At 37.2% G+C, this 288,358-nt stretch overlaps 1 protein-coding gene, 1 long non-coding RNA gene, 1 other non-coding gene and 1 pseudogene across 5 annotated transcripts; all 4 read left to right on the top strand.

Moving 5' to 3' along the window:
- Positions 1 to 59,596: 59,596 nt before the first annotated feature.
- On the top strand, positions 59,597 to 71,233 carry LOC126958487 (uncharacterized). Its single transcript, XR_007727199.1, has 2 exons — positions 59,597 to 59,935; positions 64,838 to 71,233. It is a non-coding gene; the product is annotated as an uncharacterized LOC126958487 (long non-coding RNA).
- A 19,583-nt stretch (positions 71,234 to 90,816) lies between these two features.
- Positions 90,817 to 90,924, top strand: LOC126960192 (U6 spliceosomal RNA). The gene has a single exon (XR_007727779.1). It is a non-coding gene; the product is annotated as a U6 spliceosomal RNA (small nuclear RNA).
- A 30,498-nt stretch (positions 90,925 to 121,422) lies between these two features.
- RFX7 (regulatory factor X7) lies at positions 121,423 to 280,621 on the top strand. 2 transcript variants are annotated; one of them, XM_050796774.1, is made up of 10 exons: positions 121,423 to 121,770; positions 121,942 to 122,104; positions 187,862 to 187,895; positions 227,739 to 227,821; positions 229,613 to 229,735; positions 267,575 to 267,695; positions 268,991 to 269,071; positions 269,668 to 269,875; positions 272,810 to 273,105; positions 274,555 to 280,621. In XM_050796774.1, exons 2-10 carry the CDS (start codon positions 121,944 to 121,946, stop codon positions 277,825 to 277,827), a joined length of 4,380 nt encoding a protein of 1,459 aa, XP_050652731.1. In that variant the 5' UTR covers positions 121,423 to 121,770; positions 121,942 to 121,943; the 3' UTR covers positions 277,828 to 280,621. The 2 variants fall into 2 exon arrangements, with proteins under 2 accessions (XP_050652731.1, XP_050652730.1); XM_050796773.1 differs by having other exon boundaries at positions 121,423 to 122,104.
- LOC126958479 (hydroxyacyl-coenzyme A dehydrogenase, mitochondrial-like) lies at positions 153,796 to 178,398 on the top strand (annotated as a pseudogene). The gene has a single exon (XR_007727198.1). The product of XR_007727198.1 is annotated as a hydroxyacyl-coenzyme A dehydrogenase, mitochondrial-like (transcript).
- Positions 280,622 to 288,358: the final 7,737 nt, after the last annotated feature.

Here is a 288,358-nt window from a genome sequence, read left to right as displayed (position 1 = left end):
GATGTGACAACAAATATGTTTGCTGCTTTCCAGTAACCTGATATGAAATATCATCTGGTAAAAATACTGAAAATAATAGAGAAAATAAACAAAAACATGAGTGCCATCAGCCATTGCAGTGTCAAAAGAAGAGTAAATTATTTAAATAGGTTTATACTAATTGTAGACAAATGGCAATGCTTGAAATAGAAATACAGGGCCAGGCATGGTGGCTCACACCTGTAATCCCAACACTTAGGGAGGCCAAGGCAGGTGGATCGCCTGAGGTCAGGAGTTTGAGACCAGCCTGGCCAACATGGTGAAAACCCATCTCTACTAAAAATATGAAAAATAAATTAGTTGGGCGTGGTAGCAGGCATCTGTAATCCCAGCTACTGGGAAGGCTGAGGCAGTAGAATTACTTGAACCCGGGAGGTGGGGATTGCAGCAAGTCAAGATCATGCCATTGCGCTCCAGCCTGGGTGATAGGGCGAGACTCTGTCTCAAAAAAAAAAAAAGAAAAGAAAAGAAAAAAGGAATACAGCAATTAACTTCTGGGTGTGCCTTTATCTAACACTTCATTACTCAACACTTTCCAACCCACTCCTGTCTGGGATTCCTTCTAAAATTGCACATGCCAAATTCCTAGAAATGAAGTTCATCCCATAAAGTGTTAAAGTTGTGAGTTTTTTTTTTTTTTTATTCTTGTTCAATTTAGAATAGCTTTAAGCTCACTTACAGGGATGTCCTTAGACCAAGAGGTTTCTTATGTACTTATTTTGCATCCTCTTCCCACCCAATCTCAAATACTAAAGAGGATGATAATAACATCTAAAATGCCTTGTTAACAAAGTTATGTACTGGGACTTAGAGAAACCAAAAGAAAGAATTTTTGTAGAGAACTCAACTTGATACTTTCTTTGAAATAACATTTTTGAATTAAAGAAATACACAATGACAAAAAGTTAGAAGTTTTCTCTTTCACATAGAGGATATTAATCCAATCTTTGTGTCTACATTGAAAATGATTTTTTGAAACTAGAATTTTTTTTTTGAGTTCAATATTATGGTAACTGCTAAGTCTGATTATTTATGACATTTGCAAAAACTATAGGTAATGACCTGTAGCTAGGCCTTTTTCTTGCCTAATTAAAGACACAGAGATCAGTCAGGGCTTTTCCTGCTGTTCTCCTGCCACACTGGCTGCACTCCAGCTCTTGGGTGGTTTCAGTCCTCTGCAAGTGACATAACTTTTTTTATATTCAAGTGGAACTACACACCCTAACTTTTTGAGGGCAAACTGAGAGGTTTTTGCCTGCAATAAGATATCTTCTTTAAAGGAGGATGGCATTCTAACTCCCTTGTAATTGCATTTTGTGCTGAAATGTTCAACAGTGATGATTTCCTATCATGACTTCATTATCTCATTTGAGACAGGTTTATTAGATAGGTCTTTCTTTGTCCTTTCCTAGAAACAATAAACAGAAACCTATCACAAATTTCAGAACAATGTTACTTTGGATCTACACATCCCTAGTGTATTGTTATAATGTGAGATTTAACTTTCTTAGAAAGGTACACAAAATCGAGGTAAGACTTACTCTTGAATTATGATTAACATCCACAAATCATCATCTTTTCCTCAAGACAGGGAAAACATTATTTGTTGTATCTTAAGTGTCTGGGGTTTGGCAGCCTATGAAGGGAAAATTGATCACTGGTCTTTAAAACAGTGACTCTCCATTGGGGGGCGGAGCAAGATGGCCGAATAGGAACAGTTCCAGTCTCCAGCTTCCAGTGCGAGCGACACAGAAGACAGGTGATTTCTGCATTTTCAACTGAGGTACTGGGTTCATCTCACTAGGGAGTGCCGGACAATCGGTGCTGGTCAGCTGCTGCAGCCCGACCAGCGAGAGCTGAAGCAGGGCGAGGCATCGCCTCACCTGGGAAGTGCAAGGGAGAAGGGAATCTCTTTTCCTAGCCAGGGGAACTGCGACACACAACACCTGGAAAATCGGGTAACTCTCACCCCAATACTGCGCTTTTTCAAGGGTCTTAGCAAACGGGCACACCAGGAGATTATATCCCACACCTGGCCAGGAGGGTCCCACGCCCATGGAGCCTCCCTCATTGCTAACACAGCAGTCTGCGATCTAACGGCAAGGCAGCAGGGAGGCTGGGGGAGGGGCGCCCGCCATTGCTGAGGCTTGGGAAGCTCGAACTGGGTGGAGCTCACAGCAGCTCAAGGAGGCCTGCCTGTCTCTATAGACTCCACCTCTGGGGACAGGGCACAGCTAAACAACAACAACAACAACAACAAAAAGCAGCAGAAACCTCTGCAGACGCAAACGACTCTGTGTGACAGCTTTGAACAGAGCAGTGGATCTCCCAACACGGAGGTTGAGATCTGAGAAGGGACAGACTGCCTGCTCAAGTGGGTCCCTGACCCCTGAGTAGCCTAACTGGGAGACATCCCCAACTAGGGACAGACCAACACCCCACACCTCACACGGTGGAGTACACTCCTGAGAGGAAGCTTCCAAAGCAAGAATCAGACAGGTACACTCGCTGTTTAGCAATATTCTATCTTCTGCAGCCTCTGCTGCTGATACCCAGGTAAACAGGGTCTGGAGTGGACCTCAATCAGTCTCCAACAGACCTACAGCTGAGGGTCCTGACTGTTAGAAGGAAAACTAACAAACAGGAAGGACACCTACACCAAAACCCCATCAGTACGTCACCATAATCAAAGACCAGAGGCAGATAAAACCACAAAGATGGGGAAAAAGCAGGGCAGAAAAGCTGGAAATTCAAAAAATAAGAGCGCATCTCCCCCTGCAAAGGAACGCGGCTCATCGTGAGCAACAGTTCAAAGCTGGACAGAGAATGACTTTGATGAGATGAGAGAAGAAGGCTTCAGTCCATCAAACTTCTCAGAGCTAAAGGAGGAATTACGTACCCAGCACAAAGAAACTAAAAATCTTGAAAAAACAGTGGAAGAATTGATAACGAGAATAATTAATGCAGAGAAGGCCATAAATGAACTGACAGAGATGAAAACCATGACACGAGAAATATGTGACAAATGCACAAGCTTCAGTAACCGATTCGATCAATTGGAAGAAAGAGTATCAGCAATTGAGGATCAAATGAATGAAATGAAGCGAGAAGAGAAATCTAAAGTAAAAAGAAGAAAAAGAAATGAACAAAGCCTGCAAGAAGTATGGGATTATGTAAAAAGACCAAATCTACGTCTGATTGGGGTGCCTAAAAGTGAGGGGGAAAATGGAACCAAGTTGGAAAACACTCTTCAGGATATCATCCAGGAGAACTTCCCCAACCTAGTAGGGCAGGTCAACATTCAAATTCAAGAAATACAGAGAACGCTACAAAGATACTCCTCGAGAAGAGCAACTCCAAGACACATAATTGCCAGATTCACCAAAGTTGAAATGAAGGAAAAAGTCTTAAGGGCAGCCAGAGAGAAAGGTCGGGTTACCCACAAAGGGAAGCCCATCAGACTAACAGCAGATCTCTCGGCAGAAACTCTACAAGCCAGAAGAGAGTGGGGGACAATATTCAACATTCTTAAAGAAATTTAAACCCAGAATTTCATATCCAGCCAAACTAAGTTTCATAAGTGAAGGAGAAATAAAATCCTTTACAGATAAGCAAATGCTTAGAGATTTTGTCACCACCAGGCCTGCCTTACAAGAGACCCTGAAGGAAGCACTAAACATGGAAAGGAACAACCGGTACCAGCCATTGCAAAAACATGCCAAAATGTAAAGACCATCGAGGCTAGGAAGAAACTGCATCAACTAACAAGCAAAATAACCAGTTAATATCATAATGGCAGGATCAAGTTCACACATAACAATATTAACCTTAAATGTAAATGGACTAAATGCTCCAATTAAAAGACACAGACTGGCAAACTGGATAAAGAGTCAAGACCCATCAGTCTGCTGTGTTCAGGAGACCCATCTCACATGCAGAGACATACATAGGCTCAAAATAAAGGGATGGAGGAAGATCTACCAAGCAAATGGAGAACCAAAAAAAGCAGGGGTTGCAATACTAGTCTCTGATAAAACAGACTTTAAACCATCAAAAGAGACAAAGAAGGCCATTACATAATGGTAAGGGATCAATTCAACAGGAAGAGCTAACTATCCTAAATATATATGCACCCAATACAGGAGCACCCAGATTCATAAAGCAAGTCCTTAGAGACTTACAAAGAGACTTACACTCCCATACAATAATAATGGGAGACTTCAACACTCCACTGTCAACATTAGACAGATCAACGAGACAGAAAGTTAACAAGGATATCCAGGAATTGAACTCATCTCTGCAGCAAGCAGACCTAATAGACATCTGTAGAACTCTCCACCCCAAATCAACAGAATATACATTCTTCTCAGCACCACATCACACTTATTCCAAAATTGACCACATAATTGGAAGTAAAGCACTCCTCAGCAAATGTACAAGAACAGAAATTATAACCAACTGTCTCTTGGACCACAGTGCAATCAAACTAGAACTCAGGACTAAGAAACTCAATCAAAACCGCTCAACTACATGGAAACTGAATAACCTGCTCCTGAATGACTAATGGGTACATAACGAAATGAAGGCAGAAATAAAGATGTTCTTTGAAACCAATGAGAACAAAGATACAACATACCAGAATCTCTGGGACACATTTAAAGCAGTGTGTAGAGGGAAATTTATAGCACTAAATGCCCACAAGAGAAAGCAGGAAAGATCTAAAATTGACACTCTAACATCACAATTAAAAGAACTAGAGAAGGAAGAGCAAACACATTCAAAAGCTAGCAGAAGGCAAGAAATAACTAAGATCAGAGCAGAACTGAAGGAGATAGAGACACAAAAAAACCTCCAAAAAATCAATGAATCCAAGAGTTGGTTTTTTGAAAAGATCAACAAAATTGATAGACCGCTAGCAAGACTAATAAAGAAGAAAATAGAGAAGAATCAAATAGATGCAATAAAAAGTGATAAAGGGGATATCACCGAGGATCCCACAGAAATACAAACTACCATCAGATAACACTATAAACACCTCGATGCAAATAAACTAGAAAATCTAGAAGAAATGGATAATTTCCTGGACACTTACACTCTCCCAAGACTAAACCAGGAAGAAGCTGAATCCCTGAATAGACCAATAGCAGGCTCTGAAATTGAGGCAATAATTAATAGCCTACCAACCAAAAAAAGTCCAGGACCAGATGGATTCACAGCTGAATTCTACCAGAGGTACAAGGAGGAGCTGGTACCATTCCTTCTGAAACTACTCCAATCAATAGAAAAAGAGGGAATTCTCCCTAAATCATTTTATGAGGCCAACATCATCCTGATAACAAAGCCTGGCAGAGACACAACAAAAAAAGAGAATTTTAGACCAATATTCCTGATGAACATCGATGCAAAAATCCTCAATAAAATACTGGCAAACCGGATCCAGCAGCGTATCAAAAAGCTTATCTATCATGATCAAGTGGGCTTCATCCCTGGGATGCAAGGCTGGTTCAACATTCGCAAATCAATAAACATAATCCAGCATATAAACAGAACCAAAGACAAAAACCACATGATTATCTTGATAGATGTAGAAAAGGCCTTTGACAAAATTCAACAGCCCTTCATGCTAAAAACACTCAATAAATTCGGTATTGATGGAACGTATCTCAAAATAATAAGAGCTATTTATGACAAACCCACAGCCAATATCATACTGAATGGGCAAAAACTGGAAAAATTCCCTTTGAAAACTGGCACAAGACAGGGATGCCCTCTCTCACCACTCCTATTCAACATAGTGTTGGAAGTTCTGGCTAGGGCAATCAGGCAAGAGAAAGAAATCAAGGGTATTCAGTTAGGAAAAGAAGAAGTCAAATTGTCCCTGTTTGCAGATGACATGATTGTATATTTAGAAAACCCCATTGTCTCAGCCCAAAATCTCCTTAAGCGGATAAGCAACTTCAGCAAAGTCTCAGGATACAAAATTAATGTGCAAAAATCACAAGCATTCTTAAACACCAGTAACAGACAAACAGAGAGCCAAATCATGAATGAACTTCCATTCACAATTGCTTCAAAGAGAATAAAATACCTAGGAATCCAACTTACAAGAGATGTAAAGGACCTCTTCAAGGAGAACTACAAACCACTGCTCAGTGAAATAAAAGAGGGCACAAACAAATGGAAGAACATACCATGCTCATGGATATGAAGAATCAACATCGTGAAAATGGCCATACTGCCCAAGGTAATTTATAGATTCAATGCCATCCCCATCAAGCTACCATTGAGTTTCTTCACAGAATTGGAAAAAACTGCTTTAAAGTTCATATGGAACCAAAAAAGAGCTCGCATTGCCAAGACAATCCTAAGTCAAAAGAACAAAGCTGGAGGCATCATGCTACCTGACTTCAAACTATACTATAAGGCTACAGTAACCAAAACAGCATGGTACTGGTACCAAAACAGAGATATAGACCAATGGAACAGAACAGAGTCCTCAGAAATAATACCACACATCTACAGCCATCTGATCTTTGACAAACCTGACAAAAACAAGAAAAGGGGAAAGGATTCCCTATTTAATAAATGGTGCTGGGAAAATTGGCTAGCCATAAGTAGAAAGCTGAAACTGGATCCTTTCCTTACTCCTTATACAAAAATTAATTCAAGATGGATTAGAGACTTGAATGTTAGACCTAATACCATAAAAACCCTAGAAGAAAACCTAGGTAATACCATTCAGAACATAGGCACGGGCAAAGACTTCATGTCTAAAACACCACAAGCAACGGCAACAAAAGCCAAAATTGACAAATGGGATCTAATTAAACTAAAGAGCTTCTGCACAGCAAAAGAAACTACCATCAGAGTGAACAGGTAACCTACAGAATGGGAGAAAATTTTTGCAATCTACTCATCTGACAAAGGGCTAATATCCAGAACTCAAACAAAGAACTCAAACAAATTTACAAGAAAAAAACAAACAACCCCATCCAAAAGTGGGCAAAGGATATGAACAGACATTTCTCAAAAGAGGACATTCATACAGCCAACAGACACATGAAAAAATGCTCATCATCACTGGCCATCAGAGAAATGCAAATCAAAACCACAACTGGTAACATCTCATACCAGTTAGAATGGCAATCATTAAAAAGTCAGGAAACAACAGGTGCTGGAGAGGATGTGGAGAAATAGGAACACTTTTACACTGTTGGTGGGATTGTAAACTAGTTCAACCATTATGGAAAACAGTATGGCGATTCCTCAAGGATCTAGAACTAGAAGTACCATGTGACCCAGCCATCCCATTACTGGGTATATACCCAAAGGATTATAAATCATGCTGCTATAAAGACACATGCACACGTATGTTTATTGCAGCACTATTCTCAATAGCAAAGACTTGGAATCAACCCAAATGTCCATCGGTGACAGACTGGATTAAGAAAATGTGGCACATATACACTGTGGAATACTATGCAGCCATAAAAAAGGATGAGTTTGTGTCCTTTGTAGGGACATGGATCCAGCTGGAAACCATCATTCTCAGCAAACTATCGCAAGACCAGAAAACCAAACACCGCATGTTCTCACTCATAAGTGGGAACTGAACAATGAGATCACTTGGACTCAGGAAGGGGAACATCACACACCGGGGCCTATCATGGCGGAGGGAGGGGGGAGGGATTGCACTGGGAGTTCTACCTGATGTAAATGACGAGTTGATGGGTGCAGCACACCAACATGGCACAAGTATACATATGTAGCAAACCTGCACATTATGCATATGTACCCTAGAACTTAAAGTATAATAATAATAATAAAAAGATATTTGCTCAAACATAAAAAAAAATTAAAAAAATAAAAAAATAAAAAATAAAACAGTGACTTTCAGTGAAGCTATGGAAATATTTTGCCATTGCCATTCTTCCACTCCATTGCCTTACCAACTCCAATGCCACACATACTAAAAATACCTTTCTTTAAGCACTCATCATATGTCACATTCTTGCCTGGTCTTGGCTTCAGCTACCTATGAGTTAATTGATTATCTTCTAAAGTAAATTATGTAAATAGGTTTATACTAATGGAAGACACAACAAACCCCTTCCATGACCATTGTCACTTTAGTCAGGGACCTTTTAAAGATCAATACAAGCTCAAGGGCTAGTGAAATGAATTAAAAAAAAGTATGGTATTTATGGGACCAGGAATGCTGTATTCCCCAGCAGAATGAAACTAATGGTTGAAACTCTAAATTAGGCTAAATTAAAGTTCAGACTCACCAGGTCACAAGGCTTTTCTAGATTAAGTGAGTAGAATCTGAAGTTAGTTGGTGCGAAAGGCATTAGAACCTTCCAGGCATCTGTGGGCTCACGACATGGCTGCCTTCTTCTGTAGCCCCTTACCACTAGTGCCTACTCAGCACGACATAAATTTTATCTTAGTTACTAACTTCAAATGCCTTTCCCATTGCTGTTTCTGGAATCCTTAATAGGAATCCAGTCTACTTGGTTGTACTCCAAAATCATCCTATCATTAACAGGCCAAAGGTTATGTTGGACATGTGCCCTTGAACACTGTAATTTGAATACCTGGACATTACACACTTGCCAACAGGGCATCATAAAAAATAACGTATGTATATATTTTGCATATTAATGCAGACATAATATTTAGCAACAAAATATTTAGCATCTATATACCAGACTTTGTACTAAGCATTGGGGATACAAAGATAAATAAACTAGGGTCCCTGGGCTCAGATTCTTGAAAAATAAATCTACACATAAGTAATTTCACTACAATATAAGTACTATAAGCAAACATGGCATTGGGACCTATGCGAGCACAAGGGAGGGACACCTCACTTTCAACCTAAAGGAGAGGGGAGTAAGGGAGGGTTTCTCTGAGGAGGTAAAGTCTTAACCAATTCTTGACAAATGAGCAGATGTTCTTTAGGTTAAAAAGAGAGAAATGAGAAATGGGGTTCAATTTCTGGTATAGCTTAGTAATTTACTGGACCAACCTATTTGCAGATAACTATAAATCTGGGCACACATACACATATATATATGCACTCACAAGTATATACACGTGTGTGTATATACATACATATACATATATACATGTGTATATGTGCTTATATACATACACACATGTGTGTATACACACACATATGCACAGAAAGCCACCTGTAAGCACTGGAGAATGACTAAGAACAGGCAATTTATGAAAGGAAAACGATACTTGGGTGAAGGGAATAGCATGGGGTGGGTTTCCTATTTTAATAGCTTTAGTCTATTCTAAAGGATAGACTGAGGGAAAGCTGCAGTTGTTACAACAGAGGGTTGCTAAAACACTTATAGAAAACCCATAGTCTTTCAGACCTAAAGAACATGAGAGTAAATTTGGAGCAACTAGACAAGAGAGCATCAGAGAGGGAAATCCCAAAATTATGTATATAAAGTCTGCCCAAATCTCTAGCTGACCCCTGAATTACACATGCATGGGCAGATTTCAAGCAGCTCAGTTAATGATGAATATCAGATTTGAGCTGTTTCCCAAGAGATAAATTTTGCAGGTTGAGTCTGACCAAGTTAATTCCATGCTATAACAACTCTTCGGAAGAATACAAGACAATTCATAGTCTCTACAACACAAGCATTCATATTATCTAAGATACAATCCAAATTTACTTGACATACAAAGAAATAATGAAATGTGATTCATTCTCAAAATAAAAAATCATCAACAGAAACTGACCTTGAGAAGGCCTAGATATTGGAATTAACCAACAAGGAATTTAAAGCAGTTACTATAACTACTCGTGGAAACACTGAAAAATTCACTAGATGGGCTGAACAGCAGAATAGGGGTGACAAGGAAATGGTTAGTGAACCTGAAGATAGGTCAGTAGAGATTACTCAATCTGAACCAAAAATAAAAAGAGAAAATGGTTAAAATATGAACTCAGGGACTTCTGAGGCAGTATCAGTAATTCTAATATATGTGATATATGAGTTATTGTAAAAATCACAGGAGGAAGGAAAAGATAGAATGAGGCAGAAGAAACATTTAAATAAATAACAGAAAGAAATTTCCCAGATATGGTGAAATAAGAAGCAAAGTGAACACCAAGCAGTACAAATACAAAGGAAAGAAGCCTTCCCCCCTGCCATAGTTGTATTTCTGAAAACAAAAGATGAGAAAATCTTGAAGGTGGTTGAAGAAAATTGGCACATAATATACATGGCAACAGTGATTTGAATCATAACTGACCTGTCTTCAGAAATAATAGAAGTGAGCAGACAATAGAACATCTCTAAAGTACTGAGAGGAAAAACCATCAACCCTGAGTTGTTTAACAAAAATTTATGTCAATAACGAAGGAAAAAATAGACATTTTTGCGTCAAAGGAAACTATGCAAATTTTTCATCAAGTCACTTATACTACAAAGAATGCTATAGAAGTTCTTCAGGCCGAAATGAAATCGACTGTTTCTCTCTGGGTGTCCAGGAGTTGGAATCTCAATTATCCTGATTCCTATGATGCAATTTCCATCCCTAACAAACCACTTCCAGGAGTAGGAGCACTTCACAAACTTTCCATGACATAACAGATGTCAATGCAAGTTATCTTAATCCCCTCCTTTTATATGAAAAACTCTTACCATTTTAAGATAATTTATATTCACATTGAGTTGTAAGAAATAATACAGAGATTCTATGCATCTTCACTCAGTTTCCTCCAATGGTGATATCTTGTAAAATTATAATACAATATCACAATCAGGATATTGACATCGATACAGACAAGGTACAGAACATTTCCACTACCAACATGGATGTCTCACGCTTATTTCTATAAATACATGCTCTGTTCTAACATCCTCTATCTTCTTTAGTGAAATGTCTCTTAAAGTTTTTTGCCATATTTAAATTGGATTGATTTTTTTTACTGTTGGGTTTTAAGAACTCATTATATGTTCTATATACTAAGCCTTTATAAAAAGTGTTGTTTGTAAATATTTTCTGCCACTCTATAGCTTGTATTTTCACCCTCTTAGCAGGTTCTTTCATGGAGCAAATGTCTTTAATTTTGATAAAGTCTAGTTTATCAGTTTTTCTTTTTGTAGATCATGCTTTTGCTAATAAATCTAAGAACCCTTTGCCTGGCCCTAAATCCTGAAGATTCTCACCTGTGTTATTCCTAAAAGTTTTACACTCTTACACTTTATGTTTAAGTCTGCAGTCCAGTTTGAATTACTTTTCTAAAAGGTATGGAACTTAGATCAAAGTTTTTGTTTTGTTTTATTTTTTGTTAGTTTATTTTCTTCCTTTTTTTCCCTATGGGTTTCCAATTTGCTTTGGAGCCGTTTGTTGAAAAGGCTATATTTATCCCATTTAATTGCTTTTGCATCTTTATCAAAAAATCAATTAGGCATATTTTTGTGGCTCTCTGGGTTCTCTGTTATATTCCACTAATCTATGTGTCTATCCCTCTGGCAATAGGACATACCCTGATTACTATATATACAAAATAAGCATTGAAACTAAGTAGACTTACTCTCAATTTATTTTCCTTTTTAAAAAAGTTTTAACCTGTTTTAGTTCCCTTTGATTTTCATTCAAATTTTAGAATAATATCACTCATATCCACAAAACAACTTGCTGGGATTGTAATAGGAATTGTATTAAATCTGTATATTAATTTGAGAAGAAATGTCTTTATTATGTTGTTTTTCAATCCATGAACACAATATGACTTTTCATTTATTTTGTTCCTCTTTGAAATCTTTCATCAGTGTTTGTACAGATTTCACCATACAAGTCCTACGCATATTTGGTTAAATGTATACCTAAGTATTTCTTTTTCTGAAATACAGAGATTGTAAATGGTATCATATTTTTATTCATGGGGCCGAAGTATTCATTGCTAGTATACAGAAATACAATTTCTTTTGTATGTTTACGTTGTATTTTTTGAGACTTGCTTATCTCAGTTATTAGATGGAGATTTCTGGTAGATTTCTTAGGATTTTCTATGCAGACAAATGTCATCTACAAATAGTGACAGTTTTATTTTTTCCTGTAAGATTTTTATGCTTTTAATTTCCTTTGCTTGGCTTATTGTGCTGTCTAGAACTTTCCACATTATATTGAATAAGAGTGTATAGAATGGGTGGGGTTGGTTTCTTCTACCTGCAAATGTCCTAAAGAAAAACGTGTGGTTGAGTCATAAAGCATATCCCAAATGTGTTATCAATCAAGATGATTCACCTTGGGACTAAGATGGTAGAGAAATGGATTAGAAGACTCAAGACTTTGGAGAGGATATCAGAACAGCAAATGGAAGTTGGGCTGACTTAATTCTGGGGCTTTAAGTGCTTCTTTTTGTGCAGAGGTTAGACTTATTTAAAAGATTTGGAAAAGGATAGATGCCATCCTGGGCTCCAGGGAAACATCATTTGCAATCCTGCCTCAGCCCATCCCTAGTAAGAGCCAGACACCCATCTTAGCTCAGTCATAGCTTAATTCTGGCAAACTCATAACCTACCTCCTCCTCTGAAGAATGAACTGAGATACCCCAAATCATACTTGAGCTCACTCCCTGCTTCTCTCCTACCTCTCTCAGGTGTCTTCTTCCAATCTCAGTTGAAAAACTCACTTTCATTTGGACTTCTTCTTGTCAATTGAGGGACTTCACTATATCTGTTTTTCTGAAGAAACTCTGAGTATTCATTGTGGTTGGTTAAATCTCAAAATATATTAAACTCTATGAGAAGCAAGCACGCAATGTTTATATTAAGTACTCCCAAATTTGTATTTGGCACTGCCATGTATCCTGATTCCCACTTATGGTAGGCACTCCACTCAGCTTAACTGACCAATTGTCCTTCCCAAGTTGTAACCCTGTTGTATTATGAACGCTTTCATATTATGAATCAGAAAGGATGGGGCCCAGAATCCAGCCACAGACATCCAGTGATTCCTGCAACAACATGCTGTCCAGCTGAATGTCTTTAGAGCAGCACTTCTGACTCCAAGTTGTTCCTTGCCTCAAAGCTATTACTAGCTTATCCACAGTCTGCTCTGTGCTTGGTTCCTTCGTGACAACCATCACCATAATCTGGGTCACACTATCTCAACCTTTTCCTTATCTTGGCGGTTGCTTTGTCCAGGTTTTTCTTCCACCCACAAACAGGCAACTCTTGCTCTAAAAACCTCTCCTGAAGGGATGGGACTCGGCTGACACTTCGCCTTTAAAAAGCTGGGAAAGAAGCTGGACGCAGTGGCACATGCCTGTAGTCCCAGCCTATTTGGGAGGGTGAGGTGGGAGGATCACCTGGGCCCATGAGTTTGAGTGTCACTTGGGCAACATAGCAAGACCCCATCTCTTAGGGGGAAAAATACCAGAAAACACTGTCACTTGAACCTGGGATACAGGCTTCAACACAGTTCTTTAGGCACACATTATGAGTTGCTTGCCATTAGCAATTCCTGCCTTTTAACCTTCCCCTCTTAGTGTTACAGGATTCTCCTCTACCACACAAATATGTCAGAAAATTGCCCTTCATGAAAATTGTCCATTCATGTCTATGCTTCCAAAATATCTACCCTTTTAACCCTCAATCTTTTCCCCACCCCCAATTTCTATTCATTCAGTGGAGGTCTCTTAATCTGGGAGGAGATAAGATCTCCCAGAATATCTGCATTTAGAAGATTATCACTAATATGTGGAAGAAAGTCAAACAATTCAAATTATATATATATCCAGATAGATAGATAGAAAAATGAGTAAGTAAATCAATAAACAAAACAAGCAAACAAACAAGGTGAAGATACTGAGTAGACTGAGTCGGGGTAATAGTAACAGTTATTGTAGATGGGGTCTAGGTATTGTGTTAAACAGGGGCAAACAGTTCTGCTAACAAAGACGGATCTAACTTTCCTGTAATTCTGCTTTTTGTGACCCCAAGTGTATTCTTAATTTTTTAAAAAAAGAAGAAAATAAACAAAAATTTTCTCATTAGACTTTGTATACATTGTATAATAGAAGCAAGTGTTTTCCTAACGATTTTTTTTCTCATTTCTCATTTGGCCAAATATCCAAATATGATGATGTCCTAGCTAATATGGCATCATTGGAGTATATAATATGCAATTCACCCATTTAAAGTGAACAATTCAGTGGTTTTTCACAGAGTTTTGCAACCATCACCACAATCAATTTTAGAACATTTTTATTACCCAAAAAGAAACCCCGTGCCCATTAAGACTCACTTCCCATTTCCCTCCACCCACCTAGCTGTAAGCAACCACTAGTTTCTGTCTCTATGGATTTGCCTTTTCTGGAAATTTTATATAAATGGAATTATACAACATAGTCCTTTGTGATTGGCTTCTTTCATTTAGCACAGTGTTTTCAAGGTTCACCTTTGTTGTAGCATTTATCAATCCTTCATTCATTTTTATGGTAAATAATATTCCATTATATAGATATATCACATGTAGTTATCCATTCATCAATTGGCAGAAATTTGGATTATTTCCATTTTTTGGCAATTATGGATAATGCTGTTATGAACATTCATGTACAAGCTTTAGAGTGAATATATATTTCCAGTTCTCTTGGGTATATATCTAGGAGCAGAATTGCTGTGTCATATAACTCAGTGCTTAACCATTTCAAGAACTATCAAACTGTTTTCCAAAGTGATTGCATCATTTTACATTCTCACCAGCAGTGTAAGAGAGTTCCAGTTTCTCCACATCCTTGGTAACATTTGTTATTGTACATCTTATATAGATAGCCATTTCATGGGTATGAAGTGGTATCTCATTGTAGTTTGGATTTGCATTTCCTGATGGCTAAAGATGTTAAAAGGTTTTTCATATGCTTATTGTCCATTTTTACATTTTCTTTGGATCTAATCCTTTGATCCCTTTTAAATATAGGTTATTTATTTTCTTATTTATTGGGTTGTAGGAGTTTTTGTATATTCTAGATACAAGTTCTTTATCAGATAGATATATGATTTAAAATAATTTTCTCTGACTCTGTGGGTTGTCTTTTCACTATCTTGATGGCAAAATGTGTTTCTAAGGTGTCAGTTCCTTTCATCTAAATTGTAAAATTTATTGATGTGAAGTTGTTCATAATATCCTCTTACTATACTTCTAATTAATATAGGATCATAGTGAAATCCTCTTTTTCTGCTCATATTGGTAATTTTGCCATTTCTTCTTTTTTACTTGATTAGTCCTGCTTGGAGTCTATCAATTTCATTAATTTTTTCAAAGTACCAACTTTTAGCATGTTAATTTTTCTCTACAATATATTTATCTTCTGTTTTATTGATTTCTGTTCTTAGCTTTATTATTACCTTCTACTTTCTTTAGGTTTGATTTGCTATTCTTCTAATAGTTTATTTGAAAGTTAAAAAATTGGTATGTAGCCTTTCTTTTCTGAATATCTAGATATATTTAAGGCTAATAATTTTCTCTAGGTACTACTTTAGCCTCTTCTGACAATTTTAGGTGATATGTTCAATATCAGTCAGTTCATATATTTTCTAATTTCTATAGTAACTTCTTCTTTGATTTATGAATTTGTTTTTATAAACCCCCTCGGATTTTTCTCTCCTAATCATATGTTTTCTTTTTCATGGCCTTAACTCCTTTCTCCTGCTATGTTACCATTCTATTTTTCTTGCTTCAGTAGCCTTTTGAAAAGGCAAGTTGGAGCATTATACAGCATCTGAAGCCTTGCAAGATAAATTGTTGCCCTTAGGAAAAGATTAAAATCATCTCTCTGGAGAGCTATGATTAATATTCTCTTCTTTCTCATCTGGCTAACGATGTTTGGACTTAGGTAACACGGGAGTTTACCCCATTAGGAAAGCATACGTCCTACTGACTGTTGGGAAACAACAGCTGAGAGATTCCATTTTCTCTCTCCAGGAGCTGCCACTTTGGGTACAGCTGCAGGAAGTTTCTTGAATAGACTCCTTAACTAAACCACATTTGTCCTTGTGGGTTGTGTTTCAATCCAACATAACCTTTCCTTATTTTCTTCCATGAAGGCTTTTTTAAAAAGTTCTTTACTGTTCTTTAGTGTAGGGACTCACTGCACTGGGCCAATGTTTAAGTGTGTTTATTTCTGCGACTCCCCGATAATACCAACTTTTCTGCTGCACACAAGAGCTTTTATTTCTTTTAAATTAAATGCCCTGAACCGTAATGCTTGCTCTTCTTCTTTTTTTTTTTTTCTTGACCACACACAGGTGGATAGAAGTTTATTGTTGCAAGCGGCAATAGAAAGGACAATTATTCTTAAGGTTTGATTTTTCAGTAGCCAGTTGTTTGGGGGCTGAATTTTCAAAAAATGAGTAGAGGTAGCCATGTGGCTCATTTATTTACTGGCTATGTGTTCTTTTCACTTAACCTCTCTGAGCCTTAGCTCCCTAATCTGAAAAATAGGGATAATAACATTTCCTACCTCACAAGCTTATTGTGAAATATAAGAGTAATGAATATGAAGTATTAGGAGAGTGCCTGGCATAGGTTAGTTACTATTTTTATGGGACCACAAGAGAAGTACCAACTGATGACGGTGTTAAGTGAAAAGGAAGGAGTGATATTTTAGTTCTTAGCTGGATGGTCATGTCTGAACTTTCAAATTCCACACCCTAGGCTTCATCAAAGGGATTAGCAAGAAATTTAAACTATATCAATGTAATAGAAAAAGTTAACTTATCAAAAAAAAAAAACATAGCTGACAAGAAAATTTGAGAACAGCCACATAATATGATAAATTGGGGAAACCAATACAAACTCATTGCTTAAACAAAGAACTATCTTTTCCACCTCTATCTCTAAAATCATCAGCATTTTTGCCCACCATCAACTCTTATGTGCATCTAGAACTGACATTAAAAATCTATTAAAGTCAATTTTTTGTATTTATGAGTACATTTTTATATTTTATATCAATGTTTTTGCATATTTATATCCACTCATGACCTTTCATGGATTCAACTTTTTAAATCAGTTATTTAAATAATAATTACTGTTATTTTTCTGCTCAAATGATCATAATCGACCAAGGGAAATATGCCATGGTTTTTTCCCTTCCTTACCTTCCCTCTTTCTTTCTTTTTAGGGTTTCCCCTGAAGTACACTCCCTGAATTCCCTTCTACCTGAATTCCTGTGTCAGCTTCTGTTTCTAGAAAATCCAACCAATGGCACAACCGTATTAGGTATGGGGTAGAAGTAGACCCTAAGGGTGGTATTCAGGAGTTGAATCACCCCTGGCCAGCTGTCAAGAATACCCTATTGCTACTAATAGGTTGAGCATTGATAATTCAAGATACGTTAAAGCAGTAAAATTGTTAACACTTTTCAACTGTGGTTGAGTGCAATGGGATCTACTAGAAGGAGATGCACTGGCCTGTGTAATATCTCTGGCATTTAAGAAGTATGGGAGGAGGAGTAATCTTAAGGATTGTGGAACTGCATAACTGTTGCTAAGCGCCATGAATGCTTTGAAGAGAAGAAAAGAAAAGGCTAAAGGTGATTGCTCATCAATTAAAAGCCAGGTATAAAAACTAAATCTCTTCATTGGTATTATTTAGAGAAACCCTCGTCTTCACAGAACCTACTCTTTAAGAGTAGCAGAACTTTAGAAAATATAGCATTCCCAACCCTAGCAAGCCCCCTATGCCAAAATCAGGGCCCCAAGATGGGAGTAATAAAACTCTAAGACTTGGGTTAAGTATTCTAAATAGACCTACTTCAGAATGTTGAATCCCAGGTGTGCCTGAAACCCTATGGGCCTGCAGAAATGGCCCACTTTTTTGTTAAAAGATGCATGCTGCTTTGCTTGAAGAATATGCAGATGTTTTAAATAGGCAGATGACTTATAAAACAGTGTTTGACCATTTCAGGATCTGTCATCCACTCCTGTCTTGGCAACCAGATTTGACTAGGGTCAAATCTCAGCATGATAAAGGAGAGGCAGGTCTGATAAGAAAGGAGATGGATGAGCTACAAATGAGCTGCAGGAGTTCAGTAACATATATGAGCAAGAACTAGGAAGTATATCCTGAGGATGTAGAATCAAGGGAAGTAGAGCATAGAGTGGAATAAAAAAGTCTGTTGATCTAGGGGCTCTCCCGTGACATTGGGCTTAACACCCTGGCAAGGAGCTTGTTGTCCAGTTCTCATAAGCTGAGATGGATTTTAGGAGCTTGAAAAAAGCAATGGCTTATTTTAAATGAAATGGAAAATTCAACAGCTAACTAATTATGTTCCTTAAAAAGGGAATAACTTTTGAAAGATGTTGAACAAAAGTTCTGATTGAATACTGATAACCAATGATGTATTATGATGATTGTTAGAATAAAAGAGGATGTCAGGTAATAAATAGAGTATTGGCCCAAGTCTATCTCACAGTGAGCCCATTATGTTTATTGACCCACCTAATGGTCATTTTCATGATACCTAAATATATAATTGAAATGGACATACTTAGCAATTGGCAGAATCCTCAATTGGTTTCTTGAACTGTGAACAAAGCTATTACAGCAGAAAACCCCTTAAATTTCCCTTACCATCCTTGGAAGATTGTAAAATAAAAAACAATGCTGATTCTAGGGGGAATGGCAAAGATTAGTACTATACTTAACATGAATGATACAGGCTTAGGGGTACCCATTGTATCCCTAAGTAATTATCCACTTTGGCGCATAAAATACAAGGTGAAGGTCTTAATCTATTTGAGCTGCTATAACAAAATACCACAGACTGGGTGTCTTATAAACAACAGAAATGAACTGCTTGTAGTTCAGGAGGCTACCAGCAGATTCAGTATCTGGTGAGAACCCACTTCCTGGTTTAGAGACAGTCATCTTTTCACTATGTCCTCACAAGTCAGAAGGGGTGAGGGAGCTCTCTGGAATCTCTTTTATAAGGGCACTAATCCCTTTCATGAAGACTCTGCCATGATGACCTAATCACCTAATAATGGCCCCACCTCTTAATACCATCACACTGGGGAGTAGGTTTCAACATATAAATTGGTGGGGAGATGTAAGTATTCAGTCTATACCTGCGAATAATGTCTCAAACTTAACTAAGTAGTAACCCTAATTGCAGCTACTCTGCTGAATGTGGTATTTTTATTACAATAGACTAACACAGCCCCTGATAAATTATATGGAGCTATTAATATGGCATATGCATTGTTTTCAATACCTAACAGGCATGAAGAGTATAAACAGTTGGCCTTATATGGGATGGAAAACAGTACAAATGAATGGTTTTGCCCAGGGGCTAAGTTATTCTCCTTTTTTTTTTTTTTTTTTTTTTTTGAAGACAGGGTCTTGCTCTGTCACCCAGGCTGAAGTGCAGTGGCATGATCAGGGCTCACTGCAACCTCTGCCTCCTGGGTTCAAGTGATTCTCCTGCCTCAGCCTCCTGAGTAGCTGGGATTACAGGCACACACCACCACACCTGGCTAATTTTTGTATTTTTAGTAGAGTCAGGGTTTCACCATGTTGGCCAGACTGGTATCGAACTCCTGACCTCAGGTGATCCACCTACCTTGGCCCCCCAAAGTGCTGGAATTACAGACGTGAGCCACCACACCAGGCCTGTATTCTCCTATTCTTTTTCATAACATAGTTTGAAAATACCAGGACTATCAGACCCTCCCACAGAACATCATGAGTAAGAAATGACAAGTATTCAGGATGCTTTTATAAAACACATGCACACCAGAGCATACGGGACACCCCTATAAAGATTCAGGCCTACCACATCAGTGACTTTTTTTTTTTTTTTTTTTTTTTGAGACAAAGTTTTGCTCTTGTTGCCCAGGCTGGAGTGCAATAGCGTGATCTCGGCTCACTGCAACCTCTGCCTCCCAGGTTCAAGTGATTGTCCTGCCTCAACTTCCCAAGTAGCTGTGATTACAGGCACCCACCACCATGCCCAGCTAATTTCTCATATTTTTAGTAGAGATGGGGTTTCACCATGTTGGCCATACTGGTCTCAAACTCCTGACCTCAGGTGATCCACCCGCCTTGGCCTCCCAAAGTGCTGGGATTACAGGCCTGAGCCACCATGCCTGGCCAACATTTTTAACAGTCCAGTGGTCTGGAACTTGCTGAAACATCCCCTCCAAAATAAATAATAACAACCATTTCAAATATAGGTTTACAGTTCTCGCGCAAAGCGCCTCAGCCTACACCACTATACAAGGGATCACTGTCTCAGACCGAGTGAGCTATTGTACAAATAAGTTGTGGCAGTGGATCCATGACTATGAGATTCACTAGTCCTGTCATATACTGCACCACCCAAAACCTGCAGGTCTGATAGACAGGTGGAACAGACTTTTGAAAGAACAGCATCATGTGAAGATGGGGAATTACCCTTTAGGATAGGCTTGGCATCTTTAGACAATGAACATTGAATGGTACTATTTTTCCAAAGAGGAGAATCCAAGTGGCCAAAGTCTCATTAAACTTTAAGCTATGGCTGCCACCTGTTCATTTCAGATTCCTTGTGCCAAAGGACTAGCATGGAAGGAAAAGAGTCTCCATACTGGTGGGAAAATTAACTTGAAAGAAACAGGGTTACTGTTACACAATGGGAAGGAAAAACCATTTAGGATGTAGCTCATCTACTGGAACGTCTTATCAACCTGAAATAAGCAAAAGGATCAGAATCCAGTTTTAAAGAGTTTATTTAAGCAAAAAACTAGGACTAGCCACTTGGGAAACACAGACTCCTGAAATGAGGTCAGTGCTCCAAAATTAAAAGTTAAGGTTTTGCTTATATATGAAGAAAACCAAAAAATTTAACAGGATTACAACATTTTCTACACAGGGCTTGTTTATGAGTTACAGTAAATTAATGAATTACTTTGTTTTATTTTCCTTCCCAATTTAAAAGGGTGTTAGACAATGTAATAGCCATGAAGTCTTTCTGTGACGGGGTGAGAGGGAAGTTCATCTATAATGAAGATGAACAGTAAGAAGGAAGGGGTCTTCCCTGGTGCCTTTTAGTCATTCACAACATTTTACAAAATACGGCAAGTAAAAAGGCTAATCTTTAACCACAAAAACCAAAGGTTACACCTGTCTCCGTTACAGTTGCTTGCACAGACTCAGGCCCTATAATCACATTCATTTATATAGGCTCAAAATGATTTAGTTCCAACAGCTTATACTTTGAATTACTTATTTTCACAGTCTCTTGATAACTCCCCTACCCAGTTTTGATGCCAGATGAATACATGCAGTATCCACAGCCTATGACAGATATGGTAACTAGAGGGTCAGACCCCTCAAGGATAAGCATCTGAATAGCCCCACCAGACAAGCCACTTAGCCCAGCAGAAGTGCAAGTTGAATGTGAAGGGGATATAGAATGTGTGGAAGAGGAGGGAAATAATGAATTATCAGTTACAGCCTCAGGATGAAGTGTAATGTCAGGATTTGGAATTTTTCCCACTAATCTTTTTCTTGCAAATTTTTCCAGGAAAAAAAGACTAACCAGAATCCAGGGTAAGTTATTTCCAGATGTGAAATAACTATTACATGAAGCAAGAGAATACAAGCTGTACAAGCGGTAGACTATAGAAGATGTCATGCATTGTTCAGATATCCTCTTCAGGGTTAAAGTTCTTACACCCCTAGCTGCTGGGAGTGTCAAATGCTTGCACTTCACAGCTGAGTCCTCTACTGGGAATTGCCCTACACTGAAAGGTAGTGCCTTGCCCCAGTTTTCACTCCCCTCTCCAAGGTGCAGCCAACAACCAAAGACTGGCTGATGTAGGAGTATAAGGGCCCAATTCCCTTGCCCGAATTCAGGATAATTCTGAAGGGCCATACCAGCTCCTTGTAGTATCACCTGAGGCTGTTGTTGCACCTGCATTGCAACTCAACTTCTCCAGCTGCCCAATCATTCTCATATAGGTAATGCTTATCAGACTACTCCCCATTAAATCTCCTACATTCTAATTTCCATCTATCAGCTCAGGCTGTTATAACAAAGTACCATACACTGGGTGGTGTATAAACAATAGAACCTTATTTCTCGCAGTTCTGGAGGCTGGAAGTCTGAAATCAGTGTGCCAACATGGTGGGGTTCTGGTGAGGGCCCTCTTCTGAATTGCAGATTACCAGCTGGTAATCTGGGAGGTATTACCAGAGAAATATTGGGAGATATTATAACAGGGGAGAAAGAGAACTAGCTAGTTCTCTGATTTCTTACAAGGAAATCTCATTTATGCAGGGACCACCCTCATGATCTAATTACCTTCCAAAGGCCCCACCTTCAAATACCTCATATTGGGATTAGGGATTCAACATGAATGGGGGGTGGGGAATACAAACATTCAGTCTATTGCACCATCTCAGAGTCTATTTCCCAGAAAACCAACCTAAGACAATCACACCCACTGAACAAGTTGAGATTATGGGGATATGATACATAATTTGCCACTGCTACAAACTAACAAATAACAAGTACTCTGAGAAGAAATAAAAGTATTTCAGTGCTACAACTGCACATAGGAGGCCATGATGGTACTGAACTGGACTTTATGCAGGTAAAATCCAAATCAATATTCATAAATGTAAATAAATGCATCCTAAGTTGAGGTAGCAGCAGTATATGAAACACATGAAGTTGAATCCCTGTAACCTAAATGGCTGTAATTTATGATACAATCATATAATATTTTACATTTAAACTTACATAATATTTCTAAACTACAAAAAAATATGAAACATTTGTGTTTAAATACATGGTATACTGTAACAAATTTTTTTTATTTTTAATTTTTGTGGGTATATAGTAGGTATAAATATTTATGGGTTACATGAGATACTTTGTTACAGATATGCACAGTGTAATGATTATATTAGGGTAAACGGGGTGTCCATCATTTCAAACATTTGTCCTTTATGTTACAAAAATCCAACTATATTCTTTTAGTTATTTTTAAATGTACAACTATTTTCTACTATAGTCACCCTGTTATGCTAGCAAATATTGTCTTATTTAATCTTTCTAACTATTTTTTGTACCCATTAACCATCCCCACTTCCCCCATCCCCACACCCTTCCCAGCCCCTGGTAACCACCCTTCTATTCTCTATCTCCATGAGTTCAATTGTTTTAATTTTTGGCTCCCACAAATGAGTGAAAACATGTGATGTTTGTCTTTCTATGCCTGGTTTATTTCACTTAATATAATGACCTCAAGTTCCATCCATTTTGTTGCTGCAAATGGCAAGATCTCATTCTTTTTTATGGCTGAATAGTGCTCCCTTGTGTATATGTACCACATTTTCCTCATCCGTTCATCTGTTGATGGACACTTAGGTTGCTTGTATAGCCTTGCTATTGTAAACAGTGCTGCAACAAATATAAGTATGTAGATACCTGTTGAACATACTGATTTCCTTTCTTTTGGCTCTATTCCTAGCAGTAGGATTGCTGGATCATATATTATCCTTATTTTAATTTTTGAGGAACCTCCAAACTGTTCTGCATAGTGGTTGCACTAATATACACTCTCACCAACAGTGTACCAGGATTCCCTTTTCTCCCCATCCTCACTAGTATTTGTTATTGTCTGTCTTTTGGATAAAAGTCATTTTATTGGTGTCAGATGATATCTCATTATGGTTTTGATTTGCATTTCTCTGATGTTCAGTTGAGCACCTTTTCATATACCTGTTTGCTATTTATGTGTCTTCTTTTGAGAAATGTCTATTCAGATCTTTTGCCCATTTAAAAAATCAGATTTTTAAATTTTTTTCCTAGGAAGTTGTTTGAGCTCCTTATATATTTTGGTTATTAATCGCTTGTCAGATGGGTAGTTGACAAATATTTTCTCCCATCCTGTGGGTTGTCTCTTCACTTTGTGGATTGTTTCCTTTGTTGTGCAGGAGCTTTTTAACTTGATGTGATCCCATTTGTCCATTTTTGCTTTGGTTGCCTGTGTTTATGGGGTATTACTCAAGAAATTTTTGCCCAAACCAATGTCCTGAAGAGTGGCCCCAATATTTTCTTTCAGTAGTTTCATGGCTTTGAATCTTAGATTTAAGTCAGTAATCATTTTGATTTGATTTTTGTATATGGCACAAGACAGAGGTCCAGTTTCATTCTTCTGCATGTGGATATCCAATTTTTCCAGTACTATTTATTAAAGAGACTCTTCTCTCCTTAGTGTATGTTCTTGGCACTTTTGTCAAAAATGAGTTCACTGTAGGTGTACAGACTTATTTCTGGGCTCTCTACTATGTTCCACTGGTCTATGTATCTGTCTTTATGCCAGTACCATGCCGTTTTGGTTACAATAGCTCTGTAGTGTAATATGAAGTCAGGTAGTGTGATTCCTCTAGCTTTGTTCTTTTTGTTTGGGATAGCTTTGGCCATTCTGAATCTTCTGTGGTTGCATTTAAATTTTAGGGGTTTTTTTCTTTCTGTGAAGAATGTCCTTGGTATTTTGATAGGGATTGCATTAAATCTAACAATTGCTTTGGGACATATAAACATTTTAACAATATTGATTCTTCCAATTTATAAACATGAAATATCTTTCCATTTTTTGTGTCCTCTTCAATTTCTTGTATCAGTGTTTTATAATTTTCATTGTAGAGGTCTTTGACTTCTTTGGTTAATTCCTAGGTATTTAATTTTATTTGTAGCTCCTGTAAATAAGATCAGTTTCTTGCTATCTTTTTCAGATTGTTTGCTGATGGAATATAAAAATGCTACTGATTTTTGTATGATTTTGTATCTTGCAACTTAACTGACTGTATCATTTCTAATAGCTTTTTGGTAAAGTCTTTACATTTTTCCAAATATAAGATCATATCATCTGCAAACAAGGATAATTTGATTTCTTCCTTTCCAATCTGGATGTCCTTTATTTCTTTCTCTTGTCTGATTGCTCTAGCTAGGACTTCCAGCACTATGTTGAATAACAGTGGTGCAAGTGGGCATCTTTGTCTTGTTCCAGCTCTTAGATGAAAGGCTTTTAGTCTTTTCCCATTCAGCATGATATATTATCTTTGATTGTGTCATCTATGGCTTTTATTGTGTTGAGGTATGTTTCTGTGTATCCGGAGTGTTGAATTTTATCAAATGCTTTTCCAGCAACAATTGAAATGATTATATGGTTTTTTTTTTTTTCCTGCATTCTGTTGATATGATGTATCACATTGATTGATTTGCATATGTTGAACTATCCCTGCATCACTGGGATAAATCCTACTTGGTCATGATGAATGATCTGTTCAATGTGTTGTTGAATTTGGTTTGCTAGTGTTTTGTTGATTTTTGCATCAATGTTCATCAGAGATAATGACCTGTAGTTTTCTTTTTTGATGTGTCTTTGTCTGGTTTTGGTGTCAGGGTAACACTGGCCTCATAGAATGGTTTGGAAGTATTCTCTCCTCTATTTTTCAGAATAGTTGGAGTATGATTGTTATTATTTCTTCTTTAAATGTTTGGTAGAATTCAGCAAAGAATCCATCAAGTCCTGGGCTTTGCTTTGCTGGGAGACTTTTTATTATGGCTTCCAGCTTGTTACTTGTTATTGATATGTTTAAGTTTTGGATTTCTTCATGGTTCAATTTTGGTAGGTTTTATGTATCTAGCAATTTATCCATTTCCTTTAGATTTTCCAATTTATTAACATATAGTTGCTCATGGTAGTCACTAATGATCCTTCAAGCTTCTGCCTTATCGGTTGTAATGTCTCCTTTTTCACCTCTGATTTTATTTATTTAGATCTTCTCCCTTTTTTCTTATTCTGGCTAAAGGTATGTATATTTTTTCTTTTCAAAACTCAATTTTTTGTTTTATTGATTGTTTTTTCATTTCAATTTTACTTATTTCTGCTCTGGTCTTATTTCTTCTACTTGTATTGTGTTTGGTTTGCTCTTGTTTTTCTAGTTCATTAACATGCATCATTGGGGTGTTTATTTTAAATTTTTCTTTTTTTGATGTAGGTGCTTAAGGCTATAAAATTCCCTCTTAGTACTGCTTTTGCCATATTCCATACGTTTTGGCATGGTGTGTTTCCACTATTATTTGTTTCAAGAAATTTTTCAATTTCCTTCTTAAATCTCTTTATTGACCTACTTGTCATTCAGGAGCATATTGTTTAATTTCCATACGTTTGTATAGTTTTCAAAATTCCTCTTCTTACTGATTTCTCATTTTATTTCATTGTGGTCACAGAAGATGCTAGATATTCTTTCAACTTTTTAAAATGTTTTAAGACTTCCTTTGTTGCCTAACATACATTCTATCCTTGAGAATGATTTGCTTGCTGAGGAGAAGAATGTGTATTCTGTAGCCCTTGGATGAAATGTTCTGTAAATATCTATTAGGTCTATTTGGTCCACAGTGTTGACTAAGTCTGATGCTTCTTTGCTGATTTTCTGTCTGGATGATCTGTCCAATGCTGAAAGTGGGGTGTCGAAGTCCCCAGCTATTATTATATTGAGGTCTATCTCTTTCATTACCTCTAATAATGTTTGCTTTATATATCTAAGTTCTCCAATATTGGCTGACATATGTTTACAATTGTTTTATCTTGTCACTGAATTCACCCTTGCATCATTACATAATGACCTTTTTTGTCTCTCTTTTTGTCTTGAAATACATCTTGCCTGATATAAATAGAGAAACTCCTGCTCTTTTTTTGTTTCTATTGGCATGGAATACCTTTTTCCACTCCATTATTCTCAGTCTCTGTGTCTTTTCAGGTAAAATATGTTTCTTTTAGGCAACAGATCATTGGGTCTTATTTTTTTTCAATCCAGTCAACTACTGCATGTCTTTTTCTTGGAAAGTTTAGTCCATTTACATTCAATCTTATTATTAAAAAGTAAGAACGTACTCCTACCATATTTTTTTTCTGGTGGTTTTGTGGTCTTCTCTTTTCTTATCTTTCATATAGTGATGGTGATTTCCTCTGGTGCATATCTGCAGTGTGTATTTTGATATGAGGTTACTATGAGACTAGCAAATCCTATTATATAATCCATTATTTTAAGCTGATAATAACTTAACTTTGCTTGCATAAACTAACTAAAGCAAAAAGAAAACTAATAAAAACTGTAACTTTGTTCCTCTACTTTTTTACCTTTTTACTGCTTGTACTTTTATTACACTATGTCTTGAAAAGTTGTTGTACTTTTTATTTTTGATTGGTTCATCATTTAGTCTTTCTACTTGAGTAGTTTACACACCATACAGTGCAATAATATTCTGACTTTTTCTGTGGACTTACTCTTACCAGTGAGTTTTATACCTTCAGATAATTTCTTCTTGTTCATTAATGCCCTTTTCTTTCAGATTGAAGCACTCCCTTTAGTATTTCTTGTAGAGCAGGTCTGGTATTGACAAAAATCCCTCAGTTTCTATTTGTCAGAGAAAGTGTTTATTTCTTCTTCATGCTTGATATATTTTCACTGGATATATTATTCTAGGGTAAAATAGTTTTTTCCTTCAGCACTTTAGATATGTCATGGCACTCCTTCCTGGCCCATAAGCTTTCCATGAAAAAGTCTGCTGCCAGACATATTGGACCTCCATTCTATGTTTCTTTTTTTCTTTTCTTTTTTCTTGCTGCTTTTAGGATCCTTTCTTTATCCTTGACTTTTGGGAGTTTATTAAATGCCTTGAGGTAGTCTTCTTTGGGTTAAATCTGCTTGGTGTTCTATAACCTTCTTGTACTTGGATACTGATAATATTCCATAGGTTTGAGAAGTTCCCTGATAGTATCCCTTCAAATAAACTTTCTACCCCTATATCTCTCTCTACCTCCACTTTAAGGCTAATAGGTCTTAGATTTGCCCTTTTGAGGCTATTTTCTTTTTATTTATTTATTTATTATACTTTAAGTTCTAGAGTATATGTGCACAAGGTGCAGGTTTGTTACATATGTATACATGTGCCATGTTAGTGTGCTGCACCCATTAACTCGTCATTTACATTAGGTATATCTCCTAATGCTATCCCTCCCCCACCCCCAACCCCACAACAGGCCCGGGTGTGTGATGTTCCCCTTCCTGTGTCCATGTGTTCTCACTGTTCAATTCCCACCTATGAGTGAGAACATGCGGTGTTTGGTTTTCTGTTCCTGAGATAGTTTGCTGAGAATGATGGTTTCCCGCTGCATCCATGTCCCTACAAAGGATATGAACTCATTCTTTTTTATGTCTGCATAGTATTCCCTGGTGTATATGTGCCACATTTTCTTAATCCAGTCTGTCATTGATGGACATTTGGGTTGGTTCCAAATCTTTGCTATTGTGAATAGTGCCACAATAAACATACGTGTGCATGTGTCTTTATAGCGGCATGATTTATAATCCTTTGGGTATATCCCCAGTAATGGGATGGCTGGGTCAGATGGTATTTCTAGTTCTAGATCCTTGAGGAGTCGCCACACTGTCTTCCACAATGGTTGAACTAGTTTACACTCCCACCAACAGTGTAAAAGTGTTCCTATTTCTCCAAATCCTCTCCAGCACCTGTTGTTTCCTGACTTTTTAATGATCGCCATTCTAACTGGTGTGAGATGGTATCTCATTGTGGTTTTGATTTGCATTTCTCTGATGGCCAGTGATGATGAGCATTTTTTCATGTGTCTGTTGGCTGCATAAATGTCTTCTTCTGAAAAATGTCTGTTCATATCCTTTGCCCACTTTTTGATGAGGTTGTTTTCTTTCTTGTAGATTTGTTTGAGTTCTTCATAGGTTCTGGATATTAGCTCTTGGTCAGATGGGTAGATTACAAAAATTTTCTCCCATTCTGTAGGTTGCCTGTTCACTCTGATGGTAGTTTCTTTTGCTGTGCAGAAGCTCTTTAGTTTAATTAGATCCCATTTGTCTATTTTGGCTTTTGTTGCCATTGCTTTTGGTGTTTTAGACATGAAATCCTTGCCCATGCCTATGTCCTAAATGGTATTGCCTAGGTTTTCTTCTAGGGTTTTTATGGTTTTAGGTCTAACATTTAAGTCTCTAATCCATCTTGAATTAATTTTCATATAAGATGTAAGGAAGGGATCCAGTTTCAGCTTTCTACATATGGCTAGCCAGTTTTCCCAGCACCATTTATTAAATAGGGAATCCTTTCCCCATTTCTTGTTTTTGTCAGGTTTGTCAAAGATCAGATGGCTGTAGATGTGTGGTATTATTTCTGAGGACTCTGTTCTGTTCCATTGGTCTACATCTCTGTTTTGGTACCAGTACCATGCTGTTTTGGTTACCGTAGCCTTGTAGTATAGTTTGAAGTCAGGTAGCAAGATGCCTCCAGCTTTGTTCTTTTGGCTTAGGATTGTCTTGGCAATGTGGGCTCTTTTTTGGTTCCACATGAACTTGAAAGTAGTTTTTTCCAATTCTGTGAAGAAAGGCATTGGTAGCTTGATGGGGATGGCATTGAATCTATAAATTACCTTGGGCAGTATGGCCATTTTCACAATATTGATTCTTCCTATCCATGAGCATGGAATGTTCTTCGATTTGTTTGTGTCCTCCTTTATTTCACTGAGCAGTGGTTTGTAGTTCTCCTTGAAGAGGTCCTTCACATCCCTTGTAAGCTGGATTCCTAGGTATTTTATTCTCTTTGTAGCAATTGTGAACGGGAATTCACTCATGATTTGGCTCTCTGTTTGTCTGTTATTGGTGTATAAGAATGCTTGTGATTTTTGCACATTGATTTTGCATCCTGAGACTTTGCTGAAGTTCCTTATCAGATTAAGGCGATTTTGGGCTGAGACGACGGGGTTTTCTAAACATACCATCATGTCATCTGCAAACACAGACAATTTGACTTCCTCTTTTCCTAACTGAATACCCTTTATTTCTTTATCCTACCTGATTGCCCTGGTCAGAACTTCCAACACTATGTTGAATAGGAGTGGTGAGACAGGGCATCCCTGTCTTGTGCCAGTTTTCAAAGGGAATGCTTCCACGTTTTGCCCATTCAGTATGATATTGGCTGTGGGTTTGTCATAAATAGCTCTTATTATTTTGAGATACGTTCCATCAATACCAAATCTATTGAGAGTTTTTAGCATGAAGTGCTGTTGAATTTTGTCAAAGGCCTTTTCTGCATCTATTGAGATAATCATGTGGTTTTTGTCTTTTGTTCTGTTTATATGCTGGATTACATTTATTGATTTACATATTTTGAACCAGCCTTGCATCCCAGGGATGAAGCCCACTTGATCATGGTGGATAAGCTTTTCGATGTGCTGCTGGATTTGGTTTGCCAGTATTTTACTGTGGATTTTTGCATCAATGTTCATCAGGGATATTGGTCTAAAATTCTCTTTTTTTGTTGTGTCTCTGCCAGGCTTTGTTATCAGGGTAATGTTGGCCTCGTAAAATGAGTTAGGGAGGATTCCCTCTATTTCTATTGATTGGAATAGTTTCAGAAGGAATGGTACCAGCTCCTCCTTGCACCTCTGGTAGAATTCGGCTGTGAATCCGTCTGGTCCTGGACTTTTTTGGTTGGTAGGCTGTTAATGATTGCCTCAATTTCAGAGCCTGTTATTGGTCTATTCAGGGATTCAACTTCTTCCTGGTTTAGTCTTGGGAGAGTGTATGTGTCCAGGAATTTATCCATTTCTTCTAGGTTTTCTAGTTTATTTGCAGAGAGGTGTTTATAGCATTTTCTGATAGTAGTTTGTATTTCTGTGGGGTCGGTGGTGATATCCCGTTTATCAATTTTTATTGTGTCTATTGATTCTTCTCTCTTTTCTTCTTTATAAGTCTTGCTAACAGTCTATCAATTTTGTTGATGTTTTCAAAAAACCAGCTCTTGGATTCATTGATTTTTTTGAAGGGTTTTTTGTGGCTCTATCTCCTTCAGTTCTGCTCTGATCTTAGTTATTTCTTGCCTTCTGCTAGCTTTTGAATGTGTTTGCTCTTGCTTCTCTAGTTCTTTTAATTGTGATTTTAGGGTGTTGATTTTAGATCTTTCCTGCTTTCTCTTGTGGGCATTTAGTGCTATAAATTTCCCACTACATACTGTTTTAAATGTGTCCTAGAGATTCTGGTATGTTGTGTCTTCATTCTCATTGGTTTCAAAGAACATCTTTATTTCTGCCTTCATTTTGTTATGTACCCAGTAGTCATTCAGGAGCAGGTTGTTCAGTTTCCATAGAGTTGTGCAGTTCTGAGTGAGTTTCTTAATCCTGAGTTCTAGTTTGATTGCACTGTGGTCTGAGAGACAGTTGGTTATAATTACTGTTCTTTTACATTTGCTGAGGAGTGCTTTACTTCCAACTATGTGGTCAATTTTGGAATAAGTGCAATGTGGTGCTAAGAAGAATGTATATTCTGTTGATTCGGGGTGGAGAGTTCTGTAGATGTCTATTAGGCCTGCATGGTGCAGAGCTGAGTTCAATTCCTGGATAACCTTGTTAACTTTCTGTTCGTTGATCTGTCTAATGTTGACAGTGGGGTGTTAAAGTCTCCCATTATTATTGTGTGGGAATCTAAGTCTCTTTGTAGGTCTCTAAGGACTTCCTTGTGAATCTGGGTGCTCCTGTATTGGGTGCATATATATTTAGGTTAGCTCTTCTTGTTGAATTGATCCCTTTACCATTATATAATGGCCTTCTTTGTCTCTTTTGATCTTTTTTGGTTTAAAGTCTGTTTTATCAGAGACTAGGAATGCAACCCCTGCCTTTTTGTTTTCCATTTGCTTGGTAGATCTTCCTCCATCCCTTTATTTTGAGCCTATGTGTGTCTCTGCACATGAGATGGGTCTCCTGAATACAGCACACTGATGAGTCTTGACTCTATTCAATTTACCAGTCTGTGTCTTTTAATTGGAGCATTTCGCCCATTTACATTTAAGGTTAATAGTGTTATGTGTGAATTTGATCCTGTCATAATGATGTTAGCTGGTTACTTTGCTCATTAGTTGATGCAGTTTCTTCCTAGCATCGATGGTCTTTACATTTTGGCATGTTTTTGCAATGGCTGGTACTGGTTGTTCCTTTCCATATTTAGTGCTTCCTTCACAGTAGCTCTTGTACGGCAGGCCTGGTGGTGACAAAATCTCTCAGCATTTGCTTGTCCATAAAAGATTTTATTTCTCCTTCACTTATGAAACTTAGTTTGGCTGGATATGAAATTCTGTGTTGAAAATTCTTTTCTTTAAGAATGTAGAATATTGGCCCCCACTCTCTTCTGGCTTGTAGAGTTTCTGCTGAGAGATCCGCCATTAGTCTGATGGGCTTCCCTTTGTGAGTAACCTGACCTTTCTCTCTGGCTGCCCTTATCATTTTTTCCTTCATTTCAACTTTGGTGAATCTGACAATTATGTGTCTTGGAGTTGTTCTTCTCAAGGAGTATCTTTGTGGCATTCTCTGTGTTTCCTGAATTTGAATGTTGGCCTGCCTTGCTAGGTTGGGGAAGTTCTGGATAATATCCTGCAGTGTTTTCCAACTTGGTTCCATTCTCCCCGTCACTTTCAGATACACCAATCAGACGTAGATTTGGTCTTTTCACATAGTCCCATATTTCTTGGAGGCTTTGTTCATTTCTTTTCACTCTTTTTTCTCTAAACTTCTCTTCTTGCATCATTTCATTCATTTGATCTTCAACCACTGATACCCTTTCTTCCAGTTGATCGAATTGGTTACTGAAGCTTGTACATTTGTCACGTAGTTCTCATGCCATGGTTTTCAGTTCTATCAGGTCATTTAAGGACTTCTGTACATTGGTTATTCTAGTTAGCCATTTGGCTAATCTTTTTTCAAGGTTTTTACCTCCTTTGCAATGGGTTCGAACTTCCTTCCTCCTTTATCTCAGAGAAGTTTGATCATCTGAAGCCTTCTCTCAACTCGTCAAAGTCTTTGTCTGTCCAGCTTTGTTCCGTTGCTTGCGAGGAGCTGTGTTCCTTTGGAGGGGGAGAGGCACTCTGATTTTTAGAATTTTCAGCTTTTCTGCTCTGTTTTTTCCCCATCTTTGTGGTTTTATCTATTTGAGGCTATTTTCTACATCTTGTAGGCTTGCTTCATTGTTTTTTATTCTTTTTTCTTTTATCTCCTCTAACTGTGTATTTTCAAATAGCCCAGCTTCATGCTCACTAATTCTTTCTTTTCCTAGATGGACACTGTTACTAAGACTTTGATGCATTCTTCAGTATGTCCACTGCATTTTTCAACTCCAGAATTTCTGTTTGATTCTTCTTTAAACTATTTCCATCCTGTGTTAAATTTATCTGGCAGGATTCTGAATTCCTTCTCTGGGTTATCTTGAATTGGAGTTTTCTCAAAATAGCTATTTTGATTTATCTGTCTGAAAAGTCAAGTATCTCTGTTTCCACAGGATTTATCCTGGAACTAAATGAACTTATTTAGTTCATTTGGCATCATTATGTTTTCCTTGATGGTCTTGATGCTTGTTGATGTTCATCGGTGTCTGGGCATTGAAGAGTTAGGTATTTACTGCAGTCTTTCTTTACAGTCTGGGCTTCTTTTACCCATGCTTCTTAGGAAGGCTTTCCAGGTATTTGAAAGGTGTTGGGTGTTGTAATCTAAGCCGTATCTGCATTAGGGGGCACTCCAAGCCCTGTAATGTTGTGGTTCTTACAGACTCATAGAGGTACTGCCTTGGTGGCCTTGGACAAGATCCAGAAGAATACTCTTGATTATCAGGCAGAGACTCTTGTTCTCTCCCTTTACTTTCTCCCCAACAAATGGAGAGTGCTTCTCTGTGCTGCGCTGTGTGGAGGTGGGGGTGGGCTGACACCAGCACTTCTGAGGTCACCACCACTGGGACTGCTCTGGGTCAGACCTGAAGCTAATACAGCACTCGATCTTGCCCAAGGGCCATTGTAGCCACTAATTGCCACTTATGTTTGTGCAAGACCCTAGGACTCTACAATCAGCAGGTGGTAAAGCCAGCCAGGCTTCTGTCCTTCTCTTCAGGGTGGCAAGTTCTCCAGTCCTAAGATCCAGCGATGCCATACAGGAGTCAGGGCCTGGAGTCAAATACGTTAGAAATCTATCTGGTGTTCTATTTTACCACTGAGTGCTGAGCTGGCACTCAATCCATGAGGCTCAGTCCTTCCCACTCTTCTCTCCCCTTTCCACAAGCAGAGAAGACACACCTTGTGGCCACTACTACCATAGGTCCTTGGAGAGTACTGCCAGGCTACTGCCAATATTCACTTAAATCCAAGGGCTCTTTGGTCAGCTTGTGATCAATGCTGCCCAGTCTGGGACCTGCCCTTCAGGTAAGTGGGCTCCCCTCTGGCCCAAAGCAGGTTGAGAAATGCCATCCAACAGTCAGGGCTGGAATCAGGGACCCCAAGAGCCTGCTTGGTGCTCTTCCCCACTGTGGCTGAGCTGGTACATAAGGTGCAAGACAAAATTCCCTTTACTTTATCACCATAGACACCACAGTTGGGAATGTGCTGGGTCTCACCTGAAGCTAGCACATCTTGCAGTCTCACCCAAGGCCCATGGTGTATTACCTGGGTGTCACTGCTGGTTATTCAGGGCCTAAGGGCTCTTTTGTTAGTAGGTGATGAATCCTGCCAGGACCAAGTGCTTCCTTTGAATGCAGCAGGTTCCCTTTTGGCCCAGGGTATGTCTAGAAATGTCATCCAGGAGCCAGGGTCTGGAGTGGGGCCTCATGACTCTGCCCAGTGCCCTACCCTATTGTGGCTGAGCTGGTATCCATGATGCAAGACAAAGTCCTCTTTACTTTCCCCTCTCCTTACCAGCAGAAGAAAGGGGGGCTCTTTTGGAGCTGCAAGCTATGCTGCCTGGGGTTGGGGGAGGGGTGGCATAAGCACCCCCTTAGCTGCCCTGGCTGGTGTCTCAGTAGTTTGTGTGTCCCCCAAGTCCATTGGCCTCAAGCCCAGTTGAGAACTAGACTTGCCTAGGAGTTGCGGTTCTTGTGGCCTAGACTGACTTTCAAGTTTACCTAGTGCCGGAAAGCACTTTAGGCTTCAGTGGTGAGGCATGTTGGAACTCACTTTCCATTCAGACTGCTAGAATGGGTGTTTGCCCTCTGGCTAGGGCCGGTCTAAATGCCCCCACCTGTGACTGCTGGCTGAGTTCTCCCAGGTGTCAGCAGCACCAGGTTTCAATGCAAAGTTCTGTAATCGCTGCACTCTCCCTCTTGCAAACGTACAGATTATCTTTCCGCACCACAAGGCTGCTGTGATAGCATGGGGGAGGAGTGGTGTTGACAATTCGAGACTGTCTTTCTTACCCTCTTCAGTGCTTCTTTCAGTATGAAGTGAAAACCAGGTATTGTTTGTACTTGCCTGATTTTGGTTCTTATAAAGGTGTTTTTTGTGTGTAGATACTTGTTACATTTGGTGTTCCTGTGGGAGGCACAATCAGTGCAGCCTTCTATTTGCCATCTTGCTTCATCCCTCTCCAATAGTACTCTTTCCCATACTGTTTATATCTTTTAAGCATTGTTTTAATAAACAAAATTAAGTGGCAGCTGAAGTAAGTAAGGATTCATTGTTCAATGAAACTGAAATAAAGCATTTTTCATAATGATAGCAAAAACCTGGAACTAATCTAAATGTCCAATCAGGAAATTAAATAAATTACAGTGTACTATATCATCAGTAATAATATCAGTAGATTTATATTGATTAAAATAGAAAAATGTGGTTTTATTAAGTGACAAGACAACTACGAATTAATGTTATAGAATGATTTTTCTTTAGGAATAATTTATATTCAGGTATATATGCATTTGGAAAAAATCTGAATGAAAGAATATCAAAATGTTAATCATTATATTGATAATGATTTTTTATTTCAATAGTTTTTGGTTACACGGATAAGTTCTTTAATGGTGATTTCTCAGATTTTAGTGCACTCATTACCCAAGCAGCATACACTGTACCCAATGAATAATTACAATTATCATTAGCTTATTGACTTAGATGCTTAGTGTCCCACCCAATACTCCATCCAACTTCTAATGGCTACCTCCATGCCTGAGGGCTTTTTATTCCAGATCTGTGGAATACGGCTCTGCATGTGAGTGAGATGAAAATGCTGAGGAAGTAGCCCACTACTGAGGTAGCATAATTCTGAGGTATTTATTTTGCAGCATCTCCAAGAGTTTCTCCATGAGATTTTTCTCTAGTTGCCCACCCTGACAGCTGTTTTAAGAACGCACCTTTCATTGGCTGGATTATTTTCCTTATGTTACTCCCTTACTCTTCTGAATTATTCTGCATTTTCCACATCTGCTTTTACTCAAATCCTTGTCTCATCTGCTTCTGGACATACTCAAACTAAGATAGTTACCTTTAATTTCTAAATATTTCTATAAATAACTCAGATTATTTATATAAAGTGTGGATGTTTAAAATATTTTATATCAGATGTTTTATAAACTAGATGATAAAAACATTTGTAATTGAAAAAGTTGAGTTTATTTTGTGTCCTTCAGTAAAGATATTTGTCTATAAGTTTTTGTTTTGAAGCTATGGTGTGGGCATGAAAACTACTTTCAAATATCAAAAGGCTGATATGTGCAAGAAAAATGGAATGTATTCATAATGACACTTAAAAACCCATAGAAAAAGAGGCTAGTGGGTAGAAGTTACAAGGAGAAGGATTTCTATTCAAAGAAGAACTTCCTAGCAGTTAAAGCTGTCCAAAATTGAAATAAATTACTTGTGGGAAAAAAGGACTTCATTCAGTAGCAAGTGACAATATGTAAGCAGTCACTTGTTACTTGGATGACTCTCATCTCTTGAGGGTCTCTAATCCTTGAGATTATCTCATCAAACTATCTGGCTACCAAAGAACCATTTGTGCTTTCTTGTCAATGATACCTGGAGTATTAAATAATTGGGGACCATATGTCATTATTAGACCTTCAGACATGAGTGAAGGAATCATTGCAGCACCTTGTGCAAATGGTAAATGCACAGTCACAAAACACAGAGGTGGGAAGAGACTTAAGATTCTGGATAAATCACTAAATTTTGGTCAAAAAATGTTGACTTAAATTTTCTCATTATTAATACTGGCTATAGTCAGACCATGAAATAGAGATTGTTTTATATACTCACTTGTAGCATTTGAAATATTATATGTGAACCAGAGTCCATCAATAACATTTGGTCAGTTTGGACAAATAGAAAAATTCATTTTCCATCCTTAAAACAAAGGAAACAACACTTATATCTTTACCTTACATTATGAGAGGGTACAGAAACAGGAAGAGCCAATGTGTAATATTGTTGGATCCCCCAATTTTGATAATGAATAATTTCTTAAGGTAGTTAAAGGAGATTTTTAAAATATGGTATCATAGAAATGGGTAAGAGGTTAAGTATGGAGCAATAGGGATGAATAAAAGAAAAGCAAATGTTTTGCTAATGAGTTTGGAATCTTAAGTCTTTTGTCCTTTCATCCCTGTAAGTCATACCAGACTTTCTAAACCACATATTTCATGTGTTCTGTTTTCGAAAATATGGCTCCATTTCTGTGGCAATGAGATTTCTGCATCACAAGATCCAGGACCTACTCTTTCTTTCACTGCTAACTAGCTCATGCATTAACCTTGAGAAAGTGGCTTAATCTTTCTTAATTTCTCCATAAATAAGTGGACTATATGATTCTATAATTCACTTCCAGCATTAGCATTTGTGTTTCTACAAGGTGGTAATCAATGCTACACAGAAAAAGAGAACACATACTCATCTACCAAGGAACCAAGGACCAAGGCAGGCTGTCTTACACAGTGTATTGCCAAACTGACTTAAACCAGTTTGATCATTTCTGATTATTAGGCTCTATTGGAATCTTCCAATGATTAGAGGTAGGTGAGAACTACTGGTCTCTTCCTTTATAATCTATTATGTGGATTTTATAATGAAATCAAGTTATAGACCAAATCTGCCACACTTACACATGTTCTTCGGTAAGAAGGAATAAAAGCAGTCACACAGCCTATAGTGTAAGCTTGCTAAAGCCCCACTTTTCTGACCTTTTAAATGCTAGAGCAAGTAACTTGCACGAAAGAGTCACTCAAGGCAGATGCATCATGATTTAGCTAAACATCTATCCGAAGCCAGGTCACAAAATCCATCCTAAGTAGCTGTACAAAGAATTGGAATTCTAAGCATAGAGCACATTCCAAAGGGTAAAAATAATGAGTTCACACATTTCCATACTTTGTCCCTATTTATGCAGCTCTGGAAAAGCCTGTACAATATTCCTACACAATCCACATCTGTTGAATACTATGTATTTTACCAATGAAAAATAATTCCTAATGCAGTATGCCTATTAACAAACCCTCTCAGTTGATTAAAGATATTAGGAATATTCCCTGTGGAATGTGAGCCTTTTTCCTACACGCCACTTATGTGTGTAACTCAATGTTAATATGCCTTCCTAAGGTGTTTATTAAAATTATACACATGTATACCACATTGTCCATAATGAACTAAATTAAAGTATAGACTTGTGATGATCTGATATGCGGGCTTCCAGGAAGGACTACTTCCAACAGGACAAGAAGTTGTACTTTTTTTTTAACAGATAAAAAATTGTATTTACTTAGAAGCACTCAGAATGGCAATAAAACCACTGTGACTTTTTTTTTTGTAATTCAGAGTGATATTTAGTTAAAAGAATAATTATTTTATATCAGAGACAACTGAAGATGAAAAAACTACCATCTCCATATATAACTAATTTGTGCTGTGCACCAGTAAGAACCTGCTTTCGATTTCTATGCCAATTTACAACCCCCATACTGTACCAGGCCAGTTTAGTGGCTATGGAAAATGCCACCAGGGCATGCTATCTAAAGACAAATTCATTAGCATGTTAACTATACAAAAAGGGACACTGTACAGTTTAAAAACAAATCTTACAGAGCCTTACATTTTAATTATTTTCTTTAAAAGGAGTGAGTTGTGTACAGGGGAGTTAAATGATTTGCAGGCAAGAAAAAAATCACTAGAACCAACTATTACTACTTTCTTCTTCCTCTTTCCCTTCCCCCTCCCTCTCCTTCTCCTTCTTCTCTTCCTTCTCCTCCTTCTCATCCTCCTCCTCCTTCTCTTCTTCTTCTTCCTCTTCCTCCTCCTCCTGTTCTTCTTGTTCCTCTTCCTCCTTTTTCTCACTTTTTTCAGCCTCGACATCTCCCGTTTTTTGCTGCATCGGGCTTTCCTTTAGCTCAGTATGCAGCAATATCCTTTTCATATTTTTCTTTCAGCTTCACAGCCTTCTTTTCATACGGCTGCTTGTCATTTGCAGCAGTGTTATTCCATATCTATCCCAGTTCCTTTGCCTCATCACCAATGGGATGTTCTCTTTTGACTTCTGGCAGATATTTGGAACAGAACAAGGAAAAAAGCTGAAAGAGGCCTCCCAGATGCATTGAGTTCCTTGAACTTTTTTTGTTTAGCCTTTAGGAAATACAGGTTTTCATTACTTTTTCATGTCCACCTTTGCCATGTCTTCAAATTTTCCTTTCTCTTTAGCAGACGTGATCTTCCACTTCTCTGAGCACTTCTCAGAGAACTTTGAGAAGTTGACTGAGGCATTGGCTGCTTTTTCTTGTGCTCCTCCCAACAAGTTTGCACAAAGAATGCATATGAGGACATTTTGACTCTCAGCTTCTTAGAATCTCCTTTGCCCATGGTTAGTTATTTTTTCTCAGTGAGGCAGAGTCATCCAGTGCCCATCCAGCTCTCACTTGCCCCAGCGCTGTCTCTATGGAGCTCAGTGTACTGCCATAGCTGTGCCTCCATTCTTTATTTTTGTTAGGAAGTACTCTGTGATATTCTTTTCCCCCTCCTTCTTCCCCTCCTCTCTTTACCATCCCTCATCCCATTCTCTTTTTACCATTCTTCCTGCCATACTCTTAGCATCATTCCCACCATCTTCTCTTCATTGTGTGATATTCTTTTTTACTGTAATGTGATTATGTACTGCATTAAAATATTAACTCTTTAGTGTGAATTACAGTAATATTATCTGGCCCCTTTGTTCATTCCTCACACACATCTGGCAAAACATTGACTCTGGATTAATAAAACCATCTGCCTTCTCCATTCGTACACATGGGCTCCTGAACATTGCTAGAGAAAATCATACAGTCTGTGCCTTGGAGCCACTAAAAATTGAGTTACCAACTTCAGCTCACCTTCAAGTTGCCTAGCAGCATTTCTACATGTACTACAACATCTCTTTAAGGCCCAAGAGATAAGGAATCCTAAGGTAATATCAAGTATATCATTGCAATGATGAGACAGGATTCTGGTTGGGCAGTAGAAAAAAGCTCCCCTCTCACCCACTCCTTCCATACTAAAACCCTTCCAAGACCATTTCTGCATGACCACGATGGTTTCCTTGATTCCATAATTGCCCCCTAATATCTCTTCTCCATATAAGAGCAGAGTAAGCCTTTAAAAATGCAAAGTTGACCAGATAATTCCCCTGCTTACTCTCAATGGCCTCCTGCCACACTTAAAATAAAATGCACTTCTTACTGAGGCCTATCAGACTTGACACAATCTGTCCGCTCCTCACTTCTTCCCTACTCCTCTCTATCCACACTGGTATTCTTGCTGATCTGCAAACCTGAAGCTCATGCCCACTCCTTTTCTGCTTGCTTCTCCTTTGGACTGGAACACTCTTCCTCGGAAGTGGACATGGTTCCCTTTATTTTTAAATTTACATATAGTAAAATTTACTGTTTGTGATGTATACTTCTATGAATCCTGACATATGCCTAAAGTCATTAATCTATTCCCACAATCAAAATATAAAGCAGTGCAATCACTCCCCAAAACTCCCTCAGGCAGCCAATTTATAGTCAACCCCTTCCCCCACCCAGTCACAACCCCTGGCAACTACTTATGTTTTCTCCATCTCTATTGCTTTTAGACCCTAGTATTTTTATTCTAACCATTATTTGAGGTCTAGCTAGTCCTAATGTCTGCAGGAGTCATTCAAATCAGTACTTGAGAATTGCAAAATAATTTGTTAAACATGACTGAAAGAGTATTAACTTAAGTTTAGATACATTTAATAAACTAAATATAAGCTTTAATGGGAATGTGATGTAGATTCTCAGGGCAAAACCTCAGCTGAGCTGGTTAGAAGAATAATTTACATGCTGGCCTGGCTTGGGTCAGATTCTTCCTCTCCTAGTTTGTCAGGTTCCTGCTAATTCCCTTCCCAATATCTGTTCCTGTACCTCATAAATTACCTTTTTATATAATGGCCTTAGTACTAATTGCAGTATTTTCTTTGGATTTACTAAAGTCCAAAGATCCTTCCAAGCACTGAGTAACTGTTGCTGAATTGTTGAAGGTTACTCTCATGATGTCTGCAAAACGGTATTTGCCTGTGCAGTTCCTGCAGCTCCCAGTCTCTTTCCATTTGAGCCCTGCATTCTGAGTCAGATCCCTCTCTCAGGAACCAGTTGCTTCTTAACCTGAGTGTTCTGTGCTCTGGCCTTGGTTCTTTGGTTTGTCACATCTAAGTTTTGAGTATGCCCTGGGACAAGAGGGTTTAAATGTCAAAGTCAAACTTCCAGCCTAGTTACTGTGGCCTTATTGTATTACTGTTTGATTATATCACAGCCACTAATCATTCGCATCTACTAGGAACTCTGACCCATGAATTACATAGTGGCATTGAGTTTCCCATAAGTAGAAAATAAAAAATAACAAGAAAGCTCACAGGTTAGCTTCTGTACCTGCAGCTGTAGCATCAAAACCAGAAGTTAACAAATCTGGCAGGCTACGATTGTAAAGTGGCTTTAACAACCTTTGGTGATTCACAACATGGCTAAGGCCTTGTCTCGTGCATATTAGTGGAACTGTACTGTCTTTATTTCCTAGTTCCAGCCACTCTTCGCAATATTCCTGAGGGAGATATGTGTTCAAAGGGGCAAAGGAAAACAAAGGAACCCTTTAGTATTAGACTAGTATGACCATATGGCCAGGTTTGCCAGGATAACACTGGATACAAAGTGTAATTATCATAGCACATTTTTTACTCTCAAAGTGTACCCATTCTGATGATAAATCATATGGCTACCCTAATTATGTACAGCAAGCATACACAACATATTACTCTCCCTATCTCCGCAGCTCTGGAGGGAATAGGTAACTGAAGTTAAATGAGGTCATAAGGATTGGACCCTGATCTGACAGCAATAGTGTCCTTAGAAGAAACAACACCAGGGTGAGTCCTATTTCTCTCATGCACATGCTCGCTCTCTCTCTCTCTCTCTCGCTCTCTCCTCTCTCTCGCTCTCTCCTTCTCTATCTCTCTCTCTCCCCCCACACACAGAGAAGAAAGGTCACGTAAGGACATAGTAAAAAGGAAGCCCTCTGCAAGCCAGGAAGAGAGTCCTTACCAGAAACTAAATTGACTAGAACCTTGATCTGAGACTTTCCAGCCTCCAGAACTGTGAGAAAATAAATTTTTGTTGTCTAAGCTACTAAGTCTATTGTATTTTATTATGGTAGCTGGAGCTGACTAATATAGAGGTATAACAAAAATTATTGCCCTAAAGAAGCTTACACTTCAGCAGAGAATACACTCTGATTGCTTTCTAGAGAATAACTCCGTTGCAGCGGAAGTGAGCACCTAAATACTACCTAATCCTAGACAAAATAAAATGATAGTTAAAAAGGTGTTGCAATAAAAATGCCTATGAGGGTCCTGAACCTGTAGCTGTAGCATCAGGTACAGGGCTCAGGGGAGAGTAGTTAATTACAAGAATATGACACAGGTTTTAGAGAGGACATAGCAGAAAGAGGTTTGTCTCTCTTCATCCTGATATACTTCCTTAAATAGGTTATCCTGGCTCCACATTATACACCATGTTTTGACATGGACCACCTACCTCATATTCAACAAACCTATGCTTTGAATTGAACCTACCCATCCACCAGTCTTCTGACCACTGACTTTAATACTTGTCTTCCAACTTCTCCCCACCTGAAAGATATGATTCACAATAATATTTTCTTGGCCATAACACTGGCTCATACAAACTGGGCTTCTGCCTCCTTATCCTGGGAATTGATCTTAGGACTCATTTTGACTGTGCTCTCACCTGCTGACTCTCTCATTTGGTGCTACCATTTCCCTAAGTTTCTGCTGGGCCCAGACAATTTGATTTTGAGGATGAGAAATAAATTAACAGGAAAAACTGAAGTTTCAACATTAAAACTGAAATAAACATTCAAACCTGAGGAACAGCAAAAGCAAACATGAAAATCTTGAAAGGGTACCTTTTTATTATGGAAAGAAGAATGTGTGATTGAAATTTTTGCATGCTTTGTTCTCTGTGTTCTGAAATCTGCAATCAGAGCATCAGAAGTGGTTGAAATGCCCACTATGATCTGTGATTTGTCTTACGTAGCTATATTTCTTGTTTTGTTGACACAGTTGGTAAGAGTCTTCTGCTTGTGTATCATGGAAAACATTATCATTAAAAACCCTTTGTTTGATATCTGAACCACTTAGTAATACAGTCTTAGTAATGAGAAACTTTAACTTAGCCATTCAAATGGTCAAGACGTTTTGAAAGGGTTTACTGTGGCCAATACAAAGGGGTTGGTCCTGCCTTATGACCTAAGAAATTCTCAAATTTATAGTGATAATAGGGTAATACAGATTGATGATATAGATTTTTAAAATTTCATTTGCGAAACTTCCTCTCTGAGCAATACCGGTGGGATTTTTAAATACTGCTTTAAGCAATTAAATAATTTTCTTTTATGTTCTAAACCTAGGCAAAGAGAGACACTGAAGACCTTTAATACAGTATGGATTTGGGCATGTTATGTTATTAGGGCTGTAATAGTGTAGAGTTCTTTAATCTCATTTGTTGAGTAGTCTTTTAACAACTGCATAAATTATTAATTATAAAACTGCACTAATGGGTTTATAACATAATGACATGTGTGACAATAATAGCACAAAGGAGGGAGGAAGAAATGGAACAATAGGGCAAATTTTTATATACTATTAAAATTACAGTGGTATTAATCTGAACTTGATTGCTTAAGTTAAGATGTTAATTGCAATCTCCAAGAAAACCACTGAGTATTTCTCAAAAAAAAAAAAGTAAAAGAAACAACAAGAGAATTAAAATTATATGCTAGATAATATTTATTTAACACAAAAGAAGGAAGTAATAAAGGAATAAAGAAACAAAAAAGACGAAAGACATACAGAAAACAAACTGAAAATAGCAGACGTAAATCCTACCTAATCAGTAATTTTATTAAATGTAAGCTAAACACTAATCAAATTTAGTGGACAAAACACTAATCAAAAGGCCAAGAACTGTAGAATAAATAAAAACATGATCCAACCATATGCTTCCTATAATATGATGCACTTTAGATTCAAATGTGCAAATAGGTTGAAAGAAAAAGATGATAAAACATATAGCATGCAAACAGTAAACAAAAAAGAATAGGAGCAGCTATATTTATATCAGATGAAATAAGCTTTAAAGCAAAAAGTGTTAACAGAGACAATGAAGGACTTTTTTAATAATAAAAGGATCAACGCATTAGGAACATAAATAAAAGGGTCAATTCAACAAACACAAAACAATTACAAATATATGTGCACCTAACAACAGAGCTCCAAAATACAAGAAGTAAAACTTGAGAGAATTGAAAGAGAAATAAGACAATTCAACAATAATAGAGATTTCAATAGCCCACTTTCAATGATGGATAGAACAAATAGACTATCAACAAGAAAGCAGAAGATTTGAAAAATGCTATAAACCAAGTAGACCTAATAGACATCTATGAACACTCTACTTCAAACAGTGATATACACATTCTTCTCAAGTGCACACGATATATTCTCCAGAAAAGATCATATGTTAGACCATAAACAAGCCTCAATAAATGTGTCCTCCAACAAAAATGTAATAAAATTAAAAATCAATATGAGAAAGAAATTTGGAAAATTCTCAGATATGCGTAAATTGAATGACATAATCTAAAATAATCAATTGGTCAAAGATGAAATCACAAGGGAAATTAGGAAATACCTTGAGATGAATGAAAATGGACATACAATATATGGAACACAATTAAGCTATACTTAGAAATGTCTAGCTATAAAGGCCTATATTTAAAAAAACATCTCAAATAGAAAGCCTAAATGTCTGCCTTGATAAACTAGAAAAAGGGTAGTAAACTAAATTCAAAGCAAGTAGAAGGAGAAAAATAATAAAGATTAGAGTAGAAATAAATAAAACAGAAAATAGAAAAACAATAGAGAAAATCAACAATGCTAAACATTAGTTCTTTGATATGATTCACAAAACTGACAAACCTTTAGCTAGACTGAAAAGGAAAAGAGAGGGGAAGACTTAAATTGCTAACATAAAGAATAAAGAAGGGGGCGGATATCTGCTTACCTTACAGAAACTAAAAGGACTATAAGGGAATGAATAATTGTTTGCCAATGAACTCAGTAGCTTAGATGAAATGAGAATATTCCTAGAAAGACAAACTAGTCAATTTGACTTGAAAATAAAGAGAAAATCTGAATAGATTCATAACAAGATACTGAGTTTGTAATAATAATTAAAAACTTCCCACAAAAATCCCAAGCCCAGATGCTTTACCAATAAATTCCACTCAACTTTTAAAGAATTAACACCAATGTTTCTCAAGCTTTTCCATTAAAAAATAGAACAGGAGAGAATACTTCCCAATTCATTCATTACCACCATACCAAAACCAAAGATTTCACAAGAGAAAAAAATCTGCAGACCAGTATTCCTTATGAATGTGGATGTTACAACCATCAACAAAATATCAGCAAAACCACATCCGGCCATATAAAATATCCAGTGTTTGACACCATGACAAACTGGGATTTATTCTAAGAATGCAAAGTCAGGTAAACATCTGAAAATCAACTAATATAATACCAATAGAATTTAAGAAAAAACACAGAATCATCTCGATAAACACAGAAAAAATGGACAAATTCCAACAACCTTTCTTAATAAAAAAAACCTCAGCAAATTAGGAATAGAAGGGAATTTCCTCAACCTAATGAAAAACCATCCATAAAAACCCTACAGCTAGTATCAAACTTGATAGTGAAAGTCCTAATGTTGTTAAGATGGTAACACTCCCCCAAATGATCTGCAGATTCAAAACAATTTCTGTCAGAATTCCAGCTGGCATGTTTTATGTAGATTGACAAGCTTATCATAAAATTCATATGGCAATACAAGGAATCCAGAATAATCAAAATAATCTTGAAAAAGGACAAAGTTGAAGGACTCACAGTTTCTGATTTCGAAACTTACTACAAAGCCACACTAATGACAGTGCAGTACTGGCATAAGATTAAATATATAAATCAATGGTAAAGAACTGGGAATATAGGAAAAAAAGTCCTTCTACTTATGGTCAATTGATTTTCAGCAATGGTATAAAATAATTCAATGGCAAAGGTAATCATTTCAATGAATCATCCTGGGACCACTGGATGCCCTTACACAAAAAATAAAGTTGGACCCTTTCCTCATACACTATACAAAAATTAATTCAAAATGAATCATAGGCCTAAATGTAAGAGCTAAAACCATAAAACTATTAGAAGAAAACAGGAGTAAAAAATTCCTTGGATCAGGAATGATTTCTTAGATATGATACCAAAAACACATGCAACAGAAGAAAAAAATAAACTGGACATTATCAAAATTAAAAGCTTTTGTGTTTCGAAGGACATCATCAAGAAAGTGAAAAGACAACCCACAGAATGAGAAAAACATTTGCAAATCATATATCTAATAAAGATCTAACATCCAGAATAAAGCACTCTTACAACTCAACAAAACACCAATAATTCAATTAAAGAATGGGCAAAGGATTTGAATAGACATTTCTCCAAAGAAGACAAATAGTCAATAAGCATATGAAAAGATGCTCAACACCATTAGTCATCAGCAAATGCAAACTGAATGACAATGAGATACCATTTCACACCCAATAGGATGACTATAATAAAAAGATGGAAATAACAAGTATTGGCAAGGATGTGCAGAAATTGGAACCCTATACACTGCTGGTAAAATGTAAAATACTGCAGCTGCTTTGGAAAACAGTTTGGCAGTTCCTCAAGAGTTAAATGTGGTTACCTAAAGACCCATCGTTTTCACTCCTAGATATATACTGATGAAAACTGAAAATATGTCCATGGACAAACTTGCACAGATGTTCACAGTAGCATTATTCATAATAGCTAAAAGGTAGAGACAACTCAATTGTCCATCAACTAATGAATGGATAAACAAAATATGATATAACCAGTCAACGAAATATTACTAGGCTATAAAAATAAGTGTACTGATCCAAACTACAACACGGATGAACTTGGAAATATTAGACTAAGTTAAAGACGCCAGACACAAAAGGCTATATATAATTCCATTTCTGTGAAATGTCCAGAATAGGCAAATCCATAAAGACAGAAAGTAGATTACTGGTTTCCAGAGACTCAGAGACTGGGGGCAGGGGAGAATTACGAGTATATGTTAATGAGTATGAGGTTTCTTTTGGGGGTGATTAAAATGTCCTAAAATTAGACCTTGGTGATTGCACAACCCTGCAAATACACTAAAAATCACTGCACTGTATGATTTAAAAGGGTGAATTTTATGGTATGTAATTTATGTGAACAAAGCTGTTATATTTTAAATGCCTGGCAAACATTGGACATTTAATAAATGTAGGTTGGTTTTATTCCCATCAACCTCAATTCAAATCACAGAGCTGAGGCTATTTCCTGCCCAGAGTTTTACAAACGTTTTATCTCTTCCGTCCTGGCAGTGGCCAGGTGGTACCACCTGGGGATAGCCAGTGAGGGAAATTGGAAACAGCTGTCCAGATTGGTGGGCTAGGGAGAGGAGCTGCAGTAAAGCATGGGGAATCCAAAACTGGGGAACAGATGCAGGCTCTTGTTAGAGGCTGTTTAGACAATAAGCTTGGGGAAAGGGTAGAGGATAAACATTGAGACAAGAGACCAGTGGCCTGTGATCTGAGGCACCTTAATTCAGTTAACAGCTTCTTATATCCCTCTTTCTGAGTTTCATTAGGCTGCCAACTTGATTTCTTAGAAAGCTAGGGCAGGTGTCCTACTGCCGGTACTCACATATATTTAGTCATTTTCCTCCCAGGAAGCTGTATTTTAGATAAATACTTATGTTACTGAGCACAGCCAGGAAGAACAAAGAGAGTTGAGATTTTAAACTACCCTGGATAAGAGTGAAAAAAGACTATTGAAATTTATGGGGCATATTAGCAACGGGTAAACTAAATATAACTGTATTAATGGCTGGTATAAGTTTCTTTTAATTTTTAATGTTTCATGGGTACATAGTAGGAGTATATATTTATGGGGTACATGAGATATTTTGATACAAGCATGCAATGCATAATAATCACATCAGAGTAAATGGAGTATCTATAACCTCAAGCATTTATCCTTTCTTTATGTTACAAACATTCCAATTATAGTCTTTTAGTTATTTTTAAAATGTACAATAAATTATTGTTGACTGTAATCACCTTGTTGTACTATAAAATACTAGATGTTAGTCTAACCATATTTTTGTATCCGTTAAATATCCCCACTTCCCCCAACTCTAAACCCCTTCCCAGCCTCTGGTAACCATTATTCTACTCTCCATATCCATTTGTTCAATTGTTTTAAATTTAGCTCCCACAAATGAGTGATAACATGCAAAGTTTGTCTTTCTGTGCCTGGCTTATTTCACTTAACATAATGACCCTCATTTCCATCCATGTTGTTGCAAATGACAGAATCTTGTTCATTTTTATGGCTGAATAGTACTCTACTGTGTATAGGTACCACATTTTCTTTATCTGTTCATTTATTGATGGACACTTAGGTTTCTTCCAAATCATGGCTATTGTGAATAGTACTGCGATGCACATGGAAGTGCAGATATCTCTTTGATATACTGATTTCTGGTTTTTTGGGTTTGTTTGTTTGTTTGTTTGTTTGTTTTTGGCTATGTACCTATCAGCCTAGCAGTGGCATTGCTGGTAGTTTTATTTCTAGTTTTCTGAGAAACCTCCATACTGTTCTGCATAGTGGCTGTACTAATTTACTTTTCCACCAACAGTGTACAAGGGTTACCTTTTCTCTGCATCCTCACCAGCATTTGTTATTGCCTGGCTTTTGCATAAAAGCCATCTTAACTGGTGTTATCTCATTGTAGTTTTGATTTGCATTTCTATTGAGCATCTTTTTATATGTCTGTTTGCAACTTGTATGTATTCTCTTGAGAAAAGCCTGTTGACATCTTTTGCCCATTTTTAAATCAGATTATTACATTTTTTCTCTTTGACTTATTTGAGCTTCTTACATGTTCTGGTTAATAATCCCTTGTCAGATAGATAGTTGTGAATATTTTCTACCATTCTGTGAGTTGTCTCTTCACTTTGTTGATTCCTTACTTTGCTACAAGAAGCTTTTTAACTTGATGTGATCCCATTTGTCCATTTTTGCTTTGACTGCCTGTGCTCAGGGGTATTACTCAAGAAATCATTGCCCAGTCCAATGTCCTGGAGCGCTTTCCCAATCTTTTCTAGTAATAGTTTTATATTTTCAGGTCTTAGGCTTAAGTGTTTAATCCATTTTGATTTGGTTTTTGGGTATGGCGAGAGATAAGGGTCTAATTTCTTTTTGTTTCCTTCATTTTTCAACATTTTATTATGGAAATTTAAAAGCATACATAAAGCTGAAAGAATTTTACAATGAAGAATTTTACAATGAAGACCTATATACCCACTACCCAGGTTCTGCCATTAGCAATTTATTTATTTATTTATTTACTTTTACTGTTATTTTGTGTGCTTTCTTTAAAAAAAAATGTTTTTATTATACTTTTAAGTTCTAGGGTACATGTGTACAACATGCAGGTTTGTTCATATGTATACATGTACCATGTTGGTGTGCTGTACCCATTAACTCATCATTTACATTAGGTATATCTCCTAATGCTATCCCTCCCCGCTCCCCACACCCCACAACAGGCCCCGGTGTGTGATGTTCCCCTTCCTGTGTCCAAGTGTTCTCATTGTTCAATTCCCACCTATGAGTGAGAACATGTGGTATTTGGTTTTTTGTCCTTGTGATAGTTTGCTGAGAATGATGGTTTCCAGCTTCATCCATGTCCCTACAAAGGACATGAACTCATCTGACAAGGGTTTAATTTCTTTCTTCTGCACATACATACTCAGTTTTCCCAGCACCTTTTATTGAAAAGACTATCTTTTCCTCCGTGTATGTTCTTGGCATTTTTGTCAAAAATGAGTTCACTATAGATTTATAAATTTATTTCTGGGTTCTCTTTTCTGTTCCTTTGGTCTATTTGTCTGTTTGCAGGTACCATGCTGCTTTGATTACAATAGCTCTATAATATAATTTGAAGTCTGGTAATGAGATTCCTCCAATTTTGTTCATTTTGCTCAAGGTGGCCTTGGCTATTCTGGGTCTTCTGTGGTTCCATATAAATTTTAGGATCTTTTTTTCTATTTATGTGAAGAATGCCAGTGGTGTTTTCATAGGAATTGCAATGAATCTGTAGATTGTTTTGGATAATGTGGACATTTAAACAATATTCACTCTTCCAATCTATGAACATAGAATATTTTTCCATGTTTTGCGTCTTCTCAATTTCTTGCATCAGTATTTTATAGTTTTTATTGTAGAGATCTTTTACTACTTTAGTCTATTCCTAGGTATTTAATTGTATTTGTAGCTAATGTAAATGGGGTTACATTCTCGATTTCTTTTTCAGATTGTTAACTGTTGGCATATAGATATGCTACTGATTTGCTTGAGCCACAGGAGTTCCAGACCAACCTGGGCAACATGGCAACACTCCATTTCTACAAAAAAAAAAAAAAAAAAAAAAAAATTAACCAGGCATGGTGGTGTATGCCTGTGGTCTCAGCTACTCAGGAGGCTGAGGCGGGAGGATGGTTTGAGCCCAGGAGGATGAAGATGCAGTCAGCCATAATTGCACGACCACACTCTAGCCTGAGTGACAGAGTGAAACCAAAACCAGACAAAGACACATCAAAGAAAGAAAATTACAGGCCCATATCTCTGATGAAAATTGATGGGAAAATTGTCAACAAAATACTAGAAAACTAAATTAAATGACACATTAAAAAGATCATTCATCATGACCATCATGGGATAAAGTGAGATTTATCCCATGAATGCAAGGATGATTCTACACACACAGATCAATCAATGTGATACATCACAGCAACAGAATGAAGGACAAAAACCATATTATCATCTTAATACATGCTGAAAAAAATTTGATAAAATTCAACATCATTTCATAAAAACCCTCACAAAACTGGATACAGAAGGAAGCTACCTCAACAAAATAAAAACCTTATATGACAGACCCATAGCTAGTATCATACTGAATGGGGACTGAAAGCCTTTCCTCCAAGATCTGGAACAAGACAAGGATGTCCACTTTGACCACTGTTATTCAGCACAGTACTGGAAGTCCTAGCTAGAGCAAACAGACAAGAGAAAGAAATAAAGGGCATCCAAATTGGAAAGGAAGAAGTCAAAATATCCTTGTTTTCATAATGATTGCACCACTGCACTCCAGAGCAATGCTGGCCTCGTAGAACGGGTTTGGAAGTATTCTCTCTCCTTCTATTTTCTAGAATAGTTTGAGTAAACTTGGTATTAGTTCTTTAAGTGTTTGCTAGAATTCAACACTAAAGCCATAAAATCCCATGCTTTTCTTTGCTGGGAAACTTTTTATTACAGCTTTGATCTCATGACTTGTTACTGGTTTGTTCATGTTTTGGATTTCTTCATAGTTCAATCTTAGTAGGTTGTATGTGAATAGAAAGTTATTCATTTCTTCTAGGTTTTCCAATTTATTGGCATATACTTGCTCATGATAGTCTCTAATGATCCTTTGAATTTCTGTGGTATTGGTTGAAATGTTTCCTTTTTCATCTGTGATTTTATTTGGGTCTTCTCACTTTTCTTATTCTTGATAAAGTTTCATAAATTTTCTTTTCAAAAAATCAACTTTTCCTTTCACTGATCTTTTGTATTGTCCTTTTCATTTCCATTTCATGTATTTCTGCGACTCATATTGTGTTTTGTTCACTTTTGCTTTTCTAGTTCTTTATGATGCATCACTGCGGTGTATTTGAAATATTTCTTCTATTTTGATGTAGGTACTCATTGCTATAAATTTTGGTCTTAGTACTTATTTTGCTGTATCTCATAGGTTTTGATATGGTGTGTTTCCATTTTCATTTGTTTCAAGAAATTTTTTTTTTTTTTTTTTTAATTTATTTATTATTATTATACTTTAAGTTGTAGGGTACATGTGCATAACGTGCAGGTTTGTTACATATGTATACTTGTGCCATGTTGCTGTGCTGTTTCAAGAAATTTTTAAGTTTCTCTCTTAATTTCTTCATTGATCTGTTGGTTATTCAGGAGCACACTATATAATTTCCATGTATCGGTATCATTTCCAAATTTCTTATTACTAATTTCTAGTTGTATTCTATTGTGGTCATATACTTAACATTATTTCAATTTTTCTGAATTTTTAAAGACGTGTTTTGTGGCCTAACATATGGTCTACCCTTGAGAACGATCTGTATGCTGAGGAGAAGAATGTATATTCTGTAGCTATGGATTAAGTGTTCTATAAACTTTCATTAGGTGTATTTGGTCTATAGTACAGATAAAGTCCAATGTTTCTTTGCTGATTTTCTACCTGGGTGATCTGTCCAATGCTGTAAGTGGTGCTGAAGTCCCCAACTATTATTGTATTGGGGTCTATCGCTCTCTTTAGCTCTAATAATATTTGCTTTCTATATCTGGATGCTCAAGTTTTAGGTGTGTACCTGTTAACAATTGTTTTATCCTGTTGTTGAATTGACCCCTTTATAATTATACAATGACTTTCATCCCTTTTTATAGTTTTTGGCCTGAAATAGATTTTGTCTGATGTAAGTATAGTGACTCCTACTCTTTCCTGGTTTCCATTTACATGAAACATCTTTTTCTATCCCTGTATTTTCATTCTATGTGTGTCTTTATAGGTGAAGTGTGTTTCTTGGAATAGGCAACCAATTATTGGGTCTTCTTTTTTATCCATTCAGCCACTCCGTGTCTTTTGATTAAAGACTTTAGTCCATCTACATTAAATGTTGTTATTGATAAGTAAGAACTTACTCCTGCCATTTTTGTTATTTGTTTTCTGGTTGTTTTGTAGTCTTCGTTTCCTTCCTTCTTTTCTTTCTTTTATTTTGTGAAAGTGATTTTTTTTTTTTTCTGGCAGTATGTTTTACTTTCTTGCTTTTTATTTTTTGTGTATCTTTTGTAGGTTTATTTTGTTTTATTTTGCTTTTGAGACAGGGTCTGGCTCTGTTATCAAAACTGGACCGCAGTGGTGCAATCATGGCTCACTACAGCCTTGATCTCCTGGGCTCAAGTGATCCTCCCACCTCAGCTTCTTGAGTAGCTGGGATCACAGGTGCATGCCAGCACACATAGCTATTTTGTGTTCGTGCGTGTGTGTGTGTGTCTGTGTGTGTGTGTATGTGTATGTGTGTGTAGACAGTGTCTTGCTCTGTTGCCCAGGCTGGTCTTGAACTCCTGGACCCAAGCAATCCTCCTGTTTTGGCCTCACAAAGTGGTGGGATTACAGGCATGAGCCACTGTGCCCAGACTGTTGGAGGTTTTCTGAGGTTACCACGGGACTTGGAAATAACATCTTATAACCCATGATTTTAAACTAATGAAAAGTTAACACTGATAGCAAAAGCAAAGTAACAAACAAATAAGCAAATAGAAAACTAATAAAAACTCTACAATTTTATCCCCCTGCTTTTTAACTTCTTTCTATTTCTATTTTATTATACTATGTCTTTTAAAGTTGTAATTATTCGTTTTGATTGGTTCTTCTTTTAGTCTTTCTACTCAAGACATGAGTGCTTTGCACATAATTACAATGTTACAATATGCTGTGTTTGTCTGTGTACTTACAGTTACCAGTGAGTTTTCTACCTTTAGATAATTTCTTATTGCTCACTAATGTCCTTTTCTTTCAGATTGAAGAACTTCCTTTAGCATTTCTTGTAGGACAAGTCTGGTGTTGATGAAGTTCCTCAGTTTTTGTCTAGGAAAGTCTTTATTTCTCCTTAATGTTTGAAGGATACTTTTACTGGATATAGTATTCTAGGGTAAAAGTTGTTTTTTTAATTTTTTTTTCCTTCAGCACTTTAATGTCATTCCACTCTCTCCTGGTCTATAAGGTTTAGAATGAGAAGTCTGCTGCCAGATGTATTGAAGCTCTTTTTTACGTTATTTTTTTCTCTTGCTGCTTTTAGCATCCTTTCTTTATCCTTGACCATTGGGAGTTTGATTATTAAACGCCTTTTGGTAGTCTTCTTTGGGTTACATCTGCTTAATATTGTATAACCTTCTTATACTTGAATATTGATATCTTTCTCTGAGTCTGGAAATTTTTCTGTTATTCTTCAAGGGCAATAGCTCTTATATTTGCCCTTTCGAGCCTATTTTCTAGATCTTGTAGGCATGCTTCATTCATTTTTCTTTTGTCTTCTAGCCTGTCTTCAAGCTCACTAATTCTTTCTTCTGCTTCTCCAATTCTGCTGTGGAGAGACCAACACTTTCTTTAATATACCCATTGCATTTTTCAGCTCTAGAATTTCTGCTTCTTTTTCATTATTCCTTCTCTGTGTTATCTTAAATTTCACTGAGCTTTCTCAAAAAAGCTATTTTGAATTCTCTGTCTGTAAGGTCACATATTCTTTTCACTCTGTGTGTGATTTGTCAACCAGGTGCTTTATTTAATTCATTTGGTAAGGTCACATTTTCCTGAATGGTCTTGATGCTTGTGGATATTCTTCAGTGTCTGGGCACTGAAGAGTTATTTGAGCCGGGCACGGTGGCTCAAGCCTGTAATCCCAGCACTTTGGGAGGCTGAGACGGGCGGATCACAAGGTCAGGAGATCGAGACCATCCTGGCTAACACGGTGAAACCCCGTCTCTACTAAAAAATACAAAAAACTAGCCGGGCGAGGTGGCGGGCGCCTGTGGTCCCAGCTACTCCGGAGGCTGAGGCAGGAGAATGGCGTAAACCCGGGAGGCAGAGCTTGCAGTGAGCTGAGATCCGGCCACTGCACTCCAGCCTGGGCGACAGAGCGAGACTCAGTCTCAAAAAAAAAAAAAAAAAAAAAAAAAAAAAAAAAAAAGAGTAAAAAAAAAAAAAAAAAAAAAAAAAAAAAAAAAAAAAAAAAAAAAAAAAAAAAAAAAAAGAGTTATTTGCTGTAGTCTTCACAGCCTAGGCTTGTTTGTACCTGTTCTTCTTAGGAAAACTTTCCAAGTATTCAAAGGGAATTGAGCTTTGTGATCTAAGTATTTGGTTGCTGCAGCTATAGCTTCACTAGGGCCAGGTAGAGACTTTTGCTTTACTTTTCCCCAAACAAATGAAGTGTCTCTCTCTCTCTCTCTCTCTCTCTCTCCCCCTCCTTTCTCTCTCTCTCTCTCTCCCCCCCCCCCGTTTCTCTCTCTCTCTCTCTCTCTCTCTCTCTCTATGCTGAGCTGCTTGGAGCTGGAGGAGGGATGACACAAGCACCCCTGTGGCCACCACTGAGACTGTGCTGGGTGAGACCCAAAGCCAGCACAAAACTGGGTCTCACACAGAGCCCACAGCAACCACTGCCTGGCTTCTGTTTATGTTCCCTCGAGGTCTAAGGGCTCTACAATCAGCAAATGGCAAATCCAGCCAGGCTTCTGTCTAGAAGGCAAATCCAGTCATGCATGGCAACTTCAGGGCAGCAAGCTCCACCTGAGCCCAGAGTGGGTCCAGAAATGTCATATAGGAGCCAGGGCCTGGAGTCATGAACCTTATGAACCTATTTGGTATTCCATTATAGGTTCGTTATCCTTATGAACCTAGTTGGTGTGTCTGAACTGGCACCCAAGCCACAAAACAATGTCCTTCTCACTCTTTCCTTTCCTTCCCTCAAGTAGAAGGAGTATCTCCTCATGGCCATCATCACCCCAGGGCCCATAGTAAGTACTGCCTGGCTACTGCCGATGATCAAGGCCCAAGGGCTCTTCAACTTGTGGTGAATGCTGCCAGTCCTAGATCTTTACCTTCAGGGAAGTAGGCTCCCTTCTGGTCCAGGGTGGGTCAAAAAATGCCATCCAGGAGTGAAGGACTGGAACTAGGGACCCCAGGAGCCCCCTTGGTGCTGTACCTCCTTGTCGCCAAGTCAATATTTAAGCTGAAAGACAAAGTCTCCTTTACTCTTTTCTCTCCTTTCCACAAGCAGAGTCTCTCCTCATGGCCACTGAAAGCCAACATGATACTGTGTCTCACTCAAGGCTCCTGGTGAGTATGCCTGGCTACCACTGATTATTCAGGGCCCAGGGTCTCTTTAGTCAACAGGTGATTAATCCTGCCAGAACTGCATCCTTTCCTTCAAGGCAGCAGGTTCTCTTCTGGCTCAGGGTGTGTCTAGAAATGTCATTTTGGAGTAAGGGCCTGGAATGGAGGCCTCATGACTCTGCCCAGTACCCCACTGTACTGTGGTTTAACTGGTATGCAAGTGGTAAGACAAAGTCCTCTTTACTCTTCTCTCTCTTCTCCTCAAATGGAAGTAAGGGGTATCTCCTGGAGCTTCAAGTTGAGCTACCTGGGTTTAGAGGAGAGGTGACACAAGCACTCCCTTGGCCACCCCAGCTGGTATCTTGCTAGGTCATGTGTACCCCAAGTCCACTGGCTCTGAGCCTAGAACAGCACCAGGATTTGACCAGGAATTCCAGTTCTTGTGGCCTAGACTGCTTTTCGTGGTTATTTAGGGACCCTGAGTGTTTTCGCCAATGGTAGGAGAGCTAGCCAGAACTCAGGTTCTGACCACTGGCTACATTCTGCACTGTGTTGCTTCTTCTGCGACAGGGCAGTACTGAGTTCCAATGCAAAGTTCTACAATCACTGTGTTCTCCCTTCTGCAAGCGCACAAATTCTATTTCTGTGGCACAGGGCCATTGCTACTGCTGGGGCATGGTGGAGGAGTGGTGTCAGCAATTACAGACTCTCTTTCCTTCTCTCTTCAGTACTTCTTTCATTGATATAATATTAAAACTAGGGGCCGGGCGTGGTGGCTCAAGCCTGTAATCCCAGCACTTTGGGAGGCCGAGACGGGTGGATCACGAGGTCAGGAGATCGAGACCATCCTGGCTTACACGGTGAAACCCCGTCTCTACTAAAAAAAAAAATACAAAAAAACTAGCCGGGCGCGGTGGCGGGCGCCTGTAGTCCCAGCTACTCGGGAGGCTGAGGCAGGAGAATGGCATGAACCCGGGAGGCGGAGCTTGCAGTGAGCCGAGATTGCGCCACTGCACTCCAGCCTGGGCGACAGAGCGAGACTCCGTCTCAAAAAAAAAAAAAAAAAAAAAAAAAAAAAAAAAAAAAAAAAAAAAAAAAAAAAAATTTAAACTAGGTACTGTGATCACTCACCTGATTTTTGGCTCTCATGAAGGTGTTTTTTGGATGGATAGTTGCTCAATATGGCATTCCTTGAGGGGGTTTGGGGGGAACAATTGCTGGAACATTCTATTTGGTCATCTTCCTACTTAACTTTTAATTGTGATGCAATAATTTATTCAGATAAAAAATGTAATGATGTAATCAACAACGGTAAGCAATTCTTGTAGGAACAGAACTAAAATATATTAATAATTGATTGTTTATTGGACACTGTGTTAAGTACTTTTTCAAACAAGATTGAGAAAGATAAAGCCTAAGAGAGAGCCTAATCTTATGATTGGACAACAGTGGCCTTTGAAAAGCAGTTTCATTAGAGAGGTAAACCAGAGTTGGTAGGATTAAAGAATGAGTGAACATTGAAAAAGTGAAAGTAATGTGTATGGGCTCCTTCTTCAAGTTCAGCAATAAAGGGATGGACAGATGAGGCAGCTTGAGGAAACGGCAGGGTAAAAAAAATTATAGTAACTTATTTTTCTATTATATAATATGGGCCCAGTGTAGATACTTTGGAAGAACAGAGAATTATAAAGAAAAAATAAAATGGTTTATGAGCTTTAAATAAAAATAAACAAACTACAAGTCTATACTTCCTACATAAGTTCATATCAAAGAAACCTGAATACTAAGCTATTTAAAAGCTAGTATACAATTTAGATTTCTAACTAATCAAAGTATATTTCTATTAAGAATAAAAAAAGGAGAGGTCAAAAAGTGACTTTTTAAAGGGAGAGATTTATTTGAAGAAAAATTGTGGAAGTGGCTAAAGGTACCTGATACTGCTCAAATATTATTTTCCTTGTTAATATCAAGAAACTTTTGTTGATAGAAGTGGTCTAGAAATTTAGAATGAAAATAGGGTGGTACCATCTCAAATACTTTTTTGTAAAGGAGATGTAGTATAAATAAAATAAATTACAATAGCCATAATTGTTCCATGCAGATCACATAATCAACAAGGCAGAAGCAACTTGGTGGGGTATTAAAATAGCTGAGCCAATCAGATTGCATGTTCTTGTTATTTGGAACATCCAGACCTAACCGGCAATAAGCATACATTCAGTATTCGTGCTTTCATTCATTTTTTAAAAAGTGCCTACTATGTGCAAAATGTTTCCCTAGAGCCTGTGATAGATATAAAGAACTACGGCACAGTAGTTGGCCTCAGGACAGGTACAGTCTAGTTGGAGAAGATAAGACATTACCAAATGCTGTCTTTTAATTTAGAAATTTTGTAGTGGCCAGGCACGGTGGCTCACGCCTTGTATCCCAGCACTGCGGGAGGCCAAGACCGGTGGATTGCCTGATGTCAGGCGTTTGAGACCATTCTGGCCAACATGGTAAAACTCTGTCTCTACTAAAACTACAAAACTTAGCCAGGCGTGGTGGCTCACATGTGTAATCCCAGCTATTCAGGAGGCTGAGGCAGGAGAATCGCTTGAACCAGGGAGGCAGAGGTTGCAGTGAGCTGAGATCGCACCACTGCACTCTAGCCTGGGCAACAGAGTGGAGAAAAAACCAAAAGAAATTGCAGGGGCCGCCGGGCGCGGTGGCTCACGCCTGTAATCCCAGCACTTTGGGAGGCCGAGACGGGCGGATCACGAGGTCAGGAGATCGAGACCATCCTGGCTAACACGGTGAAACCCCGTCTCTACTAAAAAATACAAAAAACTAGCCGGGCGTGGTGGCGGGCGCCTGTAGTCCCAGCTACTCGGGAGGCTGAGGCAGGAGAATGGTGTGAACCCGGGAGGCGGAGCTTGCAGTGAGCTGAGAACCGGCCACTGCACTCCAGCCTGGGCGACAGAGCGAGACTCCGTCTCAAAAAAAAAAAAAAAAAGACAGAAATTGCAGGGGCCTTTGAAAACAGTATGCTGAGAATAGATAGGGCTCAAGGACAGTATCTCCAATTGAACTTTTAATGAACTCCCGTAGGCGCCAAGAAGGCGGGCAGATAAGGAAGAGCATAGAAACAAAGAACTGAGTAGAAGGTTACATCTGGGAAAAGAAAGTGTGTTTTGCATTGCATTATTTCTGCTGACGTGGGGTTTATGGAGTATAAATAAAGTGAGGCGGAGGCTCTGAGCGCGGCCGCCATGTTCTCTGTGTGTCTTTGTCTTTTGTGTGTTCTTTCATTCTCCACCACCCCCGGCACGGACCCCAACAAGTGGCGCAGCGAGCAGGGTCAGCACGGGTGAGTAGGGGAGAACAAGAAGGGGAACCCCCCTAGGGGCGGGTAAGGCCCGGATATTGTTAAGGGGAACCTTCTTAAGCTTTCATTATGGGGAATTCCATCTCTCTGGCCTCAGAATATTTACGGCTGTTTCAAGGACTATTGCTGTCTATAGGAGTAGAAGTGAAAGAAAAAGACTTTGAAGTGATTGTTTGCCCATGTTGAACAACATTGTTACTGGTTTCAGTATCAGACTAAAGTGCAGCTGAATCGCAGAGAATGGTTACAGGTAGTAAAAACTCTGCTTAGAGCTCTCCAGTTAGGGGATATTATGCCTCTAAAATTGTGGACCTTGTGTGACTCTATCACTCAGACATTAGAGTTACTTGAGACTGATTCAGAGTGTGGTAATGTAGCCACAGGAGGAAAGGTATCTGAGGATTTGGAAAAATAAATAAATAAATAAATAAATAAATCTGAAATGGAGCCCATTTGTGCCAGGATAACAGAGGATGGGGGGGTAGCAAAAGGGGGAGAAGAGAAAAAGCCAGCTCTTCCTTCTTCTAAGGGAAATTCTGACATGCAGAGTATTATGGAAATGCTTCAACAAATATTACAGATATATTCTTCTAATTCACCTTTGCGAGCTTTCCCTGTTTCTTTTCCTTCTGCCCTGTTAAAAGAGGATTTTCCAGTGCCTCCAACCCCCCGGTTTCCTTATCTTTACCTTTGTTTGGCAAAGTTGAAGCCCTGTTCACATCAGACGTACTTTAAATTTATACTAAACACCTGTTTAATATGTCAAAACCAGTGTATATGTATATCTTGTTGTTTGTTAAAATATTATGAGTATTTCAATAGTTAATAAATAAGCACATTAATATTAACTATTAATATTAATATAGTATTAATAACCCCAGCTAGGAAATTGTTATGTTATAGGGGTGCATAGGTTCCAATTTACACTCCAAACAGAAGTTGAGTATTCGAGTTGCTTAACACATTAACTACCTCTTGATATTTTCTGTGTTTTTAAATTTTAACCATTGTATTGTGTATGTAATGATTCTCAATTTGGTATTAATATACATATTTCCTAGTGAGTAATGATGTTAGACATATAGGTTTATTGTCATTTCTTTGTTCTGCTACTTTTGGTTGGGTTATTTACCTTTTCCTATTAATATGTTGGGATTCTTTATATTTGGGGATATGAGTATTATTATATATTACATATACTTTTAATTAAAAAAAAATTTAAGGAGCTGGATCTGTTTCCAATTATTTGTGCTTCTTTTGCTCCTAATGCTCAGTTTTCAAATGGTGGCAATAATGTCCAATTTAATGCCTTACAAATTAAATTTTTAAAAAGAAATGAAAGCTGCCATTTCTAACTATGGACCTCAATCTCCTTTTATCCTTGGTCTTCTTGATATTTTTCATCAGAAAATTTGATAATTCCTATAGACTGGAAGACTCTGGCGAAGGCTTTTCTTGATCGTTCTCAGTGGTTACAATTGCACAGCTGGTAAATGAACAAGGCACATGTATAGGCTAGGAAAAATATTATGTGTGATCCCCCTGGACCCACTGAGGAACAACTCACAGGCACGGGCCAATATGCTACTCTTAATGCTCAGGCTGGTCTAGATGATGTTGCCCTTACTCAAATCAAGACTTTGTTTTTAAGGGCCTGAAATAAGGTAGAGATAACAGGAAAATGTTCCCTTTCCTCTGTGAAGATTTTATAGGGCACAAATGAACCATATCTATATTTCGTAGCCCGTCTTCAGGATGCTGTCTTCAAAATTGTGGGTGCTGGCCTTGCTTCAAAAATTTTGTTACAAACATTGTCTTTTAAAAATGCTTATGCTGACTGTTAAAAATTGTTAAAATCGTTAAAGGCCAATGGGGCCAATTTAGATAAATATATTAAAACTTGTGTTAGTGTTGGAGGGGCTATTTATCATGCTCAATTATTTGCTGGAGCTTTGTCTAAAGCCTTAAAAGGAAATAACAAACAAGGTGTTTGCTTTCAGTGTGGTAAACCTAGACATTTCAAAAAAGAATGTCATAAAAATTGAACACTTTTATCCCTCAAGGCAGAAAGCTGCCTTCAGAGGTGTACAAATATTGTGGTAAAGGTCGACATTGGATAAATAAATGTCATTCCAAAACTGATAAAAGTGGAAATTTACTGTCTCCTCTCCTGGGAAACGGGAGTCGGGGCCCACAGGCTTGGGGCCCCAACAATTACAATACAAGTCTACTACAATATTCAGTGAGCAATGGCCTACAACATTAAGGAATAAATTCAAGTCCTCCTTAAGGATCCCACACCTTACCCCAGTTTCTCAGCTTTATGCGGCAACTAAGCAGAGCGCCGCTGCTGACTTAGCTATTACTCAGCCTTATACTTTGTCTCCTAATAGAGGAGTATATAAATTAGCTATTAGAGTGTGTGACCCTTTGCCAAAAGGACATGTAGGACTTTTGTTAGGTCAAAACAACAGTGCTATACGGAAGTTAATGATGATTCCAGAAATCATTGATCTTGATGTTACTAATAAAATTCTTATTATGGTACAAGTTTCACAATTTATATGCCTAGAGGCAGGGGAACGTATTCTCAATAGGGAGGATTTGGTAGCACAGAAAAAACTGTTTTTTGGGAAACTTTAGTTTCTAATCAAAAGCCCTTATGTTCATTGCATATTAATGGAATAGTTTTTAAAAGGTTAATTGATATGGGGGTGAATATGTCTATTATTTGTTTAAATTAGTGGCCTATACAATGGGAAAAAAGACAAGTTTCAGTTATACTCACTGGCTTGGGTGCTGCTTCTGTGATTTATCAAGACGTAGAACCTTTAACCTGTGTCGGTCCTAAAGGTCAACAAGGTCAAGTGTTTTTTTTTATTTTTATATTGTTCCTATCAATATTAATTTTTGGGAACAAGATCTTTCACAACAATTTGCTGCTTTTTTAAACATTCCTCATATTTCCTCAGCTGCCAAAAATATGATGTTCAAAATGGGCTACAATCCTTTAAACTCATAGCCACCACTCCTATTTAGGTGAAACAGTGACCATTATTTAAAGAAATACTTAGGACTCTAAAAGAGTAAGTCAAAAAACAAATGGCCGAGAGGAATATAAAGCCACGTATTTCTGCATGGAATTCCCGTCTTTGTCTTGTCTTAAAACTATAAATGTTTACATTAAACCTAGGGAAAGTTTACAGCCTGGTCTTCCTAATCCTGCCCTTATCCCACAAAGTTAAAACCAGAGAAAAGCAGCAAGATGCTTTTGTATCATTACAAACTCAGCTTTCTTTCTACTCACTTAATATTGCCACAGAAAAAATTTAACTGGATTTTCTTATTCAATATTTAGGTTATACCTTGGGGGCACAAAATATTCGACCCCAAAAAATTCAAATTCGATGTGATCATTTAAAAACATTAAATGATTTTCAAAAGTTTCTAGGAGACATTAATTGGATGCGTCCTGTTTTAGGAATACCAACATATCAGTTATAACATCTTTTTTCTATTCTAGAAGGAGACAGTCACTTGGACAACTCACACCATTTAACTCCTTTGGCTTTACAGGAACTCCAGCTTGTTGAAGAGCAACTTCAAAAGGCCCTTCCTTTTGTTTATTTCATACTTTACCTTCTCCCACAGGAATGATTCATCAAACTAATCGACCACTAAAATGGATCTTTTTGTCCAATAAAATATCTAAACGCTTGGCTACTTATATCGATCATTTAGCTGAACTGATCATCAAAGGACAGCATCACTGTGGACAACTTTGGGGAGGAGATCCTTCCTTAATTATCTCTCAATTCACTCATAGTCAGATCACTTATCTTCTTGCAACTTCTGATTCTTGGCAAGAAGCTTCATCAATCTTGAGTTACAGTTTATCCTTATCCCTCGGTGCAATAGGGAGAATTGTTTGCTATTCTCATGGTCTTACTTGATTTCCCTACTACTGGTTGTAACATTGTTAGTGATTCTCAATACGCCGTTTATGTTACTTCTTATATTTCTCAGGCCACTTTACCTCTTTGTGCTACTTCTTCTCTTCAGAAATTCTTTTCTTTTTTATCCTCTACTTTGAGCCAACGTCGAGCTCCTTTATTCATCACTCATCTTCGTTCTCATTCTCAACTTTCTGGACCATTAGTTCATGGTAATACTCAGATTGATTTGCTTTTAATTGGCCACCTACATGCTGCAGAACAAAAATATACTCTACATCACACTAATAGTTCTGGCCTTCAACGATGGTTTCATTTAACTCATAAACAAGCTCGTTCTCTTATTCGAGCTTGTCCTTCCTGTGCTCCTTTGAGCATTCCATCCTTCCATCCTGGGGTTAATCCACGAGATGTCCCTTCTTTTGGACGATCAAAATGTTCATCATACCATTAATACCTTTTCTCATTTCTGTTATTACTCATCTCTTAGTTTGTTTCGCCATCATGGGCATTCCTCTTATACTTAAAACTGATAATGCCCCTGCTTATGTCTCTCATAAATTAAAAGTTTTCTTATAGCAATACAATATTCAACATATCACCGGTATCCCGGGCAACAGTCAAGGTCAAGCCATCATTGAGCACGCAAATTTAACTTTAAAAACTTAACTATTAAAACAAAACAAAAAGGGGGAAATTAGCCCCCCAGAAACCAGATTTTGAAACCAGATTTTGAAGGTTCTTTTTACCTTAATTTTTTTGAATCAATGGAGACAATTGCAAGACTCTGCTGTCGTAACCCATCTTTCCTCAACTCCCTCGGTGATAGTCCCCGCTGACAGTTTAAAGGTTCGGTATCCTAATGAAGAAGGTAAGTATGTTCAAGGGCAAGTTCTAAAACAGGGACGGGGCTATGCTCTTGTCCTTACAGGGAGCAGACCTGAGTGGTTTCCTACAAGATGATTGAAACCCTGTTGAAAAGAAAACTGGATTCAGCATGCATTTCTTCCTTTGTTAGATGTGCCTCGGTGGGGGACTTATTTCTCTTAGTGAGGCTTTGTATGAATATTGGACTTATATTCCCTTTCCACCCTTGTATCAGGGAGTCGCCTGGGAGGCGGCGGAAATTAAGGTTTTCACCCATAACATTACTTGGATGCCGTCCCCCTATATGGACAAGGACAACATAGAACGGGAAACAGCAATTATAATCAGCACATACCAATTTGGAGTGGAAGGACTTCCAATATATATGGGAAATAGTCCTCATTGTCTCCGAAAATCGCATGAAGCTTGGGCTGTTCGTTATAATCATAGTCATGTGGCTGCTAATACTGTTATTATTGTAACTAGAAGTTTTTAATATAATCATACTGTATATAGTAATGAAACTATTCCTAGTTCTTTACTTTTTTGTCCTATTCTAGAGGTTTCTCCTAATATTGAGGTGCTGGAGTGACAACAATGTCGGGGAACTAAACCCCGGATTTTATTAGAATACAATGGGATGCAAATAACTGATTGAAGTGTGCACGGTGATTTTCAAACAAAATTTAGTCACATACCTTTGAAATGACACTGGGTAAATAAAAGTATTGCTGCTAACAGTAATGAAACCTTGGTATGGCGTGAAGGAGGCCTGAAGTACAGAGTTATTTTTGGAAGTTGTTAGTTGCAGGCGATGCCATTAGCACTTTTGTGGGGAATATGCCCCTTAATCTTTCTAACCCGAATAACTCCTTTCATATTCAGTTATATCGAAATACCTCCTGATATATTATTGCTTGTGTCCGTAAGCCCTACCTATTATTAGCAGGGAATTTGACATGGGATAATGATACGGGGATTGTTAATTGTACAGATACGTGTACATTTTTGTCTTGCCTCAATCATTCCTGGTGGCACAACTTTACTGAGGATATTTATAACCTCAGGGCTCGTAGGGAAATTTGGCTACCTGTTAACCTTACGCGACCGTGGGGGGCATCACCTCTTGAGACTTATATTTGGACTTCTCTCCAGCGAACCCTCCGTGCCCTTGGACTTATAATTGCCTCAGTGATGAGCCTTGTCGCCATCGTCTCCACTGCGGCCATAGCAGGGCTCGCTCTTCATCAAAGCATACAAAATGCTGAATTTGTGCAGCAATGGCACGAGCAATCTCACCGGTTATGGCTTCAACAACGAAACATTGATTCTCAACTTGCTGAAAGATTGGACAACATGGAACAAGCCTTGACATGGCTTGGAGATCAGCTCACTGTCCTCAGTACTCGGATAACATTACAATGTGATTGGAACTCCACTCAATTTTGTGTAACGCCTGTGCTTTTTAACATCTCTCAAAATTGGACCGTAATCCAAAAATTATTAATAGGCCATAAAAATATTAGTTTGGACATCCAAGAGCTCACTCAGAACATTTCCGAAGCATTTCGACAACAATTACATGTGTTGTCCGGAACTGTAACCCTTCAGGAGCTGGGTCAGCGCCTTGCTGCCTTTAACCCATGGACCCAGATGAAGACATGGATTTCTACAATCTCTGGAAGTATATTGCTTTGGGCACTTGGATTGAGTCTACTTCTTTTGGTGATTTGATGCTCCCTCCGTCGCCTCCAAAAACAAAAGAAAACACAGGAACAAATATGGGCTACCTTTTTAGGATTGAGGCAAAACAAAAACAAAAAGGGGGAAATGCAGGGGCCTTTGAAAACAGTATGCTAATAGATAGGGCTCAAGGACAGTATCTCCAATTGAACTTTTAATGAACTCCCGTAGGCGCCAAGAAGGCGGGCAGATAAGGAAGAGCATAGAAACAAAGAACTGAGTAGAAGGTTACATCTGGGAAAAGAAAGTTTGTTTTGCATTGCATTCTTTCTGCTGACGTGGGGTTTATGGAGTATAAATAAAGTGAGGCGGAGGCTCTGAGCGCGGCCGCCATGTTCTCTGTGTGTCTTTGTCTTTTGTGTGTTCTTTCATTCTCCACCACCCCCGGCACGGACCCCAACAAGAAATTTTGTAGAAAACTAAGCCACCTGGGTAGAGTGTGAGGTACTTATTGTTAGAAGAATATTTGCTGTTATTGTCAAATTCTATAGATTTTCAATTTCAAGGCATATATTTTCAAGTTTGTTGTTGGGTAATAGATAAAAGATGCTTATGGTAAAAATTTATTCAAAATGACACAAAAAAGCATTTGTTTTTATATATCATATATTTGTATATCTTACCAGGACATAAGAGATGCCCTATTTTTTAAGATATTAGTTTTTACTTCATTAGCTTATTATTTCATTTCCTTCTCAATTTTACCTCTATCCCATGACATGCAATATGCAGCACTTGGTAGGTACATTCCAAGTCAGCATAATGCTTGGCCAGTTGCCATTTCCTGTTCTCTTTATATAATTTCTACAGTATTTTTTCTAAACATTTTTTCTATGATATAATCTATCTTCCTCTTTTGTTTGTTGTATTTCTTTTGTTGTTGTTGTTTTAGCTTAATCACATAACCCAACAGGGATCAAAAAATTCTTATTTCAACAGCTTCTAATCTTCTATGGAATTCTTCCTAGACCTATGGATTAACATCTACGTTCAATATTCTAATCTACCAAAGAGGAATTACACTGAGCTTAACTTGCTTCTTTCAACCTAGGAGAGCAACTCAAAACAAAAAAAAAAAAAAGAGAAAAAGAAAAAAAAGTAGAATAATTGAACTCACCAGCTTCTTGATTTGAAATCTTCATAATATAGCTTCCTTATTTTGACAAGAATTCCCTAGATGTTAGACTCACCGATATTCAAATTTAAGGGCAAAAGCATCCCAAAGACAAATATAAATTACTTTTGAATTACTCAACCTCTGCTTTTCCCAATATAGACAATTAAGTTGACATTATATTTTACACAGTGAAAAGTGAAACCTTCGGCTAGCAATTAACTTTTTAAATAACTTTGAGATATTGTAGCCGAAAGAGATAGAGTACAGACATTAATAATTCTTTTTAAATGTTACATTTAAAATACCTTTAAAATTGGGTCATAATGAGTAATTCTTGAAAAATCCCCAGCTAATTTTAATGCCCTAGCTTTAAATAATGCTGAAACACAATGTCTTCATCTTAAAAATTTGACAACCAAAATGATACTAATTAAAGAAACTTGAGCAATTTTCCTAGGGCTCTAAAACAAAATGGAATCTGAAATTCAGTAACAAACTAGAATGAATGTCACAGAATTAGATAATTAGATTTTAAAAGAAGCATACATGTAATACAGGTAGTTTTACAAGGTATTATATGGAATGTAATTTATGTGAATTTTTAAAAAGATACAATACTGGGGTGCATTTAGCAGCTGATGCTTGTATAAGCTGGGCCATGGGGTATACTGAGAGTTGAATTTAAGATGGAACAGAAGGAGGAACTGATCCAGTTATAGGACTGGGTTACAGGGTAGCAAGCTAGTATTCAAATGGCAAATTCACCACCAGTTCAGACCGCACTGAAATTTGGCTCATTCCAGTGGGCAGAGGTATACAGTAGAAAATATGAAGCCAGGAGAGGCAGCAGTTTGGGATTTTAGGAGTAGAAGCGTAACAAAGCCTTTGGTTTATGGGAAAAAGATTCAGCCCCTCAAGAGCAGGCTGTTAGGATCTCATTCACATGGATTTGGTTCAGTGCTCCTGTTCCATTGGGGAGCTTGAATTCTGAACAGTTAACTAAGGGAAAAATCAAGTCAAATGGCCTGGGATAACACAGAGGAATGAGCAGAAGACTATGGCTTTATGAGACATATGAGAAGCCAGGACTCTCCCTAAGCATACAAAGTAGTAAAATTAATCCCATACTCCAATGGCTCTGGTTTGAATCTGGTAAAATATTGCCTCCTGTAGGTACAAAGGCAAAAGCAATAGCTATGAGATGTCAGGAACCTGGTAAGACTAAATATCAGGTGGAGGTGAACATGCCTTTAAAGGAGCAGGGCCAGTGAAGGCAGAAATTAGTAAGCAGCCTAGTCCTCAAGAAGTTATTCAAGATATAGAAAGGATGGAACACCCAAAATTGAATGGTTTCTACTTGGACACCAGTTTAGCTGGTATATCCAGTTAGAACATCAGAGTGATACCTCCATAAGGATACTTGGTGAGTTATTGTTTTTAAAACCCAGAATGTTATAATAGCTATTAGTAATAGCCACATTCACAAAGCAGCTCTGTGGGCCAAGCACTTTTTGTAAATTATCTATAATGCTCTCAACAATCCTACAAGGTGATTATATTTATAGCTATTTTTACAGATAAGGAAACTAAGACTCAGAAAGGTACAATAAATGGTCCCAGTCACTCAGTTAATAAGGTCAGAACTGTGTCTGTTTCTGGATTCTGTACTTGTTCCATAAAGCAATTGAGAAGAAATATGCTTATATTATAGAATTTAAAATACATAGTTTATTACTAGTTAAGGAAAAAAGTATATTTACATATATATTTAGGCTTACTTTAACATATATATATATATAAATGAAAAAAACATACAGGCTTCACAACTATGATGTTCTCATGTTAACTGGTCCTTTTAAGTTTAGGTATTAGTGAAAGCTTTAGATAATGTCTACCCTTGTCCATCTCTGCCTTGGTCTCTTAGTGTCTGCCTTTTTACCTCCCTAATTGGTGTATAGATACATTACCCCAGTTCCTAAGCTAACCCTAAGTGAAACAGAATTTGTGTTTGAAATCTGCTGATATTCAAATTCCAATTTATATTTCCTTTGTTTGGGTTATACCCAAGCATTACCATGGTATTTCCTCCCAGCTACTCTCAAACCCCTCACATCAACTAACACAGGAAGAGCCAAGGAATGAGGTAATATTATTAGCTAGGATAATAAAAATTAAATGAAAAGTATCAAAGTTTCCTTGAGATAGTAAAGAAGTTGATATGGATGCCATACTATTTCTGTTAACAAAGAAGCTTCTTTGTAAAGGAATATTTTAACATTAGAAAATCATTGGCCAGAGATAAAAATAGTACAGGAGATGTAAATATGTGCATTAGATGAGAAGGCTACAAGGCTAATATATAACTGATTTCCAAGTAAAATAATGTCAGATGTGCCAACAAACAAAAACATACATTGGGCATCTGAAGGAAGAAGAGTCAAGGTTAGGAATGAGAGAAAAGTGTTTCTCCCTGATGCTGGAAAGAAAAGGAAGGAAAAGAAAAGAAGCAGGATCAGCTACAATCTGAATGGACAAGCAGACTTTTTTTGTCAGGGCAGGGTAGATAACAGGTCTTAGAAAATGCTAGTGAAAGTGAAACATCTTTTTGACAGTCCATCCCTCCAGCTCCCCTCCCTCCCAGCTCTAATCATATGTACTAGTGGACTGCACTTTACCCAGATGGTCCTAGTTATGGCACCAGGGGTAGTAGAGATAAGACCCAAGCAAGGTATGAGAATTTATCCAACTATACAATTACAAGGAGCAGTGTCTACACAAGACTGCCCTCACTTATGACACCAATTGCAAATTTGGGGGTTCCCCAAACACCCTCATGCTTGATAATTCACTAGAAGGATTCATGGAACTCATAGAAAGTTACTATATTCACAGCTATGGTTTAATAAAGGGATTAATAAATCCAAGGGAAGAGACATGTAGAGTCCAGGAAGGATCCAAATTTGGAGCTTCTGGTCATTCTCCCTGCATGAAGTCATGGATGGTGTTAACTCCTTCCAGCCACACACATGCCTGGCCAAGGAAGCTCACACAAACCTTTGGTAACCAGAGTTTTTACTAGGGCTTGATCACATACTGCCTGCATGGCTGACCTTTTGAGATCAGGCTGATACCTGTAATCTCCAGTCCCTTCTGGAGGCAAAACTGATACCGTGTGGCCCAAAGTCCCATCATAAATTATATTTGTAGGCCATGTGGTGGCCAAACTACACCCCCCATCCCAAAACATTCTAGAATAGAATTTCTGTTAGGCAGAACATTCATGTTCTAAACATCACCTCCTGGTAGTTGGGCAAAGGCCAGACCTCTCTGGGAAATTCTTTACTACATACCAAGTCTGTCAGCATTCTTCCCCAGGATTTTTCTTTTTCTTTTTTCCTTCTTGTTATTTTTTTATTTTCGAGATGGCAAAGAAGGGACTGTCTTTTTTGTGCGTCTGATGGGGTCTCACTCTGTCGCCCATGCTGGAGTGCAGTGGCACAATCATGGCTTACTGTGGCTGCACTCTTGGTTCAAGGGGTCCTCCCTCCTCAACCTCCTGAGTACCTGAGACTACAGGAATGTGCCACTATGCCCTGCTCATTTTTTGTTTTCATATTGTAGAGACAAGGTCTCACTATCTTGGCCACACTGGCCTCAAACTCCTGGGCTCAAGTGATCCTCCTGCCTTGGCCTCCCAAATTGCTGGGGTCACAGGAGTGAGCCACTGCACCTGGCCAAGAAGGAAATGTCTTTGTCATGATCGCTTAGAAGTAGAACTTGAGACAGGATTCTTGTGCAAATGACTTACTGAAGGGGTATTCTCAGAAGAAAGCTAACAGGATATGAGGGAAGCAGGATAGCACAGGGAAAGAAACTAAGCACAAAAATGAGTTTGAAAAGTTGGGATGTAGCCACAGCCTGATCCTACAGGAAGATCTTGGCATGACTACACCTCAAAATTGACCCACCTTGAGGCAAGGGGCTTAGTACCACATCAGTCAGCTATTGGGTATCGGCCACCACTGCATGTATGTCAGGAATGGTGGATTACTTCTCAGGCATTTCTAGGTCAGGCAGCTCCTAGTGGCCCAAAGCATTTTTCCAGAGTTGGGTATGGCTGTGAGCTAATATCAGCCACATTGGCAGCAGCTCAGAGATAGGGACATCTCCTTCTTCCACCACTCATTCTAGATTCCCCTCCCCATTGACAAACATTTCCAGTGGCCTAGGTTTTCCCTGGTAGAGTAGCTCAGACCCTCATTGCCAAAAGGTCTAAGGCCCTTCCCAGGCTGTAGTTGCTATTTTTGCCTGTATACTGTTAAAATCAGGCATAGAAACACTAAGAGATGCCCTAGTGGATCACCTGAACACCAAAACCATTTCTTCCTTCCCCTATATATATCAATAGTCCTTCCTCTTCATGATGCTCTCTGCCAGTATGTTCATTACTCTCTCTGCCTTCCAGCTGCCACAGAGGAACAAGAAGCCCAAAGTAACCAGGAAGCAGCTATAGCTTTAAGTTTATAGGTACTCTATGTTCCTTGGTAAGAGGACGCCACCTCTGGAAATACAGACCTGTAGACCCACAGATCCTAAATCTCTAAGAACATGATGCTGCGTGAGGATACTATTTCTGCCCCTTCATTCCTGAACCCATGGGGAACATAGCACCATATAATAATCATCACTTTGACATGTATACAGCATTATGAAGAACAGTGCTCCTTTCTCAGATGGAAGTCATTTCCATGCTAGCACCTCAGCTGAAGCATCTTGAAGCCATGGCACCACATTAGCAAGCTAACAGCTCTGGGTTGTGCTGTTATGTGATAGGACTAAAGGATACCACAGTCATGTGCCAATTGCTTCATCTCCTTTGCTACGAAGTGGGTCCTTTGTTATAGGACACGTTATGGGGGATCTCATATCGGTAAATTAAATGCTCCATGAGCCCTCCGAGAGTAGAACTGGCTGAAGCACCGTGAAAAACAAAGACATACCCATACCCAAGAAAATTACAGTCAGAAAGAATCTTTGCTCTTTCAAAGGTAGAAGTTGGGGGGAGTGGGGAAATTGGGGAGATGTTGGTTAAAGGATACAAAATTTCAGTTAGACAAGAGATATAAGTTCAAGAGAGATCTATTGGACATCTTGGTGACTAGAGTTAATAACAATATTGCTGGCCGGGCGCGGTGGCTCACGCCTGTAATCCCAGCACTTTGGGAGGCCGAGGCGGGCGGATCACAAGGTCAGGAGATCGAGACCACGGTGAAACCCCGTCTCTACTAAAAATACAAAAAATTAGCCGGGCGCGGTTGTGGGCGCCTGTAGTCCCAGCTACTCGGGAGGCTGAAGCAGGAGAATGGCGTGAACCCGGGAGGCGGAGCTTGCAGTGAGCCGAGATCGCGCCACTGCACTCCAGCCTGGGCGACAGAGCGAGACTCCATCTCAAAAAAAAAAAAAAAAAAAAAAAAAAAAAAACAATATTGCTAAGAGAGGAGGCTTTAAGTGTTCTCACCACAAAGAAATGCTAAGTATGTGAGGTAATCCATGTGTTAATTAGGTTGATTTAACCATTCCATAATGTATACATATATGAAAACATCATGCTGTATACTATAAATATATACAATTTTTGTCAATTAAAAATATAAACAAATATAGTAAATGGGGGGAGAAAGTTGTCTTATGTTACCAACTTGCCACCAAGTAATAGGTCTTCCCAAAGTAGTGTAAATGATCCTCTCAACCATCCAAAGTGAAAACAAGCATCGTTGGTCCTTCAGTTTCAAATCACATTCTATGGTCATAATGTAGGTTAATAGCATCCCTTTTTCTCCTACTCCGACTTGCAACATCTCTGATCTAGATCTTTCACATATGTATTTAGAAAAGGGTCTCAATCTACATTACAATCTGTATCAATGAATAACTAAATTAATCTAAAACATCTAGGTGCATCAGGATCATTTCCTTACTTATCAGAAGCTTTACTTCTCTTTATATTTCAACTGAGACTTGGTTTACACTCACCACACGTGCAAAATCTACCTGATCTCACCTTTATATCATCCCCCATGGAAACTGGGTGATAAAGGGAAACATAAAAGCTTATGCTGTCTGCTCTGCCATGACCAAAATGTCCTCTGTCAACCAAGACAGCAGAGTAGAAGATACAGGCCTTCATTCTCCCACAAAAAAACAATGACAGCTAGTCACAAACCAAAATAGCCCAGAGAGGGCTCAAGAGCCTATTAAAGAATCTGCAGCAAGAAAAAGAAAAATAATGGAGAATAACCACATAGAAATGATTGATGGTTGCCAGGTGTAGTGGCTCACGTCTGTAATTCCAGCACTTTGGGAGGCTGAGGTGGGTATCACCTGAGCCCAGGAGTTTAAGACCACCCTGGGCAACATAGTAAGAACCCATCTCTATAAAACATTTAAAAAATTAGCTGGTATTGATTGTGGTGTATGCCTATAGTCCCAGCAACTTGGGAGGCTGAGGTGGGAGGGCTGTTTGAGCCTAACAGGTCAAGGTTGCAATGAGCCATGATTGCACCACTATACTTCAGCCTGGATGACAGAGCAAGACCTGTATTCAAAAAAATTGCGGGGCAGGGCTTGCTGATGAAATCAACATACCTGAGACACCAAGAGATGGCTAGGAGCAAAAAAGAAAGGTAGAGGCTATTGGTATCAGCCATGCGGCAACAATCACCATAATCCCTAGCAGTCTGTTCTACAGAGGACACCAGCATCTCTTGCCACTGAGGTAATCAACAGCCATTCCACAGAGGAACCTGAGAGAGGGAGATGTGAGTACATAACCCTCCCTGCACCCCCTCCACCCCCCAACAGACACACAAGAAGCAACTGTTTTTGAACTGCATTGGGATAAAAGTTGATACCTTTCCTGAACCCAGGTGTGCTCTGATCCTAGAGGCATGGCAGCTCCATGTGCACCCACTCTCCAGAGCCAGGCACTGTGGCTGTATCAAGTCTGCCCACATCACAGACACCAGAGACACTGCAATAGTTAGCTAATTCACACTCCAGAGCCAAGCCCTTGCTTCCCATGGCCACACTCCAGAACTGGCTCAGCTACCACAGAGAGCTAGACATCAGCCTGAGGCCAAAGCCTCTGTATATCTGAGCATGGCTGTGCTCCCATTCTTGGCTCCTCAGCTGCTTTACAACCATCTGTGCCTCACATTCTGTTACCAGTGAGGTGGCAGGGGTGCCTGCTCCCTGGGCACCAATGCCATTACCACCCTAGATCCCAGAGCTGCAGTCCATGCATGTCTGTGCTTCAGGTCTCAGCTCCATGACTACTCTATAGGGGTCACTCATCAGACACCAGTGCCACTGCCACTGCAAGTGAGCCCACACACGAGACCCAGTGCCAAGAGAAACCTCCTCAGCCACAACTTCCCCTGTGAGAGAAAAAGAAACCAGAAGAACCTTAGCAGCCATTAATTACTACTTAAGAACTGAGCAACCCTCACTGCCACTGTGAATAGCCACAGTGTTAGCTGCTAAGGAGTCCTGCAATCTTCATCAACACAACCCTCAGCTGACAGAGCTACACAGACACTACACATTTGGAACCCTCAATGGTGCCAGAACTGCCACCGTACCCAGCAAGTGCCTTTATATTCCCCCTTCTTGTAGGGGAAGATCTTTCCACAGCAAAACTAACTTATAGAGTCTGAAAGAGGCGACTGCTCCACCAAGTGAACAGACATCAACATAAAACAATAAGAAACATGAAAAAACAAGACCTAACACCAAAAGCACACAACAATCTCCCAATAGCTGACTCCAAAGAAATGGAGATATGCAAGCTGTCTGACAAAGAATTCAAAATAATTGTTTAAAGGAAGATCAGAAAACCTTGAGAAAATACAGAGAAATAATTCAATAGAATCAGAGAAACAATAAATGACCAAAATGAGAAATTAAACAATGAGATTGAAATTATATTTTAAAAATCAGAGGAGAATTCTGGAGTTGAAAATACAATGAATGAAATGACAAAAGCAATAGAGAACATCAACAGCAGAATTAAGCAAAAGAAAGAATTGGTGAACTGAAATAAAGGTTATTTGAAAATATGCAGTAAGGCGGGAAATGAATAAAAAGGAATGAAGAAAGCTTATAGGATTTATGGGATAGCATCAAAAAAGCAAACATTAGAGTTATAGGAGTTAAGAAGAAGAGAGAGACAAAAGTGTAGAGAGCTTATTTAAAGAAATAACAGAAAGCTTTCAAAATCTGGGGAAATATATACATACGCAGGTACAGAAAGTTAAAACTCTCCAGTCAGATTCAATACAAACAAGACTATGCCAAGACATTATAATCAAACTGCCAAAAATCAAAGACAAAGAAAGGATCCTGAAAGCAGCAAGAGAAAAGAAGCAAATTATATACAAGGGATTTCTGAAAAGACTAGCAATGGGTTCCTCAGCAGAAACCTTACAGGCCAAGAGAGAGTGAGAAAATATATTCAAAGTGCTGAAGGGAAAAAACTCCCAAAAATCCTGTATCTGGTAGATGTATCTTTCAGTAATAAAGCAGAGATAAAGACTTCCCCAGAGAAACAAAACCTGAGGGAGTTCATCACCCCCAGACCTGCCTTCTAAGAAATGCTAAAAGGAGTCCTTCAAGCTGAAAGAAAAAGATGCTTATTAGTAACCCAAAAAACATGTGAAAGTAGAAAACTAATTAGTAAAAAAAAATTCTAGTAAAAGCTAGTAAAAAGAAAGCCAGTAAAAAAATCATCAAAGAAATGCAAATTAAAAGCACTATGAGATATCACCTCACACCTCTTAGAATGGTTATTATCAAAAAGACAAAAGATAAGTGTGGGCAAGAATATGGAGGAAAGGGAACCCTTGTACACTGTCACTGTTGGTGAGACTATGAATTAGTGCAACCATTATGGAAAATAGTATGGAGATTGCTTTAAAAATTAAAAATACAACTATCATATGATCTAGCAATCTCACTACCATGTATCCAAAGGATATGAAATCAATATGTCAAAGAGATATCTGTACTCTCATGTTCATGTTGCAACATTATTCACAATTGCCACGATATTGAATCTACCTAAGTGTTTATTAATGAATGAATGGATAAAGAAAATATATATATACACACAATGGAATACTATTTAATCTTAAAAAGGAAGGAAACCCTGTCATTTGTGACAACATGGATGGCCCCGGAGGACATTAAGTTAAGTGAAATAAGCCAAGCACAGAAGAACAAACACTATATGATCTCATTTATATGTAGAACTTTTAGAAGTTGAACTTATAGAAACAGAGAGAAAATGGTCACTACATGAGGCTGATGGGGTTATACAGATTGAGGAGATATTGGTCAAAAGATAAAAAATTTCAGTTAGGAAGAATAAGTTTAAGAGATCTACAAATAACAACATATTGTATATTTGAAAATTGCTAAGTATATTTGAAGTGTGCTCACCACAAAAATTAAGTATATGAGGTACTATGATATTAAATAGCTTTGTTTGGCCATTGTATGATGTATACATATATTAAAACATCATGTTATATGCCACAAGTATATATACATATGTTTTTCACTTGTCTATTAAAATAAATAAATTTTTTTTAAAAGTTAAGTTCTTTGCTTTTCACCCAGGAGTCTTGTGTCTTCTGCCAGCATCCCTGAAACTATGTCAGGCTAAGATGTTAGCATGCAAGTAGGGTTAAATATCAGATCCCATAAAAAGTGGGAGAAAGAATGATGGTAGGAAGTTTCTACTCTAGTTGTGGCTATATTTAAGTAATTATTATATAGCATCCATCCACCTTGAAATTTAATTTTCTTTAACATAATCTTTCTATAAAAAATTCATATTTCTCCTACTGACATAACTTTGATTTCATTGATTGAAAACTTAGGCCATTGTGTCAAATATAGAGCATCCTCCTATGCTACATTACAAAGCATTCTGACATTAAGTAACAGTAAAAACCACTCTGTTCAAATTGGATTTCCCCTATCCCTGAGTTTCTCCCTGGACTATAGGAAGGGGATTATATAAATAATTGTCTCATCTGCCTCTGCCTCAGTAGAAATATTAGTGAAATAGTTATAAATATGCCAAACTACATGCAAAACCCAACTAGAAATTTCTAGTAAGCACTTGGGGAAAATGTGAGAACTAAAGATGCAGTAATTTGAACATCAGTCACAAGATTGGCTAAGACATATCACTTTATTTTTCCACATTTCAACTTTCTTATCCTGAGCTCCCATTGCACTGGGCTGACAGGAAAAGTGATCTCTGCCATTCTTGGGGATATTCTTCTTCCTGGGTTGTACTATAATTTCAGTGTCTTACACAGTGCCAGGGTAAGAAAGGGAACTTAAACAGTTCTCACTGAAGTCTATTGTCCTATATCTAATGGTCTCTACAATTCTAGATGTGCTCTGCTGCTTTTATGCCAGTTTAGTACCTGGGGATCTTTTTTAGACTGCCTATGTCTTGTCTGCCTAGATGTTCCAAGAGTCATTTTTTTCTGGCTGCTCTCTTTCTCTCTGCTGCTGCCCTAGTGGCACCAGATGATACATCAATGCCTCATCTCTGGACACCACAGATCTCATTTTCATCCCCTATCCTCAGTCTAAAAAGCTGTTATTTTAGTCTGAGGTAGATCTTTGTACTTTCATGTCTCTTTTGAAACATACCATTTATGCCTAGGAAACATCTCCCTTTTTTTTAACTTTCCATGTAAGTTTTCCTGAGAGCTTACACTTTTGGAATGCAACAACCAAGAATTGTGTACTATTTCTGCTTTTTGTTCATCTGCATACCTCCTCTAAGGTAATGATCACAGGAGAGGGGATATACAGAGATGAAAACACCATAGATTCATATCTCAAAATAGTTTCCAGACACACAGACTTTATCAGAAGCTGAATAAAGGTGAAGTCATAAAAATTAATCAAATATTTTAAAATCTATTTCATAAAAATCCAGTGGCCTATCTTGCACTTTAAACTGTACTCCTGCCACAAAACTTTTCAAATTATTTCAACCCATGGTGATTTTATTTACTTCTAAACTCACAGGAACTAATTGCCACTATTTTCATTTTGTAGTAATAATCATGTACTACCTTGCCATTTAGTTTGTTCTCCAAGTATACTGAGGTTTCACCTATAATTTTTTATGTTGCCAAACATAAAAATGTAGTCATTACAAAGAATTTGGGGATTTAACTTTGTGCCATGGCAGGCAACTTATTTAAACTAATGCTCACACCGAAAACATCAAAAAATACTGAATAAAATATGTTTTAATTTCCTTAAGAGTACTGGAGAACTGAAAAGATTTTAAGGAACTAGCAGGCCAAAATCCAAGGGAAGGCTGAAATCCAAAGAAAAAAGCTACAACCTCTAAGCCACTTTTGGCCTGAAGGCTCCGTCATTCCTGTAAAACTTGAATTTGGTTTTGGCAAACTTGCAGGGTGGTGGAGATAGAAGTCAAATCCCAAACGGGAGGAGAGAGTTTAGTAGAAGATTTTCCCAAATTAAATTGTGGTGCAAAAAGCTATACCCTTAGGGTATAAGATGTGTACCCAGATGTGATTAAGTTAAGGATCTTGAGATGTAGAGATTATCTCAAATTATCTACTTCCTCTGTTTCCCGCAACACCAGGAGACATCTTTGACTGTTCTTAAAGGCAGTAATTGCCAACCTGGAATTCTATGTACCATGAGAAAATATTTTTGAGAGTGAAGGTAAAGTAAAAATGTTGAGAGACATGAAAATCGAGAGAGTGCAACTAGCACTCCCACACTAACGAAAATTCTAGAGGATGTACTGCAGGCAAAGGAAAGTAATCTCATAGAAGGTGTAAGATACGAAAGGCATAAAGAGCAAAAAAAAGTGAATATGGTTGAATTTAAATGAATGATGATTTAAAAGAGATATAATAACATCTTATGAGATAAAGTTATAATATAGAATTAAAATATTCAATAACATATAAGTGAAGACAGAACATTATACAAAATTGAACTATAAAGCAAGTCTCAACAAATCTAACATGATTAAAATCATATAGCGAATACTCTCTTGCCACAGTAAAATTAAGCTAGAAATCAATAACAAATAAATGGTTAAAACAGACAGACCAAATGGGGGCACTACTTAAGTCCTGCTGGAGAAGATCAGAACTTGGGAAAAAAGGTAAAGCCAGTGGCAGTGAGGATAGAGGGGGAAAAAAATAAAGATATATTTAGAAAGTGAAATAGCTACAGCAATTTAGGATGCATAGTGGATAGCAGGGCCATCAAGGTGGACTGGAAATACTGGTAAAGAGGCACGTTTGCAGAGAGAAATGAGTTTGATTTGTCTACAAGACTAGTCAACAATTATGTTTCCTTCCAGTCTTATTCCTATATATTTCCTTCTTTAACATAATAATAATAATTATTATATTATTTAATATAATTTATATTCCTTATTTTTACTTAATATTATATTACACAGGCATTTTTACATGCTATCACGTACACTTGATAAAATGGTAACATAATATTCTTTCCAGATAATATCATAGTTTACTTAGCCAGTATCTTATTGCTGGACACCCTTTGAAAGGATATTTTGATTAAGTTTTTATGCACAAAGTTTTAATAAAATATTTAGGATTACTCCTTTAGGATAGAGTTAAGGAAATTAAGCTGGGCATTGTGGCTCATGCCTGTAATCCTAGCACTGTGGAAGGCTGAGGTAGGAGGATCACTTGAGGTCAGTAGTTCAAATGCCAGCCAGGGCCACATAGCAAGATCCTGACTCTCTTTAGAAAAACAAAAAAAAAACAGAAGAAGTGTAATTACTACATCAAAAGACATAAACATTTTTAGGGCACTTGACACATTGCCAAAATGTCTTCCAAAAGATTTGTAATGATTTACATTTCCACCAGCAATGAATGAAGTCTCATTAATAATATTAGAAATTGCATTATTGATTGTTAAAAATCTGTGTAATTCATAGGTGAAAAATAGAAAGTTGCCTTAATTTGCAGTTTTCTGATTACTGTGAGGTTAGATATTTTCCATATTTGCTGCAGACATATTTTCTTTTCTGTGAATTCATCCCTTTGTATATGAATTTAAGTCTTAGTGTTTTAGCAAATTTATATCAGTGTTACCAAATTAATTGTGATTTTTTTCTTCCAGGTTTATGTTTGTCCCTTAATTTTAACTGTGGTTTTTTTTTTTTTTTTTTTTTTTGGAAGGCGATAAATAGAAGTTTTACATATTCACACAGTTAAATATTTATTTTTTTCATTACTTTTTGGCTGTCTCCTAAAAACTTGATAAATATTAACTTTTATTTTTCCTATGTTTTGATTTGTTTCTAGATATTTAACTCAAACCATCTGGAATTTATTTTGATGCTAGTTGTGAAGTGAGAATCTACAGGATTTTCCCCCCAAATTGCTAAACAATTTCTCCAACATAATTTATTGAATAACTCTGTCCTTTTCCATTGATTAAATATATTTTATGTACATTGGATTCATATTATATTCAAGTTTATTTCAGGGCTTTGTTGCACCAAAAGGTATAAAAGGTATTTATAACTGCACAGTTACAATATGCTTTAGTATCTAGTAGATATTTTTGAATACCATATGATAGGATATTATTTTGTTGCTTTCCTTCTAGAAATATTTTCAGTGAGGATTATTCATTGATTGCATGCATTTTAAAACACCAATATAAAGAACTTAAAAAAATTTACAACATGATAACATGGTCATAGAAATAATGCAAATAGTATAAAGGATATAAGGCAAAAAGAAAACAGCTTTCCCTGTGTCCCTTCAAACTCTCAGTTCTGCTCGTTGGGAACTATTGTTAACATTTTGTTGTATTTTTCCAGAAATTGTATGTATATGTATATGTACACACACACACCCCACACAATGTACACACTATAAATAAAAATATATATGTTTATTCTCCCCCTCTATTTTTACAAATTGGATCATATTATACATTCAGTCCTCAAATTTATTTTTTCAGCTCACTTTTTATAATAGTAGCAGTTTCTTTATCCAGAATAAACTTTAAAATAACTAGCACAGTTCCAAAATATCCCACCAAAGTTTTGTCTGGAATTGTATCAACTCTTATACAAATTAACAGGCATATTGAATTTCCTTCACTTTGCAATATTAAGGAAGTGCTTCCTCTGGCCCCTAGGTCTTTGCTAAGGAATTTTCCACATCTACTTCAGTCCCACTTTTCTCCCTTTCAACTATCTAACTCTAAACCACCCTTCAGGTATTATTAATAGCTTAGGATATTTTTTCCCATAAGCCTTTCTATATGTATTTTTCCTGGACTTAGTGTTTTAATAAAAATCATAGTAATTCTAATGGGTTTTGGAGATTCTAATGGGATTTCTTGATATCTAAGATATAATGTGCAAATAATAAGAGTTCATTTCTGGTTCACCTTTATTGCACTGACCAGAACTTCCTATGCAATATTAAGTAATAATGGTGATGGTAGACACCCTAGTATTATGTCTACTTTTGATGAATACGCCATTTGGGTCTTACTTTAAAATATGTTATCTACTGGGGGTTTGAAACAAGTACTCTTTACCATGTTAAGAAGGTGACTGTTTACTTCTCTTCTTGCAGAGAATATATTAGGAATGACTTTGATTTTATTAAATATCCTTTTGGCATCTGTTGAGATGATTGTGATGTTTTAAGTGACTTATTTATATTAAGAAATATAAATAATTTTCTACAAATAGAAAAATATTTCCTATTACAGCATCTTGATTACATGCCTAGAATAAAATCCGTTCGGTTCTGGTGGATTAAAAATACATATTGTTGCTTTCTTTTTCTCACAGTTTGTTTAGAAGTTTTTCACCTATGTTAAATAAGAAGGGTTAGTAAAATCTCTTTTATTTGAAAGAAGCATTTAGAATGAGAGAACATCAACATTTAAGGGGTAGGTATTCTCCACTCAGGGTAGAAATGAGAAAGTTATAAATGAAGAAGTTGATGTTCTGATTCATGAAAACAGTATCTTGTGAATTTGATTAGCATGAACCAGTATAATCTAATCATCCCTGGATGAATCAAGGTCCTCAAACTGCAGATCTTAGGAATGGATGCTATATTTGGGTAGAGCTATAAAGCATAATAATAACCATGAGAACTGAGTGAAAGCAGTCACCCGTACCAATTTTCATTACCAAATCCCAGGTCAAAGACCGTTTATAAGGTACAAAAATACTACAAAATTACTTCACAGGGTAGATAATGTAGATTTCTTATATTTTTCAATTATTTGAAATTATATTTTTCAAATATATTTCAATTATATTTTTCAAATATTTCAAAATAATATTCAATTATCTGAGGGCTTAAACCAGTGGTACCCAAACTTTTTGCCACCAGGGACCAGCTTCATGGAAGATAATTTTTCCACGGACTGAAGAGTGGGGCAGGGGGTGAGGGATGGTTTTAGGATGAAATTGTTCCACCTCAGATCATCAGACATTAGATTCATAAGGAGCACACAATCTAGATCCCTCGCAGGTGCAGTTCACAGTAGGGTTCAGGCTCCTATGAGAATCTAATGCCATGGCTGATCTGACAGGAGGGAGAGCTCAGGCAGTAATGCTAGCTTACTGCTCCCCTCCTGCTATGCAGCCCAGTTCCTAACAGACCATGATCACTACCCATCCGCAGCCTGGGGGTTAGGGACTCCTGGCTTAAACTATATACTAACCCCTGTTAACCAGTATCTTTGAAGGAATTTTCTTTTCATTTAACTTTAAAGGGGTTCTACTTTTCCCCTCGCCATTCTGCAATCCAAATATATTTTAAAGCACTGCAAACGTATAGGAACGCTTATATTCAAAACTACCAGCAAGTTTCCTAATGCTGAAGACAATATGCAAGTAATTCAGATGTCATTTAACCTTTTCAATACAAGATTTCTATCACAGACAATACCTTTCTTACCCATTAGTGAAAAAAGAATCCTGTAGCACCTCTTAATTCAAAAGAAAGAATCTTAAACTCATTAAATCCTTCTGAAGCTATGAAGGTCAACTTTGCTTTGGCTTCTGGTTTAAGTCATTTACTGATACCCCAGCACATGGTTGAAATTACTTTAGCAGATCTATGTTAGGCATAACTTATTCATCTGGCTTTGCAATAACATTGGTTTTTCTAATTAATACTCAGTCTTAGGCATAAAATCTGGCATGAGAATTTAAATGATTTAGCCAAGGACTGACAGATGTGGGAATCATTCCCAGTTTCAACGATTCTGTTATATACCTCTTCACATAACTTTCTTCAGTATAGCCAATTCTCTGAGATTAAAAATAGTATGACAGTTACGTTCTTTTCTATTTTTCTTATGGATAAAGTTTCATTTCCCTATAAACCTATTGGAAACTTGTTAGAATAGGCATAATCTTGACTTCATTTGTAGCAACCACATTTATACATTATTTAACTTGGCTCATGAAATTTATTCCTTATGCAGAGAAGTTATATCTATCATTATCCCTCCAATCTTGGCCTTTGGGTAGAATGTTCAGAAGATACAAGGAAGGGTATCCCTCTCCTAAGGTCATTCTTGATTAATGTACTTATTTTTCGAGGCTTACACAATGTGAAGGTTTAACACTAAAATCAGTAATATCCTTCATTTCCCTAGACCAAAGGCTCTTGTCACATGGCTGTCATCAGCGATCATGGCTGGGGGTGGGGTGGGTGGAGAGTCTCTAGGTCTTCTCTCAATATTTATATAGATGTTCCTCAATTTATGATAGGGTTATGTACAGATAAACCCATCACAAGTTAAAAATGCCTTAAGTTAAAATGCATTTAATACAATTAACTTACTGAATATCATAGCTTAGCATTGCCTGCCTTAAATGGCTTATAACACTTACATTATCCTATGTTTGGGCAAAATCATCTGGCAAAACAGTACACTGTAGAGTATCAGTTGTTTGCCCTTGTGATCATGTGGCTGACTGGGAGCTACAGCATGCAGCAAGCTGTCCAATATTGCAAGAGTCTCATGCCCATTTCTACTGAATGCATAGTGCTTTCAAACCATTGTACAGTTGAAAACTTGTAAGTCAAAGCATTGTAAGTTGGGAGACTATATGTAGATATGACGCATTTTTAAAATTTTCTGAACATAAACAATATTTCTGAGTAGTTTGCTTCACTTTAGTAAATTATGCTAAGAAAATTTGTCTGTACTTTGGAGTAAGGCAAAAATATGAATACATACCTTTGTAATGTCACTCTAAATTATTGTGCAACAGCCCTTTCCAAGAATTACTGAATTATTTAGAGGATTTTATTTTTGCTTGACTTACTCTTTACTCTTAATTAGGGCTTAAATTCCATAAAATTAGGTGTTAACTTTTAGATTTCTCTCTGGAAGTAAAGGTAATGCCAGTGGTTGTGGTTTTCTTACCCTGTAGGACATTAAACACTGTATCTATTAGCAAGCTCATTTTAGCTTTCCTTTGACTAGATAACTATATACCTTAGGCTCCTCAAATTCTGGTTTGAACCAGTTTCACCATCTTGTTGATTCCTTGATAATGAGTTAAAAAAATGTTTGACACATATTCACTACAGCATCGAGACAAGAGATAAGTCTTAATTTTTAAAAATTTTTCCTTAACTGGTATCCTGTTTAACACAGTTCACTTTTATGGCCAAAACCTCCTATATGTCATTCTCTTCCCTAGCTCTTCTCAACAAAGTATAAAGGTTGGTGGTTTCCAATAGTTTTAAAATGTCTTCTTTTGAGAAATGTCTGTTCATATCCTTTGCCCACTTTTTGATGGGGTTGTTTGTTTTTTTCTTGTAAATTTGTTTGAGTTCTTTGTAGGTTCTGGATATTAGCCCTTTGTCAGATGAGTAGATTGCAAAAATTTTCTCCCATTCTGTAGGTTGCCTGTTCACTCTGATGGTCGTTTCTTTTGCTGTGCAGAAGCTCTTTAATTTAATGAGATCCCATTTGTCAATTTTGGCTTTTGCTGCCGTTGCTTTTGGTGTTTTAGACATGAAGTCTTTGCCCATGCCTATGTCCTGAATGGTACTACCTAGGTTTTCCTCTAGGATTTTTATGGTATTAGGTCTAACATTTAAGTCTCTAATCCATCTTGAATTAATTTTCGTATAAGGAGTAAGGAAAGGATCCAGTTTCAGCTTTCTACTTATGGCTAGCCAATTTTCCCAGCACCATTTATTAAATAGGGAATACTTTCCCCATTTCTTGTTTCTCTCAGGTTTGTCAAAGATCAGATGGCTGTAGATGTGTGGTATTATTTCTGAGGACTCTGTTCTGTTCCATTGGTCTATATCTCTGTTTTGGTACCAGTACCATGCTGTTTTGGTTACTGTAGCCTTGTAGTATAGTTTGAAGTCAGGTAGCGTGATGCCTCCAGCTTTGTTCTTTTGACTTAGGATTGTCTTGGAGATGCGGGCTCTTTTTTGGTTCCATATGAACTTTAAAGCAGTTTTTTCCAATTCTGTGAAGAAACTCATTGAAATGAGAAAATTATAAACTCCTGAGGTACATTTCTGTATGCAAACACCAAGTAAAGCATTTTAAAAATCCTTGTCACTGGCAAGTACATGCATGCTTTTTTCCCCTTAAAATTAAAAAATACATATATATGTATGTATGTTATGAGCAAATTTAAAATGTCATATCAAACCAATGCTCCAAATGCAGCAATTAGAGGAAAAATAAATAAATGACAAATATCGTATTTTTAAAGACATCAGAGTAATGCAGAAGCAAGGACTAGATAATATTCCAGAGGAGGAAGACTCCTTTTTAATAAGATTTTGCTACCAATCAATTTTCTTACCCCTAGGATATTTGCTAATTCTAAGCTTGGATTAAGAACTGAACTTGATGCAGATGGAGGGAAAAAGAAACAGTGGATCTCTTGGTAGTTGAGGTTGTCATGATAGATTGAAATTTTGAGGAACCCAAAACATATGACAAACTTTCCTCATGAGATATTTACTGAATTTTGGGCCTGTGGGGAAAGTGGAAAAGTTCAGCCATAAGCTTCTAAAAGGCAGAATAAATGTGGTGTTTAAGAGAGAAAGTCCCATAAGGAAGAACTGCTTCAAAAATACTAGCCATATCCCCATAAAGACATTTTCTAGAAAGCAGACACTAAAAAGCTCATCTCAAAATTTCTTAAGGAAAGAAATGAATCTCCCACAGTACCCAAGCTGGGGAGACAAAATATGGCAAACTCAGTCAAAATGGATGATAGGCCCAAAGACACTCCAGTGGTACACTGTAATTTACTAAAACTGCAGCCCGCAACTAACCTAATCTTTTTTGGATTGAGGGAATCAGCCTTTCACATTACTTGCCTTGCAGAGAAAAGATGAAACACTTGCTAGTGGAATATACATCATCTCCTTCTCTATGATACTTTCATACACTATATCTGGCATTACAAGACATACAAGGAGAAAGGATAATATTTGCAATAATCAGGTTTAAAAATAGACAATAGAAGCAGGCCCACAAATGCTATAGATATTAATGTTTATCATACAAAGAGATAAAAATGACAATAATAAATATTGTAAAGAACATATAGGAAAAAATAGACAGATTGAATAAAAATATTGAAAATTTTAAAGCAGTACCAGAATCTATAATAAAGAGATGAGCATCAGGATTTTAAGGATGAGCAAAAATGACTAAAGAAGCTTCGTGGAAAGGGGAAACCAAAGAAAGGAAAAGGGAAAAGAGAAAAAAAAAAAAAAAAGAAATAGTGTTGGTCCCTCAAGAGGGAGAATTTCTTCCTCAGTGGCAGAGAGCAGAAAGAGCATTTACTGTCTTTCCACATATTGGAGGAATGTCATCTTCCTAAATGAAGGTTATTTGGAGGAATACAGTCATCTCCTTGTTGAAATCTAATCTGGTTAAATTGAGGCTGGTGTCTTCAACACATTCTAACTGTGCAAAATTTTTTGGCCTTGGCCATGTAATGTGAGATTTACCTAATTCTCTAATGAAATGAATACATAAGAAAAAAACAACTACTTCGAATTTCATATGGAACCAAAAAAGCCCATATAGCCAAGACAATCCTAAGCAAAAAGAACAAAGCTGGAGGTATCACACTACCTGACTTCAAACTATACTACAAGGCTACAGTAACCAAAACAGCATGGTACTGGTACCCAAACAGAGATATAGACCAACGGAATAGAACAGAGGCCTCAGAAATAACACCACACGTCGACAACCATCTGATCTTCAACAAACCTGATAAAAACAACCAATGGGGAAAGGATTTCCTATTTAATAAATGGTGCTGGGAAAACTGGCTAGCCATATGCAGAAAACAGAAACTGGACCCCTTCCTTAAACCTTACACAAAAATTAACTCAAGATGGATTAAAGGCTTAAACGTAAAACCTAAAAACCCTAGAAGAAAACCTAGGTAATACCATTCAGAACATAGGCACGGGCAAAGACTTCATAACTAAAATACCACAAGCAATCGCAACAAAAGCCAAAATTGACAAATGGGATTTAATTAAACTAAAGAGCTTCTACGCAGCAAAAACAAAACAACTGTCATCAGAGGAACAGGCAACCTACAGAATGGGAGAAAATTGTTGCAATCCATCCATCTGACAAAGGTCTAATATCCAGAATCTACAAGGATCTTAAACAAATTTACAAGAAAAAAAAACAAACAACCCCATCAAAAAGTGGGTGAAGAATACAAGCAGACAAGTCTCAAAAGAAGACATTTATGCAGCCAACAAACATGAAAAAAGGCTCATCATCACTGGTCATTAGAGAAATGCAAATCAAAACCACAATGAGATACCATTTGATACCAGTTAGAATGGCTATCAGGAAGCAACAGATGCTGGCGAGGATGCAGAGAAATAGGAATGCTTTTACACTGTTGGTGGGAATGTAAATTAGTTCAACCATTGTGGAAGACAGTGCGGTGATTCCTCAAGGATCTAGAACCAGAAATACCATTTGACCCAGCAATCCCATTATTGGGTATATACTCACAGGATTATAAATCATTCTAGTATAAAGACACATGCACACGTATGTTTACTGCAGCACCCTTTACAATAGCAAAGACTTGGACCAACCCAAATGCCCATCAGTGATAGACTAGATAAAGATAATATGGCACATATTCACCATGGAATACTATTCAGCCATAAAATAGAATGGGTTCATGTCCTTTGCAGGGACATGGATGAAGCTGGAAACCATCATCCTCAGCAAACTAACATGGGAACAGAAAACCAAACACTGCCTGTTCTCACTCATAAGTGGGAGTTGAACTATGAGAACACATGGACACAGGGAGGGGAACATCACACACTGGGGCCTGTCGGGGCGTGGGGGGCAAGAGGAGGGAGAGCCTTAGAACAAATACCTAATACATGCAGGGTTTAAAACCTAGATGACAGGTTGATAGGTGCAGCAAACCACATGGCCCATGTATACCTATGTAACAAACCTGCACATTCAGCACATGTGTTCCAGAACTTAAAGTAAAATAAAATAAAAAATTAAAATTAAAAAAAAAGAAGTTTAGAGAAGTCCAAGAAAAATACAAAGGAGACCACACCCAAGAATGTAGTCAAATAGCTGAAAACTAATGAAAAAGAGAAAATTGTAAAAACAGAAAAGAGACATGTTGCCTTCAAAGAAGCAACAGGACATAAGACTGACTTTTCAACAAAATTTTTGGAAGCCAAAGGCAATAGAATGGCATATGTAAAGTGCTAAAGGAAAATATAACTGCCAACTATAAAAGTGAGTATAGAGTTCTATACTCAGTTAGAACCTCTTTGAAAAATGAAGGCAATTTATTGCAAGCAGAACTACACCATAAGAAAAAAGATACAATTTTTTAAAGCTAAACAAGAATGAATGGAAGTACAGTACTACATGAAGGAATTTAGAAAAGGTACAGTTCAGAAAAGTTAAATCTATTGGTAATACAAGGGAATGTTGAGCACTTAAAAAAATGATAATAAAATCATGTGGGTTAATAAAATATGGACAAACAAAATATACAACAATAATAGCACAATGGGCAAGAGGCTGACTCACCTAGGTAGAACCAGGAAGACAGGGCCACTAAAAAGTGTGTAAGAATAATTCAGCTAAAAATTCTAAACAAATTGCTAAAGGCTGATGTGAGCTAAAATAAGAGTATAAAATCCTTTGGAGCCATGTACATGACATGAATTAGCGCCCATTCATAGGTTCTTCTCCCTAGGGCTCATGAAGTGTTCATTAGAAAGATTGGGGACAAAGCAAGAGACCAGAAGAAGCATCCAACGAAGATGAGCCTTAGAAAATGGTAGTAGCCAAGTTGTGGGAAAGATATCATGCTATGCTTGGTCCTTTCTCCACTAAGAACAAAAGACCTAAACAACTGGGGTATGGGGTTTGGAGGGGTGGATAGCAAACCATGTCATCCCTAGACCACAAGTGAGCTGGAAGCTGGGGAGGAAAAAACTTCCAACCGCTGGGGGAGGAGCCATGAAACCATTCTGGATCTAGACCATTAGAAATTTTTTGCTAGTACTGGAGTAAAAGGATTAAGAAAGCACCATCCTTAGACACAGGGACACAGGATCTACTGAAGAATGAGGCTAAACTAAGACAACAGGGAATTCCCCTGGCCTCATCAGCAGGAAAATCAAACACCATCAGTTTGCTGTTGGCAAGTAAGATACCTTGGAGAGTGACCTATTCTGAAACTCAGGAACACAGGGAAGGCTAAAACCTGAGGGTGGGATTATAAACCTCAAGAAAAACTATCCAGCAAACTAACCCTCACCCTAATGATAAAGTAATAGCAGAGGAATGAAGCCAGTAGTACACTGAAGACAAACCCAGCAACAGGAAAACATAAACCAGCTCCACTCCTGACAAGTTTGACACAACCTTCTCCAACATACACAATAATGGAAGAAGAAAAAAAAAAAATGCCTGCCCATTTTCAGGCATAAATATGACTTACCTGAATCTTACTGTTCTACACACTCTCTGGCAATTAGAACATTAGGAAAGTGCTCACTTTGGCAGTACATACTCTTAAAATTAGAATGATACAGAGAAGATTAGCATGGCTCCTATGGAAGGATGACAGACAAATTCATGAAGCATTTCATTAAAAAAGAAAGAGACATACAAAAGCAAGAAAAAATGAACTCACTGTCAAAAAAACAATGCAACAAAAGAACAAGATTCAAGAGATAATGTAGACATTAAAATTATCTGACAAGTAACTTAAAATAACTACAATTAATATGGTTCTAGTGGGAAAAAAATTAACAACATGCACAAAAAGACAGCATTTCAGCAGAGAAATGGAAATTATAAGAAATTAATGGAAATACTAGAAATGAAACATGGTAACAGAGATAAAGATTACTTTCAATGCACTCAAAACATCAAGGAAAGTCGGTGAAATTGAATGTAGGTCAATAGAAATTATCCAAATTGAAGGACAAAAAGAAAAATGTGGGAAATTAAAAACGGCTCATAGCACCCAAGAGCTGTGGTATCATATCAAATGGTCTACCCTATGTAGAATAGTAATCCCAGTGGCTGGGGCTGGGGGTGGAAATGACAGATAAAAGAGAGAAACCAAATAAATATTTGGAGAGTTGACATTGGTTGAAGATGGTTAACATTTTTCCAAAATAATGTAAGACATGAAGCCACAGATCTGAGAAGGTCAGAGAACCATAACCAGGATAAATAAGAGCGACAAAAATAAAACCACCTGGATACATCATATTCAAAGTGCTAAAAGTGAAAGATAAAGGGATAATCTTAGAGACAACCAGATGTAAAAAGACATGTTACATACAGAGCAACAAATACAAGAATTAGAGTAGACTATTCATCAGGAATTATGCAAGCTAGGAAATAGTGGAAAGAAATATTTAAAGTGCTGAAAAAATTGTCAAACCAGAACTTTATATGTTATGGAACTATCTTTCATACATAAAAAAGAAATAAAGACTTTCAGACAAATATAAACAGAGGTGTTAGAAAAATTTCTTCAGAAAGAATCAGAGCTAGACAGAAATTTAAATTACACAAAGAAATGATGAAGATAAAAGACTTTTTTCCCTTGTTTTAATTGCTCTAAAACATAGCCAACTCTTTAAAGCAAAAAATAGAAAGACTACTTTGGGTTTACAACATGTGTAAAGGTGAAATATAAGAAAATGATAGAACAACAGATAGGAGAAGGGAGGAACTGGAGTGTACTATTGTAAAGTTCTAACATTCCATGTGAGTGATGTTATTTGAAGACAAACTGTGATTAATTAAGGCATGCATTATAAATTCTATGTCAACCACTAAAAAGTCAAAAAGAAGTATAAATAAACCAATGGTAGAGATAATATTGAGTTTAGAAATAAAAAAAAAAAAAAACCAATTCGGCCCAGCGTGGTACTGTAATCCCAACACTTTTGGAGGCCGAGGTGGGCAGAACACAAGGTCAGGAGTTCGAGACCAGCCTGGCCAGTATGGTGAAACCCTGTGTCTACTTAAAAATACAAAAATTAGCTGGGCGTGGTGGTGCATGCCTATAGTCCCAGCTACTCAGGAGGCAGAGGCAGGAGAATTGCTCGAACTTGAGAGGCGGAGGTTGCAATGAGTTGAGATTGCACCACTGCACTCCAGCCTCCAGCCTGGGCGACAGAGTGAGACTCTGTCTCAACAATAACAACAACAACAACAACAAAAACAAAACAACAACCAAAAAAACCCCACCAATTCAAGAGCAGGCAGAAAAAGACAGAAAGAGAATAAAGGACAAATTAAATAAATAGCAGACAACTAGCAAGATGATAGATTTAAATCTGACAATATCAATAATTTCATTTAATGTAAATAATATAAACACAACTAAATGAAAGAGTATGTGATACATTTTTTTTAAGTGAAATCTATTGGGAAAACAAAATGGTACAGCCACTGTGAGAAACAGTTTGGCAGTTCCTCAAAAAGTTAAAAATAGAGTTACCACATGACTCAGCTATTCTACTCCTATGTATATGCCCAAGAGAAGGGAAAACATACATTCACACAAAGAGCTGTACATGAATGTTCATAGCAGCATTATTCAAAATAGCCAGAAAGTGAAAACAACCCAAGTGCCTATCAACTGATGAACTGGATAATTTATGTAATTACAGTCATACAATGAAATCTTGTTCAACCATAAGAAGTGAAAGAAAGATACATGCTACAACATAGATGAACTCTCAAAACATGCTGAAAGAAGACAGACACAATAGGCCACATATTGCATATTGCATTTATATGAAATATCCATAATATGAAAATCCACAGAGAAATAAAGTAAATTAGTGATTGCCAGGGGTTGGAGCAAGGAGAGAATTGGAATTGACTGCTAACAGGTATGAATTTCTTCTTGGGGGGATGGAAATGTTCTGGGACTAAACAGAGATGACAGCTGTACAACATTGTGAATAGTCTAAAAACCACTAAATTGTACATTTTTTTTTTTTTGAGATGGAATCTTGCTCTGTCGCTCAGGCTGGACTGCAGTGGCACAATCTTGGCTCAATGCAAGATCTGCCTCCTGGGTTCCGGCCATTCTCCTGCCTCAGCCTCCCAAGTAGCTGGGACTACAGGCGCCCACCACTATGCCCAGCTAATTTTGTTTTTGTAGTTTTTAGTAGAGACAGGGTTTCACCATGTTAGCCAGGATGGTCTCAATCTCCTGACCTCATGATCTGCCCGCCTCGGCATCCCAAAGGGCTTCGATTACAGGTGTGAGCCACTGTGCCTGGCCTAAATTGTATATTTTTAAAATGTTTTAAATCGTGAATTTTATGTGAATTTTTTCTCAATTTTAATAATTAAAAAGAGACCTGACTACATCCTGTCTACAAGAAACTTACTTTAAATGACAAAACAAAAATAGTTCAAAATAAAAGGGTAGAAAGTCATATGCCATGCAAACACTAATCATAAGAAAACTGGTGTTGCAATATTAATATCAGAAAACACGACTTCAGTGTAGGAACATTTCTGGAGACAAACAGGAAAATTAGCCAGGTGCGGTGACTCATGCCTGTTATCCCAGCACTTTGGGAAGCCAAGGTGGGTTGATCACCTGAGGTCACGAGTTCGAGACTAGCCTGACCAACATGATGAAACCCCATCTTGAGTTGAAAACCATGGCACGAGAACTGTGTGACGCATGCACAAGCTTCAGTGGCTGATTCGATTAAGTGAAAGAAAGGGTATGAAGATCAAATGAATGAAATGAAGCGAAAAGATAACTTTAGAGAAAAAAGAGTAAAAAGAAATGAACAAAGCCTCCAAGAAATATGGGACTATGTGAAAAGACCAAATCTACATTTGATTGGCTTACCTGAAAGTGATGGGGAGAATGGAACCAAGCTGGAAAACACTCTTCGGGATATTATCCAGGACAACTTCCACAATCTAGTAAGGCAGGTCAACATTCAAATGCAGGAAATACAGAGAACACCACAAAGATACTCCTCTAGAAGAGCAACTCCAAGACACATAACTGTCAGATTCACCAAGGTTAAAATGAAGGAAAAAATGTTAAGGGCAGCCAGAGAGAAAGATCAGGTTACCCACAAAGGGAAGCCCATCAGACTAACTGCGGATCTCTTGGCAGAAACTCTACAAGCCAGAAGAGAGTGGGGGCCAATATTCTACATTCTTACAGAAAAGAATTTTCAACCCAGAATTTCATATCCAGCCAAACTAAGTTTCATAAGTGAAGGAGAAATAAAATCCTTTACGACAAGCAAATGCTGAGATATTTTGTCACCACCAGGCCTGCCTTACAAGAGCTCCTGAAGGAAGCACTAAACATGGAAAGGAACAACTGACACCAGCCACTGCAAAAACGTATCAAATTGTGAAGACCATCAATGCTAGGAAGAAACTGCATCAACTAACGAGCAAAATAACCAGCTAACATCATAATGACAGGATCAAATTCACACATAACAATATTAACCTTAAATGTAAATGGGCTAAATGCCCCCAATTAAAAGACACAGCCTGGCAAATTGGATAGAGTCAAGACCCACCAGTGTGCTGTATTCAGGAGATCCATCTCATGTGCAGAGACACAGATAGTGTCAAAATAAAGGGATGGAGGAAGATCTACCAAGCAAATGGAAAACAAAAACAAGCAGGGGTTGCAATCTTAGTCTCTGATAAAACAGACTTTAAACCAACAAAGATCAAAAGAGACAAGGAAGGCCATTATATAATGGTAAAGGGATCAATTCAACAAGAAGAGCTAACTATCCCAAATATATATGCGCCTAATACAGGAGCACCCAGATTCATAAAGCAAGTCCTGAGAGACCTATAAAGAGACTTAGACTCCCACACAATAATAATGGGAGACTTTAACACCCCACCGTCAATATTAGATCAAGGAGACAGAAGATAACAAGGATATCCAGGACTTGAACTCAGCTCTGCACGAAGCAGACCTAATAGACATCTACAGAACTCTGTACCTTAAATCAACAGAATATACAGTCTTCTCAGCACATCACACTTATTCCAAAATTGACCACATAGTTGGAAGTAAAGCATTCCTCAGCAAATGTAAAAGAACAGAAATTATAACAAACTGTCTCTCAGACCACAAGGCAATCAAATTAGAACTCAAGATTAAGAAACTCACACAGAACTGCACAACTCCATGGAAACTGAAAAACCTGCTCCTGAATGACTACTGGGTAAATAACAAAATGAAGGCAGAAATAAAGACGTTCTTTGAAACCAATGAGAACAAAGGCATGATGTACCAGCATCTCTGGGATACATTTAAAGCAGTGTGTAGAGGGAAACTTATAGCACTAAATGCCCACAAGAGAAAGCAAGAAAGATCTAAAATTGACACCCTAACATCACAATTAAAAGAACTAGAGAAGCAAGAGCAAACAAATTTAAAAGTTAGGAGAAGGCAAGAAATAACTAACATCAAAGCAGAACTGCAGGAGATAGAGATACCAAAAAACCCTTCAAAAAAATCAATGAATCCAGGAGCTGGTGTTTTGAAAAGATCAACAAAATTGATAGACCGCTAGCAAGACTAATGAAGAAGACAAGAGAACAATCAAATAGATGCAACAAAAAATGATAAAGGGGATATCACCATGGATCCCACAGAAATACAAACTACCATCAGAGAATACTACAAACACCTCCACCAAACAAACTAGAAAATCTAGAAGAAATGGATAAATTCCTGGACACATACACCCTCCCAAGAGTAAACCAGGAAGAAATTGAATCTTTGAATAGACAAATAACAGGCTCTGAAATTGAGGCAATCATTAACAGCCTACCAACCAAAAAAAGTCCAGGACCAGACAGATTCACAGCCGAATTCTACCAGAGGTACAAAGAGGAGCTGGTACCATTCCTTCTGAAAATATTCCAATCAATAGAAATAGAGGGAATCCTCCCTAACTCATTTTACGAGGCCAACATCATCCTGATACCAAAGCCTGGTAGAGACACAACAAAAAAGGAGAATTTTAGACTAATATTTCTTATGAACATCGATGCAAAAATCCTCAATAAAATACTGGCAAACTGAATCTAACAGCATATTGAAAAGCTTATCCACCAAGATCAAGTTGGCTTCATCCCTGGGATGCAAGGCTGGTTCAACGTATGAAATCAATACACATAATCCATCACATAAACAGAACCAAAGACAAAACCACATGATTATCTCAATAGATGCAGAAAAGGCCTTTGACAAAATTCAACAGCGCTTCATGCTAAAAATTCTCAATAAATTAGGTATTGAAGGGAAGTATCTCAAAATAATAAGAGCTATTTATGACAAACACACAGTCAGTATCATACTCAATGGGCAAAAACTGGAAGCATTCCCTTCGAAAACTGGCAAAAGATAGGGATGCCCTCTCTCACCACAATTACTCAACATAGTTTTGGAAGTTTTGGCCAGGGCAATCAGGCAAGAGAAAGAAATAAAGAGTATTCAATTAGGAAAAGAGGAAGTCAAACTGTCCCTGTTTGCAGATGACATGATTGTATATGTAGAAAACCCCATCATCTCAGCCCAAAATCTCCTTAAGCTGATAAGCAACTTCAGCAGTCTCAGGATACAAAATCAATGGGCAAAAATCACAAGCATTCCAATACATCAATAACAGACAAACAGAGAGCCAAATCATGAATGAACTCCCATTCACAATTGCTACAAAGAGAATAAAATACCCAGGAATCCAACTTACAAGGGATATGAAGGACCTCTTCAAGGAGAACTACAAACCATTGCTCAACAAAATAAAAGAGGACACAAACAAATGGAAGAACATACCATGCTCATGTACAGGAAGAATCAATATCGTGAAAATGGCCATACTGCCTAAGGCAATTTATAAATTCAATGCCATCCCCATCAAGCTACCAATGACTTTCTTCACAGAATTGGAAAAAACTACTTTAAAGTTCATATGGAACCAAAGAAGAGCCCACATTGCCAAGCAAGAAGAACAAAGCTGGAGGCATCATGCTACCTGACTTCAAACTATACTACAAGGCTACAGTAACCAAAACAGCATAGTACTGGTACCAAAACAGAGATATAGACCAATGGAATAGAACAGAGGCCTCAGAAATAACACCACACATCTACAAACATCTGATCTTTGACAAACCTGACAAAAACAAGAAATGCGGAAAGGATTCCCTATTTAATAAATGGTGCTGGGAAACCTGGCTAGCCATATAGAGAAAGCTGAAACTGGATCCCTTCCTTACGCCTTATACAAAAATTAATTCAAGATGGATTAAAGACTTAAATGTTAGACCTAAAAACCATAAAAACCCTAAAAGAAAACTTAGGCAATACCATTCAGGACATAGGCATGAGCAAGGACTTCATGACTAAAACACCAAAAGCAATGGCGACAAAAGCCAAAATAGACAAATGGGATCTAATTAAACTAAAGAGCTTCTGCACAGCAAAAGAAACTACCATCAGAGTGAACAGGCAACCTACAGAACGGGAGAAAATTTTTGTAATCTACCCATCTGACAAAGGGCTAATATCCAGAATCTACAAAGAACTTAAACAAATTTACAAGAAGAAAATCAAACAACCCCATCAAAAAGTGGGTAAAGGATATGAATAGACACTTTTCAAAAGAAGACATTTATGCAGCCAACAGACACATGAAAAAATGCTCATCATCACTGGTCATCAGAGAAATGCAAATCAAAACCACAATGAGATACCATCTCACACCACTTAGAATGGCGATCATTAAAAAGTCAGGAAACAACAAGTGCTAGAGAGGATGTGGAGAAATGGGAATGCTTTTACACTGTTGGTGGGACTGTAAACTAGTTCAACCATTGTGCAAGACAGTGTGGCGATTCCTCAAGCATCTAGAACTAGAAATACCATTTGACCCAGCCATCTCATTACTGGGCATATACCCCAAGGATTATAAATCATGCTACTATAAAGACACATGCACACATATGTTTATTGCAGCACTATTCACAATAGCAAAGACTTGGAACCAACCCAAATGTCCATCAATGATAGACTGGTTTAAGAAAATGTGGCACATATACACCATGGAATACTATGCAGCCATAAAAAAGGATGAGTTCATGTCCTTTGTAGCGACATGGATGAAGCTGGAAATCATCATTCTGAGCAAACTATCACAAGGACAGAAAACCAAACACCACATGTTCTCACTCATAGGTGGGAACTGAACAATGAGAACACTTGGACACAGAGTGGGGAACATCACACACCAGGCCTGTTGTGGGGTGGGGGGATGGGGGAGGGATAGCATTAGGAAAAATACCTAAAGTAAACGACGAGTTAATGGGTACAGCAAACCAACATGGCACATGTATACATATGTAACAAACCCGCACATTGTGCACATGTACCCTAGAACTTAAAGTACTAGAAAAAGAAACCCCATCTCTACTAAAAATACAAAATTAGCCAGGCATGGTGGTGCACACCTGTAGCTCCAACTACTTGGGAGGCTGAGGCAGGAGAATCGCTTAAACCCAGGCAGTAGAGGTTGCAGTAAGCCAAGATCGCACCACTGCACTCCAGTCTGGGCAACAGAGTGAGACTCTGTCTCAAAAAAAAAAAAAAGAGGAAAATTACATAATGACAAGCAACCAATTCACCAAGAATATACCAAAAAATACATAATAATCACACATTTAACAAAAGATTTGCAGAATATAAAAAGTAAAATCTGACAGAATAAAAGGTATTAGGTAAGTCCAAAATTATGGTTGGTGTCTCAGAGCACCCAAGAACTGTGGTATCATATCAAAAGGTCTTTTGAATCAACAGTTTTCTCACTGTAATCAATAAAGCAGTACGACTGAAAATCAGTAAGGGATTAAAAAGCCTGAACAACGCCATCAACCACCTTGACCCAACTGATATTCACATAATAGGCCACCCACACAAAAGAATATTCTTTTCCAAAAATATGAAACTTTCACCAAGATAGACCATATTCTGGGCCTTAAAACAAACAACAATACATTTAAAAGAATTCAAAATCATATGAAGTGTAACAGAATTAAAGTACAAATAAAGATTTCTGAAAAAATTCCTATTTGGAAATTTTTATAAAATCTCTTCTAAATAATTAATGGGTCACAGAAGAACTTACAAAGAAAATTAGAAAATAGTTGCAATTGAATGAACATGAAAAAACATTGTATCAAGATTATTGGGATGCAGATAAAGCTGTCCTCATAGTAAAAGTTTTAGCATTAATGCTTATATTTAAAAATTATAAAAAGGGCATGGTAGCTCATACCTGCAATCCTATCACTTTAGGAGGCCAAGGCAGAAAAATCGCTTGAGGCCAGGAGTTTGAGAACAGCCTGGGCAAGAGGGGGAGACCCCCGTCTCTACAAAAAATAAAAAATAAAAAAAAAAGCTGGGCCTGGTACCACATTCCTGTAGTTTCAGCAACTCAGGGAGGCTGAGGCAGGAGGGTTGCTCCCATCCAGGAGTTCAAGGTTACAGTGAGCTACAGTTGTACCACTGCACTCCATGCTGGACAACAGAGTATGACCCTGTAAAAAAAAAAAAAGAAAGAAAGAAAAGGAAATCAAAAAGTTCTCACATCAATGATCTGAGCTTTTATCTTAAGAAAGTAGAAAATTTTTAAGGAAAAGTGAAAGGAAAGAGCTAGTACACAAAAAACTGAAAATGACAAAATTGGAGGACTTACTGCAAGATTTCAAGATTTACTATAATCAAGTAACCAAGACAGAGGGTGATATTGGTGAAAGGACAGACATAAAGATCAGTGGAACCAAGCAGTCCAAATACACTCTTATATATATAACCAACTGATTTTTAACAGAATTGCAAAGGCAATTCTATAGAGAAAAGATTGATCATCTTTCTAAACCATAGTGTGGAAAAGAACAACTATTGGAAAAAGAAAACAAAAACTCAACCCATGCCTCAGAACATATACAAAAAAATAAGTCAAAATGGATAATAAATATAAATGAAATATTCGAATCTATAAAACTACTACAATATAATGTAGGATAAAGTCTTTGTGACATTAGGTCATATAAATGTCTCAGAGATTGCTTAGTCAATAATTTTTGTGGACTGTGAACCATAAAAGCAAAATTGATAAATATTTATCCATCAAAATCTTTGAAAACTTTTAAACTTCAGCTCTTCAAAAACCATGTAAGAAAATTAAAGACAAGCAACAGACTGAGAAAAAAAATCTGAAAAACTCTTATCATTTAAAGGTCTCCTATTCCAATATATAAAGCATTCTAAAAACTCAATATGAAGAAATCAAACAACCCAGAGAAAAAACTTTGTGAAAGATTGAGCAGATACTGTATGAAAATAAGGCATGTGGATGACATATAGGCACATAAAAAAGTGTTCTACATTAGTAGTGCTTGGGGAAATACAAACTAAAACCACAGTGAAATTCCACCACACACCTATTAGAATAGCAAACAAAAAACCTGACAATACCAAGGGCTGATGAAGATGTGGCACAAACTGGAATCCTTATTCATTACTGCTGGGAATTCAAAAATGGTGTGACTATTTTGGAAATGAGTTTTCAGTTTCTTAATTTAAATGTATACTTACATGGCACAGCAACTCAACTCCTAGGTATTTACACAAGAAAAAGGAAAATGGGTTCACATTAAAACTGTATGGGAATGTTTATAGCAACTTTTTTCAAAGTCACCAAAGACTGGTAACAAGCCAAATATATTATTCATAGTTGCCCAAAAGTGGAAATAACCCCAAAAATGTCTTTCAACTGGTGAATGGATAAACAAATTGGCATATCCATGCAGTGATAAACTACTCATTAATAAAAAACAAATGGCAGAAACAGTAACATAAATGAACTGAGATGTATAATTCTACATAAAAGAAGCCAAACACAAAATGCTTCATATTATATGGTTCCACTTATATGATATTTTATAAAGGTAAAACTAGAGGGATAGAAAAGAGGTCAGTAGTTGTCAGGATCTGAGGATATCGGGAAGGACTGATTTCAAAAGGGCACAAACCAATTTGAGGGAACGATGGAACTGCTCTATACATTGGTTGCAGTGGTAGTTACATAACTATGTATTTCTCAAAACTCATGGAATCATCTAGTAAAAATGGTGAACTTTATGGAAGTTGTACCTCAAGAAACCTGAATTAAAGAAAAACTAATAAAGAAAGAAACTTGAAATAACAATATAATTAACCCCAAGAAAATTAGGAAAGGAAAAAGAACAGATGAGATAAATAATTTAAAAACAGAAGCAAAATGGCAAACATAAAGTCAATTACATAAATAATTACATGAAGCACAAACGGACTAAGCACACCAGTGAAAAGGCAAAGATTTTCAGACTGTATTTTAAAGAAACAACCCGTGGCCAGGCGCAGTGGCTCATTTCTGTAATCCCAGCACTTTGGGAGGCCGAGGCAGGTGGATCACCTGAGGTCTGCAGTTGGTGACCAGGCTGACCAACATGGAGAAACCCTGTCTCTACTAAAAATACAAAATTAGTCGGGCGTGGTAGCATGACTGTAATCCCAGTTACTCGGGGGGCTGAGGCAGGAGAATCACTTGAACTCAGGAGGTGGAGGTTGCAGTGAGTCATGATCGCGCCACTGCACTCCAGCCTGGGCAACAAGAGCAAAACTCCGTCTCAAAAAACAAAAACAAAAACAAAAAACATGTGTGTTGTTATCCTTTAAATATAAATACAGAGACTGAGTAAAAGCAAAAGAATGGTAAAGATACTATCATGCAAACAGTAACCTAAAGAAAGTTTGTGGTTATATTAATATCAGACAAAGTAAACTTTAAGGCCAGAAATGTACTAGAGATAAAGGATGGCATTTTATAAAGATCAAGGGGTCAATTCAACAGGAAAACATAACAATCCTAAATTTTTATATCCATAATAACCTAGTATCAAGTAATATAAGCAAACATTAGTAGAAGTAAAGGAGAAACAGACAAACCCTTAATCAGTTTAATATACCTATCTCTGGTGTGTTCGATGCAAGAGGATAGATAACAAAAATTAGAAATTATGTAGAATATTTGAACAAAATGATTAACCAATTTGACCTACTTGGTCTATCAATAGGACACTACACCTAACAACTGTAAAATACAATTCTTTTCAAGCACACATAAAATGTTTGTCAAAATAGGCTATATGCTGTGCATAAAACAAGCCTGAACAAGCTTCAAAAGTATTGAAATCACATAGGATATGTTCTCAGACCATGGTGGAATTAGCCTGAAAACCAACTAATAGAAACATGACTAGAAGATCTGAAAATGTCTGGAAATTAAACAAAGCTTTTCTAAATAAACCAGTAGTCAAGATAATGAAAATGAAAATGCAACTCATCAAAATTTATGTGGTGTAGCTAAAGCAGTGTGTGCTGGTTACTGAATGATTGCCTCTCTGCTCCAAATTCCTTGTTTGCCTGTTGTGTGAAAATGGGTTTTGGCCCTTTAAATATTTGTCCTTGCCAGCTGGAACTTTGTCATTAGAGGGCGCTAGAAATATACTGCAGGAGGAAAAGGGTGTTTGCTTCCTGGTTCTGGTGTGCTTGCTTCTCCAGGATGCATAGTTTTCCCTAGTACCAAGTTTCTGCAGTTCACAGTGGCCAGCAACACCCAGCAACAAGCATGCAGTTTTGCAGCAGAATGCCTTCACTGAGACATATCCCCATGAATGTCTTTCACTGGCACCCCAGAAGGTGGATTTCCAGCACATTTCGTCAGTACAGCACCATGGCAACTTCTCTGCCATCCAATGAGCCACAGCAGTGCCCTCTACAACAGGGTGTTGATCTTAGGCCTGGGTGGCATCTTCCTTGGGTCAGCTATCTCAGCTCTAAGGGGAGAGGCTGTAACCTACATCTACTATTCCTATATCCTTTGGGATCCTCTTCTTGCTAGCCAATCTCTCATTATGTTAATTACCTGGTACGGTTAATAATTCTTTTTTTTTTTTTTTTTTTTTCTGAGACAGTCTCTCACTCTATTGCCCAGGCTAGAGTGCAATGGTATGAGCTTAGCTCACTGCAACCTTCCTTTCCCAGGTTCAAGTGATTCCCATGCCTCATCTTCCCAAATAGCAGGACTACAGGTACGTGCCACTGCACCTGGCTAATTTTTGTATTTTTAGTAGAGATGAGATTTCGCCATGTTGGCCAGGCTGTTCTCGAACTCCTGACCTTAAGTGATCCACCTGCCTTGGCCTCCCAAAGTGCTAGGATTACAAGCATGAGCCACCGCACCTGGCCTAATAATTATTTATATATATATATTTTTTTTGTTAAAATTACTGTGTGGGTTCTCTCTGATTGGATTTCTTTAATTCACAGTGATTAGAAGAAAGTTGACTTTACATGCCTATATCAGAAAAGAAAAAAAATTAAAAATTAATTTTTAAGTTACTATCTCAAGAAGCTAGAAAAAGAACAGAAGATAGAGAGAAATTAATAAAAATGAAAACAGTAATTGATGAAATAGCTGACATAAAATTGAGAAAAATCAACAAAGCCAAAGCTTTCTTTTTAAAAGAATATCAGTAGATTTGATAAACTCTTAGCAAGACCAATCAAGAGCAAAAGTATAAATTATCAATATCAGAACGAAAGGGCAATATCCCTACAGATCCTACAAAACTAAAAAAAAAAAATCAAATATTTTGAATAATTTTATATAAATACATTTGACAATCTACATAAAATGAATAATTTTATATAAAAACATGTCATCTATACTGATAAAAGAAAAATTAAAAGAAATAAAAATCAATGTTAAATATATTCTGTCTATAATTTAAAACTTACCCTCAAAGAAAATTTGAGCTTGGATATATTTAGTGGTGAATTCTCCAAAACGTTTAAGAAAAAAATATCAATCCTACATAACCTCTTTTAGGGAAGAAAGAAAAAACACTTCCTAATTCATTTTTTTGAAGCTAGAACAACCCTAATACAAAAATATGACAAAGATATTATAATACAAGAAAGTTACAAGCTAATAATTCTTATGAACATAGGGACAAAAATTAGAACAAAGTATTAAATAACCAAATCCAAAGAATATATAACAAGGATAACATATCATAACCAATTTGGTTTATTCTAGGAATAAGAATTGGTTTAAAAAGTTAATCAATATGACTTACTTCACTAAATTATATTTGCTTTTATTTTGTAAATAATAAAATAAAATAATAATAAAAGTAAAAATAACTGATCACCTCAATAGATGCAAAAAGGCCTCCAATTAACCACTAGTTCATAATAAAAGTTCTCAGCAAATTTGAAATATAAGTGAACTTTTTAATATGATAAAGTTTATGTACAAAAGGCCTGCTGCTAACATATTTAGTGGTGAAATGTGGAATGCTTTCTTCCTGAATTCATAAACCACTCAAGTATATTTATTTTCATTACTTCTATTAATCATTGCACTGCAGGTCCTAGTTAGTGCAAGAAAGCATGAAAGAAGAGTCGTGAAGTTGGAAAGAAGTAAGTAAAACTGTCATTTCAGATGACATGGTTGTAAATATAGAAAAATCCAAAAGAATATATACACAATTAGAATTAATCAATTTAGATAAGTCACTGAATACAAAATCAATACATAAAAATCTATTGTATTTGTATGTGTTTGCAAAAACAATTGGTAAATAAAAACTGTTATACAATACTATTAACAATATCATTGGAAAACCTCAAATATCTGGGAATAAATTTTATAAAAGACACGTAAGATCACTAAAGTAAAAATGGCAAAGCATTTCAAAGAAAAATTACATAAGATCTAACTAGATGAATAGATATACCATGTTCATGGATTTGGAGACTTAATATCATAAATTAATTTTATAACTTAAAATCTATTCTTCAAAAGTAACTTTATTGATTCAATGTAATCCCAATCAAGATCCTAATCATTTTTGTGGAAATTTATTAGGGATTTCTAAAAGTTATATGGAAATGCAAATGACCTACAGCAGCCAAGAAATGAAGAAGAATAAATTGTTGGAAGATTTATCATATCAGATAGCATAACTTATCATAAAGCTACAATATTTAATGCAGTGTGGTATTAGTACAATAATAAATACATACACCAAAAGGGAGAGTCTAGAAATAGGCTCATACATATACTTGATGTACAACAATGGCGCCACTGCAATTTTGTAATAATAAGATTTTTTTTTCAATAAATGATGCTGGAGCAATTAGATAATTCACATGAAACAGACTTTAACCTTAATTTACACTACCTACAAAAACGAATACTGATTAAATTATAAACCTTCATGTGAAAGAAAAACAGTAATATCCGAGAAGAGAAGTCGATAAATTTTTTCTGTAAAGGGACGGATAGTAAATATTTTCAGCTTTGTAGGTCATACAGTCTCTCTTGCAACTACTTAACTCTGCTGTTGTAGTCCAAAGGCAGCCAGAGACAATACATAAATGAACGAATGAGAATAGGCTGTGTTCCAACAAAAATTTATTTACAAAAACAAATGGGAGGTCACATGGGCCATAAATTTTTGATCCCTGCTCTAGAAGATAACAGAATAATTTCATGACATTGGGTAAGCAGTGATTTCTCAAATAAGATTCCCCAAAAACATAAAACATAAAAGATGGATTAATTCAAGTTCTGAGATTCCGTTTATTGAAAGACATCATTAAGAGGATAAAACAGCAAAACATAGTTTAGTAGAAGATATTTGCTATATATGCATATTTATGTATATGTATTACATATGTTTTATATATACATATAGATGTGTATGTATTTATATATACATATATACTGCATATATATCCAACAAATAACATATCTATAATATCTAAAGAACATCTACAAATCAATAAGAAAAAGGCAAATCAATAAACAAAATGAGCAAAACCTTGAGTAGGCATTTTACAAAAGAGACTATCAATATGAATATAAGCACATGAAAAGATGTTCCATATAATTAGTAATCAGAGAAATCCAAATAAGAATAAACCATAATCAGATATTAGTACATCCCCAGCAAAATGGAGGAAAGGAAAAAGAATGACACAAAAATCAATGTGCAAAAATCGCTAGCATTCCTATACACCAAAAACAGGCAAGCCAAGAGCCAAATCATGAATGAACTTCCATTCACAGTTGCTACAAAAAGAATAAAAAACCTAGGAATACAGCTAACAAGGGAAGTGAAGGACCTCTTCGGGAGAACTACAAATCACTGCTCAAATAAATCAGAGATGACACAAACAAATGGAAAAACATTCCATGCTTATGGATTGGAAGAATCAATATTGTGAAAATGGCCATACTGCCCAAAGCAATTTAAAGATTCTATGCTACTCCCATTAAACTACCATCGGCTTCTTCACAGAACTAGAAAACACAATTTTAAAATTCATATGGAACCAAAATAGAGCCTGAATAGCTAAAGCAATACTAGGCAAAAAGAACAAAGCTAGGGGCACCATGCTACCCAACTTCAAACTATACTAAAGGGCTACAGTAACTAAAACAGCATGGTACCAGTACAAGAACAGACACAAAGACCAATGGAACAGAATAGAACACCCAGAAATAAGACCACACACTTAAAACCATCTGATCTTTGACAAACCTGACAAAAACAAGCAATGGGGAACGCGTTCTCTATTTAATAAGTGGTGCTGGGAGAACAGGCTAGCCATATGAAGAAAACTGAAAGTGGACCCCTTCCTTATACCATACACAAAAATCAACTCAAGATGGATTAAAGACTTAAATGTAAAACCCAAAACTATAAAAACCCTAGAAGAAAACCTAAGCAATACCATTCAGGACATAGGCATAGGCAAAGATTTCATGAAGATGCCAAAAGCAATCACAACACAAGCAAAAATTGACAAATGGGATCTAATTAAACTAAAGAGCCTCTGCACAGCAAAAGAAACTATCAACAGAGTAAACAGAAAACTGGCAGAATGGGAGAAAATTTTGCAATCTGTGCATCTAACAAAGATCTAATATTCAGCAACTACAAGGAACTTAAACAAATATACAAGAAAAAACAACCCCATTAAAAAGTGGGCAAAGGACATAAACAGACACACAGACACTTCTCAAAAGAAGACATACATGCAGCCAACAAACATACAAAAAAAGCTCAAATCACTGATCATAAGAGAAATGCAAATCAAAACCACAATGAGATACCATCTCACACTAGTCAGAACAGTTACTATTAAAAAGTCAAAAAATAACAGATGCTGGTGAGATTGTGGAGAAAAAGGAACACTTTTACTCCGTTGGTGGGAGTATAAATGAGTTCAACCATTGTGGAAGACAGCGTGGCGATTCCTCAAAGACTTAGAGACAGAAATAACATTCAACCCAACAATCTCATTCCTGGGTATATATCCAAAGGAATATATTAACAAATATATTACAAAAACACATGCACATGTATGTTCATTGGAGCACTGTTCACAATAGCAAACACATGGAATCAACTAGATGCCCATCAACGATAGACTGGATAAAGAAAATGTGGTACATATACACCATGGAATACTATATAGCCAACAGAAAGAATGAGATCATGTCCTTTGCTGGGACATGGATGGAGCTGGAGGCCACCATCCTTAGCAAAGTAACGCAGGAACAGAAAACCAAATACTGCATGTTCTCACTTATAAGTGGGAGCTAAATGATGAGAACACATGGACACATAGAGGGGAATAGCACACACTGGGGCCAATGGCAGGACAGAGGGTGGGAGGAGGGAGAGAATAAAAAAAAAAAAATAAGTAATGAACTACTAGGCTTCATACCTTGGTGATGAAGTAATCTGTACAAAAAACCCCCATGACACACATTTACCTATGTAACAAACGTGCACATCTTGCACATGTACCCCTGAATTTAAAACTTTTAAAAAACAAATAAATAAATAAATAAAAATTAGCTTAAATTCAATATTCATCTCAAACTTTTCAAAATCTATTTCATACCTATAATTATATCCCCTTCTAATTTCTAACGCTGATAACTCTTTTTTTAACCGTGGTGAGACATTCCAGACTTCTGACATTTTTTGGTTCTTTTCAAAAAATCATCTCTTAGTTTTATACAAAATTATCCCACCCCAAACCCCAATATTTTATTCATTTTCTTTTTCTTTAGTAATACCCTTGCTTCTACTTTATGTATTTTTTTTCCACTAGCTTTTTAAGCTTTGTACGTGATTTACTTCTAGCCAATCTTTTCTTATTTTTAAAACACGCGTACCTGGCTGCATTTTCTCTGAGGATATGTAGATTTTGATTTGTATTGTTTTCATTGTCATTCTTGTTGTAGTTAAATACACTAGCTCTGAATCATGCTATCTAGGTTCAAATCCAAACTCTGTCATTGATGGATTGCGTGCCCTCGGCCGGGTTATTTAGTATAGCTTTGTGTTTCAGTTCCTCATCTGTGAAATGAGATGATAATGGAATCAGCTTCCCAAGATTACTGTGAAAATAAAAAGATAATCCATGTAGATCACTTAGCATAATGCTGGTTGTATAATAATGTTCAATAATTTTAAGATATTATCATTTGTAAACAATTTATAATTTCATTTTAAATTTCTTTGTATTAAAGTTATTTAAAGGAGTGGTTTCTATTTCCAAGTTTATAAACAATTTGCTTATTAATCACAAATTTTATTTCAGTATAAAAAATGTGACCAGAATGATTTATCTTGAAATTTAACATTTTGTGTTTTAGCAGCTAATGTTTCATGTGTGTTTGAGGAGACTATGCATTCACTGTTTATTCATACAAAGTCCTTTATTCCACCAAGCTTCTTTGTTATTCCAATCCTCTCTACCCTTACTTTTTTCCTACTTGATCTATCAATTTGAGATGTCGTTAAGGTCTTCTAAAATGGCTCTGTATTTTTCATTCCTACTTATATTTCTATCATTTTCACTTTATAGGTTATAAAGATGACATTTGATGTTATATTGTTAGATTTATAAAGGTTCATTATTAGTAGAGCTTCTTATGGAATTGTATATTTCACCAATATGAACATTTTTATCTTGTCAAATCCTTTTCGCATTATTCTTTTTTGTCTAACATTAATGTTACTATATTTGTTATCCTTATTAGAACTTGCCTGATGCATCTTTCTACGTTTTTATTTCCAACCTTCTTTTTAGATGTCTTTTTCTAAATAACATATAACCAGATTTGCTGTTGATGTTTACCAAATTTGAGATTCCTTTTATTAAAGAAATTGTGTTCATTTGTCATATACTGGAATCACTGATGGCTTGACGTTTTTTCTGCCATCTGGTGTTCCATATGTGTGTGTATGTGTTTATCATACACACACAGCTATATAAAAGTTAAAAAACATAGAGCTTTTAGAACTTACTTCCTATCTCTCCATCATGCTTTGTCCCTGCCATCTTTATGTTGCAATCATCTAGAACAGGGATTCGCCTGCCCCCTCCTTTTGTAAAGTCTTATTGCACATTTATTTACATATTATCTATGGCTGCTTTCACACTACAACAGCAGAGCTGAGTGGATGCAACAGAGTCTATATGGAACACAAAACTGAAAATATTTACTGTCTGGTCTTTTACGGAAAACATTTGCCAATGTCTAATCCAGATTTTAATTTTATGCTATTAATTTTAAATATATATCATATTTAGACAAATCATCTAGTATCTTTTCTCTCCACTGATTCTTGAACCCTTCACCTTCATCTTTCTTAGATTCATCATTTATTTTGTTAAAGTTTATCCTATAGTCATCCTTTCAAAGAGATTCTATTGGTGATACACATGTCCTGAGTTTATGTCAAAAATCATGTTTTTAAATTTCTGGGATCATTGCTCCATTTTCATGGATGTAATATCTTGAACCTCTTTGAGGATAATTGTTATATTTGTGATACTATAAGTATATATTTTACATACAATAATTATGCTTTCTTAAAATTATAAAATTTATAAAAAGAATTTGTATTCATCTTTTTTAAATTTATAAACTCTCTTTCCTTAGGTATTATTTTTTGTGAGTTTGGTGTCTCTGCAAACTTGTATTATTCTTGTATTGGATTATTCTTGTACTTTATAAATGAGAATCTCTGTTAGCTCTCTCCTGCTTGATGTGGGTCAACTTGTGCTTACAGGCGAAGGGAAGGGCATATTGCTGGGGAGAGTGTTTCTTTTCAGAGTGAGGAGCCTCTCTGTGCCTCCTGGGGTCCATTGCTACTCTTCTGTCTGTTGGTTCTCAGAATCCACAGGCTCACTACTTTAATCTGTGGACAATTACAAGCAAGAGAAGGGAATGTGAGTAGCAGTCCAGCTGCTCCAAATGCAGTTTTCAATTAATCACTCTGGCCATTACCCTAGGATGTCCTATTCATAGAATCTGCTCTTTCTGAGCTTGTAGCATCCCTGAAATTTCTCCTACCTCCTCAGCAATCTAGGGCCAAATGACTATGTATGGCACAGTTGCTCTCGTATGTTTTTCTAAAGTTTGATCCCATCTCCTAAAAATTTCTCATACACTTACGGCACTTTTTTGGTCCTCAGTCCTGTTACCAATTAACTTAACCCCCTTTAATCTTTTCTGTCATTTCATAAGATTTGGTAGAGGTAACTTTCCTGCAGGCTGGCATCTTGAGTTACTCTTCATACACAGGATTTTTCAGTTAACTCTTTCAAAACACCATTCAATATACTTTGTGGGTGATAACCTATATTCTTGCCATTTTTATTTCAAAACATTTAAAAAGATACTCAAAATTTCTTTGACACAGAGAGAAAAGTGAAACCCTACTCCAACAATTCTCTGAGGGGATTTAAAATGATAAAATTTCACCAACTATAGTGGAAAGGGGTATTTAGTCTCAAGTCACTTGCCTTTAACAATACCTTGGGTGGTCTATTTCATTTTTTTTTTTTTTAATGTTCTTTCATGGGGGTGGGAGACACTGATTGTGAAGAGCTGTAATTTTTAGCCACTTCTTCCCCTTATACATTGGGCAGTGATAAGTGATATTTTTAGTCAGATTTGGCTAACAAGCTCATCGTGTTATGGCATTCTACTCTCCTCCCTGCCATACCTCAATTCCTGACCGCTGAGTAGCCTATTCAAAGTACATCAGGAGCTAACTTTAACAGCTTTAATACTCATTAAGAGAACCCTTCTGAGAGTAGCTAGAAAGCACAAACCTTCCCCTCTAATATCATTTGGGGTTTTGAGTCCCTGAATAGCTGGTGTCATTTGGCTTTCTTGAGGGACCTCAGAAGGGATACGTGTTTAAAATTCCTATAAATATTGTGTAAGATTTTCCAACTGATTATGAAGCCCTTCCATTCTTTTTCCTTTTTCAGTTCTGGGGTTGATATTTGGAGGGGGTTAAAGTCAGACACCTCTGTACACTCCCAGAACCCTCTGACATAGCATGTGTTGAACCTCTCTTTGTTTTATGGTTTTTGGGTTTTTTGCTTGGTATAGGCAAAACTTTTTCTTCTTGCCATCCAGTGGTTCCTCTTTCACTATCTGCTGTGTGCATTTCAAACTCGTAGAGTTTGAATGTCCTTCTGTGCTCTGATCAAGGAATTTCTTGCAGCAGCTATCTTAGGTGCAGTGTGGCTTTTAGCGATAGTGACCTGTGCTTTATCAGATTATAAAGTAGTGGCATGTAACAACTAGGCTGCCACCACTTTTGGTTTTCAGGGCTCCTGTCATTTCTAGGGCCCTTATCCCCTGCCATCAATCTCTTTCTTCTCTTCTCCTCTCTACCTCCCAGAAAAAAAGGAAGGGAAATTCATATTTATTTGACTTTTACTATGTGTAAAGCATTGTGTGGGGTATTTTCAGAAATACTTTTCATTAAATTATCAGTACAATTGAGTGAAGGAGTTATTATCCCCACTTTTACCAATTGGAAAACTGAGGCTCAGAGAAGTGAAGAACTTGCCTGAGATCACAAAAGTGGCAAATGGTAGAGCTGAGATTTGGATCCTAGACTCTAAATCTGGAAGCCCGGGGGAGCTCCACAACGGTCAGCTTCAAGCCTCATCTGCCCAAGAGTGTGGATCTGAATTCAGATAAGAAACTAGAGGTTATAGGAAGCATGTAGCAGACTTTTTTCCTTAAAAGGAACAAAGCTGGCCAGAGTACCTTTAAATCTGGAGAATTGTAGCACCAGATGTCAGGCTGAACAGACACAGTTGGCTGCTTGAAAGATTTCTGTAGAGTCATGGAGACATGAATTTTAAGTACGAATTAACTATGTTCTCAGTTCCTGCACTGTTATTATGAATAAGACACTGAGCTTTCTTATTAGCCCATCCTGCTTTTTCTGACATTCTGCTTTTATTTCTTGACCTGGACCAAAAAAAAAAAAAAAGCTTTTTCTAATAGCTCAATTCAACAAACATTCATTGTTTGGCTACTTTGTGGGAGGGACTGTAGTATATGTTGGAGATATAGAAAAGATTAAAAATATACCTCCTGACCAAATATAGTTTGTAGTACTAGAAGTCAGGTAGAGTGAGTGTAGACGCAAGAAACAGGCAAAAAAACCTACAATTAGTCTACAATGAGATAGTATGACATAAGCCTGTACAAGGTGCCACAGAACCACAGAAAAGAGACAGCTAACACAACCTGACTGGGAGTGGGTAGGGAATGGATAAGGGAAAACTGCTGAGAGGATGCGATTCTTGACAAATGAGTGAGCCCTTCACACCAGCAGGACCATAACTTTATGTGTAAGACTCTCTGGGGGGAGGAGAAAATCACACTAAACTAAGAAAGTAATGAAAGTCTTCTCCTGAGTGTCTGAGAAGATAATTCAGTTGCTAGAGCTGCACTGCAGCCTAAACGAACTTTTCACACCCCAGCTCCCTTTAAGTTTCTATGTCATCACTTGTATGTCTGTTCCTGGATTTCTGGGTGGTTTTCCTGAATTTCCCCAAGGCCTGGCCAATAATCCATTCCTCTTCATTTGCACCTGCTTTCTCTGGTGCTCCATCAGGAAATTTACTCAGCTCCTATAATTCCCTGGGCCTACTGCTCCTACCAATACTAAGCCACTATCTTATCTTCTGTAAGCCCTCTGAGCTCCTCTTCACACCATTTCTGCTTAATCATTGCCTCTTCTGGTTGTTGTCTAATGGTTTCTGAGGTTAGCTTTCTCTTGTGTATCTTTTAGCTACTGTTTTTACTCCCAGCTGCCTAACCTTCTCTCCTTATCATATTCATACTCTCCAAAAAGAGGAATCAATTCGTTAACTAATTACTAATCTCTTCCTTGGGCAAAAGTTTTATTGAGTCAGCTCATAAGCCACTGTCTAGCCAGATTGATTGCTGTGGTGTCAGATGTTGAGCCCTGTTCCAACCAGGGGGCCCGGGTTACAAGAGACAAGGATGGAAGCTTACATCAATAGAGCCAGGCTTGGAGTGGGACCGTGGATATGGCAGACAACCTGAGGCTTTGCTGAATTAGGAGAATGACATTACAGGCATAATTAGAGGCACTTTAAATGGAGAAAACAAAAACATACTAACATCAGCTACAATATAACAATGGCATAACTTCAGGAGATGGCAGGGGAAAAAGGGATGAAGAAAAATAGAAATTAATCCTTGGGAATAAACATTTATGTACAAGGAAGAGCACAGAAAATAGATTTATTCTTGGAAAGGAGACAAGTTGGCCCACTTCATAGGAAATTACCTTTGCTGAGATCCACATAAAGAAAATTCAAAGACATCTTCTTCTTCTCAAATATATGAGGAGTGACTTACAGAGTGTGGTAAGTGTCATGGTTCCTTGGCCTAGCCAGGTTGACACATACCCAGTTATTCAATCATACTCTAAGCTGGTTGTTGCTGTAAAGGGATGTATTTTGCAGATGTGGTTAATTAGCTACAATCCGTTGACTTTAAGTAGATTATACTAAATAATTTGGGTGGGTCTCATCCAATCAGGTGAAAGGTCTTAAGAGTAAAACTGAATTTTTTTTTCTAAGGAAGAAGAAATTTCACCTGTGAGTTGCTGTGCAAGGCATTTTGGCTGCTCTGCAGATTTCAGACTTGCCAGCCTCACAATCACATAAGCCAATTCCTTTAAAATATATAAACATACAAATATAAAATATGTATCTCCTACTAGTTATTCTCTGGTAGAACCTCGCTTTGTAAAGAATACAGTGTGGAAGCACAAACTCCTCAGACTAGCTTCAATAGACTCGGAATTTGGTACCCCATATAACCTTTATCATCAGTTGTTCACTCCAATTAGACCAGTCTCCTGTGTGTCTTGTCATTTGCATGCTCATTTTCCTGCTTCTACTCACACTGCTTTTCCCTTCGGACTTGTCTCCATTCTTTCTTCCACCTTTATAAATCCTTCATTTTACTCACACTCTAGCTCCATTCCAAGTCCTTCACGAAGCTTTTAACTTTAGCTCCTTTTGCTCTTTCTCTAAACTTCCTTAGCAGTTATTAGCTATGCCATTCACTGAAGTTTTTAATCTTATATATCTCACCTACCACTGTCTTTTTTATATAGTATCCACTCCTAGGAAGTATAAATTTGCAAGTACAAATTTGGGTGTGCAAGACATGTCACTATTGTTTAAATCAAATTAAATTTACCACAGACTTAAGTGATCTCAGCCTTAATTCTGCTGGAGTAGAAGGAAATCCAATCTCAGTTCTTACTGGGCTTTCCTCTCTTCCTAGTACTGCAGTAGAGTTTGAAAGACTTACGTTGAGCCTAGAAAATGGAAGATGGACTTTGACATCGTCACTGGTTCCTAGAAGCCAGACAATTCCTCCACTTATGGGCCAAGAGAGGCAAGGGAATCCAGCCTCCCTAATGGCATCATGCATCCATATGAGGTTAGAATATCTTCCGGGGGTACTCTTATTCTCACTACCGGAACCCCAATCTTTGATTTTCTACAATTCGTGGGAATTTGTTTTCCTGTAATTCTACCTGCCCGTAGACGCTTCTTCTTTCTTTCCTTTATTTCATTTTATTTTATGTATTTTTTTTTTTTTTTTTTTGAGAGGGAGCCTCACTCTGTCACCCAGGCTGGAGTGTAGTGGCGCAATCTCAGCTCACTGCAACCTCCGTCTCCCAGGTTCAAGCAATTCTCTGCCTCAGCCTCCCGAGTAGCTGGGATTACAGGCACCTGCCATCACGTTGGCTAATTTTTGTATTTTTAGTAGAAACGGGCTTTCACCATCTTGGCCAGGCTGGTCTTGACCTCCTGACCTTGTGATCCACCCGTCTCAGCATCTTTCCTTCTTTTTCTTCCTTCCTTCCTTCCTTCCTTCCTTCCTCCCTCCCTCCCTCTCTCTCTCTCCCCCAAGATGTGCTTGCCTTTTTCACCCTCTAGCAACGTCTCCTCAAGGAGCAACAAACTTGGAAGACAGATTGCTGGGTACAACTCCAGAAATAACATTGACACTGCATTCTAAGGAGTCCTGTTCCAGGAGGCTTCATTTAAAATGTGAATGGTGCCCCCTGGAGTTGCCTAAGAGCCCTTGTCAGACAACTTTTTGTCTAGTAACACAAAATTCCTTGAAGCCTGCTTGGAATGGAAGGGAGGGAAAATATAAGGAGCACAAAACCCAATTAAATTGCTCAATAAATTATCCTGTCACACACCTTTTGTTTTTTTCTTGTGTTTTTATTTCACTTTTTAAAAAATATGTATGGGCTGACGTATGTAGTGTTCCAATTAGGTTATGAGCTTCTTGAAAATGAGAACACTATTTTATTCACCACTTATTTTTTAATCTTTCTAAGGTCCCAACATAATAACTTGTACATAGCAGGTTCTCAAATGTGCCTTGAAAGGAATGGAGAAATGATCGACTTAGTGAATTACTGGTTATGCCCCACCTGTTCAGACTGCACTGGCACTGACTTCCTCACTGTAGGATTGGCTCTGGTGTCTTTTCATTGTCACTTTTAGTGTTAGGTAAATAACTATAACACTTTTAGTGTCACAATGTAGTGTTTTTCTTTCTCTGCTTCTGTTCACAGCCACTCCTTTCCTGAATTTCTGAGAGATCAAATTTCTACTTGGGACCTTTTTGGCCCAAGTTAAAGTAAACACTGCCTTTAAAATGTAGGTAGATGATATTAACTTGAACCTCCTTTAAGGTAAAAGAATTGAAGGTTACAACATAAACATGTATATGGTACCAACAGTGGAAAATTTCTAAGTGAAATCAAAGCGGGACCTGGCATTTGTTTCATCATACTACTCACTTGAAGAGCTGAGTACATTATGTGAACTTTATCCCATTAATCCTTAGAGATAAGCAAAGGGACTTGAAAGAATGACTTGTATAGATAGGGTCACATAGCCAGGTAGTGACAGTGTTAACAGCCTGCTGCCTTGACAGTATTTGAATAGTTAGGCTACTTGACCTTAACACTGGGCTATACATTGTTTTAACGACATAATGACACATTTGTGCTCTAACAGGAGAATTCACATTTTCACAGCATACTTACATTAGCACTCCTGGTATTGAGAACATGTATCCAAATTTGCCAATATTAACTTAGTTCTGAACCCCCCAACTTCCCTCTTCTGTAATCTTGCTGCTGCTTTTATTTTTCTCCTCTTCATTCCTTCCCACATCCTCTTCTCTCTAATGCTATTAAAGACTGAAAGAAAGCTCAATCACATTACAGAATTGAAACTTATATATATATGAGCCCTCCTAGGACTACTTGCACTTTGAAAGACAACAGCTTAGCTGAAAGAAATTATCTATCAGTTTCTGCTATCAAGGAAGATTTTGGGGAGGTGAAAAGCCTTCTTTCCTTGTTCTCTTAACATGTAGGTGATTACACTTTACTTTCAGCTTCTAGAGGAGAAAGTTTGCAATGGAAAAAGACAGAGAAGTAATGATCATGGGAAAAGAGGATGAGGAGTGGGGAAAGAAGGAGAACAGGGTAGAACTTTATCTTTTCCATATCTGGTAAACCACCATACTTTGTGGAAGTGAAATGCATACTTTCAGCACTTAACCAGCATGTACCAATAATGAAACCGACCTTCAGGCCTTCTTTTGACAGAACAATCCTAACTATAATGTAAAGTAACATTTTGTAAAATGGGTTTTTCTCTCCCTCTCCTTCTTTTCCCTCCCCTATACTCATTTAGGATCTGATCACAGAGTCAACACCGGGCTATGCATTATTCCCTCAGCAAACAGTACCCTTTCATGGCTTCACACCAGTGCTCATGTTAGTCCCTTTACTTGAAACCGTCTTCCGTCTGTTGCTCTGCCTATTCAAATCCTATTCATCCAACGAGACCCAATTAAAATGCCAGCCATGATGCCTTCTCCAGTTCTTCTACCCTGAGCAAGACCAATCCCTCCCTCCATTATGACTCCACAACACTAGTGGATATGTTTATATTTTATAACTCATCATCTTATATATGTTAATATGTTGCTTTACTCCACAAGACGTAAACTACTTCAAGTTTGGGCCAGGTCTTATTTATTCATATTTTCTGTGCCTAATACTGCTATATATCAGGCATGATAAATGTATATACTATAGTCTGGACAGTATAAAATGTTTACAGTTTCATAAAGGAGACAAGGTTTACAGACATAAGAGAGCAAGACAGTATAAGGGATTGGGCTAGGAAAATGAGGGTTAGGTAACTACTAAATTCCACAAATATTTATTCAATAGCCAGGAGTCAGGAATTATGTCCCGGGACTACTAGGATAAATAAAATAGTCATTTCCTTTGAGGTGTTCACAATCCATCTTGTAGATACTCTTTAAACGTGGACAACACTCCCCTGGCTTACCTATCACTTTACATGTTGTTCCTTACAGCAACCCTGTGATGTACATCATTATTTTCATTTTTATGGAGATGGAAACAGAGGGTTTGAATTCCCAGGTCTTCTGACTCCAAGGCCAGGTTTTTCTACCCCACTACATCAGTGTTCCTCAAAACTTTCCTCTGGTGTACACTTTCCCAGTAGAGAATAAATGTAGGCTCCTCAGGGTTGGGATATACTTGTGTGTTATCTTAAAAAGCCATGCTTACTACGATGTCTTACCTTACTTACCAGAGAGTCAAAACGATGCTGAGAGGAAATGAGCCACATTGATTCTGGGTCCTTGAGGGTCCTCAGGACAGGGTTTCACAATCAGAGGAGTCCCAATATGAGAAGCACATGGCTACACTCCTGCCTTTATTCAGGGTCCCTGGGTTTGGCTTGAGTCCACACCCAAAATTTTGTGTAACTTCATCAGATTTCTTAATGTCATAATTTTATTCAGTCTTCTCTGAAGACTGGAACAAAACACCCACTGTACTCACAGATGTTAAGTGAGTAGTGAAGACTGACCCTTTCCTCCCTGAAAGGATCTCTCACTCTAGCAATAAGATCTCCTCAGTCTGATACTATTTGCCATCCCTCCCATTGCTGGTCTTCAACTCCCTGCGGGTCCTGGAAGGCCGGAAAAGGCTTACCACCACACTCCGGTCAGCACCGCCGCTAGAGGGCAGCCCGCGGCTGCAGCTTCGTGAGCCCTCTACTGGCTGCTGGGGTGACCTGGCTCTTTTATGGAACCCATTAAAAACTCTCAGAAGTTGCACTTGGGAAGCCAGCCTGTGTGACACCCGGTAGCGAAGTTTTTAGGAAACGTCTTGGTTCTCAGCTTCCTTTTCTTAAGGCCTTTGGCAGGCCTCAGATACGTTACCCCCTTGATGAGTCTCCCACTTCCTAAGGATCTCCCCCTCCCAGGGTGTTGCAACTTGGAGTCATCATTCTCTCTTGGCAAGGCAAAAAATTAGAACCTTGGGGGAACTTGGCAACTTTCCTCAACGTGATATAGGGCATACACATACACACACACACACACGTATATATATATACCTACAATTCAAGAATTTTCAGCGTTAATTCCAGTTTCAGCATAGCTTGCAAGCTCTGGAATTAAACTTCCAGGACTCAAATTTTGGCTCCTGCATTTGCTAATTGGGTAATTTTAAGAATGTTAATTAACCTAAGCTTCCATTTCATCTGTAACAGCGGGAGAATAATACCTACATCATACACTTTTGGGGAGGAATAACTATGATAATGTATGGAAAGTGCTAGTCTGGCACATAAAGTGTTCAACAAACATTAGCTATTTTTATTCTTTAAAGCTTCTGTCTAGTGCACACCATGTCTATCAATTTGGTCCAGAAAAATACTGTCTTCACACACCCACATGAAGATATGTATGCAAAATGAATTTCATAAACCACCTATAGTTTCCTAAAGTGGCTAAGCTAATAAAGACCTCAGAGAATGGAAAAGGGGGCTCATGTGTGATGCAATTCGTGCAATGGGTAGTTGAAGCACAGCGTAATCCAAGAGGCCACGGTGGGGGTTGGGGGGCGCTGTGTTTCGCACACAGGTGTTCTTTCTCCCCGCACCCCCACCCTCACCCCTCACCACGTGCAAGCATTCAGTGTGAGTCTGCGCCTTGAGTCTGTGGGCCAGGACAGAGTGCACAGTGGACAAAAGCAAGAGGGTTTCAGGCCAAGGCAGGGAACTGAGAACTCAAAGGCCTGGGAACCCAAGCCAATCAGATTCACCATCCACTAGGAGTCTAAAAGGTGGCAGAGCCTCACAGCCCAAAGTCCACTCACAGCAGGAAAGTGGCCAGAGGATCTGACAGGTAGAAACCCGATAGAGACTCTATCAGAAAAGTTAAAGCTGAAGGGCTCATAACACCCACGGGCTCAAAGAAAGGTCAGTGTGAGCTGAACAGCTGTTCCATTTGGTGCCAGAGGCCTTGGCTGTTGTATTCTACATCCTGGCAGCCTCCCTGATCAGCCCCACCTAGAAAAGCCAATTCTTCTGCTCTTAAAGGAGACTCACTTATTTGTAGCAAAGCTATCATTTAGGTATGAATGGGAAGGGGGGGAACGGTGCGGAGTCTGCGGGGGGAGGGCGGGTGTTCAACGGGCTCCAAAGGAAGGAGCTCGTGGCTGAAGCCTGAGCCTCCATGTTGTGAGTACTACATGCGTTTCTTTCAGAGGCAGACAGGGGCCTTGGCTGCAGGGACCCTGACAAGCCGCGACTTGAGCTATGCTTTAGAGCCTGGATTGAATTGGGAGCGGTATAAAGGAGGAGGGAGGGCATGCCTGGAAAGGGGGTGGGGTGGGGTAGGGAGGTGGAGGGGAACAGCATGAGCAAAGGCACGAAGGAAGAATGAATCTGCTGCGCGTTGAGGATGGCATAGAGACTTCCCTGATTGGAGCCGGGAGTTCTTGCAGGGGGATGGAGGCCGCTATGATTGGATAGCTAAAGTGGGGCCAGATTTGGAGGGCTTTGAATGCCCGACCGAGGAGCACTGAACCCAGCTTTTGACTCGCGATTTCCGTTCAAAACCGAATTACCTAAAGGGTGGTTAATTCCAACGTGTGTTCCTCTTTGGGGGCTTCTGAAAAGTCGGTTTATCGTCTTACCTGCTTCAGTTCTCTTCATTTACTCAGGGAGGAAGTAATCCTCACATGTGCAGGGGAGGGGGTATAATGATTTCTCTTCACTTGCTTTGAAGATGCCTCCCCCGCCCCAAATCCCACTTCCACGCCAAATATTATTAAATTTGGTTTCTCCTCCTCCTCACGCAAGTTCTCTTTCTCTCGCCAGCACCTCCCCCACGTTTTCCTGCTCTCCACCAGTCGGGCCCGACTCCTCCCGGCCCCCAGCGGCGCGCTTCCCCGGCCCGCTGGCCCGCGCCGCCCTCCGCGCCGTGCACCCCCCTCCCGGCCCGTCGCGCCCGCGGCCCGCACACCCTGGTCCACGCCCCCCCGGCGGAGCGGTAGGTGTTGTGCGGTCTGCGCCGGGCCGCAGTGCGGCTGCGCGCACTGTGCTGCCTCCGGGGCTGGCAGGGCAGCGGCGGCCGCGGCGGCGGCGGCGGCGGGGCCGGGAGCGAGCGGCGGCGGCGGCGTGGGGAGTGGCGTGGAGCGGAGCCTGGGGCTGCAGCAGCGCGGGGACCCCGGAGTAGAAAGCCCCGGGGACAAGGAAGGAAGGCCCGGCCGCCAAATCCCTGAGCAACCGTTCTTCTTGGATTTTGGGGGGAGCCTGCCCCCCCACTTCGTCTTCAAACGCCCCCAACTCACCCCCCACAGCCCCGGCCGCTGACGGGAGGAGGCGGCGGCGGCAGCGGGGGGCTGAGGGGCGCCGCCATGCCTCTCCCGCGGTGAAGCACCCCGGCCGTGAGGAGCCGCTGGTCTCCCCGGTGATGTCCCCCAGGCGGCAGGCGAAAGCGACTCACTCGAGCCCTGGGGTAAAGGCCTAGCTTATCCAGCTTCCTTCCTCCTCCTCCTCCTCCTCTTCCCCTCTCCCTCCCCCTCCTTCTCCTCCTCCTCTCCCCCCCTTCGTCCTCCCCTCCCGGTCTCTTCCCTCACCCTTCCCCGCGCCCCCATCTTTCCCTCCCTCCCTCCCACCCCTCCAGCAGCGATGGCAGAGGAACAACAACAGCCGCCACCACAGCAGCCTGATGCCCATCAGCAGCTTCCCCCCAGCGCCCCCAACTCGGGGGTGGCCCTGCCAGCCCTTGTGCCCGGGCTGCCAGGGACAGAGGCCAGCGCGCTGCAACACAAGATCAAGAACTCCATCTGGTAAGAGGATCCTCCATCGCTGGGGTGAAAAAGCCCAGGCACATTTCTGCTGCAAAGTGGGTGGGGGGCGGCGGGCGGGGGAGCGGAGGAGGAGGTTGATGCTTTCATTGAATGTGGCTTTCCCCTAGTCGGGTGCACATTTGTAGGACCTCTGGAGGTGTAGGGACTTTGCATCAATCAGCCCCTGTCTCCTTAGCTAAAAAATGCTTTTACCCCCTCCTCAATTGTGAGTGCAGATAAACAAGTTTTTTGGTTTTATTTTTTCACTCATTGTAACAGAAATATGGGTCGGAATTAAGTCATATTGCATGATGGTGGCATGAATTTGGAACTGGAGAATGTGAAATGTGTTTACTCCTTTTTGCAGCCGTAGAAGGAGGAAGAAGTGTATTGTGAATTTTCACCAAACAGATATCCAAACAGATATTGTGCGTAAGAATATTAATATGCAGCACAAAACCTAATGTGTCTCTTCCTTTTCAGTTGGGTTAGCTGCTGTTTCTGAATGTTTTTGCCTCCTTTATTCTAATATTAAATTTCTTTTTCAGGGAATATATTCTTTGCATTGATTGTGAAGAAAGTGCTTCTTTAGTATAAAATATTTTAAGATGGTAGTTTACAACAAAGTGTGTTGGGTTTTTTTTTTTTTGCTTAAAACATAGGGAATCAAATGTCTTGCCATTTGTGTGTCTTTTTAAAAGAAACCATTGATGGAATATGTTTGGCTATTTTACTTTCTCGTATGAAAATTTACAGTATTTCAGCATTAGATTAAACTCCTCAAGTCTAGTGGGAATCTTTTAATAATTAAATACACCGAGTTAAGTCCATCCACTGTTAGAGCCATTGCAATATTCTTTGAACGTGAACTTGCATTGTTTTGTAGGATTCTTCATTAACTGCCTTTTTTTTTTAACTGCCAATATTTTTTAAATGGAAAGTAATATTTGGAATTTTGCCTAAGAGATTGCTTTTAATAGAAGTATGAAAAGAGAATTTCATATGGTATTTTAAAAAGCCTTGATTTTGAAAATGGAAATGAAATCTTTGCAGGGACATCATTGAATATGAGTACTAAAATATCAAAACTCATTTTCTCATTTTGAAAACATATCGTAAAGCAACTGGCATTGCATGTACAGTATTTACACATTTTTAAAGTGATACTTTTTAAATTCAAGATTAAGGTTAGTTATACAGTAATTTTCATTATTTTCTTGGCATACATCCATGCCGTCATGATGCTGATATGAAGTAGGTCAGTGCAGGCTTTAATAGTTTCATCAACAGTAGTTGGCAGTTGAATATCTTGCTTTCAGTTTTAATTTTAAAATGAAGTTTAAATATTTTAAAGGAGTATTTTTTTGGCTTTGACAGTAGTCATATTGTGGCAACTTGAAAATAGGTCCGATAAATATGATTGGGGGGTGTGTGTGTGTGTGTGTGTGTGACAGAAAGCAGTCTTTATTCTTCAGTGGATACCCTCACCCCCTTATTAAAGCTATAATTTAAGAAATGGTGAATATCTTGCTTACCATCAAGGTTTTCACAAAACCAATGTTGTTGTTTTTTTTAACCTCTAGTAACGTGATGTAACTTTGTGTTTCTGAAATCATCATTAAATTGAATTAAACAACTTGATTTTTACATTCAGATGTGGCATATCCAAGTTAATGGAGTAAAATATTTTAAGAGAGACAAATTTTAAAAGTTGATTTAGTAATGTATATTTTAATTTATTATGAGAACAAGAGGGGAAGGAATCTTCACTTTATAGTTTTAAAATGAGTTGTAGAGGCAACTGAGTGAAATGTTTAAATAATGATGACAGTCGAGTGCACTTTTTGGTAAATAATGTGTAAATTTAATTATTCTTTGATATTTGCATATCCATTACAGCTGAACTGCTCTGACTTTAACATGAGAAAAACTTCTGAAGTAGAGTGCTCTCCAGTTTTTGGTGCTTGCTCTCAAAAAATAATGGGCAACAAACACGTGAATCCCAAAATATGAAATTTTGTATTTTTGTTTTAAAATTGTAATGGTATACTTACTAGCATCTAATGTTCAACTTTAGAAATCCTATTTGCAAAAATGATTTTTATATACTTAAAATTTCAGAATAAACATTTGTAGAGAGTAAACAAGATTAGTGAATATATTTAATAGTCTCATACCCCCTGCTCCACAAGAATGGATTTGTATTATTCATCAAGTGACTATATAAAATAAAGATATCAAAAGTGAAAACTCCTTTACTACCATGTTCTCCTAAGAAATAGTATATTTGTATTAAATTTAAATAATTTTAATAGATGATTGCAGTTATTTAGATATTTCACATTTTTGAGGCAATAATATTATTTTACAAATTATTCTATCACCTGATAATATTCTGAGAGACTATCAGTTTTGTACTACTTCCTGAATCATCCTTTGGTACCATTAATGAGAATTTAAAATTACTCTCAAAAGAAATGTGACATTTAAAAATTATCAAATGGGTTTTGCCTTTGGTTTATCATAGTTTCTAAATTACTGGGCTTGCATATCACAAACAAGTCTGTACTTGTCCTCCTACTCTACAAATATAAATATAGTATGTGATGTAGGCCTTTGACTGGACAATGAGTTATTTATCAGTTCATAATTAATTCTGTTTATTAAACTAAAATACTGTTTGATAAAAGTACGCCCATTGAAATATCAGGCATTAAATGAGTCTGGAAAAAAAGCATTCAAAGTTAATTGGAAACTATTTCTTAAGAGTTGGAAATATATTTTAAAGGTAATTATAGAAAGTAAGTTAGTACAAAATTGACACTGTTATGTTTCTATAACACGGTTATGAATACCTTCAACTGAAGTCTAGGTTAACAAGCTTGCATGTTTCTGATTCTTACTCCATAGACAAAAGGTCCAAATCACTGACACTACTCACTAGAAAGGAGATTTGTTAGTAGGCATGTGCTTTAGTACTGAATATGGTGTAAGGTTATTTGTATTTTCTAAAAAGTAGAATTCCAAAATAAGCTTATTGTTGTTTAAAAAAAAAAAACTAGTAACCCATGTATTTTACCTAAAACAAGGCCACAACCCAACCTAACTGCAAACTACTTTTAGCTTAAATTGCACCCCTCTTTGGTTACCTCAAAAAAAAAAAAAGAAAGAAAGAAAGAAATAGCAAAGCAAGTTTTCCCTTCCTCTGATCTCTCAGTGTCTTCCTAGTTTAGTGAAAATTTTTTAGTGTAAGCAACAATAAACAAATTTATTAAGTCCTTTTATTTACCTTCTTAGGGCAGTTTTACTTGAAACCCTGATAGAATAAAATTGCTATGGAAAAAATAGGATTGATATGGTTTCTGCCTGTTTGTGAATTGAGATCATACCTACATGAGTGGGAGTGAATAACATGCATGCAGTGAGGCTGTAACATAGATACAGGTTGATCATCCCTAATCCAAAATCCCCCAAAATTCAAAATGCTCCCAAATCTGAAACACTCCAAAATCCCAAATGTTTTTAGTGCCACGAGTGAAAAATTCCACACCTGACTTCATTGTATCATGCACAGAATTATTTAAAATATTGTATAGGCCAGGTGCGGTGGCTCACGCCTGTAATCCCAGTACTCTGGGAGGCCAAGGCGGGCGGATCACCTGAGGTCGGGAGTTCAAGACCAGCCTGGCCATGGTGAAACCCCGTCTCTACTAAAATTACAGAAAATTAGCTAGGGGTGGTGGTGTGCACCTATAATCCCAGCTACTTGGGAGGCTGAGGCAGGAGACTCGCTTGAACCCAGGAGGCTGAGGTTGCTGTGAGCTGAGATCACGCCATTGCACTCCAGTCTGGGCAACAAGAACGAAACTCCGTAAAAAAAAAAAAAAATTGCATAAAAATTCAGGTTATGTGTATAAAGTGTATATGAAACATAAATGAATTTCTTTTTTTTTTTTTTTTTTTTTTTTTTGAGATGGAGTCTCACTCTGTCCCCCAGGCTGGAGTGCAGTGGCGCGATCTCGGCTCACTGCAAGCTCCGCCTCCCGGGTTCACGCCATTCTCCTGCCTCAGCCTCCTGAGTAGCTGGGACTACAGGTGCCCGCCACCGCGCCCAGCTAATTTTTTGTATTTTTTTATAGAGACGGGGTTTCACCGTGGTCTCCATCTCCTGACCTTGTGATCCGCCCGCCTCGGCCTCCCAAAGTGCTGGGATTACAGGCGTGAGCCACCGCGCCCGGCCGTAAATGAATTTCATGTTTAGACTTGGATTACGTCCCTAAGATACTCATTACACATATGCAAATATTCCAAAATCCAAAATAATAAATTGGAAGCACATTGGACGCGGTGGCTCACGCCTGTAATCCTAACACTTTAGGAGGTCAAGGTGGGTGGATTGCCTGAGCTCAGGAGTTTGCAATGAGCCTGGGCAACACAGTGAAACAGCGTCTTCCCTAAAATACAAAAAATTAGCCCGGTGTGGCATCGTGCGCCTGTAGTCCCAGCCACTTGGGAGGCTAAGGCAGGAGAATCCCTTGAACCCAGGAGGTGGAGGTTGCAGTGAGCCGAGATCGTGCCACTGCACTCCAGCTTGGGCGACAGGGCGATACTACGATTCAAAATAAAAAAGTAAAAATAATAAATAAATAAACAAATCGGAAGCACATATGATCCCAGGCATTTCAGATAAGAGATAGTTAGCTTGTATTAAACTCGTACCTGAAAATTCAAAAGAAATCCTGATGTTTTATTTTAGAAAATATTCCAATACTGCATTTATTCAAATTCAGGGATTCTTAAAAGAATTTGTTATCAATTACTGTTTTTATTTCTGTAACTTTATTTGCAGGTGAGACCTCATAAACCTCTTCTTAAAACGGTCATATAAGATCTGTCGTTTTGACCACTTTATGGAAAGAGATAAACAGTGACAGAAGACCTGTAAGATTCCACTGATTCCTTATTAGACCCTAGAAAAAATGCTGGGATCAGAGTTCCTTATCTTTATTCAATCCTGTAAAGCATATATACTTCTGTATCTGCTATATTTTAGGCTTAAAATTATAATAAAAGTAGAATTATATATATGATCTGTTTTGGATGTTCTCTGAATTCTAGTTAAAACCAAAATTGAAAATTTTGTTTTACTTTCTTATGATGATGACAATCAACATCTAGATATTAAGTGATTAATCTCTTGTTTCCATCCTAGTTACAGGGAGCTAAGTTTGGTGATCCAAAAGGTTCACATAGTGATGCCATATTAGTGCTGATTTTTCAGTCCCCCATCCTAGAATGCAGTGGTTCATTTTTATTCTTGGTTTTTGAATCAGGTGGTTTATTAACTCTGTCGAGAAATACTGTTCCCTCAACTATAGTGGGAAACATGTACTATAAATTCATAACTTTAGAGTTGACTTTAAGTGGAAGTCTGTGATTTTCATTTTGCTTTAAAAATAGAGACTGATGCAGCTGGCTTCCATATATTTTTGATTAGTAGGTTGACTTGCTGCCTACCCTGAGTTTAGCCTGTCTTCAATACCAAGCACACAAAAGACTTAGAATGCATTTTGCATATCCGTATTGAGCCTAGCTGTGTCCCAACAGGATTTCTGGTTCCAGGAGGAAGGCAATTCCTTGCTCTGCTATGATTTGAAACTGATAAAATTGTCTTCCCTGTTGACAAAAGTTAATTGCAAGTTAAGCAGTTTCAAGCCTGTTGATTTTCTTGTTTAGGTTGGGTAGCAGATATGTACGTGTGTAAATAATTGACCAATTTGCTCTCTCCATTGAAAGGTGTCTTGAATGATGGCATGTGCAGGACTGATTTGATTTATGTCTCACTGTAAATTTTTGGTATTATTTGGGGAAAATGAGCTTCATAGTGGTAGAAAAGACAGAAGTGTCTTGTTATGAAAGATGGATTAAGAATTATGTTGCATTACTTTTTCCATTAGAAAATAATAATGCTAAAATTGTACAAATGAAAATTAAAATAAGCCGTATCATTTACTTATATTTGAGGACTTTAAGAACAGTTTGTAAGTACTCAAATGAGTATCTGCTATATACAAAGTATTATACCAGAGACTGGCATTTGAGGAATGCCCATTCACTTGTAATGTTAACCTTGTAAAATTGACCTAAGCAAAAATACGCAATAAAACTTCTCTTTTATTCAGCTAGGGGACCAGGAAAAGAAGTGACAAGTGTCAAGGTATGCATTGTGGAAAAAGTAGACCTTAGTTTCCTCATTTACAAAATGAGAGATTTGTACTAAGTGACCTTGAAGGTTCCTGAGTTTCTAACTCTGTTACTGAATCAATATTGACAACAATAATAAAACTGTAAGCACAGTGAAAGACTAATATGACTAATTTATCATAGGCAATCAATAGAACATTTTCATTGGATGAATTATTAGGATTTGTCAGTGTTTCCTTGGGTGTTAGCTGAGGAGGACTTGCTTATTGCTACCTTGTGCAAGGGTTCTGTTATATGAGATTACTGTGCAAATCTTTATTGAGCATATATTACATTTAAAGTAGTTAAGAGCTGTTTATTGTGCAAAAGTAAGGCTATGCAGTAATCCTGGTTGTTGGGGAGTTTACTAACTTCTGGTTGAGAGATTGTAGTAGGGAGGCTGTTTGTGTGCTGCTTTTGTTTTGTCTTCTTTATAAAGGGATGCTCAATGTTTAACCTTATCCCAAAATAGTAATGTAATATTTTAAGGTAGTGAATGTCATATTGTAAATTCAATTATATAAAGTATGTACTCTTTTCAGAATAATTTAGTGCAGCATTGAGCTTCACAGCTGTTTCTCTTCATCTAGGATAGACATTTTAATAAGTAATCGTGACAGAATGTTCTTTGTAAATTATAAGGAACATGTTAGTAAGATGGTTATTCCACATCTCTGAGCAAAGTAGACCACTCTTGTCCAGTGCCTCCTATTCTACCATTCTCTTTCTGTTTAGTCTTTTAGTTGCTTTCTCTTCTGCTTTCTGGAGGGTTCTAAGTTCAAGTTAAAGATGAGCAGCATGGGCCAATAGGAGGAAGAATCTTCCTGCCTTGGGTAGGATAATAAAATAAGGAACAATACGCACTAAGTCCTTAATGCACTTAGTTGCTGACTATGAGATTAAGATATTCGGCACTCAACCCACATAAATAAAAACCTTAAAACATGATTTTTCTTTTTTTGCAATTGTGGATAAGCATTTACTTTTTCTATTTCATGAACTATATGCCTCTTATTTATAAGACAAAATAGAAACATGAGGTTTGGTTAATTATGTACAACCTCTGTATCAGGCATCTATTACTGTAGCTCATATATATGTATGTGTGTGTGTGTATATATATTATATATAAGTTGTGTGGGAGGTGAAGTTTTCTATTTCCTCGTAACTGAGCACAAATTGAAAAATGCTGATATTCCTTGCTATTTGAGTCTTGTTTTTTTTTTCCCTGAGTGCAGAGAGTGAAAGGTCAGAAAGTGACAGATTCCAATCTGTTATGTCTTGGATTTTTGGAAGGCATGAGTCCATATGGTACACAGTACCATGTCTTCCAAATAGCTTTATCTAAAATAAAAAAATAAATTATCTGAACCCATTTGTTGTCTAAATTGGGATAGCAAGGGTTTAGATAGCAAAGGATACCTTTACACCCTTTCCAACACAGGATTAGCAAATTGATTTGAACTTGCATGCAAAGTCTGATTGATTCGTGATATTTCTAGCAAGGGCATGGGAATAAGAAGTAATGATACACATGCCCTGTAATTGCCACCCTTTTTCTTTCTGAAGTCAGTAATGTTTAGAATTTGAGCTCTCTTATAGATGAAGCATTAAAACAATGGCTGTCTTGGGGAGGGAGAGTCACTAGGGCTATTGTCTTTCCATTTAGGATGCCTAATTTTAAGGTATAAACCAAGCATGGAGAGCACTTGGGTTTGTGTGTTTTTCTGTTTTTCTGTGACTTTTCTATTTTGAGCTCCTGTATTGCCAAGTAGCTACAAGATGAGAACAGGGCACTTTGGGAGGCGGAGATGGGTGGATCACGAGATCAGGAGATCAAGACCATCCTGGCTAACATGGTGAAACCCCATCTCTACTAAAAATATAAAAAATTAGCCAGTCACGGTGGTGGGGCCTGTAGTCCCACCTACTCAGGAGGCTGAGGCAGGAGAATCGCTTGAACCCGGGAAGCAGAGGCTGCAGTGAGCCAGGATCGTGCCACTGCACTCCAGCATGGGTGACAGAGTGAGACTCCATCTCAAAAAAAAGAAAAAAGAAAAAATGAGAACAGGGAATTACTATATGAAGTGGCTGCTTCAGTTTGCACTATCCATAACCCTTTTTCTTTGCTTCCATTATCTTATTTCTCTGCTTATGTATGTGCTGGTCTGGTCCTATTACCTGCTACCTTAAGAATGTTGTTTCTGCTGATATAAATGTCTAACTTTAAGATCCAGTTCGTGAAGCATGTCTCACGAACCTTTCCTCAACTCCCAGGGAAACAATGATCTAAGTTGTGTAATTTAATATTTTTCAGTAGTTTAGACTGGCCTTACCTAAGATGAGTCCATTTTAGTGAGTTTTTACTGAATTTAAATGAAACACTCTCATTTTCTAATACGTAAAGTTGATAGGAATTTGTAGATCGAATATATCTGAAACAAAGTTATTGCTTGCAGAATCAGTAGTTTACAATATGACAGTAAAATATGTTATTTCTATATGGCAACATCAAGAACTTACCGTTGTTTTTGCAGTGTGTGTAAATTTAAAAATGTAATTGGATGAGTGTCACTTTAGTGACATCTTGCTTGGAGTAAAGTTGGTGCTTCTGGGAACCTGGGAAATATATTCCAACAAGATGCTTTAGTTAATGTAAGTGAATCACTTCCATAATTTGATTGCAGTCATTAGATCTATTAATAAGATATATCAAAGCAATCTATGATCAAAATTTAACTGTCAGATTATTAAATGCATGTCCTTTTTTCTGAAGCAGGAGCTACTAGCAAGCAGCGTTTTAGGCAGATTCTACATGTACAGGTTTTTAAGAAGTCAGAAGGTCAAAGATAAATTTTGAATTTATAGAATCATGTAGTCAGGGAAAACTGAATTCAATACACATTTATTTTAATGACTGTCACATACAAGGCATAAAAAGGTTAAAAAAGAATAAGACATTATTCTTACCACTTTAAAACATTCACCCTCTTGTGTGGTAGACTCATCAATTGAATTTATCAAAAGTAAATTTTGTTAAATGCAGTAACGGTATATAAGCAGTGGTGTAAACAAATGCAGAATTAGGTGAGGGAGAGACTCAACAAGGACATAATATTTTTACTGGCAAAATTCAGGATAGTGGCCTTAATGAAAAATCAAGGGATGGGCTATAAATCCAAACACACTTAACAATATACTTACTTGGTCATTGTTATTCTCACTAGCAGAAATTAGATTCAGAGTTGATGATGACAGTGAGCTTTGCCAATAATGTGAATAAATAGAGGAAAATAGCTTGGGAGAAAATGTGCTTGACTAAGGAATAGGATTTCCACCAACTAATCACAATCCTCTTATGTTAAGTTGTGATCTACAAATAGAAGAAAGAATATAAAGTAATAGTAGAGAAGAAAAGGATGTGAGCTGGGTGGGAACTGGGGCAGAGTACCATAGTACAGATTGCCACAACCAATGTCACCTTAAACTTGGCCTTTCACAACAACCTTTCTTCTATGCCTTAGGGCCTTGCCACCTCAAATTGCTTTCATTTACTGTCATTTCATTTACTCATTTCATTACTCATTTCAGTTACTCTAATTCTTTTAATAGTAGATATTCCTTCTTTCCCTCAGTCTGGCAGCATCGGTTTCATCTTTTATTTTTCTCTCATCCTCGTGTCCAGTATTTTAACAAGTTTCTCAGTTTGCAGTGTAGCTTAAATTTCTCCTTGTCTTCCTGTTTCCACTGCTGATATGGTTTGGCTGGGTCCCCACCCAAATCTCATCTTGAATTGTAGCTCCCATAATTCCCACGTGTTGTGAGAGGGATCTGGTGGGAGATAATTGAATCTTGGGGTCAGTTTCCCCCATACTGTTCTCAGGGTGGTGAATAAATCTAATGAGATGTGATGGTTTTATAAAGGGAAACCTCCTTCACTTAGCTCTCTCCTCATTCTCTCTTTTCTGCTGCCATGTAAGATGTGCCTTTCGCCTTCCACCGTGATTGTGAGGCCTCCCTCCCCCAATTGTGAGGCCTCCCCAGCCACATGGAACACAAGTCCATTAAACCTCTTTTTCCTTATAAATTACCCAGTCTCAGGTGTATCTTTATCAACAATGTGAAAATGGATTAATACAGTAAATTGGTACCAGTAGAGTGGGGCACTGCTGTACAGATACCCAAAAATATGGAAGTGACTTTGGAACTGGGTGACAGGCAGAGATTGGAACAATTTGGAGAGCTCGGAGAGCTCAGAAGATAGAATAATGTGAGAAAGTTTGGAACTTTCTAGAGACTTGCTGAATGGCTTTGACCAAAATGCTGATAATAATATGGACAATGAAATCCGGCTGAGGTGGTCTCTGATGGAGATGAACCTGTCGGGAACTGGACTCTTGCTATGCTTTAGCAAAGAGACTGGTGGCCTTTTGCCTCTGCCCTAGAGATTTGTGGAACTTTTAAGTTGGGGGAGATTATTTAGGGTATCTGGCAGAAGCAATTTCTATGCAGCAAAGTGTTCAAGGGGTGACTTGGGTGCTGTTAAAAGCATTCAGTTTTAAAAGAGAAACAGCATAAAAGTTCAGAAAATTTGCAGCCTGACAATGCAATAGAAAAGAAAAACCCATTTTCTGAGGAGAAGTTCAAGCCTGCTGTAGAAATTTGCATAAGTAACAAGGAACCAAATGTTAATCACCAAGACAATGGGGAAAATGTGTCCATGGCATGTCAGAGGTCCTCACAGCAGCCCCTCCCATCATAGGCCCAGAGGCCTAGGAGGAAAAAACGGTTTCATGGGCCAGTCCCAGGGTCTCCCTGCTCTTTGCAACCTAGGGACTTGGTGCTCTGCATCCCAGCCGCTCCAGCCATGGCTAAAAGGGGAAATCTTTACCTAGATTTCAGAGGATGTATGGAAACACCTTGATGTCCAGACAGAAGTTTGCTGCAGAGGTGGGGCCCTCATGGAACCTCTGCTAGGGCAGTGCAGAATGGAAATCTGGAGTTGAAGCCCCTACACAGAGTCCCCACTGGGGCACTACCTAGCAGAGCTGTGAGAAAAAGGCCACCATTCTCCAGACCCCAGAATGGTAGATCCACCAATGACTTGCACCATGCACCTGGAAAAGCTGCAGACACTAAACACCAGCCCGTGAAAGCCACCAAGAGAGGCTGTATCCTGCAAAACGACAGGGGCAGAGCTGCTCAAGACCATGGGAACCCACCTCTTTCATCAGCGTGACCTGGATGTGAGACATGGAGTCAAAGGAGATCATTTTGGAGCTAAGATTTGACTGCCCCACTGGATTTCAGACTTATGTGGGGCCTGTAGCTCCTTCGTTTGAACAATTTCTCCCATTTGGAATGGGTGTATTTTTCCAATGCCTGTACCCCCATTGTATCTAGGAAGTAACTAGCTTTTTGATTTTACAGGCTCATAGGTGGAAGGGATTTGCCTTATCTTGGGTAAGATTTTGGACTGTGGACTTTTGAGTTAGTGCTGAAATGAGTTAAGACTTTGAGGGACTGTTGGGAAGGCATATTTGGTTTTGAAATGTGAGAACATGAGATTTTGGTGGGGAGGGCAGGGTGGAATGAAATGGTTTGGCTGTGTCCCCACCCAAATCTTATCTTAAATTTAGCTTCCATAATTCCTACATGTTGTGGGAGGGACTTGGTGGTTGATAATTGAATCATGGGGCGATTTCCCCCATACTGTTCTCGTGGTAGTGAATAAGTCTCACAAGATCTAATGGTTTTATAAGGAGAAACCCCTTTTGCTTGACTCTCATCTTCTCTTGTCTGCCCCCATGTAAAATAAGCCTTTCACCTTCCACCATGATTGTAAAGCCTCCCCAGCCATGTGGAACTGTGAGTCCATTAAACCTTTTACTTTATAAATTACCCAGTCTCAGGTATGTCTTTAACAGCAGCATTAAAATGGACTAATATGACTGCCAAGACCATAATTCAGTACTTCACCATCTCATTCCTGGATTATTACAGCAGCAACATAGCTGTTCTGTGCCCTTGTCCTTTTTCCCCACTGCACTATGCTGTATGTTGCAGTCAAAATAAGCCTTCTTGCTATTTAGCAGCATTCAACATCCACTTCAGTCCCTCAGACATCTCACTGTTTGCCTTATATTTTGTGATCCTACTTTCATTCCTGCTTTACATCTTTTTTTACATAATTTCTTTGTCTCCAGACTCTATTTAATTACATCTTTTTTGGGTTTGTTTGTTTGTTTTTTTTTGAGACGGAGTCTTGTTCTGTTGCCAAGGCTGGAGTGCAATGTCGTGATCTCGGCTCACTGCAAGCGCTACTTCCCGGGTTCGTGCCATTCTCCGGCCTCAGCCTCCTGAGTAGCTGGGACTACAGGCTCCTGCCACCATGCCCGGCTAATTTTGTTTTTGTATTTTTAGTAGAGATGGGGTTTCACCATGTTAGCCAGGATGGTCTCGATCTCCTGATCTCGTAATCTGCCTGCCTTGGCCTCCCAAAGTGCTGGGATTTGAGCCACCACGCCTGACCATTTAATTACATCTTAACCATTTTTAAAGCCACAGTTCAAGTACTATGAAACATTCCTTAGCTACTGTGGTACACATTGACCTTTCCTTGACTTCATAGTGTGTAGTGAGTTCTGTACAATTTAGCACTTAATCACTCTTAATTTTTTTCCAATGCTGTTCTAATAAGCTATTTGAAGGTGGGGACAACAACTTTCACATCTTTTTATTTTTCACCTGGTAGTAGGACTAGTGAATATATTTTTTTGTTTATTGCATTCTTAGAGGCACTTTTATTTTTTTCTACATATTATTTCTGTGTTTTATAACATAATGTAATTTTCTTCCAAAACAAGATATTAAACTGATGGTGCATTTTACAGAATAAAGGACTGACAGCAATTGATAATTACATTTATGAAACTGAAGTAATCATTTATTGAGAGTTTCAGTTTTCCCAATCCCATATCTTTCACTATATACCTAGATTTAAAAATAACGTATATTCTAAATGAAGGCCATTGTGTCCTTCATCTAAAAACCACTGAGCAGATGACTACTACATGGTTTAGTAACCTTTCATGACTGAGTAGTTATGGTTTTATGGACCGATTAGTTATTCTGTATTCCAGGCTAGTTCCCAAGAGATAAACTTGGAATTTTAAAGACCCCTTAACATTGAATTGGAGAAGGCTTCTTTAAGTTTGGTCCTAGCAGAGGGTTTGAGCTAATTTTTTTTAGGAGACAAAACCCAAGGCTAAGGTAACTTGTTTGAGTTATGGCCAAAGCCTGAAGGTGACAAAGGAAACCTGTTGGTGGGGGCAGATGAGGAAGGAGGTAGATTTATTTGGGAAGTATGGAAGGAATAGGACTGAAATAGGAAAACAACTGTGAGGGCCTGAAGTGTTTCAAATTCATACAAGTGGCTACCTAAGCTACATATACAGAGCTTTCCGGGTCAGGGGCAGGGTCCAAAGATCTTCCTTTTAAAGACCGTTTCAGCTTTAAAATTGTATTTTATTTGTGCTACTCGGTTACAGCAGTGGTTCTCTAATTATGACCCTATTAGCACCACCTGGGAACTTGTTAGAAATTTAAACTTGGGGACTCCCCCGCAACCCAGAATTACTATAACAGAAACTCTGGGGTTATGGTCAGCAGTCTTTGTTTCAGCCATCTTCCAGGAGATTCTCATTATCTAACTGAAACTGAAGTTTGAGAAACTACTGGATTAGAGGAGGCCTTTTTTTTTTTTTTTTTTTTTTTTTTTTTTTGAGACGGAGTCTCGCTCTGTTGCCCAGGCTGGAATGCAGTGGCTGGATCTCAGCTCACTGTGAGCTCCGCCTCTCGGGTTCACGCCATTCTCCTGCCTCAGCCTCCCGAGTAGCTGGGACTACAGGCGCCCGCCACCACACCCGGCTAATTTTTTGTATTTTTTAGTAGAGACGGAGTTTCACTGTGTTAGCCAAGATGGTCTCGATCTCCTGACCTCGTGATCAGCCCGTGTCGGCCTTCCAAAGTGCTGGGATTACAGGCGAGGAGTCATATTCTTAAAAACAAAACAAGCACTTTGGGAGGCCAAGGTGGGTGGATCATAAGGTCAGGAGATTGAGACCATCCTGGCTTAACACGGTGAAACCCCGTCTCTACTAAAAATACAAAAAATTAACTGGGCGTGATGGCAGGCGCCTGTAATCCCAGCTACTGGGAGGCTGAGGCAGGAGAATGGCATGAACCCGGGAGGCAGAGCTTGCAGTGAGCCGAGATCACGCCACTGCACTCTAGCCTGGGCGACAGAGTGAGACTCCGACTCAAACAAAGCAAAACAAAACAACAACAATTAGTCCAAAGTCTCATGTCTCAAAGTGATAGTATGGTAGTCCCCCATTATCTGCAGTTTCACTTTCTGAAGTTTCAGTTACTTGCAGTCAACCACAGACCAAAAATATTAAATGGAAAATATCAGAAAAAAATTTTTGTAAGTTTTAACTTGCTCCCTAGTCTGAGTAGTGTGATGAAATCTTGTGCCATCCTGCTCCGTCCTGCCCTTTAGTCACTTGATAGTCATCACAGTTAGGGGTAATGGTAGTGCTATGCTCAAGTAACCCTTATTTTACTATGTAATTATTACAATTACTAATTTTACTATTCATATTATTAGTTATAATTAATCATTAGTTACTGTTTATCTCTTACTATGCCTAATTTATAAATTAAGCTTTATTATAGGTATATATAGGAAAAAACATAGTATATATAGGGTTCTGTACCATCTGTGGTTTCAGGCATCCACTGGGGGTCCTGGAAGGTATCCCTCGAGAGTGAGGGGGGACTACTGTATTCTGAGTCATTCTTAAGTCCTCCAAGGTAGAATTCATAATTCCATAATTTCGATGTTTTTGAATATAATTCTGCTACAACCTCATTTTTAAATTTTAAAGTATTTTAAGTTTACACTTTTCCTCTAAACTAAAATCTTTAGTCTCAGTAATTGTGTATTAAATGAACTGATGAAAAAAGTTTAAACACATAGTGTTTAGTCATTATCTTCTTTTTTCTTTGGAGCACTTAGTGTCTTAATCATAGTTAAGTTCCCAGTCTCATAATTCCAAAATCTGTCATATCTGAGTCTGGTTCTGATGCTTGGTTTGCTTCTTCAGTTGAATGAAAAAGATGGAACATAGTTCCATAGTTCATAGTTCTTAGAATATCTAAGAACTATGGGACAATTACAAAAGGTATAACATAAGCATAATGGGAATATCACAAGTAGAAGAAAGAAAGGAACAGAAGAAATATTTGAAGTAATAATAACTTAAGAATTTCCCCGAGTTAATGACACACACCAAATTCAGGAAGCTCAGAGGACACCAAGCATGGTAAACACCAAAAAAAAAAAGTCTAAGCTTATTTTACTCAACCTGGAGAAAATTAGAGAAAATCTTGAAAGAAGCTGGAGAGAAAAAAACCACTTTACCTACAGAGGAATAAAGATGAGCATTATATCAGATTTGAACTGAGAAAACATGCAACCTAGAAGAAAGTGGAGTGAAATATTGGTGTTGAAGAAAAAGTAAAACCACCAACCTAGAATTTTGTATCCGGCAAAATTACTCTTCAAGAGTGAAAAAGAAGTAATGACTTTCTCAGAGAAACAAAAGTTGTAATTTGTCACGGGTAGACCTGCCTTGCACAAAATGTGAGGAAGTCTTCAGAGAGAAGGAAAATATTGATAAAGGTCAGAAATTCAGATCTATATAAAGGAAGAGTGAGAAGAAATAAATGAAAATAAAATAACATCTTTTATTTTTCTTATATTTACTTGATCTTATAGATAACAGTTCAAAATAGTAATGGAGTAGTCATTGAGTATGGCTCATGGATAAGCAAAATGAATGATAACAGTGTCATTCACTGCTGGGATGAAGGAGTTGAGAATACTCTAAGGTACTTGCACTAACCGTGAAGCAGTATAGTGTTATTTGAAAGTGGACTTCGATTAGTCATAAATGTATATTGCAAACTCTAGAGCAACCAATAAAATTTTTTTTAATAAAGGAAGCGTACTTGATTGCTAAGAGACTTTAGAATATGGAATCATGTAAAATGCTCAAATAAATTCAGAATAGAAGACAAAAGAGAAATGGAAACAACATGGGCAATGAATAGTAAAAAGTTAAAGATATGGTCCATATCAATTCAATTATATCAGGAATCATTTCAAGTGTGGATGTTTTAAATAACACCAATTAAAAGACTATCAGAGTGAATAAAAAACAAGACTCAACTATATGTTGTCTACAAGTTTATCCTTTACAGCAACCAATTTCATTTTATCATTTAGTAACCAATTACTTGTAACATATTTCATGAATGTGTTGTAACACTGAAGTTGAGAACCTTTGCAAAATACTATAAGCCAGTGGCAAAGTGCTTAAATTACAGAGGTAAAGAGGAAGTGGCCATATTTGGTGCCCAGTGTTATGTATAAACCACTTAATTTCTTCTACTTAGAATTAATTTTACAAGTAATTATTGAGCACTTGTTATGTGGATTCTAATTTTTTATAAAATAGCTTGATTGAGATAATTTACATACCAAATATTTTTTCCTCTATTAAATAGATTTGAGGAACCTCCAAACAGAAAGCAAGCTCCTTTTTGTTCTTTGATGGTTGACCACTCCCACTCCCATCCTAGTTTTGGGTGCTACCTTTCTTTGGGGCTGCAGTTTACTTTTGATGCCCTCCCTCAGTAAAGGGTTTCAGCTATTTATAGCTTTCATTATGTTCATAATAATAAGGAAATCATTGGGTACAAACTTGAAAACTAGTGGGTAATTTACATGAGGGGCCCACTTTTATTAAATAGCGGGTCTTGACACAATGCTTAAGTATTAACAGTTTTCTCTCTGTATTACTTTCTTATTCCATCTTTGCTTCTAGCCAATTTAAGCCTGGGTTTTCTTTCTCAGCTCCTTTCATCACTTTGTTCTTTTTCCTCCAGCACTGCCTCTGAAATTAAGTGCCCAGTCTTTGGCTTCCTGAAAATGATGATCAGAATTTCTTAACAGTCTCCCTGAACTAATTTCCCCTAGGGTATACTGTTTCTGTTTGTCACTCTTCCCAAAGGTATTTCTTGCTTTTAATCCTTCCGTAGGTGACTTCCCCCTGGGTAACTAGTGTATTCCTGTTGAACACTACACTTGTATTTCCTTTTACTGTTTTCGTTAATCACGAATTCCCCACCTTTCCTGATAGTCACTACGATAGGTAAACTCTTTGGGTGGCCCCAAAATATCTGCATTGGTGAATTATTACATCTACTTTAAAGCTTGTATTTAATGAATATGGATTACATTTTTATCTGGTCTAAAACAAGACACAAAATAATATCCAATAAATTGTGAAAGGAAGTATTTTCTCAACACTTCCATAGTACAGTGTTTGTAGTGGAAAATTCAGAACCTCCTACTTTGTCTCCCTGTCTTTTGTTGCTCCTTGAATTTTTCTCCATCCCCTTTTTGTTTTCTTTTTCATTTCTTGTTCTTACCCTTTTCTCGTCCTCTTTTTTCTCTGTCTCTCACTTCCTTCATTTTCACATCATAAAAGAAAAATAGTTATTCATATAATTTATAAAAATATTGTGTCTGTTTTTCTTACATTTAGAATCTGAGAAGTTAGCAGCTTTTTATTAGGTTGTTTCAAAGTTTTATTAGGTTGTTTAAGAAAATATGTGATTAACCTTTGATACTAAAAGATAACAAAATCATTTAATAATGTCCTATAGAGAAGGTGTGAGTCAGCAAGCAGGTTTATAGAAGAAAAGGGTTATGCTAGATTGCTTGCTTGCTTGCAGTCTCCTGATATGAAGATACCAAATTTCAACCTGTTGCAGACACCTGTTGAAGGCAGAGAGGAATTAAGCTAGAAAGACAGTTTGAGATTCCTAATTTCTAAAGTGAGATGTGATTGGGATTCCTGACTTCTAACGTGAGATGTAAAATGTCGTGAATTATCTACATTTTCAGCCTATTTGGGGAGAAGTACGATTTATGTCTTGCTTTAAATGATAGAATAAAATCTCTGTAATTGTTTAAAATCAGTTTTTAAGTAAGTTGGAGTGCATATTCCAGCATTAGCAGTGCAGTATAAACAATGGAGAGGTTGCTCAGACAGCTGCTCTCCATAATGAAGACAATGACCTGTGAGGGACTGTAACTGAAACTCAGCAAGAGAAATCCAGTTTTATAAGAAATTGTTTTGGGATGTCAGTTTTATAGTGTTTGTTACTTGTTTATATAGCTGAGGTTACATGTGTTAATCTTTGCTATGACTTAAAGAGATAAATGGGCTCTGGAATAATTGTGGCACATTAAAAAACAAAACAATTATATTTTAGACCTAGATATTTTGGCTGTTTTGGACTACAGTTGTTCATCCCTTGAGTTCCAAATGTAAAAATGTTACATTCAGTAATATCTTGTTTGTTACTGCCATTCTTGTTCTTTTTTTATTTAGAATCATAAGTAGTATTTTTGTTATAATACTAATACGAATCAGTGATAAAAGAGGCATCAACAAATCAGCAGGAGGATTAAGAAATAGTATTAGTGCAGTTGGTTAGCTGTTTGGCAGAGGGAGAGAATAAATTAGCCTCAACCCCTAACAGTCATCAACAGAATTCCAGATGAATACATAGTTAAATGAAAACAACAGTGGGATGATTTTCAAAAAGTAGGACAAAATAGAAATGAACTTCTGATAGAATGAAAGATTTTCTCTATTAAGTAGAAGAAGACATCTCAGAACAAACAAGTGAAAATAGATATTACTACTTAAAATGAAAACCCCCAAAAAAACTTAGGTGTTTTTTTTTCACTTATACTGAATCCCAGTTAAAAGACAGGACAGAGGAAAATATGAATGGTTATGTAGTCATTAAAATGTTTCATGAGTTCATGTAACTACGTTAGTAAATTCTTCTGTTAAAATATTAGTGGGATAAAAAATGCAGTATAGTTGGGCAGTTTCACACAGAGAACTGCACATACACACACACAGACACACACACATGCACACAAAATCCTAGTCTTAGCAAAAGAGAGTGGAAGAAAAATACACCAAAAAATGTTGCTTTTTGGTAATGTTGGGAGCGGTGATATGGTTTTCAAAATATTTATTTTCTTCTTTTTCGTGTGTTTTTTAGCCTTTCTGAGATGAACAGTTTACCTTAAAAATATTTATTTTAAAACTGCTTGCTTACAGAATTAAAATACTTCATAATTTCTTTCCAACTTGAGTTTTCAGCTTATCTTCTCTATCCTCCTTTCCCTTACACACAGTTCCCTTACCAGGACTGGCACAGTTCAGTTAACAAAATTTTACAAAAATTTTAATGTGAATGCCTTCAACTTGTTCCATTTTTACTACATGGCCCACCACATCTTATTTATATTAGGTCCAGCTGCATCACACATTTATGTTATTTGCCTATCCCTGAAGGATATCCTTGCTTTGAGACTCGTGCCTGATAGTTATGGAGGAACTTGGAGTATTTGTTGTTCTGTTAAAAATCTGTCTTACAGTCTTCCATCTCTTTCTTTAGCTGTGGTTGTACCCTTTAGCAGTAATGCTTCCCTTTTCCCTCTGCATATAGAAAAACATCTTTCAAGACTATGATAAATGCCACCTCAGTTTATGCTTTTGAGTTTTTGTTGTTGTTGTTGTTGTTGTTTTTGTGGTTCCCCATTTAACCTTGTACTTCCATTACGGCGTTTATCACGGTTTGCATGTACCACATTTTTAAACCATGTATGCCTTTCTCTTCCAGTAGATTTTGAGCCCCTGATGGGCAACAACTGTATCTTCTTCATCTTTTTATCTCCCACAGTGCTATGTTACAAATATTTATGGTCTTAACTTGATTTAAATAATAACTTGTCACGGTTTAAATCGCTAGTCAGAAAGGTATTTTAATCCATTTTTACCTATAACACGTTTATTCTTGTTTGATGTGTAATCTTAACACACTGTATTTTATTTTTTAAAAGGACATTTATTTTTTACATATTAAGAGCAGACCAGGTGTGGTGGCTCACACCTGTAATCCCAGCAGTTTGGGAGGCCAAGGTAGGCAGATTGCCTGAATCCATGAGTTCATGACCAGCCTGGGCACCATGATGAAATCTCATCTCTACCAAAACAAAAACAACAACAAAAAAAACTAGCCAGGTGTGGTGGTGTGTGCCTGTAGTCCCAGCTACTCAGGAGGCTGAGGTGGAAGGATCACCTGAAACCTGGAAGTTTGAGGCTGCAGTGAACCGTGATCATGCCACCGCACTCCAGCCCAGGTGACAGAGTAATCCCTTTCTCAAAACTCATAGACACACACACAAACACACACACACACAGCAAAAGCATACTCATTACAGAAAAAATTTTAAAGCATAAAATAATGTTTTCATCATCTACATGACATCTACATGTTTCTTTTGATTTATTTTTTTCTTTACATAGTTGTTTGTTCTAGTATAGTCTAAACCATGTATATTTTTTCTTAATCATATAATCATTCAACAAATGTTAATCAAGGACTGATGATCAGGCAGATACTCTTTTAGAACTCTAGGGCTAAGCAGTAAACAAAATAATCAAAAATACTTGCTTTTATAAAGTTTATATAGTAGTAGAGGGAGACATAACAAACAATAAGTAAAACTATATATGCTCTGTTATATGATAGTAAATTCTCTGAAGAAAAGGAAGAGAATACGGAGTATGTATGTCAGGAAGAGGATTAAAGTTTTAAATAGGTTGATTGATCAGAAGATCACCAGTAAGGTAACATTTGAATAAAGACCTGAATTATGGAGTGAGCCGTGTATCTGAAGACAAAGCATTTATTTATAGTGGTGGAACCTAAATGTTCAACAACAAAAAAAGAATGCTTATTATTTTTAAATTACGCCAGGATTTTAATGTATAGCTGTAAAAAGATTCTGTTGTTTATATATAATGTCTTGAGAAAATGCCCACCATGCAATGTTAAATAGGGGGGAAAAAAAAACTATCCTATTTTAAAAAAGATTTTATATACATATGTATGCAAATATATAAGTAGAAGAAAATATACCCCAAGTAAACAGATACTCTTTGTAGGGCTTGGTTTTTTAATTTCTTGAAGAATTGTTCATTTTTTCAGTTTTCTTGATTATATATTAAGCTTTAAAAGTATATAAAAATTTATTTTGATACATTTTAACTTCCAGGACCAGCCTTAATGGGGTAATGGGTGTTAAACTTACCCTCCCTCCATGATCAACTGTAAAAATGGATAAAAGACATGAAGCAACTGGGTTTTATTTGGCATTAGATAGCCAACTATAGGGCTATGATCCTTAGGAGAAGGGAAATCCAATAGGTAAGCTTACCCTGATTATCCAAACTGTGGCTGAGGGAAATAACACCCAAATAGAGACTAGAGGTTTAGTAGGATAGAAGAAACAGTGACTGGAGTGCATGACTGCTGAAGCAGTTGGAATTGTAAGGCTTCTACTGGAAGGAAGAGAGCTGCTTAGAGAAGAAGCTTCAGAAACCTTTGTGGAGATCATCCTGAATCTTTAGCTGAATGCCGAACTCCACATGTGCAGAGCCAGTCTTTTCTGAGAACAACTGCTGAGGCCTATAGTCAAAAGGAGGTTCTGGAGATTACACAGTGCTAAAAGACAGAATTTCAGACAGCCAAATTGGAGAGGTCTTGTTCAGCACCTTGGGCATTCATTAAGACTTCAGGAAGTCTATACCATAAAGACTAGGGGCTACTTTACCCATAGAGTAAGAGCTATTTTAGATCAATTCTAGCAAAGCATAAAGCTAACCAGTAAAAATATCAGGTTAAACTGCCAGTAAATAACTTCATGCAAAAACAAAACACACTTTAAAAGAATTCCAAATGTTCCACAACATAGTACCCACAATGACCAGCTGTATAAAAAATTACTAAACAAATGAAGAAGCAGGGAACTATAGGGAAAAAATTAGAAATAGACCCAGAGATGACAGAGACATGGAATTAGCAGCCAACTATTTTATATTGTCTCTGATAAATATGCTCAAAGATTAAAAGGAAAAGATGGACCCTATCCATGCACAGATAGGAAATCTCAGCCAAAGTAGAGCTCTAAATAAGAATCAAATGGAAAACCTAGAACAAAAAATTTAATATCTGAAATGAAAAATTCACTGAATATGCTAAATGACAGATTGGAAACTACAAAAGAAAACTTCACTGAAGTTAACCACAGAGAGAAAGAGGAAAAAAGAAATGAACAAGCCTCTGTGACTCATGGGCCAATATATGTGTAAATGGAGTCCCAGAAGAATAGATACTGGAGCAGAAAAATAATTTGAAGGTATGATTATTGAAAGATTTATAAATTTGAAGAAAACCCACATACCAGTGGATTTCAGCAAACACTAAGCATAGTAAACACAAAAGAAATCATAGTAGCACAAGTATAATTACTTAAAACTGAAGATAAAGAGAATGTCTTAAAGACAGCCAGAGGGGCAGGAATGGGGAAAACACATGATATACATAGGGAAACAGCAGCAACGAAGATCGACTTCTCATCAGAAATAATGGAGGCTGGAAGACAATGGAACCTTTAAAGTGCTGAAGGAAAAAAATTGTCAATCTGGAAATTTAAATCAAACAAAAATACATTTCTGAATGTAAACAAAATAGACGTTTTGAGATGAGCAAAAGCTAAGAGAATTCATCACCATCAGACTTTCACTGTAAATAATGCTAGAATAAGTCCTTCAGGCTCAAGGAAACTGATGCCAGTCAAAAACTCAGATCAAATGAAGGGGTGAAGAGAACCAGAATTGATCTCTCTGTAGGAGAATATAAATGACTTTTTAAAAGTACTTATTTTCTGTGTAAGACAGTCTTTTGTTTAAAGCAAAAATGTTAACAATGTTTATATCTTGTAGAAGTAAAAGATTGTGAAACAGCACATAGAACACTAGTAAGACAGATTGAATTGTACTGCTCTAAGATGATGAACTTACAATATTAAGTGAAGGTAGACTGTGATAGATTAAGGATGTATATTGTAATCCCTAGAGCAATTGTCAAACAAAGTGGTACAGGTTAAAAGTCGATAGAGGTGATAAAATGGACTACTAAAAAATACCAGATGAATAATAAAGAAGACACGAAATGAGGAACAGTGGAACAAAGAAAAGAATGATTAAAAAACCAGACCATAAACTTAATCATATTAATAATTACTTTAAATGTAAATGGGTTAAACCTTATGGTTATGAGGGAGAGATTTTCAGACTTGATAAAAGAGCAAGCTCCAACTATATGCTGTGTACAAGAGATATACTTTAAAGTGTATATTATATTTAAATATAAAGATTTGTAATAAATATAACCTAAGAATACAGCTTACTAGGGAAGTGAAAGATCTATACAACAAAAGTTACAAAACTCTGCTGAACGAAATCATAGATGACACAAACAAATGGAAAAACACATTCCATGCTCATATATAGGAAGAATTAATATTTTTTAAATGGCCATACTGCCCAAGGCAGTTTATAGATTCAGTGCTTTTTGTATCAAACTACCAATGACATTCTTCACAGAATTAGAAAAAACTGTTAAAATTTATATGGACCTAAAAAAGGGCCTGAATAGCCAAAGCAATCCTGAGCAAAATGAACAAAGCTGGAGTCATCACATTAACCTGACTTCAAACTATTGTATAATACAAGGCTACAGTAACCAAAACAGCATAGTACTGGCACAGAAACAAACAGACCAATGGAACCAGAATAGAGAGTCCAGAAATAAAGCCATACACCTAAAACCATCTGATCTTTGACAAAGTCTACGAAAACAAGCAATGGGAAAAAGACTCCCTATTTAATAAATGTTGCTGGGATAACTGACTAGCCATATGCAGAGAATTGAAACTCGACCCATTTCCTTATATACAAAAATCAACTCAAAATGGAATAAAAGCTTAAATATAAAACCTAAAACTATAAAAACCCTGGAAGATGACCTAGGAAATACCATTCTGGTCATAGGACCTGGGAAAGGAAAGATTTTGACAGAAGACAAAAGCAGTTGCAACAAAAACTGACAAATGGAACTTAAACTAAAGAACTTCTGCACAGCGGAAGAAACTGTCAACAGAATAAACAGACAACCTATAGAATGGGAGAAAATATTTGCAAACTATGCATCTGACAAAGGTCTAATATCCAGAATCTGTAAGGAACTTAAGCAAAAAACAACCCCATTTTGCCAGATGTGGTGGCTCACGCTGTAATCCTGACACTTTGAGAGGCCGAGGTGGGTGAATCACCTGACATCAGGAGTTCAAGATCAGCCTGGCCAACATGATGAAATCCCATCTCTGCTAAAAATACAAAAAATTAGCTGGGCATGGTGGCAGATGCCTGTAATCCCAGCTACTCAGGAGGCTGAGGCAGAAGAATCGCTTGAACCCGGGAGGCAGAGGTTGCAGTGAGCTGAGATCATGCCACTGCACTTCAGCCTGGGCAACAAGAGCGAAACTCTGTCTCAAAAAATAAATAAATAAAATGAAAATTAAAAATTAAAAAACCATTAAAAAGTGGGATATGAACAGACACTTGTTAAAAGAAGACATTCACATGGCCAGTAAGCATATGAAAGGATGCTGAACATCACTAATCATTAGAGAAATGCAAATCAAAACCATCCAGTCAGAATGGCTGTTATTAAAAAGTCAAAAAATAGAAGATTATGCTTCCTGATCAGGGAACAATAAAAAGATGCTGGTGTAGCTATCAAGAAAAGGAAATGCTTATTATGTACTGCTAGTGGGAATGCAAATTAGTTCAGCCACTATGGAAAGCATTTTGGAGATTTCTCAAAGAACTGTAAACAGAACTACCATATGACCCAGCAATCCCATTATTGGATATATACCCAAAGAAATATAAATCATTCTACCCTAAAGACACATGTACACACATATTTTCATTGCAGCACTATTCACAATAGCAAAGACATGGAATCAACCTAAATGACAATCCTTGGTAGGCTGGATAAAGAAAATGTGGTAAACACACTATGGAATACTACACAGCTGTACAAAAGAGTGAGATTATGTCCTTTGCAGCAACGTGGATGTAGATGGAAGTCATTATCCTAAGCACACTAATGCAGGAAGAGAAAATTAAATACTGCATGTTCTCATTTATAAGTGGGAGCTAAACATTGAGAACACATGGACACAAAGAAGAGAAAAACAGACACGAGGTCCTACTTGAAGGTGGAGGGTAAGGGTTAAAAAAGCTACCTATCAGGTACTATGCTTATTACCTAGGTAACAAAATAATTTGTACACCAAATCCCTGTGACATAGCAATTTACCTATATAACAGACCTGCACATGTACCCCTGAATCTAAAATAAAAGTTAAAAAAGATTTAGAATAAATATAAAAGGAGGGAAAAAACATGTACTAAGCAAACACTAACCATTAGAAAGCTGGAGTGGCTGTATTAATACCAGACAAAATAGTCTTCAGGATAAAGATTATTGCCAGTGATAAAGTGGATATTTCATGATGATAAAAGTACCAGTCATCAGAAAGACATAAAATCCTAAATATTTATGTATATGTAATAATGGAGTATCAATGTATATGAAGCAAGAACTGATTTAACTAAAGGGAGAAGTAAAAGTTAATTTTATAGTCTTGTCAGTTAATAACTAAAATTATTACACTTTTTATATTAAACCTCAGAAGGTATTAATGTTTTATGTTGTCACTCTTTTTCTCCCATTGTCATCCTGCTCGCTAATTTTTTATCTAATTTGATTCCTTCATTCATTTCCATTTGTTTATTCACTGTTGTGATACACATTTATTCTCTAATTGTGCAATTTGATCTCTCTGTTATCTGATGTTAGTGTGTAGTGGGAATGGTAGGTTTGTAATAAGACAGACATAGATTTGAGTCCTGGTTTCATTTCTAGATTTGTATTTGTACCTCATTTTACAAGCAATGTATATAAAGCACAATGTATTGGCACTCAATACATGATACCATTATTATTTGAAAGAGTTTTACTTGTTTTACTATTTTCTGGTTTACTTGGTTTGGATGGAGGTGATTATCACCTTTGTTGCTCACTACACGTGCTATTAAAGTTGACTTTCCACTTTTCCTAATAGAATATCTACTGCCATGCCTCCTCATCTCTAGAGGCCTAGATGATGCCATACAGCAAGCAGTCCCTCTGTATCTGTGGGGAATTGATTCCAGGACCCTCATAGATAACAAAACCAGGGATGTTCAAATTCCTTACGTAAAATGACGTAGTATTTGCATGTAACTACATACATTCTCCTACATACTTTAAATCGTTTCTAGGCTGGGCATGGTGGCTTGCGCCTGTAATCCCAGCACTTTGGGAGGCCAAGGTGGGCGGATCACCTGAGGTCTGGAGTTCAAGACCAGCCCGGACAACATGGTGAAACCCCATCTCTACTAAAAATATAAAACATTACTTGGGCATGGTGGCAGGCACCTGTAATCCAGCTACTTGGGAGGCGTGAGCAGGAGAATTGCTTGAACTCGGGAGGCAGAGGTTGCAGTGAGCTGAGATTGCGCCATTGCACTCCAGCCTGGGCAATAAGAGTGAGACTCTGTATCAAAAAAAAAATAATTTCTAGATTACTTATAATAGCTAATACAATGTAAATGCTACACAAATCGTCTTTATTTATATTGTTAGGGAATGATGACCCCAAAAAAGTTTGTATGTGTTCAGTGCAGTCACAACCATCTTTTTTTTTCCCTGAGTGTTTTCAATTTATGGTTGGTTGAATCCATGGTTGCAGAACTTACAGATAGAGCTGACTGTATATCCTTATACCATGCTTGCTGAGTTTTTGCCAGTCTTCCAGGTGGAGAACTAATAAAAAACAAAGATAAAACACAACAGATTGGCTCTGTTGAGTGAAAGACTATGGATTACTGTCATTTCATGAGTTATTTAACATTTATGCCTGAATATGTTGCTACCAAATAACAGCTATTCATATCATTAAAACTGTGTCCAATTAAAGCTATAATTAAAGAAATTGTACATGTCATGCACTTCAGCTAATGTGTGGTCAGACTTAATAACTAGTACTCAAGTTGTATGAACACTGACTCATAAGTTAAAACATTTAGTGGAAAAGATGTCCATGTATTATGAAGGATATAAAGTCTATATAAAGCCTATAAAGTGTATGTTTTAGAATAGTACATGCATTCCTTTATGACATCAAGAGAAAGCAATCACACAGATTCATAGTGTGTGACATTCTTAAGACAACTGTCCTGGGCTCTTCAGAAAGGGAATATTATAGAAAAAAAAAAATGTAATAGCCACTTACAGTGTATGAACCTAGATTTGATCTGGTTCTGGGGTGAAAGCTCTGTTAGACATTCTTGAGATAATTAGGGAAAATGCGAATGTGGACTGCATGGTATATTTTGGAATTATTGTTAATGTTTTTAAATGGCATAATAGAATTGTTATTTAGGAGATTTTGCTTATTCTTATTAGATTCATTTGTCTTATTAGGAGATGTCAGGTGTTGTAGTATGTAAAACTATTAAAATAGTACAGCAAAATGAATGTATTATAGTACATATGTGTGTATATAGAAAGAAAATAAATGTGACAATGGTCAATATAGGTAAGGCATATAGTTTTTGGTTGTACTATTCTTTCTAATTTTTTTTGTTTTAACCATTTTTATATTAAGTTAGAAAATACCTGTAAATACTTGACAATTAAAAATATACCTCCAAAGAATATCATTGGAGCCAGGCATGGTGGTGTGTGCCTGTAATTCTTGCTACTCTAGAGGCTGACAGGAGGATCACTTGAGCGCAGGAATTTGAGACCAGTCTGGGCAACATAGCGAGACCCTATCTATATTTTTTTTTTAAAAAAAGAAGAAATTGTGACAAAAATTAGAAAATTCGATGATAATGAAAAGATTCCACATCAGAACTTGTAGTTGTAGCTAATTGATATTTATAAATTTGTTATTTAACTGGCTTGTACTGGGGGGGAGTTGAAAATTAATAAGTTAAGCTTTGAATTTTAGATAAAAAATGAACAGAATTAACCTAAAGAAGGTAAGAGGTAGAAATTGATTAAATAGAAAATTAAAGTACAATAGGGTCAGTAGCATCTAATTTGGTTTCTTTGCAAACTCCTATTAAATGTTCCAGGCTCAGAAATGACAGGTCAAGAAAAAAGTAGATGCAAATAATATTAGGAATAAAAATGAGACATAACTATGGATGCAGCAGAGGTGAAAATAAGAATATTATAAGCAGCGATGCCAATACATTTTAAAACTTGAATGCAATGGATAAATTCTAAGAATGCTTTAAATTACTTCAGTATTAGAAAACTTAATTGCCCTTAACCATTAAGGAAATGGAATTAGTTCTTTAAAAATTGCCCACAAAGAAAATACCAAATCGCCATAGTTTTGTAAGTAAAATCTACCCAAGATTATAGGAACAAATAATTCTAATCTTATACAAACTTAGAAGTTAGAAAGGAAGGAATTCTCTGTGGTCGTTAAAAAATATGTTTACAATCTCTTGATATTTTGGAGCCCAGTTCCCCTTGCCTTGAGTGTGGGCTGGACCTTAATCATGCAATTCTAACAGAAGAAAAGCAGACATGGTGGTGTGGGACTTCAGAAAATAGTTCATAAAAGGCACTGCAACTCCATTTTCACTCTCTTGAATTGTTTGTTCTGGCAGAAGGCAGCCACCATGTCATGAGGTAAGAAGCCTATAGAGAGTCCCTTGTGATGAGGTATAAGGCCTCCTGCCATGTGAGTGATCCATCTTGGAAATCATAATGCAGCTCCTGCTGATACCCTGACTGAAACCGCAGGATAGACCCTCAGACAGAACCCACCCACCTCAGTGACTCCTAAGTTTCTGACACAGAAACTATTAGGTAAAAAATGTTTAAACCATTAAGTTTTTGAGTAGTTTATTACACAGCAATAAATAGCAAATATACGTTCCTACTCATTTTGTGAGGCTGGTATAATCTTGGTATCCAAATAGAATATAAGAATGGCCTTTAATTTTACTATCCCATTAATAAGCATAGGAACAGAAAATCTTACACAAAAATTAGCAAATCAAAGCCACAAATGTATAGAAATGGTAGTAACATCTTAGCCAGCTAGAGTCTGTTACAGGAGGGCAAAGTTGGTTCATTAGAAAATCTGTTCATATAATTTACCACATTAACAGATAAGGAAAGACAAGTTATTTAATTATCTAAATTGATGCAGGAAAATAAATAACATTGAATATCTGTTTTATGATAAAACACTTAGCAAGTTAGGAATAGAAGGAGACTTCTTTAATTTGATGAATGGTATCTGCAGACTACAGTAGATTTAACAGTCAGCCCTCTATCCATGGGTTCAACCAACTGTGGATTTGAAAAAGGAAATATAAAATGATACAATAATAATACAAAATTTTAAAACATGATATAGCTGTATACATAGCATTTACATTGTATTGATTATAAGTAATCTGGAGATGATTCAACATACATGAAGGTGTGCATAGGTTATAGGCAAATAGTGTGCCATTTGATACAAGAGATGTAAGCATCTACAGATCATCATATCCATGGGAGTCATAGAAACAGTACCTTGATACCCACCAAGGGACAATTGTACATACTAGTGAAAAACTTGAAGTTAGTTAAAACACTGTCTTTAAAATTAGAAACAAGAAATGTACAGATTTCTTTGTATATTCAGAAGTTTAAAAAATGAGTAAAACTTAATTAGAAACTAACTTACCGTAGGTTAGTCTATATGGAAAACTCAATCTACACAGAATTATGAAGATAAATGTAGCAAAAGTCATTTGCATTTCTGTATACAATAAAAATCGATAGTGTAATTAAACATTTTCAATAACAAGTAGGTTCTTGGAAATAAATGTAGCTATAGTTATGTAAGACTTCATTATAGAAGATTTTAAAACCTTATTGAAAGATTTTAAATAATGTAGGCATAAATGAGACACGTTCCATGTTCATTGAAATAAATATCACAGATTTTTTATTTCTTACTAAATATATTTATAAATCAATGAAATTTTAATCAAAATATTTTTCAAAAAACCAGACAATCTGATTTTAACCTTTAGTAGAAGAAAAAATGGCCTAGAATAGCCAAAGTGCTCCTAAAGAAGAAGGACAAAGTTAGGAACTTGCCATAACAAATGCCAAGAGTTACTACGACTACAGTATTATGGCAGTTTGGTATTTGCAAATGGTTAAATAACTGGAGGTGAGGGAAAATAATTGAGCCTAGAAAAAAACTCATGCATGATGGATACTTGACAGAGGTGAGCTTTCAGACAGTGAGAGCAATAGGCTGTTAATGGTGCTAAGATCATTGGCTGTCAATTTAGAAAAAATGTGAAATGGATCCAGGTTTACCCCTTGATTCACAATCAATTGTAGGTGACAAGGACTGTAACAGAAAATCTCAAAAAATACTAGAAGAAAATATATACTTGTTTTTACAGGACAAAAGATAGTTTTAGAGTAGAGAGGGATACAAATGCACATATTAGGAAGGAAATGATTACTACATATGTATGTTTAATTTTTTCTAATTGAACTTTTTATTTTGGGGTAATTGTTGATTCACATGTAGTCATAAGAAATAATATAAAGAGAGATCCTGTGTACCCTTTATTACCCAGTCCCCCAGTGGTGTCATCAGCAGATCTATAGTATCATACACTATCACAACCAACACATTGATACAGTCAAAACAGAACATTTTTGTCACTGCAAATATCCCTCATGGTATCCTTCTATACCCCTATCCACTTCTTAGCTTTCACCCTCAACTGTTGGCAATCACTAATCTCTTCCCTCATTTCTAAAGCTTTTGTCACTTCAAGAATGTTATGTAGATGGGATCGTAAGTAATCTTTTGGGATGGGCTTTTTTCACTCAGCCTAATTCACTGAGTATTCATCCAGATTGTTCTAGTTATCAGTAATTTAATCCTCTTTATTACAGAATAGTACTTCATGATATGGATATATCACAGTTTTACCATTCTCTCATTGTAGGATATCTGGATTGATTCGAGTTTTTGTCCCTTATGAGTAAAGCTGCTGTAGACATTTATGTACACGTTTTTATGTGAACATAATCTGCATTTCTCTGGGATAAATGCTGCATTGCTCTGGGATAAACGGAGAAATGTACGAATGTACAAATGTACTGTACCAAGAAGTACAATTGCTTGGTCATATGGTAGTTGCATGTTTAATTTCTTTTTTTTTTTTTTTTTTTTTTTTGAGACGGAGTCTTGCTCTGTAGCCCAGGCTGGAGTGCAGTGGCCGGATCTCAGCTCACTGCAAGCTCCGCCTCCCGGGTTCACGCCATTCTCCGGCCTCAGCCTCCCGAGTAGCTGGGACTACAGGCGCTGCCACCTCGCCCGGCTATTTTTTGTATTTCTTAGTAGAGACGGGGTTTCACCGTGTTAGCCAGGATGGTCTCGATCTCCTGACCTCGTGATCCGCCCATCTCGGCCTCCCAAAGTGCTGGGATTACAGGCTTGAGCCACCGCGCCCGGCCGCATGTTTAATTTCTTAAAGGATAGCAAAACTTTTCTAGAATGGCTGTACCATCTTACATGCCCACAGATAATGTCTGAGTGATCCAGTTTTTCAGTATCCTTGCCAGTATTTGGCATTGACACTCTCTAATAGCTGTTCTTATAGGTATATAGTGATATCTCGTTGTGGTTGTATTTGTATATCCCTAATGGCTAATGATGTTAAATACCTTTTCATGTGTTGTTTACCATTTATACAAACATCTGTACTGTTTATATATCCTCTTTGGTGATATATTTTTTTCAAGTATTTTGCATACATTCTAATTTGATTGCTTTTTTTGCTGTTGAGTTTTGAGAGTATTTTTAACATATTCTGTTTTTAACATATACCTTTGTTGGATATACGTATGAAATGGTTTTTTTACACTGAAGCTTGTCTTTTTTAATTAACTTTTTTAAAAAAATAAACTATTTCTTAGAGCAGTTTCAGATTCACACAAAAAAGGACCAGAAGATCCAAAATTTCCCATACATTCTCTGCCTTCACACATGGATAGCCTCTCCGTTATCAACATCCTGCATTAGAATGGTACAGTTGTTAAAACTGGTTTACCTTCATTTACACAGTATTACCCACAGTCCATAATTTAGATTAAGCTTCACTCTGGGTGTTGTACATTCTTTGGGTTTCGTCAGATATATAATGACATGTGTCCACCATTAAAGTATCATAAAGAGTAGGTTTACTACCCTAAAAATCCTCTGTGCTCTGACTATACTTTCTTCCCTCCCCTCTAACCCTTGGCAACCACTGATCTTTGTACTGTCTCCATAGTTTTGCTTTTTCCCTGCATGTCAGTAGTTGTAATCACACAGTATGTACCCTTTTTAGATTTGCTTCTTTCACTTAGTGTAATATGCATTTCAGTTTCTTTGATGTCTTTTCATGGCTTGTATAGCTAATTTCTTTTTGGCACTGAATAATATTCCATTAATGGATATACCACTGTTTATCCATTCACCTACCAATGACATTTGTGTTGCTTCCAGATTTTGACTATTATGAATAAATTTACTAAAAACGTGTACCAGTTTTCATATGAACGTATTTTTTTTAATCTCCTTTGAGTAAATTTCATGGAGTGCACTTGCTGGGTCATAGGGTAGGAATCCATTTAGTTTTGTAAGAAATTGCCAAATGTCTTCCATTTTGCATCCCCACCGGCAGTGAATGCAAGCTCTGGTTGATCCACATCCTTGTCAGGATTTGGTGGTGTCAGTGTTTTGGATTTTGGCCATTTTAATAGGTATGTGTAGTATCTCATTGGTGTTTTAGTTTGCATTTCCCTGATGACACATGATACGGAGCATCTTTTCACGTGCTTATTTGCCATCTGTACATCTTTGGTAAAGTATCTGTTCAGGTCTTTGTCCCATTTTTTAATGGGGTTGAATTATAAGAATCTTTCTGTATTTTGGGTAAGTCTTTTATCTAATGTGTCTTTTGTAAATATTTTTTTCTCTATCTGTACCTCATCTTTTTATTCTCTTGGCAGTGTCATCTGCAAAACAGAAATTTTTAATTGTAATGAAGTCCAGCTCATCAATGCTTTCTTTTATGGATAGTACATTTCGTGTTATATCTAAAAAGTCACAAATGCAAGGTCATCTAGTTTTTCTTCTATGTTGTGTTCTAGGATAAAGTTTTGCATTTTACATGTAGGTCTGTAATCGATTTGAGTTAATTTTTGTGATGAGTGTATGGTATGTCTCTAGTGTTTTTGTTTGTTTTGTTTTTGCATGTGGATATTCAGTTCTAGCACTATTTGTTGAAAAGACTGTCTTTTCTTTGTTGTATTGCCTTTGCTCCTGTGTCAAAGATCAGTGGCTATATTTCTGTGACTTTTCTGAAGAGGACTGTAGAGGATTGATATACTTTCTTTTTTAAATGTTTGGTAGAACTTACCAGTGAACCCATCTGGACCTTTTGCTTTTGGTTTGGAAAGATTATTAATTATTGATTCATTTTCTTTAACAGCTATAGCCATATTCACATTTTCTATTTCTTTTCTAATTTTGCAGATTGTGTCACGCAGGAACTGGTTCATTTAATGTATGTTATTACAGTTGTTGGCAGAGTTGTTCATGTACTTCCTTTATTATCTTTTTAATGCCAGGGGATCTGTAGTGATGTCCCATCTTTGATTTTCAACATTAGTAATTTGTGAATCTTTTTCTTTTTTAACCCTTCTTTTCCTAGTTTCCTACAATGGAAGCTTAGGTTATTGATTTTAGGTCTTCTTTTCTAATATATATGTATTCAGTGCTATAAATTTCTTTCTAAGTACTGCTTTTGTTGTTTCTCACAAATTTTGACATTTGTGTTTTCATTTGAATTACTTTACAATTTCTCTCAGTTTCTTCTTTGACCTATGTGTTATTTAGAAGTGCATTGTTTAATTTCCACATATTTTGGAATTTTTCAACTATCTTTGTTTATGATTTCTAGTTTAATTCCTCTGTGATCTGAGAGGAGATACTGTGTAATTTCTATTTTTAAAAAAATTTGTTAAGATGTGTTTTATGGCCCAGAATATGATCTGTCTTGGTGAATGTTCCATGTGAGCTTGAGAAAAATGTGCTGTTTTTGGATGAAGTGCTCTATATAAGTTCTTTATATCCTGTTGGTGGTGGTGTTGAATTCAACTATGTCTTTCCTGATTTTGTGCCCATTGGACCTGTTCATTTCAGAAAGAGGGATGTTGAACTACAGAACTCTTCGAGTGTAGTAGTCTATTCTGTTTCTCTTGGCAGTTCTGTCAGTTTTTGCCTTACATACTTAGAAGTTGTATTGTTAGGCTCATATACATTCAGGATTGTTATGTTTTCTTGGAGCCTTCACCTATTTATCACTATGTAATGCCCCTCTTGGTTTGAAGCCTGCCTTGTCTGAAATTAAAATGTTAACTCCTACTTTCTTTTGACTAGTGTTAGCATGACGTATCTTTTTCCATCCATATACTTTTAATCTGTATGTATACTTATATTTAATAAAGTTGGTTTTTGTCGACGACATATAATTGGCTCTTATTTCTTGATCCACTCTGACAGTCAGTGTCTTTCAATTGGTGCATTTAGATGATTAACATTCAAAGTAATTATTGATATATTTGGATTAATATTTATCATATTTGTTATTTACTATTTATCATCCTTGTTCTTTGTTCTTATTTTTGTCTTCCTCTCTTTTTTGTTTTGCCTTATGTGGTTTTGATTGAGCATTTTATTTGATTCTATTTTATCTCTTTTATTGATACACTGGTTATATTTCTTTCTTTTGCATTTTTTAGTGTTTGCCCTAGAGTTTTCAGTACACGTTTACAACTAATCCAGGTCCACTTTCAGATAACACTATACTGCTTCACAGGTATTGTGAATACCTTATAATAGCAAAATAATCCTAATTCCTGCCTCTGGTTTCTTATATTACTACCATCATTCATTTTGTTTATATAGAAGCATATGTGTCTGTATAAAAGCATACATAATTAAGTACATTGTTCCTGTGATTCTTTTGAAGAAATTATCTGTTGAATCAATTAAAAATAAGAAACATTTAAAACTTGATTTTACCTGCACTTTTTCCTTCTCTGATGCTATTTCTTTATTTACATAGATTCGAGTTCTGACCTTTATTATTTTCCTTCTCTCTAAAGAATTCTTTTTACAGTTCTTGCAAGCAAGTCTACTGGCAACAAATTCCCTCGATTTTTGTTTTTGTGAGAAAGTATTTCTTCTTCACTTTTGAAAGAAAATTTTGCAGGTATTAATATTCTAGGTTGGGTTTTTTTTTTTATTCTCTTGACACTTTGAGTGTTTCACTCCACTCTCCTTGCATGGTTTATGATAATCAGATATAATTCTTATCTTTGCTCCTGTATAGGTATGGTATGTTTTTCCTGTAGCCTCTTTGAAGATTTTTTCATTATCTTTGATTTTCTGTAGTTTTGAGAATTATATGCCTAAGTATAGTTTTTTTGTTTGTTTTGTTTTGTTTTTGACATTTATGTTGGTTGATGTTCTCTGAGCTTCCTAGATCTGTGGTTTGGTGTCTGACATTAGTTTGGGGAAATTCTTTTGTCATTATTATTTCAGAAATGTCATGTGTTACTCTTTTTCCTATCCTTCTGGATTTTCCATTACACATATGTTATGCCTTTTGTAGTTGTCCCACAGTTCTTGGATACTCTGTTCTGGGTTTTGTTTTCTTTCGTTTTTTCAGTCTTTTTTCTCCTTGCTTTTCAAATTTGGTGGTTTCTACTGAGTTAAACCTCAAGCTCAGATTCTAACCTCAGCTGTGTCCAGCCTACCATTAAGTGCATCAAAATTATATCTCATTTCTGGTAGTGTTTCTAATCTCCTAACATTTCTTTCTAGTTCTTATAATTTCTGTCTATTTATTTATATTGCCCATCTGTTCTTGCAGTCTATGTACTTTATCCAGTAGAACCCTTAGCATCTTAATCATAAACATTTTAAATTCCTGGTCTGATAATTCCAACATCCCTGCCACATTGGACTATGTTTTTGCTGTTTGCTGTGCTCTTGAAACTGGATTTTGCCTTTTACTGCCTTATAACTTTTTCTTTATAACCCGGTAGGAGTTACTGAATAAAAGGGTCTGCTGTAAATAGGCCTTTAGTAATGTGGTAGTAAGGTATGGGAGGGGGAAGCATTCTATAATGTTATCTGGAGGTTTCAGTCTTTCAGAAAGCCTGTACCTCTGCCTTGTAAACTTTACAAGTGCTTCTCAGTCTCTCCAGTGCCCCCTTACTTGGAACAGGATGGCTAAACTGGTCTGGAGTTGGGTTTCCCTTTTGCCCAGGTCAGTTATGCTCTGATAAAGCTCCAGCAGGATAGGCTCTGGTTGATTCAGTTTCTCCTGAGGGTAGGATTATTAGGAACAGAATGCTTTGGCATATTTCACAATGGTTCCTTTTCTCCTTCCCTTGCCTAAGGCGTGAAAGTTATCTCCAATATTCAGAGGAGGTTTTTCTTAAATATTCACTGAGAAAACCTGGTCAAGCTCTTGTAAAAGTGTGGAGATGCTTGAATATTGGATTCCCCTGGAGTTTATCCCGGACTTGTTCACTCTGAGCCTCTTGTAATTCATCAGTTATAGTTTGTTTCCCTGCTTTGGTACAGATTCTCATGGAGGTTTGTGCTTGTGGGTTTCTGTTCAGGCAAGCTACAATTCTCTGCATTTTCCTATTGGTCTCTCCAATTTGGGGGGCTGTGATATGACCCCTGACCTTACCACTGTGACAAATCCTAAGAAGAGTTGTTGATTTTTCAGTATTTTTCAGCTTTTTTTCTTGTAGGACTTAGTGTTGACTTACAGCTTCTTACATGCTAGACCAGAAACCAGAAATCGTAGCTCTTTTTTAAAAAATTAATCTGCTTCACAGTCTTTTGTAGAGCACAAGTCCAATTTATCAGTTTTTCTTTTGGATAGTATGTTTGGTGCCAAGTCTAAGAACTTTGCTTCGCCCTAGATCTGAAAGAGTTTATTGCTTTTTTTCTGAAATGTTTTGTATTTCTATGTTTTACATTTAAGTCTGTGATCCATTTTGAGTTAATTTTTCTGTAAGGTATGAGGCTTAGCTTGATGTTGATTTTTTAAAAATTTGTTTTAATTATAGTAAAATGCACCTAAGATAAAATTTACCACTTTAGTCATTTTTAAGAAACAGTTCAGTGGCATTAAGTACCGTCACATTGATTGTAGCCATCAACACTAGCCATGCATAGAACTCTTCATCTTGCAGAATTGAAACTCTGCACCCATTAAACAATACCACCTCATTTTCTTCTCCTTCTAGTCTCTGATACCTACAGTTCTACTTTCTGTCTTAGAATTTCACTATTCTAGGTACCTCATGAAAGTGAAATCTTACAGTATTTGTCTAGTTTGGGGTCTTTTTAAATTTTTAATTTGACATAGTTATTTTAATAGTACATGTATATATTTATGGGTAACACGAGATATTTTGATACAGGAATGCAAAGTGTAATAATCATATCAGAGTAAATGGGGTATCCATCACCTCATGCATTTATCCTTTATGTTATAAACAGCCCAGTCATCCTTTAGTTATTTTTAAATGTACAATTATTTTTTACTATAATCACCCTGTTGTGCTAGCAAATGCTAGGTCTTATTCATTTTTTTTGGTAACTATTAACCATCCCCACTTCCCCACACACCCCCCACTCCCACCCTTCAAGCCTCTGGTAGCCATCCTTCTCTCTCTCTCACTTTCTCCCCATGAATTCAGTTGTTTTAATTTTTACCTTCCACAAGTAAGTGAGATTGTGTACTATGTTTTTTTCTGTGCATGGCTTATTTCACTTAAAATAATAACCTCTAGTTCTATCTACGTTTTTGCAATGACAGGATCTCATTCTTTTTTATGACTGAATAGTACTCCATTGTATATATGTACCACATTATCCATTCATCTGTTGATGGACACTTAAGGTTGCTTCTATATCTTGACCATTGTTAATAGTGCTGCAGTAAACATGGGAGTGCAGATATCTCTTTGACATACTGATTTCCTTTCTTTGGGCTACATACCTAGCAGTGGGATTGCTGGATCATATAGAATCTCTATTTTTAGTTTTTTGAGGAGCCTGCAAACTATTCTCCATCGTGATTGTGCACCAGCCACTGTGTACCACTAACAGTGTATGTGAGTTCTCTTTTCTCCCCATCCTTGCCAGCATTTGTTATTGAGTGTTTTTCTGTGACTGGCTTATTTTACTTAGCATAATGTCTTCAAGGTTCATTTATATTGTAGCATGCATCACAATGTTTTTCTTTTTTATGTCTGTTGAATAATATTCTACTGTATGTATCATATTTTTTTGTCCATTTATCCATCAATAGACACATGGATTGCTTCTACCTTTTAGTTATTGTGAATAGTGCTGCTCTGAACATTAGTGTACAAATGCCTGTTCTAGTCTGTGCATTTATTCTTTTTGATATATACTCAGAAGTGGAACTGCTGGATCATATGGTAATTTTAACATTTTGATGAACCACCATACTGTTTTCCATAATAGCCACACCATTTTCCATCCCCACCAGTAGTACACAAGGATTCCACTTTCTTCACATCTTCACTAACACTTGTTAATTTTCTGGGTTTTTATATGTTTTTTCTTTTTAATAGTAGCTATTCTAATGGATGTGGGGTGGTATCTCTTTTTTTTAACCTGTGAGTGTCTGATTGCTTTAGCACCATTTGTTAGAAAAGCTGTCTTTCCTCCATTTAATAACTTTTCATTTTTGTCAAAACTCACTTGAGCATATTTGAGTGAGTTTACTTCCAGGTTCTTAGTAATGCTTCACTAATGTATGCTTCTGTCCCTCTGCTGATAGCGGGGTAATGACAAGCTTCATAAAATGAATTGGGAAGTTTTCTCTCATCTTCTGTTTTCTGTAAAGGAATGTGTAGAATTGGTGTTAGTTCTTAAATGTTTAGTAGAAATCTCTAGTGAAAACATCTGGGCATTTACATTGAATTTTAAAGTTTTGTTAGTCAAACTTGTGTCAACATAATGAGAGTGAAAGGGTAAAATCACTCTGGGAGGAGAAGTGAGAGAAGATAGTTGCAATATAACTGAAAGAAGATCAGTATTTGAGATAAAGACACTTTACAGATTTCTAAGAGAGAAACAAAATTTGGGCAAAAAGCATAATCAGGCATTTCATAGAAAGGAAATGTGTTCAAAAACCTACAGAAACTTGTTCAGACTTGTTAGTTCTCAGGGAAAGGCAAATTAGGACAGCCTTTTCCTACCCAATGGAATTGGCAAAACTTGAGTTTTCTGCTACTGGCAATTACAACTATCTGCTCTGAAGACTGAAGTGTTACTCACAACTTCATTTTTTGTTCTCTCTCCTTTGGTGATGTAGAAAGAACATTTAATTCAGACTAGGGAGTTGGATAAATTAGACAGTATTTGTTGGAGTATGTGCTTTGTCTTAAATTTTTGAAACAGTCTCCACAAGTCATAGAAAACTCTTCCTTCTTAGGGGAAAATACTCATCTTTTGCCTTTATTGCCTTAGTAGACGCCTTTATAAGTATTCAGGTGCCTTTTGATTCTAGACAATATAATCGTTTTAGATGTTTCTGTGTTTACTGCTTATTCTCATTGGTTGGTTACTTCTTTAAACTTTGTGCTTTGAGGTTCACAGATTTTTAAGCATGCCTAGTTTGAACTGTAGCAGGTTTAGAGTAAGGTAAGTGTTTGACCCTTACTCCAGTTTGATTTCATTAAGTTCCTCTTGTGGTCTGAAGAGCATAAGACTAAAATAAGATTATTTGGGGTAAGATTTTAATTACATTCACATTATATTCCATTGCCATTATTACTTGAATGTAGGTGTGGATAGATAGTATAGCTCCATAGATCATTGCCTTTTGGTTTTGATCAAATCAAAAAGGTGTTCCTGATCATTTAGTTATTAGAGTTTACATTAGAATATTGTTAGGATCTAGACCCTCAAAGCTTTAGCCTACAATACTCTCATATTGCTTACAAATACTCTGGCACAAATTTTCCCTGGCTTTGTAGGAGTAGCCTTACCTGTGCTTTTACATCAGCATTCCCCAACGTGGTCTAGTAGTTTTCAAGACGATCCATGAAAATAAAGTGTTTTTTTCATTAGTTTGGGAAATGATGTATAGGATAGCTGTCCAACCCACTCTCAAATGGATACAACATATGTGAGCATATTCAGGTTCGTGATCAGGCCAGGCTTGGTGGCTCATGCCCATAATCCCAACACTTTGGGAGGCCAAGGTGGGTAGATCACTTGAGGCCAGGAGTTCGAGACCAGCCTGGCCAACATGATGAAACCCCATCTCTACTAAAAATACAAAATTAGCCAAGCATGGTGGTACACACCTGTAATCCCAGCTACTCGGAGGCCAAGGCAGGAGAATCACTCGAACCCGGGAGGTGGAGTTACAATGAGCCAAGATTGGGCCACTGCACTCCAGCCCAGAGCAATAGAGTGAGACTCCATCTCAAGAAAAAAAAAGGTTTTGTTACAGGAAAGTGGTCCCAATCAGACTCCAAGAGAGGGTCCTTGGATTTAATGCAAGAAGTAATTCAGGGCAGGACCACAGAGTAAAGTGAAAGCAACTTTATTAGGAAAGTAAAGGAATAAAATAATAGCTCCTCTATAGACAGAGAAGCCCTGAGGGCTGCTGGTTGCCCATATTTGTGGTTATTTCTTGATGATATGCTAAATAAGGAGTGGATTATTCATGCTCCCCTTTTAAGACCATATAGGATAACTTCCTGATGTTGCTATGGCATTTGTAAACTGTCATGGTGTGGGTGGGAGTGTGGCAGTGAGGATGACCAGAGGTAAACTCTCATGGCCATTTTGGTTTTGGTGGGTTTTGGCCGGCTTCTTTACTGCAAACTGTTTTATCAGCAAGGTCTTTACAACCTGTATCCTGTGCTGACTTCCCATTTCATCCTGTGACTTAGAATGCCTTAACATCTGGGAATGCAGACCAGTAGGTTTCAGCCTCATTTTACCCAGCTTCTATTTAAGATGGAGTTGCTCTGGTTTACACGTCTCTGAGAGTTTCATGATCAGTCTTGTATTATAAGGATAGGGGAACTTAACCCTTAAATTAAAATCCAGTTTTAAACAATATTAAAATCCTGGCTTATTTTATTTAACCCAGCAATTCCTAAATTTACCTGAACGTTAGCCACTTTCTCTGTGGGTTACCTATGTATATTAGGAGGAACAGTCTTCACAAAGTGTGCTTCTAGAATACTGGCGATACGTCACTAATCTATACTAACTTCGCAGTTTTCTATTTGTTCCAGGTTGTCATATGGTTGGCTTCTGACGTTTTCAGATACCTTTTATACTTGACAACTGACTCCTACCTGTGTTATATTATAATCCCTTACTGACTATAATACATAAATGCCTTATTGTCTGTGCCTGTGGTTCTTGGTTTTAAGTGAAGAACAATAAGATATTAGCTTAGTCACTTTTTTTTGGTGGGGGCGGGGGGGCAGATATTGAGATACCGATCACTTTGCTGTCCTAGTAAAATCTAGAAAGGAATTAATCTGCATGTATCATGATTGAGGGCAGTCTACCCAAGAGATTGGCAGTTTTATATACATTTTAGATGTAAGCCCTGCAAGAATAATAGATGACCTCTTTTGTCTCTGTATGCTCAACTCTGAGACAGTCATTAAACTTTCTTTTTCTTTTTTAGAGAGGTCTTGCTCTGTCACCCAGGCTGGAGTGCAGTGCCACAGTCATAGCTCACTGCAGCCTCAGATTTCTTAACTCAAGCCATCCTCCTGTCTCAGCATCCCACATAGCCGGATCTATAAGCACACATCACCACACATGGCTTGTTTATTTTATTTTATTTATTTTATTTTATTTTATTTTATCTTATTTTTTGTAGAGGCAGGGTCTTGCTCTGTTGTCCAAGTTGGTCTCAAACTCCTAGCTTCAAGCAGTCCTCCTGCCTTAGCCTCCCAAAGTGTTGGGATTACACGTGTGACCTATAGCTGCTGGCCCAAACTTTTAAGTATAGCCCATAAGACATGCTGTGCCATAGACATACACAGGCCAGTACAGTAGCCACTAGTTACATGTGGCTGTTGAATATTTGAAATGTGGCTAAATCAAATTGAGATGTGTTGTAAGTATAAAATACACATTGGATTTCAAAGACTTAGTATGAAAAAGATCTAAAGTATCTCAATATTTATATTCATTGCATATCAAAATGTTAATAATATCAAAATGTTAATAATGTAACTAAGATACATCAAAATGTTAATATTTAATAATTACATTAAAATATTTTACTAAATGTAGTATCTGTTTTTTACTTCTTAATGTACTAGGTAATTTAAGATTTCTTTGGTTCGGATTATATTTCTATTGGATAGTGAGACTGTAGGCACTTTTCCCATGAACTGATAGGTTTCAGAGACTAAGCCTGATTATCCAGGTTTTTATAAAGCTTTCTGGTCTAGGGAAAAATTGTGTTACTTAGCAGTTTTTCTGTATGGGTGTGTTTTTTAAACTTTTGGCCAAAAAACAAATGATTTCTTATCCATACATTGCTTTGAAGTAGCCCGAAAAGAGATTACTACCAGACATTCCTACATAGAATTATGCTTTAGCACAAGGAGAAAAATGAAAACTCTAGACATTTCTAACTATATCCTTAATAAATTATTTTACCTATTTCCACTAATAACTCTTCTATCTTTAAAAATATATCAGTTTTGATATCTTCCTCTCTAGAGAATCATTTGAACATTGAGGAGATTAATTCATAATTTTTATCTCCTTAGATAGCCTTCTCCTTTATAGATTATGAAATGCTTTTAGGCTAGATTTTCTTTCCTTTGGTTCTCTTACTGCCTTGTAGAAGAGAATTTTAATATTAACTATCAAATTGGTTTTCGTATTTTTTTTGCCTTTAGTTATAAGAAAAGTTCTGTGATTCTTGGGTTTAAGTGGAGGACTACAAGACATTGAACTTGGCGACTTTATTTTTTGGATCATATTTGGGATATTGAACTCTTTACTGCCCTAATAAGCTCTTAACTCTAGAAAAGAGTAATAAGTCATATCTTACAAGTATACCTGTAGGGCCATTTTAGCTACAATTTTAAGAAATGTTCTCATATTAATTTATATGAGACATTGGTACAGTCCCTAATCTTCCCATTAAGCACCATTACCTATATATGCCATCTTAATGGAATTCTCATTTTAACTTCACTCTCTAAACCATTTCCATTTTGGTTTTCTTTTTTATAATCTCAGTTAAGCACCTAATACCATGGTCTGGTTTAATGCTTTTCAGTAAAAAAAAAAAAAAAAAAAAAGACTTGTACGTACTTAGCATGTCACCTATTAGTGACACCTGAAGTACATTAAAAAAAGTGAAGTCACATTTATCCCCTTATTTTTCTCAGTTTAAAGATCTGCCTTGTCTCTGACACAACTTTTTCTTTTTTTATTTTTTGAGACGGAGTCTCGCCCTTTTGCCAGGTTGGAGTGCAGTGGTGTGATCTCGCCTCACTGCAACCTCCAACTCCCTGATTCAAGCAATTCTCCTGCCTCAGCCTCCCGAGTAGCTGGGATTACAGGCATGCGCCACCACGCCCAGCTAATTTTTGTATTTTTAGTAGAGATGGGGTTTCGCCATGTTGCCCAGGATGGTCTCGATCTTCTGACCTCATGATCCGCCCACCTCGGCCTCCCAAAGTGCTGGGATTACAGCACTTTTATGACTTTCTTAATGTAACGTTAGATACTAAGCCACATGGATGTGTAACTTCCTCTGAAACTATGCAGTAGGGGAAGAAGAGTTGTTTTCCCCACTGCGCAATCCAGTGATGTTAGCATGCCCTGTGTTTTGGCTTCTTTTTAAATGTTTTATGTATTATAAAAACTTAATAACAAAAAGTTTAAAAAGCTTTTTAAACATTTGAAAAGAAAGTAAAGGCTTAAAATCTCATCTCCCAGAGAGAATAGTCATCCTTACAGATGGGTCACTGTGCATGCAGCTATCTCATGTTTTCATTTCCTTATTTTTATGGAGATTGTTTCCTGTTCTGTAGACTAGGTAAATTTGCCTGTATTTGGAACCTGCACCTACCTCTGAAGGTTTAGCACTAGAGGGCATTGACCTTTAATTCAGCTTATTTACTGACAATATATAATGTTTCTACGACAAAGGAAGTTCCAAAATGGTAAGACTGGGGCACAAAATGTTCTTCTTGATTAAAATCCCAGTGTAAAATAGAGGCATTATTATCAGACATAATCATAGCATTTTTAACTGAATAATGGAGCCAAATAAAAATCAATATGTGACCTTGAACAAGTCTTTTTTTATCCTAATTTATAAATGAAAGGGTTAGACTAGATTTAGTTTTATGTGGCATTCATTAAGAACCTATTACATGCTTGTTATTACAGTATGGCTTTTTATATAAATGTTGAATCTTTATTTAAAAAATCTCTGGAGGAGATAGAGTATGCCTCAGGGGAAAAATAATTCATCTACATTAAGGGCATATAGCTTGTAGTTGCAGAATTGGAATTCTTCCTGTCAAGACCATGTTTTTGGTTCCTGCTATATTTACCATGGTGTTTCTTGCTAGATAAATTTATTTGAAGATCTTTTTAACTTTATATGTGTAAATGCTTTCCTATTATTTGACTTATTTGAGTCCTGTTGACTCTTTGAGCTTTTAATATTAATATCAACCTGAAAATGCTTACATTGAAGAAAACTGGGAAAGCACATAGATTGAGACTAAAGAGAGCAGCACAATTTGTTCAGTACTCTGCCTCCCCAAAATATGTATTTTTACAATCCTGTTAGAGCAAATTAGCTATTTTTTAAATATTACAAAGGTAAAATTCAGTATTTGGAGCAACCAGCAATCACATAAGGAAAGATACCAATACGTGGAAGGACAGCAAAAAAGGAAAATAACTCATTAGAAAGCAAAAATGAGTCATTATATTCTACGCTTTCAAATAATAATCTTTCAGTATCACTCAATGGTAGCGTAAGTAAATACTGATTAACAGTGACTCAGTAGACTGGTTATAGTGACTGAATCTTTGATTTACAGACTTCTCTTGTATATTTTAAGTTTTTCACAGTTTAAATCAACATCAGAAGGTTTTTAGATCTCAGGCTCTAGTCTCTTAGCTGTAGGTCCTACTTGGTTTATTTGCTTTTCCTTTTAAAAGGATCTGTTAAGTCCTTCCCCTCTTTTAACTTTTTTTTGTTTGTCAGAGATGGGGTCTTCCTATGTTGACCAGGCTGGTCTTGAACTCCTGGCCTCAAGTGATCCTCCCATCTTGACCTCCCAAAGTGCTGGGTTATAAGCATAAGCCACCACACCCAGCCCCCTCTTTTAACTTTTCATTGTAATATGTTTTGAATGTATACAAAAGGAGAGAAAAGACATTGAACTCTCAGGTCTTTGTTATTCAACTTTAACAATTAGTTTCATAATCTTATTTGTCTGTAACTCTTCATTGGTTATTTTGAAGAGAATCCCAGACATCATATCACATTTACAGTTTGTTTGAATCAGTGTCCTTATAGCTACTGGTGGATATCTCTTAAACTCTAGATCCCTTTAAAAAATTCTTGAAGTTTTTTATTTGTTGAAGAAATTGGATCCTTTGTCCTATGGAGTTTCCCACAGTCTGGATTTGCTGATTTTATCTTCATGGTGCTATGTAGCATATTCCTCTTCCCCTTTATTAATATAAATTGGTAGTTAAGTAGAGATATGTTTCAGTATTTCAGCAAGAATACTTTGTAGGTGGTGGTGTGTACTTACACTGGGAGGCTAAGCCCCTTTCTGTCTAATGGAACATACTTCCTTGACTATAGTGAACTAGATATGATGTTGCTCTAGGGAGAGATGTTTTTCTTTTGAGGGCGTCTGAGGCAAAAGTCATTCCAGGTCCCATTCTTCTGTTTCTTTATACCCTCCACTATGGCACTCCGCCTTTGAACTTCAGGTTAGGGATTGTTGGGAAGAGACTATTACCCACCTGTTGTATGCTCCTAAATTATTTAGTTAAGAATATAGAAACCAAATGACTATTCTGAATAGTAGCAAATACAGTATATCTAAAAAAGGCTGGCCGGGCGCGGTGGCTCAAGCCTGTAATCCCAGCACTTTGGGAGGCCGAGACGGGTGGATCACGAGGTCAGGAGATCGAGACCATCCTGGCTAACACGGTGAAACCCGGTCTCTACTGAAAATACGAAAAACTAGCCGGGCGAGGTGGCGGGCGCCTGTAGTCCCAGCTACTCGGGAGGCTGAGGCAGGAGAATGGCGTAAACCCGGGAGGCGGAGCTTGCAGTGAGCTGCGATCCGGTCACTGCACTGCAGCCTGGGCGACAGAGCGGGACTCCGTCTCAAAAAAAAAAAAAAAGTTTTCCCATCTCTTTAGGTTTCCTGTGGTACATGTAGCCACTGTCCCTACGGGAAAGGTTCAGCTAGCATTGCTGTATCAATTTCTGAATGTATCATTGCCCTTTTGTACCTAGGCTTTCTTGAACATTCTGCAAAGACTTAATAAGTGATATTTATAACACCACAATTTTCTGGATTTTGAACTAATTCAGCTCTAGCAAGGCCATATTCTCATCCTGGGGGAGAGAAAGCAGAGTCAGTGCCCAGATGCACTTAAGTGATATATTTACCTCTAGCATTCCAGAATCCTGGAAAGCCCATCTTCCTGCAATCCACCCCTTGAATCTGTTTTAATGCCCTTTTGACTTGTATGGTTCTAATATATAGTTTATATCAAAGACCATGATCCAAATACTTTTTTCCACACTCCTATCCCTGCCTTGCTTCCCTTTCTCTCCCTTCTCTTTCTTCCATCCTTCCTTTTATTGATCACATGTTTATAATTGCCTAATGTGTTCCAGGCAAAGTGCTAGACTTAGGAAGCAGGTTAACAAGACATAGGCCTTGTGTGCAAGGGAAGGGATGGCCCATTGGGACATTTCATTATCTATATTTAAAAAAAAAAGATCACATCACACATAGAATCCAGAAAAACTCAGCCCCCAAATGTGAAAAGCAGAAGTTTAGAAGAAAATAAAATAACATTGTGAGCTCACGATAAGGAAGATTTTTTAAAACACATCAAAAGCACTTTTCATAAAGAAAAATATTTGACTAAATTAACATAAAAACTCTCCTTGGACAATGAACACTTAAAAAAAAGCAACATGCTGCTGATGGCGAGAAGTTATTTGTAACTCAAGTAATTGACAAAAGATTAGTATCTAAAGTATAAAAAGAGCTCCTATTAGTAAATAAAATAATAAAAACAACCACGTTAAAAAGGGGTAAAGGATATGAGTAGGCAGTTCACAGAAGAAAACTTAGTAGTCAGTAAGTACATTAAGGTGTTCAACGTCACTGATAAAGAAATGCGTTTTAAAACAAAATATTTCATACCCACCTGATTGGCAGAAGTCTGTCATTACCAATTTTGGAGAGGATAGAGAGAAATGAGTCTTATACACAGCTGATGGAGTAGAGATTGGCCAAAATTACCTTGAAAGGCAATTTGGCAATAATCAGAAAGTTGAAGATAAACATACTGTAATGTGTGTGCGTATATTTGTGTATGTGTCCAAGAAAAAGTCCTGCAATAAGAATAACAATATCTCCATACCAAATATTTGTTACAATGTTGTATGTTACAGTACAGAGCTGGAAATACGGTAAGAGCCCATTATTAAAGAATAAATAAAGCAGTATGTTCAAACAGTGGAATACTGTGCATATTAGTTTGCTAGGGCAGCCATAACAAAGTACCACAGACTTGATGGCTTAAGTAATAGAAATTTATTTTTTACCAGTTCTGGTGGCTTGAGGTCCAAGATCAAGGTGCCAGCATGGTTGATTCCTTCTGAGTGCTGTATCTGTTCCATCAGGGGTTAGGGCTTCAACATACAAATTTGGGGAGGAGTCTGGACATACAATTTAATCCACACTTCTATGTAACAGTTAAAATGGATAAACTAGAATGTACCAAAATAGATAAACTTCTAATGCCTATTAAGTAAATATTTTTTTTAAAAAAAAAGAATGATACATGCAGCAGAACTTAATGCCTGTGAAGTAAGCAAAACTATTATATTGTTTATAGAGATAGTCAACATTTGTAGTAAATGTATATACATTCATGGGAATAATAACTTCTGGATAGTGGTCACCACTGAGAAAGGAATGGTGGAATGAGATAGGAAAAGATCCCATGGGAACTTTGTCTGTAAAGTTTTCTTCCTTAAGGAAAAAGTTCAGGTTTGTTCAAACTGGCTAGCAGGTACATGGGTGTTATATTATTCTTTATAACTTTCCTATATATTTGGAACCTGATAATATTTTTTAAAAAGCAAAGAAAATATTATATCAATGAATGAAATAGTGTTATTAGTAGAAGTTGAATATTCATTTGAGTAATATGATCTAGTAATCAAATATCAGGCACAAATTACCTCATGATAAAGTTCATTCTTCTGGTTGAAATTAATTTTTATGTTTAGAACAACAATAAAATCAATAAATTTTTATAGCATCCTGTGTCAAAAGCAAGAAGTTTACTTTCCATACGTAAAAACATGTGAGCTTTTGAAATGACTCATTTGTAAAGCATTGAGTTGCGTATATTAGGGAACTTCTTATAATGTATCACAATACATAGGATATGACATTTTGTTCTAGAGCAGTGACTTTCAACTAGGAACATGTGGAAATAATGCGGGGCAATTTTGCTTGTCAAAATGTCTAGGAAGCACTCCTGGCATTTAGTGAACACCGTCATATGATTCCAAACATCTTATAATGCATTTGATGAACCCATAAAGTAAAGCAGGGTGCCATCCTAAATGTCAGTACCTGGTTGAGAGACATTGGTCTTTGGTTAATTTCCTTTCATGAAACCTAGAGTCTCTAAAAATTCATAAGAGCAGGCAAGCACTGTGAACAATGATTATTTCAAAGGCAACTTGGGTTACAGAGAGAAACAGAACTGATACTTCGAAATCTGTTGATTAGGCACTGGTAGTATCTAAAGGAAGTTTTTTCTTAATTTTATGATCCTAATTATTTTTTATTAGGTAAAATTAATAACATAAAAATTAACCACATAAAGTGTACGATTCAGTAGCATTTAGTAACTTTACAGTGTTATGTAGCCATCACCTCTATCTAGTTCCAGAACATTTTTCATCATTTAAAAGGAATGTGCATTAAGCAGTCAGTCTTTATTTCCCCAACCCCAACCAACCACTCATCCACTTTCTATCTCTCTGGATGTAGATATTCTGGAGATTTTGTATACAGGGAATCATACAATATGTGACCTTTTATGTCTGCCTTCTTTCACTTAGCATAAAGTTTTCAAGGTTTATCCGTATTGTAGCATGTGCCGGTACTTAATTCCTTTTTATGGTTGAATAACATTTCATTTTAATAATATGTCACATTTTGTTTATCCGTTCATCCATCGATGGTCATTTGGGTTGTTTCCTCCATTTGACTTTTGTGAATAGTGCTACTATGAACATTCGGCACATTTGTGTAGAGGTTTTTGTTTGCATTCCTATTTTTATTTCTTTGGGTGGAATTGTTAGGACAAGTGGTAATTCTGTGTTTTAGCTTTCTGAAGACATATCAGGTTTTTCAAGAGCAGCCAGACCATCGTTCATTCCCACAAGCAGTGTACAAGGATTCCAATTTCTCCCCATCCTTACCAAAAGAATCCATTATTTTTAAGAAAACAAAGTAAATGAATTTAAATGTCTGCATGGTGTGATTCCAAGTGTTTTTTATTTCCTTTTTTTCTGGCTACACCTTTTTAGAATTAGCCACCATTATGACTATTATTGTTTTTAAAAAACATATAAAATTTTGTTTTATAGCATATGAGCAAACAAAAGTAAAAGTAAATAGTTTTCATTTAATATAAGCAAGTATAAGGTAAAAATAAGATTTGCTATGATGGACTGTGAGCCAAGTCACAACCTGCAAAAGGGATCTGAAGTCAATGTGTTTTTAACAGAATTAATTATTTTATAAGAGTAGAAGCTAAGAGTTAGATTTTTCCTGGCAAGGATAGAATGTAAGAGCTTCTTCTAGTTGTACCTCCTCTCTCTCAGATTGTCTTTGGGTTAAATCTAGTATCTGGTATTCACAGATACCTCTGTTTCTACAACACAAGAAATTTGAATCAAGTATATAGGAATTGTGAGTTACTCTGACTTCAGACTTGAGGACTCCAAATAAATGTAAACATAGCATTGAACTTTCGGATAGAGGCTACACGTGGTGTTGGAAGGGATAAGTGAGAGTCTCCTAGAATATTTTCTGCAGTAAAAAATAGTTTATCAACAATTTGTTGAAATTGGGAGACAGATTCTGAAATGTTTCTAGCAAACAAGCTGTCTAAATGTTCTTTCTGTCATACTGTTGCTTACATTGTATTATATATTGTATATGTTTGGCCCATGACTGCTAATTTATTTATTGTATCATGTTTTTGTTTGAATAAAGGGAAATATTACATGGTATTTTTGTAACGTATTTCTTTGTGAGAAAGTAGGATTAGACTAAGTTTTAATTTTTAAACACATGCTTCCTAAAATTTGTTATTTCTTTTGTATAGCCCCCCTAGATAAGAAAGCTTTATCCAGCTTCACTCTATAGTTTGATTTACAGAAAACACAATATGCTTTCTCAAGCTATATCTCTGTTGCTTAAATTTTTATCTGCTTTATTGCTGGTGTTTTCCCCCTCTTCCCTACTACTTTATATCAATAACATTCTGGCAATATGACTTGAGATGTAAATCTTGAAAGATTTAGAAGATAAGTAGTTAGCATGTTCCATAAATGTAATAGTTATGATACCACAGCACAATTATGGTACTGATATTTTGTTTTTTAAAATCTAATACCAAAATACCAGACTGATACTATTTAATTAAAATTTTTGTAAAAGTTAAAAATCAGCAAAACTGGAAGTTCAATGCCTGTTTTATCAATTATCAACAATAATCAATTTAAAAAATTAGAAAAAAATGTTGAGCATACATTGTCATTTGAACAAAAGTTATTTGCAGATAAAATTAGTAATATCGTTTTATTCAAAAGTAAAAAATGGCCTCAGAGGCTGCCCGTCTGCTGGTCCCCACACCACATGTGCCTTCCCTGCCTGGGTCTTGCTGTCGTCACCACCACTGCACCGTGGCTTTCATCACCAGCCAGTTAATGCACTCGGGGTCTTCCTTGTCCACATCCTTGGGCGAGAAAAATCATCATCAAGCACATGATGGTCATCAGCATCACACAGTTTGCTGCAGTGACCAGCCACACAGTAGTGTTCCTTGACCAGACCGAGGACATCTTGGCAAAATATAAAGAGGGAATTGAGAAAAGCCTTAGGAAAGTGACAAAGAAGTTGTTTGTAGAAAACCCTAAGGCTGATGATGAATTTGTGGAGAAAACCCTAAGCAGCATATCAACCAGCACAGATGCAACATCCATAGTCCACAGCACAGACCTGGTGGTAGAGGCCATTGTAGAAAATCTAAAGGTGAAAATCAAACTCTCCTAGAGGTTGGACAAGTTTGTTGCTGAACATACAACTTTGCCAGCAACACTTCCTCTTTGCAAATTACAAGCATAGCCAGTGCTACCACCAAACAAGACCAATTTGCTGACCTCCGTTTACTCAACCCAGTGCCCCTGATGAAACTTGCAGAGGTCTTTAAAACACCAATGACCACCCAAAAGACATTTGAATCTTTGGTAAACTTGAGCAAAACCTTGGTAAAGCATCCTGTTTCTTGCAAGGACACTCCTGGGTTTATTGTCAGCCGTCTTAGGATTCAACACCTCATGGAAGCAGTCAAGCTGCATGAATGACTTGACGTATCCAAGGAAAACACTGACACTGCTATGAAGTTAGGAGCCAGGTACCCCAGGGGCTCATCTGAGCTTCTAGATTACGTTGGGCTGGATTCTGTGAAGTTCATCATGAATGGATGGCATGAAATAGATACGAAGAACCCCATATTTCAGCCCAGCCCATCCTTGAAAAAGCTGATGGCAGAGAAGAAGCTTGGCAAGAAGTCTGGAGAAGGATTTTACAAATACATAAGATGCTCAGCTTCTCTGGCCCTGAGAAGAACCCTTGTGAGCGCTTACCAGCCAGCACCCAAAGTGCCTATGAGAATACTCTTTAGTCAGACATTCCCTCACACAGCACAGTCTATTCGATATGCATTTTGATTGTAATCTATCTGAAGTTATTTTTACACTAGTTAGAGTAGTAACAGATTCCACCATTAAGAACTAATTCCCATGTTTAGTCTGTTTATTTCTGTGTACTTTCTGAAAAGCTTTATACTGTTGGTGCCTTGGAACAAATGCTGTCATTTTTGTAAAGAATTGCCTGAATTCATTCTCTCATAAGGGGAAGATACTTGCTCTGAGAGTGAGAGTGAGAGTATATTGTGTTCATTGTTGCCGCGTGGCAGTCACAAGCCATTGGGACAGACAGGGTGTGTCTGTGGAGTGCTGCAGCAAGCAGCACCTGAATCTTGCCTTTATGAGAACATTTTGCCCCTTGCAGCTTTGAGCCTTACCCTACCTTCTGGGCACAACATAAGATGTTTTGTCTCCATTCAACTCATCATCAAGATGCTGCTGCTGCATTGGTGGACTTATCTCCATGTGCTTGGTTTGCAGTAAGAGGTCGGCTTTCCTGGTCATTCAGTTCCACAGATCGTAATAATTACTATCTGTCTGTTTTGGGGTTTTTTTCCCCACAAGAAATCAGTGTTGCAAAATTGCCTATAAATGGACTCTAACAAAATACAGTCTTTTAGTCTGTCAAAATTTGAGTTGAAATAAACATGTATAAAATAAAATTGTTTAAGAAACCCCAAAATAATAAATGAACATTCAAGTTATGAAATACTTAAAAGTCAAATATTACCTACTTTTATTAAGTGCAGGCTCAGATGTGTATTGGTGGTTTATTATTGAATGATACGTGTATTTTTGTGCATATTTTTCCAGCTGCTGAAAATGCTTTCTTAACTAGTTGGAGTAATGGTAAAAAGAGAGATAATTGCAAATATATTCTTCTAACTCCTTTGTCCATAGGTAATTCCATTTCTTTTTTGATAACTTTGATGTTTTGTTATTTGAAATTTTATTTACTTGAATTTTCATGTATTTAATTTTTAATCAAAGTTTTAGGAACTTACAATTTATTGACTTAAAAAGATATTACAAAACCTGCCGAGAAAAACCACAGTTACCCAAACCACTAACTCATTGCCTGTCAGAAAGAACCAGGTCCTTTCTCTTCTTTTACATCCCTACCTCTGTCCAGTGACAAACATTTGGCAGAGAGGAAGGGAGCCCTACTGATGGTGAAAAGTCCAGCTTCCTAGGTTATCACAGAGGGTAGAGAGTGATTTCAAAGAGCAAAGAGAAAATAGCCAGCCTAAATAGATTTAATTTCTAAGATGTCTCTTTTTAACTTTCTGAATATACTTTAAAAATACAAGTATATAGTATCCAATTTGTGTTTCTTGAATGCAGCGTCTTCCCTTAACCTTCGTGAGGATTAAAGTTTTGTTTTCTTTTTGCATAGTGTTATTTCTTCCAAGTAAGGGTTTCACCCCCTTTTTTCTCTGTCTTTCATATTGGAGAGTTTTTTCCAGTTGTCTATCCATCTGAGTATATTTAAGAGTAGGGCACAAAAAGTTGATAGGAAGCTCTTCACATGTAAATGGTGCTTCTGCTTTCCAATTCAGGAGGTCTGTAGTGGGACCCAGAAATTTGCATTTTTAACTAGTTTCCAAGTATGCTGATACTGTTAGTCCAGGAATCATATTTTAAGGACCACTTTATTAGGGAGTGCTTTTGTGATTCTATGATCTATGATCTATGGAAGGGAATGGAGGGGAAGGAAACAGCTTGGGCAGAGGGAAGGTTGAACTGCAATGCTGAAGAGTTCCGAAGATAGAATGACCAATCAAAGCTGTCTCAAGTTGGGGGAAGGGGCTGGTCCTTAATATCCCCATGTTGATTAGTGTCTAGATATGGGCTGTCGCTGGAAATTGGTATGACCTTGAGAAGTGGTATTTCCTTCAGCCTAAGCAATCATACCCAAGGGCACAGACACTGAATGCTGACAAACACCGAGGGCTTTGTGCTGCACTGCACTGCACTCCCAGCAGTGGGTCAGAATCCTTTCCTGAAAAGGGAAATGGAGCATTGCATTATGTTGTCTGTACATGATCCTTCCCAGTCAGCAGGGAAGCCTCATCCTGAGACAGCTACTTTTTCTAATTTTTCCTTTATCATGTATTAATTTTACCTATTCTAGAACTTCATGTAAGTAAAATCATACAGAATGAACTTTTCTAGGTGTTTTATATGGCTCAGTATAATATCTATTAGATTCATCCATGTTCCTCTATGTATGTATGGGTTTCTTTTAATTGCTGGGTAGTATTCCATTGTGTGACTATGCCACAAAGTGCTTATTCATTCTTACATTGATATCATTTGCATTGTTTCCAGTTTGGAATTATTATAAAGATGATATGAACATTCTTTTTCTTCAACATCTGTTTTGTGGACATCTAGTTTGATTCCTGTTGGATAAATACTTATGGTAGGTTTATGTCTAAATGCTAAACTAGTCCAAGGTGGTTTTGCGTTTCACATTCCCACCATAAATATATGAGAGTTATGGTTGCTTCAAATCCTTGCCAATATTTGGGTCTTTGGCATTTTTAATTTAAGCCTCCTAATGGTATATCATTGCGATTTTGATTTGTATTTCCTTGATGGCTTGGTTCCTTGAACATCTTTTCATGTGTTTATTGGACATTTTTGTACATTTTTGTGAAATAGCTATTCCAGTTGTTTGCTCTTTATTTATTGAGTTACCTGTCTTTTACTACAGAATTGTAGGAGTTCCTTATATATTCTAGGCATAAATGTTTTGTCAGGTATGTTTTTCAAGTATTTTATTTAGTTGGTGGTTTTTTTACCTTCTTAATTGATGTAGTTCAGTGAATGGAAGTTTACTGTTATTTTGATTGGGTCTGATTTATTTTTGTTTTTAGAAACGGTCTCGCTCTGTTGTCCTGGCTGAAGTGCAGTAACATGATCAGAGCTCACTAAACCCTTGAACTCCTGGGCTCAAGCGATTCTCAGCCTCCGAGTAGCTAAGGGCTACAGGCATGCACCATCACGCCTGGCTTTTTAAAAAAAAATTGTAGAAATAGAGTCTCACCGTGTTGCCCAGGCTGGTCTCAAACTCCTGGCCTCAAGCAGTTTTTCCGCCTTGGCCTCCCAAAGCCTTTTTAAAAATGTTTATTGCAGCGGGGCACAGTGGCTCATACTTGTAATCCCAGCACTTTGGGAGGCCGAGGTGGGTGGATCACCTGAGGTCAGGAGTTCAACACCAGCATGGCCAACACAGCAAAACCCCATCTCTACTGAAAATACAAAAATCAGCTGGGCGTCGTGGCCTAGCTACTGGGGAGGCTGAGGCAGCAGAATCACTTGAACCCTGGAGGTGGAGGTTGAAGTGAGCCAAGATCATACCACTGCACTCCAGCCCAGGTGATAAAGTGAGACTCTGTCTCAAAAAGAAAAAAAAAAAATGTTTATTGGTTCTGTAACCCTAAGAAATCTTTGTCCGCTCTCACATCAGCATATTCTCCTATGGTTTCTTCTAGACATTTTAAGCTTCAGCTCAAATTTTTCTGTAGTATGAGGTTTGTACATTTGTTTACAGATGTGTCTAGTTACTCCATCAGAATTTGTAGTAACGATTTTCTTTTGTCCCTTGAATTGCTTTGGTACCTCTGCTGCAAATCAGTTTACTGTCAGTAGAAGTCAGGTATCATTAGTCAGGTTTCATTCATATAACTTTTTCACTGCATGCAATGTTACTTTTTTCTGGCTGCTTTCACAATGTGCTTTTTATCTTTGTTTTTTCATCCTTTTGACTATGTGTGGGTTCTTTATAATTATCCTGCTTGGAATTTGCTGAACTTCTTGGATCTAGAAATTTGTGTTTTTCTTAGAATTTGGAAAGACTTTGGCCATTTATTAAATATTGTATTTTTCTGTCTCATTATCTCTTCTCTCCCATTGTACATAGTTAGACCACTTAATATTGAACTTTAAATTTCTGAAGCTCTGTTTATTATTTTTTTAAAGTCTTTTCTTCACATTCAATAGACCTATTGATTTTCCAGTTAAGTGGCCCTTTTTCTGCCATCTGATCTCAAATTAAGGCCATCCAATGAATTTTTCATTTCAGACATTATACCTTTTAAGTTCTGGAACTTCCATTTGGTTCTTTTTCATAGCTTCCATTTGTCAGCTGAGATTTCCCCATGCAAACATTTATTATGACCATATTTTCCTTTAAATACTTGAAAATGTTTATAATACTTGCTTTGAAGTCCTTGTCTGATAATTCTGACACTTAGATCATTCAGGATTTGGTGTCTGTGAGCTGCTTTTTCTCTTGACTCTAGGTCTTTTTTTCCTGTTTGTTCACTATAGTGTATTTTGCTTGTATAATGGGCATTATGGGTGACATATTATAGACTTTGGATTCTGTTATTTTTCTCTGATGAGTGTTGAATTTTTGTCTTAGTAGACATCTAATGTGGCTGGATTCAACCCCCAACATGATTTTTTCTGTGACAGGCAGCAGCAGAAATCTCATCTCAGATCCTTTCACCTTCCAGCTGTTTCTCTTTGTGAAGAACCTTGGAGTCTTCCTCAGGCTAGGGTCATTCAAATATTGGGTGTAGTTCGTATTGAAATTTTGCAGCACTTTCCTTTCTGGGATTCTACCTTTCACTTTTAAGCTGCCTTGGCAACCACAAACTTTGTCCTTTTTAAGCTAGCAAGACAACAGATTCTACCAGTGCACTTTGGGAGGCCGAGGCAGGTGGATTTCTTGAGCTCAGGAGTTCTAGACCAGCCTGGGCAACACCGTGAAACCCCATCTCTACTTAAATACAAAAAATTAGCCAGGCGTAGCAGCATGTGCCTGTAATCCCAGCTACTCAGGAGGCTGAGGCAGGAGAATCACTTGAACCCAGGAGGTGGAGGTTGCAGTGAACTGAGATCTCGCCTCTGCCTTCCAGCCTGGGCGAGAGAGCAAGACTCCATCTCAAAAAAAAAAAAAAACTATACCAGTACAGTTTTCTCATTTAAGGCTAACTTCCTTCCAGTTGCTACCTGCTTTTGATTACTCTTTTGACTTAACATTTGTTTTTGTATTTTGTCCAGAATGTATAATTGTTATGTGTGGCAAGTTAATTTTAATATATGTTAAATTGTCATTATCTGAAGCAGAACACTGAAGCATTATTTTAATTGAAACAATTAAAACAAAGTATATTCAGGTAATAGTTTAGGAAATTATGAAACATCTGCTAAATGGAATTACAAAAAATACATGACATTAAAAATTTGAAGACTATTAGAATATGATTTTGGCAAATTTAAATAATACCCTGGTTTGATTATAGCTGTGTTAAAAATTAGATATGTTCATGAATACATATTGGAGAGAATATGTGAAAAAAGAAAAGAGTTTATTGGTTGTAGTGGTAGAATTTGGGGGAAGTTTTCAAAAATATTCCATTAACACTGGTATAAAACTATGATAGGTTTATGATACACACATATATGTATAGAAATGTGTGTATATTATACATATATACACATACACATTTATGTATACAGTTTATATGTATACATATAGTTTATGTATACACCCATGTAGTAAAAGACTCCTGGATAGTATAGTTGGGCTCTTGTGGCAGGATGTTCACCCCACACTCCGGACATAAACTGTTGATAAGATATATACAGAAAGGTTATTTACATATATAAAAGCTTCAAATCAAGAAAGAGAAATTAAATTCATAGGTGCTAGTAACAAGGAGTCAGGGAAGCTGACTTAAGAAAGGTGGTAAGCAGGAACTAATTCCTAAATGGCCCATAGTGGTTTTCATGTCCTCATACAGACCTTAAATGCTGGGGATTGATGTCTTAATGTTCATAGAAAAGTCTAGGCCACATACTCTGTGCTCTCACAAGGTAGTTGGAACTGATAAACTAAAGCATAGAACCTGAAGAGAGATCTTTACCTATAAAATGGGACTGAAAAAGGGAACCCACAGACAGACCCAGGAAGTTTCAGGTAAGCCTGCTGTTTGCCCAGGGCATGTAGAAGGGTAAAATATGAGATCCGGAGCCTTAAGCCTGTATTATAGATGAATGTGGAGTTTGATTTGATATCATAGTTTCATTTTGGTACAAGGACTCTAAATCAATAAATCAGTATACAAATATGTCTGGAACCATTAAACCCTTAGAAATTCAGCAGAGACAAATATGAAACTGCTTCTGTAACCCACAGGATATAAGATTCCTCTGAAAAATAACTGTTGTGAAGATAAGTTCATAATTTTAAAATTTCAGATCACGAGAGAAAATAATGCCAATCCAGGTATACAGGACTTCCCTGGAGAAAATATCCTTGCTTAAAATGAACTCATGATTAAATTAAAAAGAATAAATCACATGAGGAAAGGGAGACTGACCACAAATTTCTCATCAGTAGTAAAAACCAGAAAACAAAAAGATGGTTTGACAAAATTAATATACAACAGAGTAGAGCTTAAGACAAAATGGCATTACCGTAAAGGACACTAGATCTTGATAAAAGGAATATACTACCAAGAAAATGTAAAAATTATAGTCTTATTTATATAGAATATAGTCTTAGCAGTATAGTCTTAGAGTTAAGAATGCAAAAATTGACACTTCCAAAGAGAAATTAATAAATGTCCAGTCGTAGTTGTCAGAAACTGGTAGATAAAATGGCAACAAAATATTTAAATAGCATAATTAATACACTTGATTAAATATAGATCTGTATGGAAATCCCTCTAGCAGATAAATAGAGAATACAGATTTTTTTAAAGGATACATAGATTCTTAAAAAATATGACTGTGAGTTGGGTCCCAAAGGAAGTTTTCATCATGAAAACCATATTCCCTGGCTGAAGTGAAAAAGTAACTGATTGGTAGTAGATAGTTTAAAAATAAGATACATATATATTCATGGACATCAAATACTAAATTACAAAATATTTAAAATTAAATAACAAAATAATACATAGCGAAATTTGTAGGTTCCAGTTAATGGAAATTTTTCAGGAATAGAAAGATAAAGTCTTTCTTGTGTGTGCTTATTAAAAACAAAGAAGTAAGGGGAAAATGTGTTTTGTATTCAACTTTAACAGCATAAATACAAATAATGCAGAAGAAAAACAAAAAATAAATAAAAACTGATGAGATGTCAAAAAAGAGCTCAATCAAGAAAATTCAAAGCTAGTTTTTTAAAAAAAGATAATAGATAATAAGCCTCCTTGCCAGGTACTGTTCCTTGTGTTGGGAAGATAGTAGTAAGCAAATCATACCAACTTCTTTCTTTATAAAGCTAGTGGGGATGTTGGACAAACAGATAAATGCCAGTGGCAGTAATTATAATAAAGATAAAGCAACGTGTAAAGGACAAGAGAATGACAAGATACAGTCAGGGAAGGTTTCTAAGGAGATAACGTTTGAACCACTGAGCACAGAAAAGTAAGGGAGCAAGTCAGGCAGGTAGCACTTTTGAAGAGCGTTCCTTGGCAGAGAGAAAAGAAGAGCAAAAGCCTTAACTGTCATACTAGTAGCACTAAAAAAAAAAGTGTCTTAAATGGATAGAGAACATTTACTAAAACACATGTTACCAGAATTATTCTTGATTACAGAAAGCTTAGAAATAAATTCTTTAGTGCAGAAACAAAACAAGGATATCTTCTGTTACTGCTACTCTTTATTATATTGGAGATTTTAGCCAAAGTAATTAGATAAGAAAAAGGAGGGAGAAAGAGACATAAAGATTGGAAAGGAAGAAAAATATTAATTATAAATGAAATGATTACCTGCAAGAGAATCTACATACTATTAGAACTGTCCGGGCACGATGGCTTACACCTGTAATCCCAGCACTTTCGGAGGCCAAGGTGGGTAGATCACCTGCGGTTGGGAATTCGAGAACAGCCTGACCAACATAGAGAAACCCAGTCTCTCCAAAAAAAAAAAAAAAAAATACAAAATTAACCGAGCGCGGTGGTGCATACCTCTAATGCCAACTACCCAGGAGGCTGAGGCAGGACAATTGCTTGAACCCGGGAGGCGGAGGTTGTGGTGAGCTGCGATGGCGTACTGCATTCCAGCCTGGGCAACAAAAGCAAAACTCTGTCTCAAAAAATAAAAATCTACATGCTATTAGAACTAATAAAAGTTCATGAAGGTTGCTGGAGATAAGGTCAACGTAGAAAACCAATAGTTTGCCTGAACATCAACACACAGATAAAATTCACAATACCATCTGTAAGTTGCCTTGTACTCTTTCTAACAAAATATTTATTCAGAAAGGAAATGACATTTTAAGGACAGATTAAAAAAAAAATCCAAATTATCAGTCATCATCTCCCATTCAACCTATAGCATTAATACAGTCCAAAAATAAAGTCCTACATAAAGTTTAGGAGGACTTTTGTGAAATCAGAAACCTGATTGAAAAATTCACCTGGAAAAACAAAGGTCCAAGAATTTTCAAGACTGTTTTGGAAATGAACAAGGAGGGTCATGCAATCAAATAACTAGACCTAAATTTTATAGCAGTAATAAATTCAAAGTGTGGTGTTGATTTAGGGATAGATGAGTAGATTAATAATAAAACAGAAAAGGCCCAGAAAAAGATTCAAGCACATACTGAAATTTAGTATAATAAAATAGTGAATGGGTTCCCAGATGGAAATAGTATATACTGTATATTACACCAGACCATACACAAGAATAAATTCCAATTAAAGATCAAACTGAGAAAAGCTAACTTCAAAACTTTTAGAATAAAATATAGACTGCTTTTAATCTTAGATAGGATTTCTTAAGACATAAAAATAACTCATAAAGGAAAAAAATTATTTGACTAGATCAAAATGTTAACTTTAATAAAAGTTATTAACAAAGTTAAATATATATAATAGAATTAGTATCCAGAATATATAAAGCTTCTATAATGTAATAAATAGCTCCACTTAAAAATATGCAAAGGATAGGAACCAACAATTCATGGGGGAGAAAATCCCTATGTCTAGCAGGCAGGTTAAAAGGCACACAGCATTGCTAGTAATTGAGGAAAAGACAATTTTTAAAAAAAATAAAATTTCATGTCCATTGGAATAGTAACTTTTTAGTATATATGTATTACCTGTATCATGTATAAATGGCATATATATGCAAGGTAATAAGAAAATAAGAACTATCATATACTGCTAATGGAAGTATAAATGGATATAAGTGTTTGAGAGAGAAATTTGTTAATATAAAATAAAATAGAAAAAAATCATAAGCCCTAGAAAATTGACTTCGAGATTTATAGCTGAGAAATTCTTACAGGTATATACCAAGAGACATATACAAAGACACTTATGGCAGTACTGTTTGTAGAAAAACTGGAAGCTACATAATTACCTTTCAGTAGAGAAATAGATAAATAAATCTGATTATTTATTCAATGGGATAATTTTTAGTAGTTAAAATGAATGAACTTCATCTGAGTGTATCAACATGGATGGATCTCAAAAACAATGTTGAGTTTAAAAAATTGTAGAATATGTACAGTGTAATGGAACTTACATAAACATTTAAAAGCTTCACAGAACAGTGTATGTTGCTTATAGATTTTTGTTTAATACAAGGAACAACTTGAAGTAACAACTGGAAAGTTTACACATTGGATTAATGATAGTTGCCTTTGAGAAGGTAGGGAGGGGTATAAGACTAGGCAGAAGAAAAGGGGAACTTAAACTTCATCTATATTGTTCTATTATGTTTAAGTACAAAGTAAAAATAATCAAGGGGCTAAGTGATTCCAGGGCCCTCATCTACCAGAAGGGCTTTCATTTTTCTTTATAACTCTATCCTTTAAAACAGCAGTCCCCAACCATTTTGGCACCAGGGACCAAATTCATAGAAGACAAAAAATTTTCCCATAGATCGAGGGGTGGGGGAGATGGTTTGGGGATGATTCAAACTCATTACATTTATAGTACAGTGTATTTATGTTATTATTACATTGTAATAATATAATGAAATAATTATACAACTCACCATAATGTAGAATCAGTGGGAGCCCGCTTGTTTTTCTGCAGCTAGATAGTGGTCCCATCTGGGGTTGATGGGAGACAGTGACAGATCATCAGGCATGAGATTCTCATGAGGACAATGCAGCCTTGATCCCTCACACGTACAGTTCACAATAGGGTTCACAGGCTCCTATGAGAGAGAATCTAATGTTGCCACTGATGTGACAGGAGGCAGAGGTCAGGCAGTAATGCACTGGGCTGCTCACCTCCTGCTGTGTGACCCTGTTCCTAACAGGGATGAGAGTTGGGTACCCCTGCTTTAAAAGGCTATCATTTATATATATGTTTTAGAGCTTTACCAAGCTCTAAGGTAGATAAAATCATCCTCCTTAGATAACCATCCTACTTAGATAATCCCATAGAGTAGTCAGTTACTGGTACAATGAAAATATATCGAGATCTGTATGTTATAAAATAAACATTTCCTTTTCATACTAATTTATATAAAAACTCATTCTTAAGTGGTCCCAGTCTTTACAAGGACTTTTCTTCATCTGGGGGACTGAAATTATTTTTCATTTATTCATTCAACAGATTTTATTGAACTCCTTACATGTACCAGATGATAACACAGCAATGAGCAAAACAGACAAAGCTTGCTATCATGAAGTTTAAATTCTAGTCAAGGAAGATAGCTGGTAAACAAATTAATAAAATTATAATATCACTGGTGATAAGTGCAATGATGAAAAATAAGGCAGGATGAGAGCTATAGAGAGTGATTGGGAGTATTTTATATGGGGAAGTCAGGGAAGAACTGTCTGTTGAAGATAACATGGAGCAAAGTAACAAAGAAAGTAAAGGGATAAGTTATATGGGAGAAAAGTCCTAGAGGCTGACAGAGCAAGCCAGTGCAGGGCCCGCTCCTGCCATGAAGCTGTCATGGAGGCTGCCTGGCTAGAGCTGAATGAATGAAGAATAGACTAGTATGAGATTAGACCAGAAAGACAGCAGAGGATTGGGTCATAGTGGGTTTTTATGGCCATGGTAAAGACTTTGGAGCAAAGGACTAATGTCATCTTCAAAAAGAATCACTCTGGCCACTTTGTTGGGAGTAGCCCACAGGGTGTGGTGGTTGGTGATAGGGCAAAGATAGAAGCAGAGAAACCAGTTAAAAGGTTGTTGTAACACCTTAGACAAGAAATAATGACTGTTTGTTTTGTTTTATTTTTTTGGAGACGGAGTCTCACTCTGTTGCCCAGACTGGAGTGCAGTGGCACTATCTTGGCTCACTGCAAGCTCTGCCTCCCAGGTTCAAGCAATTCTCCTGCCTCAGCCTCCCAAGTAGCTGGGACTACAGGTGCACGCTGCCAGGCACAGCTAATTGTTTGTTTTTTTTTTTTTTTTTTTAGTAGATACGGGGTTTTATCGTGTTGCCCAGGCTGTTCTCGAACTTCTTAGCCAAGGCAATCCACCTGCCTTGGCCTCCCAAAGTGCTAGGATTACAGGCATGAGCCACCACTCCTGGCCAATGATGACTGTTTAGACCAAGGTGATGAGAGATCGTTGGATCCTGGATACATTACTTTTTTAGCAGCAATTCTTAATCTATAGATTACTCTCAGATCTCAGAGGAAACTGAGAGTTATTGAGAAGAGAGAAAAATAGCACAAGTTAGGTGCCAATGAATTATAAGCTATATAAGTTATCCCAAAAGGAGATTTTAAAACCTCTAAAAATCTTTTGTAGGATTGTGGGAAGGGGAATTCAGTCCCTCTTAACCTACGGTTATTCTTTACTTTTTTTGCTCTTTTTAGTCGTTCTGAACTTTGCAATTAAACTGAATCCAGTCATATTTTATTGTTTAGAAAATGAAATTTGAAATCTGGGTACATGTATAAAATTTTGTTATTGATTGTGTTAAATGAGATTTAAATACTAATTTTTTTTTACATTATAGCTTAGCTGTATGACTACATACAAAGGCAAATAACCAATTTTGGTTTACATTTATTTGGCTTTATAACTTTTTACAGAAGACAATTTGGTTTTAACATCTTTTAAAGATTGAGTGTTAACTGTTCCTGAACACTTTGCACGATTTCTTTGCATTTTCACTTTCCTATGTGTTATAACAAAATCCAAAGGTTAGTTGTTTAAATTATTTTATACTGGCTTCATTTGTGTTATATATTAACAGTTCACTTGTATTCAGTAGTTCAGTTAAATTGATGTATAGTGGCTTTATTGTATTGTTTATTTCTAAGTATTTTTCTGCCCTCCCAGTTTATTACTATATTAATTAATCTTTTATTATTGCTTTTATGTCTAGGGATTCTTGTTACTGGTGTGTGTGTGTGTGTGTGTGTGTGTGTGTGTATGTGTGTGTGTGTGTGTGTGTGCTGAGACAGAGGGGGGAACCGATCTTTTATGTATCAAGCCTTACCAGTTACAGATTGTAGTCCATCATTATGACTTTTAAGTGCTAAGCAAATTATTGTCCAGAGTGGCAGGCAGACAGTAAAAATCGTAATTATTGTAAGCTCTGTGCCATACTTGTAAATATAGTAATAAATCTGCACTTATATACAGTTAAAAATTTAATTGTTTATTCAAAACAAACTTAGGAAATATTTTGACCATGCTTTAAGATTAAATTTAGTAAACCGAATGGGAAATAGATTTTTGTTTTGCTTTGTGAAAAACACAGTTTTAGGCTACAATCCCTAATCTTAATAGGAAGCTGTATTTATTTTTTCATAGTAAGAAAGACTAAATTGCCACATCTTTTTGAGAATATTGCAGATAGTTAATAAACTTTTCATTTTACTAACCTAACTTTCTCTTTCTTTTAGCAAAACTGTACAATCTAAAGTGGACTGCATTTTGGTAAGTGAAATAACTAATCTTAAAGTTCTTTTCCAATAAGGTTTTTACCATGATATAAAATATACAGTTTTCAAGTAAATATTGATTTTAAATATAACTCCAGTGAATAAAATTTGATATTTTAATTACAGCCCCCTCAAGTGAATTGTTTATAAGCTACCTAGATACTTTCCTGTATCTCATCAATAATAAAATCACAATCTGAGGTTAATTACGTTTTTGAATCTTAACTGGCTCTTACTGAAAGATTGCTTAAACAAACAATTAAACTGGATATTTATTTTTCTATTCTAATAACTCTAAGAATTTGTTTAGAGAAAGTTTTTGAAGATGTTTAATGGGTTAGTTTTGTTGAGATAGCGTATTTTTCATGTTTTTGTTGGCACCCTGTAGGAATTAAGCCATAATAATCGTTTAAGTTTAGATTCTGCTTATTAGAACTGTAAAAATTCGTTTTCAAAAACAGCTTTTAAGATGCTTAGTTGATGTGTTGGGTTGCCAGTTTTTAAGATTTAAAGCCACAATAATAGGTTATTAGATTGTGTTAGTATAGTAGTAGTTTTTTAGGTCTTCTTTTAAACATATGAGGGAAGGAGCATTGCAGCTACTGGGACATCTGGAATACTGCTGATTTCTTTCATAAAATCTCTACTGAAAGGATACCCTCTAGGCTTTAGAATATACGAAGGCTCTGTACTATTAGATTCCCCAAATTGTCAGTATAGTTAATTCTCTTTCCCTACTTGTGAGTCGGGAAGTTCTCTTACCCAAGTTTTGGTCCTGCTTATAAGCTAACCTGACTATGTTGTTGGTGGTGGTGGTGGTGGTGGTCTGTTTCAGTGTCTGGTGCTGAAATAGTAAGATGTCTTATTAGCTTATATTATTATTAGCTTATTATCCTCTAGGTAGCTGAATACATAGGAATAGTTTATAGGAGAAGAGGAAGTTTAATCAGTTCTCTTCACTTTTCTAACCTAATAGCTAGCTAAAAGAAGACTTTGTGGAAGTGTTTTTCTTTTTCCTTTCACTTACTCTTCTTTTGGGGGGGGGTGTTTCTGTGTGGTTTTTTGGTTTTTGAGGGTTTTTTTTTTTTCTCTTACAATAACCGTCTGAAGTAGGTAATCTTGTTACCTCCCTTTTACAAATGAAGACACAAATGCTCTGGCATTTCATTCAAAAAATTATTAAAATTATTGAACATCTTCTGTCTGCCAATTTTACTCACAAGGAATACAAAACAGAAAAGACATATTCCATGCCCTTAAGAAATTTAGTCTGTTATAGAGAGATATATTCAAGAGCACTCTTAAGAACTAGAAAAGTGGTGACTGGGGATGGAGGGAGTAACACATTGTCACCAACCCCCAGAGCATTTCCTCTGTCTTCCAACTCTTAAGAGTCTCATTTATGTGTCATTCTGTAATTATTTCATGATTACCATATACTAGACCCTGTTCTTGGTACCATAGTACAGTGGTAAGCAAGACAGACACAGTTCTTGTCTATCTATGGCTACCCACTTTCTTTGCAATACTTAACTTTGGAGGATTACTAACTTTTTTCTCTTCATTAAGAAGAGGCAGAAGACTGGTATAAATTATAAAATATGACATTTATAAAATACTAAATAAGAACAAAACTTTTTAAAGTCTTTTAAGGGTTCAGAAGTTAAAATATAAACACAAAAGTGTTTATATTTTAGTGTAAGTTTTAGAATATATGTAAATTTTTACTCAGTAATTTAAAAATACTGTGTTAGGTCCTGGACATACAGTGATAAACAAGATACTAAGATCTCTCCTGTCATGATCCTTTTATTTTATTGGGTGAGGTAGACATTAAACAAGTGAGCAAATAATTAAGCATTACAATTCAGATAATGATAAATGATATTCCACAATTTTTAAAAGGGACAGGGAGGCAAGCGATGGTGGGTAAGGTAACCTCAGATAGGGTGGCCAGGAAAAGTTTCTCTGAGGAGATGACATTTGAGTGCCAACCTGAGTAGTAAGAAGCCAGCCTTGAGTCATGATCTCCTGGTGACACACACGAGGTAGAAGGAACAGTAGGTACAAAAAATCTGAAGCTGGGAATGAGTTTGGGGTATTTCAAGAATGTAGGATCCCAGTGTGCTGGAACTTATGGAAGGAAGTAGAGAATGATAGAAAAGTTCATTTATTACATATTTAGTCATGGCAAGTAGTATCCTACGTGCATGGAAAGCTGATTAGAGGATTTTATGCAGAAAATAGTGCAATCTAGCTTTGTTTTTTGTTTTTGTTTTTGTTTTTAATACCCTGGCTGTTGTTGGAACAGTGGATTGTGTGGTAGGGGAGGATATGAGTAGAAGCAGGAAAACTGGTTAGGCTATTGTAGAAGTCCAGTAGATAATTCAAGGCTCTTGCTCAGATGATAGTAACGGAAGATTTTTTTTTTTTAAGTAGAGGGGTTTAAGGCATTTTTGGATATAAAATGACTAGGTCTTGCTTGCTGATAGATTCAATGTGGAGGGGAAACAGAAGAGTCAAGGATGATCCCTTTCAGTCTAAAGCAGCTCTTCTAGTATTTATTATACCACAGGTTTGTGTGTAATGAATTTTCTTAGTCTGTGTTGATCTGTGAATGTCTTTATTTTGCCTTCTGTTTTAAAAGATAGTTTTGCTGGAAATAGAATGTCTGGTTTACAGTTTTGTTTGCTTGTTTTTTCTTTCTTTTTTTTTATTTATTGTTATTATACTTTAAGTTCTAGGGTACATGTGCATAACGTGCAGGTTTGTTACATATGTATACTTGTGCCATGTTGGTGTGCTGCACCCATCAACTCGTCAGCACCCATCAACTCATCATTTACATCAGGTATAACTCCCAGTGCAATCCCTCCCCCCTCCCCCCTCCCCATGATAGGCCCCGGTGTGTGATGTCCCCCTTCCCGAGTCCAAGTGATCTCATTGTTCAGTTCCGACCTATGAGTGAGAACATGCAGTGTTTGGTTTTCTGTTCTTGTGATAGTTTGCTAAGAATGATGGTTTCCAGCTGCATCCATGTCCCTACAAAGGACACGAACTCATCCTTTTTTATGGCTGCATAGTATTCCATGGTGTATATGTGCCACATTTTCTTAATCCAGTCTGTCACTGATGGACATTTGGGTTGATTCCAAGTCTTTGCTATTGTGAATAGTGCCGCAATAAACATATGTGTGCATGTGTCTTTATAGCAGCATGATTTATAATCCTTTGGGTATATACCCAGTAATGGGATGGCTGGGTCATATGGTACTTCTAGTTCTAGATCCTTGAGGAATCGCCATACTGTTTTCCATAATGGTTGAACTAGTTTACAATCCCAACAACAGTGTAAAAGTGTTCCTATTTCTCCACATCCTCTCCAGCACCTGTTGTTTCCTGACTTTTTAATGATCGCCATTCTAACTGGTGTGAGATGGTATCTCATTGTGGTTTTGATTTGCATTTCTCTGATGGCCAGTGATGATGAGCATTTTTTCATGTGTCTGTTGGCTGTATGAATAAGACGTCTTCTTTTGAGAAATGTCTGTTCATATCCTTTGCCCACTTTTTGATGGGGTTGTTTGTTTTTTTCTTGTAAATTTGTTTGAGTTCTTTGTAGGTTCTGGATATTAGCCCTTTGTCAGATGAGTAGATTGCAAAAAATTTCTCCCATTCTTTAGGTTGCCTGTTCACTCTGATGGTAGTTTCTTTTGCTGTGCAGAAGCTCTTTAGTTTAATTAGATCCCATTTGTCAATTTTGGCTTTTGCTGCCGTTGCTTTTGGTGTTTTAGACATGAAGTCTTTGCCCATGCCTATGTCCTGAATGGTACTACCTAGGTTTTCTTCTAGGGTTTTTATGGTGTTAGGTCTAACATTTAAGTCTCTAATCCATCTTGAATTAATTTTCGTATAGGAGTAAGGAAAGGATCCAGTTTCAGCTTTCTACTTATGGCTAGCCAATTTTCCCAGCACCATTTATTAAATAGGGAATCCTTTCCCCATTTCTTGTTTCTCTCAGGTTTGTCAAAGATCAGATGGCTGTAGATGTGTGGTATTATTTCTGAGGACTCTGTTCTGTTCCATTGGTCTATATCTCTGTTTTGGTACCAGTACCATGCTGTTTTGGTTACTGTAGCCTTGTAGTATAGTTTGAAGTCAGGTAGCGTGATGCCTCCAGCTTTGTTCTTTTGACTTAGGATTGTCTTGGAGATGCGGGCTCTTTTTTGATTCCATATGAACTTTAAAGCAGTTTTTTCCAATTCTGTGAAGATGAGATGAGAGAAGAAGGCTTCAGTCCATCAGACTTCTCAGAGCTAAAGGAGGAATTACATACCCAGCGCAAAGAAACTAAAAATCTTGAAAAAAAAGTGGAAGAATTGATAGCTAGAGTAATTAATGCAGAGAAAGTCATAAACGAAATGAAAGAGATGAAAACCATGACACGAGAAATACATGACAAATGCACAAGCTTCAGTAACCGACTCGATCAACTGGAAGAAAGAGTATTCGCGATTGAGGATCAAATGAATGAAATGAAGCGAGAAGATAAACCAAAAGAAAAAAGAAGAAAAAGAAATGAACAAAGCCTGCAAGAAGTATGGGATTATGTAAAAAGACCAAATCTACGTCTGATTGGGGTGCCTGAAAGTGAGGGGGAAAATGGAACCAAGTTGGAAAACACTCTTCAGGATATCATCCAGGAGAACTTCCCCAACCTAGTAGGGCAGGCCAATATTCAAATCCAGGAAATACAGAGAACGCCACAAAGATACTCCTCGAGAAGAGCAACTCCAAGACACATAATTGCCAGATTCACCAAAGTAGAAATGAAGGAAAAAATCTTAAGGGCAGCCAGAGAGAAAGGTCGGGTTACCCACAAAGGGAAGCCCATCAGACTAACAGCAGACCTCTCGGCAGAAACTCTACAAGCCAGAAGAGAGTGGGGGCCAATATTCAACATTCTTAAAGAAAAGAATTTTAAACCCAGAATTTCATATCCAGCCAAACTAAGTTTCATAAGTGAAGGAGAAATAAAATCCTTTACAGATAAGCAAATGCTTAGAGATTTTGTCACCACTAGGCCTGCCTTACAAGACACCCTGAAGGAAGCACTAAACATGGAAAGGAACAACCGGTACCAGCCATTGCAAAAACATGCCAAAATGTAAAGACCATCGAGGCTAGGAAGAAACTGCATCAACTAACGAGCAAAATAACCAGTTAATATCATAATGGCAGGATCAAGTTCACACATAACAATATTAACCTTAAATGTAAATGGACTAAATGCTCCAATTAAAAGACACAGACTGGCAAACTGGATAAAGAGTCAAGACCCATCAGTCTGCTGTATTCAGGAGACCCATCTCACATGCAGAGACATACATAGGCTCAAAATAAAGGGATGGAGGAAGATTTACCAAGCAAATGGAGAACAAAAAAAAGCAGGGGTTGCAATGCTTTTTTTTTCTTTGATTGTTTTGAATATGCTGTTCTATTGCCTTCTGGACATCAGCCATTAATTATATTACTATCTTCCTGTACTTAAGTTTTCTTTTGTTGGTATTAAGATTTATCCCAGATTCATTCTGTCACTCATTCACTTCTCCTGTCTCTCTGACTTTTAACAGTTTGACTGTGTATATAGTGGATCACTTTATGTTTGTCCTACTTGGGCTTTGTTGAGCTCACATAGATTAGTTAGATTTGGGATGTTTTCAGCCATTATCTTTCCATATACTTTTTCAGTCCCTTGATTCTCTCCTCCCATTCTAAAATGCCCATTTCACATATGTTGAAATGATTGATATTATTATTCTCTTCTCTCTGAAGCTCTATTTACTTTTTTCTCTGATTACCTTTATCTGTGCTCTAGTTTCTCTATTAAGATTTCCTGTTGTCTGACTCATTGTCATTGTGTTTTTCTTTGTGTGTTTAAACATAGGCTGCCTCATCCTAGCAACACTACTATTCTAACCATGTGGGATAGGTCATGGTAGCAGCCATAAGCAAGAATAATAAAGACTGTCATAGTTACTACTACCTAAAGTTCAGTAGTCATTAATGACTAAACACTTCCCAATATGTTGTTTGCCTTTAGTTGGTTTCGAGAGCCTACTTTCTGACCATTTTGTGTCATTTTATAGTTGTTGGTAGGGAGGATTGACCAACCTCTTTACTTCCTTTTCCAGATATCTCAGTCTTCTCATAAAGATTTTATTATGTTTTCTTCTAGAAGTTTTATAGTCGTAGTGTTTTTCTTTTAGATGTTTGAACCATTTTGTGTTAAATTTGTGTTTGCTTTAAGTTGAACTTCAAGTATTATTTTTTATAATATGGATGGATATCCAGTTGTCCAGCACCATTTATTGAAAAGTCTACCCGTCGTCCCCAGTCACCTCCTATATCAAAAATCATTTTATGTAGGTCTTTTTGTAGACTCTTATTTTCCATTGATTGCTGTGTCTGCCTTTATGACATCACTACACTGTCTTGTTTACTGTGCTTTATAGAAAGTCTTGATATCAGATAATATGAATGGTTCAGATTTTTTTTGGCATTTCTGTAACAATTCCAGAGTTACTTTGTCAATTTTTACTTTTAAAAAAAGTTGTATTTGGATTTTTATTGGGATTACATCGAATTTATAGATCAATTTGGGGACTATTGATGTCTTATTAACAAATTTTAATTCATGAGCTTAGTGTATCTCCATTTCAGTTGGTTCTTCTATAATATCTTTCAGTGTGTTTTGTTATTTTCTGTGTATAGGTTTTGTACACATTTTATTAAAACTAAAGTTTTTAGATGCTACTGAGTGTGGCATTTAAAAATTTCTGTTATCCATTGTTTTATTGCTAATAGTTATAGTTATCTTGTAACCTTCAAACTTGCTAAATTCACCTATTAAATCTAGTAGCTTTTATGTAGCCTTTAAGATTTTCTACCCACTCAATCATATTATCTACGAATACAAATAATTCTCATTTCTTCTTAATTTATATGCCAGTTTCTTTTTCTCACCTTATTGTACTGCTAGGACCTCTGGGAGATAGATGAATAGAAATGTGAGAATGAATTTCCTTGCCTTGTTCCTGATCTTAAGGAAAAAAACAGTGATTCATTCACCATATAATATGAAGTTAACGTTAGCTTGTTCATGGACACTCTTTCATCAGGTTAAACATGTTACTTTTTGTTTCTGTTTTTCTTTTTTTTTTTTTTTTTTTTTTGAGACGGAGTCTCGCTCTGTAGCCCAGGCTGGAGTGCAGTGGCCGGATCTCAGCTCACTGCAAGCTCCGCCTCCCGGGTTCGTGCCATTCTCCAGCCTCAGCCTCCCGAGTAGCTGGGACTACAGGTGCTGCCACCTCGCCCGGCTATTTTTTGTATTTCTTAGTAGAGACGGGGTTTCACCGTGTTAGCCAGGATGGTCTCGATCTCCTGACCTCGTGATCCGCCCATCTCGGCCTCCCAAAGTGCTGGGATTACAGGCTTGAGCCACCGCGCCCGGCCTGTTTCTGTTTTTCTAAGAGGTTTTTTTTTTTTTTTTTTTTTCCCCCAATCATAGTTACATGTGGCTTCTTTCATTGGACCGAGTCTGGCTCTGTCACCAGGCTGGAGTGCAGTGGCGCTATCTCAGCTCACTGCAACCTCCGTCTCCCAGGTTCAAGCGATTCTCCTTCCTCAGCCTCCCAAGTAGCTGGGACTACAGGCGTGTGCCACCACGTCCAGCTAATTTTTGTATTTTTACTAGAGACAGGGTTTCACCATGTTGGCCAGGATGGTCTTGATCTCTTGACCTCATGGTCCCCCCCACCCTTGGCCTCCCAAAGTGCTTTGAGATGGAATTACAGGCGTGAGCAACCATGCCCAGCCACATGCAGATTTTTATCAAACAATTTTTCTGTACTTACTAATAGTTTCTGTTTCTATATTATCACATTTCCTATTCTTTTCCACTGAACTATCTAATCTGCTATAAATCCCATCCAACAAATTTTCTCTTCTAGATCTTATATTTTTTCAGTTCTAGAAATTCAACTTTTTGTTTTTTTGAGGCAGAGTTTCACTTTTGTTGACCAGGCTGGAGTGCAGTGGCACAATCTCAGCTCACTGTAACCTCCGCCTCTTGAGTTCAAGTGATTCTCCTGCCTCAGCCTCCCAAGTAGCAGGGATGACAGGCACTCGCCACTATGGCCGGCTAATTTTTGTATTTTTAGTAGAGACGGGGTTTCAGCATGTTGGCCAGGCTGGTCTTGGACTCGTGACCTCAGGTGATCCGCCCACCTCGGCCTCCTAAAGTGCTGGGATTACAGGTGTGAGCCTTCGCTCCTGGCCTGAAATTCCACTTTTTTTTTGAAGTTCTTTTTTATATCCTCCATTTTATATCTGTCTTAGATACCTGTCCTAAATTCCTTGACTGCTAATTGTAGTATCTCTATCATTTGTTTCTCTGTCATTTTCTCTATCATCTTATCATTTTGTTTCTGTCTTAAATACCTGTCTTAAATTCCTTGATTGCTAATTGTATTATCTCTATCATTTTTGTGGTCCCTTTTTTTTCTTTTTCTTTTTCTTTTTTTTTTTTTTTGAGATGGAGTTTCACTCTTGTTGCCCAGGCTGCAATGCATTTCATTACCTCAGCTCACTGCAACCTCTGCCACCTGGGTTCAAGCGATTCTCCTGCCTCAGCCTCCGGAGTAGCCTCCAGAGTAGCTGGGATCACAGGTACCTACCACCACACCTGGCTAATTTTTTGTAGTTTTAGTAGAGATGGGGTTTCACCATGTTGGCCAGGCTGGTCTCGAACTCCTGACCTCAGGTGATCCACCCGCCTTGGCTTTCCAAACTGTTGGGATTACAGGTGTGAGCCACTGTGTCCTGCCTGTGGTCCATTTTATTTACTGATTTTCATTGCAATTATAGGTCATAATTTTCTGCTTCTTTGCATATCTAATAATTTTTAATTTAGTGGTGAACACTGATTTTTATGGTTTTTGAGCATTTGAGTTTTCTTGTCTTCCTTTAAAGTGTATTGAAGTTTGCCCTTCTTTTCCTTTAAAGTGTATTGAAGTTTGTTTCAGCAGAACTGGAACATGTGTCAGCCACCTGTAGATCCCTGGTAGCTCTTTGCCCAGTCTTTTGGAGTTTTTATCTACATATATACAGTTTAGTTTTCAGCTATATATTCCAAATTCCAAATGTACATAGAGATTTGTGTAAATTTTGAAGCTGTTTCTTTATCTTTCTTCCATATGGTTCTTTGCCACCTCGAACACTAACCTCCTTCTCTTTAGCTCTGCAGTGCTGCCTCGCTTTGCTTAAGTTGCTCCTTTCTGCACCACAGTCAAGTCGTCTTCAGATAGAATCGTCTCATTTGGTTTTTTCTCTCTCAGGTGTAACAGTCTATGCTTTTTGTTGTCCACTTTCTGAAAACACTTGTTTCCTATATTTTGTTCACGTTTTGCGATGGTGGCGCTGGGAGAGTTGCTGCAGTATCAGGTACTCCACTGTGGCCACATGCAGCAGTCTATTAACAGCTATTTTAAGGATTCAATAAAATATGTAGGCCCATTTACACCCTCTGTTTCTTTAGTGATTTATTTTCCACTATTCTCCACTAAACCTGTTTCAGACTTCTTTAGCTCAGGCTACTAAACTCACCTTTTCTTTTCTTGCTGCCAGTAAATGATCTTGCCTTCTACTTCTCTGAGAAAATAGGAAGTCGCCTTGTGGTACTCCACCAAATTAATACTATTTCTTGTCCCTAACTTAATACTTGCTCAATTCTATACCAGTTCTTGTCTTCCTTCCCTTATCTCTCAACAGAAGAGTTGTCCTTCTGCCTGTCTGAATGCTGATCTCTCTCTGCCTACCCCCTAGGTCCCATCCATTCCTATCTCAGAATTCATGTCATGATTCATTCTCTTTCTCGTACTTCTTTATTTTTTTATTTTCCACTAGTCTATTCTCATGAATAAATGCTTAATTTTACCCCATCTTTAAAATAGAAATCCTTCCTGAAACCCACAACCTTTCTCTAGCTACCACTGTATCTTCTTCCTTTTGAAAGAAGAAAGTCAAAGTTTAGTCAAAGTGTTGATTGAACTTGGTCTCATGCCTCACCTTCCATGCAGTTTTGAACCCCAGTAACAAAAATCTTCTAATACCACTCCTCTGAAACTTTTATAAAGGATACCGTGACCCCTTTCTGCTGAATATCATAGGTAATATCAGTCCCAAATGATAGCCCTTTTTCAGTTCATTCTGTTGACCATTTCCATACACACACTACCCCCTCGTCCTCCCAGTTTGGTACATTCCCGTTTTTAAAATTCCTTAAGATGCCTTACTATCCTGGTTTTCCTGTTACATTTTAGGCCATTCCTTCTCACACCCTTCAAGGGCGTCTGTTGCTTTGTATTTTGTCTGTATTTGTCCAAAATAATCTCATCTACTTTGATGGTTTCAATTAATCTCATCATGCCGATGACTCCTAATTATATGTCCCCATCCTAAGCTCTAGGCCCATATAATCCAACTCTATATCAGCTGATCAGTTTTACCTGAATGTCACATAGGTACTTCAAACTCAACTTTTCCAGAGCCAAACTCATATCATACCCCCAATTCTACTATCTGTATTAGTCTCCTATTGCTGCTATAACAAATTAACATATGTTTAGAGGCTGCATAAAATAACACAAAATGATTATTTTAGAGTTCTATGGGCCAGCAGTCTGACATGGGTCTCACGGGGATAAAACTAAGTTGTTATCAGTGCCATGGGTTTTTTGTTTTGTTTTATTTTTTTCTGGAGACCCTAGGGAAGAATATGTTTCCTTGCCTTTTTTAGCTTCTAGTAGCTGCATCTTCAAAGCCATTAATGACTGCTTGAGCCTTTTTACATTGCATCACTCTGACAGGGCTCTTTTTTGTAGTCAAATCTCTTTCAGCCTCGCTTTTATCAGGATACCTGAGTATACCATTGATCCTACTCAGAGAAGCCAAGATAATCTCCCCATCTTAAGGTCCTTAATTTGGTCCTATGCCATGCAAATTTCCAGGGGTTCAAAGATAGGACATGAACATTTCTGGGGTCATTATTCTATCTATCATACTGTCTTAGTGAATGGTACTCATTCATCTAACCTAAAAATCTAGAAGTCAGTCTTGACTCTTCCTCAGCCTGCTTTACAACTAGTCAGTCACCAGTTCCTATCAGTTCTGACTCCTTGGTTGCTCTGTTTTTGTGTATTCCTACTGCTACTGAATTAATTCAGATCATAATTATTTGAGATACTGCAACTCTTTTTCTGCTTCTAGTCTGTCCACATTCGTTCTCCACACTATCATCATAGTCATCTTTATAAAAGTTCTGTTTATTTCACACCTTTGCTTAAAACCTTTCATTGGCTCCCCATTGCTCTGCCTTACGGCATAGAAGATTCTTCATACTCAGACATCACCTTTTTTGTCTAACCTCATCTTTCTCCACTCTCCTCACAGCCTATCAGCAAGCTGTGGAGTAGAAGAGAATATTTACTCCCTCAATCTGTAAGAGCATTATCCATGGAACTTTCTTTGGTGGTAGAAATGTTTTATATTATATATGCAGTATTCAATATGGTAATCAGTAGCCATGTGTGGCTATTGAATACTTGAAATGTGGTTAGTGTGACTGAGGAATTGAACTTTTGTTTAATTTTAATGAATTTGGAGTTAAATAGCCACATGTGGCTAGTGTTAATGATTTGGAAACACAGATCTCGAACAGTGGTTCTCAACCAGAGGCAATATTTGCCCTCTATGCCCCTAGGGGACATTTGACAATATATGGAGACATTTTGGGTTTTCACACTTGGTGAGTTCTACCGGTATCAGATGGGTAGAGGCCAAGGATGCTGTTTCAGCATCCACCAAAACAGGATGTCGCCTACCCCATAACAGACTTATCAGCCCAAAATGTCAGAGTGCTGAGGGTTGAGAAACTCTAATCTAGACTGTTCCTTCTTTTTTTGTAATACATACTTATATTTTATGATTCGTCTTAGATATCAACCCCTCTGGAAAGCCTTCTATGATGTCTCAGGTCTGAATTTTATATTTTCTGTTCCATGATATCCTGTGCTTACCCTTATTTGTGTGATATAGTAACCTTTATGGTAGTTATAATTGGCATTTTTATTTGGTCTTGGCTTCTTGAGTGTAGGAACATATGCATTGGAATATACCCAGAGGCACATGAATGTGATCAATATTTGTTGAATGTACGAATGAGTATAAACTAATGAATCAATCGTTAAACATATTGCAGTTTAAAATAGGAGTGTTGCCACCTTAAAATTATACCTTTTAGAGAAAATACACTTATAAAATATTTGGGAATAGTTTTAGGAGTCACTCCTGGTTTGCCAGTAAATAAAGATAACTCGTTCCTTTAGAAGGGAAGAACTTTTTTTTTTCTGTTTCTGTCATTCTTCCCTTTGCTCCTGCTCTACTCAGTTTAGTATGCCCCTTCCTTCCATACTCACCTGTTAAGAGATGACCAATCCGATCCACCCCCACTCTCATCCCCAGAGTGCTTGTGGGGAACTAAAACTTTATTGCATAAATGCAGGAAGGATTTAAGCAAGTGAAGTGGGACAAATAGACTAGAAACTGAAAAAGAAAAGGAAAAAAAACCCACAACTGACTAGCAGTATAGCAGAGTGGCTCAGAGCTGAGCCTATAGAATGAAACAGAACTGAGTTTGAATTCTTGTCCTGCCATTCTTTTCTGAATTCCCATAATTCTAACCTAACTTAGATGGGTATAAAGAAGGATAATAGTACCTGTTCCACTGAGTTGTCATATATATTAAATGAGATAATTAGTATAAATATAGTGCATAGCACATAAGCACACACAGCAGCTTCAGTTGAAGGTGTTATATGTGTAAATTCATAATGTGGATCAAATTGACTTAATTTCCATAAATATATGTTTCTAAGTCTAAACATTAGTCAAGGATTACATTTTATGTTCATCATCACAGAACTTACTGTTTAAAAATAAATGCTCACCATATGGAATTACTGAGGGCAGAGTATTGAAGTTCTTAAACATAGCGAGTGGAAGATGGAGAAAGTTTGGAATCACCTGGCTAAAGCCATCCAAGAAACTGGAAGGTGCTTATTGTAGAACACTTCATGCTCCCTCCCTCTTCAGGCCTTTGTAGGTACTACTAACTTAACCAGCAGTGCTCTTCTTGAGTTTCTTCACTTACCTAAGTTCTACTCCTTTTGTTGCACTAACTCAGAAGTTACCTTTTTCAGAAATCTTTATCTACTAGGGCTATGTGTTTATCTGCAGATAATAGAAAATCCTAACTGTAGAATGAAACAACTGGTGGCTTAAAGTAGTAAGAATTTGTGTCACCAAATAAGAAGTCCAAAGTTAGGCATTCAAGAGTATTGCAATAACTGCAATGCAACCAGAGTCCTAGTCTCTTTTTTATTTGCTATGTTATCTTTTGTTCTGTCACATCACTGATGGCCTACTCTACCACTATGCCTTTAGTCCAAAGACTAAGGCAGGAAAAAGTGAGGAAGGGCAAACGGGCTTTCTTCTAGGGAAGCCGTCTTTTTTATTCAGGACACCTCCTTATATTCAGGAAAACCACTTTTGGAACTTCAACCTCTAGAGTAATGTCACATGGCTACCCCTACCTGCAAGGGGAACTAGGACGTATTTTGTTTTCTAATCTAAACCAGAGGAAGAAAAAGAATGTGGTGGTTAGCAACATATGTAGCATGAGACAACCTATTAGTCATGCTGTCCAGTGTTAAGGGCCCCAGCTTTCTTGTACTCTGTGTATATCCCTTTCAAAGCTATTACCATGTAGTATGCTATTGCCAGCTTCATTTGTTTTCTCCTCCAAAAATAAGTTTTGGAAGTAAGGACTGGGTCTTAGGTCTCTATATCCCTAGTACTTTAACACTGTCTTTTCATGGAAGACACTCAGTAAATATTTACTGGATGGTTATTTACAAACAGTGATTATCAAAAAGTAAGTAAATATGCACATAATATCCCCTAAATAAAGTTTCTTTTTTATTGTTATTGTTAGTATTTATTAATTACCATGTGGCAGACAAAGGCTTCACATGTTTTATCATTCAGTCGTCATAATTTGCCTGTGAGGTTAATGTGTCATCATCGTCATTTTACAGATGAAGAAACAGACTCAGACAAGTTTAAGTAATTTATCTAAGGATTTAAAACTTACTTATTGGTAGAGTTAGACATTTAATTCAGATAATCTGACTTCAGATCCCAGACTTTTAAAAACTATGCTATATCATTCTTTACAGATTTTCTCAAGAATGAGTTTATAATCAAGAAAATGTTCCTTAATTTTCCAAATAGAAAGTAATCTGAAATGAAAAATTAAAAACTGGCCTCGTCTTACTGAATTTTAGTAACCAATAATTGTAAATGCAATCTGTTTTTATAAGCAGGTTGTCTGAATGCCATTTTAAAAACTTACAATGTGCTCATTAAAGTAAAATAGCTAAAATAATGTTAGATATTTAAGTTGATTCCAATTGTGAAGACAATATGAAATCTACTAGAAGTGAAAAATATGAAGTATCTTTTCTAGTTTTAAAGCTATGAAAAATTGTCTGTTTATCAGTAAAGACAAATGAAAATATTTGTAGTAGCATAAATATGAATAGAAATTTTAATGTTTTTGCAGTGAAAATGTAATTTTTAACAATAACCAGCATATCTTAAACTAAATTTCTTACCTGAGTTGTAACACTTTTAGATGTATAATGTCATAATACACTTGTAAAACTGATCTAGTTACATTTTTCTTTTTTTTTCTTTTTTTTTTTTTTTTTTTTGAGACGGAGTCTCGCTCTGTCTCCCGGGCTGGAGTGCAGTGGCCGGATCTCAGCTCACTGCAAGCTCCGCCTCCCGGGTTCAGGCCATTCTCCGGCTTCAGCCTCCGGAGTAGCTGGGACTACAGGCGCCCACCACCTCGCCCGGCTAGTTTTTTGTATTTCTTAGTAGAGACGGGGTTTCACCATGTTAGCCAGGATGATCTCGATCTCCTGACCTCGTGATCCACCCGTCTCGGCCTCCCAAAGTGCTGGGATTACAGGCTTGAGCCACCGCGCCCGGCCTACATTTTTCATAGTTTAATAGTCAAGGTAACATTTTACCCTTGATATATCCGACACCCGAGCATTACTAGCTAAATCCAGCTGAGTGTAAAAGTTTCTCTGTCTATATTACTGAGTCCCCTTATTTTACTTCAATTATGTTAGACTACCTGAGAGGTATAGTAGGGACTAAAATGTAAGAGAAATAACCTTTTTTTTCCTTGAGACATCATCTCACTCTGTCACCCAGGCTGGCATGCAGTGCCATGATCATAGCTCACTGCAGCCTCAAATTCCTGGGCTCAATTCGAGTGATCCTTCTGCCTCAGCCTCCTGAGAAACTGGGACTATAGGTGCACGCCACCAAACCTGGCAAAAAAAGAATTTGTTTTTTGTATGGATGAGGTTTCATTATATTGCCAAGGCTGGTCTTGAATCAACTCCTAGCCTCAAGTGATCCTCCTGCCTCAGCTTCCCATGAGAAATAATTCTTAATATTTGGTGTACAAAAGGCGTAGTCTGCTGAGAATCAACCAAAGGAGGATGGGAAATAGTAGTCCAGTATTTCCCAAAATAATGCTCCTTGGAGTAGCAATTTCATAAACTAGGAATATGTTATGCAAAAGGTTCCATAACCAGGCATGGTAGCTGTTGCTCCAGCTACTCAGGCTGGGAGGATTGCTTGAGGTCAGGAGTTCCAGACTGCAGGAGCTACAATTGTGTCGCCACAGTACAGTCTGGGTGACAGAGCAAGACCCCATCTCTTTAAACCAAAAAAAAGGTTCCATAGTCAAGTATGTTTATGAACTCAATTAAAAGATGTCTTAAATGCTGTATCAGCTGCTACATGTCATCAACCTTATGTGTGCAGTATGTTCCAAAAATTTTTCCCTCTGAATTCCTCTTCACCCTTTTCCTCATACAACTTCTCATGAAACTGGTGTTAGGAAACACAATATTTATGAAATAGTAAGGTCTATAGGGCAAGTTTCTAGAGTAGAAAGAGAAATTACTTTTTACATATTATTCATAAATAACAGGATGTTGAGAACTTCCTGTTTATATTACTGCCTTCAGGTGTGTATACCAACAGGAAGCAATCTCCCAACTAATTCTAATGTTTGGGTCCCCTAAATTGACTAGTTTTGCTTTGGAGTTATTAGAAAAAATAAAGGTTAAGAGGGCTCTATATTTTGGTTCCCTTTAGCAAGGCTAATGTAAAATTAAATAACATTTAGCTTGCCAGGAACTCAGCTGAAAACAAGAGAAAAATATTTCTATCTATGGATTCAGTAATTCAACAGCAATCCTAGTAAGATTTTAGAAGTAAGAGTGGACAACCTGGGCTGGTTGCCGTGGCTCATGCCTATAATCCCAACACTTTCCGAGGCAGGAGGATTACTTGCGCCCAGGAATTTGAGACTAGCTTGAGCAATATAGGGAGATCCCATCTCTACAAAAAATAAAAAATCAGCTGGGCATGATGGCATCAACATGTATTCTCAGGTACTTGGGAGGCTGAGGGATTATCTCTTGAGCCCAGGAGGTCAAAGGCTGCATTGAGCCATGAACGTGCCACTGCACTCCAGCCTGGGTTACAGAGCAAGACCCTGTCTCAAAAAAAAAAAAAAAAAAAAAAAAAAAAAACCGGTAGACAACCTTTGCTTACTTTTTCCCTATCACCTGGCTGCAGAGATCAAAGGCTTAAAACCAGGAATAAAACAGGTTGAGTATTTCAAGTTCATTTAAGTCTGTATTATATACCTTCCAGGAAGAGTATACCGTCTTATTTTCTAGGGCTGTCTAACGGGCCAGTGTTCTAAGAAAGCATTTTTATGTCTTGCCAGCTATTTCTAGGTTTAAAAAATGCAGTTAGCCTATATTTTTGGTGACTTAACATACCCTAATAAAGCATCTGCTTTACTGAGCGTGCTATGCTCAGCACCTAGAAGGCCAAGTAAACTCACCTGGTCAGAAGTGGAACATGTCTAATGAGTTCCTTGTCGTCGGTAAGTATATGGCTTTCTGAGTTAAGTCAGCTCTACTAGGGTAGGGTTTATTCATGAGAACTGACAAAAGGAGGATTTTCTAGGACTATCCTTAGGAGAGAAAATTTGAAAAATGATGTGGGGTTACCAGAATACCTGTTGCTTCTGGAGGGTTAAGGGTATTGTCACTTTCTGAAACTAGGTAACAGATGCCATCATTCAGATAGTTGTGTAGTGAGTCAGGTTCCTTCCAGGGGAGAAGTCTTAGTGATGTCCTTTTGCAAGGGAATATAGTAAAAAACTTGTAGTTGGTATATTTTAAGTTTTAAACACTGATTATATAATCCTTTAAAACAGGGGTCCCCCAGGTACTGGTTCGTGGCCTGTTAGGAACCAGGCCACACAGCAGTAAGTGAGCAGCGGGCGAGCAAGCATTACTGCCTGAGCTCCGTCTCCTGTCAGATTAGCAGCGGCATTAGATTCTCATAGGAGCACAAACCCTATTGTGACCTAAGCATGCGAGGGATCTAGGTTATACGTGCCTTATGATAATCTAACTAATGCCTAATGGTCTAAGATGGAACAGTTTCATCCCAAAACCATCCCCGTAATCCCCACCCCATCCATGGAAAAATTGTCTTCCCTGAAACTGGTCCCCGGTACCAAAAAGGTTGGGGACCATTGCTTTAAAAGACTTTTCCTCTCTACCTTCCAACTCTACTGGCACAGTGTTTATACTCCTGAGGCAAATGATCAAAATCAACAGCCTAAGCTGTGTTCTCTAAAAACTGTCCTACTTTAGTGAGCAGCAAAGCCTATTATGAGATAAACCTTAAGAACCAACTTTCTGGGCACACTTGAGTTGTCCATTACAAAAATCTAAAACCTAAAAAAGAAAAAAAAATCACGGCAGAGGTACTAACTACTTTTAGCATAGTTAAAATCAGGCAAAGGAAGGCAGTGCAAGCAGTCTGTTGGTAGGAAGTCTGTTCATGTATCATGGTTATCTTTGTGGAATTTCAGTAGTACCTGAGTTCTCACCAGGATCCTATTATTTCCCTGGGTATAACCTTCCTAGTCTCATCTACATCTTGGCTTAATGGAATCTTACTGGTATGGCTTGCTTCATATCTAAGTACTGTGTGTTTCACAGATCTTGGATTTTAAAACATGTGATTGCTCAGATACAGCCTGGATGGTAATAACCAATAGGTGTGGTCCAGCAAATCAAGCATCTGGTGCTTACAGCCCTGGAAGGAATCAGCTACTGACCATGTAGATGGACCAGAAGGGCTAAACTTGAGACCCACAGCTGGATCTGTTCCACAAAATTGTTTTGTTTGGCCCACACTGATGTTTTAAAAATTTTGGATTGGTTGCCGTATTTTAGAATGAGGAAAGTTCACAGAAAAACTTAGGTGTTTGTTTTCTGTTTTCTCTTGAAAACAGGACACTGAGCCCTTGTTTCCACATGACAGCAGTTGAACCTAAGTAGTGGTTATTCTTTTTAAACATGACATACACTCTTTAGTCCTCTCAGTCCCCACCATGCTTTCACCTCCTCAGATTTTTCTTACCTATGTTCTACTGTACTCATGTGTATTACCTGCTAGCGTTTGAGTTTGTGGCTTTTGTGTTAGATTATTTGGGGGCAAGGTTATTATAAGAGCTATTCTTTGCAGGGTTGGGGACCCATAGTAGTACATATGAGGATAGATAATGGGAAGAAAGCCTCTGTTTTTGTTTCTTAGTAATACGGAGTCTTTACTGTCAGTTCCTGCTTTAGTTGGCCATTACAACATCCAGCCAATAGAAAGCAAAAATAGTATATAACAAAGAATAATGATAACTATTTTGAGTCTCTGCTATAGATCAGCCACTGTGTAAAACATGTTGCCTTCTCACTTTCCTGTGACACTATCCTTGATGACTGTATTGCAGATTGTGGTTTAACATACCCTCCCAACACTTTTTCTTCATAGCATTTATCATCATCATGTACCATATGTTTTACTTTTAAATGTTATTGTCTGTCTTCCTGTTACTAAAATATAAGATAGTGCCTAGAGCATAGTAGGCACTTGATGCTAGATGAATATATAAATGAATAATCTTGTTTAATTTTTAAACTTTCCAAGTCTGTCCCATGGTTTAGTGTTTTAAATCAGAAGCCAGTTTTCTTCATGTACTTGCCGCTAAAGTGTTCCTGAGAAACAGACCTACTATTAGAATGGGGCCTTCTAAGAGAGAGGACACACTCCCAGCAATAAATTTGAGTAGTTCACTCCAGCAGTAATTCTTAACAATTACTTTCCTGCCCTCCAGAGATATATGCTGCATCTGTGAGGGGTTATGGGTGTGGAGTACGCCATTCCAAAAAATTATCTTCTTCCCATTACAGGAGAAAGCATGCTTTCTCACCTCAAATCCTTGCTTTAATGAATGCTAAATGGTGACCAAGGTCAACTCACCGACCCAGACTTGATCGAAACTAAAAATTTTGTTTGCAAAATCTAATTAAAATATATCAAATAAATAAATAACAAAAATTAACCTATTATGGCTCGAAAAAAGCTCATGGGTAGAAGATCAGATTTATTTTGTTATACAGCACTGGAGTTACTGTTGGTAAGATTTATCTCAGAATCTTATTTTTTCTTTCTATTCACTTAGTGGAGAAGAAATAGGTAGTTTTCAAAATGAAGAGCATGTCTGTGCAGAATTTACTTGAGTGGGAAAAGGTGGCAGTTGGGCCAGATTTAAATAGCTTGTTTGGTTTTGTTTAGTATCACAAAAAGAAATGGTTTATGTAAGGCCATGCCATGTAAAGGATTTTGAACCTTTTACTCTTTCCTTTTTTTACATTAAACACTTGAGTTATTTTACCCTCCTTTAGTATGTGAGAAAAACATAGTTAATGTTTTTGTTTTTCTCTCCAGTGGAGTCCAGTGGACTAAATTGCCACTGAGGCACAAAAAAATGAGTTCTGGTAACTTTTGTGTTTCATAATTATGAACAGTGCTGTAACCATTGTCAGCTAGCTTTCAAATTTATTACATTGTCTCAAGAATAGGAAAAAATATGATGATAATTTCTCATCATTACCTGAAAGAAACGCAATTTTCCTTAATATGTTAGTATTCAAAGAATGACATAATACACAAAAGTTGCTATGATGGAAACAAATGAATTCTTATAGTATTCTAATTTTTCTATCTTTGCATTTTAAGTCATTTCAAACTTGCAGAAAAGTAAACTCTAGGGGAGAAAAGAAGGAAAGGTTACTAGGAACAGAGAACACAGGCACTAAAGAATTGACTTTTCCTGTCAATGGCCTACCTCTTTGTTAAGGCTGTAGCTTTGTAATCTTGAAGAATCCAGTAGAAGTTCAGTTTTTTGAAAGCATCGTGGCAGCTGGACTGTCAAGTACCATCATTTTTTTGCATGCTGAAAAAAGTTAAAAACACAGTGACTAGAAAGATCTAAACCTTATCCTTCTTGCTGATACCTCCACCCATCCCCACCTGCTAGTAGAACCGTGGGATCTTTTCAAATAGCACACAGAAACATTGGTAATAACCTTGCCTTCTCCTGAGTGATTCAGAGTGAATTTAGGGGAATGTTACATGATGATCCTGTGATGGTCAGTTTTTGTAAAATTTAACAATGGGAAGAAGTGTTCTTAAAGTGGCTCTCATTTAAATTCTATTTCAAGGGGACTCAAATCTTTTGGCTTTGGTACCCTTTGGCTGTTTGAACCCTGGTTCCTACTATGAGTGTTTTAGCAGTATGCCCTTGTCTAAGCATTTCATTTGTTTCTTACTTTGGCACTTATGTAGCCAAAGATACTATGATACTATGGTACTTTCTACCGTGTCATTCATTATCTCAGTTTCAGAGATTCAGCTTCCTTTTTTACTATTAAGTTCTAAAAAATTCCTTGTGGTTGTGTTTCTTTCCTGGATTTATCTTTTGATTTATCATCAATTTATGAGCTCAGTTTCTTAAAAGTATTAAACAGGCAAATATAAATAGCTAAGAAAACCAAAATATATTTTAAAGCACATTCATAAAAATTACCAGTTTAGATACAATGAATGTCCCTACTTTTTTCTGTTATAATGTAATGTAATCAGTTCTTAATTTTATGTGCAGAAACTTCTCAATATTAAGCACAGAATCTACTTAGTAATATCTTACATGTCTATCTTGGAGTAAGAATTTGTCAGTGCCAATGTTGCAGCCCCTTGGGGCTTCTTAATATTGGAATTTCTCCAGGCTTGATTACAGTTGAGGGAAGTTGAAAGGAAATTTTTTTATTGTTTAGCTTGTTTTTAGACGGCAGTAAATTCTCTAGGTCATCCAACAGGATTAGGGAGACAAGCATTGTGAGAAACAAGTTTTGGGTTTTGCTGACATTTGCTTGTCAGCATTGCATCACTTTTCCTTAACTGTTCTCTAAGTACCGATGTCTTTCAAATTGACTCAGATCGTATTCCTTATCTTTGAGCAGAATATTTTGAACAGAAAATTAAGCCATTTTCATTTATATACCCAATTCAGTAGGTTTATAAATAAAAGGACAAATCCTCACAATAATACAAGTACAGTAAAAATTACTCTCCCCATTTGATTTATATTTTCTAGAACTGAGAATAGAAAAACAATTTCCTCTTACACTGTTTATAGTAGGTAGCCCTTGAAAGAAAATCACTTATCCCTACCACCCCCAGTGGTCCTCATAACAAGTTAGGAACCTGAAAATTGCTGAAAACTGAGAATTCTAAGCAACAAGCATGGCAAATAGAGTCCTCATACCTGATCTTTTTCTCTATCTTCCTTACTCAATCCTGTGGAAGAACTGCTGAGGCCTGAGAAAATATAATATCTGGTATGTTGATTGTTTCCACAAATTTAAAGAGGCTACAGGATAAGCTTTATACTTTCTCCCTTTTGATCCTTCTGTCAGTGATGCTGGTGAAGAAGAGTCCTTTTAGAAACTGTTCCTGAATCAGTGTCGCCTGAGGGGGGAAAAATTAGAATTTTTTTTTTTTGGAATTTTGTTTTCGAAGCTTAAAAAAATCAAGGGCAGACAAATTCAAGCATAATTATTAGTGTATTTATGTTCCCTTCATATATGGTAACTCAACTAAAGAAAGAGTTAAACTTGATTATTTAGGTTTCTGGAATTTAAGCTGACTATTCCAAATACAAAGTTAAATTAAAACATAAAAAAAAAAAACCAAAAAAACTTTTTACTGTTACCAGTCTGAAAAGAAAAGTTTCATGGACTGATTATGGACATGATACCCTGATTGGTCATCTTCCACCAGAACTCAGTTATTGTCAAACTGGCCAGTATTTTGGAAGGTGTTTATAAGTCTCAACAAGCATTTCTGCTAATTCTGGAAATAATGATCCTCAGATACAATTTCACCATCAAAGATTTGCATGAAAGCTCCTCAGTGAAGTACTAATTGTTATGCTCTTTATAAGCATCACCCCTTCCCCAGTTTTTTAACCTTGCTTAAAAAAACAAGACCGAACAGAGTAACACGAGAGGGAACATTGTCGTTACAGGAAACAAATCAGTACAGATTTCAAACAAGGGAAATCACTATTTATTAACATTTGTAAAGTTGTGGCTTAAACCTGATGCTTCACTTTTTCACAGTGGTCCCTAAAAACAGGAGCAGATCTCTCCATTTAGACTACTTTTAAACTGAATACTATGCCAATAAATAATGAAAACATAGTTCCTTACCATCTGCTTAAAGGTCTTTAAGTTCTGGTAATAAGACATTCAAAACTCACTCTGGTTCTCTGCAGTCCATCTGGTATGTATTGACAGTTCAGAAACAGATGTCCTGAGCAAACAGGAACACCAAAAAATTAGTATTTGCAATATAGAATATTGTTTCAGGAATTTATTTATCACAGAAGAGAAATGAAAAGTTACCCATTTTGTTCCCAGCCAAACCTGGGAAAAGTTATTTCTGATCTATTCTGCTTAGATTGATTATTGATTTCTCTCTAGTAGCACAACTGTTGTCAGAAATACTTACTAACTTCAATTCTGTGTCAGTAGCTCAGGAAAAAATAGTTTCTGCCCTTTTCTGCACTCACCCTAAGGAAAGCCAGTACTTGTGTAACATAATCTTCAATGATGAGTGACCAAGTCTGATGGTCACATATAAAATCTGAAGGACCCTTGTTCTTGTGGTATTCCAACCAAGTTAGTGGAGATTACCAGGCTAAATAAGTCCTGAATTTCTTAAAGATGCCTTACCTACTCCCAAGTTCATTGAAGCCTTATTCACAATACCTAAGATATGGAAGCAACCTACGTGTCCATCATCAGATGAATGGATAAAGAAAATGTAATTATATATACACAGTGAAGTAGTATTCAGCCTTAAAGCGGGGGAACTTCTGTTATTCACAACAACATGGACTAACCTGGAAGGCATTATGCTAAGTGAAATAAGCCAGGCACAGAAAGACAAATACTGCATGATCTCACTTATATATGGAATCTAGAAAGGCTGAACTCATATATGTAGAGAATAAAATGATGGTTACCAGAGACTGGGTGGTGGCGGGGAGGGATATGGGAAGGGGAGATATTGATCAAAGGGTAAACAGTTTCTGTTAGGAAGAATAAGCTTTAGTGTCCAACAGAACGGTGTCTATTATAACAATAATGCATTGTATATTTCAGAATTGTGAAAATAGTTGTTTTTTGGGTTTCGGGGGTGGGTTGTTTTGTTTTGTTGATACAGAGTCTCGTTCTGTTACCCAGGCTGTAGTGGCACAATCCTGGCTCACTGCAGCTTTGACCTTCCTGGGCTCAAACAATTCTCCCACTTCAGCCTCCCAAGTAGCTGAGACAACAGGTATGCACCACCACACCAGCTAATTTTTGTATTTTTTGTAAAGATGGAATTTTGCCATGTTGCCCAGGGTATAAGAGTAGATTTTAAATGTTTTAGCTACATAAAAAATATGTGAGGTGATGGATTTATTAATTAGCCTGATTTAATTATTCCACATTGTAAATATATAGCAAGACATCACATTGAACTCCATAAATATTTACCATTAATATTTAACAATTAAAATTTAAAGGGCCAGGTGTGGTGGCTCATGCATGTAATCACAGCACTTTGGGAGGCTGAGGCGGGAGAATCACTTGAACTCAGGAGTTTGAGGCTGCAGTGATCTGTGATTGCACCACTGCACTCCAGCCTGGGCAATAGAGTGAGACCCTATCTCTTTAAAAAAAAAATTTTTTTTTTACTTTAATGTTTTAAATGCCTTACTTTTTCACATTGAAGTTTCTATACTTGTTGATGGAATTTGAATTGTAAACTCTTCTGCCAAAGATCTGATTTTAAGCAATTACGTATTTTTAAAATAGTAACATTTACGTAACAATACCTAAGTTTTATATCACAAAAATTATGAGCATTTTGTCGCTGTGTTTTATATTTTGAAACTGATACTAAGCTTAAAAAGCTTGCTAATATTACAAAGCTAATGAGTGGCAAATCTGGAACTCAGATCTGGGTCTTCTAATTCTATATCCTATACCTTACCCCACTATAGCTTACTGCTTGATATAGATATCAATTTCAAGTAACAGCTGCTTCATTCATCTATTTTATATATATGTCATATCCTTATTATAGATCTTATGTAATCTGGGTTATTCTTTATTATTAATTTATCAGTAGGAGACTTATTAACCTCAGATTTATAAAAGCTTCATCAAAGCTACTTTTATTACTCTGCTAATCAGTTACTGGGTGATATTTTTATATGAAAAGTCTCTATGACATAAGTTCTAGAAGAGTCAGTTAATCATACATTTTGCTATATGACAATCTTAAGGATAAATTGTTAGGTTTTTTCAAGGCCGGGTGCGGTGGCTTACGCCTGTAATCCCAGCACTTTGGGAAGCCAAGGCGGGCAGATCATGAGGCCAGGAGTTTGAGATCAGCCTGACCAACATGGTGAAACCCCGTCTCTACTAAAACTACAAAAATTAGCTGGGCGTGGTGGCATGCACCTGTAATCCCAGCTACTCAGGAGGCTGAGGCAGGAGAATGCTTGAACCTGGGAGGCAGAGGTTGCAGTGAGCCAAGATTGTGCCACTGCACTCCAGCCTGGGCAAGAGAGCAAGACTCTGTCTCAAAAAAAAAAAAAAAAAAAAAAAAAAGGTTTTTTCCTAAATTAAATACGAACTCAGAGAAAGACATTTTCATATGCTAAACATAAAAATGGCATTCTTTTTCACCTGTAATAAAGAATCCCATGATACAGATGTAGCATGAAAAATCAGTAGAGAAAGTGTGAAATATTCAGTAAGTGCTACTCGGACAATTTTTAGTTAGGTCCCTACTTTATATCTTACAGAAAAATAAATTCCAGAAGAATTAAAGGCCCACACATGAAAAACAAAATTTTTAAACTTTAAAAAGAAAATATAGGATACTATATGACACTGAAATAGGGGAAAATTTCAAAAACAAAAGACCAAAAGCTCAAATTATGACTGAAAAGATTGATATATTTGACTGCCTGGAAATGACAAACGTCAACATCACAAGACTTCAAAAACAAAATGAATAGACAGGTTACAACTAGGAGAAGATATTAGCAGCACTTTAAACCAGTAGAGAATTAGTATCCAGACTGCCTGATAAATATCCCCATATTTAGATGAGCAAAAGAAATGAATGGGCAGTTCCTTGAACAGTGTGGTTCTCCAAGTGTAATCCTTTGACCAGCATTAGCAGCATCACCTAGGAGCTTGTTAGAAGTCCAGATGCTCAGGTCCCCACTTCAGACCTACAGATTCAGAAACTCTGGAGTGGGGCCATGCAGTCTTTGTTTTAACAAGCTCACTACGTAATTCTGGTGCATATTAAAATTTTAGAGCTACTCTGTTAAACTCAAATGATAAATAATATGAAAAGATTCGGTCTCATCATCAATCAGAGAAGTATAAAACAATGAGATACCTTTTCATACCCATAAGATTAGCTAAACTTTAAAACTTAAGTTTTAACAAGAATGCGGAGAAACAAATTATAGTATTGCTATTAGGAACATAAATTTGTATAAGTTTTAGAGAGCAATTTGAAAATACCCAGTAAGGTTGACTATGTACATTCTTTGTTACCAGATACTTGTACTTTTAGGTTACATCCCTTAGGAAAAAACTCACACAAGGCCACAAGAGTCACAAATAAAGGATTTCCATTACAGCACCATTTGAAATAGTGAAACTTTGCTATAACGTATTGTCTTATCAGTAGAGACATGAACAAACTGTGGTTTTGTTTCATAGAATACTATTTCTATATGCTGTTAAATAGTTAAGTCCAAGATCAGAAGCAAACATGGCAAAAGGTTAGCATCTTGTAAATGTGGCTATTGATGCATGCGTGCGCACATTCTCTACTGTGTTTGAAATACTTTGTAGTTTTAATTTTTAAAAATTAAATGAGATATTAAAATATTAAGAGGGTTTCCATTTGGCTCAGTCTTATCTTTCAGGATTCTGCCTCAAAGGTGGATAGAGTTTGAGCAAACCAGAATCATTATAGTTGAGGGTCATGACCAGACACTGGAAAACATTTTTTTAAAACAATCAGTAAATGCAGATTCATTGAAGATAAGCTACATGCTTTCCTGAGTAAATGCTGTGACCCAGAGTAGAGGAACAGACTGGCATATTGCAGGATCGTGTGTAGTAAACTTATTAGAGCTGACTTTTTAACCAGTTTTTTGATTTTTTTAAAAGTAAAAGTTAACTGGAAGAGAGCATGAAGGTTGTATATTCTAAACTGGTGCTTATAAACTGTTTTTTAGCCCATACCCCATTCTGATAAATGTAATTATATTCTTGGTTAATATCATTTGAAATTCAAAATAAGTTAAATATTCTGTTCTAAAAAATGAATGAATGAAAGCCTTTTTGATTATGGGGAGGAGACTTTTTCTTGTTTCCACATTTTTTTAATATACTTTAAGTTCTGGGTTACATGTACAGAATGTGCAGTTTTGTTACATATGCAGTTTTGTTACATAGGTATGCATGTGCCCTGGTGCTTTGCTGTACCTATCAACCCGTCACCTACATTAGGTATTTCTCTTAATGTTATCCCTCCCCTAACACCCCACCCGCCAACAGGCCCCAGTGTGTGATGTTCCCCTCCCTGTGTCCATGTGTTCTTATTGTTCAACTTCCACTTATGAGTGAGAACATGCGGTGTTTGGTTTTCTGATCCTGTGATAGTTTGCTGAGAATGATGGTTTCCAGCTTCATCCATGTCCCTGCAAAGGACATGAACTCCTCCTTTTTTATGGCTGCATAGTATTCCATGGTGTATATGTGCCACATTTTCTTAATCCAGTCTATCATTGATGAACATTTGGGTTAGTTCCAAGTCTTTGCTATTGTGAATAGTGCCACAAGAAACATGCATGTGCATGTGTCTTTATTGTAGAATGATTTATAATCCTTTGGGTATATGCCCAGTAATGGGATTGCTGGATCAAATGGTCTTTCTAGTTCTAGATTCTTAGGATCGCAATGCTGTCTTCTGCAATGGTTGAACTCATTTACACTCCCACAAACACTGTAAAAGTGTTCCTATTTTTCCACAACCCCTCCAGCATCTGTTGTTTCCTGACTTTTTAATGATCACCATTCTAACTGCTGTGAGATGGTATCTTATTGTAGTTTTCATTTGCATTTCTCTAACGACCAGTAATGATGAGCATTTTTTCATATGTCTTGTGGCTGCATAAATGTCTTCTTTTGAGAAGTGTCTGTTCATACCCTTTGTCCATTTTTTGATGGGGTTGTTTTTTTCTTGTAAATTTGTTTAAGTTCTTTGTAGATTCTGGGTATTAGCCCTTTGTCAGATGGATAGATTGCAAAAATCTTCTCCCATTCTATAGGTGGCCTGTTCACCCTGATGATAGTTGCTTTTGCTGTGCAGAAGCTCTTTAGTTTAATTAGGTCTCATTTGTCCATTTTGGCTTTTGTTGCCATTGGTTTTGGTGTTTTAGACATGAAGTCTTTGCCCACGCCTGTGTCCTGAATGCTATTGCCCAGGGTTTCTTCTAGGATTTTTATGGTCCTAGGTCTTACGTTTAAGTCTTTGATCCATCTTGAGTTGATTTTTGTAAAAGGTGTAAGGAAGGGGTCCAGTTGCACTTTTCTGCATATGGCTAGGCAGTTTTCCCAGCACCATTTATTAAATAGGGAATCTTTTCCCCATTGCTTGTGTGTGTCGGGTTTGTCAAAGATCAGATGATTGTAGCTGTGTGGTGTTATTTCTGAGGCCTCTGTTCTGTTCCTTTGGTCTATATATTTGTTTCGGTACAAGTAACACGCTGTTTTGGTTACTGTAGCCTTGTAGTATAGTTTGAAGTCAGGTAGCATGATGCCTCCAGCTTTGTTCTTCTTGCCCAGGATTGTCTTGGCTATGTGGGCTCTTTTTTGGTTCCATATATAGTTTCAAGTAGTTTTTTCCAATTCTGTGAAGAAAGTCAGTGGTAGCTTGATGGATATAACATTGAATCTATAAAATACTTTGGGCAGTATAGCCATTTTCACGATATTGATTCTTCCTATCCATGAGCATGGAATGTTTTTCCGTTTGTTCGTGTCCTCTCTTACTTCCTTGAGCAGTGGTTTGTAGTTCTCCTTGAAGAAATCCTTCACATGCCTTGTAAGTTGTATTCCTAGGTATTTTATTCTCTTAGTAGCGATTATGAATGGGAGTTCACTCATGATTTGGCTCTCTGTTATTGTTGTATACAAATGCTTGTGATTTTTGCACACTGCTTTTGTATCCTGAGACTTTGCTGAAGTTGCTTATCAGCTTAAGGAGATTTTGGACTGAGATGATGGGGTTTTCTAAATATACAGTCATGTCATCTGCAAACAGGGACAATTTGACTTCCTCTCTTCCTATTTATATACCCTTTAGTGCTTTTCCTTGCCTGATTGCCCTGGCCAGAACTTCCAATACTGTTGAATAGGAATGGTGAGAGAGGGCATCCTTGTGCCAGTTTTCAAAGGGAATGCTTCCAGTTTTCGCTCATTCAGTATGATATTGGCTTTGGGTTTGTCATAAATAGCTCTTATTATTTTGAGATATGTTTCATCAATACCTAGTTTATTGAGAGTTTTTAGCATGAAGGGGTGAATTTTATCGAAGGCCTTTTCTGCATCTATTGAGATAATCATGTTGTTTTGGTCATTGGTTCTGTTTATGTGGATTGGGTTTATGTGGATGGATTATGTTTATTCATTTATGTGGATGGATTACTTTTATTGTTTAGGCGGATTGATGTGGATGGATTATGTATATTGATTTGTGTATAGTGAACAAGCCTTGCATCCCAGGGATGAAGCCAACTTGATCATGGTGGATAAGCTTTTTGATGCGCTGCTGGATTCGGTTTGCCTGTATTTTATTAAGGATGTTCATCAGGGATATTGGCCTGAAATTTTCTTTTTTCTTTGTGTCTCTGCCAGGTTTTGGTATCAGGATGATGCTAGCCTCATAAAATGAGTTAGGGAGGATTCCCTCTTTTTCTGTTGTTTGGAATAGTTTCAGAAGGAATGGTACCAGCTCCTCTTTGTACCTCTGGTAGAATTCAGCTATGAATCCGTCTGGCCCTGGACTTGTTTTGATTGGTAGGCTATTACTGCCTCAATTTCAGAGCTTGTTATTGGTCTATTCAGGGATTCAACTTCTTTATGGCTTAGACTTGGGAGGGTGTATATGTCCAGGAGTTTATCCATTTCTTCTAGATTTTCTTTTTTTTTTTTTGAGACGGAGTCTCGCTCTGTCGCGCAGGCTGGAGTGCAGTGGCGCGATCTCGGCTCACTGCAAGCTCCGCCTCCCGGGTTCACGCCATTCTCCTGCCTCAGCCTCCCGAGTAGCTGGGACTACAGGCGCCCACAACCGCGCCCGGCTAATTTTTTGTATTTTTAGTAGAGACGGGGTTTCACCGTGGTCTCTATCTCCTGACCTTGTGATCCGCCCGCCTCGGCCTCCCAAAGTGCTGGGATTACAGGCGTGAGCCACCGCGCCCGGCCTCGATTTTCTAGTTTATTTGCATACAGGTGTTTATAGTATTCTCTGATGGTAGTTTGTATTTCTGTGGGGTCAGTGGTGATATCCCCTGTATCATTTTTTAGTGTGTGTATTTGATTCTTCTCTCTTTTCTTCTTTATTAGTCTGGCTAGTGGTGTATTTTGTTGATTTTTTTTTCAAAAACCAGCTCCTGGATTCATTGATTTTTTTTTTTTTTTTGAAGGGTTTTTCATGTCTCCATCTCCTTCAGTTCTGCTCTGATCTTAGTTATTTCCTGTCTTCTGCTAGTTTTTGAATTTGTTTGCCCTTGCTTATCTAGTTCTTTTAATTTTAATGTTAGGGTGTCAATTTTAGATCTTTCCTGTTTTCTCTTGTGGGCATTTAGTGCTATAAATTTCCCGCTTTAAATGTGTCCCAGAGATTCTGGTACGTTGTGTCTCATTCTCATTGGTTTCAAAGAACATCTTTATTTCTGCCTTCCTTTTGTTATTTACCCAGTAGTCCATTCAGGAGCAGGTTGTTCAGTTTCCATGTATTTGTGTGGATTGGGGTGAGTTTCTTAACCCTGAGTTGTACTTTGATTGCACTGTGGTCTGGGAGACTGTATGTTATGATTTCCCTTCATTTGCATTTGCTGAGGAGTGTTTTACTTCCAATTATGTGATCATTTTAGAATAAGCACGATGAAGTGCTGAGAAGAATGTATATTCTGTTGATTTGGGGTGGAGAGTTCTGTAGAGGTCTATTACATCTGCTTGGTCCAGAGCTGAGTTCAAGTCCTGAATATCCTTGTTAATTTTCTGTGTCATTGATCTGTCTGATATTGACAGTGGGGTGTTAAAGTCTCCTATTATTATTGTGTGGCAGTCTAAGTCTCTTTATAGGTCTCTGAGAACTTGCTCTATGAATCTGGGTGCTCCTGTATTGGATGCATATATATTTAGGATAGTTAGCTCTTCTTGCTGCATTGTTCCCTTTACCATTATGTAATACCCTTCTTTGTCTCTTTTGATCTTTGTTGGTTAAAGTCTGTTTTATCAGAGACCAGCATTGCAACCCCTGCTTTTTTTTTGCTTTCCATTTGCTTGGTAGATCTTCGTCTATCCCTTTATTTGAGCCTATGTGTGTCATTGCACATGAGATGGGTCTCCTGAACACAGCACACTGATGCATCTTGACTCTATCTAATTTGCCAGTCTGTGTCTTTTAATTAGGGCATTTAGCTTATTTACATTTAAGGTTAATATTGTTATGTGTGAATTTGACCCTGTCATTATGATGCTATTTGGTTGTTTTACCTGTTAGTTAATGCAGTTTCTTCATAGTGTCAATGTTCTTTACAATTTGGTATGTTTTTGCAGTGGCTGGTACCGGTTATTCCTTTCCATGTTTAGTGCTTTTTTCAGGACCTCTTGTAAGACAGGTCTGGCAGTGACAAAATCCCTCAGCGTTTGCTTATCTGTAAAGGATTTTATTTCACCTTCACTTATGAAGCTTAGTTTGGCTGGATATGAAATTCTGGGTTTAAAATTCTTTTCTTTAAGAATGTTGAATATTGGCTCCCACTCTCTTCTGACTTGTAGGGTTTCTGCCGAGAGGTCTGCTGTTAGTCTGATGGGCTTCCCTTTGTGGGTAACCTGACCTTTCTGTCTGGCTGCCCTTAACATTTTTTATTTCATTTCAGCCTTGGTGAATCTGACGATTATGTGTCTTGGGGTTGCTCTTCTTGAGGAGTATCTTTGTGGTGTTCTCTGTATTTCCTAAATTTGAATGTTGGCCTGTCTTGCTCGGTTGAGGAAGTTCTGGAAAATATCCTCAGGAGTGTTTTCCAACTTGGTTCCATTCTCCCCGTCACTTTCAGGTATGCCAATCAAACATAGATTTGGTCTTTTCACATAGTCCCATATTTCTTGGAGGCTTGACTCATACCTTTTTTTTTTCCTCTAATCTTGTCTTCTCAGTTTATTTCATTAAGTTGATCCTCAACTGATATCCTTTCTTCTGCTTCATCGATTCGGCTATTAATACTTGTGTATGCTTCACGAAGTTCTCGTGCTGTGTTTTTCACTCCATCAGGTCATCTGTGTTCTTCTCTACGTTGGTTATTCTAGTTAGCAATTCGACTAACCTTTTTTCAAGGTTCTTAGCTTCCTTGCATTGGTTTAGAACGTGCTGCTTTAGCTCAGAGTTGTTTGTTATTACCCACCTTCTGAAGCCTACTTCTGTCAGTTCTTCAAACTCATTCTGCATCCAGTTTTGTTCCCTTACTGGCGAGGAGTTGTGATCCTTTAGAGGAGGAAAGGCGTTCTGGTTTTTGGAATTGTCAGCCGTTTTGCACTGGTTTTCCCCAATCTTTGTGGATTTATCTACCTTTGGTCTTTGATGTTTGTGACCTTCCAGTGGGGTGAGTGGATGTGCTAATCCTTTCTGTTTGTTTCTTTTCCTTCTAGCAGTCAGTCCCCTCTGCTGCCAGTCTGTTGGAGTTTGCTCGAGGTCCACTCCCAACCCTGTTTGTCTGGGTATCACCAGTGGAGGTGCAGAGCAGCAAAGGTTGCTGCCTGTTCTTTCCTCTGGGAGCTTCAACCCAGTGAAGCACTTGCCAGATGCCAGCCAGAACTCTCCTGTATGAGGTGTCTGTCGGCCCCAACTGGGAGGTGTCTCCCAGTCAGTATACACGGGGGTCAGGGACCCACTTGAGGAGGCAGACTGACTCTTAGCAGAGCTCGAACGCTGTGCTGGGAGTTCCACTGCTCTCTTCAGAGCCGTCAGGCAGGGACGTTTAAGTCTGCTATAAGCCACTGACTGTGGCTGCTGCCTGTTTTACAGAGATGCCCTGTCCAGAGAGGGGCAATCTGGCAGTCTGGTCACAGCAGCCTTGCTGAGCTGCAGTGGGCTCTGCCCAGTTTGAACTTCTCAGCAGCTTTGTTTAGCCTGTGGCTGTAAAACTGTCTCCTCAAGCCTCACCAATGGCCGACCCCTCTCCCTGCACCAAGCTTGACCGTCCAGGTGCATCTCAGATTGCTGCTGTGCTGGCAGTGAGAATTTCAAGCCAGTGAATCTTAGTTTCCTGGGCTCCGTGGGGGTGGGACCCGCTGAGCCAGACTACTTGACTCCCTGACTTCAGCCCCTCTTTTCAGGGGAGTGAACAGTTCTGGCTCAGTGGCATTCCAGGCGCCACTGGGGTATGGCAAAAAAGAAAAAAAAAAAAGCTCCTGCAGCTAGTTTGATGTCTGCCCAGTTGGTCACCCAGTTTTGTGCTTGAAACCCAGGGCCCTGGTAGGGTAGTCACCAGAGGGAATCTCCTGGTTTGCGGGTCGTGAAGACCATGGGACAAGCGCAGTATCTGTGCCAGAGTTCCTCAGGCTTAGTCCCTCACAGCTTCCCTTGGGTAGCGGGGAAAATTCCCCGACACCTTGCACTTCCCAGGTGAGGTGATGCCCCACCCTGCTTCGGCTCAACCTGGGTGGGCTGCACACACTCTCCAACCAGTCCCAGTGAGATGAACCAGGTACCTCAGTTGGAAATGCAGAAATCACCCGCCTTCTGCAACAATCTCACTGGGAGTTGCAGGCCAGTGCTGTTCCTATGTGTTTTCACATTTTTATCTGTATATGTAAAAAGTATTCTGCCGGGCGCGGTGGCTCACGCCTGTAATCCCAGCACTTTGAGTGGCCAAGGTGAGTGGATCACGAGGTCAGGAGATCGAGACCATCCTGGCTATCGCGGTGAAACCCCGTCTCTACTAAAAATTACAAAAAATTAGCTGGGCATGGTGGCAGGTGCCTGTAGCCCCAGCTACTTGGGAGGCTGAGGCAGGAGAATGGCGTGAACCTGGGAGGCGGAGATTGCAGTGAGCCAAGATCAGGTCACTGCGCTCCAGCCTGGGGGACAAAGCAAGACTCCATCTCAAAAGCGGGAAAAAAAAAAAAAAAAAAAAGGATTCCTCAGTTTTCTCAAAAGTGCTAGAGGAAAACAGTTTAATTTTTATATTAATCAGGATGACTTAATCTATGCTGTTATAACTAAGACTGAAATATCAGTGGCCTAACTACAAAAATGTATTTTCATTCGCATTATATGCAGCAGAAATCACTGAAGACCGCTGTTCCAAATAGTCCCTCAGAACCAACATTGACAGGAAGGCCGACATAGCCTCACTGGTGCAACACATGGCTTCCAAGATACCACAGAGGGGGAAATGGGATGGGGTGACACTTTTTTTTTTTTTTTGAGACGGAGTCTCGCTCTGTCGCCCAGGCTGGAGTGCGGTTGCGCAATCTCATCTCCCTGCAAGCTCCACCTTCCGTTCACACCCTTCTCCTTCCTCAGCCTCCTGAGTAGCTGGGACTACAGGCGCCCGCCACCACGCCTGGCTAATTTTTTTTGTATTTTTAGTAGAGACGGGGTTTCACCCTATTAGCCAGGATGATCTCAATCTCCTGACTTCATGATCCACCCACCTTAGCCTCCCAAAGTTCTGGGATTACAGGCTTGAGCCACTGCCCCTGGCCAACACATTGATTCTTAACTATGTCAGCTGAATAGTGAATTACATCACTGTGATCAGATTCATAATAATCACATGATTACAAGCCAACTGCAAAGTGGGCTGAGAAATGTGGGTGAACTGATGGAATACTGTCTCTGTCCCATGTTTTCTTCACCACTACACTTGCACCTCATAGAAAGAATTAGCTTAATGTTACTAGTTCCTAATGTCAGTATTTTTTATCAGCCAAAGTTTTAGAAGGGAAGGGGGTTGAGTGGCAGGATTCAAACACCAAACTCCACCTTCAACCTCCAAAAGCAAGTTGATCTTATACTATGCCTTCATTTTCCCCTTGATCACATAATATAAAAATGAATGTTGAATCTGATTGTTTGCTACAAGCTTTTCTGTGCAGAATTTGAAAGGTCAAAGTACCATCTCAATTATCATTAAGTTTGTAGCATTGTTGTGCTTTCATAGCTAAAGGTTCAGAAAAACCATCGTCTTAAATCTATGCTTATGAAAATGGAATGATGACATGCAAGGTCGGCTCACTTGCTGGGAATGACCAAGAATATTTTACCAAAATTCTCCAGAATTGTTTCCTGGAATGTGTTTGACATATAAATCAACCTTGAGTTCAAAAATTCCTTTTTAATACCTTTTTGCAAAGATTGAAGTGCATGAGAAAGAGGTCAAGTTTTCAGGCAAGATCTTCAACCGCAATAGTATGAAATTATCAGCTACCTCATTCGAATAACTAGAATAATATTTGAGGTTCCCCCTAAATTTGAAACTGTTTTCACTAGCTTTTCTTTGAGAAATTCTTCATTCATCTCAAGAAAGTGAAGACTTTTAAGTCTATGAATGTTGTTTGTCATTTAAGTTTCACTTGGAATCATCAGATATGTTTTCCAAATGTGCGAAGCTCTGTTAAAAATTAGAGTTTTTATTGTAGTAAAATATACACAACAAAATTTACCATTAGTGATATTTATTACATTAACTGTGTTGTACAACTACCACATCAATCTAGTTTCAAAACCTTTTCCTCACCCCAAAAGGAAACTCAGTACCCTTTAAGCACTCATCTGCCTCTGGGAAACACTAAGCTGCCTTCTGTCCCTAGGGATTTGCCTATTTTGGATATTTAATATAAATAGAATCACATGATATGTGTGTGGCTTCTTTCACTTAGCACAGTGTTTTAAAGGTTCATCCATGTTGTAGCACGTATCAGTACTCCATTCCTTTTATGGCTGAATAAAAAATTATAATTTTTAAAGTTTATGAAGTTGGTCTTTTCTCTGGTGCTCCACAAATAGAATACCATTATGATTTATTTTGTAAATCCAGCCAAAGGAATTTCTTTTTGACCACCAATGAATTTCGACATAGAACAGAAAACTTTTAATTCTTATCATTTAAATCTTCACAAAGCATATCAAATAATCTGATGTTTAACATACTTGCCACATGATACTCTTGCCTTGATAATCAAGCAAGGTTAGGGTCTTCTCCCAAACCAGTGAGCATTGTTTTAGAAGCCACTAATTAGCAGTAGATGACACAATATATCCAAAACCAGAAATCTTGATGGTGACCCCAGCCTTGCTGGACTGAAATGCCATCACTATACACTTGGGTCATTTTTTGGGGGGTTTGCTTTATAGAATTTTGTTATTATCAGTTTTCATGCTACTCTCCAAATTTTTTCTTCTATGTGTTGTACCTCATGTGGTAATCAAAACAGTAATTGAACAGTTACAAGTTTTCATTGTTTGAAAAAAATTAGGACACTGACTTTAATCTTTTTCAAAACCTTTTTTGCCATCTTCTAAATCATTTCTTTGGTGCTTAATACTAGTTTAGAACATCTTCTGAAATTTCTTCTGTGTTCTGGAATCTCTTCTCTATTCTTTTTTCCAGTATATTTAAAATTTAAAAGCTATATAGAATCCAAGGTTTCTCCAACAATAGGAGATTTTTTTCTTAGTGATCAAAAATAATATTTTTATTGCATTTTCTCAGACATGGCTCATAATATTAGGTATTTCATTATTAAAATCTTCTCTGAATTTAATATGATTGGCATTGTTGCAATTAAGTGGGTGATGTTAATAATATTTGACAGTGGTTCATGCCTAGCACCCCAGCACTTTGGGAGGCAGGAGGATCACTTAGTCCAGGCAGGCATTCCAGACCAGCCTAGGCAACAATTTTGTAGCAACAAGCTACAAAAAGTAAATTAAAAAATTAGGTGGCTGTGGTGGCACGCACCTGTGGCCCCAACTACTTAGGAGGCTGAGGTAGGATGATCTGTTGAGCCCAGGAGTTTGAGGCTGCAGTGAGCTATGATTAAGCCACTGCACTTCAGTCTGGGCAACATAGTGAGACTCTCTTAAAAAAACAATTTGACAAAAAAATATTGGGGGAACCTGCCCTCGATAATTCAACATGAGTCCTTTTCTATTTTCCCTAAGTGTCAGCCGGTCTGAGAAATAAAGGGAAAGAGTACAAAAGAGAGAAATTTTAAAGCTGGGTGTCCAGGGGAGACATCACATGTCGGCAGTTTCCATGATGGCCCCCAAGCCACAAAACCAGCAAGTTTTTATTAGTGATTTTCAAAAGGGGAGGGAGTGTATGAATAGGGTGTGGGTCATAGAGATCACATGCTTCACAAGGTAATAAAATATTACAAGGCAAATGGAGGCAGGGTGAGATGACAGGACTGGGGAAAATTTAAATTGCTAACGAAGTTTCAGGCACGCATTGTCATTTTTAACATCAGGAGACAGGGTTTGAGAGCAGACAACCGGTCTGACCAAAATTTATTAGGCGGGAATTTCCTCGTCCTAATAGGCCTGGGAGTGCTACAGGAGACTGGGGCTTATTTCATCCCTTATCTACAACCGTAAAAGACATACATCCCCAGAGTGGCCATTTTAGAGCCCTCACCCTAGGAACACATTCTCTTTCTCAGGGATGTTCTTTGCTGAGAAAAAGAATTCAGCGATATTTCTCCTATTTGCTTTTGAAAGAAGAGAAATATGGCTGTGTTCCACCGGCTCTCGGGCAACCAGACCTAATGGTTATCTCTCTCATTCCCTGAACGTCACTGTTATCCTGTTCTTTTTTCAAGGTGCCTAGATTTCATATTGTTTAAACAATTTGTGCAGTTAACGCAATCATCACAGGGTCCTGGGGAGACATACATCCTCATCTTACGAAGATGACAGGATTAAGAGATTAAAGACAGGCATAGGAAATCAGAAGAGTATTGATTGGGAAAGTGATAAGTGTCCATGAAATCTTCACAGTTTATGTTCAGAGATTGCAGTGAAGACATGCGTAAAAAATTATAAAAGTATTAATTTGGAGAACTAATAAATGTCCGTGAAATCTTCACAATTTATGTTCTTCTGCCATGGCTTCAGCCAGTCCCTCTGTTCAGAACAGAAAAAAATTTCAGGTTTCAGGAACCGTATTTAAGACACATTAAAGTGGGGTGACATCAGAGGTAGGAAAACCAGCTGGTTAGACACTTTAGAAATTTAAGTCTCATTAAAAGTTCATTAAGGGCAAGAACTGTGGTGGTGGTGTGTTGTTCATCTGTGTTGTATTGTTCACTCTTTGTATAATTTGTGATATACAGTATAGGTTCATAGTTATTTTATGCCACTTGTGGAACATAGCAGAAAACAAAAGTAATGGATAAGCAAATGAATTATCCTTATTGTTGAAAGAAAGACAGCTGAAGACCTAGACTACTGTGGTGGCAGTGAAAAATCAAAAGACTGGAAGAAGATGGGGCATAGTGTTAGAGGGCTAAATAAAGGATTAATGTAGAATGCACCAAGAAAAAGAGAGTTAAACAGACTCCAAAACTGAACACTGTGGAAACTAGAGAAAAGAAGGTGATGATAGGTAGCATTTAAGAAGGGAATGTGTGTTTGTTTTCTTTGAGGGGAGAGCTACACAAGGGTATAGCTGATATTATTAGGTATTGGAGCAAGAGCTCATTGGAAAATACCTATAGGCTATGGGATTTTAAAAATGTAAATGGGAGCTGTTTGCATGTGATTGATTAAATCATTACGTAGATGGATTCTAAGATTAAATTTTTGTGGATGTCTTCTGATGAGACTAAGAATAGGCCCGGTTATATCATTTTAGGTTTTTTCAAAAATTGAATCTCTGTTTAAACTGTGCTTTATTAAGAATAAATTCTATCAGGAATGCCAGTAATCTGTCCACATTTTTCATTGCAATGGAGTTTTGCTTGAATTAGGCTACCAGAATTTTACTATGAATATTTTTATTATGATAGGATTTGTGGCACATTTGAAGCCATTATGGCAAACTCAATTTAGAAGAAAGTTATAAAGAGGAAGGCAAAAATTATTTTAAAGGTTACATTTAGAGACAAAATGACATAGTTGCAGGACAATAGCAATAGAAAATCTTACAAGTAGATTCTCTAAATAGCAGCTACTGTTGGCAAGCCAACAAATAATCACATCTGTAAGGTCTGGAAAGAGTTACTGGTTTTATTTCAGTGTTTTTAACCTCAGTTCCATCCACAGGTAACAGTAGCACCATCAGTCACATGTTCTAAATATTTGAAAATTGGAAAAGGATTCTAGAAATTATGTCATTCATTTTATAGTTGTATGGAAAATATGCTGTAGCACTGAAAACCTCATAGCCAGTTAATGGTTAGACAAAGACTAATAAATGTTTCTCTTGATTCCTGGTCCAGTACTTGTCCTACAATTAGGACAAATAAAACCCTCGTTCTTTAAATGTGATTTTTTTTCTGAGCCTTGGTCAATAATTTTATTTATGCCCATGATATAAGAACTAGTAGGTAAGTACCATTTTCTTTTATTAAATTTGTATATGTAGTACATTTATCAAATAACCTAATTGTATTATTTTAGTGATGAGAAAAGACAAATGATTCATCTGTCTTAAATTTAAACAGTCATTATTTTTAGGGAGATGTTAGTAAATTTTGTTTGGGGAAAAATGAGTGTTTTTTAAAAATGATCTTTCTTTTTAATCCTTTGTAAACAGCAAGAAGTTGAGAAGTTTACAGACTTAGAGAAACTCTACCTCTACCTTCAGCTGCCTTCTGGTCTCAGCAATGGAGAGAAAAGGTATATCTATTCTTGTCTTTGCTATTATTATGCTGTTTATAGGAAGTCCCTAGGATATATGTGAGGTGTGTATGTTTTGGTTGTTATGGTTTTTGCAATATTCCTGAAATCATTAGAAAACATACTGGCAAAACAATACATCATTTTAGTCTTTGATGATATTTGGTTAAGTATTTACTTGCAGTTTTTGCTAATTTATTTGTGCAACTGGGTAAATGCTATGACATGCAATTTGGGTTTGTTTCATAGACAGATGAATATATGTTTATGCAGTGTGAGGGATTGTGAAAATTGAACAGAAAACCAAAGAATAAACAGATCAGTATCATAAGGAATAATGTACAAGAGTTTTTTTAGGTACTATCAGGTAAAAACATCATAGAATCTAAAACAGAAATTAAAGTGAAATTGCCTGTATGAAGCATGAATTCATAAATGTAAGGTGTGTTAAGTGCTTGGGGTATTACTATAGTTTCATCATTAAAAATTATAGAAAATGTGGAGAGAAGTTGTTCATTCAGTCATTGTAATTTTTAAAAGTTTGCTTAACCTTTTAAGTATTTCTCAGAATTCATTTCATTCATATAAATTATGCTTATTCTATTTTTTTAAAACTGTATATAGAAATAAATGAAATGAAAATTATTTGAGTTTTGTCTTTTTTTTCCTCAGACCAAATTTATAACTGTTTTAATCATGTTATGTCCTAGATACTTGCTCAGTGTTTTTGAAATAAATTATTCTTACAGATAGCTGAGATGGATGTCAGAATCAGTAGAGTAGCTTCCCTTGTCCTATCTTTGGTGTCCATTTCGGTATTTATTTATAAGTAATACTTCCATATAGTAAATCTTACAATGTTTAATGGATGTGTCAGCCTATGACAGCGGGCCTGGCTTTAGGAAGGATTGTAGGGGGAGATTTATCTGTTCAGGATCTCTCTGGTGTGAATTCCATTCTGGAGCATAGAATGCTTTAGTAAGATTTCCAAGTAGTTATATATTTATATATATATGTGTGTTTATGTATATTTATATATATGTGGATATATGTATGTGTGTATATATGTATATATATATTATTTGAGAATGCTGAGCAAATAGAAATAAGCAATTTTTGTATAATTTTGTTTTAAAATTTGATGATTTGGTAAGTGTAGGCAAATGAACAGGCAAGTACATGAGCAGATATCCACTTAAATGTGATATTTGACCAAAACAAATACTTTGTCAGTGTTCCATCACCTGCATAGGGAGGGATGGAGCAGGGCAGTAACTTCAGTCTTATACCAGCTATAGAAAACAGCTCAAGCCTATAATCCCAGCACTTTGGGGGGCCTAGGCCGGCAGATCACGATGTCAGGAGATCGAGACCATCCTGGCTAACACGGTGAAACCCTGTCTCTACTAAAAAATACAAAAAACTAGCCGGGCGAGGTGGCGGGCGCCTGTAGTCCCAGCTACTCCGGAGGCTGAGACAGGAGAATGGCGGAGGCTGAGGCAGGAGAATGGCGTAAACCCGGGAGGCGGAGCTTGCAGTCAGTGGAGATCGCGCCACTGCACTCCAGCCTGGGCTACAGAGCGAGACTCCCTCTCAGAAAAAAAAAAAAAAAAAAGAAAAAGAAAACAGCTCACAACCATAGCTGGACAATTATCTACTAGAGTTCCTAAGTTTGGTTTGGTCGTTTATAGTGTATTTGCAAACAGTTCTTTAGTGGAAAATTTAGGCCTTGCTCAAAAATTATTAACGAATTGCTGTCTGGTCACCTAAAACATGTTTTTATTCTATTAGTGATCAGAATGCCATGTCATCTAGTCGGGCACAACAAATGCATGCCTTTTCCTGGATTCGGAATACCCTAGAGGAACATCCGGAGACTTCACTGCCCAAACAGGAAGTCTATGATGAGTACAAGTAAGTACTATATGTAATATGGCATGCTGATATATTAAAGAGGTAAAATACTATACTTGGCCATAGTGACTTGTTTTATTATTGGTGAATATCAAGCTGGTATATGGGAATTACACTTAGAAATCTCTTAAGATTCATTTCAGCTCTAAGCTTCTGTAGTAGCATGTGTAATAAAGGACAGGATTAATGAACAAAAGGATTTCTGTAGAATTCTTCAGGATAACAGGAGGGAGGTCAGAGAGTACAAGGACAGTGGTATAGGATTGGTGAATAAAAAGATTCCTATAGAATTTTTAAGTATGATAGGAAGTGTATATCTGGGGTTAGAGAGTGGAAAGCAATAAATAAATCAATACATAAGGAAAAACTAAAACATGATTTTTCACTTGGACTTTTTAAAGGCCCTTTTCATGAATCTAAAAGTCTTCTAATTCTTCTCCATACCAAAGAATATTGTATATTATTTATCAAGGACAAGAGAGTTCAGTGACTTGCACATATTAGACACTCAAATTAGGTTGCATTCACAATTTATTTAAATCCAGGATACAAAAATATAGAGGCTGATGAGCCCTTCGGGTTAGAAAAAGGTTAATAGGTGCTAAATATAGTCTCATTTAGCATTTTTATAATTGATTTGGAAGGAGGAATTTATTCCAGCAGAGTAAATAAAACCAAATTTGGGGGCATATTGAAATGTCAAACCAACAAGCATTAATGTGTTGTACTTACAAATCTGGGGGGAAAAGTGTCAAATAAGTGCTATTGCTAACCAGTATAAGGTAATGCAAAGGAAATTGTACTTACTGAGATTATTGGTATCTATTCACAATTCTTACTACCTCACCAAAAGAAACATAATGGAGCTAGAAGAAAGTCTAGATAAAAATATCTGAAATGATCAAGAGAACAAAGTTAAACTGAAGAACTCTAGATTTATTTTCTCTTTATAAAGGTTAAAACTGAGAGTGCATGTGATCCAACTTGTTGATTCATTCAGTCTACAGCAATCCATTGAATACCTATATGCCAGACCCTGTGATAAGTTCTCAGGATACAATTGTAAACAGACACAGCCCTTGCCCTTATTAAGCATACACACACACACACACACACACACACACACACACACACACACTTAGAGTAATCATGGATTCTTCATTAAATTCAAGTTAGTTAAAATAGAACCCTCTGAAACTTCAAAGAAGCAAATTTGAATTCAGTAAAAGGTTATAGAAATCAGGTAAACTTGTATGATATGTTGAAACTCTGGATTGAAGATCAAGAGAATAGATTCTGTCATTAAACTTGTGTGATGTAGGCAACTATTTTAACCAGTCTTTGTCAGTTGGTTCATCTATAAAATGAGGCACTTGAAGATGTATGAGGTTTCTTTTTTGTTTGTTTGTTTGTTTTTTGAGACAGGGTTTAACTCTTATCACCCAGGCTGGAGTGCAATGGAACGATCACAGCTCACTGCAGGTTGAACTCCCACCCCTACCCCCCCAGGCTCAAGCAATCCTCCTGCCTCAGCCCTCTGAGTAGCTACTACTATAGGCACGCATCACCATTCCCGGCTAATTTTTGGTTTTGTTTTTTGTAGAGACGGAGTTTTACCATTGCCCAGGCTGAGGTTTCTTTTAGCTCTAAAATTCTAAAAGTTTTCTGAAGTAGGGAATATTAAAGGACTAATTATCCAAAGATGTCTTGCTGGTTTTCCAAAGGGCACATTGGGCAAATAAATGTGTGACGTTTCCATAACAGACTAATGAGGGAATACAGGGTATTCATGTAGTTTTTGAAGTGATGACTTTCCTCTGCACCACCCTTCATATTACCTTAGAGACAGCACGCTGCATTTGCGGAAGGGTGATCCTGGCCCATGAAAGCAGTCCTTATATTCCTGAAAGTTTTCTGCCTCTGGCAAGACATGGTTATGTTTTCCTATAATATTTGAATTTTTCCTTGAAATCTTTTTCATAGATTCCCATCAATTCTTATGATTTTTTTTCTAAAAATAGTTAAAGGATTTTTTAAACAAAAGAGACCCAAAACATCGCATTGTTTGGGAGTAGTGAGAACTCCAATTTTGAGCAATTAATTTACAGTTCAGTAGAGAGCAACAGAGATAAAAGAAAGTCATTTAGATAGGCTACAGTTTAAAAAGGCATTAGTAGGTAAGGGAGAGTTTTTATAATAGCATGATTAGGAAAGAAATGCCAGTGTGTTCATGGAATTGGAGAGAATTATGCTAATAATAATTAATAGAGTACTATACACAAAATATCTGAGTCTGGGCATTTTAGTTCAAAAAATTTCACTATTTCACTTATTTACTATAGTATTCCCCATAGTATTTCCACATAGTAGGCACGAATTTCATAATAAGAGTGATTAGAGTGGAACCTGATCCCTGACAGTGATAATAAAATTTGTTTTGTAACAGACCTTGTAGGTCTTCCACTGTGTTCCTATTCTCTTTTTATAGATGAAAACCTTGAAACCTAGAGAAGTTAAGTGACTCTACCAGTGTAACAAAACTAGTGAGGGGCAGATCTAAGACTAGAACTCAGATTTCATGTGTGAGTTCATAATAGGTTAAGAATTGTTAAAGTTGAGTAATATCAAATTGAGTGGGTAGAAAACATTGGACAAGTAGTTAGAAATACTGCTTATATTATTTGGCCAGGACTTCCACTTAGTGTGGATAATAAATAAGCTGCTCAGAGTATGAATTGGTTTACATATGGTTAGTATATATGGGTACAAATAATATGGTTATTGTAAGAGACATAGCATAATAACATGACATGTGCTAGGAAGAAAGAATGTTGGTGTTTCCATAGAATTATAGCATGTAGAAGCTTCAAGTTGTTCTGTTATTTGATTGTACATTGCCTAAAACCATAATTTGCCATTTAGATTTAAATAATTTGAAAGAGATTAAAAAATGTAGAAACACTACAGAAAGGCAAAATGTAGATCAAAGTATTAGAAAATAGTTAAAAGTTTTACAATTTTGTTGTCTAAAGAAAACTAAATAGAATATAACTATATATTTTAAGAACAAGAGTTTTAAATCACAGGAGAGATTTCAGTTAGACAATCATTAGGCACTCATTATCCTGTTTAGAGTGCTTAAATGAAATTTCCCGAATAAAAACCTAACATAGAATGATCAGTCTTAAACTGATTCTGTTCTCAATATTCAATGAAAGAAATGATGTTATGAATATGAAGTATCCTTTTAAGTTATTCCTGTTGTGTATGGACCCTTTTATAATTCATTTCAGTGTATTTAGATGTATTTGTGTGAAAATCCTTTAATAGTCATTAAAAGTAAAATCCCTTTGAGGAAAAAAATGAAGATGTAATCTCAGACAGTAAAGACTGGCTTCTTTTAACTGTGTTTTCACGCTAAATTAAGATAATACAAATAAAAAGCTTTAAGGAGCTTTCAGTATGGAAAGACAGTTTAATTTACAAATGATTTTGGGCTTTTTTATTTGTTGAAGCTTTTGAATTCTAATATTTATGTCTTCAGGAAAATTATTAGTGCATTGATTTTTACACTATTTTTCTAATTGTAAAATGTATATTCATCATGAAAGTTTGGGCAAATAGTTATAAATGTATAAAGAAGAAATACAGCACCTGTAATCTCACTATCTGAAAATAACCATCTGGTTTTATTTCCTTAATAGTTTTCCTAATGCCTTCTTCAATGTATACATTTTGTTATTTAACCAAATTTGGCCCCACTGTTTATGCAGTTCTTGGGTGAGAGGGTAGTTGCAAATAGTAATGCAGTGAACATCCTTGGCTGTATAATGTAAATTATCAAAATTGGGATTGCTGGCTAAATATTGTTATTTATTATTCACTAAATGCATTTCCTTCTGATATGTTTGTTCTAGCCTTTTACATGTCCATTTCTTAATGATTATAAATCTTTATATATTAAAGACATAAATATTAAAACATAAATGTTTTTTCAAGATTGCTGTTTGTTAATTTTAGTTAATTTTTAAATAAGTAGTCTGATTGGTACACTTTTGTCACAGCTTGTAACATTACTATTATGCTTAGAAAAAACTTCTCCATGCCACCAGCTGCTGAATACTCACGTATATTTTTCCTAGGTACTTTTTTATTTTATTCTTTATATATAAGCCTTGAGTCTATCTGCTATCTAATAGCATTTACTAAAATAAATCACAAAAATTATTTTTTCTAAATGGTTAACTAATTATCCCAGCTTTTTTATTGAATAATTTTTCTGTCTTAACACTAATCTATAATGTACCTTACTAAAGTCTTCTGGATTCAGTTTTCTTCCTTTATGTTCTCTGTTCTTATGGTAATACTCTACTACTTAGATATTTTAGCTATTACATGTTTAAATAGCTGACAGGACCAATATTTCCTCCTTATACGTCTTTTTCACAAGTTTTCTTGGTTTTATTTTCTGACCAGTTAATTTTTTTTTTATAGGAAGTTGCAAATCACTTTTCTGATTTTAAAAAAGGAAACTCTAAGGGGATTTTGATTCAAACAAATTAACTGAAAATTTTAGAAAAATTACAGACTAGAAATATGTTTCTTAATTTACATGTTTCTTTCATGCCCTTCAGTAATGTTTTGCCTTTTTTCCCTCAATTAAGTTTACTTTCTCATTTAACATATTCCTTGGTAATTTCTATTATTCATATTGTGGAAAATGTTTTACTATTTGTTTTGGTTTATAGGAACTTCCTAGATTTCTGTTATTTTTACGTTGTACATCTTATATTTACTGAATTTTGTTTAGTCCTTATTTTTCAGTTGTTACTTTTGACTTTTCTAGGTAGTTTATCCTGTGTATCTTCTTCATTGTCTTTACTTTGTTATTACATTTAATAGACTTTCCTTCCACTTTTGCATATAGCAGTGATAGGCATCATTTCCTCTTACAGTAAGTTCACCGATGTTAAGTATGTGTCACTTACAGTTGACCAAGACTTTTCTTTTTTTGATTAAATTGAATATTCATTAAATATTTTGGCATCCAAGTGAGATTATTTTGCAGTGCTTCTTATTTGACCTGTTGATGTGATATATTTTATAAAGATATTACTTAATATAGGCCGGGCACAGTGTCTCATGCCTGTAATCCCAACACTTTAGGAGGCCAAGCCAAGAGGATCACTTGAGGCCAGAAGTTTAAGACCAGACTGGGCAACAAAGCAAGACCATGTCTCTACAAAAAATTAGCTGGGCATGGTGGCGTTGCCCCGGTATTCCTAGCTATATGAGAGTCTGAGTTGGAGGATTGCTTGAGCTCAGGAGGTGGAGGCGGCAGTAAGCCATGATCGCACCAATGCACTCCAGCCTGGGTGACAGAGTGAGATCCTGTCTCAAAAAAAAAAAAAAGATACCTAATGCAAACTTTTATTTCTAGAATGAATGTCCTCCTCATGTCAAGATGTGTTATCTTGTAGTGTACCATTGAGCTCTGTTTTCAAGTATATTATTTAGGAACTTTGCATCTATATTCATAAATGAATTTGGTCTGTAATTTTCTTTCTTTTTATGCTATCTTTGTCAGGTTTTGATATCAGGGTTAGGCCAGCTTTGCAAAATGAATTGGAACTCTTTCCCTAATTTTCTGTGCTCTGGAACAGTTTATATAGCATGGGACTTATTTGTTCTTGAAAGTTTTAAAGAACTCAACTACAAAACCATCTAGGCCTGGAGCCTTTGTTGGAGGTAATTCTTTGACAATTTTTTGTGTTTTACACTGGTTAGGTTTTTACTTTATTCATTGATTTTGGTCATTTGTTTCTCTCATAAATTTAATATATTTTGTATTTTATATGCTTTTTGATATTTCTAGTTTTGTACATTGAATTTTCCCCTTTTTTCAAATTTCACTTAGCCTAATTTATTTTTTTGATTTTTCTTTTTTAGACAAGTAAAATCTGATATGTTTTATTTTCTTGTCTTTTTTTTTTTTTATTAGGTGCTTTTATTTTTGTTCCTTCTAGTTTTCTTGGGTTTTTTTCTTACTCTTTAAATGGAATGCTTAACTTTGTTTTCATTCTTTCACATTTAAGATAGGAACATTTATATCTATGAATTTGCCTCTCATTATAGTTTTGGCTATATTCCATTTGATATGCATATGAGTTGTTACAATTGCCATTATTTTCCAACAGTGTGGAATTATTGGTTTGCTTTTTTCTTTGACCTAAATTAGAAGTTTGTTTTCTTTTTAAATTTTTCATGTGTTTGAGGGTTTATTTCATTTTGTTTTGTTTTACACTTTCTTATTTTTAGTTTTATTAAATTGTGGTCAGAGAATGGGGCTTAGTTTCTGATATTTTTATTGAGATTTACTTTCAATCTAACGAATTATCCATTTTTAAAATACTTTGAATTCTCTTTCTATAGCTCTTTATATTCCATTGATTCCACTAAATCAACTTTTTAATATTTTTCAAATTCTGCAAAAAATTCTTTTTGTCTGTTTACTCAGTTGAAGATGAGCAATGTGTTAATCTCTCACAAAAATGTGAGAAATTCTTCATCACAGTTCCTTGCTGCATTTTTTATGAGTTTTGCTTTATAAATGTTAGGACTGTTTAACACAAAAGTTTCATGATTCTATATCCTTAATAGAGTTTCGAGAAAATTAATTTTAGCCAAATACAAGTACATTTAAGAAAATTAACTGTATTACAGGATAGAGAGTCTTCAGCTACCATTTACAAATGGCTTAGGAAAATCTTTACAAATTGTATCCTGAGAGAAGCAGCCACATGTTGTACCATGGCCAAAAAGATAAACCATAGGAAACACCATCAAAAAAATATCAAAACCAGAAATGTTCCACCCTTCTACAAAACCATGATAATGCCAGATACCTCAGCCTGAACTATGCCAAGTAGACACTGCAAGATCTTTATGAATTCCTAGTTTTAGAAATACCATTACTTTTTTTAGATCTCTTCACTTTGTATTCATTGCCATCATCACCTACCCTGGGGGACCGCTTTGTTTTCAGGGCAGTGTCCTCTCCAACTTCCTGTTATAAAAATTTTCAGACATAATAGAAATGTTGAAAGTATACTGTAAGATATCCATATTCCTAAGTGTTTCACATAGGTTCAGTAGTTTTTTTCCTATACCATTTGTAAGTAAGTTGTGGATATGATATTTCTCCTGAGAATAAGGACAATCACTTTTATAATACTTTGATTATATATAAGAAACTTAACATGAGTTCTATATAATTCATCTATTACCTGATTTGGAGTCTTTTTTTTTTTTTTTTTTTTTTTTTGAGGTGAGTCTCGCTCTTGTCACCTAGGCTAGAATACTGTGGTGTAATCTCAGCTCACTACAACCTCTGCCTCCTGGGTTCAAGTGATTCTTCTGCCTCAGCCTCCCCAGTAGCTGGGACTACAGGCATGGGCCACCACGCCTGGCTAATTTTTATATTTATTGTAGAGATGCGTTTCACCATGTTGGCCAGGCTGGTCTTGAACTCCTGACCTCAAGTGATACACCCACTTCGGCCTCCCAAAGTGTTAGGATTACAGGCGTGAGCCACTGCGCCTGGTCCTGTTTTTAACATAGGAAAAAAATAAGTTACTCTTCTGATCCATGAACATGGGGTATCTTTTTGTTTACTTAGATCTTTAATTTCTTTCAAGGATGTGTACATCTTAAACTTCTTTTGCTAAATTTATTTCTAAATATTTTTGATTGAAGTGGAATTATTTTTAATATCATTTTTTGATTAGTTGTTGCCAACATATAGAAATAAGAACGATTTTATATATTTTGCTCACCTTTATTAGCTCTAATTATAGGTTTTAGTGTATTTCTTAGGATTTTTTTTATATATTTCATCTGAAAATCGAGATAATTTTATCTCTGCCTTTCTAATCTGGATGTCTTCTCATTTATTTTCTTCTCTGATTACTGTGGCTAGAACCTTTAGCATAATGTTGAATAAAAATGGTAAGAGTGGACACCCCTTCCTTGTCTTTTGCCTGAAGAGGAAAGCTTTCAGTCTTTTGCCATTAAGTATGATATTATCTATGGGTTTTTATATATAGCCTTTGTTAGGTTAAGGAATTTCCATTTTGTTACTAGTTTGTTGGATATCTGTCAAACATTTTTTCTGCATCTATTGAGATGATTATATCAGAGGTTTTTTAAATGAACCAAATATAGTGTATTATTATTTCTGTATGTTGTACCTATCATGCATTTCTGGGGTAAATCACACTTAGTCATGACATCTAATCCATTATGTATGCAGCTGGTTTCAATTTGTCAGTTTTTTTTTTTTTTATTTATACTTTAAGTTCTAGGGTACATGTGCATAACGTGCAGGTTTGTTACATATGTATACTTGTGCCATGTTGCTGTGCTGCACCCATCAACTCGTCAGCACCCAACAACTCGTCATTTACATCAGGTATAACTCCCAATGCAATTCCTCCCCCCTCCCACCTCCCCATGATAGGCCCCGGTGTGTGATGTTCCCCTTCCCGAGTCCAAGTGATCTCATTGTTCAGTTCCCACCTATGAGTGAGAACATGCGGTGTTTGGTTTTCTGTTCTTGTGATAGTTTGCTGAGAATGATGGTTTCCAGCTGCATCCATGTCCCTACAAAGCACACAAACTCATCCTTTTTTATGGCTGCATAGTATTCCATGGTGTATATATGCCACATTTTCTTAATCCAGTCTGTCACTGATGGACATTTGGGTTGATTCCAAGTCTTTGCTATTGTGAATAGTGCCGCAATAAACATACGTGTGCATGTGTCTTTATAGCAGCATGATTTATAATCCTTTGGGTATATACCCAGTAATGGGATGGCTGGGTCACATGGTACATCTAGTTCTAGATCCTTGAGGAATCGCCATACTGTTTTCCATAATGATTGAACTAGTTTACAATCCCAACAACAGTGTAAAAGTGTTCCTATTTCTCCACATCCTCTCCAGCACCTGTTGTTTCCTGACTTTTTAATGATCGCCATTCTAACTGGTGTGAGATGGTATCTCATTGTGGTTTTGATTTGCATTTCTCTGATGGCCAGTGATGATGAGCATTTTTTCATGTGTCTGTTGGCTGTATGAATGTCTTCTTTTGAAAAATGTCTGTTCATATCCTTTGCCCACTTTTTGATGGTTTTTTTTTTCTTCTAAATTTGTTTGAGTTCTTTGTAGGTTCTGGATATTAGCCCTTTGTCAGATGAGTAGATTGCAAAAATTTTCTCCCATTCTTTAGGTTGCCTGTTCACTCTGATGGTAGTTTCTTTTGCTGTGCAGAAGCTCTTTAGTTTAATTAGATCCCATTTGTCAATTTTGGCTTTTGTTGCCGTTGCTTTTGGTGTTTTAGACATGAAGTCTTTGCCCATGCCTATGTCCTGAATGGTACTACCTAGGTTTTCCTCTAGGGTTTTTATGGTATTAGGTCTAACATTTAAGTCTCTAATCCATCTTGAATTAATTTTCGTATAAGGAGTAAGGAAAGGATCCAGTTTCAGCTTTCTACTTATGGCTAGCCAATTTTCCCAGCACCATTTATTAAATAGGGAATCCTTTCCCCATTTCTTGTTTCTCTCAGGTTTGTCAAAGATCAGATGGCTGTAGATGTGTGGTATTATTTCTGAGGACTCCGTTCTGTTCCATTGGTCTATATCTCTGTTTCGTTACCAGTACCATGCTGTTTTGGTTACTGTAGCCTTGTAGTATAGTTTGAAGTCAGGTAGCGTGATGCCTCCAGCTTTGTTCTTTTGACTTAGGATTTTCTTGGCGATGCGGGCTCTTTTTTGGTTCCATATGAACATTAAAGCAGTTTTTTCCAATTCTGTGAAGAAACTCGTTGGTAGCTTGATGGGGATGGCATTGAATCTATAAATTACCTTGGGCACTATGGCCATTTTCATGATATTGATTCTTCCTATCCATGAGCATGGTATGTTCTTCCATTTGTTTGTGTCCTCTTTTATTTCACTGAGCAGTGGTTTGTAGTTCTCCTTGAAGAGGTCCTTTACATCCCTTGTAAGTTGGATTCCTAGGAATTTTATTCTCTTTGAAGCAATTGTGAATGGAAGTTCATTCATGATTTGGCTCTCTGTTTGTCTGTTACTGGTGTATAAGAATGCTTGTGACTTTTGCACATTAATTTTGTATCCTGAGACTTTGCTAAAGTTGCTTATCAGCTTAAGGAGATTTTGGACTGAGACAATGGGGTTTTCTAAATAGACAATCATGTCATCTGCAAAGAGGGACAATTTGACTTCTTCTTTTCCTAACTGAATACCCTTGATTTCTTTCTCTTGCCTGATTGCCCTAGCCAGAACTTCCAACACTATGTTGAATAGGAGTGGTGAGAGAGGGCATCCCTGTCTTGTGCCAGTTTTCAAAGGGAATTTTTCCAGTTTTTGCCCATTCAGTATGAGATTGGCTGTGGGTTTGTCATAAATAGCTCTTATTATTTTGAGGTACGTTCCATCAGTACCGACAATTTGTCAGTCTTTTGTTAAGGATTTTTGCATCTGAGGGATATTAGCCTGTGGTTTTCATTCTCAGAATGCTTTTACCTGATTTTGGTGTCGGGATAGTGTTGGCCTTAATATAATGAGTTTAGAAGTATTCCCTTCTAAACTATGAAAGAGTTTATGAAAGATTGATTACAGTTCACCAGCTAAACCATCTTGGTCTGGGCTTTTCTTTGTAGGTACTTTTTAAGTTACTAATTCAATCTCTGTTACTGGTCAGGTTATCTATTTCCTTTTGAGTCTATTTTAATAGTTTGTGTTCTAGAATTTGTCTCTTTCACGTATATTATCCAATTTGTTGTCATACAGTTTTTCATAGTATTCCCTAATAGTACGTTTTGTCCAAAGTCAGTAGTAATACCTCCTTTTTCATTCCTGATTTTAGTTATTTGAGTCTTCTTTTTTTTTTTTTTTTTAAGTTGGACAGCTGAGCTAAACGTTTGTTAGGTTTTTTTTTTGTTTTTTTCTTTTTATACTTTAAGTTCTAGGGTACATGTGCATAACGTGCAGGTTTGTTACATATGTATACATGTGCCATGTTGGTGTGTTGCACCCATCAACTCGTCAGCACCCATCAACTCGTCATTTACATCAGGTATAACTCCCAATGCAATCCTTCCCCCCTCCCACCTCCCCATGATAGGCCCCGGTGTGTGATGTTCCCCTTCCCGAGTCCAAGTGATCTCATTGTTCAGTTCCCACCTATGAGTGAGAACATGCGGTGTTTGGTTTTCTGTTCTTGCGATAGTTTGCTGAGAATGATGGTTTCCAGCTGCATCCATGTCCCTACAAAGGACACAAACTCATCCTTTTTTATGGCTGCATAGTATTCCATGGTGTATATGTGCCACATTTTCTTAATTCAGTCTGTCACTGATGGACATTTGGGTTGATTCCAAGTCTTTGCTAATGTGAATCGTGCCGCAATAAACATACGTGTGTATGTGTCTTTATAGCAGCATGATTTATAATCCTTTGGGTATATACCCAGTAATGGGATGGCTGGTTCATATGGTACTTCTAGTTCTAGATCCTTGAGGAATCGCCATACTGTTTTCCATAATGGTTGAACTAGTTTACAATCCCAACGACAGTGTAAAAGTGTTCCTATTTCTCCACATCCTCTCCAGCACCTGTTGTTTCCTGACTTTTTAATGATCGCCATTCTAACTGGTGTGAGATGGTATCTCATTGTGGTTTTGATTTGCATTTCTCTGATGGCCAGTGATGATGCGCATTTTTTTAATGTGTCTGTTGGCTGTATGAATGTCTTCTTTTGAGAAATGACTATTCATATCCTTTGCCCACTTTTGGATGGGGTTGTTTGTTTTTTTCTTGTAAATTTGTTTGAGTTCTTTGTAGGTTCTGGATATTAGCCCTTTGTCAGATGAGTAGATTGCAAAAATTTTCTCCCATTCTGTAGGTTGCCTGTTCACTCTGATGGTAGTTTCTTTTGCTGTGCAGAAGCTCTTTAGTTCAATTAGATCCCATTTGTCAATTTTGGCTTTTGTTGCTGTTGCTTTTGGTGTTTTAGACATGAAGTCCTTGCCCATGCCTATGTCCTGAATGGTATTACCTAGGTTTTCTTCTAGGGTTTTTATGGTATTAGGTCTAACATTTAAGTCTCTAATCCATCTTGAATTAATTTTCGTATAAGGAGTAAGGAAAGGATCCAGTTTCAGCTTTCTACTTATGGCTAGCCAATTATCCCAGCACCATTTATTAAATAGGGAATCCTTTCCCCATTTCTTGTTTTTCTCAGGTTTGTCAAAGATCAGATGGCTGTAGATGTGTGGTATTATTTCTGAGGACTCTGTTCTGTTCCATTGGTCTACATCTCTGTTTTGGTACCAGTACCATGCTGTTTTGGTTACTGTAACCTTGTGGTATAGTTTGAAGTCAGGTAGCGTGATGCCTCCAGCTTTGTTTTTTTGACTTAGGATTGTCTTGGAGATGCAGGCTCTTTTTTGGTTCCATATGAACTTTAAAGCAGTTTTTTCCAATTCTGTGAAGAAACTCGTTGGTAGCTTGATGGGGATGGCATTGAATCTATAAATTACCTTGGGCACTATGGCCATTTTCACGATATTGATTCTCCCTATCCATGAGCATGGTATGTTCTTCCATTTGTTTGTGTCCTCTTTTATTTCACTGAGCAGTGGTTTGTAGTTCTCCTTGAAGAGGTCCTTTACATCCCTTGTAAGTTGGATTCCTAGGTATTTTATTCTCTTTGAAGCAATTGTGAATGGAAGTTCATTCATGATTTGGCTCTCTGTTTGTCTGTTACTGGTATATAAGAATGCTTGTGATTTTTGCACATTAATTTTGTATCCTGAGACTTTGCTGAAGTTGCTTATCAGCTTAAGGAGCTTTTGGGCTGAGACAATGGGGTTTTCTAAATATACAATCATGTCATGTGCAAACAGGAACAATTTGGCTTCTTCTTTTCCTAACTGAATACCCTTGATTTCTTTCTCTTGCCTGTTTGCCCTAGCCAGAACTTCCAACGCTATGTTGAATAGGAGTGGTGAGAGAGGGCATCCCTGTCTTGTGCCAGTTTTCAAAGGGAATTTTTCCAGTTTTTGCCCATTCAGTATGATATCGGCTGTGGGTTTGTCTTAAAAAAGCTCTTATTATTTTGAGGTATGTTCCATCAATACCGAATTTATTGAGAGTTTTTAGCATGAAGGTCTGTTGAATTTTGTCAAAGGCCTTTTCTGCATCTATTGAGATAATCATGTGGTTTTTGTCTTTGGTTCTGTTTATATGCTGGATTCCGTTTATTGATTTGCGTATGTTGAACCAGCCTTTCGTCTCAGGGATGAAGCCAACTTGATCATGGTGGATAAGCTTTTTGATGTGCTGCTGGATCCGGTTTGCCAGTATTTTATTGTGGATTTTTGCATTGATGTTCATCAGGGATATTGGTCTAAAATTCTCTTTTTTTGTTGTGTCTCTGCCAGGCTTTGGTATCAGGATGATGTTGGCCTCATAAAATGAGTTACGGAGGATTCCCTCTTTTTCTATTGATGGGAATAGTTTCAGAAGAAATGGTACCAGCTCCTCCTTGTACCTCTGGTAGAATTCAGCTGTGAATTCATCTGGTCCTGGACTTTTTTTGGTTGGTAGGCTATTAATTATTGCCTCAATTTCAGAGCCTGCTATTGGTCTATTCAGGGATTCAACTTCTTCCTGGTTGAGTCTTGGAAGAGTGTAAGTGTCCAGGAAATTATCCATTTCTTCTAGATTTTCCAGTTTATTTGCGTAGAGGTGTTTATAGTATTCTCTGATGGTAGTTTGTATTTCTGTGGGGTCGGTGGTGATATCCCCTTTATCATTTTTTATTTTGTCTATTTGATTCTTTTCTCTTTTCTTCTTTATTAGTCTTGCTAGTGGTCTATCAATTTTGTTGATCTTTTCAAAAACCAACTCCTGGATTCATTGATTTTTTGGAAGGTTTTTTGTGTCTCTATCTTCTTCAGTTCTGCTCTGATCTTAGTTATTTACGTTTGTTAGTTTTGTTAATCTTTTCAAAAAACCAATTTTGGGGCTTACTTTTTTTTCTCTAATGTTTTTATATTTCCTATTATATTTCTTTTCACTAGAGTCTTTATTATTTCCTCCTTCTGCTTGTTTAGGAGTGAGTTTTCTCTTTTGTTTCCAGTTTCTTAACCTGAAAGATTAGGTTATTGATTTGACACCTTTCTTGTCTTTTAATGTAGCTATATGTCCCTATAAATTTCCTGCTAAGCACTTCTTTGACTACATCCCATGTATTTTGATATGTTATGCTTTCATTTTTGTCTCAAATATTTTCTAATTTCTCTTGTGAGTTTTTTGATCCATTGATTATGTAGGAATTTAATTTTCACATATTTGTGAATTTCCTTTTCCTTCAGTTATTGACTTCTAGCTTCTTTCCATTATGACCAGAGAAAATATATTGTGTGATTTCAGTTCTTTTAAATGTATTGAGTATGATCTATCCTGGAGAATATTCCATATGCACTTGGGAAGAATGTTTTTTGTGCTATTGTTGGGTGGAGGAGTGTTCTGTAGATGTCTTTTAGGTCTAGTTGGTTTACAGTGTTGATCAAGTCATCTGTGTTTATTGATCATCTGCTTATTTCTATTAATTATTGAATTGGAGCACTGAAGTCTCTGTTATTGCTGAATTGTCTTTTTTTGTTTTATGTAGTTTGGAGCTCTGTTGTTTGCTGCATAAAAGGTTATGATTGTTACAGCTTTCTGATGAATTGACCATTTCATCTTAATGTCTTTGGTAACAGTTTTCTTCTCTGATATTAGTATAACCACTACAGTTCTCTTTACTTTAGCCATGCTATATCTTTTCCTGTTCTTTTATTTACAGCCTATTTGTGTCTTTGAATGTAAGTATGTATCTAGTATATAGACAACATATAGTTTGATGGTGTTTTATTTTAAATTCACCCTGCCTTTTAACTGGAGAATTTAATCCATTTACATTTAATGTAATTACTGATAAAGCAAGGTTTACATCTGCCATTTTGTTATTTGTTTTCTATATGTCTTATGCCTGCCTTTGTTCCTCTGTATCAGGTGGGGTCCTTGAGGGAATCCACCACACAAGTGAAATAATGACAATTGTTTGTGATGAAGATTTGCAGAACACTCCAACTACTTTATTTCAGTGAACACAAGACTGCACTGAGAATAAGCGGTGTTAGTTTTCAAGGCTCCTAATGGGGAATGAGAGATCAGACTAGGGCAAGTTAAAATGTCACAAAGCTATTCTTACTGTAGTTGAGCCATTTTTCTTAAATAAATGCTCCCCAGTTTGCTGTAGGTCTTTGGTTAATTTCCAGAGGTTTTTCATTGTTTTATGGAGGAGTCAGTTTAGGAATTTTACTCTGCAATTCACTGATATCAGCATACTAAATATTTTAAATCCCTAAATGTTGGTGGATCAGATAATGGTCAGTTCTAGTTGCCATGCTTTATTCAAAAATTAACTAAAATGATCCAGTAAATGAAGTAGCCATTTTAACCATAAGAAATAAAAACATAAAAACATAGAAGATTAAAGCCTTTATTAAGACTTTCTTATGGTCTGTAAAAAGCATAAACTATCAAAAAGACTCCTTCCAAATTGTATTTAATGTTTCCCTCTGCTACAGAAGAAAGCCCCAAAGCATTTATTTTTCAGGGGAAGGAGGACTTATACAGGGGAGAAAGATTGGACTTGGAAAGTAGCTATATGTATATAAATTTGAGTCCTAATTTATTTAGACATATACTGGGATTTGTATCCATGAGGAAGTCCTTAACCTTTAATGTTTGCCTACTATCCTTTTGTAAAATGGAAAAATATGCTTTTTTTAAGATTAAAAACTGTATATATGAACTAGCTGAAAAAAGCCATCAAGAAAGTAATCTCATTTTTGTTAGCCACACACACACACACACACACACACACACACAGAAATCCTCAGAATACACTTAAGCAAGGATGCGAAAAACCTCTACAATGAAAACTAAAAAACACAGATAAAAGAAATTAAAGAAGATACAAATAGATGAAAAGACATCCCATGCTCATAGATCAGAAGAATTAATATTATTAAAATTACCATACTACCCAGAGCAATCTACAGATTGAATGCAATTACTATCAAAATACTGATGGTATTCTTCACAGAAATAGAAAAAAAAGACCTTAAAATTTACATGGAAGCACAGAAGACCCAGAATTGCCAAAATAATGCTAACCAAAAAGAACAAAACTGGAAGGCTCACATGACCAGACTTCAAAATATACCGCAAAGCTGTAGTAACCAAAACAGCATGGTGCTGGCATAAAAGCAGATATATAGACCAATGGAACAGGATAGAGAATCCAAAAATTAATCCACATATCTACAGCCAACTTATTTTTGACAAAGACACTAAGAACACTCATTGGGGAAAGGACAGTCTCTTCAATAAATGGTGCTGAGGAAACTGGGTATACATATGCAGAAGAATAAAACTAAACTGTTATCTCTCACCCTACACAAAAATTAACTCAAAATGGATCAAAGACATAAATGTAAGACCAAAACTATAAAATTAGCAGAAGAAAACATAGGAACTTCAGGACATTGGCCTGCGAAAAGATTTTATGAATATGAGCTCTAAAGCACAGGCAACAAAAGCAAAAGTAAACCAATGGGATTATATCAGACCAAAAAGCTTCTGGACAGCAAAGAAAACAATCAACAGAATGAAAAGAAAACTTACAGAATGGGAGAAAATATTTGCAAACTATTCATCTAAACAGGGGATTAATATCCAGATCATTATATACAAGGAAGTCAGACTTGTAGCTGTGAAGCTACAGCTGTGAAGCTGTGAAGAAAAATCTGATTGTTAAATGGGCAAAGGACATGTGAGTAGACACTTCTCAAAAGAAGACATACAAATGGCCATAGGTACATGGAAAAATGCTCAACATCACTAATCATCAGGGAAACACAGATAAAAACCACAATGAGGTATCATGTTACCCAGTTAGGATAGCTACTTTCAGAAAGACAAAAAATAACAAATGCTGGAGAGGATGCAAAGAAAAGGTACACAGTGTTGGTGGGAATGTAAACTAGTACAGTAGTACAGTCACTATGGAGAAGAGTATGGATTTTTTTTTTTTTTTTTTTTTTGAGATAGAGTCTCACTCTGTCACCAAGGCTGGAGTGCAGTGGCATGATCTCAGCTCACTGCAAGCTCCACCTCCTGGGTTCACGCCATTCTCCTGCCTTAGCCTCCCAAGTAGCTGGGACTACAGGCACCCACCACCATGCCCAGCTAATTTTTTGTATTTTTGGTAGAGATGGGGTTTCACTGTATTAGCCAGGATGGTCTTAATCTCCTGACGTTGTGATCCACCCATCTCAGCCTCCCAAAGCGTTCAGCTTACAGGCATGAGCCACCACGCCCTGCGGATGTTTCTTAAAAATACAGAGAGGTGTACCAAGATGGCAAATAGAAGCCTCCACTGATCATCCTCCCTGCAGTGACACCAAATTTAACAATTATCTACACACAAAAAAAATATAAGAACCAGAAATCAGGTGAATGATCATAGTACCTGGTTTTAAGTTGAAAGAGGCACTGAAGAAGGTAGAAAAAAAAAGTCTTGAATTGCTGAGACCACCTCTCCCCCATCTCCCAGCACCTGCCACGGAGAATGAGTCCACTTGCAGGAGGGGGAGGGCAGCAGTTGTGGAACTTTGCATTGGAACTCAGTGCTGCCAACAGTGGGCAAAACTCAGCTGGCTCCCGTGGAAAGAGCATTCAGACCAGCGCTAGCCAAAGAGGAAATCTTTCATCCCAGTGGTTGGAAATTGAGTTCCCACAAGCCTCACCACTGTAGGCTAAAGTGCTCTGGCGTCCTAGATAAACTTGAAAAGCAGTCTAGACCACAAGGACTGCAATGTATAGGCAACTCCTAGTGCTTTGCTGGGCTCCGAACCAGTGGACTTGAGGGGCATACCACCTAGTGAGACACCAGCCAGAGTGGCCAAGGGAGTGCCTGCATCAGCCTTCCCTCAACCTGAGGCAGCAAAGCTTGCAGCTCTGAAAGAACCCCTTCCTTCCACTTGAGGAGAGGAGAGGGAAATGTGCAGAGGACTTTATCTTAAAGCTTAAATACCAGTTCAGCCACAGTAGTATAGGGTACCGGGCATAGTCTTGAGACCCCCATTTCAGGCTCTAGCTCCTAGATAACATTTCTAGACACACCCTGGGCCAGAAGGGAACCCACTCTGTTGACAGGAAGGACCCAGTCTTGGCAGGATTCATCACTTGCTTACTACAGAGCCTTTGGGCCCTGAATAATTAGCAGTGGTAACTAGGTAATACATGCCAGAGGTCTTAAGTGAGGTTCTGAGACATGCTGGCTTCAAGTATGACCTAGTGTATTTACAGCTGTGGTGGCTACAAGGCAAGACTTCTGCTTGGAAAAAGCAGAGGGAAGAATAAAGCGGATTTTGTTTTGCTGCTTAGGTGCCAGCTCAGCCATAGTGGGGAAGACCACCAAGAGGGCTTTTGGGGTCCACGATTTCAGGCCTTGGCTCTTAGATGGTATTTGTCGACCTATGGTATTTGGCTCTTAGATGGTATTTCTCAAATAATCAAATTTATTGTTTATAATCAGATTTCTCAGATACCATCTAAGGATGAGAAATATTTGAAGGGTAAGTCCCAGATTTGAGAGCATTCACCACAAGCTGACTGAAGAGCCCTTGGGCCTTAAGTGAACATTGGCAGTACCCTGGCAGTACTCCCTGTGGGCCTGTGGTGGTGGACTTGGGGAGAGACTCCTCTGCCTGGGGAAAGGGGAAGGAAGAGTGGGAAGGACTTTGTCTTGTGGTTTGGGTGCCAGCTTAACCATAGTAGGATAAAGCATGAGGTAGATTTCTAAGGTTTCTGGATCCAAATCCTGCTCCTGGATAGCATCTCTGGACCCACCTAGGGTCTGGGGCAACTCACAACCCTGAAGGCAAGAACAAAAGACTGGCTGGCTTCACAAACTGCTGATTGTAGAGCCCTAGGGCTTGCGTGAGAACATAAATGGTAGCCCTGTAGTGGTAGCAGTGAGCCTTGGGCAATACCCAGTGCTATGCTTGTTTCAGACCTAACCCAGCACAGTCCCAGTAGTGATGGTCACAGGGCTGCTTGTGTCACCACTCCTCCAGCTCCAGGCATTTCAGCCTAGAGAGAGGGAGAGACTTCATTTGTTTGGGAGAAAATAAGGGAAGAGAACAAGAATATCTACATGCTAATGCACAGAATTCTTCCAGACCTTCTCCAAGACCATCAAGGTGGTACCTCTGTGAATCTGGAAGAACCATGTTACTGAACTTGGGATGCCCCCAGATGCAGATATCTCTGCGGTGGCCAAAAACAGATCACAGCACAAAGCTCCCTTCAAATACCTGCAAAGTCTTTCCCAGTAGGATGGGTACAAACAAGCCCAGACTGTGAACACTACAGTATCTAACTCTTCAGTGTCCACACACTGGTGAACATTCACAAGCATCAAGACCATTCAGAAAAACATGACCTCACCAAACAAACTAAATAAGTTACCAGGGACCAATCCTGGAGAGACAGAGATATGTGACCTTTCAAAAAGAGAATTCAGAATTGCCCTTTTGAGAAAGCTCAGATAAATTCAAGGAAACACAGAGAAGGAATTCAGAATCCTATGCAATAAATTTAACAGAGATTGAATAATTTTTAAAAAGCAAATTCTGGAGTTAAAAAATGCAATTAATACACTGAAGAATGCATCAGAGTCTCTTACTAGCAGAGCTGATCAAAAAGAATTAGTGATCCTGAAACAGGTTATTTGAACATACACAGTCAGAGGGAGACAAAAAAATAACAACAAAAAAAAATGAAGCACACCTATAAGATCTAGAAAATAGCCCCCAAAAGCCAAATCTAAGAGCTATTGGCCTTAAAGAGGAGGTAGAGAGATAGGAATAGAAAGTTTATTCAAAGAGATAATAACAGAGAACTTCCAAAACCTAGAGAAAGATATAAATATCTAAGTACAAGAAAGTTACAGAAAACCAAGCAGATTCAACCCAAAGAAGACTACCTCAAGGCATTTATAATCAAATCCCTATCTGAGGACCTTGATAGACCCCTATCTCTTGCCCTATACAAAAAGGTCAAGGATAAAGAAAGATCCTAAAAGCAGCAAGATAAAACAAGCAAATAACATACAACGGACCTCCAGTACATCTGGCAGCAGACTTTTCAGTGGGAACCTTGCAGGCCAGGAGAGAGTGTCATGACCTATCTGAAGTGCTGAAGGGAAAAATCTGTTACCCTAGAATAGTATACCCAATGAAAATATCTTTCAAACAAGAAGGAAATAAAAAGATTTTCACAGACAAGTGAAAGCTTAGGGATTTCATTAACATCAGACTTGGCATACAAGAAATGCTAAACAGAGTTCTTCAATCTGAAAGAAAAGGCTGTTGAGCAATAAGACATCATCTAGAGGTACAAAACTCAGTGGTAATAGTATATACACAGAAAAAAACACAGAATATTATAACACTGTAATTGTGGTGTGTAAACTACTCATAGTAGGAAAACTAATAGATGAACCAATCAAAAATAACTACACAACTTTTCAAGTCATAGTACAATAAAATATAAATAGAAACAACAACAAGTTTTTAAATGGGGAGACAATATTTGAGTATAAAGGTTTTATTAGTACTCTTTTGGCATGTTTATGCAATCCAATAATTTGTCATCAGTTTAATACGTTGTAAGATATTATCTGCAAGCCTCATGGTAACCTCAAATCTAAAAACATACAACAGATATACAGAAAAATAAAAAGTGGGAAATGAAAAGGCATTTCATAAAATTCAACATCCCTTCATGATAAAAACCCTCAAAAAACGGCATAGAATGAACAGACCTTAACATAATAAAAGACATATATGACAGACCCACAGCTAGTATCATACTGAAAGAGGAAAAACTGAAAGCCTTTCCTCTAAGATCTGGAACATGACATGGATGCCCACTTTCACCACTGTTATTCAAATAGTGCTAGAAGTGCTAGCTAGAGCAATCAGACAAGAAAAAGAAACAGACGGCATCCAGACTGGAAAGGAAGGGTCAAATTATCCCTATTTATAGATGATATGATTTTATATTGGAAAAAACTAAAGCCTCCACCAAAAAACTGTTAGAATGGATAAATTCAGTAAAGTTGCAGCATACAATATCAACATACAAAAATCAGTAGCATTCTTACCTGCCAACTGTGAACAATCTGAAAAAGAAATCAAGAAAGTAATCCCATTTACAATAGCTACAAATAAAATTAAATACCTAAGAATTGACTTAACCAAAGAAGTGAAAGATGTCTACAATGAAAATTACAAAACATTGATGAAAGAAATTGAAGGGGACACAGAATGTAAAGGTGTTCCATGTTCATGGATTGAAAGAATCATTATTAAAATAGTTATACTACTACCCAAAGCAATCTACAGATTGAATGAAATCTGTATCAAAATACCAATGATATTCTGCACAGAAATATTATAGAAAAAACTATCCCAAATTTATATTAAAAAGACCCAGAATAGCCAGAGGTATCCTAAGCAAAAAGAACAAAACTGGAGTAATCACATTACCTTCAGATTATACTATAGAGCTGTAGTAACCAAAACAGCATGGTACTGGCATAAAAACAGACACATAGACCAATAGAACAGAATAGAGAACCCAGAAACAAATTCATACATCTACAGTGAACTGTTTTTTGTGGGGTTTTTTGTTTCTTTGTTTTTTTGGAGATGCAGTCTCACTCTGTCACCCAGGCTGGAGTGCAATGGTGCAATCTCAGTTCATCGCAGCCTCTGCCTCCTTGGTTCAGGCAATTATCCTGTCTCAGCCCCCCAAGTAGCTGGAACTATAGGCCCGCACCTCCATGCCTGACTAAATTTTTTTTTTTTTTTTGTATTTTTAGTAGAGATAAGGTTTCACCATGTTGGCCAGGCTGGTCTTGGACTCCTGACCTCATTTGACCCACCAGCCTCAGCCTCCCAAAGTGCTGAGATTACAGGTGTGAGCCACCGCACCCAGCCAGTGAACTCATTTTCAACAAAGATGCCACAAGCATACATTGGGGAAATGTATGGTCTCTTCAATAAATGGGAAAACTGGATATCCTTATGTAGAAAAATGAAACTAGACCCCTATCTCTTGCCCTATACAAAAATCATATCAAAGTGGATTGAAGACTTAAATCTAAGACCTCAAACTATGAAACTACTATAAGAAAACACTAAGGAAACTCCAGGACATTGCACTGTGCAAAACTTCTTGAGCAATACCCTACAAGCACAGGCAACCAAAACAGAAGTGGACAAATGGGATCAAAGGCAGTTAAAAAGCTGCACAGCAAAGAAAGCAGTTAACAAAGTAAAGAGATAACCCACAGAATGAGAGAGATTATTTGCAAACTCTCCATCTGACAAGTGATTAATAACCAGAATATAGAAGGAGCTCAAACAACTCTACAGAAAAAAAAATCTAATAATTTGATTTAAAATGGGCAAAAGACCTATATAGACATTTCTCAGAAGACATACAGATGGCAAAAAGGCATGTGAAAAGGTACTCAACATCATTGTTCATTAGAGAAATACAAATCAAAACAACAATATATAATCTCACCCCAGTTCAAATGACTTTTATCAAAAAGACAGACAGTAACAAATGATGGCAAGGATGTGGAGGAAGGGAAACCTTCATACACTGTTGGTGGGAATATAAGTTAGTAAAGCTACTGTAGAGAATAGTTTGGAGGTTCTTCAATAAACTAAAAATAGAGCTACCATAGGATCTAGCAATCCCACTGCTAGGTATATACCCAAAAGAAAGGAAATCTGGATATCAAAGAGATATCTGCACACCCATGTTTAGCGCATGGGATAACCGAGATTTGGAAGCAACCTAAGTGTCCATCAACAGATGAATGGATAAACAGAATGTAGCACATATGCAAGATGGAGTACTATTCAGGCATAAAAACAGAATGACATCATATCATTTGCAGTCACGTGGATGGAACTGGAGGTCACTATGTTGAGTGAAATAAACCATTTACAGGAAGACAAAAATATGTTCTCACTTATTTGTTGGAGCTGAAAATTAAAATAATCGAACTCATGGAGATAGAGTAGAATGATGGTTACCAGAGGCTTGGAAGGGTAGTAGGGGCATGGTAGTGAAGTAGGATGGTTGGTGGATACAAAAACATAGTTAGACGGAATGAATAAGATCTAGTATTTGATAGTACAACAGGGAGACAATAGTCGAGAATAATTAAATTGTACATTTTAAAATAATGAAAAGAGCCAAAATTGACTACGTAATTGAAAGTAAAGCACTCCTCAGCAAATGTAAAAAAAGAGAAATTACAACAAACTGTCTCTCAGACCACAGTGCAATCAAACTAGAACTCAGGATTAAGAAACTCACTCAAAACTGCTCAACTACATGGAAACTGAACAACCTGATCCTGAATGACTATTGGGTATATAAAGAAATGAAGGCAGAAATAAAGATGTTCTTTGAAACCAATGAGAACAAAGACACAACATACCACAATCTCTGGGACACATTTAAAGCAGTGTGTAGAGGGAAATTTATAGCACTAAATGCCCACAAGAGAAAGCAGGAAAGATCTAAAGTTGACACCCTAACATCACAATTAAAAGAACTAGAGAATCAAGAGGAAACACATTCAAAAGCTAGCAGAAGGCAAGAAGTAACTAAGATCAGAGCAGAATTGAAGGAGATAGAGCCACAAAAAACCCTTCAAAAAAATCAGTGAATCCAGGAGCTCGTTTTTTGAAAAGATGAACAAATTTGATAGACCACCAGTAAGACTAATAAAGAAGAAAAGAGAGAAGAATCAAATAGACACAATAAAAAATGACAAAGAGGCTATCACCACTGATTCCACAGAAATACAGTTGGCCTCCATGAAGAGACCAATAATGGACTCTGAAATTAGGCAATAATTAATAGCCTACCAACCAAAAAGAGTCCAGGACCAGATGGATTCACAGCCAAATTCTACCAGAGGTACAAGGAGGAACTGGTACCATTCCTTCTGAAACTATTCCAATCATTAGAAAAAGAGGGAATCCTCCCTAACTCATTTTATGAGGCCAGCATCATCCTGATACCAAAGCCTGGCAGAGACACAACAAAAAAAGGGAATTTTAGACCAATATCCCTGATGAACATCAATGTAAAAATTCTCAATAAAATACTGGCAAACCAAATACAGCAGCACATCAAAAAGCTTATCCACCATGATCAAGTGGGCTTCATCCCTGGGATGCAAGGCTGGTTCAACATATGCAAATCAATAAACAGAATCCAGCATATAAACAGAACCAAAGACAAAAACCACATAATTATCTCAATAGATGCAGAAAAGGCCTTTGACAAAATTCAACAGACCTTCATGCTAAAAACTCTCAATAAATTAGGTATTAATGGGACGTATCTCAAAATAATAAGAGCTATTTTTGACAAACCCACAGCCAGTATCATACCGAATGGGCAAAACCTGGAAGCATTCCCTTTGAAAACTGGCACAAGACAGGGATGCCCTCTCTCACCACTCCTATTCAACATAGTGTTGGAAGTTCTGGCCAGGGCAATCAGTCAGGAGAAAGAAATAAAGGATACTCAATTAGGAAAAGAGGAAGTCAAATTGTCCCTGTTTGCAGATGACATGATTATATATTTAGAAAACTCCATTGTCTCAGCCCCACATCTCCTTAAGCTGATAAGCAACTTCATCAAAGTCTCAGAATAAAAAATCAGTGTGCAAAAATCACAAGCATTCTTATACACCAATAACAGACAGAGAGCAAAATCATGAATGAACTCCCATTCATAATGGCTTCAAAGAGAATAAAATACCTAGGAATCCAACTTACAAGGGATGTGAAGGACCTTTTCAAGGAGAACTGCAAACCACTGCTCAACAAAATAAAAGAGGACACAAACAAATGGAAGAACACTCTATGCTCATGGATAGGAAGAATCAATATCGTGAAAATGGCCATACTGCCCAAGGTAATTTATAGATTCAATGCCATCCCCATCAAGCTACCAATGGCTTTCTTCACAGAATTGGAAAAAACTACTTTAAAGTTCATATGGAACCAAAAAAGAGCCCGCATTGCCAAGTCAATCCTAAGCCAAAAGAACAAAGCTGGAGGCATCTTGCTACCTGACTTCAAACTATACTACAAGCTACAGTAACCAAAACAGCATGGTACTAGTACCAAAACAGATATAGACCAATAGAACAGAACAGAGTCCTCAGAAATAATACCACACATCTACAACCATCTGATCTTTGGCAAACCTGACAAAAACAAGAAATGGGGAAAGGATTCCCTATTTAATAAATGGTGCTGGAAAACTGGCTAGCCATATGTAGAAAGCTGAAACTGGATCCCTTCCTTACACCTTATACAAAAATTAATTCAAGATGGATTAAAGACTTAAATGTTAGACCTAAAACCATAAAAACCCTAGAATATAAACTAGGCAGTACCATTCAGGACATAGGCATGGGCAAGGACTTCATGTCTAAAACACCAAACCCATGACAATAAAAGCCAAAATTGACAAATGGGATCTAATTAAACTAAAGAGCTTCTGCACAGCAAAAGAAACTACCATCAGAGTGAACAGGCAACCTACAGAATGGGAGAAAATTTTTGCAATCTATTCATCTGACAAGGGCTAATATCCAGAATCCACAAAGAACTCAAAACAAATTTACAAGAAAAAAAAACCATCAAAAAGTGGGCAAAGGATATGAACAGACATTTCTCAAAAGAAGACATTTATGCAGCCAACAGATACATGAAAAAATGCGCATCATCACTGGCCATCAGAGAAATGCAAATCAAAACCACAATGAGATACCATCTCACCCCAGTTAGAATGGCAATCATTAGAAAGTCAGGAAACAACAGGTGCCGGAGAAGATATGGAGAAATAGGAACACTTTTACACTGTTGGTGGGACTGTAAACTAGTTCAACCATTGTGGAAGACAGTGTGGCGATTCCTCAAGCATCTAGAACTAGAAATACCATTTGACCCAGCCATCCCATTACTGGGTATATACCCAAAGGATTATAAATCATGCTGCTATAAAGACACATGCACACATGTTTATTGCAGCACTATTTACAATAGCAAAGACTTGGAACCAACCCATATGTCCATCAGTGATAGACTGGATTAAGAAAATGTGACACATATACATCATGGAATACTATGCAGCCATAAAAAACAATGAGTTCATGTCCTTTGTAGGGACATGGATGAAGCTGGAAACAATCATTCTCAGCAAACTGTCGCAAGGACAAAAAAACAAACACCGCATGTTCTCACTCATAGGTGGGAATTGAACAGTAGGAACACTTGGACACAGGAAGGATTACATCACACACCGGGGCCCGTTGTGGGGTGGGGGGAGGGGGGAGGGATAGCATTAGGAGATATACCTAATATAAATGATGAGTTAATGGGTGCAGCACACCGACATGGCACATGTATACATATGTAACAAACGTGCACATTGTGCACATGTACCCTAGAACTTAAAGTATAATAAAAAAAAAAAAAAAAGAAGAGTATAATTGGATTGTTTGTAACACAAAGAATAAATGCTCAAGGTGATGGATACCCCATTTACCTTGATATGGTTATTACACATTGTATGCCTATATCAGAGAATCCCATTTACCCCATATATATATATGTATATACCTAATATATGCTCACAAGAATTTTTTGAAAGAAAGGAAAGAAACAAACAAACAAACATACTATCCTATGATCCCGCAGTCCTGCTACTGAGCATTTAGCCAAAGGAAAGAAATCTGTATATCAAAGAGACATCTAACACCCCCATGGTTTACTGCAACACTATTCATTATACCCAAGATAAAGAGTCAACCTAGGTGTCCAACAGATGAATGAATAAAGAAAATGTATATATACACAATGGAATACTGTTTGGCCAGTAAAAATAAAATCCTGTCACTTGCAGCAACATGAATGGATCTGGAGGTCATTATGTTAAGTAAAATAAACTGGAAACAGAAAGTTAAATACTGCACACTCTCACTCATTTGTGGATTAAAGTTCATTTCATAGAAGTAAAAGGTAGAACAGAAGATACTAGATGCTGGGAAAGGGGATGGGGATAGGAAGAGAGTGGTTAAAAGATACAAAATTAGAGCTAGATAGGAGGAATAAATTGTATAGCACTGAAAGATGACTATGCTTAACAGTAGTGTATACTTTCAAGTAGTGCAGAGGATATTGAATGTTCCCAACACAAATAAATGATAAAGGTTTAAGATGTTAGATATGCTAATTACCCTGATCTGTTCACTGTACATAAGTCTACACTTTAGCTTTTTTGAAATTCTTAGTTTCAAAACCACATGCTGCTCTTCTCAGTTTTTGTTCATATTCTTTCCTCTGCATGAAATAGACCTGCCTCACCCTCCACCCACCCTAACACCCATATGATTAAATCTACTTGTTCTCTAAGGCCCAGTTTAAATCTACTTTCTCCATATAATATTAGACCCTTAGTTCTAGCTCAGGCATGGCATTTTATTTACAGTATTCTATGTAACTTTTATGGGAAAGTAACATACACACAGAAAAATATACAGATAAGTTTACAGCTTGACAAATCTTTACAAAATGAATACCCTCATTATTACCAGCATCCAGATTCAGAAACCAAACATTGCCATAATCCTGCCTGATACCCTTTTACATTCAACTCTCTTTACCAGCACCTCTGTCTTGTCAAGGGTAACTTCTGCCCTGGCTTCTAACGCCACAGGCTAGCTTTGCTTGTTTTTGAACATTACATGAATGAAATTACACAATATACTGTATTTCTTATCTGACTTTTTTACTCAGTATTTGTACAGTTTGTACAACTGTACAATGTTTGTACAAATTATGCATTTCAGTTCATTCATTCACACTGCTATTTAGTATTCCACTTGTGAATATACACCATAATTTCTTAGCTCATGCTACTGTGTACAGATATTATCCTTTTTTCCATTGTAGTTTTAACTTGCACTTCCCTGATGACTAATAAAGTTGAGTGCCTTTCTTATATGTTCTTGGGCCAGTTGGGTATCATCTTCTGTGGAGAACCTATTTAAGTTTCTGTCCTTTTTTCTCACCTCTTCTATACATTCATTAATGGTAGGTAACTACATCTCACTCATTTTCTCCTAACACAGATTCTATAAGAATGTCATACTGTTTACATTACAGCTGTATGTATTGATTAAGATATTATGCAGGAAATTAAAATTGAGAGCTGAGCAGTGTTCTTCAGAAGGAACTTTTGAAAATGTTGTAGTGCAGCCAGTCAACAAATATGTATTGAGTACTCATTCTACTTGAAATGCTACTTGAGTCATCAGTAAAGAACCACTTATTTAACTACAAACCATCTTTACCTCTCTCTTCCTTAGTTTTCTCATCTACAAAATGGTATGATTACATCAGATGACACTAGGGTCTCTTGGCTTTCTTGTTTTCATGTATGCAACCTTGTGAAAATTTTAATTTATCCTTTTACTAACATGATTTCAGAAATGTTCCCAACTATTGAAGAACTAAGTGTAGTAAAATTGGATCTGGATGGAAATTCAAAGAGAGATGGTTGCTCGGGAATTTACTGGGTCAAGGCCCCTTCTTTCAATGTTTGTTAATTCTTAATCTATAGGTAGTTACTGTTGATAATCATAAATCTGAACATTTTATATGCAGTTAATTTTTTCTTTATTTTTTTATTTTTTTGAGATGGAGTCTCACTCTGTCGGCCCAGGCTGGAGTGCAGTGGCGCGATCTCAGCTCACTGCAAGCTCTGCCTCCCAGGTTCACACCATTCTCCTGCCTCAGCCTCCTGAGTAGCTGGGACTACAGGCACCCACTACCATGCCCGGCTGTTTTTTTATATTTTTAGTAGAGACAAGGTTTCACCATGTTAGCCAGGATGGTCTCGATCTCCTGACCTCATGATCCGCCCACCTCAGCCTCCCAAAGTGCTGGGATTACAGGAGTGAGCCACCGCGCCCGGCCTATATGCAGTTAATTTAAAACAAAGGAGATCTCAGGCAATCCAAAAACGAAAGTATATATACAAAGAGAGCTCATACTATATGTAGAGTATGATCAGTATATTTATCACATATATATATGTGTGTGTGTCTTTGCTTTTAAAATAATCCAAATTCATCAAAAGAATAGTCATTTTTTAAAAGCCTGAATACACTAAGCAGACAGTCCCAGTTTCCCCCTCCACCACACACGTGTCAACTCTAAATCTTTCCATGTGTGTGGATTTCTGTACTGTGGATATTTCATATAAATGGAATCATACAATAAAAAAAGAATAGCCATTTTAGCTGGGCGCAGTGGCTCACCCCTGTAATCCCAGCACTTTGGGAGGCTGAGGTAGGCAGATCAGCTGAAGTCAGGAGTTGGAGACCAGCCTGGCCAACATGGCAAATCCCTGTCTCCTGTAAAAATACAAAAAATTAGCTGGGGCGTGGTGGCATGCGCTTGTAATCCCAGCTACTTGGGAGGCTGAGGCAGGAGAATTGCTTGAACACAGAGAGGCGGGGGTTGCAGTGAGCCAAAATCATGCCATTACACTCAAGGCTGAGCAACAGAGCGAGACTCTGTCTCAAAAATAAAATAAAAATAAAAAAAGAATAGTCATTTTAAATGGCTTCTTCATAGGCCATGAGAACTCAAGACTTTAAGGTTTGCTTTTTGCTGTGATTAAGTAAAGACACAAATTTCTTTTTAAAATCTTAAGGATTTATCAGATGACTTCATAAACCATGGGATTTTTATTAGTAATTTTTAAACTTCAGGTTAAGATTCTTAACCTGTGAATCATGATTCACCATGACTGAATCTTTTTTATAGGATTGTTAGCCAAAATGATGGAAAGGTAAGGCAAGTCCTAGTTAAGGAGGTCATACATGATAGTTTTTTATATGTACATAATTTAACTCTTCTTTAGTTTTGACTTCAAGCAAAGTAATCTTTCAGATATATTGTTCATTGTGTAGTTTCCACAAAAAAGGCATTATCAGTGAGTTTCAAAGGTGGTATATTAGTATGATCCTAGTCTAAGATCAGCTTACTAGTACTACTATCATTGTTCTGCCCAAAACATAGAACAATATGAAAAAGATAAATTTCTTTTTTTTTTTTTTTTTTTTTTCTGGAGACAGAGTCTCTCTGTTGCCTAGGCTGGAGTGCAGGCATGATCTCTGATCACTACAACCTCTACCACCTGGGTTAAAGCAATTCTCCTGCCTCAGCCTCCCAAGTAACTGGGATTACACGCGCCCGCCACCATGCCCAGCTAATTTTTTTTTTCTGTATTTTTAGTAGAGACAGGGTTTCACCATGTTGCCCAGGCTGGTCCTGAACTCAAGCTCAGGCAGTCACCTACCTCAGCCTCCCAAAGTGCTAGGATTACATGTGTGAGCCACCACACCCAACTGAAAAAGACCAATTTCTTTATGGTTAGGGTCAGGCACTTTTGAAGAGTTTTCTCTCCAGAGTCTTCAGATCTATTTACTCCTTAAAAATAAGAGAAGATTACAACAACTTTTCCCCTTACTAAGGCTCAAGATAATTAGGTATTTGACCATATGACTTTTACCTCATTTGTCTTGCAAATGTTTTGATTAACACTTTTAAGCAATGTAATTCTACCATGTCTTTGGGACCTCCCAAAATTCCCATATCCTTTATTATCATTTATAATACTTGGATACTAAGACTCACTAAAATAACATTATGGGTCTAGGTAAGTCTTAAGAGTCCTTTTAATAGAAAATTGATAATTCTTAATATATTATTTTTATAAATATTAGGAAAAAATTTTAATGATGTAATTCTGGTTACAATACAAGCATTCAGTTTGCTTTTTTTTTTTTTTTTTAATTTTATTTTACTCTACTTTCCGGGATACATGTGCAGAACGTGCAGGTTTGTTACATAGGTAAACATGTGCCATGGTGGTTTGCTGCACCTATCAACCTGTCACCTAGGTATTAAGCCCCGCATGCATTAGCTATTTGTCCTAATGCTCTTCCCTCCCTCGCCGCACCCCCACCAGGCCCCGATGTTTGTTGTTCCCCTCCCTGTGTCCATGTGTTCTCGTTGTTCAGCTCCCACTTACTAGTAAGAACATGCAGTGTTTGGTTTTCTGTTCCTGCATTACTTTGCTGAGGATGATGGCTTCCAGCTTCATCCATGCCCCTGCAAAGGACATGATCTCATTCCTTTTAATGGCTGCATAGTATTCCATGGTGTATATGTACCACATTTTCTTTATCCAGTCTATCATTGATGAGCATTTGGGTTGGTTCTATGTCTTTGCTATTGTGAATAGTGCTGTAGTAAACATACATGTGCATGTGTCTTTATAATAGAATGATTTATATTCCTTTGGGTATATACCCAGTAATGGAATTGCTGAGTCAAATGGTATTTCTGGTTGTAGATCCTTGAGGAAGCTCCACACTGTCTTCCACAATGGTTGAACTAATTTACATTCCCACCAATAGTGTAAAAGTGTTCCTATTCCTCCACATCCTTGCCAGCATCTGTTGTTTCTTGACTTTTTAATAATTGCCATTCTGACCAGTATAAGATGGTATCTCATTGTGGTTTTGATTTTCTTTTCTCTAATGATCAGTGAAGTTGAGATTTTTTTCATATTTTTGTTGGTTGCATAAATGTCTTCTTTTGAGAAGTGTCTGTTATGTCCTTTGCCCACTTTTTGTTGGGGTTGTTTTTATCTTGTAAATTTAAGTTCCATGTAAATTCTGGATCTTAGACCTTTGTCCGATAGGTAGATTGCAAAAATTTTCTCTCATTCTGTAGGTTGTCTGTGCGCTGTGATGATAGTTTCTTTTGATGTGCAGAAGTTCTTTAATTAGATCCTATTTGTCAATTTTAGCTTTCATTGGAATTGCTTGTGGCAGTTTCTTCATAAAATCTTCTCCCATGCCTATGTCCTGAATGGTATTGCCTAGATTTTCTTCTAGGGTTTTTATGGTTTTGGGTTTTACATTTAAGTCTTTAGTCCATCTTGAGTAAATTTGTGTATAAGGTGTAAGAAAGGGGTCCAGTTTCAGTTGTCTGCATATGGCTAGCCAGTTTTCGCAGCCCCATTTCTTAAATAGGGAAATCTTTCCCCATTGCCTTTTTTTTTTTTTTTTTTCTTTTGGTTCTGAGGTCACTATTCTGTTCCATTGATGTGTGTTTTTTTGGTACCAGTACCATGCTGTTTTGGTTACTGTAGCCTTTTAGTATAGTTTGAAGTCAGGTAGCATGATGCCTCCAGCTTTGTTCTTTTTGCTTAGGATTGTCTTGGCTATGTGGGCTCTTTTTTGGTTCCATATGAAATTTAAAGTAGTTTTTTCTAATTCTTTGAAGAATGCCAGTGGTAGTTTGATGGGAATAGCATTGATTATTTTGGGCAGTATGGCCATTTTCATGATACTGATTCTTCCTATTCATGAGGATGGAATGTTTTTTCATTTGTGTGTGTCCTCAGTTTTTCTTTGAGCAGTGGTTTGTAGTTCTTGAAGAGGTCCTTCACTTCCCTTGTTAGCTGTATTCCTAGGTATTTTATTCTCTGTAGCAATTGTGAATGGGAGTTCATTCATGATTTGGCTCTCTGTTTGTCTGTTATTGATGTATAGGAATGCTTGTGATTTTTGCACATTGATTTTGTATCCTGAGACTTTGCTGAAGTCGCTTATCAGCTTAAAGAGTTTTTGGGCTGAGACGATGGGGTTTTCTAAATATAGGATCATGTCGTCTGCAAAGAGAGACAATTTGACTTTGTCTCTTCCTGTTTGAATATCCTTTCTTTCTCTTGCCTGATTGCCCTGGCCAGAACTTCCAGTACCGTGTTGAATAGGAGTGGTAAAAGTACATTCTTGTTTTGTGCCGGTTTTCAAAGGGAATGCTTCCAGCATTTGCCCATTCAGTGTGATTTTGGCTGTGTTTGTCATAAATAACTCTTATTATTTTGAGGTATGTTGCAGCAGTACCTAGTTTATTTAGAGTTTCTAACATAAAGGGATATTGAATTTTTTCAAAGGCCTTTTCTGCATCTATTGAGAGAGTCTTGTGGTTTTTGTCATTGGTTCTGTTTATGTGATAGATGACATTTATTGATTTGCGTACGTTGAACCAACCTTGCTTCCTAGGGATGAAGCTGACTTGATGGTGATGGATAAGCTTTTTGATGTGCTGCTGGATTCAGTTTACCAGTATTTTACTGAGGATTTTTGCATTGATGTTCATCAGGGATATTGGCCTGAAGTTTTTTTGTTGTGTCTCTGCCAGGCTTTGGTATCAGGATGATGCTGGCCTCATAAAATGAGTTAGGGAGGAGTCCTTCCTTTTCAATTATTTGGAATAGTTTCAGAAGGAATGGTACCAGCTCCTCTTTGTACCCCTGGTATAATTTGGCTGTGAATCCATCTGGTCCTGGACTTTTTTTGGTTGGTAGGCTATTTATTACTGCCTCAATTTCAGAACTTGTTATTGGTCTAGTCAAATATTCGACTTCTTCCTGGTTTAGTCTTCAGAGGGTGTATGTGTCCAGGAATTTATCCATTTCTTCTAGATTTTCTAGTTTATTTGTGTAGAGGTGTTTATCATATTCTCTGATGGTAGTTGTATTTCTGTGGGATCAGTGGCGATATCCCCTGTATCATTTTTATTGTTTTATTATCATTTTTTATTGTTTTATCTGTGGGATCAGTGACGATATCGCCTGCATCATTTTTTATTGCTATTTGATTCTTTATTCATTCATTATGCTTATAGTTATTAATTACAATAAAAATACCTCATCTGTTAAAGGGATTAGTGCACCTCTCTGTGCAAGTTCCTCATCTATAAAATAGGTTTAATAAAACTACCTGTCTTAAGGTTGTTGAGAGGATTAAATGATTTAACACAAAGAAAGCTCTCAAAAAATGTCAGGTATGGTTAGGTATCCCATGACTATATTTTACCACAAATCTTTTGTGATTCATTGTTTATATTTTTGTACCATTAAACAATGTTTACCTTTAACTTGTAAAATTAAATTTGTGTCATGAATGAATATTAAAGACTGAATTGTTACCATGGATTTTGAGTGATGTGTTCATAGTTATATTGAATATTAGGCTTAATTTCAGGCTTAAAAACATACTTTTAAATAAGGAGCAAGAGAAAACAATTATTTCATTTTTAAAATGACATTAGAATGTTAGTGATTGCGTGAACAGAACATTCTCTGTTCCTCACCCTTTTTTGAGTCTTGCATAAGTATAATCTGACACTGAGTTAAGAGTTAATTGATACCGTATCTTGCATGGTCAACCTGCAGTTAAAGTTATTAAGCAAGAAAATGAGATGTAAACTAACTAAGATCTCCACATGGCCTGGAATGACCAATGGTTTGTTATATAGCACAAAATTATGAATAAATGTTATGTAAATACTAAATTAGATTTTTAAAAGAACGATTGAATATCTGATTCTTTTAAATCAGAGAAAATCAGGGGAAAGGTGTCCTATTGAAATTCTTTTTCTTTAAAAATTATAACCACTGAAAATTGGATAGGCCACCTCACAATAAAGAGTCCTCCCCATCAAAGAAGTGTTAGTGTTGAGGTAACCCATCATTTAGGAGTATGACCATTTCTACATCTGGCAGGAAGTTGAACTATACAACTTCTGATTTATTTTTTCGATTCTAACATTTCACAAAATTAAAGAAATTGAGAATCTATTCTAGATATTGTTCTTGTTTTTACATTGATGCCCTCTTTATTTTCTGTTTGACATGAGTTATCAAAGCATAAAGTTTTGAATCATAGGCGGTTTTCTTCTGACATGATTCGGGAAATAATTTGAGCTATTTATATGTCTACAAAGTACTTTTATCCACCAGAGTATTTGACAATAGGTTGTTATAATTTATCCTTCCAAAAGGTAGAATAAGTATCAAAAACCAGATGGAATTGGATGATTTTGTGAAATAACCACACAATATAAATTGTATTTGAAAAACAAATTTGGCATTGGTCATCTAGATACCAAGAAAGACAAGAAACTTTTTATCTGAGGGACATGAGCTCTTTTAAATTACCAGGCCCAGTGGGGGCATTAAAATGTGAGAGTAGTCATCTCTCACTCCCCTCCTTGAGCTAAGTAATCTGTCTGCTCTATGGACTTTAGACTGTCACCACCAAGTAACCATTAAACTAACCTAACAATGCCATATGCTAGGCACCATAACTCATACCCTATAGTTCAACAATGTATAGCCAATTACTAATCAGTTATTTCTGTACACCAATGAGAATTCTTGACAAACAACTTTTGTAATTGCCCCCTCTCCTAATTTGTCCTTTTTTCTTTAAAAACATGAGCCTCTCCTTCATTCTCTGGAGCACTTCTCAGCATTTCCCAGCCTACAGTCTTCAACCTTGACCCAAATAAACTCACTATATTAATTTTGCTCACTTTATGTCTTTAGGTCAATGATACTTAACATTACTTCTTTTGCCAACCTTTATCTTACCCCTTCTGCCAAAGTAAAAATTTTGGTTTACTCATATAATGAAAAAAAAATCAAAATCTGAAACAGAGGGAGAATAGAATGGATATATTATCTCTCAAATGTCTCATTACACTTCCTCTCTTTATTTGATTTCAGTTTTTTAGGTCCATTTCTGCCAGTGTTGTCCTAGGAGCCAGGGCGGGTGGGGGGGTGGGCAATGTTTCTTCTTTGCTGTTTTAAGTCTTTTAATGTGTTTGTTTAATGTTTATTATAGTTTTATATACAGATGGGCTTCATATGACCCATAAATCTTGTTCCTGGTGCTGAGAATACACTGGTTAATCCAATAGATATGGTCACTGCCCTGCTTGAACTTAGTGTGATGGAGAAGACAAATAAATTCACTGTTATGTAATTGTAACTCATGCATGATGAGGGTGTGGCATGAGGACACTGCTTTAGTCAGAAAAGATCCTTTCAAAAATCATAAAATTTAAGCAGAGACTTGAAAGATAAGAAAAGTAATGTTCCAGGTAGAGGAACCAACATGGGTCAAGTCCCTGAGGTGCAAAAGAGCCTCATTCTAACTTTCTTTTTGTGCCAGTTTGAACCATAAACAACTAATTTAACTTGCTTCTGAAATTGTTATGATTTGATGCAGCTCATTTCCATTGTCAGCACCCAAAAGTAGTTACCTCTTCACTTTGTACATTCAACCTTGCAAGACCCCCTGAGCCCTCAAAGTATCAAATTTAGTCTCAATTTAAATATGAGGCTGCTAATACTTCCTGTATAGGAAACTTTCAGTACACATTAGTTCCCTTTCTTCTCGTAGCATTGTTGGTGATGTGTTTGCTGGGCTACTCCTTCCCGTCTAACCCCCAGGGGTATGGAGGATTTGCTGTGGGAATAGGGAAGCAACAAACAAGAGAAATACCATTGTCTCCAGACCTACCGCTTTTCTTTCTGTATTAAGGCTCCCAAGGGTCTCTGCCTCCTCTTGAGTCTCTCCCAACTTAACTTCTTGAGCTCAGGTCAGTTTAGGGATGTTATCAGGACATTCAGCAATCTACAAAAAGACCCAAGTCCTCGTTTCCATTACACCCTGCCCACCATGTGTTCCAGTTGTTTTCATTTCTTTTCTGCATGACTTCATCAAGAAGCTGTCCTGGTTGATGCTAAACGAGAGGTGAGGCGGGGACAAAGAGAATTACTCTGGCTTCCTCTTCATTCGTATTTCCCAGGTAGTGGTTCTCCCAAAGGCCTTGGTGGCCAGAATGAGGTGTGGCCTTGGTCTGCTGCTGAACTGGTAGAGGATTGACATTTTACCTCTGATTGGCAGCTCTAGAGAAAAACAGAACACCTGATTCCAGTAGTAGTTAAGACTTGGTGTGTCTCCTGATCCCACTTGAAGTTACTGTCTTACAAAGTAACTTTTTTCCTGGCAATACTAGGGATAGTGGGGGTGGAAGGAGGAGAACACTAGGACCTTTGGAACCTCTCCCTGTGCCTGTTTTTTCTCTTATCAGTAAAATGAGAGTGTTGGTGTATTCGTAGGGTCCCTTTTAGTTCAAACATATCACATTTCTAAATTTTAAACCATCTAGTAGTAGTATCTCTGTCTGATGTGCATGATGTGTATATTGGAAATTATCCCAGTATGTGAGCCTGAAACGTATGTGGAACCTTACAGTCCTACTGGCTGAGCTGGATATATTCATTTATGAGCGCTGGTTGGGATTGTAATTCAAAAACTTTGTACCAACATTATATCTTCCTGCAAGATTTGTGAATGTTATTGAAAGTAAGACTGTATACCCTGAGGGTGAAGCCAGCTAACTAAACCTGAGTTAACATGCATCACCAAAGAGTGATGATCACAGATGTTGTGGTAAATGACTTGAAAGATCCTTTGCTTCACTTTGTCAAAAGGATCAAATTGTATTGAAATAGCACCCCGCAATATAATTCTGAATTCTGTCACTCTAAATTGGTCCTTCCTTCTTTTGCAGGAGCTATTGTGACAATCTTGGTTACCATCCATTGAGTGCTGCTGATTTTGGAAAGATCATGAAAAACGTCTTTCCAAACATGAAGGCACGTCGTTTGGGCACAAGAGGCAAATCTAAATATCCTTTACCAGAATGGTTTTAGTAATATCTCTATGTTCTCACTTGTTATAGAACATCTGTTGTTGTAGTTCAACTGGCAACTTTATTTAGAAATAAACTTCAAATTAAACCAACTCGAAAGCATTTAGTAGAATAATTGCTAATGTAACTTTCACAGGTATTTATCACACTATGAGAGAAATAGCAAATAATGGTTTATTCATAGATTAGAATTGTGATAGATTTTATCTTACTCTATCAATGTAAAGTGTTCTTAATGGTCTGATCTTCTTTAACAGTAAGAAGTTTTGAGGCCTGCTATATGTTCAGCAATTATATGAACAAAAGTGGAGGAAGATGCTAGCTTATCATCTTTTCTTCCTTTAATTTATAAACATAGGGGATCTCCTTGGCAAAAAAAAAAAAAAAAACTTATGGAACTTTAACAGAAACACTAATCTTTCAGTACAAATATTTTTCAGCCATCCATTTAAAGCCTGTGTTAAAATTAAAGCCAGAGTATAGAAAAGGTCCTTCTTGTGATGGAGAAATACTTAGGAGCCAACAGAAGTAAGGACATTAAAATTAAGAATTCATTATAGTTATTTCTCCTTTTAGAAGAAGATTATAAAATAGAGGATCTCTGTATCATATTAGGATTACATCCATTTTCTCCCTCCTTAGCTCTTGTCCTTTTTTCAGAGCATAAAATGGAGGGGAGGAGATGAGAGAGGAAGGGGAAGGGAAGAAACTTACTTTTCTAAAATGGTTCCAGGTATTCTCTAACCACTTGTTGCGTGATATATTCTTGCTTCTCAAATGCAAACAAAAATGTTTTGATGTGTCCTTGGCATGTTACAGGTGATAATCCTGTATGTTTCAGTGGAAAAAGAGAAACGAAAAGGTTAAAGCCCTTGTGACACTATTAAGAGTTGTTTTTGTCCCAGTGCCCTGGGCTAAAGTTTCCCTTCCCTGTGCCAGGTTTCCATCTGGCTATTCCTTTCCTTCTGACCTGTTTGTTACTGGTGGCTGGCACAGCATATTAGGAACATTTATTCATAAAATTTATAACAGATGAGAATCCTTTCATTTAAGAGAGTAGTATTTAACATTCTGAAAGGGTATTTCAGTTTCACAAGAGTAAAAATGTCCCAAGTTTTTAATATTAAGGTTTTTCTTACTGAAGATTTCAGAAAGTAGATGTTACATATCATGTTTATTTTATTCTCATTTTATATATGGTTACTTCTAAAGTGTTACCAGTATAAGCAATTCATTTAATTTTGAATATTTGGAACTTAACTGTATATTACATATTGCTACAGTGGACTAAGAAAAAAAGCTTTTGTTCATATGCCAACACTGCCCAACCTTGACTTTCACAAAACTGGAGATGGGGTAAGAATTCAGCCTTTTCTTTTTAATAAGTAAACCTTTATATCAACATTAAAATGCATCCTGCAAAGTGTCATTTGGTTAAGGCTAGCAACTGTGCCTTTTACAAATAATAATAAAAAACAAAAATCACACAGTGACTGAAAAATGTTAGTGTATATGACCTATGTCAGCATGAAATTTGGGGGAACAAAGTTTCAAAGTTACTGATTTCTCGATATTTCCAAAATATATATTGACTATATGTGTGTATAGTCAAGAGGAAAAAGTCAGTCATCATGTAATGTTTTATAGGAATTTTAGAAAAAATATGTGGCTATTGGCATAGTTTTATTGACATTAGAAAGATTCAAAATATCAGTCTTGTATGTTTAAAAACCATTTAAAATGTTATATTCGCAAGGCTGCTGACTGCTGTGCACTAGTGGGTATGAGTCCCTTATTTGCAGAGCTCTTGTATGTCTGCCAGTGGGTCAATTCATACTACTTTAACGCACAGATTTAGATTCTATCTTCTAATTAAGAATACGTATCTTTTACGTGCTTCAATTTAATTTCTCTGGTCTTTTACAAGTTAACGTTTCCTTTTCTTTGCCTAGTTGGAAGGAGCTGAACCTTCTGGGCAGCTTCAAAATATTGATGAAGAAGTTCTCTCTTCTGCTTGCCGTCTTGTGTGTGAGTGGGCCCAGAAAGTGCTAAGCCAACCATTTGACACTGTCTTGGAATTAGCCCGCTTCCTTGTAAAAAGTCACTATATAGGCACCAAGTCAATGGCAGCTCTAACTGTAATGGCAGCAGCACCACCAGGTATGACATTACTGTGAACAAGCTAAAAACTGACAGGTATTATTGTATTTAGAATTGGTAGCAAAAGAAGAGTTAGATCAAAGAACTTCATCCTTTTAGTACTTGTATGGGTTCACTCTTACTCCACTTAACACTAAATTCAGATGGGTTTGTTGAGCCAAGAAAATAATAATCCTTTCATTATAAAGCTTAATGCTATGTTTCTATAGATTGCTTTGCTGGCATATAAAACTAGATTCTCCAGCCGATATGTTATTAATTTTTCCATTGCTATTTTTACATTTATAGAATGTGTTTATATGTACTTTTATATGTACATATATGTGTATCTAAATAAATATTAGAAGTAAAAAAATACGATTAAATTTTTAAATTACTTGTTAGATTCCTATTCCAAAAACTAATGCTTATAAATAAAATTATCTTTCCACACTGTGACAGGTAACTGAGTCTCAAAAAAAAAAACACTGTACGAAGGCTTACTATAAAATAACAAGTGATGTTTTTTACTGTGCATTCATATGACTATTTTTATTCAAAGATGAATTTTTGGAATCGACAGTTTTGGGAATTGACAGTCTTGTTAGAATGACTCCCTCCTAAATTAATAGTTGTGTAAAATATCAGTTCTGATGAATTTTTTAAAATATCTTATTTCAGTTATACCTTATAAACCTAGAGTGGATAAATTATTCTAGAAAATTATGATGTCTATTAAAAATGCAGTGATATAGTGATCTGAGACTTATTTTTCCAATGACTATCCTTCTAAGTGTTAATTCTAAATATTTTAAAATCTACAATAGACTTATCCTGGCCAGAATTATAGTCTTTTAATTAACTTCACTTGTTTGTTTAGTATCTTTTACACATTAATAATGAGTCTGTTTTCTTCTAATTTTACATTTAGTATGTGGGATGTATATGTGTGTAACCTCTCATTTTGTGGTCAGTTGAAGACCCATTTCAGAAAAATAATGTCATATAGTTTTTCCTGTCTACATCTAAACTGTATGACCTAAATCTGTTTATTCATTATACTGACCAGCAGGAGAATACTTGACCAGCCTTATTGAGCTAAATAGCTCACATATGTTACCTCATTTAATTCCCCCAGCAGTTCTGTGAGATAGGTGATATTTATTCCCAATTTATAGACTTGGAGAGGTCAGTTAACTTGTTCATGGGCATGTAAGTAATGGAGCCAGGATTTGAATCCTGATTTGTCTGTCTACAAAGCCCAGCTTCACTCAATTATGTCATAATGTCATATGGTAGAATAAGCTTTAAAAGGAGCGAACCCTTCAGTTTGCTCTGCTCTCTTTCTCCTATCCCTGCCGACATCTAGAAGAGAACTTCAACAGATGGAGGATTTAGGAGGTATCATGGAGAAAAGAAACATCTCTTTCCTATTTCTCTCATTTGCAAAGTCTAACTGAGGGAAATATTGAATGAATTGAATGAATGAATTTTTAAGGCATAAGTGTTAAATAAAGGTGTGAGTGTTTTAAACAAAAGTACTAAAAATTACATATATAAAAAAGAGACTCCATTTTTGAAAGCAATCAGCCTGAGAGGGTAAACACTTTACCAACTGTATCATTACTCAGAACATTTTTAGAATGTCTCAAAATTTTGATCTCAGCCCCTTACTATATTTTTCAAAAAAGACCTTTGATAGTAGACTAATCTTCATCCTTTGAAGGTGAATTTGGTTTTTTATAAATATAGTCTCCATATTAAGAACAGGTTGTGTTACAAATGTCCTTTTGTAAGTCAGCTGCTTGGAACTCATTCCTATCTAAAAACCCTGGCAGGAAGGTAAGACAGCCAATTTGTGAGCCATTGGCAGAGGCTCTCCGGGGTGCAGGTGCTGAGAAGCCAGAGCTGAGGCTTGGGGTCGGGAAGGGGCAAAACAATTCGAGCTGGATTTGAGAGGAAAAATCGTGATTTTTAAAAGGGGCTGGGGGTTCAACAGATCCTCCTCATTATCAAGTGTGGGGAGAGAGTTATAGCTTCCTCATTCTCTATTTCCTGCTCCCCACACCAAGTAGTTGTTGTTAATTAGAATGATGAAAAGCAGAAATTGAGATGGGGAAAAGAAAAGACTTAAAGGCCAAGGTGTACCAGCAGGATAGTTGTTCCTCCCCTTTCTTCTCTTCATTGTTTTTATTGCCCACAACTTACTTTCTAATGATCTCAATGCCATGCCCTAAATCTGAAATGAGCTTTTTAAACATTTTATTATATGATCCATTTTTCCTAAAATTTGTATTTTGCGTATTTTGTCAGTTTTTTTCAGTCTTTATCTTACTGTTTTAAAGGTTTTCGCAGTGACACTTTTTTGGAATATCTTAACGTTAGTCTTAATAAGAAATTCTGCTTCTTAATTTCTTCTAGGTCATACAGGAATAATTGTATAGTAGCAATATAATAATGCCTATTTCCATGAATTTCTGGTAGAATTAAAAACTGTTTTCTCCATATAAATTTTTTCCATTATGGGGAGTGGCTTCAGCAAATATGTATGGAATTATTGAATGCCCCTCATGGGCTAAATATTAAAATCATGAAAATACATGTTATTTATTTCTGATTAGAAATGGGGGAGGGAAATTTACTGACCTTTGAGAAAATGTAAAAATGCTGTGTTGGCATTTATCTTAGCTTCTGCACATTTATGATATAGCTACTGTGTTTAAAATCCTGTTGATTTAACTGAAACTATCACCTGAGCTGAACCATATTATAAGATGACAAAGCTATATTGACAATTGTTTATAAATTCGAAGTCTAATGCTTTATACAGAAATTGTGAGTTAAAATTTTGGTTGCTTTGTCCAGTAGATGGCTACATTTTCAAAGAAATTCAAAGGAACCTGCCTTCTATAAAGGAGAGTATTTATTTTAGCTTTCCTTTCTGTTTATTTTCAGGAATTAAAGGAATTACCCAGCCTTCTGCTTTTATACCAACAGCTGAAAGTAATTCCTTTCAGCCTCAGGTGAAGACTTTGCCATCTCCAATTGATGCTAAACAGCAGTTGCAACGGAAAATCCAGAAGAAGCAGCAAGAACAGAAACTACAATCCCCTTTGCCAGGAGAATCCGCAGCTAAAAAATCAGAAAGTGCTACAAGCAATGGAGTAACGAATCTTCCTAATGGAAATCCTTCAATCCTTTCTCCTCAACCTATTGGTATCGTTGTGGCAGCTGTCCCTAGTCCCATTCCGGTAATATAATTAAATAGTATTTGGCCTTATTGGGATGGTGGGAAATCAATTGTTTATTTAAAAGTGGCAGATGAAAAGAAGGCAAGTACAAGTGTAGCCACAAACTGGTTTTGTGACTACAGGAAGATTCCCCTTCAGTCTTTCAGTCAGGATGTATATTGTTGATTACAAAGTAAGCTATGAAACATTATGGAAAATATAAAGATCCAAGACATACAAAGTATGCACATAACCACTCAGAGCTTTATGTAAGAGTTCTCATTTTTAGAGTTGTTTCATCCCTGGCTGAGCCAAGATAATTTTTTTTTTTTTTTTTTTTTTTGAGACAGAGTCTCTCTGTCTCCCAGACTGGAGTGCAGTGCCGCAGTCTCGGCTCACTCCAGCCTCCACCTCCTGGGTTCAAGCAATTCTTCTGCCTCAGCCTCCCAAGTAACTGGGATTATAGGCACTCACCACCACACCCAGCTAATTTTTGTATTTTTTGTATTTTGTATTTTTTAGTTGGCCGGGCTGGTCTTGAACTCGTGATCTCAAGTGATCCACCCGCCTTGGCTTCCCAAAGTACTAGAATTATAAGTGTGAGCCAACCCACCCAGCCAAGCCAAGATAATTTAATTGCAAACTTTATTTAAAAGTTAAATGCTTTTCTTTTTTACATTCAGGTGGAGCAAAATTCTATTGTGTAATGATAATACTTAAATGTAGGCCTATCCATGGCTTATCGGATACAGGACTAGAACCTTGGCCAAATTCTTTAGCTAGTTTATTAACCTCTAGTTGTAGATAAGGAAACAATCTCCTGTTTTTCTATCTCACACAACTGAGGTTATGATGAAGGGACTTTTAAAATGAGAGTAAGTTGGTACTTTATGTTATTATTGATAATATTTAGGAAATATTTTATCATTTTTCTTATTCATATTATCATGTTATTAAAATATGAAATACATGGTAACCACACTGTTCACCATAGGGCAAACTGGGGTAGATATTAGTTGTATCTTATTTGCAGTGGTTTAGTTACAGACGTTTAAGGTAGACACATTTATAAGACAATTTCCCCTATGAGTGAGCCATCTTAGCATAGATTCTGGTAGGTAACCTTTACAGTTATATGTTTCTTCAAGATTTTATGTCTTCTTCCGGTAACCCCCTTAAATCATTGTTTCAGCAAATATTCTTCACAAGTGTGAAGCTTTTAGTCTTGTTAACTGAAAAGTGACTTAATGATGTTCTTACATATTTTTTAATTATAATGCGTTATGGTTGCATTTGTTGTATTTATGTGTCTGATTGTGTAGAACCTGGTCTAGAACTCTCTTCTAACATAGGAACTTTTTTCTTTTTAACATTAACATTTAATGAATGCCTTAAAAGTATATACAGATACATGAATTACTATTTACAGCCTAGACCTGTTAAATCTGATTTTTTGCTGTCTTTTAACAGGTCCAGCGGACTAGGCAATTGGTAACTTCACCGAGTCCAATGAGTTCTTCTGACGGCAAAGTTCTTCCCCTCAATGTACAGGTGGTCACTCAGCACATGCAGTCTGTGAAACAGGCACCAAAGACTCCCCAGAACGTCCCAGCCAGTCCTGGTGGGGATCGTTCTGCCCGGCACCGTTACCCTCAGATCTTACCCAAACCAGCCAACACCAGTGCACTCACCATTCGCTCTCCAACTACTGTCCTCTTTACTAGTAGTCCCATCAAAACTGCCGTTGTACCCGCTTCACACATGAGTTCTCTAAACGTGGTGAAAATGACAACAATATCCCTCACACCCAGCAACAGTAACACCCCTCTTAAACATTCTGCCTCAGTCAGCAGTGCTACAGGAACGGCAGAAGAATCAAGGAGTGTTCCACAGATCAAGAATGGTTCTGTCGTGTCACTTCAGTCTCCTGGGTCCAGAACCAGCAGTGCGGGGGGAACATCTGCTGTGGAAGTCAAAGTGGAACCCGAAACATCATCAGATGAGCATCCTGTACAGTGCCAAGAGAACTCTGATGAGGCTAAAGCTCCCCAAACACCTAGTGCCCTTTTGGGGCAGAAAAGTAATACAGACGGAGTACTGCAGAAACCTTCAAATGAAGGTGTCATTGAAATAAAAGCAACTAAGGTCTGTGACCAGAGGACCAAATGTAAAAGTCGCTGTAATGAAATTCTGCCAGGCACGTCAACAGGCAATAATCAGAGCACTATCACTCTATCAGTTGCTTCTCAGAACTTAACTTTCACCAGCACCAGTTCACCATCTAATGGTGACTCAATCAATAAAGACCCTAAATTATGCACTAAAAGTCCAAGAAAACGACTGTCTTCTACATTGCAAGAGACCCAGGTGCCTCCTGTAAAGAAACCAATTGTGGAACAGCTTTCAGCAGCTACCATAGAAGGGCAGAAACAAGGCAGTGTTAAGAAGGACCAAAAGGTTCCACATTCAGGGAAAACAGAAGGTTCAACAGCAGGTGCTCAGATTCCTAGCAAGGTATCAGTAAATGTCAGTTCACACATAGGAGCAAATCAACCCTTGAATTCTTCTACCCTTGTTATCAGTGATTCAGCTTTGGAACAGCAAACAACCCCGTCATCATCTCCAGATATAAAAGTAAAACTTGAAGGAAGTGTCTTTCTCTTGGACAGTGATTCAAAGTCAGTTGGCAGCTTTAATCCAAATGGATGGCAACAAATCACTAAGGATTCTGAGTTGATATCTGCCAGCTGTGAACAACAGCAAGCTATCAGTGTTATGACAATTCCTGAGCACTCTGATATCAATGACTTAGAGAAGTCTGTGTGGGAATTAGAAGGAATGCCACAGGACACATATAGCCAGCAGCTACATAGCCAGATACAGGAATCTTCTTTAAATCAAATACAAGCACATTCTTCAGATCAGTTACCTCTGCAATCTGAACTGAAGGAGTTTGAACCTTCTGTTTCCCAGACAAATGAAAGCTACTTTCCTTTTGATGATGAACTTACACAAGATAGTATTGTGGAAGAGCTGGTGCTTATGGAGCAGCAAATGTCAATGAACAATTCTCATTCTTACGGCAACTGTTTGGGAATGACCCTTCAGAGTCAGTCAGTAACTCCAGGAGCTCCAATGTCATCTCACACCTCCAGCACCCACTTCTATCATCCAATCCACAGCAATGGCACTCCAATCCACACACCCACACCTACACCCACACCCACTCCTACTCCAACCCCAACCCCAACCCCAACATCTGAAATGATTGCTGGATCTCAGAGTCTATCACGGGAGAGCCCTTGCTCCAGGCTAGCCCAGACTACACCTGTGGATAGTGCTTTAGGAAGTAGCCGACATACACCCATTGGTACTCCACATTCTAACTGCAGCAGTAGTGTCCCCCCCAGCCCTGTTGAATGCAGGAATCCATTTGCATTTACTCCAATAAGCTCCAGTATGGCATATCATGATGCCAGCATTGTCTCAAGTAGTCCTGTGAAACCGATGCAAAGACCCATGGCCACACACCCTGACAAAACCAAGCTTGAATGGATGAATAATGGGTATAGTGGGGTTGGTAATTCATCAGTTTCGGGCCATGGTATTCTCCCAAGCTATCAGGAACTAGTGGAAGACCGTTTCAGGAAACCTCATGCTTTTGCTGTGCCTGGACAGTCTTATCAGTCTCAATCCAGACATCATGACACTCATTTTGGTCGTTTGACTCCTGTCTCTCCTGTGCAACATCAAGGTGCCACTGTAAATAACACCAACAAACAGGAGGGTTTTGCAGTCCCTGCCCCTCTTGATAATAAGGGAACTAATTCGTCTGCCAGCAGCAACTTCAGATGCCGGAGTGTGAGCCCTGCTGTTCATCGCCAACGTAATCTTAGTGGAAGCACCCTCTATCCAGTATCTAATATCCCACGATCTAATGTGACCCCCTTTGGAAGTCCAGTTACCCCAGAAGTTGTTTTCACAAATGTTCACACAGATGCATGTGCCAACAACATAGCTCAAAGAAGCCAGTCAGTTCCATTGACAGTCATGATGCAGACAGCCTTCCCAAACGCTCTTCAGAAGCAAGCAAACAGTAAAAAAATAACCAATGTTTTGTTGAGTAAACTTGATTCTGACAATGATGATGCAGTGAGAGGTTTGGGAATGAACAACCTGCCCTCTAATTATACAGCCCGGATGAATCTCACTCAGATTTTGGAACCTTCCACTGTTTTTCCTAGTGCCAACCCACAAAATATGATTGATTCCAGCACTTCTGTTTATGAATTCCAAACACCATCTTACCTCACCAAAAGTAATAGCACCGATCAGATCAATTTTTCTCCTGGAGATAATCAAGCACAATCAGAAATTGGAGAGCAGCAGTTAGATTTCAATAGCACTGTTAAAGACCTGTTGAGTGGAGACAGCTTGCAAACCAACCAGCAGCTGGTAGGTCAGGTAGCATCTGATCTCACTAATACTGCATCTGATTTCTCTAGTGATATCAGGTTGTCTTCTGAGCTCTCAGGCAGCATCAATGATTTGAACACTTTAGACCCAAATCTACTGTTTGATCCAGGTCGTCAGCAGGGACAAGATGATGAAGCTACACTGGAAGAATTAAAGAATGACCCATTATTTCAACAAATTTGCAGTGAATCCATGAATTCTATGACTTCATCAGGTTTTGAATGGATAGAAAGCAAGGACCATCCTACTGTTGAAATGTTGGGTTAAATTGTGTTTTATAATATGTAGCACACTGTATCTAAAGACATATGTATTGTATTTGTCTTAATGGAAGTGCCTCCCGCAGCAGAAATACTATTAATTGTGACATTTTAAAAGCGTTTGCTGCAGAAGTGGTTTCTTCAGTAGGAAATGGTTAGACTTGCCTCAGTTCTTAACAAGTGTCTAAAGACAGTAGGCTGTAGAAGAACAAGTATTAGGTTTTAAATTTTATAATATGCCCCATTTATTCACATTGATTGACTATCCAGCTGTTACAAGAGCAGTCAATCTTTATTTTGTATAAGTTTCATTTCATCAGATGATCTGCACAGAACTCAGAATAAACCATCAATTTTAGGTATAGGCTATTTTGTTGTTGGCATTATCTTTTAGATATAAAATCATAGCTAAGGTGAACTGTAGACAAGAAAGTCTTCCTTGAAACAGGGACAGTATTCAGGTTATTATAAAATATTTAGGCTTGAAGCATAGAGCTACTGTAGGATGAAAAATCTCTGTAGGACTTTCTGGGGCTTCAGTACCATTTACACCCACGATGAAGGGCTTAAATAGAAAATAATGGAAAATTAAATATTACTTGAAGGAAAGCAAAGCTGCACTAAAATTTTTAAGAGAAAAAAACAAGTAGCCATTTATATTTGTGACCTTGCATTATTTTTAAATGTTGATTTTAATATGGAGCTAGCACACATAGATGCGCAGGCACGCACACACAAAACAAGTAAATGTAACTCCAGGCATTTGTAATTTAATATAATAAATACAAGCATGTTAGAAAAATGCTTTATGTTTTATTATTTGTTAGGGGAATGAGAAGGAAAACAAAAGCATTCTCTTAGTTTCATCACAATGGCTGCATGTACATACTGAGATTCTAATTGAGATTTACTTTGAAATTTTTCGTTAAAATATTCCAGCATAATGTTTTTTTCCTCTTCAACTCAGTGACTCCCTCACTCCTGAATATAGTAATGTAGTTTGATCATAGGATCCCTTTGAAAAACAGGAAGGAGGATAACATAAAAAACAACAAAAAACATTTCACCACCTAAGGTCTGAAGCCACAAATCTTTATATCTCTGATGAAACAAAGGGGATATCAACAGTACTTGAAGAAGAGGAGCATTTTATTACTTGCTTAATTTATTTATTGTGATAACCACAATTGCAAAATAAGAACTCAGGATTTGTTTTAAAATGTTTCTCTCTATGGCTCCCATTTTGTTTTGTGAATAATTATTTATGAGTTGCATGTTGACACAAACCTACTCACTGGTTGAAAGCTCCATTTAAGTGAGTTTCAAGATCACTTTCAAAGAGATTGTTAAATTGCCATTGTTTTTAAAGCTAACGTAAAACCATTTGCTATGCTACCTTGAACCTAGCTAAGCTTTCCTTTACCTTAGTAAGCCAATCAGAAGACTACAATCAATGAATATTTAGCAAATGTGCTGAAGGGTTTAATAAGGTTTTGTTGTTCAATAAATTTGCAAGGTAGGGTATTAACATATTTTGATAAAAAATGGTGCTAGAGTTGGCGCAGAGGTTTATATATTGATATGTCTTAGTTACTGGCATTTGTGTGTGTTTGTTTGCTGTTATCTTGATTTCATGATTTGTTAGGTATTTTTTTCTTGATGCTAGTTATTTCTTCACTGTACATTGAGACACAGCACTACTGCACACCAAAGTATGCAATACCCAAAGGAAACTGTGTGATTTCTTCTAACAAATGATGGGAGCCTTTCTTTATGAGATACTCTGAAAAGGAGATTTTGAGGCCATTCTAATCCCTTGTTTACATTATTAGCTTCCTACTAATATAAAAATAATGGAAATCTTTTTTGATAAAAATATTAAGACTGGAGGATTTTTAACCCCTTGTACAGTATTGCAGCAAACTCTTTAAATTTGGTTGAATTCGTCCAGCAAACTTTCTGGGGTTCATATATTGCACTAAATTTGTTGAACCTGTGGTAGGCACATCTCTTAGGATAAATGCAACCAATACAGTCCACAGATTAAACTTTTTAAATGTGTTTCATTATGAAAAGACAAAATGTCATCAAAGTGACAGATAAAATTGTCTTATGTAGCAATGTGCATTGATCTCAATGAGATATTTCTATTATTCTCTTACATGAGAATATTACAGCAGGAAGAATTAAGTTTAGTTTGCTTCACCATGTTAATACATGATCACAAAATGTGCATGAGTGTTACTGACTTATCTTGTACAGTACTAGGATTCCTGTAACCACTCTTTTTTTTTTCTTCGCTGTATTGAAACTGGTTCAGTGTTAACCAGGCAAACATAGTTATTCACAGGTTATTTACTTTATGTTTACTAATTCTGCTTAGTTATTGTTGAATATGTTCTGTTCCAGATTATTTTTATTGTTTTGATGTTTAAAACATTTTGCATACTGTTTATCATAAGACTTCATGAAGTAAATAATTTTGCATATAATTGCAATAAGCACTGACTTTTGAACTGAAAAGAAGGAAAGTGTTTTTTGTGCAGTGCATCTGAGGTTCATATAATAGTCTTGTACTATAATGTGCTTTACTACACGATAAATGACAAAAACAAGCCCTGTTTCATGTTTCATTTAGTGCAAAAAGTCAGATTTCCCCAGTGTTTTGTTGTCTGTTGTACCTGCTGAAACTACAGTAGTTGAATATTGCGGTAGCATTTCAGTTCTCTTTTTTTATTAAAAGTGCTCAAAAATTGTTTTTTAAATGTTTTCAAAAACAATTAAAAACATTTTATATTAAACTGACTGGATCTGAAGGTGTTTTATGGGACATATTTTATATAGGCAACACATTTTTTAAACAGACCCAGTGTTATTCTTCCTTTGATGTCATGAACTTTAGGGAGTGAATAAAAATCAGCAGAAGGCAGAACAGAGCTGCTGATCTGCTGTGTGCTATTAATCCAGAAGAATGCACAGATCTTATTTCACTCATCAGAACTCTGCTGTTCACTTAGGATTATTACCAATGAATGGTGCATGGCACAGAACTTTATGTTGTCCAAAAAGCCATCTTTTTCTCTTTCACATAGTGTTTATTTTTAAATGTTAGCCTATGGAGTACCTAGGTAAGTATATTTCTGGAGCTTTGAATAGAATGAGAAAAATTTAAAGCATAGCTGTGTTCAGAAGCAGTATAGACATTTCCAAGTACCAGAAATAACAAACTGATAAGTGTAATGAATTTGTAAGCCAGAACCCGGGCTATAGGTCTGGAAGCAGACTGAAGTAGCCAGAAATGTCAGCTCCTGCAAAGTAATGAAATCAGGGTCTTGAATGGAGTTTCCTCGCTCTTGAAACTGAGAAGCAACAACAACCAGTGCCTGGGACTGTAATTTATATTGTGGACAGATCTTGAGTCAAACAGCCTACTCCTCTGTTTACATAGATCTTTGTAGATCTGTGATAGTTCCACTGTCACCACAGATCTGGAGCCCTCAGTTTGAACAGGTGGTAGAAGCAATTACAAAAGGAAAGGAGCGGAGATTAGGAAGGGAGAGGTAAAGAGCAGGAAGGCTGCCATGCAAGCTGAGCCTGCAAATCAACATTCAAAAGTACTTGAAAATGGAACTAATCCTAAGAAAGGCAATCACTCAAGAAAATGAAAGTAATGAACTACCTAGATACTACTATAAAATAAGTATGTTAGGATCCTCAGTGCTAAATGACATGGAAGGGTAAAATGTCAGAGCAGGCAAACATAAGAACCAGTGCATAGAGCCAACCAGTAAAAAATTCTGGGGGTGAAAATACTGTATAACACCTGAGGTGATTTTAGTTGCAAGTAATTGAAAACCCAACACTGGCTTAAACCATAAGGACACTTACTTTTCGCTTAATAATGTTAGAGATAGGAGGTTCAAGGGTTCATTGAATGGTTTATTGTTTACAGGCACTGGATCCTGTTTTTCTGTGTTTCTGTTCCATCATCTTCAGCTTTGCTTTGCTGTGTCTTTTACCTCATGGTCACAAGATGACTGCCACAGCTCAGATGTTATACCCTCATAACATCCCAAGCAGGATAGTAAGCAGTTCTCATAGCCTTTTATCAGAGAGAAAAAAAATCTCAGAATCTTCCATTAAGCACTCCATACACACACTCTATTAGTCTCATTGTATGAGACAAAGGCTCACCCTAAGGCCAATTACTTAGCTTCGATCCTTAATTAATGTGTTATAGGTAAGAGAGGGGCCCATTTCCTGGAGCATGTAGTCATTCATCTTAAATGAGTTCCATCACCTAGGGAAGGTATTAGGGACTTGCCCTTTGGGAGGCAACCAGTAGCAGTCACTGCAAAAAATAGCTAGGTAAGATGTATAAGATCTTGTACCCACCTTTGAGGGGCTTACAATCATAAAGAGTTAAGTACATGTTCTTTGTTAAGTGCCAACAATATGTATAATACACAATGTAGAAGAAAAGAATTTGAAATCTTCTGAACTAAGTATAAGTTTACTGGTGTTAACTGTTAACTGGTATCTTGCCTTCCCACTATGAGCTGAAAAATCAGGTATTATTGAGTATCATAAATGCAAGTTGCCTCAGCTCCTACAGCATGAGACCAAACTTTTTATTTTGTTAAATCTGAAGTACAGATTTATTTTGACATGCATTGTTATAAATGAATTTTTAAATAATTAAAATTATAAATTTATGGATGGGATCACATCAATATTTCACAATCTGAAATTTTAAAAATATGTAGGCCAGTCCTGTTACTATAATCTGCTTAGAAGAATGAACGAAAACAAAAAGACTACGTTTTTGAAGATTTGATTTTTAAGAAGTACTTAATTCTTGGAGAGGAGAAGATAGTCATATAAATAAAATGTATCATGAGAGTGATATTACTGTGGTATATAGAGTATTTCTTTGCATTAGACCCAGTGTTAAATAGTTTGCATATATTCTCATGTCCTCATTGTAACAATTTTTAGCGAATCTTATTTTTCAGGTGAGAAAATTTAATTCAGAGATTAACTGGTGGAGGTAACATAATAACAGGAAGAGCCAGGATTATCTTAATTTCAAATCCTACTTCATACCATTATGCTATAAAGATATGTGTTCACAATGTACCTACTGCAGTTGTGTGATCTGGTTGCTGCTTTGAAATTTTCATTCTGGTTTTAAATTTAGAATTGAGTTTGATTTTTGTGGAGTTCTTTATTTCTTTTTAACCTCCCATCCTTATATGTCAACGATTCTTTTTCATTTTTGTTGCTTTTAGATTTACCTGTAGTTTGTAACTTTCCTCCAAATTACTTTAATCCTTTTCCCTCCCTTCTCTCCATAGAAATACCCTGATGTATTAGAAGAACGAAGATTTAAATACAAAATTTTGTTTTCCACACAGCTTTTCAAGCACATTTCATACAGTTATACTCTAGTCATATTTATATTTAAATCACTTAAAATTTCGTCAAAATAAAAATGGGACCTTTTTTTAAGAGATGATAAAGTGCCTAAAATATGTCAGTCTCTGTACAAGGTGCTAGAGAAGACACCTGCCATTTTGAAATTTTGCAATATAATGAAAAAGACACAGTGAATGTCTTTGCAGGATTCAATGAGGTCACTATAGCAGAGGTGGATATTTATCAGTAGTATGCATTCTCCCCTTCTTCCTTACTGTAAAAGTCCTTGATTTTTAGCTGAGCACACAGCCATCTGACCAAAAGGCTACAGCTGCCAACTTCCCTTGCAGTTAGGTGGAGACATTTACCAAGTACTCAGAGAGATGTAACCAAAAGGTTTGGGTGCTACTTCTTTTGCAGTGTTCTTGTCCTTCCTCTCTGCTGGCTGGAATGCAAATGTGATGGCTATAACTCAAGCAGCCCTCCTGGACTTCATGTTAAAGACACATGCTGAGTATGATTGAGCAACAAGATACAAGGAGCCCAAGGCCTGATGACTTTGGGAGGGAAGCTGCCCAAGTAGTCCTGACTGCTTACCTGTGGATGTGTTTTACATGAGAGAAATAAATTTCTTTCTGGTTTAACTCACACTTATTTTGAGTCTATTTTGAGTCCCTGTCACTCAACACAAATCCCAATTCTAGCCAACATAGCTGCTAGAAGGTTTTAAGCAGGATTGGGAATTGTTAGAGTCACATGGTGATTGCTAAAACCATCATGGATGCCCCACATACCCTAGGAAAGGCAAACTGCATCTCTTTTTCATTGGGATTGGTAAATCAGGAGAGGATCCTAGAAAAACACCCTTTCATAGCTTTGGAGGTTGGGGGAGGCAGAAATAAGAGTAGATGAATTCTAAGCTGCTGATCAAATTGAAAGGCAATACAGCATTCTGGTCAGATCTAGGTTGAAGTTCAGCTCTGCCAATTATAACCATGACCAATTATAATCATTCAAACTTACTTGAATATTAGTAATGATATCCATCTGGCAACCATTTCTACTGCTGTGCCACATGGTTCTGGCCTGTTCGTTATTTTTGCCGACATTTTGAATGAACACACACTAAGCTTGCTGTGGCAAATGTAGATCGGCTTGCTCAATTTCTGTTCCAGCTTCCTCCTTGTATGAAGGAGCAGGAAAACCAACAACTACATTTTCTAGACTTCCTCACAGCTAAGTTCTGGATATGAATTACATTTCATCTATTAGATTTGTTCTTGAAAGATCTGAAGGAAAAAAAAATTGAAGCAGAAGCCATCTTCCTACTTCTTTTTGGTGACTTTTTCTTGCAAGCAAGCTCATGGAGAGTCTTTTAGCTGCAGTGTTCTAGAGTCTATTGTGATTCTTAGGTTTGAAGATTCATGTTCCAGTGCCAAATCACCAATTCTGTGAATGTCAAGAGGTGGTCAAGTGCTGTAGTGATGGTACCAACAGTATCAGCAACTTCCTAGTGTGGCTTCCTGCTCTCTGCAGTAATTTCAGAGACAAACTCAAGGGTGATTCCCCTGATAATCAGCTCTACCATATTGTTCCATGAGTCATTTCTGGAGGTAGTCTACTACCTTACAGTTTTTCCACTTACAGTTGTCCCTCAGTATCTGGGCAGGGATTGGTTCCAGGATCCCTAGGGATAACAAAATCTGCAGATGCTCCAGTCCCTTACATAAAATGGCAAATGGCATAGCATTTGCATATAGCCTATGCACATCCTCCTGTATACTTTAAGTCATCTATAGATTACTTACAAAACCTAATGCAAGCCAGGCACGGTGGCTCAGGCCGGTAATCCCAGCACTTTAGGAGGCTGAGGCAGGTGGATCACTTGAGGTCAGGAGTTCGAGACCAGCTTGGCCAACATGATGAAACCCTGTCTCTACTAAAAATACAAAAATCAGCCAGGCGTGGTGGTGCACTCCTGTAATCCCAGCTACTTGGGAGGCTGAGGCTGGAGAATTGCTTGTACCCAGGAGGCGGAGGTTGCAGTAAGCCAAGATTACCTCACTGCACTCCAGCCTGGGCAACAAAGAGAGATTCCATCTCAAAAAAAAAAAAAAAAAAAAATGCAGCATAAATACTATGTAAATAGTGGTTTTACTGTATTATTTTTATTGGTACATTTTTCTTGTTGTATTATTTATTGGGTTTTTTCCCCAAATATTTTCAGTCTGTGGTTGGTTCAATCTACAGATGAGGAACCCATGGTATCAAGGGCCAACTGTATTCATAAGCACTTAAACCTCTGTATTAAATCCTTTTCTGTTTAAAATACCTAGAAGAAACATTTTCTACACTCCACCCTGACTCATAACATATGCCTATGGGCTAGGAGTCAAGAATATCTTAGATCCGGACTTGGTTCTATTATTCTTTTACTGTCTCTGCACTTTAAGAAATAATGATCCCTGTCCTAGTTACTTCCCAGAATCTTGTGAATCTCCGTGAAATATGACAAGATGTTGTAAACCCTAAGACTAAGAGGTTATAAATACCTGTGTGAAAGAACAGACATTTATCTGAGAGTGGGAAAAATTACTGTCCTTTTTAGCACTTAAATGTTATATTTTACCTGAAGCCTCCCTCTATCCCCACCACATACACATCTGTCAGAAGGTAAAGTATAAATCTATATTCAGGTAAAGCACTGAACTTTGAATTAATGGCAATAAATAAGAAGTATTAGTAAACATTTTAATTTAAGCCAAGCTATTTATATCTGAGCATATTTGTTTAACTGATATCAACATACATTATTTGAAACATGAGACCTCTTATATTTGGACTTCATGTGTTTGAAACACACAGTATAAATTTCCTACCACAAACCCATTCCTAGTTAACATATCTCTTTTCTGAATTCTTCATAGTCTTAGCTCACCTTCGTAACAGTTCTGAGATTGCTGCCTTAAGAAGTACTGGTAATTTTTCACAACTGATAAGCCAAGTCCCTGTTCCTTTGGTTTCTATGACTTTGTATTCTCATTCACCTTCTACCTCTCAGATCCTTCATTCTCAGTTTCTTTCAGGGACCAAATTCCTCTACCTGTTATTTAAATATAAAAATTCTTTGACATTCTGTCATTTGTTCTTCTCTTATTATTCTAGTTTATCTCCCTAGTCATTTCAGAAACTCCTACAGCTCTATTGATGACTTCCAAATCTAAATTTTAACACTTGACCTCTCTATTTACTTCCAGTCTCAAAATCTAAATGCCCTAACTGAAATACCTTCTCTTTTTCTCCAACCTTCTCTGCTTCCTATTTTCTGTTAAAAATGTTATCAATTGCAGTTACCAGTTGAAAGCTCATGTGGCCAGGCATACTGGCTCACGCCTGTAATCCCAGCACTTTGGGAGGCTGAGGTGGGTAGATCACTTGAGGTCAGGAGTTTGAGTCCAGCCTGGCCAATATGGCAAAAACCCATCTCTACTAAAAATACAAAAATTAACCAGGCGTGGTGGTGGGTGCCTGTAATCCCAGGTACTTGGGAGGCTGAGGCAGGAGAATTGCTTGAACACAGGAGGCTGAGGTTGCCGTGAGCCAAAATCACGCCACTGCACTCCAGCCTGGGTAATAGAGTGAGACTCCATATTAAAAAAAAAAAGAAAAAGAAAAGAAAAAAAAGAAAGCTCACATGCCCTTTCCTTCACCCTTTGCTAAACATCAAATGAGTTTCCAAGTCCCATACTTTTGAGATACATATCTATTTCTTCCTTCCCCTCCTGACCCTGCCTTGGTTGATGGATTAATTTCTCACTTGAAATAGCAAATTATTTATAACTTCTGTAATAATTTCTATACAATGCCATCATAGCAATCCTTAACTCAAAAACCTTTGATATTCAGAAGTCAATAGCCTTCATAGATATAAGCAATAACTAGTTAGAAGATATAATGCAAGAGAAGACCCTTTTTATGCTAATAACAGAAAAGATAAAATATCCAAGCATGAACTTAAGAAATATATATTTAAAACACCTTTAAAACACTTCTACTGGCCGGGTACGATGTCTCACACCTGTAATCCCAGCACTTTGGGAGGCAGAGGCAGGTGGATCACATGAGGTCAGGAGTTCCAGACCAGCCTTGCCAACATGGTGAAACCCAGTCTCTACTAAAATTACAAAAATTAGCTGGGCACAGTGGCAGGTGCCTGTAATCCCAGCTACTCAGGAGGCTTAGCCAGGAGAATCGATTGAACCTGGGAGGCGGAAGCTGCAGTGAGCCAAGATCACATCACACTCTAGCCTGGGCGACAGAGTGAGACTCCATCTCAAAAAAAAAAAAAAAAAAAAAAAACATCTTTTACTGATAGGCCCAAGGTAGACCAGAACAAATGGAACAGGAAAACATACTTAGATAAGAAGAGTCAACATCATAAAGACATCAATGCACCCCAGTTAATTAATACATTTAACATGATTCCCACAAAAATGCCAATTCTTTTCTAGAGCTTGAAAAATTGGATATACATTTAAAATGAGAACATAGATAAGTATAGCCCAAAAAAATCTGAAGAGAAAGGAGTGTCTGAAGAGCTAGCCCAACAAGGCATTACATATAGCGTCACATGGCAAAAATGCCCTATAAGTAAAGCCAGGCAACAAATGGCAAACTAGGAAGAGATATTGCAACTTGTATCACATACATATCCCTTTATATCCATATTAGGGGTAATATCCCTAATATGGAGAGAAGTCCTAAAATGGTGGGAGGCAGAAGGCCAAATCTAATAGAAAAATGGACAAAGATATTAACAGACAGCTCACAGAAAAAGACATGGTCATTGTGTCAGAGGTGTTCAAACCAGAGCAACTCCATCTTGAACAGGGGCTGCCTGGGTAAAATGAAGCTGAGACCTGCTGGGCCACATTCCCAACAGGTTAGACATTCATAGCCACAGGATGTTTACGGTTAAAAGAAACAGGTTAATAATGTTAAAGGAACACATTAACAACGTTTACTGAATTGACCCAGGACTTAACAGACCCAGGATATAACAGACCCAGGAAATGTCCTGATGTCCCAATATCTTAAAAACAAAAGCACTTTTAGTTTAA

Source organism: Macaca thibetana, chromosome 7 (assembly GCF_024542745.1).
Source record: "Macaca thibetana thibetana isolate TM-01 chromosome 7, ASM2454274v1, whole genome shotgun sequence".
NCBI lineage: Eukaryota > Metazoa > Chordata > Mammalia > Primates > Cercopithecidae > Macaca > Macaca thibetana.
This window is presented reverse-complemented; position numbering and strand designations above follow the sequence as displayed.

What these genes read in the sequence shown, in the direction of transcription:
- RFX7 (XM_050796774.1), top strand. Translation starts at nt 121,944, where the DNA reads ATGGCAGAGGAACAACAACAGCCGCCACCACAGCAGCCTGATGCCCAT. An exon ending in AAGATCAAGAACTCCATCTG is followed by an intron (nt 122,105 to 187,861) that starts GTAAGAGGATCC and finishes TCTTTCTTTTAG; the next exon opens with CAAAACTGTACAATCTAAAG. An exon ending in CTGTCCCTAGTCCCATTCCG is followed by an intron (nt 273,106 to 274,554) that starts GTAATATAATTA and finishes GTCTTTTAACAG; the next exon opens with GTCCAGCGGACTAGGCAATT.